Below are 234,342 nucleotides of genomic sequence, written 5' to 3'. Positions count from 1 at the left end.
AATCTCATGCTTTCATCACAAATTTGCATGGTGATTCTCAATATAAGCTGCACTACTTTGCCCAAGTCGCAAGACATTCGCTTTGGTGACATTGTTCTGGATTCTAGCGGTGAAGTTATAATAACTGTGCAAATCTCACAAACGGATGCAAAGCTTAATAAGCATTTTTGTTATCTTCAAGATTTAGTAAAGTATAACTGAAGATCGAAACAATCTAAAAACGTTGGTGCTACAGATTCTCCAAATCTCGTCGGCAATGGTAGCCAAAGCCCTTTGGTTTCCGTTGCTTGCCAAGGTAAATATTAAAAAATATACAAAGTCACGGGTTTTGTTATATCTATTCTTCTCTCGCTATCTCGAATAAATGAATGGTTCACCTGTTATTATAATGATAGAAAAGACCCACGGTGAATAAAGGTTGGTCCAAAAAAACTTTGTTTCTGGATCAATGCAAAACAGGCCAAAAATGCTTTCACTTAGAAATACGTTATTCATTTCCTCGCACTTTCTTATCCGAAAAGCACGCAAAAACTAAGATCTATCTTTCTAACGCCGGAATCTATGTAACTCATCCCCCAATATATGTCAATTTTATGATTTGCACCATTAAGGGTGGCTGGGACATAAAACTCGTTTGTAGCATGTGCCATTTAAGCAACATCTTAACGTCACATCACACATTTTTATTACTCAAATTATTCTGCTTCAGAAAGTCTAAATGACACAAATGCTAGGGGAAATTCAGAAATAGAAGACTATTTACATAGAGACAGAAAGGAAATTCTTTATGCAAAACATGCAGTGGTTAAGTATGGAAAAAAGAAAGGAATTCCTTGCAAACCGCTTTAATTGATCATTTTCAATCCAAATGTGTAAGTAGATAGGATTTCATAGTGGGCAATGATACAAAAATGCCTGCAAAATAGTAGAATACCCTTGACAATATGCATTAGAATACCCTTAGGTGCATTGGAAAATGCAAATACTAACGAGAATGTGTCTGTTGAACAAACACAGAGACTTAATAGTAATTCTGCTGTCCAGGCTCCCTCTTTGACGTGCCCCCTTAACACAAGCCTTTGCCATCTTTACGAAATGAAAATTGCTTTTTTACTTTATTGCTTATTTCAAGGCGCAAGGCACTAACAAAACAGGCTAATCAGAGGCTTATTTTTCTTTAATCATTCGCTGATTCAGGCTGTCAAAGTTGTTTTAATAACCTGTAGTGAACATGGCCTGACTACTAAGGAAACAATTTCGTCACACATGACTTTAAATGAAAACTAAACACGTGGTTGGTTTGATAATTTGCGAACAAGCAGAAAACGCTTTTAATAGAAGTCAAGCGCCTTTAAAAAAGCTTTCATCATGAACATAAATAAAAAGAGTGGATGGCAGGCGATTTGAAAGTCTTTTAACATTTAAAGTAGTGAACACTTAATCAACGCCATTCTTTATTGGTACATACAAATTGGCTTGTCGTTTTCAATTAACCTAAAACCAGAACACTTAATCACAGACCTCGTAGAATAATCGCCTGGTCTTTAAAATGATCGAAAGAGATAATAAAATGGACATTAAAACGCAAATGCATTTGATTTAGATACACTGAATAACACACGACTATCAAATATGATATTCAGGCAGCAACCACCTCTTCAAATTTCTTTAAATTAATCCAAGCTTTGTTAAAGAAAAGGAAGGAAAGCGATGTTTCTAACGAGATTAGCAGAAAAATGTTGGGCATGGTGTGAAAATGAGAAAGGTTAGAGTTAATCAACTCAAGCAATAAACATTGCATTGACTGTCTTCCAAAAATTAAATGCTGTAATCATGAAAAAATGTGGAGCTTGATCAGCTGGCATATTGTATTGGAAAAATAATATAAGAAATCCATTATCACTTGTTTAGGTGAAGCTGTTTTAAATCTTTCTTATGAATTTCCTGATCGTGCAAATCCAGTGTTAATCGTACTTTAATAAGTGTTTGATGGGAAGAGGAATAAACTGAATATTCTCACATCAGTGTCATTGAATTAACAAGAGAACATTGACAAGCAAAAATAACATCAATTCTACATTCTAACTAAATGCAAACAAATTCAAATGAAAGGCTATGAATTTAAGCTAATAAAACTTGGCCGATGTCCATAACTTTTTTACATTGACAAAGCGAGACTTACATTTGTTAAGGTTCCTCTGTTGTGTTTACGTTGGGATTCTGTCGAATACATTTGCTTACGTACCTCTGTTGTGTTTAGCTTGGCTTCTATTGAAGTTCCCAACAATTTGGTTGCACACTACTTTGCAAAACATATATACGTCATCACCTATTAGTTTGATTGGTGCAGTAGGCAAAAGCAAGTTTTTTTGCAGCCGAACGAAATATTCTTCGATTTATTGTCGCTGAAACAAAGATAGCAAAATAAAGGACTGGTCAGTCAAGAATACGACAGAAACATTCTTCAAAAATTGCATACATGTTCCAAATGGTCAGGTTTGGGACAGGGCATGAAAACTCACAAGACCATGTGACCGTGCGGTCGCGGGACATTTTTCATGAATAAGGTTTTGCAGGAAATTTTTTAAAAATATACCCTTTTGCAAAAGCAACTTTGTTTTTTCATGTTCATCAAAAACACGAAGACAAAACAAAAATATCTTATGCATGTGCCTTGTACAGGTTAAAATGGATTTCTATGCAAGAACCTTGAGAATGTTTTTAAAACTTCTTGTTTGATAGAAGTTTACAGTTTTTCGCATGGCTTAAGAAACTTTGCTATAAATTGCAGAATTCATGAAAATATTTAAAAATTATGGCTATGCTGATGTGCACCCAAGGTCCCTACTGTATGTTGCGTATCGCAATGATTTTTACTGATCAAAACTACTTTTTATGCAAATGCTTTTTGCAGTTTGTTTCCTTTCTTGGGGTTCTGACTTTTGTACTTTTAGAATTCATGGGGTTCAAAACTTCCATGGATACAAGAACATCATATGATAACATCACATCAATCTTTTTGGGGTATTTTTTAATGTTGTTCATTTATTGCTGCCCCCATCACTCAAAGACAACTCCCCCCCCCCCCCCAGTTTCATCTCTATTTGTACTTTTTCACCTGCATTCCAGAAATTTTCAAATTCACTTTTATCATAGCTAAGCCCCTATTCCAGATAAGTTTAGGCGTTCATGAACAAGGAATAATTTTCAACCACCAAAACAGAAGATATTGAAGTGGTAGAAAAGTTGATTAAACTTAATAAATGTAGCTTTTCTTTTCAATTATATCAAACTGGTGACATATCATGACGGTTTTTGGAACCTGACCTTTTCTTCCTTCATCTTCCCACATTCTTGCAGAAAATTCATGCTTTATTTTTCGTCCGGTTGCAGGGAGAAAAGACGTTTTTCATGCCCTGATGTGGGATTCAGCAAACCTAAATTTTATAAATTTAGGCATAACATCAGAGATATAGTCAATCCTTTGTGTACTGCAAATGATGGGGCGTGAACATGCAGCACTTCCTGTTGCTTTGTCAGTCTTATAACAGCCCTAGGCCTAATCTTCTAAACAGTCTAAGCACAACACCCCTATTTCATGATTTTTCCTTTCTTTCCAAGTAGTTTTCCTCGAATTTGCTTAGCATGGCGACGAAAGGTTAACCATTGAGATCAAAAGAAGCTATTATAGGCAACCCTCAAATTCATTCATGCTATAGAACGCTTCTTTAAATATCTCATGTCTGCCAATTCCCAAACCCTCACACCTATTTTCTGTCAATTTATCTTGCTTATATAACTAGTTTTCCTTGCATTTTTGTTAAACATTACATATCTTTACATTTGGGTAGTCATTATCTTTCGCTCCTCGTGCTATCCTTCCTGCATTTTTGTATAGTAGCCATAAAAACATAATAGAACGAACTGCAATCATTTATACATGAATGAGAGAAAATTCTTCCCAGACAGATTATTACCAAGATGGGAAATTTCTTACACTTTACCAAATATGAAGGATAATCCAAAGACTTTGCAGGATAATTTCCTGTTGCTAAGCTGATTTTCTCAAAAAATTTGATGTCTACCGTTTAAATATTAATGCAGAAGTTCCAAACAAATAACAGAAGATCTCAACTCTTTCCAGTGCATAGACCAGTTACAATCTTGTTTTCTTCATATCATCTAAGTGCAAGATTTGTCACAAATCGGCACAAAAGAACTTAAATTTTCAAGTTTGGCTTGTTGAATTCTACTTAGAAGAGAAAATCTTCAAGTAATATAGGCTCAAGGCTTTACGAAAAATCGTGGCATTCTAACTTGGCAATATTTAAATTGTCTGTTACGTCATCATCTTTAAGCTTCGATCCATGTTTCCTGATTTATCTAGCTTTTTGTTGTCTGTGTTGCAGTGTTGACATGTATCGTGTAAATAAAAGCCTAAATTTACTAAGAGTAAAAGAACAGCATATCAACATGGCATAAAATACCTTTTAAGGCATAGATTCTTATAAAAGTAGGTTCTTCATATTTATATAAATATATATATATATATATATAAAATGTACTACCTGCAAAACAATATGGAAGAGAAAGAAATGAAGAAAACAAAAAACTTAGAAATGAATGGAGGAATAAAGCAACCCGAGAAAGGCGGTTAGCTATAAAGGCATATTGGAGAAAATTATCAGAAGAGATGAAAAACAAACCAAGAGAATTCTTTAATGCATTTAGACCATTTATACAGTCCAATACGAAGTCTTCTAATACAAATGCTATCAGACTTAAAGTGAACAATGAAATTATTAGTGACCCGAAGCTAGTCTCCAAACAATTCAAGACTCATTTTACAGAGATGGTTCACATAGATGAAGTACAGCAGGAAGAAACAGAGTCTCTTGATATGCATCCAAGTGTCATTGCAATAAAAGACAACTTTGATGTCAGTTGTGAATTGAAATTCTCTTTCCTGTCCCAAAAAAGTGTTGAAAAAGCTCTGTCATTGCTAGACCCAATAAAAGCCACTGGATGCGATGGAATAACGCCTGAATTTCTTAAAATGAATGCTGAACAACTAGCTCCATCTCTAACATCATTATATAACTCATGCATCACGCAAGGAAAGTGGCCCATCGAGTGGAAAAAAGGAGAATGGGCACCAGTTCACAAGAAAGCAGATAAAGACGTCCATGAAAATTACAGGCCAATAACAGTTCTCAATGCAGTTGACAAAGTTTTTGAGAAGGTGCTCAGTGAGCAAGCTACACATTCATTTGGCAACAAACTAAGCCCGTGCTTGACAGCATACAAGAAGCAAAACAGCACAGAAACTTCGCTGCTGAGACTGATTGAGGATTGGAAATTCGCCCTGGACAATAAACAGATAACAGCCATTCTCTCAACGGACATGAGCAAAGCCTTCGATTCCATGGTTCCAAGTCTCCTGCTAAAAAAGCTTGAATCCTATGGCCTGGCCGAAGATTCTCTGAGATTAATAACATCCTACTTTGAGCAAAGACAGAATAGGGTCAAACTAGGAAATATTAGAAGTGAATGGAGGGAAACAACAAGAGGATGCCCACAAGGATCAGCATTCGGTCCCATGTTGTGGAATATCTTTCAAAATGACTTGGTCTTCAAAATAATGCACTCTCAGATAAGCATGTATGCCGACGATCATCAGATCTATTATTCCGGAGAGAACGGTAATGAAGTTGAGATGCGTTTGAATAAAGACATCCATACGGCCTCGCAATGGTACAAGGACAATCATCTGAAAGCAAACAAAAACAAATACCAAGCGATGGTGATTCAAAATAGCAAGAAAAGCAAAATAAAGATAAAAGTGATGGCTGATGAAAACAATGAAGCAGAACAAACAAGATGTCTTAAGCTGCTTGGTGTTGAGGTTGACGATGAGCTAACTTTTGGCACTCATATCAGCAATTTGTGCAAGAGAGTGAGTCAGAGAATAGGTGTCTTATCTAGATTTCGTAATATAATACCTACCAATGCGAAACTAACAATCTACAAGTCAGCCATTCTCTCTCACTTAACATATTGCAGTACAGTCTGGCACTTCTGCAAAGTAGCAGATAAAAGAAAGATAGAGAGACTCCAAGAGAAAGCCCTTAGAGTTGTTTATAATGATAAGTCTACGCCATATGCACAACTCCTTATGAAAGCAAACCTGCCATCTCTCCAGAATAGACGACTTCAGGACATTGCCATACTTATGTATAAAGTTAAAAACGGCATAGCCCCACACTTTATAAAGGATTTGTTTGCAGTAAAAGAAACTCCCTATGAATTAAGAAACAGCAACTTTGTAATTCCGAAATTTCGTACGGTAAAAGAAGGAAAACATTCAGTAAGATACTTTGGCCCATATCTGTGGAGCAAATTGAAGAGAGCTATCAAGGAGGTGACAACAATAACCCAATTCAAGAAATGTATAAGAAAAATGGACTTAGAAACTCTTTTAGACTGTAGACTTTAGTTTAGTTGTACATAGGATTTTTAGAAATTTTTATGTTTTAATAATTATACTGTAATTTCATATTTTATGCTCTAATTTAACTTTATATACTTTTTTCGTTGTGTCCCCAATTAGCTTGTAAGCTAAATATTTTTTTTGACACATTAATAAAGTTTTTGATTGATTGATTGATTGATACCCAGGACGAGTTAGAATAAGAATTTTGACATACCCTTCCAAAAATTGACCAGCGCCCGGTCGCTTTCTGTTGTAATTGACTTATTTGCTCTTCTTGTTGTTTACGTAATTCTTCCTGATTTCTTTTGAATGCTGCTACTACATCTTCTTCATTGCGATAAAAGTCAAGCACATCGCGTACATCTTCCACCCCAGACGCGACAATTGCTGATCATGAATGAAAAATTAGATCGATCAATGAGTACTTCTGCGATTAAATACTTTTGCGATTAAATACTTTTGCAATTAAAGCTTTAAATTATATTGACTTCAATGCTAACGAATTGATATATAATTAAGGTTTTAAACAAAAAGATACGTATATAGGGTTTTGAACTTAAAGTGATTAAGGGCATCATCTCACTTATAATCAAATATTGAAAGGCTGCAAATTCTAAAGAAACAGGACCAAGGACGATTTGCAGACATGTGAGTAGGTTTCTTAGTAATGAAGCAAATTATTAAGGTTTTTAAATATTACAACTTTCTGGTTTCACTGAAGAACCGAAAACATACTTATTCTCTTAAGAACTTAGTATTCTTGGAAACAGGTTGGTTGTAGTAGTCGAAGTTAAGAACCTGAGGTTATTTTTTACCAGTTCGAGCATCAAAGTCCAACTTAATTTTGTAGGAGAGTTTATTTTAACAATTCAATCGTATGATTTGTTTACAACTAGGAAATTTAGCCAATTTATGCGGTCATTCGGATGTCTTGCTGAAGGTACAATAGGCGCGATCCACGAACATTTATCTTTAAAATTGCAACCTAGTCAATTTAGTCATGAAAAAATAGATGAAATAAACGGTACTTGGCGTATAGAACTGTACGGTTCAAAGCTGTTTTCCGATTTTCAAGCTAAATGAACTGTATGTTCGTGGATCAGGCCTACTGTACCTTCAGCAAGGCTTTCCAATGAGAACAATCGCCTGATGTTTGCATTAACCGTAAAACTCGGAGTAGCAACTTAGCACCATCCTGTTCAATACACCAAATGTCATGTACAGCTCTGCTTATACGGAATCGGGAACAATAATAACAGACCGGTAAACAGTAATTTTTATTAGATGATGCAACTACAAATTAGAAAAAGATACAGATAAAGGAAGGCTTGCTGGTATTGTTGCCTAGGCAAACAGGATAAATTGAAAGTAGCAACTTAGAATTGTCATGTTCTACACTGCAATGCGTTAGATAATGGATTTAAAAATGCAGATTAGTGTTCTGACACAAATACAGATTGTCAGAAACAGAATAGCGAGATAGATACTGCAAAAGTTTTACAAACCTTGAAAAAATGGAATAAGATCTACCAGGGTTGTGTCGTGTGGATCTCCTTCCCATTTTTTAATTATAAGCGAGTTCCTTGGCGAAATTCTGCTGGCCTCTGCGTTGCAGTCTAGTAAGATGACTTTTGATAAATCTCTGTTTAGATACGGTAGATCCTATAAGAATTGGTAAAAATCAAAGGTAATTGATAAACTGGTTGTACCAGCAGGCTAGATGGATAGTCCAGTTGTATCGTGTATCAAATTACTTAACATACCAAGGAAACCTAGTTTATTTACAGTTTGGTTTTGATTCGAAACCCTTTTTTAAAATGAAACAACTGGAAGAGAACTTCAGATATAAATCGTATATAAATGAAGTAGCAGGCGTAAATTCTAATCAGCGTGGGTTATTTATCAGATATAAAAAATTGAAAAAAAATAATGCAAGCGAAATCTTAATGGAGCTTCTAAATATCAGTTAAATTTCTAGAGATGAAATTAGAAAAAGATGAAACTAGAGACTTTTACGGAAATAACAGTCGATTTTTATAAGCTCGAATGCCAGCCATTACTTCTTCCCGTTTTTCCTATCGTAGCCAAAGATTCCAGCTTACCGAGTGGATGAGGACGCATGGGAAAATAGTTGCAAGGTGAAAAAAATATACCTCTGATCTGTTCTTTAATTACCTCAAATCAAATTGTTAAATTGAAGAAGCATTTTTAAAGTAATAATTTTAAGGAAGAAGCAAAGATGGTTGATCGAAATTAATTAGCTATAAAATGCAATGAATCTGTAAAAACCCAGTTAGTGAGTGAAAGGACACATATAAATATGCAAGGACAAAGTAGTTGCATATTTCGAAGGAAACTCTTCAAGTCAAGTACTTTTTAAACTTTTCAGGAATCTCAAAATCTCTGCAAATTAGGCAGTCAGCAAGATGTTGAAAAATTGTTGTAGCATACTGAAAAGCTGCTATAAAAGAAACTAAAAAAGTAAAATCATATCACCTTGAGATGAGTTCCCTTTTCATATTTCGTTGCATCGCGGAAAAGTCGATACATTATATAACCTTCTGGATCCAAACCGTCCACCACTGGTGATGCACTCTAAAAATTTTAGTAACTTTGATAATCATCCATCAATAACTGGTAACGTGAAATAAAGGACAAACAGAAAAACCATATTTGGAAGAGACACAACAATATTGGCCTAACAGTGTCATTTAAAGATGATGAAAACGCTGTAAGGCCTAAAAGTTATGACTGGTATAAGACTTCCCACGTCAGGAATTGTATTGCGAGAAGATCTTTTGATTAGGATGTACTATATTAACTTTACGAAAAATTGAAATCTTGTGGATCGGTAGCACATAGAATTTAAATCTAGATATAATCTATGTTACTTCATTCAGTTGATTTGCATAGGTCAATAGCAAGGGAAGACTTGTTTGTGGTAGTCACAGTTGTTTGTGGATCATCTCAATTCAATGACCTATGCAATTTCAAAACACAAACGCAGATATTTGATGGGGGAAGGATGCGGAGGGGTGAAACACTGAGGCATATATGCACACTAACAAGTGTGCTTTGAGAAAATATATATCTCCTGTCTTCAGGATTGTACCTGTGGGCAAATATCCTGGAAATTCGCCGACTCTTGAATAGAAATATCGATGGGGATAAAATCTAGGAAACATGCTTACATTACACATTTTTGAGATAATGTAACTAGTTTTGGTGAAACCTGATCGAACAATTTAATGCAATAGATATATTTGTGGATCAAGGGCCTTTTTCTCGAGGGGTTTTATTTCTAAATATCAGTCAAACGAACTTTAAACATAACTAACCATGTTTCATATTCTAATCGAGTAATTTATGAAATAAAGTAATCCACTTCACATGCCATAAGAATGAAACCAAAACACAAACTTACGAATCCATTTTCATGCGTATATATGACGATCTCGAAATAAGGGGCAGATAATGATGAAAGAAATTTATTTATTCCAGGCCTTTTGCGAAATCTCCAGCCACTGTTTCTCTGTATAAGTGAAAAGATAAATTATTAAATAATTTTATGACGGTTATGATAAACTATAATGACCACTGATACATATTTAACAATTCTCTTCCACGCAAGGTATTGCAAAGTTAGTGAGCCACTTTGCAAGATGCGTAGCCTCCTTGCAAGATGCTTAGCCTCCATATGAATTTCATTTTCATTTAGATGACTGTGAGTATGCCACAAAGTTAAAATAATTAACTAAAGAGGCTTTAAGCTTTGAGCATTTCATGTAAGATATCATGTCTTCGTAAAGCTCGTGTCATCTTCCCTGACTCACTGTAATCTTGTACTCCATTGGAAATACAGCGGTGGTAATAAAAAGAATTTGGTTTTTCAGTATTTGAAAGAATTTTTAAACATTTAAGATTTCCAAACAGATTTTGCCTATTGATGACAATTTTTTTAAACGGCAATGCTTTAGTGTTTATTTATTCATCTTCCAATCTAACAACATCATTTGCAATGGTTTTGATTTGCATTGGCGTTGTTTTTAATTGTTGAGTTGCGTTGGCCCCGATTTTGGTTAGATTCTTCATCGTAAGAAACGACCTTTCAGCTGTGCCTTTCAGTAAGCAAAATACACTTAAGACCTTTCCCTTTTCAAAAAGTATGCAATATTTACGCTACTTTCTCAGATCGCCATAACGTTAAAATTATCGTGGACTTAACACGAAAGATCAGGGGGTAGAAAAAAATTCTCGCTGATACCGCAGTTAAAATAAAAAATGTTTTCTGTGCTGTTAACAAGCAGTACAAACAACTACCATAAATAAATTGAGCTTAGTGAACTTATGACTACTGTAGACAAGAATCTTTTCCTTTGACTTTAAAAAGTATTATTCCGTAGTTAGCTGCTGCTTCTATCAGGTATGCTGATCTGGTTAACAATCCTACCAAACAGTTAATTTTGATTGTGATTCACACTGAATCAATACAGTTATACGCCAATTTTGCAGCAAACTTGATCGCAGAAAAGGTTCATAAATGACATCTTACATCTGTTCAGGACATTTCTAAATTTTTGATATTATGATTTCTTGAATTTGTGGATTTATTCTTTCGTTTTGAAGTTTAAGAATCTTCCGGTATCAAAAATTCGGCTTTTAGATTTTGCCTTTCTGGGACCGCAAATTTTTGAGACTAGTATTTTTCATACTCTCTCTTGACTTTGTAGATTCATGCTTTCGTTCTGAAGTGTCTATACCTTTCTGTATCAAGAAATATAAATTTAGATGTCTGCCTTTCTGGAACCCAACATTTTTTCCTGGGGCCAAGGTTTCAATGGTACAGTACTTTTCAAATCATTTTGGAGGTCTTGGTCAAGTCCATAACCTTACAAAAAGGAAAATTAAAACACTTTATATCTTCAAAATCCTACTCACATCATACTCTGGATGAACTAGTACATCTGTCATTTCGAGAACTAAAGTAAATGGAGGCTGTATGTATGGCTCAGGTAAAGGATCTGGCAATAGGCTCTGAGATGACGGTTCTGCAAACGTCTACAAAATAAAACACTTACAAGCAAGATGCAAATATACATATCATCTACATAAATACTTATTCGCAATCTAGACTAGAACAAAATTAAGGCTGATGACGGTGCATGAGATTTCTGGCAACATTTTTGGTTTTCTGCTGAAAATTTCGATACAAGTCATAGATTATTTTCAAAGATTGTGTTTTCGTTCATTTACCATAAAAAAATTGCTGAACCGGTGCAAAATGTACAGCGGAAATGTGCAACAATAGTTATCTAACCAACATAAATAATAATTAGATTAGAGAATAAATAGATAAGAGAATGTCATACAGATAGTCATAGGCGTAGTTAAGTTTGTTGAAATGGGAGAGAGGGCGGTGGCAAAAAGCTTCTATAAAGATATAAAATTGGGTATACTAGAAATTGACAGTTTTTTTATTTTTATGGGCAAGTAGGTTGAGAGGCAAAACGTGCTCATTTTCGAAATCAGTGTATGTATTCAAACATCTTTGCATTGCAATTTACACACTATAAATATTTGTTCCTTGTACTGCACATGATTTGGCTTGGGGACACTCTAGAGTATTGAGTGCGCCATCTACATTCTCCTGCAGCTTGTTTGGTTGATGAGCCATAGTTTGAATTGATTTTAAGTGACATTAAATAGTTTTACGAACCTCTGCAATTTCGTGTAGTTTATCTCTGAATCTATAGATGTATGCAAGCGGTATTGATTCTGATAAAAAAGATTTTAATATAAGGATCAAGTAGGTATTTTGATAGTGTGACATACAACTGACATAAAATGGTGATTTATATGAATTCTATACTTACATCATTTTGATTTTTCCTATTCTAATGCAAGTGAATGATTGAGGGGCGTCATAATAACATCTTTTTATAGTGAAATGATGAAATACAAATATAAAAGAATAGTAACATACCATTTTTGTACAGTTCTGCATCCTAGAAAAGAACCGAAAATGTATTAAAGGAAAGTGAAATAGCCTGCCAAGAAAGAAAACACACAGTTAATGAAACAAAATATTTAGACGATGGCAAACCTGATGACAAACTACTTTGATGCTCAAAACAGTTTTTCCATTTCTACTAGTAATGGAATTTCATTGATGTGAACTAAGTTGTTTTAATTTGAAACATTGTTTTTTAACATTTTTGGGCTATAAATGTTGCCATTTCTCTTATTTCTAACTCCACCATAACAAAACATTTCTACTCTTTAGATACATATGCTTCTAGATCTAGAGAAGACTGTTTTGACAGGCCCCAGAAAAGTAAATAGAAAAATGAAAATTTAGACTATATTCAAATAAAATAAATATCTTCAAAAACATAATAAATTATGCAGCAAATATGCAAACAGTCTTTAACAAGAAATTTAAAATGCATTAATGGCAAATCAAGATAATATCAGCTTGATTTAATTTGAAAACAATAGCCAAGTTTGAAAAATGAAACAGTCTATTACAACATTGATACTGGGTTTCCTTCCCTATATAGATAATAAAAATTGTCAATAATCTTAACATGAAGCTATGATTTAAATATTTTTTCAACTTGACACATTATCATGTATACCATACTGCGTTATCTTAAATCGTGCTCTTTGTGTTATTTCAACAAATTTGACAGATTAAATTCCTCCTTGTTGGATAGAGGTTCGAAATGGCTTTGAAACAGTCTCTGACACTCCTCAGAGTACAGAATGTCATAAAGAAATTCTGAAGGAACAAAGTGAAGGAAAATATATATTTAGTTGTTGATCGAAATAGGCCAATCAGAAAAATGCAAGCACATGACCATTATATTTATCCAACCAGTACCAAAGCATGCCTATAAGAAAAGTACCACTGGCATCCAACAGAAAAAATGATATTTTTCTGTCAATATATACAATAGTTCTATTCAAATTTGCTAGATTTACATTCACTAAGCTTTCACATTGTGTGTAGATCAATTAAAAAAGAGCTAGATGGAAAGACAACCTGGCTCTGCCAATTAGCTGAAATATGTCCCATGTCATATTATAGACCTTCTGACAAAATCTGGGTTATCTAAAAGATGTTGTCCAATGACAGAATCACTTGTTTTGATAGTGCTTCTTAATCTAAAAGATTGAGGAGGCTGTTCTCTTTAAGGGGCTGTTTTATTTCTTATGTTGGAAGGAACATGTTGTTTTATCCTACCCCCCAATTTTTGGGTTTTGTGTCCCATAAAGCTATAATCAAACTGGCATTAAATTAGAAAGATTCATTTGACTTTAAAATAGCAAGGAAGTGTTATCTCCATGGTAGTTTACGATAAACTGGGCACTTTTGTGGACCAAACTTTTTCACAGCCAAAAAATTGGGTATACAATTTCCATCTTGTTCTTTGAGAACCTTATTCTGACACTGTATACTCTGAAGAGTGTCACAGACGAAAGAGCTTGAAGTTTTTTGTAAAATATTTGCTTTTTTCAAAGCCACTTTCAAATTTTGTACCACTAAGAAATTGAATTTGGATATGTGTAACACTCTTTAGAAAATGATCAACAACTTATTAAAAAAGTCCTTTACTTACGGGATCTGTATTGTCTGGTGCTCCTACAAAAAACAACAACAAAAATCAGAAATTCATAGCTCAGAAACAAAACTTATGCTACTTCAGGATGTAACCAACATGATAGAAAGATTTACATCTCAAATCTAAACAGATTTATGACTGTTCTTTTATTTTTTCCTTGGTGTGATGCCATGCAATCCTGTGTTTTTTCCAAAATACCTGTTTTCAAACATTCATGTTTTTTCCTTATTTTTGTAAATTCTTTTCATCCAGCCTTGAAGAAATTGTCATAATACATTTGTAGCATTTACTTTGTTTCAGTTAAGAGAAAATTATCATAGGGCCTGAACTGCCTCAAATATTTGGGCATTTTTGGCTAAAAAGTCATATGAAATTTCTACTTAAAGTTGGAAGGTAAAGAAGGGCCAAGATCGGCAAAAAAAGAAGAAATATACTGGTCAAACCAAGGCATGTCAGAAAATTGCACTTCTAGAAATGTTCAGCTGTGTGCCAAGGGGTGCAAGATCGGTGATACACCATTTCTAAATAAGGCCTATGAAACTGGGATAAGATGTGGTTGTGCTTGCATGAAACGAAAAATCTGAGTGGTTTCTGCTATACTGAACCTAACAACATTGTTTTCTCCTCAATTAATGTCAGTTCATCAATGAGCAGTGAGTTTGTGTTTATTTGAAGGGGAATTTTTTTGACAGATTTGCTTTGTGAATAGAAGGATAATGAAGAAATTAGATAACACAGTCATAAGTAAAAAAATGAATGAATACCTGCAGAAGTTGAAAAAAGTACTAGATCACTGATGAAAAAAATTATCAAAACAGGAGATGTAACAGAACACAGGAAAGCACCATCATTAATTTGATGTGGACATGAGGGATTGGCGTCAACACTAACAGATGTGGACCTAGGGAGCTTAGAAAGAAGATCTTGTTGCAGACAGGATAAAAGGCCTTAGAGTTGTCAACAAAGATCTCACAAAAGGATTCCAGAGCAGAGACCAAACATGGGTAGCACAAGCTGGAAGTTTACCAGTAGATTTGGCTTGACAAAAAACCATACTATCAAGGAAATGGTTTCAATAAACATAAGAAGTTGTTTGACTGTGGTCTCCATTGTTTTTGAGGAACGGTGGGTAACTAATTTTTACAAGGGGAAAAATGAGAAATCTGAAGGCTGAGCCAAGTGGAATGTTTTTTCCTCTAAATGTAAAAAGCCATAAATCACACTTGATATCAACTGTCACTGATTACCAGAAAGATGTAGATATTATGTCAAAATTTAAATAAATATATAAAGTTACGATGTAGGTAAAGTTAAAAAAAAACCCTTCAAAAATGTTTTCAAAAAATTGCAAGATTTTCAAAATCAAAGTTAATACAGTTGTATACGTAAAATACATTTATTAATGGCTTTGAACAAAGCAAACATTTTACAACATACTAAAAGCTTTTTTGTCTGCCATTCCTCAGAGCATAAAACGTCAGAATCAGGGCCCGAAAGAACATGATGAAAAATATATACCCAGTTGTGGATCGAAATGGACTCCAGTGGTAATTTTTCTTTAGCCTTGCAGCACTGATTGGTTAACTATACCAGTCTTGTGCTTACATTTTTCTGATAGGCCTATTTAGTGCACACTCAACACAAAAGTGGACTCTTGCATTGCCTAGTAATAGCTTGCCCACTCCTAAGATGATGTTGAAAACTGCCATGAAATACAGACCACAATCTAAGTTTTAGCAAAAGTGAAATTTGTTTTTCTTTTTTACATCAATGGCTTTCCAGTAGATAAGTGATTTTCATTCACTGAATAATTAGTTACACACTTTTTAATCAGAATACCTTATTTTTGTTGAGCTTCAATATTCTTTAAGTTTTTAGAATTTGAGCCTATGATTATTCTTAAATTATTCTTAAGCCATATAAGGCATAACTGAGTTGCATTATGGCTTTATGACTCAAAGGGGGATACATGAATTTCAAAACACATCACACGATTTGTTTGCAACTAAGTTTGGAAAAAGTATGTCATTTTAAATGAAATGTTCTTAAGGTGGTTGCCAAGAAACAATTTGAGTGTCCCTGGTGGTAAACTAAAAAATGGCCCCATGCAAGGGAAGTGAGCAGGCAATTTTGGATCAGATTCTTTAGAATAGCATAAATATACTTCAAACCATTTTTTGCAGTCATTTTCTTCCAATTGTCTAAGATGTAAAGGACAGAATTTCATCAAGGAAACTTTTGCATGTTCGCTGTTTAAATTTTATTTGTGTGCTTGACTTTCGTTCACCCCTCTACCAATTTCCATAGAACATCCTGTTTTGTGATCTGCTCCTTTGTTCTGCTTTTTTTAATTATCCCAATTAGCTTAACTGCTGTTAAGTAACATATTTACTCACTTCGTGAGTTATCAAGTCCTGACTTTAGATGTTTGTATAGCCCTTGCTATTTTGAGGAGTTTGAAGCATACCATTTTTGCCGAATTGAGATGTTTAGCCGTTGTTGGATTAGATGAAATTATATGATTTGTCAAGAATTAAAACAGAACACTTTATTCTTATTTTTTGAACTTTCTTTTACTGCCAAATCTGCAAACACAGGCCTGTAAAACCCTTGTAAATTCAGTGGTTTTACAAAAATGTTTTCTTTGGGTATTCATTGGACAATTTGACCTGTCCCCCTCTTGGTGTCTCTGCTTGAGACAATCCTTTTGGATAATCATGTCTTTGGCCTTTTTAAACATTATTTTGAAAATTGTTTATTTGCTTGCGGAAACTTTAGGGATTTGAATAACAGCCACTGATAGTAGTGGTAGGTAAGCAGTTCAACCCTCAATCATCGAATTTCCCTGATGAGATGTATGTAAATTTGATGTATGATGTAAGCAGGATAAGTGCCAGGAAAATATGCGCACACTCAAGAATCAATGAGAAATTCGGCGCACACTCAAATTTGCACACTTATTATTACAAATGCACTCTTGCACTCCCGGGTAATAGCTTGTGCACTCCCGGGATCTCGTCGAAAACTGCCATGAAATCCAGACCGGATTGAGTGAGATGAATGGAGAAAATATAATTCCTTGATTTCCGATTAATGGCTGCAATCCAGCACAAATTACATAAAAACTTGGCAGGCCACAAACAATTTTAATAGATTCAAGCTTATAATTACCTAAATAAGCTACGGCTCCAATTAAAATTCCAGAGGTTGCTCCAGCAAGAAAAGCCCATCCGCCTGCAGTGCCCTTCTTCTCTTTTGGTTTCTCGTAGTAGCGAGCAACTTTAACCCATTGAATTGGTAAAGCATGAGAAACTTTTCTTCCCTTTCCAAGAGTAGAATATTTAGAAATACAACATCTACATATTTGTGGATTTACAACTGGCCTTGTGAACGTCATTAACCACTGTCGAGCAGCCATTTTGAAAGAAGCATGAAGGAGGCCTCGTTTTAAGAATCTTAAGCTTAATCGAGGCAATCGAGGCAATACAGAATCGAGGTGTGACGTCATCAAAATCTATTTTTAAAATTTCGCGGCACAAAAAACTCTTCAGCATGCAAAGTAAGTTCGGTATATTCAAAATTTGGCCAGAAATGGCCAATGAATAATTTCAAATTTGCCTATGGATTACTGTAATTCTAAATTTCAAATTAAGAATTTCAAACTTAAATTTTGAATTTCATTTCATTAAGCAACATTCTTACAGCATGTAAATTTAAAGATCTATTTACTTATTGTCATAAGCATAAAGAAGAATTAAAAGATTGTAAAAAGAATATCTGGAGCTCATAGTGAATTGCAAGAAACTTAAGGGGAAATGGACACAAGACACAATTTTACCTATAGAGGGCCTAGATGTTTAGATTTAGTGCCAACAAGAAATCTTCAAATCATTAGTTTGTTTACTTTCATTCATATCAAGGGAGATCATATTTAACCAACGGAGCAACTACCTTTTGCTTGATCCTTTCTATACTTTATGACATGAAGGTCTCTGAAATACTTAAGCGTTTCTTCTACCGAGCGGATTTCACCTGAAATTTCCTATTGAGATACTATTGGGATATATACAATATATACAATATTTCCTATTGAGATATATACAATAGGTAGCCAGTTCTAATATTCTGGCCAGGTTCATAAAGTTTTTTTGGCCTGGTGCCCTATTCTAAGACTTCCCTTAAACCAAACCAGTTTTTATACAGTAAACACATATTTATAAAACCTAGAGTTTCGGAAGTACGCCTGACTATTATATTGAATATTTCATAGAGAATGAGGATGTTTATGCTCTTAAATTGGTTCTTAAATTGATGCATGGTTTCAAAAACTTTTTTTCGTCATTACATTTTTACGTTTTTAGTGCAGTACATTTTTAGTGCATGTAAGTGATGTTACAAACAAAGCAAACCACATTTGTTCTTAAACTAATTCTAAATCATATTTTCGTTTGCATTTGACACTAAAAAGGCAGAAATCAATATCAGTCGGGGAATTAATAGTCATCACCTATATGGATTACTGACCTAATTTCTTATGATGTTGCTAGAAACAGACATGAAATTCTAGCCAAAGACACATTCTTGCAGCTTTTCTTCAAATTTGAAAACAACTTTGAGTAATAAGATATTAATTGGCCAAAAAAGTTTCTTTGCCATGTGTTGGGTCATCTGAGGCAAGTACTACAGGATAAACCTTGCCAACAAATCAAAGAGCTGCAGTATATTGAGTTACTTTGTTTTGCTGCCAATGGACACTCTGTATTTCATCTTGATATGTACATGTGTAGTTTTCTGAAAAGTCAACTTGCAGCATTGCTAGCTTAAGATAAGATTCTGCACATCAAACTTGTTATCTTTATGCATAAAGCTCTCTGCTTGATTGCCCTTGATCATGCAATGCTGTAAAAAGCTTGGTAACATTGCTGCAATGTATGCATGCAACCATTTGTTGTGCCATCCTTTACACTTTGCAGAGTTTGCCAGTAGTTCTTATCTTTTTTTACAGACATACCAAGTGAAAGGCAAGGATTCATTAATGACATATATATCCTGAGAAGATTACTTTGCATCTTTGCAGATAGGACAAAAGTTGAGCCAACAATTAATCTTTGGTGATAGGAACACAGACAACTGTTCCTGTAAAGTTGTGATCATAGCAAGGAAATGTTGGGATTGCCTTTTTGAGAGCATTCACGGCCAAGATTGGCATTCATGGCATTTATGGCAAATTTTCATCATATTTGCATAGGCAAACATTATTTGGCAATTTGCTGCTAAGCTGCACATGTTTCGGCCACAGTCCCACAAACTTGCTTTTTGCCTCTTTTCACAGAGCTGTTTTTCTCTTTGAACATACCATAAACTTCTTTAATTGAAGAAGTAAGATGTTCAATTCAGACCAAAAGCATTTTCATTGTCTTTACTGCATCTAAAGGTATTACAATTTCAGTTGAATACAAAATTATTAGTGGAAATCCTTACTACCTACAAAAGGTATTTACAAAGTTGAGTAAAGAGGTAATTTTTAACTTGGTTTTAATTTTTCCAATGTTCTAGAGTTTTATTTAATTTGGTGATCTTTACAAATAAAAACCTATTTCAGATTTTAAGGCTGGACGAGTTCTTATATTATGAGGGTCTAATGTCATGATTTCAGTCTGTAGGACAGTCTGCAGAGTGTGGCAGTTCATGACCAGACCTTGTGTGTGCAAGAGGAAATAGAAATGTGTCCATGTGTGCATGTGTGCAAGAATGCATACAAAATGTTCAATGTGTGCACACTGTTCAGTTTTGGTGCAATGTGTGCAGCATGCTTCTAATGGCCTGCCCATGCAGCCTAAGAATTTGTCAATTCGTCACACAATGTGTGTGCAGCAATTATTTCTGCAAAAGTGCTTTTGACCATTCCACATTATTCTGACTTCAGATTTTAATTTAGCACAAGGTCGATCATATATTTTGTAAGATTAAATTTCTATTGTTTCGAAACCTTGTACTCAGTAAAACTTCTAGGTGGGTGGAAACAGGGTGTGGGATTGAAATGTGGATTTAAAACTGCATTCAGTCAGTTGATTTTAATACAATTCATTCCTTAGAATGGGCTCTTCAGAGTAAATTCTTGACACTATAATTGTGGATTCTTATTAACTGCAAAGTATTTCATAAACGCAGAACCACCCAAGGAAATTAATATATTCTAAATTTAAGTTTGGAAAACTTGCACATATCGACAGTTTCAAGTGTGTTTAAATATTCATGCAGGAAGCATCAAATCTGTTTGCTGGCCTGGATTGAAAATCTAGATTTTAACAAACAGATTTTAACTGGTGCTTGAGCATAAGTCAGATATTGTAGACTTTTATGCCCCTTTGGCTTAGGACATTGGGAATAGACTTAGACTGTAGTTTCCCAGATAATTGGGATGTGCTAATTAGACTTTTACTTTCTAGGCAGGTATAGGTCATTTCAAAATATCAAATCAAAATGCTGGGATATGAGATGCAGGAATCTATAGGGTGTGGCCCTTAAAAAGTTTCCTGGGGGATTTCCCCCAGACCCCTCTTTATCTAACTGTACATAGCTTTAAGATTTCTGAGCAATCTCTTAAAACCTATGTCTTATATTCTATTTCGATTCAATTCATTTCGATGTCAAAGCTTTTCAAAATAGAAGGAAAGGGCATCTAGAAGACACTCAATCTGCTCACAAATACACATAAGCAAATGGTAAATGCTTTCTAATTTTGGTATTCTTTTTCTTTACGAAAAGCAGATTGCTGCTTTAGAAAAACAACATTTTTTGACAGCAATTTTTTCAACTTGTGACAATCAGATGATTCTGATGCTGACCAATACAAGTTGAAGTTATCGTATAAACCAGTGTTAGGAAGCGCGCCTACAGTGTCAGGGTTAACCGTCTTCCAAGGGATGTAGTAGATGCCAAATCATTGAACTTATTCAAACATAAACTGGACAATTATTGTGGAGACAGAAAGTGTTTGTTCAGACAGTGTTTATTTATTTAGATTAACGATCTCTTAACCTACAAACCAGTACTTTGATATGATATGATATGATATGATATGATGATATCAACTTAAAATCCTTATTCATCATCAATCTCAATAATCAGTAAACCTCACAATGGGCATCGCACTGATTAGGTTCAGGTCAATAAACTTGCAAACAAATTGAAATAACTGAAAATGAAAACAGCTGTTAACTGGATTTCAAAATTTACCCAGAAAATTGCGTGTGCAGCCCTACTTTTTTGTGTGCATTAGACAAGACATCGAAAAAATCTTGTGTGTGCACATCTACAGATAGGCCTGTAGATTTTCAACGTTTAGATTAAGAACAGCCTACCAAACGAGCTTAAATAAAAGAAAATTTTGTGAAATTCGAATCAAATAATAAAAAGGATGGAGAAGCGTGCAAATATAGTGCATGTGAGTTATACGTATATCATATAGGCTATGTTATCAAGCTACCTTCTCTTCCAAAATGGTATCGGAAAACCGATTTCCAAAGCATGAGTCATAAAGGCAGGTTTACACGATCGTTTTTTCTTAAATTTTTTTCTCAATATTGGACCGCGATGAATGACAATGAACGATTGTGTAAAAGGCTACATTGTTGAAAAAAGTTTGATGCTATCTGTCGTTTTTAATCCGCTTAATTGGCGATAATGATACATCGTTGAAGTTTTTTTTGACTCCGGGTCAAAATAAAATCTCTACCATCTTTTTTTTAAAAGGGGCCGACAAATTCTGACGTCATGTCATCCTCGGGGAGAGAATTTCGAGACTTTTTACTAAGTATTCGGGTGAAGATTATTGATTATATAAATGATTAGATTCATGCTCTGAGAACTAAAATAGACCGGGAAGGTAGTTTAAACGGGCAGGGGACTATTTTTAGATAAAAAGAGGTGCTTATCCAGTCAACAATACGCCATCCGCAAAGTCTGCAAAGAAGATTGAAGCAGCGAAAACTAACGAACTGCTGGATTTTGCAGTTTAAGATAAAGTTGTTTCAAAGAGGTATAAAATTGTTACATTGGAACTATTCATGAAGCTTGGTTTCTGATTTGTTGTCAAAATCTCCAAATCTGACATTTTTCAGAGTATTTATGAGTATCAGCAACAATAGTCGAGTGCATTCATACTGTTCTAGATGATTTCAGATCTATGCTTTCCCGACCCTATTTTTCTTCTGTTCACTTTTCTGACGCTTCCAGGGCAAATATTTAGAAATTTGAACCTTGACAAGCATTATTATCAACCAGTAGTCGATCAGTCTTAGCATAGCACCTTGATAAATTCAGAAAGTTTCTTAGCAAAAATATAATTCAATAACTTTGCCTATCACGTCATATCTAAGATTCAGGGGTGTAGAGGAAGATGCTCAAATTCAGGGGTGAAGGATAAAATGATACATATTTTTAAATTACTTTGACTCCACCATTTTCAACCAATTTTAACATTGGATTAGCAGCATCTTCATGATTTGTCTTACTTGCCTAAGGATCATTGAGATAATTTTTGCATTTACGTGAATGTGAATCTAGTAGTATGATAGAGTGGAAAGTTTGTTCTCTCAACCCATTGTACACAGTTTATAGTGATATACAGGTGATTTTGTGAGGAGTTATTCCCTCCATTCTCTCTTGGCTGTGCACTTTGTAATCAAGTGATACTTTGGACTGAAGACTTGAATCACTGTTGAGCAAGATCTACTTGTAAGTAAGTAGAGATATAAGAAAACATGCAGTTTTGGATATCTTAGTTTCCTTGGTGCTGAAATTTGGTTGGAAGGAAGTCCAAGCCAAAGTAGTTTGCTTGTTAAAGACCTCCCTCTTTAAGAATTCCCTTCATTCAGATAATGCTTGCTTTAAATTTATTTCTCCACGTTTTCAAATTGTACATATCTAAAGATTTTTTGTATACACATGAACATATATATGAAACATATGAACAAAAGTAAACTGATTTGAGTCGACCATGTCGTGTGTATTCTGGCTGGAGAAATATAATCTCTGGTGTTCGTGGTGGTTTTTAAAAAAACCGTTTTTTCAAAGAATTCATCGACAAGATGAAATTTGCTTGTTGAATTAAGCTCTCTCCCCTCGAATCCTTCTGGCCAGTTGTATGTCCTTTGGCATAATGGTAACACGTTTGGCATGAATGGCGCACAAGTTGGTGTCTTCAAACAGTCCAACTAGATAAGCTTCTGATGCCTCTTGAAGGGCCATCACTGCCGAGCTCTGAAAGCGCAGGTCTGTCTTGAAGTCTTGGGCTATTTCTCGGACGAGCCTTTGGAAGGGCAGTTTCCTGATCAACAACTCGGTCGACTTCTGGTATCTACGAATCTCTCTCAGAGCAACTGTGCCGGGCCTATATCTGTGAGGTTTCTTTACTCCTCCAGTTGCTGGGGCACTCTTTCGTGCAGCCTTGGTTGCCAATTGTTTGCGAGGAGCTTTTCCTCCAGTTGATTTTCTTGCAGTCTGCTTTGTACGAGCCATTTTATAACCTCAACGAAGAAATTTACGTGGTGACTGAACGGTAGGCACAACAGATATCAATCTGCAAAATGGCGCCATTCGACTTCAATTTGAAATCATTCAGCAAGCCACGTGACATGCCGGGAGAACAGAAGCCAGATGACAAAAACAAGAAGCCCATTGGCTGCTTGTTCCCTAAACTTTCGAGCTGCCAGTAGTCTTGTTCTGAACAACATTCTTACGATATGATTTAAAGTTGGGGGAAACAGAAATCGCGACATTTTTAGAGGATTCAACAATTTTAAATTACTCTCTTTTAATTTTGAGTATTTTTTGGCTCGGTTATTGGCAATAATAGCAACCTTTTACGTAAATGATGTTTGCGAACAATCTTTTTGTGGAACAAAATTCAAAAATGGCCTTGAAAAGAGCAAAAAGTTTAAACATTCTCAAGTATTTCGTCTGACATTCTTGTCAGACTAAAACGTGAGTATAAAAAGTCATCAGAAAATGGATATGTAGAACAAAGCGTCGGTAGAGTTTTAAGAGATTTCGTACACTTTGCTTGAGTAGAGTTATAAAAGGCGCCAACCAAGCAACCAACATGGCAGGGCAGGATAAAGAAAGTGCTCCTAATACGTTCGCCTTTTCTACTGAATCTAAACCCTGCAGTTCACAGTTCGGGCAGTTCACTTGCTTAGCGTATTGTAGTTTGCACTTACATTGCTAATTTTCATCAATCATGTCTGGAAGAGGAAAAGGAGGAAAGGGTCTTGGCAAAGGAGGTGCCAAGCGTCATCGAAAGATTCTTCGTGACAACATCCAAGGCATCACCAAGCCAGCCATTCGCCGATTGGCTCGTCGTGGAGGAGTAAAGAGAATCTCTGGTCTCATTTACGAAGAGACACGAGGTGTTCTCAAGGTTTTCCTCGAGAACGTCATTCGTGATGCAGTCACGTACACAGAACATGCCAAGCGAAAGACTGTCACCGCCATGGATGTCGTCTACGCTTTGAAGAGACAAGGCCGAACATTGTACGGATTTGGCGGTTAAGTTGCGTCGTCCTGTTTACTGGACGAACGACTGGAGTGGCTCGCCTTCTTCAACAACACAAACAGCTTTTTTAAAAGCTACCATAAATGCCAATGTTACCCAATGTTTTAAACCTTGTGACAACACACGATTAACACGATCATAGGGGGTCTTAATTGAAACTTTTCTTAGCTCATTTTAACTCAACCGTTTTGAAATCAAGACCCTTTAATACCATTCACGAAAGAACATACAGTTAATATCTATCTATATATCCCGGTTGAGGAAGTACATGTCCAATTTTTTGAACACAAAGAAAGGTCAGTTAATTCGTAGGCAGACAGCAAGAATTCGAAATGTCAACTTTGTTTAGAAGACTGAATGAAATATAGTATAAGACTGCAAAGGCGTTATAAAGATATTGTAATTCCTACCAGAGATGCTTTTTCAAAACGAAACTGAAACTATATAGCTTTACTGTATTTCTGTACTCCCTAGCGTATACAAATAGCACTTGCACACGGGAAAGTATAAAGAAAAAGAAAGACCATCTGATCACCAACTTGAAATAGCCAAATAGTAAACCATAGTTATTTCATTTTAAAGCAAAGTTAGTTATTTGCTGTTGAATGTTGTTTCTCATTCTCCTGATGCATGTATATGCAGTGAAAAAGCCAGTAGCTGCAAAAAAGGTTGCGAAAAAGCCAGCAGCAGCGAAGAAGGTTGCTGCCAAAAAGACTGCCTCTTCAGCCAAGAAAAGCCCTGCAAAGAAGAAGGCCTCGACACCAAAGAAAGCCAGTGGAGCCAACAAGTCACCAAAGAAGCCCAAGGCCAAAATGGCAAAGAAGCCTAAAGTGGCTGCTGGTAAGAAGGCATCGGCTGCTGTTAAGAGCAAACCCAAAAAGGCTGCCAGTGCCAGCAAGAAGACAGCAAAATCACCGGCTGGGAAGAAATCCAAGACTGGAAAGTCGAAGAAGTAGGAGTTGAAAAATGAAGTCATGTTGCCACTTACCATATAAACAAACAGCTTTTTTAAAAGCTACCAAATCGTCGGTCATCGGTTCTGGATTAGCCCTTTCGGCTGCATTGATATCATAAAAATGACATGTAGAGTTTTCAAAGCTGGTGGCCCACCAAGCCAGTGACAGTCAACTCAACCTTGTCTGCCACTTTGTTTTTTGTGATGTTCTTTCCTGTAATGATTGTGATGTTCTTGTAATGATTGGCACAATAATAATAATACCTTGTTAGGAAAATGGCATGAAATAATTCTGAAGTTCTATGTTGGCTGTTAAAGCAAGCAAGCATAATATTGCTATTAGTTTGATAGAAATGAAAGAGCAAGCTTAACAGTTTTATGGTTACATTTCAAGCTTCTATATTTACGATATAGATAGGAGGATTCAGCATCATTTCAGCCAATTTCAGCTAATTTCAGGTAATGCCAAGCACTCATTAAATTATTTTGACTACACAATTGCAAATGCACACTCTCTTGAAAATAAGCAAAAAATGCATTGATAGAGTTAATGATATATTTTTGGTTGTATTATTAGGAGCTGTCAGTTATGCAAATTGAAGTAGCATTTCATTTGCCAATGTGCATTCCCACTATACCTCAAAACTGGTTTGACAGTAGGGGTGGGCTGCCTTTGACGGGTTTTTAGATTAATAAACAGCAAGAGACAACTTTGGACAACACATAGATACATAACCCTTGTGTAGTGATGCTGTGAGCTTGAAAAACCCTTACAAGATAGGTAATTAGATTCATCATTTAAAAAGTCAGTTAATTATGTTGAGAACAAAAACTGCAAGTGCACTTGTATTTGTCCCACACAGTCTAAAGCATTTGGTATTGTGATAGAAATTGCACTTTTAAATTCAAACTATAAATATCAAGACTGGATTGACAGGAGGGGATCTTGATGGGCAATGACCTTAATGATAAGCATGTAAAAAATTTAGTCTATTCTCATGAAGCCAATTTTTGGTAGGTTGTGAAGTTGCTCTTTGAAGAATCTTTTTTTACAATCTATTTACACAATCAGAGTTTATCATGTGAATACAAGCATTAAGTCTAGTCGTCTATGATTGGCTATGAGAGGTTGGCTATGATTTAACTGCATAGGGAATATATATTATATATTGTTTATTTACTATGACCCCAACATTTTCAATCAATCTTAACATGGGGTTAGCAGAATCTGAAAACTTTTTGCACCAATAATACCAATAATGTATACATGCATTATTGTTTTGAGTGCAATTTTAGCCTTCATGCTAATTTGTCTTGTTTGCCTAAAGTGTTGATCATGAGAAAAAATTTGCATTTTACATTTACTTGAATGTGAGTCTAGCAGTATGAAAATGTGGTAAATGATATATTTTATTTCCCCATTGTACACAGTATGCAATGATTTACATTACAGGTGATTTTGTGAGGAGTAATTCCCTCCATTCTCTCTTGGCTGTGCAATTGTGAATGGATAGCAAGAAAGAACTTTGTAGTAAAGTTATACTTTGGACTGAAGACTTGAATCACTGTTGAGCAAGATCTACTTGTAAGTAAGTAGAGATATAAGAAAACATGCAGTTTTGGATATCTTAGTTTCCTTGGTGCTGAAATTTGGTTGGAAGGAAAATGACTTACCAACATGGAAGGAAAAAATTTAATGCTCTATAAATCAGCCTTCTAAGCAAAGTTGACAATTCATAGATATGGAGGAAGTCCAAGCCAAAGTAGTTTGCTTGTTAAAGACCTCCCTCTTTAAGAATTCCCTTCATTCAGATAATGCTTGCTTTAAATTTATTTCTCCACGTTTTCAAATTGTACATATCTAAAGATTTTTTGTATACACATGAACATATATATGAAACATATGAACAAAAGTAAACTGATTTGAGTCGACCATGTCGTGTGTATTCTGGCTGGAGAAATATAATCTCTGGTGTTCGTGGTGGTTTTTAAAAAAACCGTTTTTTCAAAGAATTCATCGACAAGATGAAATTTGCTTGTTGAATTAAGCTCTCTCCCCTCGAATCCTTCTGGCCAGTTGTATGTCCTTTGGCATAATGGTAACACGTTTGGCATGAATGGCGCACAAGTTGGTGTCTTCAAACAGTCCAACTAGATAAGCTTCTGATGCCTCTTGAAGGGCCATCACTGCCGAGCTCTGAAAGCGCAGGTCTGTCTTGAAGTCTTGGGCTATTTCTCGGACGAGCCTTTGGAAGGGCAGTTTCCTGATCAACAACTCGGTCGACTTCTGGTATCTACGAATCTCTCTCAGAGCAACTGTGCCGGGCCTATATCTGTGAGGTTTCTTTACTCCTCCAGTTGCTGGGGCACTCTTTCGTGCAGCCTTGGTTGCCAATTGTTTGCGAGGAGCTTTTCCTCCAGTCGATTTTCTTGCAGTCTGCTTTGTACGAGCCATTTTAATACCTCAACGAAGAAATTTACGTGGTGACTGAGCGGTAGGCACAACAGATATCAATCTGCAAAATGGCGCCATTCGACTTCAATTTGAAATCATTCAGCAAGCCACGTGACATGCCGGGAGAACAGAAGCCAGATGACAAAAACAAAAAGCCCATTGGCTGCTTGTTCCCTAAACTTTCGAGCTGCCAGTAGTCTTGTTCTGAACAACATTCTTACGATCTGATTTAAAGTTGGGGCAAACAGAAATCGCGACATTTTTAGAGGATTGAACAATTTTAAATTACTCTCTTTTAATTTTGAGTATTTTTTGGCTCGGTTATTGGCAATAATAGCAACCTTTTACGTAAATGATGTTTGCGAACAATCTTTTTGTGGAACAAAATTCAAAAATGGCCTTGAAAAGAGCAAAAAGTTTAAACATTCTCAAGTATTTCGTCTGACATTCTTGTCAGACTAAAACGTGAGTATAAAAAGTCATCAGAAAATGGATATGTAGAACAAAGCGTCGGTAGAGTTTTAAGAGATTTCGTACACTTTGCTTGAGTAGAGTTATAAAAGGCGCCAACCAAGCAACCAACATGGCAGGGCAGGATAAAGAAAGTGCTCCTAATACGTTCGCCTTTTCTACTGAATCTAAACCCTGCAGTTCACAGTTCGGGCAGTTCACTTGCTTAGCGTATTGTAGTTTGCACTTACATTGCTAATTTTCATCAATCATGTCTGGAAGAGGAAAAGGAGGAAAGGGTCTTGGCAAAGGAGGTGCCAAGCGTCATCGAAAGATTCTTCGTGACAACATCCAAGGCATCACCAAGCCAGCCATTCGCCGATTGGCTCGTCGTGGAGGAGTAAAGAGAATCTCTGGTCTCATTTACGAAGAGACACGAGGTGTTCTCAAGGTTTTCCTCGAGAACGTCATTCGTGATGCAGTCACGTACACAGAACATGCCAAGCGAAAGACTGTCACCGCCATGGATGTCGTCTACGCTTTGAAGAGACAAGGCCGAACATTGTACGGATTTGGCGGTTAAGTTGCGTCGTCCTGTTTACTGGACGAATGACTGGAGTGGCTCGCCTTCTTCAACAACACAAACAGCTTTTTTAAAAGCTACCATAGATGCCAATGTTACCCAATGTTTTAAACCTTGTGACAACACACGATTATAGGGGGTCTTAATTGAAACTTTTCTTAGCTCATTTTAACTCAACCGTTTTTAAAAAACAAGACCCTTTAATACCATTCACGAAAGAACATACAGTTAATATCTATCTATATATCCCGGTTGAGGAAGTACATGTCCAATTTTTTGAACACAAAGAAAGGTCAGTTAATTCGTAGGCAGACAGCAAGAATTCGAAATGTCAACTTTGTTTAGAAGACTGAATGAAAGATAGTATAAGAATGCAAAGGCGTTATAAAGATATTGTAATTCCTACCAGAGATGCTTTTTCAAAACGAAACTGAAACTATATAGCTTTACTGTATTTCTGTACTCCCTAGGGTAAACAAATAGCACTTGCACACGGGAAAGTATAAAGAAAAAGAAAGACCATCTGATCACCAACTTGAAATAGCCAAATAGTAAACCATAGTTATTTCATTTTAAAGCAAAGTTAGTTATTTGCAGTTGAATGTTGTTTCTCATTCTCTTGATGCATGTATTCCTTATTAGGCCGCATATCATTATTTCAGGCTATGAATGTAGTCTCAATGGTGCACAGCCCTCGAGAAGCAGCATGAAAACATCGAATGTCATGTCAGCCAAACACTAGCTACTCCCAATCGAATGTAGCCTACAATCCTAATTATCAGATATTAGATATGTGAAAATCGATTGCCATTTTACATAAAATGTAACTAGTTGGATATATGTGTACATCGATAGCCTTTACAAAGAATGTGCCTATCGTGTGTGTGACAAGCAGGTACACCAAATCAGTTTTCGTGGTGGTTTTTAAAAAAACCGTTTTTTATGAACAAGTGGGCCGGGCCAACAAGTGAGTCCAAACTTTATGATTTTGGAGCTTTCTGCTCGGTCTTCTTTGGTAAGAGTACTGCCTGAATGTTGGGCAGGACACCACCTTGTGCAATGGTCACTCCACTCAGCAATTTGTTCAGCTCCTCGTCGTTTCTGATTGCAAGCTGCAAGTGTCGAGGGATGATTCTTGACTTCTTGTTGTCCCTGGCGGCATTGCCAGCCAACTCCAAGATTTCTGCCGAGAGATACTCGAGTACGGCCGCCAAATAGACGGGAGCCCCCGATCCAACTCGTTCAGCATAGTTTCCCTTTCTCAACAATCGGTGGATACGTCCGACTGGGAACTGAAGACCAGCTCTGGATGTCCTAGACCTTGCCTTGGCCTTTCCTCCTTTTCCGCGTCCAGACATGTTTCTACACTGGCAGTTTCAAATTGAAAAACAAAATGGTCCCTTGCTGTAAGATAAACGAATTTGTTCGCAACTGCCTGCTTGCCCGCCAAAGTGGTCGATTTGTAAAGGGCATTTACTCGAGATCTACCAATCAACACCCCCGCTATCGACCGCGAACAATAAGCGAACACGAGACAGCGAATCGACGTGTGTCACATGGCCTTCGAGCTAATCACCCAGCTGCCAACAAATATACTAAAAGCTTGCGTTGGCGCCAAAAGACCAGATCAGTGTTGCTCTGTCTATTTCGCAAGTCGCAAGTCGAAATTGAATTTTCTTCATTTCAAGATTTCAAGATGTCTGACGCCCCAGCAAAAGGAGGAAAACAGGCCCCAAAGGTTGCCAAGAAGGGGGAGAAGAAAGCAGGAGTTGGCAAGAAAGGAGGCAAGGCTGCCTCTGGAGATAAGAAGAGGTCGAAAAAGCGCAAGGAGAGCTACTCGATTTACATCTACAAGGTACTTAAGCAAGTCCATCCCGATACCGGCGTTTCAAGCAAGGCCATGAGCATCATGAACTCCTTTGTCAACGACATCTTCGAAAGGATTGCTCAAGAAGCTTCGCGTCTCGCCCACTACAACAAGAAGGCAACGATCACTTCGAGGGAAATCCAGACTGCCGTCAGGCTTCTCCTTCCCGGTGAACTTGCCAAGCATGCTGTCAGTGAGGGCACCAAGGCCGTCACCAAGTACACAAGCAGCAAGTAAACTTGTCGTTTACACGAACGAGTTTTTCTCGTCGTCTACAATCCAAAACAGCTTTTTTAAAAGCTACCAAATTAACCAATCTCGTTGCTATACCCACTAACACACACGATGTGGGGCCTATTTATTTTTCACGAGAGGGGAGGACAGAGGAGGGCGTTATGGCTGGCACTTACTACTTTCTTTGTGTGCCGTAAACTCTCGAATTGACACTTACCGTGGAAGCAAAATTGTGATAAGCCAAACACGTTAAAATGTTACAATACATGATTTGTCAACGTTTGACAGGCTATACACATTTGATGCAATATTGCCATACATATTCGATGGAAAATTAAAAAACCAAAAAGGCACGATAATTTGTACAGAAACCCCGACATTCCACTACGAGGAGGGTTCGTTGGACGTATATCGGCTTACAATGCTCTTAGAGATTTGTGAAAAAGCCTATAAGAATGTTCTTAGTTCTAAATTTTATATAATTTTATATAGCCTTAATGTTCCTAACATTCCACAACACTAAGAAATAACCGTTTCCTTTAGTTTAATCATTCAGCAGGGTATCTGTTGAAAACCTTGAAGGCCATATAACTTAAAAAACAGAAAATTGTGTACATACGCAGCCTTTGACAACACTCAATTTTGAACCATACTTGTCTTGTATATTTAATTGTCAAGTACACTGTTCGTTGCCTGTATTTAGGATGAGGTCTCATGTTCTTGAAATCGAGAAGAGTAAATTGTAGAGTTGTATGTATAATATTTGATTGGATTGTAACTAGGCTATGATGATTTACGACAAAACTTTTTATATAAAATAAACATGATATTTCCAAATGTAAACTTTTTCAATAAAAACAACAAGTTTGTATGAATAATAACCCAATAAATTGCTTCTGAAAAAGAACAGCTCTTGTAACAACAATCCCTATGACTTATAGCTCCTTACTTTTTCAACTTTATGCTTTACAAATATGTTATTGATAGTTTGAAAAATTGAAACAAATTGCTATCGTTTTTTTTATGAATCTAAGTAGTATTGTTTGCCCATAGTTGGTTATGTTATAATTTTATTGAAGCCTTTTGTAATTAGAGCCTTATATAACACATGCTTAGTTGTATTGGGTTTAACTTTTGTTGGCCTTTTAAGCTAGCGGCCATCTAGGCCAAGAAACGTTGTTTGAGGAATGATATTATTTTCAAATAAATTAAAAAGATAAATAGCATTTGGATCTATTCAAGCAATTCAAGAAGTAAATTACATTTTCAAAAGGATAATGATATTACTTCCAACTGACATCCACACAAAATTTCTAGGCACTCACTGTATGATTGACATAACTGCAAATTGTGGAATGTTTTTAGTATTATTTCAACTTAAACCTTTTCCTTCAAAAATGTTCCTAAATGTTGAAATTTACTAATGCTTGCCTGCCATTTAAATTTTGTCCTTATAAAGCAAATACGAGCAGTTCGAGCTATTTTGGTTTACATGCCTGTGTCAGCGGTGTCAGCATAGCTCAGCAATTTATCCCGTTGAAATACACACACCTTCATTATTGAATCTGGAATGAAAATTCAATTTCTGTAGTCAAAACGTAGAAAAGATCAAAATATCGCCATCGGTAAAATTTTCTCTTAGTGTGCCAAGCTTTCGATTCTATTGTTTCTATATGATTTTGTAAAACCACTTAAAAAGGGGGTTTTACAAATGTGAGTTCGTAGGTCGTTCGCAGAAACGTACACGATAAATACGGCAAAAACTGTTATCCAATTCTCTATACACTTCTTCACTGAACCTAACTATAAAGCCACCCCTTATATACCTTAAGAATAATACAATTTACAGAAGCTGATGCAATTGCAGCGCAATGATGCAATTGTCATGTGATGTCCTGCAATGAATGGGAACCCTGTGTTCTAACATAGCCCCCTCCTTTGAAAACAAGCCTCCTGGCTTGTTCTTCTTGTGGCGCTTCTTCTTCGCATTTATACAACATGCCTTGAAACTCTTTCGTTTTTGGTAATGATAATAATGGCGATGCAGGAAAAATCCAATAAATGCGTTCAATGTTGCATGGAAACTTCTAAAAATAGCTAGTACATCAACTCTTACTTAATTTAGAACGTCATTAAAAAAACATTGACTCATTCGCACTTGCACAAGAATTATAATCAATTGGTAGTTGATCAATCACCCTCTAAGCACAGCATCTTGATAAAATCAGAAGTATTCTATTCTAAGCAATCGAAAACACCATTCAAGACCTTTTCTTATTACGTATAATATAAAATGCATGGAAAAAAAACATTACTCATATTTTTATGGTGAAGTTCCGTTTCATCTTCTCGACAAGAAAAGCCTTTTGGTGGGGACTTTTCTAATTAATTACTGAGACCACTGCATAGAAATAAAAAAAATCAAACATGAATTAGTGCATTCTTTTGCCATTTATCTTTGATCACATTCAATTCTGACAATGATTGCTTCTGTCATTCTGTGATAGTGTGCTTTTTTTGAAAAAGTTTTCTTGCCTTAAACTTGAAACAGGTTTGTTTTTCTATTAAAATATTTCTAAACTTCCTTTCGTTTTGTCAACCCCTAACCCCGCCCAAGAACTGCTGCTTATGGGGGATAGGTTTTCGACTCTACCTTTATTGAGGGCCTCCACCGCTCATTGATGACACAAGAGTAGTTTTTTATTGCAATAAGTTTTTTAATAAATTGCCAGATAGATTATGTAATCAAATGTAAAGCCAACTTTTTAGACCGAAGGGTAAAAAAGTTAGTATTCGAAACAGTTTGTTGGTAAAATTGTACTGTGTTTCTTAAAAATCAAATTTGGCCCAAATTATGCGTTTTTTGTGGTCATCAAGAAAGGCTACTACATTTTTCTGATCCCATCAATGCATGTTCGTTTTAAACTTGCCTTTTCATGGTTAAGAACAGGTGGTGTGACGACTGCAAAAGCAAATAACCAAACAACGTTTGAAGGCAGGTTGAGCAATACCACTTGAAATTGAATATTTTGCTTCAATAATCACCAAAGTCGCATTGCAAAGGCTAACAATGCAACTATGTAACATGATACTGCTGACTTGAAAGCTTTTAAGATTGTATTTGCCACGGCTAAGGCTATATGGGCCAATTAATTTTAGCAAGAAGCACAAAAATGACTGCCATGATGGCCTAAACTTTTGAAGGTCACGTGGGTTTTGGCGCCTAATCGCAAGAGGTTTGAATATTCCATCGAACGAAGGTGGGCTGTTTTGATTTGTTATCTGCAGTGGAGTGAGGAAACTCTCGTAAAAGTTGGATACCATTTTGATTGAAGTAGTAGCTCGCAAGTAACATGGAATCGTCTGCTACATCACCAAAGAAAGCGAAGAAGGCAGCGGCGCCAAAGAAGCCTGCTGCACACCCTGCGTACAAGGACATGATCGCGGAAGCAATCAGAAATTTGAAGGAGCGAAATGGGTCATCGCGACAGAAAATTGCCAAGTATTTGCAGTCTAATTACAAAGGTCTTGGTGATGAGAGTGCTCTGAAGAGAAACCTTAAGGCCTCATTGAAAAAACTGGTCGCCTCTGGTTCTCTCATCCAAACGAAAGGGGTAGGGGCTTCAGGATCGTTCAAGCTGCCTGTCGCCGCCAAGAAGCCTGCAGCAGTGAAAAAGCCAGTAGCTGCAAAAAAGGTTGCGAAAAAGCCAGCAGCAGCGAAGAAGGTTGCTGCCAAAAAGACTGCCTCTTCAGCCAAGAAAAGCCCTGCAAAGAAGAAGGCCTCGACACCAAAGAAAGCCAGTGGAGCCAACAAGTCACCAAAGAAGCCCAAGGCCAAAGTGGCAAAGAAGCCTAAAGTGGCTGCTGGTAAGAAGGCATCGGCTGCTGTTAAGAGCAAACCCAAAAAGGCTGCCAGTGCCAGCAAGAAGACAGCAAAATCACCGGCTGGGAAGAAATCCAAGACTGGAAAGTCGAAGAAGTAGGAGTTGAAAAACGAAGTCATGTTGCCACTTACCATATAAACAAACAGCTTTTTTAAAAGCTACCAAATCGTCGGTCATCGGTTCTGGATTAGCCCTTTCGGCTGCATTGATATCATAAAAATGACATGTAGAGTTTTCAAAGCTGGTGGCCCACCAAGCCAGTGACAGTCAACTCAACCTTGTCTGCCACTTTGTTTTTTGTGATGTTCTTTCCTGTAATGATTGTGATGTTCTTGTAATGATTGGCACAATAATAATAATACCTTGTTAGGAAAATGGCATGAAATAATTCTGAAGTTCTATGTTGGCTGTTAAAGCAAGCAAGCATAATATTGCTATTAGTTTGATAGAAATGAAAGAGCAAGCTTAACAGTTTTATGGTTACATTTCAAGCTTCTATATTTACGATATAGATAGGAGGATTCAGCATCATTTCAGCCAATTTCAGCTAATTTCAGGTAATGCCAAGCACTCATTAAATTATTTTGACTACACAATTGCAAATGCACACTCTCTTGAAAATAAGCAAAAAATGCATTGATAGAGTTAATGATATATTTTTGGTTGTATTATTAGGAGCTGTCAGTTATGCAAATTGAAGTAGCATTTCATTTGCCAATGTGCATTCCCACTATACCTCAAAACTGGTTTGACAGTAGGGGTGGGCTGCCTTTGACGGGTTTTTAGATTAATAAACAGCAAGAGACAACTTTGGACAACACATAGATACATAACCCTTGTGTAGTGATGCTGTGAGCTTGAAAAACCCTTACAAGATAGGTAATTAGATTCATCATTTAAAAAGTCAGTTAATTATGTTGAGAACAAAAACTGCAAGTGCACTTGTATTTGTCCCACACAGTCTAAAGCATTTGGTATTGTGATAGAAATTGCACTTTTAAATTCAAACTATAAATATCAAGACTGGATTGACAGGAGGGGATCTTGATGGGCAATAGAGTACCGAAGTCGTGACGTCAGGTTGCCATGGAAGCGTTTCAACTGGTTCTAAACAAAGTTTTCATCATGGCGTCTGGTTTCGAGTAGCAAAACATAGGCGAAGAAAAATGGTACAGTGTTTTGCCCCGGACTGCAATCATCAGTCAGAAAGGGAGACATGCAAATTTTATAGATTTCCTAAGAGCCCTAGTGAGTTTGAACGGTGGAAAAAGCTGTTGAGGTAAGAATGTTTTAGTTGGTTCACTTCGTGTTATCTTCGTGTTATCTTCGTGTTGCCTCATGGCAATTATCTTTGTCTTATGGTAGTCTTGATTTAATGGCTTTTATATTGTCAAAAGCATTTTAAACCATAGCTAATATTATGGTTAGATGCTTGATTAAATAGATACGTATTAAATTTATTTTTTTAGACGACAAGACCGAGCTCCGGGAAGTCATTCGCGTGTTTGTAGCTGCCATTTCCGCGACGAATTAAAAGTAAATGGCCCCGAAATCTTCAAAAGAAATGCAGATAAATTCTTTCCAACCACCGAAGTACGAAAGCCGAAAATTGCTAAAAAGGTAAAGCCAGCTCCCGAAAATCCAAGTGGCCTAATGTTAGTTTCAGACATCGTTGAACAGTATTACGCCTCTGCTGCCTCCACTTCAAGAGAAAACAACACAGAAACGCCAACTCAAGAAGTTCTGCTTCAAATTGAAGTAGAAAATCTAAGAAAGGAAGTAAAGGATTTGAAAATTAAAGGGACGTACCAGAGGGAAGTTTACTCCGTATTATCACTGAAAGATGAGGTAATTTGCATGGAGACTGGCCTAACAAATAAGGATATATTCCTTATCGTTGTAAATTTTGTAAGACGGTTCTCAAATGATATCGACTACTATTATGGCTGGAAAGTTGACAAGATTTTGTTGGAAGATCAAGTTTTTATAACCCTAATGAAAGTACGACAGAACTATACAAACCTGCACTTGGCTGAGCTTTTTCACTGTAGCACTTCAACGATCAGTAATATAATATTAACATTTGTTCATGTACTTTGCAAGCTGCTTTATGAGGACTGTTTAAAAACTGTGCCTTCAAGGGAAAAGAACAGAACCTCTATGCCTGAATCATTTTCATTGTTTGGCCATTGTAAAATGATCATTGACTGCACTGATATTGAGGTCGCTGCCCCTGGCTTGATGAGTGAACAGAAACTGATCTATTCAACATACCGAGGAATGAACTCATTCAAGACACTGATTGGGGTTGCACCAAATGCTGTCATTACTTATGTAAGCAAACTGTTTCCTGGCTCAACATCTGATAAAGCCATTGTTGAAAAATCTGGAGTGTTACATCATTTTGAAGCAGGAGATTTGATACTGGCAGACAAGGGGTTTTTAATAACAGATATTCTTCCCCCAGGTGTTTCCGTGAACATTCCCCCATTCTTATATAATGGAAAGTTTAATTCAAGCGAAATAAAGCTCACAAAAACAATTGCACGATGCAGAATTCATGTGGAACGAGCAAACGCAAGGCTTAAAGATTTTAAGATCTTAAGCTTTATTCCACCATACCTTCGATGCTACTCTGAAACACTTTTAAAACTGTGTGCTGGGCTGGTCAACTTGCAAAACTCACTCATCAGAGAAATCAGAGACACTGTAGATTTAACATAATTTTCTTTTAATGTCAAAATGTCAGAACATAAACAAAAATTTGAAATCAACTTGACTAGAATTAATTTTGAGCCTCAACCCTATTTTTGAATAGCATATAAATTACAGACTTAAAAAAGCCCTGGACAAGTGAACTGAACATTACATACCCATTGCCAAGTGAGCAACTGTGGTCAGTTCAAAATTTATACAGGCAGATTGTGGATAAATATTCAGTATTTCTTCAGGTGAGAGGCAAAATCAAATGAACATGCCACTAACCACATTTTGTTTACTAAAACTTTACTGAAATACTTTACTAAAATGTTCATTGACTGAGTAAGATTGCCAAGTTAGTTGGATTTTTTCTTTACCTCAAACTTGAATGTTGTTGAATGTAATGTTCAGCTCATTTGCCCAGGACTTAACATTCTTTCAAATGTTTGGTTGCCCTTTACAGTTTGCAATAAAGATTGTCTTATATTCAAAACTGGATGCTGTTTATTTCCATAAAATCAATCATACTAATTAAAAACTTAATCATACTGATCAATACATCATACTCAAAAATTGTGTTGGATTGTACTGTGAAATTTTCTTGTTTTATTAACTTTGATGTATACACCATTTGAAAGACAAGCAATTATAATATTTAGACAAATACTTGTAAAATACAATTACAAAAGATCTTTTGCAAATGCAGGAATCATATTTTTTATGTAAAAGTCCTTCAAAATGAGCAGATTCTCAGCCCATGCAGGATCTTTCTTGATTTGAATAATAAGGGATTGTTTTGTTGTCCAAACAACAAAAAAGCAAACTTCCCTGTCAGTCAAGTGAAGCTGGCCTTGAATTTGATGCCAGTAATCGTGTGTTTGTTTCAGTTGATACACACCATCATCATATTTTTTTATATAAAAGTTTTCTGATCTGATTGCTTCCTCAATGGTGCACTCTCTCTGGCTGTAAGGGCATTTTATTTCGAGCAATGCATTTTCATCAATTAAGCCATCAGGGGAGGCACCCAAGATGCCAGACAATTCAAGCCATAGCCCGGAATCCTCTACCTTTAAATTTGTTTTCTGCTCAAATACTTTCCTTGCCTCATTTTCATTAACGATCCCCCAGTGAATGGCCTTTACTCCAGACAAATCATACTGGCCAAGGACTCGCTTGATGAACGATGGAGTTGCTTTTTTAGCCTTTAGCACACTCCCAAAATTGCTTGCAGTCAGTCTTCCCTTTCGTAAAATATGCCAAGAGGGGTTTTCTCGTTGTTTTATGGTGACTTGATTCACTTTCAACCGCTGTTCTGCAGTGATTTCTAATTTTTTAACAAGATATTCACGCTGGTTATTATGATTAATGAATTCTGATGATACAATGATGTCTTCAACGGGGGTAATTGGGAGTAGAGCTTTTGCTGGTTCGGGAGAGAGAAGCCACAAAGTACCAGTAAAGCTGCCATACTTTTTGAGTTCTTGGTAGAACCAGGACCTATCATCATCATTAACCTCTCATTTAAGACAGTTGTATTCTTTTGGGCATGGATAGAGTTCTTCTACAGATTTTACATCTAGCGGAGCCTTCTGCTTCTTCCATTCGCACTCGACATCTGTTCGACTAAGGTTGTGGATCCCATGGATTATAATTGCAGCGGCATGAGCACACTTGTAACTTCCACGAGGACATTCACACTCAGATGATATTATTTCATCATTACGGAGGAATACCTAAATTTAAAGAAGAGACCAGAATTTAACTTGGAATTCTAAGATGAAAAGGGAAGAAGAATGATAAACTTAAAGAATAATCATGAATAATCGTTAGGCCTACTACAAAATATAATGTTAGGAGCTAGGGTAATAAGATACATTATATTCGCTTACCGTAACTTTATAGGACTTGTTCTTCATACTAGCGTGCACTGATCCTCGAATTACTCCATCAGAATAATAAAAAGATTCAACATGGTCGGATCTGAAGTGATTTTCACCTCGTTGGATTGATTTCGGCTCGTCCGAGAAGAAAGCCGTGAGAGCACTTATCGTAATGGCCGCCATGTTGGTTCAAGCGGACGTTTGTTTAGAACCAGTAAAAAGTGACTCCATGGTAACCTGACGTCACACTTCGGTACTCTATGACCTTAATGATAAGCATGTAAAAAATTTAGTCTATTCTCATGAAGCCAATTTTTGGTAGGTTGTGAAGTTGCTCTTTGAAGAATCTTTTTTTACAATCTATTTACACAATCAGAGTTTATCATGTGAATACAAGCATTAAGTTTTGTCGTCTATGATTGGCTATGAGAGGTTGGCTATGATTTAACTGCATAGGGAATATATATTATATATTGTTTATTTACTATGACCCCAACATTTTCAATCAATCTTAACATGGGGTTAGCAGAATCTGAAAACTTTTTGCACCAATAATACCAATAATGTATACATGCATTATTGTTTTGAGTGCAATTTTAGCCTTCATGCTAATTTGTCTTGTTTGCCTAAAGTGTTGATCATGAGAAAAAATTTGCATTTTACATTTACTTGAATGTGAGTCTAGCAGTATGAAAATGTGGTAAATGATATATTTTATTTCCCCATTGTACACAGTATGCAATGATTTACATTACAGGTGATTTTGTGAGGAGTAATTCCCTCCATTCTCTCTTGGCTGTGCAATTGTGAATGGATAGCAAGAAAGAACTTTGTAGTAAAGTTATACTTTGGACTGAAGACTTGAATCACTGTTGAGCAAGATCTACTTGTAAGTAAGTAGAGATATAAGAAAACATGCAGTTTTGGATATCTTAGTTTCCTTGGTGCTGAAATTTGGTTGGAAGGAAAATGACTTACCAACATGGAAGGAAAAAATTTAATGCTCTATAAATCAGCCTTCTAAGCAAAGTTGACAATTCATAGATATGGAGGAAGTCCAAGCCAAAGTAGTTTGCTTGTTAAAGACCTCCCTCTTTAAGAATTCCCTTCATTCAGATAATGCTTGCTTTAAATTTATTTCTCCACGTTTCCAAATTGTACATATCTAAAGATTTTTTGTATACACATGAACATATATATGAAACATATGAACATATATATGAAACATATGAACAAAAGTAAACTGATTTGAGTCGACCATGTCGTGTGTATTCTGGCTGGAGAAATATAATCTCTGGTGTTCGTGGTGGTTTTTAAAAAAACCGTTTTTTCAAAGAATTCATCGACAAGATGAAATTTGCTTGTTGAATTAAGCTCTCTCCCCTCGAATCCTTCTGGCCAGTTGTATGTCCTTTGGCATAATGGTAACACGTTTGGCATGAATGGCGCACAAGTTGGTGTCTTCAAACAGTCCAACTAGATAAGCTTCTGATGCCTCTTGAAGGGCCATCACTGCCGAGCTCTGAAAGCGCAGGTCTGTCTTGAAGTCTTGGGCTATTTCTCGGACGAGCCTTTGGAAGGGCAGTTTCCTGATCAACAACTCGGTCGACTTCTGGTATCTACGAATCTCTCTCAGAGCAACTGTGCCGGGCCTATATCTGTGAGGTTTCTTTACTCCTCCAGTTGCTGGGGCACTCTTTCGTGCAGCCTTGGTTGCCAATTGTTTGCGAGGAGCTTTTCCTCCAGTCGATTTTCTTGCAGTCTGCTTTGTACGAGCCATTTTAATACCTCAACGAAGAAATTTACGTGGTGACTGAGCGGTAGGCACAACAGATATCAATCTGCAAAATGGCGCCATTCGACTTCAATTTGAAATCATTCAGCAAGCCACGTGACATGCCGGGAGAACAGAAGCCAGATGACAAAAACAAGAAGCCCATTGGCTGCTTGTTCCCTAAACTTTCGAGCTGCCAGTAGTCTTGTTCTGAACAACATTCTTACGATCTGATTTAAAGTTGGGGCAAACAGAAATCGCGACATTTTTAGAGGATTCAACAATTTTAAATTACTCTCTTTTAATTTTGAGTATTTTTTGGCTCGGTTATTGGCAATAATAGCAACCTTTTACGTAAATGATGTTTGCGAACAATCTTTTTGTGGAACAAAATTCAAAAATGGCCTTGAAAAGAGCAAAAAGTTTAAACATTCTCAAGTATTTCGTCTGACATTCTTGTCAGACTAAAACGTGAGTATAAAAAGTCATCAGAAAATGGATATGTAGAACAAAGCGTCGGTAGAGTTTTAAGAGTTTTCGTACACTTTGCTTGAGTAGAGTTATAAAAGGCGCCAACCAAGCAACCAACATGGCAGGGCAGGATAAAGAAAGTGCTCCTAATACGTTCGCCTTTTCTACTGAATCTAAACCCTGCAGTTCACAGTTCGGGCAGTTCACTTGCTTAGCGTATTGTAGTTTGCACTTACATTGCTAATTTTCATCAATCATGTCTGGAAGAGGAAAAGGAGGAAAGGGTCTTGGCAAAGGAGGTGCCAAGCGTCATCGAAAGATTCTTCGTGACAACATCCAAGGCATCACCAAGCCAGCCATTCGCCGATTGGCTCGTCGTGGAGGAGTAAAGAGAATCTCTGGTCTCATTTACGAAGAGACACGAGGTGTTCTCAAGGTTTTCCTCGAGAACGTCATTCGTGATGCAGTCACGTACACAGAACATGCCAAGCGAAAGACTGTCACCGCCATGGATGTCGTCTACGCTTTGAAGAGACAAGGCCGAACATTGTACGGATTTGGCGGTTAAGTTGCGTCGTCCTGTTTACTGGACGAACGACTGGAGTGGCTCGCCTTCTTCAACAACACAAACAGCTTTTTTAAAAGCTACCATAAATGCCAATGTTACCCAATGTTTTAAACCTTGTGACAACACACGATCATAGGGGGTCTTAATTGAAACTTTTCTTAGCTCATTTTAACTCAACCGTTTTGAAATCAAGACCCTTTAATACCATTCACGAAAGATCATACAGTTAATATCTATCTATATATCCCGGTTGAGGAAGTACATGTCCAATTTTTTGAACACAAAGAAAGGTCAGTTAATTCGTAGGCAGACAGCAAGAATTCGAAATGTCAACTTTGTTTAGAAGACTGAATGAAAGATAGTATAAGAATGCAAAGGCGTTATAAAGATATTGTAATTCCTTCCAGAGATGCTTTTTCAAAACGAAACTGAAACTTTATAGCTTTACTGTATTTCTGTACTCCCTAGGATAAACAAATAGCACTTGCACACGGGAAAGTATAAAGAAAAAGAAAGACCATCTGATCACCAACTTGAAATAGCCAAATAGTAAACCATAGTTATTTCATTTTAAAGCAAAGTTAGTTATTTGCTGTTGAATGTTGTTTCTCATTCTCTTGATGCATGTATTCCTTATTAGGCCGCATATCATTATTTCAGGCTATGAATGTAGTCTCAATGGTGCACAGCCCTCGAGAAGCAGCATGAAAACATCGAATGTCATGTCAGCCAAACACTAGCTACTCCCAATCGAATGTAGCCTACAATCCTAATTATCAGATATTAGATATGTGAAAATCGATTGCCATTTTACATAAAATGTAACTAGTTGGATATATGTGTACATCGATAGCCTTTACAAAGAATGTGCCTATCGTGTGTGTGACAAGCAGGTACACCAAATCAGTTTTCGTGGTGGTTTTTAAAAAAACCGTTTTTTATGAACAAGTGGGCCGGGCCAACAAGTGAGTCCAAACTTTATGATTTTGGAGCTTTCTGCTCGGTCTTCTTTGGTAAGAGTACTGCCTGAATGTTGGGCAGGACACCACCTTGTGCAATGGTCACTCCACTCAGCAATTTGTTCAGCTCCTCGTCGTTTCTGATTGCAAGCTGCAAGTGTCGAGGGATGATTCTTGACTTCTTGTTGTCCCTGGCGGCATTGCCAGCCAACTCCAAGATTTCTGCCGAGAGATACTCGAGTACGGCCGCCAAATAGACGGGAGCCCCCGATCCAACTCGTTCAGCATAGTTTCCCTTTCTCAACAATCGGTGGATACGTCCGACTGGGAACTGAAGACCAGCTCTGGATGTCCTAGACCTTGCCTTGGCCTTAGCTTTTCCTCCTTTTCCGCGTCCAGACATGTTTCTACACTGGCAGTTTCAAATTGAAAAACAAAATGGTCCCTTGCTGTAAGATAAACGAATTTGTTCGCAACTGCCTGCTTGCCCGCCAAAGTGGTCGATTTGTAAAGGGCATTTACTCGAGATCTACCAATCAACACCCCCGCTATCGACCGTGAACAATAAGCGAACACGAGACAGCGAATCGACGTGTGTCACATGGCCTTCGAGCTAATCACTCAGCTGCCAACAAATATACTAAAAGCTTGCGTTGGCGCCAAAAGACCAGATCAGTGTTGCTCTGTCTATCGAAAGTTCTCGCAAGTCGAAATTGAATTTTCTTCATTTCAAGATTTCAAGATGTCTGACGCCCCAGCAAAAGGAGGAAAACAGGCCCCAAAGGTTGCCAAGAAGGGGGAGAAGAAAGCAGGGGTTGGCAAGAAAGGAGGCAAGGCTGCCTCTGGAGATAAGAAGAGGTCGAAAAAGCGCAAGGAGAGCTACTCGATTTACATCTACAAGGTACTTAAGCAAGTCCATCCCGATACCGGCGTTTCAAGCAAGGCCATGAGCATCATGAACTCCTTTGTCAACGACATCTTCGAAAGGATTGCTCAAGAAGCTTCGCGTCTCGCCCACTACAACAAGAAGGCAACGATCACTTCGAGGGAAATCCAGACTGCCGTCAGGCTTCTCCTTCCCGGTGAACTTGCCAAGCATGCTGTCAGTGAGGGCACCAAGGCCGTCACCAAGTACACAAGCAGCAAGTAAACTTGTCGTTTACACGAACGAGTTTTTCTCGTCGTCTACAATCCAAAACAGCTTTTTTAAAAGCTACCAAATTAACCAATCTCGTTGCTATACCCACTAACACACACGATGTGGGGCCTATTTATTTTTCACGAGAGGGGAGGACAGAGGAGGGCGTTATGGCTGGCACTTACTACTTTCTTTGTGTGCCGTAAACTCTCGAATTGACACTTACCGTGGAAGCAAAATTGTGATAAGCCAAACACGTTAAAATGTTACAATACATGATTTGTCAACGTTTGACAGGCTATACACATTTGATGCAATATTGCCATACATATTCGATGGAAAATTAAAAAACCAAAAAGGCACGATAATTTGTACAGAACCCCCGACATTCCACTACGAGGAGGGTTCGTTGGACGTATATCGGCTTACAATGCTCTTAGAGATATGTGAAAAAGCCTATAAGAATGTTCTTAGTTCTAAATTTTATATAATTTTATATAGCCTTAATGTTCCTAACATTCCACAACATTAAGAAATAACCGTTTCCTTTAGTTTAATCATTCAGCAGGGTATCTGTTGAAAACCTTGAAGGCCATATAACTTAAAAAACAGAAATGTGTGTACATACGCAGCCTTTGACAACACTCAATTTTGAACCATACTTGTCTTGTATATTTAATTGTAAAGTACACTGTTCGTTGCCTGTATTTAGGATGAGCTCTCATGTTCTTGAAATCGAGAAGAGTAAATTGTAGAGTTGTATGTATCATATTTGATTGGATTGTAACTAGGCTATGATGATTTACGACAAAACTTTTTATATAAAATAAACATGATATTTCCAAATGTAGACTTTTTCAATAAAAACAACAAGTTTGTATGAATAATAACCCAATAAATTGTTTCTGAAAAAGAACAGCTCTTGCAACAACAATCCCTATGACTTATAGCTCCTTACTTTTTCAACTTTATGCTTTACAAATATGTTATTGATAGTTTGAAAAAAGGCTATCGTTTTTTTTATGAATCTAAGTAGTATTGTTTGCCCATAGTTGGTTATGTTATAATTTTATTGAAGCCTTTTGTAATTAGAGCCTTATATAACACATGCTTAGTTGTATTGGGTTTAATTTTTGTTGACGTTTTAAGCTAGGGGCCATCTAGGCCTAGAAACGTTGTTTGAGGAATGATATTATTTTCAAATAAATTAAAAAGATAAATAGCATTTGGATCTATTCAAGCAATTCAAGAAGTAAATTACATTTTCAAAAGGATAATGATATTACTTCCAACTGACATCCACACAAAATTTCTAGGCACTCACTGTATGATTGACATAACTGCAAATTGTGGAATGTTTTTAGTATTATTTCAACTTAAACCTTTTCCTTCAAAAATGTTCCTAAATGTTGAAATTTACTAATGCTTGCCTGCCATTTAAATTTTGTCCTTATAAAGCAAATACGAGCAGTTCGAGCTATTTTGGTTTACATGCCTGTGTCAGCGGTGTCAGCATAGCTCAGCAATTTATCCCGTTGAAATACACACACCTTCATTATCGAATCTGGAATGAAAATTCAATTTCTGTAGTCAAAACGTAGAAAAGATCAAAATATCGCCATCGGTAAAATTTTCTCTTAGTGTGCCAAGCTTTCGATTCTATTGTTTCTATATGATTTTGTAAAACCACTTAAAAAGGGGGTTTTACAAATGTGAGTTCGTAGGTCGTTCGCAGAAACGTACACGATAAATACGGCAAAAACTGTTATCCAATTCTCTATACACTTCTTCTAATTCATCAGTTTACGGCAAACGACTAAAAATATCTTAAATGGCTAACGGCGACAATGTACAGCAAACACAATTCTGCAAGCTAGCGACAAGGTACACGGAGTTCGTCAATCTTACGGCAAGACTGAACCTAACTATAAAGCCACCCCTTATATACCTGAAGAATAATACAATTTACAGAAGCTGATGCAATTGCAGCGCAATGATGCAATTGTCATGTGATGTCCTGCAATGAATGGGAACCCTGTGTTCTAACATAGACCCCTCCTTTGAAAACAAGCCTCCTGGCTTGTTCTTCTTGTGGCGTTTCTTCTTCGTATTTATACAACATGCCTTGAAACTCTTTCGTTTTTGGTAATGATAATAATGGCGATGCAGGAAAAATCCAATAAATGCGTTCAATGTTGCATGGAAACTTCTAAAAATAGCTAGTACATCAACTCTTACTTAATTTAGAACGTCATTAAAAAAAACATTGACTTATTCGCACTTGCACAAGAATTATAATCAATCGGTAGTTGATCAATCACCCTCTAAGCACAGCATCTTGATAAAATCAGAAGTATTCTATTCTAAGCAATCGAAAACACCATTCAAGACCTTTCCTTATTACGTATAATATAAAATGCATGGAAACAAAAGATTACTCATATTTTTATGGTGAAGTTCCGTTTCATCTTCTCGACAAGAAGACAAGAGAAGCCTTTTGGTGGGGACTTTTCTAATTAATTACTGAGACCACTGCATAGAAATAAAAAAAATCAAACATGAATTAGTGCATTCTTTTGCCATTTATCTTTGATCTTTACTTTCATCACATTCAATTCTGACAATGATTGCTTCTGTCATTCTGTGATAGTGTGCCTTTTTTTAAAAAAGTTTTCTTGCCTTAAACTTGAAACAGGTTTGTTTTTCTTTTAAAATATTTCTAAACTTCCTTTCGTTTTGTCAACCCCAAACCCCGCCCAAGAACTGCTGCTTATGGGGGACAGGTTTTCGACTCTACCTTTATTGAGGGCCTCCACCGCTCATTGATGACACAAGAGTAGTTTTTTATTGCAATAAGTTTTTTAATAAATTGCCAGATAGATTATGTAATCAAATGTAAAGCCAATATTTTAGACCGAAGGGTAAAAAAGTTAGTATTCGAAACAGTTTGTTGGTAAAATTGTACTGTGTTTCTTAAAAATCAAATTTGGCCCATATTATGCGTTTTTTGTGGTCATCAAGAAAGGCTACTACATTTTTCTGATCCCATCAATGCATGTTCGTTTTAAACTTGCCTTTTCATGGTTAAGAACAGGTGGTGTGACGACTGCAAAAGCAAATAACCAAACAACGTTTGAAGGCAGGTTGAGCAATACCACTTGAAATTGAATATTTTGCTTCAATAATCACCAAAGTCGCATTGCAAAGGCTAACAATGCAACTATGTAACATGATACTGCTGACTTGAAAGCTTTTAAGATTGTATTTGCCACGGCTAAGGCTATATGGGCCAATTAATTTTAGCAAGAAGCACAAAAATGACTGCCATGATGGCCTAAACTTTTGAAGGTCACGTGGGTTTTGGCGCCTAATCGCAAGAGGTTTAAATATTCCATCGAACGAAGGTGGGCTGTTTTGATTTGTTATCTGCAGTGGAGTGAGGAAACTCTCGTGAAAGTTGGATACCATTTTGATTGAAGTAGTAGCTCGCAAGTAACATGGATTCGTCTGCTCCATCACCAAAGAAAGCGAAGAAGGCAGCGGCGCCAAAGAAGCCTGCAGCACACCCTGCGTACAAGGACATGATCGCGGAAGCAATCAGAAATTTGAAGGAGCGAAATGGGTCATCGCGACAGAAAATTGCCAAGTATTTGCAGTCTAATTACAAAGGTCTTGGTGATGAGAGTGCTCTGAAGAGAAACCTTAAAGGGCCACTCCAGCCCAAAATTTTTATTTCAGAACACGATGTAATCAGACCTCCTGAAAACGAATCTGTTATTATTTTTTTCATATCTCTAACCGTTTTGTAGTTATTAGCGTTTGTAAAATGGTCATTGAGTTGAATTGTTTTTCAACCGTGTTATCGGAGATCTCCGGATTGACGTCACAAGCATTTTCGGCCTCGGTAAGTTCGCGGCAAGTATCATCGGCTGTCCAAAGGGTCAACGAGAACCTAGCGAAATGGCAGACAGGGCCTAGCAGCGGCATGTTTGTTAGTAGGCCAGACTTTTATCTGGAATCGATATAAAGAGAGAAGTATCGCTCATCAGTCTTGATATTCTGATCGAATATGGAAGTTTTTTATCGCACGAATCTTTCTGACAGAGAAGTCAAATTGTCAAAGTAGGCCAGCGAGACAGAGACATGAGGATGTTGACAGACTTTCGTGGAATGTTGCTTTTGAAGCAATTTATATTGGCAGGCCAGTTCCCTGATTTTAAAAAGAAGATTCGCGCTTTTTCATCAGCTCTTCCTTTAGTGCAACAGCTAAAAAACCATCGCGCAATTAATTCGAGAGGAAAGACCAAAACAAAACCAGTATACCGGGAATGAAAGCTGTATGAATTGATACAACATATTCATTAGGATGAAGAGCTTCATATCAACATGACTATGACTTATTAGAAATAAACCAGGACAATCGAGGGCATGGACAAGAAAGTATACAAACTTTCAAGACAAGACTAGAAACCTACCATTAGTCAACTTTTTCAAAAATTATAAATTTGTTTTTATACAAACAAAAAAGGGATTTGAGATTATATTAATAATTCAACTTTTTCAATATACTTGTGTAAATATAATTTTTGTATTTAACCTTTAAGCTATTACAGGGGCCTTGTCAGCCCCTTTAAGCTGTCAGAATTTCAACCTACTATATATATGTTGTTACTAGTTTTAAATAATAGCAGTGGATTTGCAAACATTATATAGATATGACCAAATTATATATAAAATTTTGATAATTTTAAAAATAGTCTCCTTTGTAAAAATGTTAATACAAAAACAGAATAATGTGTTCAGGTCTTTGTGGTAACTCTTGCAAGGAAAAAGGGGTGAGTTATCACTCCCCCAAAGCCAGTAGCCAGATAACAGAATGCATGTAATCTCCAACCTTCATCTAGCATTTTTTTGCAAGATCCTTTCTGCTGATCCATAAAAGAGTTTGTTACCTTTTTATGCCTAGAATAATAAGGTTGACAGGGATAAATACTAACATAACAGTGAAATTTACTTTTGAGTCATATTAAAACATAAAATGATCAAAGAAACTTGGACACTCAGGGGCATTCAGAGTATAGATATTTAAAAGGATCAAAGAGAAATTTAGGGGTGAAAGGGCAACCACTGTTACTATAGCAAATAGCATCTAAGGATATTAACTTGAAGTAACACAAAGATGAATTTAAATGATATAGGCCATGCTTATATGAATCAATGCTAGAATAGCAAGGTAATTTTAACAAATATAAACAATTCTGCCTTTAAAACATTAGAATGAGGATATGACACATCTTTTTTCCAAAACCAAGGGTGTAAATTCCATGTTTTTTCTTTGGGGTAGTAGATCTTTTGCCCTGGATATTGATCTGGCAAAATTTTGAAATTGTGCATCAATTCTATGATGAAATAGGCAGAACTCCAAAATTGAAGGCAGAACATGGTAGAACATGAAGAAAAAGGGTTCAGGGAAACATCAGACAAACCCTGAGAAATTTTACACATCTATACCTCGGGCAAAGGTGTAGTGCACAGATCATTGGCAGGGATGTAGTGCTAGGAGGCTCAGGCCCCCTTATTGGTACAAAAAAGTAGCAAACTTCTACTTTTGGTACTATTTTATGTGACATTTTGCTTGAGAGCCCCTGTTGTACTTTTCATATTACCACATTTCTGACTATTTGGGGGACAGTTCACAAGACTGTTAGAAAACTTGTATTTAGAGTACGAAGTTTTTCTCAAAGCCCGGCAAATTGCGTTGCTTAGGGGGTGCGTGTCACACCATCCCCAAACCCCCTCCAAACCTTTACACCCTGCAGTTTCGCCTAACATTCAACATAGTAAAATGATAATAAGGATGAATTGTGACTTACGGGAAAGTTTCCATTTTGTGAATGGGGTTCTTCTTCTAATGCGGTGAGACATCAATTATTATTCAGCTCCCTGGAAATTCCTGAGATGACACGACGATAAGAAATGCCTTCGGTCAGAAATCCATTCACATCTGAAAATTCGTGAAGCATTCCATATTAAAAAGCTTGCTGCGTTGCCAAGATGAGGGTATGCGTTCAGGTTGAAGCTTCCATCTTTGATTTGTCGAATTACTAGTCCATGTTGGCTGGAAGCCTCCGCTGAACATCAATCGCAATGAAGGAAAATAAATAAAACGACAACCGAGATTCCGACATGAATCGCCTCTTCCGAGCCTCTACCGAGTCGTGCGAATTTCAGTGCGAACGTATAACAATAGCGCCGAATGTTGAAACAATGGTCCCTTCATACGTCACAAGGTACTTTTTCCGAAAAAAATTTTGTCGTATTTTTACGGTGATTCTCAACTTTGAGCGTCTATATCTGGAAAACGAGTTAAGCTTTTCGAAAAAAAAATTCACGATAGCTTCTTTTTCTCGACTAACTACCAATTTATGCAAAAATCTCAGAAAAAATTTTTGGGCTGGAGTGGCCCTTTAAGGCCTCATTGAAAAAACTGGTCGCCTCTGGTTCTCTCATCCAAACGAAAGGGGTAGGGGCTTCAGGATCGTTCAAGCTGCCTGTCGCCGCCAAGAAGCCTGCAGCAGTGAAAAAGCCAGTAGCTGCAAAAAAGGTTGCGAAAAAGCCAGCAGCAGCGAAGAAGGTTGCTGCCAAAAAGACTGCCTCTTCAGCCAAGAAAAGCCCTGCAAAGAAGAAGGCCTCGACACCAAAGAAAGCCAGTGGAGCCAACAAGTCACCAAAGAAGCCCAAGGCCAAAGTGGCAAAGAAGCCTAAAGTGGCTGCTGGTAAGAAGGCATCGGCTGCTGTTAAGAGCAAACCCAAAAAGGCTGCCAGTGCCAGCAAGAAGACAGCAAAATCACCGGCTGGGAAGAAATCCAAGACTGGAAAGTCGAAGAAGTAGGAGTTGAAAAACGAAGTCATGTTGCCACTTACCATATAAACAAACAGCTTTTTTAAAAGCTACCAAATCGTCGGTCATCGGTTCTGGATTAGCCCTTTCGGCTGCATTGATATCATAAAAATGACATGTAGAGTTTTCAAAGCTGGTGGCCCACCAAGCCAGTGACAGTCAACTCAACCTTGTCTGCCACTTTGTTTTTTGTGATGTTCTTTCCTGTAATGATTGTGATGTTCTTGTAATGATTGGCACAATAATAATAAAACCTTGTTAGGAAAATGGCATGAAATAATTCTGAAGTTCTATGTTGGCTGTTAAAGCAAGCATAATATTGCTATTAGTTTGATAGAAATGAAAGAGCAAGCTTAACAGTTTTATGGTTACATTTCAAGCTTCTATATTTACGATATAGATAGGAGGATTCAGCATCATTACAGCCAATTTCAGCTAATTTCAGGTAATGCCAAGCACTCATTAAATTATTTTGACTACACAATTGCAAATGCACACTCTCTTGAAAATAAGCAAAAAATGCATTGATAGAGTTAATGATATATTTTTGGTTGTATTATTAGGAGCTGTCAGTTATGCAAATTGAAGTAGCATTTCATTTGCCAATGTGCATTCCCACTATACCTCAAAACTGGTTTGACAGTAGGGGTGGGCTGCCTTTGACGGGTTTTTAGATTAATAAACAGCAAGAGACAACTTTGGACAACACATAGATACATAACCCTTGTGTAGTGATGCTGTGAGCTTGAAAAACCCTTACAAGATAGGTAATTAGATTCATCATTTAAAAAGTCAGTTAATTATGTTGAGAACAAAAACTGCAAGTGCACTTGTATTTGTCCCACACAGTCTAAAGCATTTGGTATTGTGATAGAAATTGCACTTTTAAATCCAAACTATAAATATCAAGACTGGATTGACAGGAGGGGATCTTGATGGGCAATGACCTTAATGATAAGCATGTAAAAAATTTAGTCTATTCTCATGAAGCCAATTTTTGGTAGGTTGTGAAGTTGCTCTTTGAAGAATCTTTTTTTACAATCTATTTACACAATCAGAGTTTATCATGTGAATACAAGCATTAAGTCTAGTCGTCTATGATTGGCTATGAGAGGTTGGCTATGATTTAACTGCATAGGGAATATATATTATATATTGTTTATTTACTATGACCCCAACATTTTCAATCAATCTTAACATGGGGTTAGCAGAATCTGAAAACTTTTTGCACCAATAATACCAATAATGTATACATGCATTATTGTTTTGAGTGCAATTTTAGCCTTTTGTCTTGTTTGCCTAAAGTGTTGATCATGAGAAAAAATTTGCATTTTACATTTACTTGAATGTGAGTCTAGCAGTATGAAAATGTGGTAAATGATATATTTTATTTCCCCATTGTACACAGTATGCAATGATTTACATTACAGGTGATTTTGTGAGGAGTAATTCCCTCCATTCTCTCTTGGCTGTGCAATTGTGAATGGATAGCAAGAAAGAACTTTGTAGTAAAGTTATACTTTGGACTGAAGACTTGAATCACTGTTGAGCAAGATCTACTTGTAAGTAAGTAGAGATATAAGAAAACATGCAGTTTTGGATATCTTAGTTTCCTTGGTGCTGAAATTTGGTTGGAAGGAAAATGACTTACCAACATGGAAGGAAAAAATTTAATGCTCTATAAATCAGCCTTCTAAGCAAAGTTGACAATTCATAGATATGGAGGAAGTCCAAGCCAAAGTAGTTTGCTTGTTAAAGACCTCCCTCTTTAAGAATTCCCTTCATTCAGATAATGCTTGCTTTAAATTTATTTCTCCACGTTTTCAAATTGTACATATCTAAAGATTTTTTGTATACACATGAACATATATATGAAACATATGAACAAAAGTAAACTGATTTGAGTCGACCATGTCGTGTGTATTCTGGCTGGAGAAATATAATCTCTGGTGTTCGTGGTGGTTTTTAAAAAAACCGTTTTTTCAAAGAATTCATCGACAAGATGAAATTTGCTTGTTGAATTAAGCTCTCTCCCCTCGAATCCTTCTGGCCAGTTGTATGTCCTTTGGCATAATGGTAACACGTTTGGCATGAATGGCGCACAAGTTGGTGTCTTCAAACAGTCCAACTAGATAAGCTTCTGATGCCTCTTGAAGGGCCATCACTGCCGAGCTCTGAAAGCGCAGGTCTGTCTTGAAGTCTTGGGCTATTTCTCGGACGAGCCTTTGGAAGGGCAGTTTCCTGATCAACAACTCGGTCGACTTCTGGTATCTACGAATCTCTCTCAGAGCAACTGTGCCGGGCCTATATCTGTGAGGTTTCTTTACTCCTCCAGTTGCTGGGGCACTCTTTCGTGCAGCCTTGGTTGCCAATTGTTTGCGAGGAGCTTTTCCTCCAGTTGATTTTCTTGCAGTCTGCTTTGTACGAGCCATTTTAATACCTCAACGAAGAAATTTACGTGGTGACTGAGCGGTAGGCACAACAGATATCAATCTGCAAAATGGCGCCATTCGACTTCAATTTGAAATCATTCAGCAAGCCACGTGACATGCCGGGAGAACAGAAGCCAGATGACAAAAACAAGAAGCCCATTGGCTGCTTGTTCCCTAAACTTTCGAGCTGCCAGTAGTCTTGTTCTGAACAACATTCTTACGATCTGATTTAAAGTTGGGGGAAACAGAAATCGCGACATTTTTAGAGGATTCAACAATTTTAAATTACTCTCTTTTAATTTTGAGTATTTTTTGGCTCGGTTATTGGCAATAATAGCAACCTTTTACGTAAATGATGTTTGCGAACAATCTTTTTGTGGAACAAAATTCAAAAATGGCCTTGAAAAGAGCAAAAAGTTTAAACATTCTCAAGTATTTCGTCTGACATTCTTGTCAGACTAAAACGTGAGTATAAAAAGTCATCAGAAAATGGATATGTAGAACAAAGCGTCGGTAGAGTTTTAAGAGTTTTCGTACACTTTGCTTGAGTAGAGTTCAAAAGGCGCCAACCAAGCAACCAACATGGCAGGGCAGGATAAAGAAAGTGCTCCTAATACGTTCGCCTTTTCTACTGAATCTAAACCCTGCAGTTCACAGTTCGGGCAGTTCACTTGCTTAGCGTATTGTAGTTTGCACTTACATTGCTAATTTTCATCAATCATGTCTGGAAGAGGAAAAGGAGGAAAGGGTCTTGGCAAAGGAGGTGCCAAGCGTCATCGAAAGATTCTTCGTGACAACATCCAAGGCATCACCAAGCCAGCCATTCGCCGATTGGCTCGTCGTGGAGGAGTAAAGAGAATCTCTGGTCTCATTTACGAAGAGACACGAGGTGTTCTCAAGGTTTTCCTCGAGAACGTCATTCGTGATGCAGTCACGTACACAGAACATGCCAAGCGAAAGACTGTCACCGCCATGGATGTCGTCTACGCTTTGAAGAGACAAGGCCGAACATTGTACGGATTTGGCGGTTAAGTTGCGTCGTCCTGTTTACTGGACGAACGACTGGAGTGGCTCGCCTTCTTCAACAACACAAACAGCTTTTTTAAAAGCTACCATAAATGCCAATGTTACCCAATGTTTTAAACCTTGTGACAACACACGATTAACACGATCATAGGGGGTCTTAATTGAAACTTTTCTTAGCTCATTTTAACTCAACCGTTTTGAAATCAAGACCCTTTAATACCATTCACAAAAGAACATACAGTTAATATCTATCTATATATCCCGGTTGAGGAAGTACATGTCCAATTTTTTGAACACAAAGAAAGGTCAGTTAATTCGTAGGCAGACAGCAAGAATTCGAAATGTCAACTTTGTTTAGAAGACTGAATGAAAGATAGTATAAGAATGCAAAGGCGTTATAAAGATATTGTAATTCCTTCCAGAGATGCTTTTTCAAAACGAAACTGAAACTATATAGCTTTACTGTATTTCTGTACTCCCTAGGATAAACAAATAGCACTTGCACACGGGAAAGTATAAAGAAAAAGAAAGACCATCTGATCACCAACTTGAAATAGCCAAATAGTAAACCATAGTTATTTCATTTTAAAGCAAAGTTAGTTATTTGCTGTTGAATGTTGTTTCTCATTCTCTTGATGCATGTATTCCTTATTAGGCCGCATATCATTATTTCAGGCTATGAAAGTAGTCTCAATGGTGCACAGCCCTCGAGAAGCAGCATGAAAACATCGAATGTCATGTCAGCCAAACACTAGCTACTCCCAATCGAATGTAGCCTACAATCCTTATTATCAGATATTAGATATGTGAAAATCGATTGCCATTTTACATAAAATGTAACTAGATGGATATCTTAAACATATTTTAAACCAAAGTTAGTTATTTGCTGTTGAATGTTGTTTCTCATTCTCTTGATGCATGTATTCCTTATTAGGCCGCATATCATTATTTCAGGCTATGAAAGTAGTCTCAATGGTGCACAGCCCTCGAGAAGCAGCATGAAAACATCGAATGTCATGTCAGCCAAACACTAGCTACTCCCAATCGAATGTAGCCTACAATCCTTATTATCAGATATTAGATATGTGAAAATCGATTGCCATTTTACATAAAATGTAACTAGATGGATATCTTAAACATATTTTAAACCAAAGTTAGTTATTTGCTGTTGAATGTTGTTTCTCATTCTCTTGATGCATGTATTCCTTATTAGGCCGCATATCATTATTTCAGGCTATGAATGTAGTCTCAATGGTGCACAGCCCTCGAGAAGCAGCATGAAAACATCGAATGTCATGTCAGCCAAACACTAGCTACTCCCAATCGAATGTAGCCTACAATCCTAATTATCAGATATTAGATATGTGAAAATCGATTGCCATTTTACATAAAATGTAACTAGTTGGATATATGTGTACATCGATAGCCTTTACAAAGAATGTGCCTATCGTGTGTGTGACAAGCAGGTACACCAAATCAGTTTTCGTGGTGGTTTTTAAAAAAACCGTTTTTTATGAACAAGTGGGCCGGGCCAACAAGTGAGTCCAAACTTTATGATTTTGGAGCTTTCTGCTCGGTCTTCTTTGGTAAGAGTACTGCCTGAATGTTGGGCAGGACACCACCTTGTGCAATGGTCACTCCACTCAGCAATTTGTTCAGCTCCTCGTCGTTTCTGATTGCAAGCTGCAAGTGTCGAGGGATGATTCTTGACTTCTTGTTGTCCCTGGCGGCATTGCCAGCCAACTCCAAGATTTCTGCCGAGAGATACTCGAGTACGGCCGCCAAATAGACGGGAGCCCCCGATCCAACTCGTTCAGCATAGTTTCCCTTTCTCAACAATCGGTGGATACGTCCGACTGGGAACTGAAGACCAGCTCTGGATGTCCTAGACCTTGCCTTGGCCTTAGCTTTTCCTCCTTTTCCGCGTCCAGACATGTTTCTACACTGGCAGTTTCAAATTGAAAAACAAAATGGTCCCTTGCTGTAAGATAAACGAATTTGTTCGCAACTGCCTGCTTGCCCGCCAAAGTGGTCGATTTGTAAAGGGCATTTACTCGAGATCTACCAATCAACACCCCCGCTATCGACCGCGAACAATAAGCGAACACGAGAGAGCGAATCGACGTGTGTCACATGGCCTTCGAGCTAATCACTCAGCTGCCAACAAATATACTAAAAGCTTGCGTTGGCGCCAAAAGACCAGATCAGTGTTGCTCTGTCTATCGAAAGTTCTCGCAAGTCGAAATTGAATTTTCTTCATTTCAAGATTTCAAGATGTCTGACGCCCCAGCAAAAGGAGGAAAACAGGCCCCAAAGGTTGCCAAGAAGGGGGAGAAGAAAGCAGGGGTTGGCAAGAAAGGAGGCAAGGCTGCCTCTGGAGATAAGAAGAGGTCGAAAAAGCGCAAGGAGAGCTACTCGATTTACATCTACAAGGTACTTAAGCAAGTCCATCCCGATACCGGCGTTTCAAGCAAGGCCATGAGCATCATGAACTCCTTTGTCAACGACATCTTCGAAAGGATTGCTCAAGAAGCTTCGCGTCTCGCCCACTACAACAAGAAGGCAACGATCACTTCGAGGGAAATCCAGACTGCCGTCAGGCTTCTCCTTCCCGGTGAACTTGCCAAGCATGCTGTCAGTGAGGGCACCAAGGCCGTCACCAAGTACACAAGCAGCAAGTAAACTTGTCGTTTACACGAACGAGTTTTTCTCGTCGTCTACAATCCAAAACAGCTTTTTTAAAAGCTACCAAATTAACCAATCTCGTTGCTATACCCACTAACACACACGATGTGGGGCCTATTTATTTTTCACGAGAGGGGAGGACAGAGGAGGGCGTTATGGCTGGCACTTACTACTTTCTTTGTGTGCCGTAAACTCTCGAATTGACACTTACCGTGGAAGCAAAATTGTGATAAGCCAAACACGTTAAAATGTTACAATACATGATTTGTCAACGTTTGACAGGCTATACACATTTGATGCAATATTGCCATACATATTCGATGGAAAATTAAAAAACCAAAAAGGCACGATAATTTGTACAGAACCCCCGACATTCCACTACGAGGAGGGTTCGTTGGACGTATATCGGCTTACAATGCTCTTAGAGATATGTGAAAAAGCCTATAAGAATGTTCTTAGTTCTAAATTTTATATAATTTTATATAGCCTTAATGTTCCTAACATTCCACAACATTAAGAAATAACCGTTTCCTTTAGTTTAATCATTCAGCAGGGTATCTGTTGAAAACCTTGAAGGCCATATAACTTAAAAAACAGAAATGTGTGTACATACGCAGCCTTTGACAACACTCAATTTTGAACCATACTTGTCTTGTATATTTAATTGTAAAGTACACTGTTCGTTGCCTGTATTTAGGATGAGCTCTCATGTTCTTGAAATCGAGAAGAGTAAATTGTAGAGTTGTATGTATAATATTTGATTGGATTGTAACTAGGCTATGATGATTTACGACAAAACTTTTTATATAAAATAAACATGATATTTCCAAATGTAAACTTTTTCAATAAAAACAACAAGTTTGTATGAATAATAACCCAATAAATTGCTTCTGAAAAAGAACAGCTCTTGTAACAACAATCCCTATGACTTTTAGCTCCTTACTTTTTCAACTTTATGCTTTACAAATATGTTATTGATAGTTTGAAAAAAGGAAACAAATTGCTATCGTTTTTTTATGAATCTAAGTAGTATTGTTTGCCCATAGTTGGTTATGTTATAATTTTATTGAAGCCTTTTGTAATTAGAGCCTTATATAACACATGCTTAGTTGTATTGGGTTTAATTTTTGTTGGCCTTTTAAGCTAGCGGCCATCTAGGCCAAGAAACGTTGTTTGAGGAATGATATTATTTTCAAATAAATTAAAAAGATAAATAGCATTTGGATCCATTCAAGCAATTCAAGAAGTAAATTACATTTTCAAAAGGATAATGATATTACTTCCAACTGACATCCACACAAAATTTCTAGGCACTCACTGTATGATTGACATAACTGCAAATTGTGGAATGTTTTTAGTGTTATTTCAACTTAAACCTTTTCCTTCAAAAATGTTCCTAAATGTTGAAATTTACTAATGCTTGCCTGCCATTTAAATTTTGTCCTTATAAAGCAAATACGAGCAGTTCGAGCTATTTTGGTTTACATGCCTGTGTCAGCGGTGTCAGCATAGCTCAGCAATTTATCCCGTTGAAATACACACACCTTCATTATCGAATCTGGAATGAAAATTCAATTTCTGTAGTCAAAACGTAGAATAGATCAAAATATCGCCATCGGTAAAATTTTCTCTTAGTGTGCCAAGCTTTCGATTCTATTGTTTCTATATGATTTTGTAAAACCACTTAAAAAGGGGGTTTTACAAATGTGAGTTCGTAGGTCGTTCGCAGAAACGTACACGATAAATACGGCAAAAACTGTTATCCAATTCTCTATACACTTCTTCTAATTCATCAGTTTACGGCAAACGACTAAAAATGTCTTAAATGGCTAACGGCGACAATGTAACGGCAAACACAATTCTGCAAGCTAGCGACAAGGTACACGGAGTTCGTCAATCTTACGGCAAGACTGAACCTAACTATAAAGCCACCCCTTATATACCTTAAGAATAATACAATTTACAGAAGCTGATGCAATTGCAGCGCAATGATGCAATTGTCATGTGATGTCCTGCAATGAATGGGAACCCTGTGTTCTAACATAGCCCCCTCCTTTGAAAACAAGCCTCCTGGCTTGTTCTTCTTGTGGCGATTCTTCTTCGCATTTATACAACATGCCTTGAAACTCTTTCGTTTTTGGTAATGATAATAATGGCGATGCAGGAAAAATCCAATAAATGCGTTCAATGTTGCATGGAAACTTCTAAAAATAGCTAGTACATCAACTCTTACTTAATTTAGAACGTCATTAAATAAACATTGACTCATTCGCACTTGCACAAGAATTATAATCAATTGGTAGTTGATCAATCACCCTCTAAGCACAGCATCTTGATAAAATCAGAAGTATTCTATTCTAAGCAATCGAAAACACCATTCAAGACCTTTTCTTATTACGTATAATATAAAATGCATGGAAAAAAAACATTACTCATATTTTTATGGTGAAGTTCCGTTTCATCTTCTCGACAAGAAAAGCCTTTTGGTGGGGACTTTTCTAATTAATTACTGAGATCACTGCATAGAAATAAAAAAAATCAAACATGAATTAGTGCATTCTTTTGCCATTTATCTTTGATCACATTCAATTCTGACAATGATTGCTTCTGTCATTCTGTGATAGTGTGCTTTTTTTGAAAAAGTTTTCTTACCTTAAACTTGAAACAGGTTTGTTTTTCTATTAAAATATTTCTAAACTTCCTTTCGTTTTGTCAACCCCTAACCCCGCCCAAGAACTGCTGCTTATGGGGGATAGGTTTTCGACTCTACCTTTATTGAGGGCCTCCACCGCTCATTGATGACACAAGAGTAGTTTTTTATTGCAATAAGTTTTTTAATAAATTGCCAGATAGATTATGTAATCAAATGTAAAGCCAATATTTTAGACCGAAGGGTAAAAAAGTTAGTATTCGAAACAGTTTGTTGGTAAAATTGTACTGTGTTTCTTAAAAATCAAATTTGGCCCATATTATGCGTTTTTTGTGGTCATCAAGAAAGGCTACTACATTTTTCTGATCCCATCAATGCATGTTCGTTTTAAACTTGCCTTTTCATGGTTAAGAACAGGTGGTGTGACGACTGTAAAAGCAAATAACCAAACAACGTTTGAAGGCAGGTTGAGCAATACCACTTGAAATTGAATATTTTGCTTCAATAATCACCAAAGTCGCATTGCAAAGGCTAACAATGCAACTATGTAACATGATACTGCTGACTTGAAAGCTTTTAAGATTGTATTTGCCACGGCTAAGGCTATATGGGCCAATTAATTTTAGCAAGAAGCACAAAAATGACTGCCATGATGGCCTAAACTTTTGAAGGTCACGTGGGTTTTGGCGCCTAATCGCAAGAGGTTTAAATATTCCATCGAACGAAGGTGGGCTGTTTTGATTTGTTATCTGCAGTGGAGTGAGGAAACTCTCGTGAAAGTTGGATACCATTTTGATTGAAGTAGTAGCTCGCAAGTAACATGGATTCGTCTGCTCCATCACCAAAGAAAGCGAAGAAGGCAGCGGCGCCAAAGAAGCCTGCAGCACACCCTGCGTACAAGGACATGATCGCGGAAGCAATCAGAAATTTGAAGGAGCGAAATGGGTCATCGCGACAGAAAATTGCCAAGTATTTGCAGTCTAATTACAAAGGTCTTGGTGATGAGAGTGCTCTGAAGAGAAACCTTAAGGCCTCATTGAAAAAACTGGTCGCCTCTGGTTCTCTCATCCAAACGAAAGGGGTAGGGGCTTCAGGATCGTTCAAGCTGCCTGTCGCCGCCAAGAAGCCTGCAGCAGTGAAAAAGCCAGTAGCTGCAAAAAAGGTTGCGAAAAAGCCAGCAGCAGCGAAGAAGGTTGCTGCCAAAAAGACTGCCTCTTCAGCCAAGAAAAGCCCTGCAAAGAAGAAGGCCTCGACACCAAAGAAAGCCAGTGGAGCCAACAAGTCACCAAAGAAGCCCAAGGCCAAAGTGGCAAAGAAGCCTAAAGTGGCTGCTGGTAAGAAGGCATCGGCTGCTGTTAAGAGCAAACCCAAAAAGGCTGCCAGTGCCAGCAAGAAGACAGCAAAATCACCGGCTGGGAAGAAATCCAAGACTGGAAAGTCGAAGAAGTAGGAGTTGAAAAACGAAGTCATGTTGCCACTTACCATATAAACAAACAGCTTTTTTAAAAGCTACCAAATCGTCGGTCATCGGTTCTGGATTAGCCCTTTCGGCTGCATTGATATCATAAAAATGACATGTAGAGTTTTCAAAGCTGGTGGCCCACCAAGCCAGTGACAGTCAACTCAACCTTGTCTGCCACTTTGTTTTTTGTGATGTTCTTTCCAGTAATGATTGTGATGTTCTTGTAATGATTGGCACAATAATAATAAAACCTTGTTAGGAAAATGGCATGAAATAATTCTGAAGTTCTATGTTGGCTGTTAAAGCAAGCATAATATTGCTATTAGTTTGATAGAAATGAAAGAGCAAGCTTAACAGTTTTATGGTTACATTTCAAGCTTCTATATTTACGATATAGATAGGAGGATTCAGCATCATTACAGCCAATTTCAGCTAATTTCAGGTAATGCCAAGCACTCATTAAATTATTTTGACTACACAATTGCAAATGCACACTCTCTTGAAAATAAGCAAAAAATGCATTGATAGAGTTAATGATATATTTTTGGTTGTATTATTAGGAGCTGTCAGTTATGCAAATTGAAGTAGCATTTCATTTGCCAATGTGCATTCCCACTATACCTCAAAACTGGTTTGACAGTAGGGGTGGGCTGCCTTTGACGGGTTTTTAGATTAATAAACAGCAAGAGACAACTTTGGACAACACATAGATACATAACCCTTGTGTAGTGATGCTGTGAGCTTGAAAAACCCTTAAAAGATAGGTAATTAGATTCATCATTTAAAAAGTCAGTTAATTATGTTGAGAACAAAAACTGCAAGTGCACTTGTATTTGTCCCACACAGTCTAAAGCATTTGGTATTGTGATAGAAATTGCACTTTTAAATCCAAACTATAAATATCAAGACTGGATTGACAGGAGGGGATCTTGATGGGCAATGACCTTAATGATAAGCATGTAAAAAATTTAGTCTATTCTCATGAAGCCAATTTTTGGTAGGTTGTGAAGTTGCTCTTTGAAGAATCTTTTTTTACAATCTATTTACACAATCAGAGTTTATCATGTGAATACAAGCATTAAGTCTAGTCGTCTATGATTGGCTATGAGAGGTTGGCTATGATTTAACTGCATAGGGAATATATATTATATATTGTTTATTTACTATGACCCCAACATTTTCAATCAATCTTAACATGGGGTTAGCAGAATCTGAAAACTTTTTGCACCAATAATACCAATAATGTATACATGCATTATTGTTTTGAGTGCAATTTTAGCCTTTTGTCTTGTTTGCCTAAAGTGTTGATCATGAGAAAAAATTTGCATTTTACATTTACTTGAATGTGAGTCTAGCAGTATGAAAATGTGGTAAATGATATATTTTATTTCCCCATTGTACACAGTATGCAATGATTTACATTACAGGTGATTTTGTGAGGAGTAATTCCCTCCATTCTCTCTTGGCTGTGCAATTGTGAATGGATAGCAAGAAAGAACTTTGTAGTAAAGTTATACTTTGGACTGAAGACTTGAATCACTGTTGAGCAAGATCTACTTGTAAGTAAGTAGAGATATAAGAAAACATGCAGTTTTGGATATCTTAGTTTCCTTGGTGCTGAAATTTGGTTGGAAGGAAAATGACTTACCAACATGGAAGGAAAAAATTTAATGCTCTATAAATCAGCCTTCTAAGCAAAGTTGACAATTCATAGATATGGAGGAAGTCCAAGCCAAAGTAGTTTGCTTGTTAAAGACCTCCCTCTTTAAGAATTCCCTTCATTCAGATAATGCTTGCTTTAAATTTATTTCTCCACGTTTTCAAATTGTACATATCTAAAGATTTTTTGTATACACATGAACATATATATGAAACATATGAACAAAAGTAAACTGATTTGAGTCGACCATGTCGTGTGTATTCTGGCTGGAGAAATATAATCTCTGGTGTTCGTGGTGGTTTTTAAAAAAACCGTTTTTTCAAAGAATTCATCGACAAGATGAAATTTGCTTGTTGAATTAAGCTCTCTCCCCTCGAATCCTTCTGGCCAGTTGTATGTCCTTTGGCATAATGGTAACACGTTTGGCATGAATGGCGCACAAGTTGGTGTCTTCAAACAGTCCAACTAGATAAGCTTCTGATGCCTCTTGAAGGGCCATCACTGCCGAGCTCTGAAAGCGCAGGTCTGTCTTGAAGTCTTGGGCTATTTCTCGGACGAGCCTTTGGAAGGGCAGTTTCCTGATCAACAACTCGGTCGACTTCTGGTATCTACGAATCTCTCTCAGAGCAACTGTGCCGGGCCTATATCTGTGAGGTTTCTTTACTCCTCCAGTTGCTGGGGCACTCTTTCGTGCAGCCTTGGTTGCCAATTGTTTGCGAGGAGCTTTTCCTCCAGTTGATTTTCTTGCAGTCTGCTTTGTACGAGCCATTTTAATACCTCAACGAAGAAATTTACGTGGTGACTGAGCGGTAGGCACAACAGATATCAATCTGCAAAATGGCGCCATTCGACTTCAATTTGAAATCATTCAGCAAGCCACGTGACATGCCGGGAGAACAGAAGCCAGATGACAAAAACAAGAAGCCCATTGGCTGCTTGTTCCCTAAACTTTCGAGCTGCCAGGAGTCTTGTTTTGAACAACATTCTTACGATCTGATTTAAAGTTGGGGGAAACAGAAATCGCGACATTTTTAGAGGATTCAACAATTTTAAATTACTCTCTTTTAATTTTGAGTATTTTTTGGCTCGGTTATTGGCAATAATAGCAACCTTTTACGTAAATGATGTTTGCGAACAATCTTTTTGTGGAACAAACAGCTTTTTTAAAAGCTACCATAAATGCCAATGTTACCCAATGTTTTAAACCTTGTGACAACACACGATTAACACGATCATAGGGGGTCTTCATTGAAACTTTTCTTAGCTCATTTTAACTCAACCGTTTTGAAATCAAGACCCTTTAATACCATTCACAAAAGAACATACAGTTAATATCTATCTATATATCCCGGTTGAGGAAGTACATGTCCAATTTTTTGAACACAAAGAAAGGTCAGTTAATTCGTAGGCAGACAGCAAGAATTCGAAATGTCAACTTTGTTTAGAAGACTGAATGAAAGATAGTATAAGAATGCAAAGGCGTTATAAAGATATTGTAATTCCTTCCAGAGATGCTTTTTCAAAACGAAACTGAAACTATATAGCTTTACTGTATTTCTGTACTCCCTAGGATAAACAAATAGCACTTGCACACGGGAAAGTATAAAGAAAAAGAAAGACCATCTGATCACCAACTTGAAATAGCCAAATAGTAAACCATAGTTATTTCATTTTAAAGCAAAGTTAGTTATTTGCTGTTGAATGTTGTTTCTCATTCTCTTGATGCATGTATTCCTTATTAGGCCGCATATCATTATTTCAGGCTATGAAAGTAGTCTCAATGGTGCACAGCCCTCGAGAAGCAGCATGAAAACATCGAATGTCATGTCAGCCAAACACTAGCTACTCCCAATCGAATGTAGCCTACAATCCTTATTATCAGATATTAGATATGTGAAAATCGATTGCCATTTTACATAAAATGTAACTAGATGGATATCTTAAACATATTTTAAAGCAAAGTTAGTTATTTGCTGTTGAATGTTGTTTCTCATTCTCTTGATGCATGTATTCCTTATTAGGCCGCATATCATTATTTCAGGCTATGAATGTAGTCTCAATGGTGCACAGCCCTCGAGAAGCAGCATGAAAACATCGAATGTCATGTCAGCCAAACACTAGCTACTCCCAATCGAATGTAGCCTACAATCCTAATTATCAGATATTAGATATGTGAAAATCGATTGCCATTTTACATAAAATGTAACTAGTTGGATATATGTGTACATCGATAGCCTTTACAAAGAATGTGCCTATCGTGTGTGTGACAAGCAGGTACACCAAATCAGTTTTCGTGGTGGTTTTTAAAAAAACCGTTTTTTATGAACAAGTGGGCCGGGCCAACAAGTGAGTCCAAACTTTATGATTTTGGAGCTTTCTGCTCGGTCTTCTTTGGTAAGAGTACTGCCTGAATGTTGGGCAGGACACCACCTTGTGCAATGGTCACTCCACTCAGCAATTTGTTCAGCTCCTCGTCGTTTCTGATTGCAAGCTGCAAGTGTCGAGGGATGATTCTTGACTTCTTGTTGTCCCTGGCGGCATTGCCAGCCAACTCCAAGATTTCTGCCGAGAGATACTCGAGTACGGCCGCCAAATAGACGGGAGCCCCCGATCCAACTCGTTCAGCATAGTTTCCCTTTCTCAACAATCGGTGGATACGTCCGACTGGGAACTGAAGACCAGCTCTGGATGTCCTAGACCTTGCCTTGGCCTTAGCTTTTCCTCCTTTTCCGCGTCCAGACATGTTTCTACACTGGCAGTTTCAAATTGAAAAACAAAATGGTCCCTTGCTGTAAGATAAACGAATTTGTTCGCAACTGCCTGCTTGCCCGCCAAAGTGGTCGATTTGTAAAGGGCATTTACTCGAGATCTACCAATCAACACCCCCGCTATCGACCGTGAACAATAAGCGAACACGAGACAGCGAATCGACGTGTGTCACATGGCCTTCGAGCTAATCACTCAGCTGCCAACAAATATACTAAAAGCTTGCGTTGGCGCCAAAAGACCAGATCAGTGTTGCTCTGTCTATCGAAAGTTCTCGCAAGTCGAAATTGAATTTTCTTCATTTCAAGATTTCAAGATGTCTGACGCCCCAGCAAAAGGAGGAAAACAGGCCCCAAAGGTTGCCAAGAAGGGGGAGAAGAAAGCAGGGGTTGGCAAGAAAGGAGGCAAGGCTGCCTCTGGAGATAAGAAGAGGTCGAAAAAGCGCAAGGAGAGCTACTCGATTTACATCTACAAGGTACTTAAGCAAGTCCATCCCGATACCGGCGTTTCAAGCAAGGCCATGAGCATCATGAACTCCTTTGTCAACGACATCTTCGAAAGGATTGCTCAAGAAGCTTCGCGTCTCGCCCACTACAACAAGAAGGCAACGATCACTTCGAGGGAAATCCAGACTGCCGTCAGGCTTCTCCTTCCCGGTGAACTTGCCAAGCATGCTGTCAGTGAGGGCACCAAGGCCGTCACCAAGTACACAAGCAGCAAGTAAACTTGTCGTTTACACGAACGAGTTTTTCTCGTCGTCTACAATCCAAAACAGCTTTTTTAAAAGCTACCAAATTAACCAATCTCGTTGCTATACCCACTAACACACACGATGTGGGGCCTATTTATTTTTCACGAGAGGGGAGGACAGAGGAGGGCGTTATGGCTGGCACTTACTACTTTCTTTGTGTGCCGTAAACTCTCGAATTGACACTTACCGTGGAAGCAAAATTGTGATAAGCCAAACACGTTAAAATGTTACAATACATGATTTGTCAACGTTTGACAGGCTATACACATTTGATGCAATATTGCCATACATATTCGATGGAAAATTAAAAAACCAAAAAGGCACGATAATTTGTACAGAACCCCCGACATTCCACTACGAGGAGGGTTCGTTGGACGTATATCGGCTTACAATGCTCTTAGAGATATGTGAAAAAGCCTATAAGAATGTTCTTAGTTCTAAATTTTATATAATTTTATATAGCCTTAATGTTCCTAACATTCCACAACATTAAGAAATAACCGTTTCCTTTAGTTTAATCATTCAGCAGGGTATCTGTTGAAAACCTTGAAGGCCATATAACTTAAAAAACAGAAATGTGTGTACATACGCAGCCTTTGACAACACTCAATTTTGAACCATACTTGTCTTGTATATTTAATTGTAAAGTACACTGTTCGTTGCCTGTATTTAGGATGAGCTCTCATGTTCTTGAAATCGAGAAGAGTAAATTGTAGAGTTGTATGTATAATATTTGATTGGATTGTAACTAGGCTATGATGATTTACGACAAAACTTTTTATATAAAATAAACATGATATTTCCAAATGTAAACTTTTTCAATAAAAACAACAAGTTTGTATGAATAATAACCCAATAAATTGCTTCTGAAAAAGAACAGCTCTTGTAACAACAATCCCTATGACTTTTAGCTCCTTACTTTTTCAACTTTATGCTTTACAAATATGTTATTGATAGTTTGAAAAAAGGAAACAAATTGCTATCGTTTTTTTATGAATCTAAGTAGTATTGTTTGCCCATAGTTGGTTATGTTATAATTTTATTGAAGCCTTTTGTAATTAGAGCCTTATATAACACATGCTTAGTTGTATTGGGTTTAATTTTTGTTGGCCTTTTAAGCTAGCGGCCATCTAGGCCAAGAAACGTTGTTTGAGGAATGATATTATTTTCAAATAAATTAAAAAGATAAATAGCATTTGGATCCATTCAAGCAATTCAAGAAGTAAATTACATTTTCAAAAGGATAATGATATTACTTCCAACTGACATCCACACAAAATTTCTAGGCACTCACTGTATGATTGACATAACTGCAAATTGTGGAATGTTTTTAGTGTTATTTCAACTTAAACCTTTTCCTTCAAAAATGTTCCTAAATGTTGAAATTTACTAATGCTTGCCTGCCATTTAAATTTTGTCCTTATAAAGCAAATACGAGCAGTTCGAGCTATTTTGGTTTACATGCCTGTGTCAGCGGTGTCAGCATAGCTCAGCAATTTATCTCGTTGAAATACACACACCTTCATTATCGAATCTGGAATGAAAATTCAATTTCTGTAGTCAAAACGTAGAAAAGATCAAAATATCGCCATCGGTAAAATTTTCTCTTAGTGCGCCAAGCTTTCGATTCTATTGTTTCTATATGATTTTGTAAAACCACTTAAAATGGGGGTTTTACAAATGTGAGTTCGTAGGTCGTTCGCAGAAACGTACACGATAAATACGGCAAAAACTGTTATCCAATTCTCTATACACTTCTTCTAATTCATCAGTTTACGGCAAACGACTAAAAATATCTTAAATGGCTAACGGCGACAATGTAACGGCAAACACAATTCTGCAAGCTAGCGACAAGGTACACGGAGTTCGTCAATCTTACGGCAAGACTGAACCTAACTATAAAGCCACCCCTTATATACCTTAAGAATAATACAATTTACAGAAGCTGATGCAATTGCAGCGCAATGATGCAATTGTCATGTGATGTCCTGCAATGAATGGGAACCCTGTGTTCTAACATAGCCCCCTCCTTTGAAAACAAGCCTCCTGGCTTGTTCTTCTTGTGGCGTTTCTTCTTCGCATTTATACAACATGCCTTGAAACTCTTTCGTTTTTGGTAATGATAATAATGGCGATGCAGGAAAAATCCAATAAATGCGTTCAATGTTGCATGGAAACTTCTAAAAATAGCTAGTACATCAACTCTTACTTAATTTAGAACGTCATTAAAAAAACATTGACTCATTCGCACTTGCACAAGAATTATAATCAATTGGTAGTTGATCAATCACCCTCTAAGCACAGAATCTTGATAAAATCAGAAGTATTCTATTCTAAGCAATCGAAAACACCATTCAAGACCTTTTCTTATAACGTATAATATTAAATGCATGGAAAAAAAACATTACTCATATTTTTATGGTGAAGTTCCGTTTCATCTTCTCGACAAGAAAAGCCTTTTGGTGGGGACTTTTCTAATTAATTACTGAGACCACTGCATAGAAATAAAAAAAATCTAACATGAATTAGTGCATTCTTTTGCCATTTATCTTTGATCTTTGCTTTGATCACATTGAATTCTGACAATGATTGCTTCTGTCATTCTGTGACAGTGTGCCTTTTTTTAAAAAAGTTTTCTTGCCTTAAACTTGAAACAGGTTTGTTTTTCTATTAAAATATTTCTAAACTTCCTTTCGTTTTGTCAACCCCTAACCCCGCCCAAGAACTGCTGCTTATGGGGGATAGGTTTTCGACTCTACCTTTATTGAGGGCCTCCACCGCTCATTGATGACACAAGAGTAGTTTTTTATTGCAATAAGTTTTTTAATAAATTGCCAGATAGATTATGTAATCAAATGTAAAGCCAATATTTTAGACCGAAGGGTAAAAAAGTTAGTATTCGAAACAGTTTGTTGGTAAAATTGTACTGTGTTTCTTAAAAATCAAATTTGGCCCAAATTATGCGTTTTTTGTGGTCATCAAGAAAGGCTACTACATTTTTCTGATCCCATCAATGCATGTTCGTTTTAAACTTGCCTTTTCATGGTTAAGAACAGGTGGTGTGACGACTGCAGAAGCAAATAACCAAACAACGTTTGAAGGCAGGTTGAGCAATACCACTTGAAATTGAATATTTTGCTTCAATAATCACCAAAGTCGCATTGCAAAGGCTAGCAATGCAACTATGTAACATGATACTGCTGACTTGAAAGCTTTTAAGATTGTATTTGCCACGGCTAAGGCTATATGGGCCAATTAATTTTAGCAAGAAGCACAAAAATGACTGCCATGATGGCCTAAACTTTTAAAGGTCACGTGGGTTTTGGCGCCTAATCGCAAGAGGTTTAAATATTCCATCGAACGAAGGTGGGCTGTTTTGATTTGTTATCTGCAGTGGAGTGAGGAAACTCTCGTGAAAGTTGGATACCATTTTGATTGAAGTAGTAGCTCGCAAGTAACATGGATTCGTCTGCTACATCACCAAAGAAAGCGAAGAAGGCAGCGGCGCCAAAGAAGCCTGCTGCACACCCTGCGTACAAGGACATGATCGCGGAAGCAATCAGAAATTTGAAGGAGCGAAATGGGTCATCGCGACAGAAAATTGCCAAGTATTTGCAGTCTAATTACAAAGGTCTTGGTGACGAGAGTGCTCTGAAGAGAAACCTTAAGGCCTCATTGAAAAAACTGGTCGCCTCTGGTTCCCTCATCCAAACGAAAGGGGTAGGGGCTTCAGGATCGTTCAAGCTGCCTGCCGCCGCCAAGAAGCCTGCAGCAGTGAGAAAGCCAGTAGCTGCAAAAAAGGTTGCGAAAAAGCCAGCAGCAGCGAAGAAGGTTGCTGCCAAAAAGACTGCCTCTTCAGCCAAGAAAAGTCCTGCAAAGAAGAAGGCCTCGACACCAAAGAAAGCCAGTGGAGCCAACAAGTCACCAAAGAAGCCCAAGGCCAAAGTGGCAAAGAAGCCTAAAGTGGCTGCTGGTAAGAAGGCATCGGCTGCTGTTAAGAGCAAACCCAAAAAGGCTGCCAGTGCCAGCAAGAAGACAGCAAAATCACCGGCTGGGAAGAAATCCAAGACTGGAAAGTCGAAGAAGTAGGAGTTGAAAAACGAAGTCATGTTGCCACTTACCATATAAACAAACAGCTTTTTTAAAAGCTACCAAATCGTCGGTCATCGGTTCTGGATTAGCCCTTTCGGCTGCATTGGTATCATAAAAATGACATGTAGAGTTTTCAAAGCTGATGGCCCACCAAGCCAGTGACAGTCAACTCAACCTTGTCTGCCACTTTGTTTTTTGTGATGTTCTCTCCTGTAATGATTGTGATGTTCTTGTAATGATTGGCACAATAATAATAATACCTTGTTAGGAAAATGGCATGAAATAATTCTGAAGTTCTATGTTGGCTGTTAAAGCAAGCAAGCATAATATTGCTATTAGTTTGATAGAAATGAAAGAGCAAGCTTAACAGTTTTATGGTTACATTTCAAGCTTCTATATGTACGATATAGATAGGAGGATTCAGCATCATTTCAGCCAATTTCAGCTAATTTCAGGTAATGCCAAGCACTCATTAAATTATTTAGACTACACAATTGCAAATGCACACTCTCTTGAAAATAAGCAAAAAATGCATTGATAGAGTTAATGATATATTTTTGGTTGTATTATTAGGAGCTGTCAGTTATGCAAATTGAAGTAGCATTTCATTTGCCAATGTGCATTCCCACTATACCTCAAAACTGGTTTGACAGTAGGGGTGGGCTGCCTTTGACGGGTTTTTAGATTAATAAACAGCAAGAGACAACTTTGGACAACACATAGATACATAACCCTTGTGTAGTGATGCTGTGAGCTTGAAAAACCCTTACAAGATAGGTAATTAGATTCATCTTTTAAAAAGTCAGTAAATTATGTTGAGAACAAAAACTGCAAGAGCACTTGTATTTGTCCCACACAGTCTAAAGCATTTGGTATTGTGATAGAAATTGCACTTTTAAATTCAAACTATAAATATCAAGACTGGATTGACAGGAGGGGATCTTGTTGGGCAATGACCTTAATGATAAGCATGTAAAAAATTTAGTCTATTCTCATGAAGCCAATTTTTGGTAGGTTGTGAAGTTGCTCTTTGAAGAATCTTTTTTTACAATCTATTTACACAATCAGAGTTTATCATGTGAATACAAGCATTAAGTTTAGTTGTCTATGATTGGCTATGAGAGGTTGGCTATGATTTAACTGCATAGGGAATGTATACATGCATTATTGTTTTGAGTGCAATTTTAGCCTTCATGCTAATTTGTCTTGTTTGCCTAAAGTGTTGATCATGAAAAAAAATTTGCATTTTACATTTACTTGAATGTGAGTCTAGCAGTATAAAAATGTGGTAAGTTATTTTTTATTGTCCCATTGTACACAGTATGCAATGATTTACATTACAGGTGATTTTGTGAGGAGTTATTCCCTCCATTCTCTCTTGGCTGTGCAATTGTGAATGGATAGCAAGAAAAAACTGGGTAGTAAAGTTAAACTTTGGACTGAAGACTTGAATCACTGTTGAGCAAGATCTACTTGTAAGTAAGTAGAGATATAAGTAAACATGCAGTTTTGGATATCTTAGTTTCCTTGGTGCTGAAATTTGGAATGACTTATAAACAGGGAAGGAAAAAATTTAATGCTCTATAAATCAACCTTCTAAGGAAAGTTGTCTTCTAAGCAATTCATAGATATGGAGGAAGTCCCAGCCAAAGTAGCTTGCTTGTTAAAGACCTCCCTCTTTAAGAATTCCCTTCATTCAGATAATGCTTGCTTTAAATTTATTTCTCCACGTTTTCAAATTGTACATATCTAAAGATTTTTTGTATACACATGAACATATATATGAAACATATGAACAAAAGTAAACTGATTTGAGTCGACCATGTCGTGTGTATTCTGGCTGGAGAAATATAATCTCTGGTGTTCGTGGTGGTTTTTAAAAAAACCGTTTTTTCAAAGAATTCATCGACAAGATGAAATTTGCTTGTTGAATTAAGCTCTCTCCCCTCGAATCCTTCTGGCCAGTTGTATGTCCTTTGGCATAATGGTAACACGTTTGGCATGAATGGCGCACAAGTTGGTGTCTTCAAACAGTCCAACTAGATAAGCTTCTGATGCCTCTTGAAGGGCCATCACTGCCGAGCTCTGAAAGCGCAGGTCTGTCTTGAAGTCTTGGGCTATTTCTCGGACGAGCCTTTGGAAGGGCAGTTTCCTGATCAACAACTCGGTCGACTTCTGGTATCTACGAATCTCTCTCAGAGCAACTGTGCCGGGCCTATATCTGTGAGGTTTCTTTACTCCTCCAGTTGCTGGGGCACTCTTTCGTGCAGCCTTGGTTGCCAATTGTTTGCGAGGAGCTTTTCCTCCAGTTGATTTTCTTGCAGTCTGCTTTGTACGAGCCATTTTATAACCTCAACGAAGAAATTTACGTGGTGACTGAGCGGTAGGCACAACAGATATCAATCTGCAAAATGATGGCACAACAGATATCTGTTGGCGCAAAATGATGGCACAACACAACAGATACCGCACAACAGAATGCGGTAGGCACAACAGATATCAATTCGACTTCAATTTGAAATCATTCAGCAAGCCACGTGACATGCCGGGAGAACAGAAGCCAGATGACAAAAACAAGAAGCCCATTGGCTGCTTGTTCCCTAAACTTTCGAGCTGCCAGTAGTCTTGTTCTGAACAACATTCTTACGATCTGATTTAAAGTTGGGGGAAACAGAAATCGCGACATTTTTAGAGGATTCAACAATTTTAAATTACTCTCTTTTAATTTTGAGTATTTTTTGGCTCGGTTATTGGCAATAATAGCAACCTTTTACGTAAATGATGTTTGCGAACAATCTTTTTGTGGAACAAAATTCAAAAATGGCCTTGAAAAGAGCAAAAAGTTTAAACATTCTCAAGTATTTCGTCTGACATTCTTGTCAGACTAAAACGTGAGTATAAAAAGTCATCAGAAAATGGATATGTAGAACAAAGCGTCGGTAGAGTTTTAAGAGTTTTCGTACACTTTCCTTGAGTAGAGTTATAAAAGGCGCCAACCAAGCAACCAACATGGCAGGGCAGGATAAAGAAAGTGCTCCTAATACGTTCGCCTTTTCTACTGAATCTAAACCCTGCAGTTCACAGTTCGGGCAGTTCACTTGACTTGCTTAGCGTATTGTAGTTTGCACTTACATTGCTAATTTTCATCAATCATGTCTGGAAGAGGAAAAGGAGGAAAGGGTCTTGGCAAAGGAGGTGCCAAGCGTCATCGAAAGATTCTTCGTGACAACATCCAAGGCATCACCAAGCCAGCCATTCGCCGATTGGCTCGTCGTGGAGGAGTAAAGAGAATCTCTGGTCTCATTTACGAAGAGACACGAGGTGTTCTCAAGGTTTTCCTCGAGAACGTCATTCGTGATGCAGTCACGTACACAGAACATGCCAAGCGAAAGACTGTCACCGCCATGGATGTCGTCTATGCTTTGAAGAGACAAGGCCGAACATTGTACGGATTTGGCGGTTAAGTTGCGTCGTCCTGTTTACTGGACGAACGACTGGAGTTGCTCGCTTTCTTCAACAACACAAACAGCTTTTTTAAAAGCTACCATAAATGCCAATGTTACCCAATGTTTTAAACCTTGTGACAACACACGATTAACACGATCATAGGGGGTCTTAATTGAAACTTTTCTTAGCTCATTTTAACTCAACCGTTTTTAAAAAACAAGACCCTTTAATACCATTCACGAAAGAACATACAATTAATATCTATCTATATATCCCGGTTGAGGAAGTACATGTCCAATTTTTTGAACACAAAGAAAGGTCAGTTAATTCGTAGGCAGACAGCAGGAATTCGAAGAGTGAACTTTGTTTAGAAGACTGAATGAAAGATAGTATTAGAATACAAAGGCGTTATAAAGATATTGTAATTCCTACCAGAGATGCTTTTTCAAAACGAAACTGAAACTATATAGCTTTACTGTATTTCTGTACTCCCTAGGATAAACAAACAGCACTTCACACGGGAAAGTATAAAGAAGAAGAAAGACCATCTGATCACCAACCAAATGAAATAGCCAAATAGTAAACCATAGTTATTTTATTTTAAACATATTTTAAAGCAAAGTTAGTTATTTGCTGTTGAATGTTGTTTCTCATTTTCTTGATGCATGTATTCCTTATTAGGCCGCATATCATTATTTCAGGCTATGAAAGTAGTCTCAATGGTGCACAGCCCTCGAGAAGCAGCATGAAAACATCGAATGTCATGTCAGCCAAACACTAGCTACTCCCAATCGAATGTAGCCTACAATCCTAATTATCAGATATTAGATATGTGAAAATCGATTGCCATTTTACACAAAATGTAACTAGATTTACAAAGAATGTGCCTATCGTGTGTGTGACAAGCAGGTACACCAAATCAGTTTTCGTGGTGGTTTTTAAAAAAACCGTTTTTTATGAACAAGTGGGCCGGGCCAACAAGTGAGTCCAAACTTTATGATTTTGGAGCTTTCTGCTCGGTCTTCTTTGGTAAGAGTACTGCCTGAATGTTGGGCAGGACACCACCTTGTGCAATGGTCACTCCACTCAGCAATTTGTTCAGCTCCTCGTCGTTTCTGATTGCAAGCTGCAAGTGTCGAGGGATGATTCTTGACTTCTTGTTGTCCCTGGCGGCATTGCCAGCCAACTCCAAGATTTCTGCCGAGAGATACTCGAGTACGGCCGCCAAATAGACGGGAGCCCCCGATCCAACTCGTTCAGCATAGTTTCCCTTTCTCAACAATCGGTGGATACGTCCGACTGGGAACTGAAGACCAGCTCTGGATGTCCTAGACCTTGCCTTGGCCTTAGCTTTTCCTCCTTTTCCGCGTCCAGACATGTTTCTACACTGGCAGTTTCAAATTGAAAAACAAAATGGTCCCTTGCTGTAAGATAAACGAATTTGTTCGCAACTGCCTGCTTGCCCGCCAAAGTGGTCGATTTGTAAAGGGCATTTACTCGAGATCTACCAATCAACACCCCCGCTATCGACCGCGAACAATAAGCGAACACGAGACAGCGAATCGACGTGTGTCACATGGCCTTCGAGCTAATCACTCAGCTGCCAACAAATTTACTAAAAGCTTGTGTTGGCGCCAAAAGACCAGATCAGTGTTGCTCTGTCTATCGAAAGTTCTCGCAAGTCGAAATTGAATTTTCTTCATTTCAAGATTTCAAGATGTCTGACGCCCCAGCAAAAGGAGGAAAACAGGCCCCAAAGGTTGCCAAGAAGGGGGAGAAGAAAGCAGGGGTTGGCAAGAAAGGAGGCAAGGCTGCCTCTGGAGATAAGAAGAGGTCGAAAAAGCGCAAGGAGAGCTACTCGATTTACATCTACAAGGTACTTAAGCAAGTCCATCCCGATACCGGCGTTTCAAGCAAGGCCATGAGCATCATGAACTCCTTTGTCAACGACATCTTCGAAAGGATTGCTCAAGAAGCTTCGCGTCTCGCCCACTACAACAAGAAGGCAACGATCACTTCGAGGGAAATCCAGACTGCCGTCAGGCTTCTCCTTCCCGGTGAACTTGCCAAGCATGCTGTCAGTGAGGGCACCAAGGCCGTCACCAAGTACACAAGCAGCAAGTAAACTTGTCGTTTACACGAACGAGTTTTTCTCGTCGTCTACAATCCAAAACAGCTTTTTTAAAAGCTACCAAATTAACCAATCTCGTTGCTATACCCACTAACACACACGATGTGGGGCCTATTTATTTTTCACGAGAGGGGAGGACAGAGGAGGGCGTTATGGCTGGCACTTACTACTTTCTTTGTGTGCCGTAAACTCTCGAATTGACACTTACCGTGGAAGCAAAATTGTGATAAGCCAAACACGTTAAAATGTTACAATACATGATTTGTCAACGTTTGACAGGCTATACACATTTGATGCAATATTGCCATACATATTCGATGGAAAATTAAAAAACCAAAAAGGCACGATAATTTGTACAGAACCCCCGACATTCCACTACGAGGAGGGTTCGTTGGACGTATATCGGCTTACAATGCTCTTAGAGATATGTGAAAAAGCCTATAAGAATGTTCTTAGTTCTAAATTTTATATAATTTTATATAGCCTTAATGTTCCTAACATTCCACAACATTAAGAAATAACCGTTTCCTTTAGTTTAATCATTCAGCAGGGTATCTGTTGAAAACCTTGAAGGCCATATAACTTAAAAAACGGAAATGTGTGTACATACGCAGCCTTTGACAACACTCAATTTTGAACCATACTTGTCTTGTATATTTAATTGTAAAGTACACTGTTCGTTGCCTGTATTTAGGATGAGCTTTCATGTTCTTGAAATCGAGAAGAGTAAATTGTAGAGTTGTATGTATAATATTTGATTGGATTGTAACTAGGCTATGATGATTTACGACAAAACTTTTTATATAAAATAAACATGATATTTCCAAATGTAGACTTTTTCAATAAAAACAACAAGTTTGTATGAATAATAACCCAATAAATTGCTTCTGAAAAAGAACAGCTCTTGTAACAACAATCCCTATGACTTATAGCTCCTTACTTTTTCAACTTTATGCTTTACAAATATGTTATTGATAGTTTGAAAAAAGGAAACAAATTGCTATCGTTTTTTTTTATGAATCTAAGTAGTATTCTTTGCCCATAGTTGGTTATGTTATAATTTTATTGAAGCCTTTTGTAATTAGAGCCTTATATAACACATGCTTAGTTGTATTGGGTTTAACTTTTGTTGACCTTTTAAGCTAGCGGCCATCTAGGCCAAGAAACGTTGTTTGAGGAATGATATTATTTTCAAATAAATTAAAAAGATAAATAGCATTTGGATCTATTCAAGCAATTCAAGAAGTAAATTACATTTTCAAAGGGATAATGATATTACTTCCAACTGACATCCACACAAAATTTCTAGGCACTCACTGTATGATTGACATAACTGCAAGTTGTGGAATGTTTTTAGTATTATTTCAACTTAAACCTTTTCCTTCAAAAATGTTCCTAAATGTTGCAATTTACTAATGCTTGCCTGCCATTTAAATTTTGTCCTTATAAAACAAATACGAGCAGTTTGAGCTATTTTGGTTTACATGCCTGTGTCAGCGGTGTCAGCATAGCTCAGCAATTTTGCCCGTTGAAATACACACACCTTCATTATCGAATCTGGAATGAAAATTCAATTTCTGTAGTCAAAACGTAGAAAAGATCAAAATATCGCCATCGGTAAAATTTTCTCTTAGTGCGCCAAGCTTTCGATTCTATTGTTTCTATATGATTTTGTAAAACCACTTAAAAAGGGGGTTTTACAAATGTGAGTTCGTAGGTCGTTCGCAGAAACGTACACGATAAATACGGCAAAAACTGTTATCCAATCCTCTATACACTTCTTCACTGAACCTAACTATAAAGCCACCCCTTATATACCTTAAGAATAATACAATTTACAGAAGCTGATGCAATTGCAGCGCAATGATGCATTTGTCATGTGAAGTCCTGCAATGAATGGGAACCCTGTGTTCTAACATAGACCCCTCCTTTGAAAACAAGCCTCCTGGCTTGTTCTTCTTGTGGCGTTTCTTCTTCGTATTTATACAACATGCCTTGAAACTCTTTCGTTTTTGGTAATGATAATAATGGCGATGCAGGAAAAATCCAATAAATGCGTTCAATGTTGCATGGAAACTTCTAAAAATAGCTAGTACATCAACTCTTACTTAATTTAGAACGTCATTAAAAAAAACATTGACTTATTCGCACTTGCACAAGAATTATAATCAATTGGTAGTTGATCAATCACCCTCTAAGCACAGCATCTTGATAAAATCAAAAGTATTCTATTCTAAGCAATCGAAAACACCATTCAAGACCTTTCCTTATTACGTATAATATAAAATGCATGGAAACAAAACATTACTCATATTTTTATGGTGAAGTTCCGTTTCATCTTCTCGACAAGAAGACAAGAGAAGCCTTTTGGTGGGGACTTTTCTAATTAATTACTGAGACCACTGCATAGAAATAAAAAAAAATCAAACATGAATTAGTGCATTCTTTTGCCATTTATCTTTGATCTTTGCTTTGATCACATTCAATTCTGACAATGATTGCTTCTGTCATTCTGTGATAGTGTGCCTTTTTTTAAAAAAGTTTTCTTGCCTTAAACTTGAAACAGGTTTGTTTTTCTTTTAAAATATTTCTAAACTTCCTTTCGTTTTGTCAACCCCTAACCCCGCCCAAGAACTGCTGCTTATGGGGGATAGGTTTTCGACTCTACCTTTATTGAGGGCCTCCACCGCTCATTGATGACACAAGAGTAGTTTTTTATTGCAATAAGTTTTTTAATAAATTGCCAGATAGATTATGTAATCAAATGTAAAGCCAATATTTTAGACCGAAGGGTAAAAAAATTAGTATTCGAAACAGTTTGTTGGTAAAATTGTACTGTGTTTCTTAAAAATCAAATTTGGCCCATATTATGCGTTTTTTGTGCTCATCAAGAAAGGCTACTACATTTTTCTGATCCCATCAATGCATGTTCGTTTTAAACTTGCCTTTTCATGGTTAAGAACAGGTGGTGTGACGACTGCAAAAGCAAATAACCAAACAACGTTTGAAGGCAGGTTGAGCAATACCACTTGAAATTGAATATTTTGCTTCAATAATCACCAAAGTCGCATTGCAAAGGCTAACAATGCAACTATGTAACATGATACTGCTGACTTGAAAGCTTTTAAGATTGTATTTGCCACGGCTAAGGCTATATGGGCCAATTAATTTTAGCAAGAAGCACAAAAATGACTGCCATGATGGCCTAAACTTTTGAAGGTCACGTGGGTTTTGGCGCCTAATCGCAAGAGGTTTAAATATTCCATCGAACGAAGGTGGGCTGTTTTGATTTGTTATCTGCAGTGGAGTGAGGAAACTCTCGTGAAAGTTGGATACCATTTTGATTGAAGTAGTAGCTCGCAAGTAACATGGATTCGTCTGCTCCATCACCAAAGAAAGCGAAGAAGGCAGCGGCGCCAAAGAAGCCTGCAGCACACCCTGCGTACAAGGACATGATCGCGGAAGCAATCAGAAATTTGAAGGAGCGAAATGGGTCATCGCGACAGAAAATTGCCAAGTATTTGCAGTCTAATTACAAAGGTCTTGGTGATGAGAGTGCTCTGAAGAGAAACCTTAAGGCCTCATTGAAAAAACTGGTCGCCTCTGGTTCTCTCATCCAAACGAAAGGGGTAGGGGCTTCAGGATCGTTCAAGCTGCCTGTCGCCGCCAAGAAGCCTGCAGCAGTGAAAAAGCCAGTAGCTGCAAAAAAGGTTGCGAAAAAGCCAGCCGCAGCGAAGAAGGTTGCTGCCAAAAAGACTGCCTCTTCAGCCAAGAAAAGCCCTGCAAAGAAGAAGGCCTCGACACCAAAGAAAGCCAGTGGAGCCAACAAGTCACCAAAGAAGCCCAAGGCCAAAGTGGCAAAGAAGCCTAAAGTGGCTGCTGGTAAGAAGGCATCGGCTGCTGTTAAGAGCAAACCCAAAAAGGCTGCCAGTGCCAGCAAGAAGACAGCAAAATCACCGGCTGGGAAGAAATCCAAGACTGGAAAGTCGAAGAAGTAGGAGTTGAAAAACGAAGTCATGTTGCCACTTACCATATAAACAAACAGCTTTTTTAAAAGCTACCAAATCGTCGGTCATCGGTTCTGGATTAGCCCTTTCGGCTGCATTGATATCATAAAAATGACATGTAGAGTTTTCAAAGCTGGTGGCCCACCAAGCCAGTGACAGTCAACTCAACCTTGTCTGCCACTTTGTTTTTTGTGATGTTCTTTCCTGTAATGATTGTGATGTTCTTGTAATGATTGGCACAATAATAATAAAACCTTGTTAGGAAAATGGCATGAAATAATTCTGAAGTTCTATGTTGGCTGTTAAAGCAAGCATAATATTGCTATTAGTTTGATAGAAATGAAAGAGCAAGCTTAACAGTTTTATGGTTACATTTCAAGCTTCTATATTTACGATATAGATAGGAGGATTCAGCATCATTACAGCCAATTTCAGCTAATTTCAGGTAATGCCAAGCACTCATTAAATTATTTAGACTACACAATTGCAAATGCACACTCTCTTGAAAATAAGCAAAAAATGCATTGATAGAGTTAATGATATATTTTTGGTTGTATTATTAGGAGCTGTCAGTTATGCAAATTGAAGTAGCATTTCATTTGCCAATGTGCATTCCCACTATACCTCAAAACTGGTTTGACAGTAGGGGTGGGCTGCCTTTGACGGGTTTTTAGATTAATAAACAGCAAGAGACAACTTTGGACAACACATAGATACATAACCCTTGTGTAGTGATGCTGTGAGCTTGAAAAACCCTTACAAGATAGGTAATTAGATTCATCTTTTAAAAAGTCAGTAAATTATGTTGAGAACAAAAACTGCAAGAGCACTTGTATTTGTCCCACACAGTCTAAAGCATTTGGTATTGTGATAGAAATTGCACTTTTAAATTCAAACTATAAATATCAAGACTGGATTGACAGGAGGGGATCTTGTTGGGCAATGACCTTAATGATAAGCATGTAAAAAATTTAGTCTATTCTCATGAAGCCAATTTTTGGTAGGTTGTGAAGTTGCTCTTTGAAGAATCTTTTTTTACAATCTATTTACACAATCAGAGTTTATCATGTGAATACAAGCATTAAGTTTAGTTGTCTATGATTGGCTATGAGAGGTTGGCTATGATTTAACTGCATAGGGAATGTATACATGCATTATTGTTTTGAGTGCAATTTTAGCCTTCATGCTAATTTGTCTTGTTTGCCTAAAGTGTTGATCATGAAAAAAAATTTGCATTTTACATTTACTTGAATGTGAGTCTAGCAGTATAAAAATGTGGTAAGTTATTTTTTATTGTCCCATTGTACACAGTATGCAATGATTTACATTACAGGTGATTTTGTGAGGAGTTATTCCCTCCATTCTCTCTTGGCTGTGCAATTGTGAATGGATAGCAAGAAAAAACTGGGTAGTAAAGTTAAACTTTGGACTGAAGACTTGAATCACTGTTGAGCAAGATCTACTTGTAAGTAAGTAGAGATATAAGTAAACATGCAGTTTTGGATATCTTAGTTTCCTTGGTGCTGAAATTTGGAATGACTTATAAACAGGGAAGGAAAAAATTTAATGCTCTATAAATCAACCTTCTAAGGAAAGTTGTCTTCTAAGCAATTCATAGATATGGAGGAAGTCCCAGCCAAAGTAGCTTGCTTGTTAAAGACCTCCCTCTTTAAGAATTCCCTTCATTCAGATAATGCTTGCTTTAAATTTATTTCTCCACGTTTTCAAATTGTACATATCTAAAGATTTTTTGTATACACATGAACATATATATGAAACATATGAACAAAAGTAAACTGATTTGAGTCGACCATGTCGTGTGTATTCTGGCTTTGAAAACCGTTTTTTCAAAGAATTCATCGACAAGATGAAATTTGCTTGTTGAATTAAGCTCTCTCCCCTCGAATCCTTCTGGCCAGTTGTATGTCCTTTGGCATAATGGTAACACGTTTGGCATGAATGGCGCACAAGTTGGTGTCTTCAAACAGTCCAACTAGATAAGCTTCTGATGCCTCTTGAAGGGCCATCACTGCCGAGCTCTGAAAGCGCAGGTCTGTCTTGAAGTCTTGGGCTATTTCTCGGACGAGCCTTTGGAAGGGCAGTTTCCTGATCAACAACTCGGTCGACTTCTGGTATCTACGAATCTCTCTCAGAGCAACTGTGCCGGGCCTATATCTGTGAGGTTTCTTTACTCCTCCAGTTGCTGGGGCACTCTTTCGTGCAGCCTTGGTTGCCAATTGTTTGCGAGGAGCTTTTCCTCCAGTTGATTTTCTTGCAGTCTGCTTTGTACGAGCCATTTTATAACCTCAACGAAGAAATTTACGTGGTGACTGAGCGGTAGGCACAACAGATATCAATCTGCAAAATGGCGCCATTCGACTTCAATTTGAAATCATTCAGCAAGCCACGTGACATGCCGGGAGAACAGAAGCCAGATGACAAAAACAAGAAGCCCATTGGCTGCTTGTTCCCTAAACTTTCGAGCTGCCAGTAGTCTTGTTCTGAACAACATTCTTACGATCTGATTTAAAGTTGGGGGAAACAGAAATCGCGACATTTTTAGAGGATTCAACAATTTTAAATTACTCTCTTTTAATTTTGAGTATTTTTTGGCTCGGTTATTGGCAATAATAGCAACCTTTTACGTAAATGATGTTTGCGAACAATCTTTTTGTGGAACAAAATTCAAAAATGGCCTTGAAAAGAGCAGAAAGTTTAAACATTCTCAAGTATTTCGTCTGACATTCTTGTCAGACTAAAACGTGAGTATAAAAAGTCATCAGAAAATGGATATGTAGAACAAAGCGTCGGTAGAGTTTTAAGAGTTTTCGTACACTTTCCTTGAGTAGAGTTATAAAAGGCGCCAACCAAGCAACCAACATGGCAGGGCAGGATAAAGAAAGTGCTCCTAATACGTTCGCCTTTTCTACTGAATCTAAACCCTGCAGTTCACAGTTCGGGCAGTTCACTTGACTTGCTTAGCGTATTGTAGTTTGCACTTACATTGCTAATTTTCATCAATCATGTCTGGAAGAGGAAAAGGAGGAAAGGGTCTTGGCAAAGGAGGTGCCAAGCGTCATCGAAAGATTCTTCGTGACAACATCCAAGGCATCACCAAGCCAGCCATTCGCCGATTGGCTCGTCGTGGAGGAGTAAAGAGAATCTCTGGTCTCATTTACGAAGAGACACGAGGTGTTCTCAAGGTTTTCCTCGAGAACGTCATTCGTGATGCAGTCACGTACACAGAACATGCCAAGCGAAAGACTGTCACCGCCATGGATGTCGTCTACGCTTTGAAGAGACAAGGCCGAACATTGTACGGATTTGGCGGTTAAGTTGCGTCGTCCTGTTTACTGGACGAACGACTGGAGTGGCTCGTCTTCTTCAACAACACAAACAGCTTTTTTAAAAGCTACCATAAATGCCAATGTTACCCAATGTTTTAAACCTTGTGACAACACACGATTAACACGATCATAGGGGGTCTTAATTGAAACTTTTCTTAGCTCATTTTAACTCAACCGTTTTGAAATCAAGACCCTTTAATACCATTCACGAAAGTACATACAGTTAATATCTATCTATATATCCCGGTTGAGGAAGTACATGTCCAATTTTTTGAACACAAAGAAAGGTCAGTTAATTCGTAGGCAGACAGCAAGAATTCGAAATGTCAACTTTGTTTAGAAGACTGAATGAAATATAGTATAAGACTGCAAAGGCGTTATAAAGATATTGCAATTCCTACCAGAGATGCTTTTTCAAAACGAAACTGAAACTATATAGCTTTACTGTATTTCTGTACTCCCTAGGGTATACAAATAGCACTTGCACACGGGAAAGTATAAAGAAAAAGAAAGACCATCTGATCACCAACTTGAAATAGCCAAATAGTAAACCATAGTTATTTCATTTTAAAGCAAAGTTAGTTATTTGCTGTTGAATGTTGTTTCTCATTCTCCTGATGCATGTATTCCTTATTAGGCCGCATATCATTATTTCAGGCTATGAAAGTAGTCTCAATGGTGCACAGCCCTCGAGAAGCAGCATGAAAACATCGAATGTCATGTCAGCCAAACACTAGCTACTCCCAATCGAATGTAGCCTACAATCCTAATTATCAGATATTAGATATGTGAAAATCAATTGCCATTTTACACAAAATGTAACTAGATGGATATGTGTACATCGATAGCCTTTACAAAGAATGTGCCTATCGTGTGTGTGACAAGCAGGTACACCAAATCAGTTTTCGTGGTGGTTTTTAAAAAAACCGTTTTTTATGAACAAGTGGGCCGGGCCAACAAGTGAGTCCAAACTTTATGATTTTGGAGCTTTCTGCTCGGTCTTCTTTGGTAAGAGTACTGCCTGAATGTTGGGCAGGACACCACCTTGTGCAATGGTCACTCCACTCAGCAATTTGTTCAGCTCCTCGTCGTTTCTGATTGCAAGCTGCAAGTGTCGAGGGATGATTCTTGACTTCTTGTTGTCCCTGGCGGCATTGCCAGCCAACTCCAAGATTTCTGCCGAGAGATACTCGAGTACGGCCGCCAAATAGACGGGAGCCCCCGATCCAACTCGTTCAGCATAGTTTCCCTTTCTCAACAATCGGTGGATACGTCCGACTGGGAACTGAAGACCAGCTCTGGATGTCCTAGACCTTGCCTTGGCCTTAGCTTTTCCTCCTTTTCCGCGTCCAGACATGTTTCTACACTGGCAGTTTCAAATTGAAAAACAAAATGGTCCCTTGCTGTAAGATAAACGAATTTGTTCGCAACTGCCTGCTTGCCCGCCAAAGTGGTCGATTTGTAAAGGGCATTTACTCGAGATCTACCAATCAACACCCCCGCTATCGACCGCGAACAATAAGCGAACACGAGACAGCGAATCGACGTGTGTCACATGGCCTTCGAGCTAATCACTCAGCTGCCAACAAATATACTAAAAGCTTGCGTTGGCGCCAAAAGACCAGATCAGTGTTGCTCTGTATATCGAAAGTTCTCGCAAGTCGAAATTCAATTTTCTTCATTTCAAGATGTCTGACGCCCCAGCAAAAGGAGGAAAACAGGCCCCAAAGGTTGCCAAGAAGGGGGAGAAGAAAGCAGGAGTTGGCAAGAAAGGAGGCAAGGCTGCCTCTGGAGATAAGAAGAGGTCGAAAAAGCGCAAGGAGAGCTACTCGATTTACATCTACAAGGTACTTAAGCAAGTCCATCCCGATACCGGCGTTTCAAGCAAGGCCATGAGCATCATGAACTCCTTTGTCAACGACATCTTCGAGAGGATTGCTCAAGAAGCTTCGCGTCTCGCCCACTACAACAAGAAGGCAACGATCACTTCGAGGGAAATCCAGACTGCCGTCAGGCTTCTCCTTCCCGGTGAACTTGCCAAGCATGCTGTCAGTGAGGGCACCAAGGCCGTCACCAAGTACACAAGCAGCAAGTAAACTTGTCCTTTACACGAACGAGTTTTTCTCGTCGTCTACAATCCAAAACAGCTTTTTTAAAAGCTACCAAATTAACCAATCTCGTTGCTATACCCACTAACACACACGATGTGGGGCCTATTTATTTTTCACGAGAGGGGAGGACAGAGGAGGGCGTTATGGCTGGCACTTACTACTTTCTTTGTGTGCCGTAAACTCTCGAATTGACACTTACCGTGGAAGCAAAATTGTGATAAGCCAAACACGTTAAAATGTTACCATACATGATTTGTCAACGTTTGGTAGGCTATACACATTCGATGCAATATTGCCATACATATTCGATGGAAAATTAAAAAACCAAAAAGGCACGATAATTTGTACAGAACCCCCGACATTCCCCTACGAGGAGGGTTCGTTGAACGTATATCGGCTTACAATGCTCTTAGACATATGTGAAAAAACCTATAAGAATGTTCTTAGTTCTAAATTTTTTATAAAACGAAGCCTTCATGTTACTAAAATTCCAGTAATAAAAAATAACCGTTTCCTTTAGTTTAATCATTGAGCAGGGTATCTGTTGGAAACCTGCAAGGCCATATAACTTAAAAAACAGAAAATTGTGTACATACGCAGCCTTTGACAACACTGAATTTTGAACCATACTTGTCTTGTATATTTAATTGTCAAGCACACTGTTCGTTGCCTGTATTTAGGATGAGGTCTCATGTTCTTGAAATCGAGAAGAGTAAATTGTAGAGTTATATGTATAATATTTGATTGGATTGTAACTAGGCTATGATGATTTACGACAAAACTTTTTATATAAAATAAACATGATATTTCCAAATGTAGACTTTTTTAATAAAAACAACAAGTTTGTATGAATAATAACCCAATAAATTGTTTCTGAAAAAGAACAGCTCTTGCAACAACAATCCCTATGACTTTTAGCTCCTTACTTTTTCAACTTTATGCTTTACAAATATGTTATTGATGGTTTGAAAAAAGGAAACAAATTGCTATCGTTTTTTTATGAATCTAAGTAGTATTGTTTGCCCATAGTTGGTTATGTTATAATTTTATTGAAGCCTTTTGTAATTAGAGCCTGATCTAACACATGCTTAGTTGTATTGGATTGAACTTTCGTTGACGTTTTAAGCTAGGGGCCATCTAGGCCTAGAAATGTTGTTTGAGGAATGATATTATTTTCAAATAAATTAAAAAGATAAATAGCATTTGGATCTATTCAAGCAATTCAAGAAGTAAATTACTTTTTCAAAGGGATAATGATATTAATTCCAACTGACATCTACACAAAATTTCTAGGCACTCACTGTATGATTGACATAACTGCAAGTTGTGGAATGTTTTTAGTATTATTTCAACTTAAACCTTTTCCTTCAAAAATGTTCCTAAATGTTGCAATTTACTAATGCTTGCCTGCCATTTAAATTTTGTCCTTATAAAACAAATACGAGCAGTTTGAGCTATTTTGGTTTACATGTCTGTGTCAGCGGTGTCAGCATAGCTCAGCAATTTTGCCCGTTGAAATACACACACTTTCATTATCGAATCTGGAATGAAAATTCAATTTCTGTAGTCAAAACGTAGAAAAGATCAAAATATCGCCATCGGTAAAATTTTCTCTTAGTGCGCCAAGCTTTCGATTCTATTGTTTCTATATGATTTTGTAAAACCACTTAAAAAGGGGGTTTTACAAATGTGAGTTCGTAGGTCGTTCGCAGAAACGTACACGATAAATACGGCAAAAGCTGTTATCCAATCCTCTATACATTTCTTCACTGAACCTAACTATAAAGCCACCCCTTATATACCTTAAGAATAATACAATTTACAGAAGCTGATGCAATTGCAGCGCAATGATGCAATTGTCATGTGATGTCCTGCAATAAATGGGAACCCTGTGTTCTAACATAGCCCCCTCCTTTGAAAACAAGCCTCCTGGCTTGTTCTTCTTGTGGCGTTTCTTCTTCGTATTTATACAACATGCCTTGAAACTCTTTCGTTTTTGGTAATGATAATAATGGCGATGCAGGAAAAATCCAATAAATGCGTTCAATGTTGCATGGAAACTTCTAAAAATAGCTAGTACATCAACTCTTACTTAATTTAGAACGTCATTTAAAAAAACATTGACTTATTCGCACTTGCACAAGAATTATAATCAATCGGTAGTTGATCAATCACCCTCTAAGCACAGCATCTTGATAAAATCAGAAGTATTCTATTCTAAGCAATCGAAAACACCATTCAAGACCTTTCCTTATTACGTATAATATAAAATGCATGGAAACAAAAGATTACTCACATTTTTATGGTGAAGTTCCGTTTCATCTTCTCGACAAGAAGACAAGAGAAGCCTTTTGGTGGGGACTTTTCTAATTAATTACTGAGACCACTGCATAGAAATAAAAAAAATCAAACATGAATTAGTGCATTCTTTTGCCATTTATCTTTGATCTTTGCTTTGATCACATTCAATTCTGACAATGATTGCTTCTGTCATTCTGTGATAGTGTGCCTTTTTTAAAAAAGTTTTCTTGCCTTAAACTTGAAACAGGTTTCTTTTTCTTTTAAAATATTTCTAAACTTCCTTTCGTTTTGTCAACCCCTAACCCCGCCCAAGAACTGCTGCTTATGGGGGATAGGTTTTCGAGACTACCTTTATTGAGGGCCTCCACCGCTCATTGATGACACAAGAGTAGTTTTTTATTGCAGTAAGTTTTTTAATAAATTGCCAGATAGATTATGTAATCAAATGTAAAGCCAATGTTTTAGACCGAAGGGTAAAAAAGTTAGTATTCGAAACAGTTTGTTGGTAAAATTGTACTGTGTTTCTTAAAAATCAAATTTGGCCCAAATTATGCGTTTTTTGTGGTCATCAAGAAAGGCTACTACATTTTTCTGATTCCATCAATGCATGTTCGTTTCAAACTTGCCTTTTCATGGTTAAGAACAGGTGGTGTGACGACTGCAAAAGGAAATAACCAAACAACGTTTGAAGGCAGGTTGAGCAATACCACTTGAAATTGAATATTTTGCTTCAATAATCACCAAAGTCGCATTGCAAAGGCTAACAATGCAACTATGTAACATGATACTGCTGACTTGAAAGCTTTTAAGATTGTATTTGCCACGGCTAAGGCTATATGGGCCAATTAGTTTTAGCAAGAAGCACAAAAATGACTGCCATGATGGCCTAAACTTTTAAAGGTCACGTGGGTTTTGGCGCCTAATCGCAAGAGGTTTAAATATTCCATCGAACGAAGGTGGGCTGTTTTGATTTGTTATCTGCAGTGGAGTGAGGAAACTCTCGTGAAAGTTGGATACCATTTTGATTGAAGTAGTAGCTGGGAAGAAGTAACATGGATTCGTCTGCTACATCACCAAAGAAAGCGAAGAAGGCAGCGGCGCCAAAGAAGCCTGCTGCACACCCTGCGTACAAGGGAGCAGCGTTGGTAGCGCTCGGGGTCAAATAGGGAACGGGGTCAAATAGGGAAATCGGGGTCATATAGGGAAATCGTTAATAACTCCAAAAATTGGACAGATATCTCAAAACCAACCTCAGAATCGGATTCGGCATGCCTCAATCTACCTTTTAGATGCTTATTTATTCAACTATGGCAATTTTTACAGAATAAATGATAATGTTTTTCTTCTACGTTAGCTTGATGCGTGTCTCCTCCGTAGCGACGGGAGCAAATAGGCAAAACACGTTGAAAAGCATCGATTTAACTAAAAATAAATAGCAAAAGGTAGAAATATCAATATAAAATACACATTCTCTTCATATTCATCCAAATTTCACACATCCTGCAACGAGGGTTACAAGTTTTCTCTAAATAAATCAGCTGAGTGATCGACGCGCTCGGGGTCAAATAGGGAAATCGACATTTGGGGTCTAATAGGGAAATGACTAAAAACTGCAAGAAACAAGCACGAAAAAGAAAACTAACCTCATTGCAAGGCAATGATTAATTAAATCTGCTCTTTCTATCCGTTTGTCTGCTAGAAATCAAGCTATATCGATAGATAGATACAATTCAGACAACGTTCGACACGCACTTAGGCCCTTGTTTACAGATTGATCTCCTCCACAGTTTCGGGGTCAAATAGGGAAACAGCTGCCTACAGCAATAGACAAAGGTCTGTTTCTGTGTAAAATAAGGAAAAATTCGGTTTAAACTTTTCAGAATCCCTTTCTTGTTTATTTGCTTCCGATGTCATTATTACAGCAAAAGCTTTAGTATTTTTCAAATGTTTGCTTTTCCAAAGCCATTTTAAAATAAATAATCTAACATCTCTACATGACATGATAACAACTCTTAAAGGCTGATACATAATTAGATTTTCAAATATGAAATATCTAGGTGATTGCGCTTCATTTTGTACTTCCTTTCAAAAATTTGGAAAATATGTTTTCCAGCTTTCATGATTATTATGTTTCATCTCAATTTCTAGTAAAAGTTGTTTGTTGTCGAGGTCTCTTGGTCGTACGGCCTATGATTTTAACCCTTTTCTTTGATTCTTGCTGCCTAACTGCTGCTAAAAACAAACTCCTTTTTTCCTGGTGTATTCAGAGGCGTCACTTGAGGGGGGCAGGATGGGGTTGTTCACCTTTTCGCAGGGCAAAACTGATTTTTGCAGGGCAAATGTTCTCTATCAACGGATCTGTTTTGTTGCTTTTCTTATGCAACTGTAGCAAGAAAGTAGGTTATGCTTGTCATTTGTCTACTCCAAAAGTAAAATGATACAGACTACCAGTGACACGAAGTAGAAATTGCCAGTTTGAACTCGGGCTAGATGGAATAGATTTTTAAATTGATTCTGATTTCCTTTTACCTTAAGTGTTAAACCCCTTTGTTTATGTTTGTGTCTTACACCCCTTGGTTTATTTTTGTGTCTTGTTTAAAATCCATACTAAAAAGACCAGCACCGCTTGCCAGAAAACTAAGACACTGTAAACGGGGCTATATGGGTAAAAATTTGATGGAATAGTTATGCATATTTGGGTTGCGGATGATATAGGGTGTATTGAATAAATTCCAGTAGGTTTTCAAGCTTGTGTTTGCCATATGAACATTATGTCATCGATGAATCTTCTCAAAACATTCCACTACGCCCCATCGGGGCATTGCTAAAGAGATGTTGTTCTATTGTTGTCATGAATATGTTGGCAAAATTTGGGGCAAAGGGCTTCCCCATTGCGGTGCCTTAAGGGAGGTTAATAAAATTTACCATTACACTCTTCTTTATAAAAGCCAGTAAATTGCAGTTCAGGCTTGTTGTTCTTAATTTTTTCGAAAATCTGACGCTGAATTGTTCTTGATTTGTTCTTAAATTTATAGGGTATAAGCAGTGCGATTTCTAGCTTTTCGCTCTAGGGAGGTGTCCAGGCCTCATTTGCCAAAAAAGTGCGTGAGAAAACATATATTGGCTGCCATGTTTAAATATTCACCGAAGAAGCATCCAAATATGGCAAAAAACACCTAGTTTTTCAGATGAAACATTGTTCAAAGTTACATTTTACAGTAGCTCAGCCTCAGCTTGTTCTTAATTTGTTCTCAACTTTTGACCAATTTTGAAGCTCATTTTTTTATAAAATTGTTCTTATAAAAAGAGAGTGTAAAGGCAACATAATTATGTTTGAGAATAAAAATCACCATCTGTTGTATTCGATATGCAGCTGCAGTGGCTTGGTGGCAGGGGGGGCATGGGACCACGGCCCCCTTGACTAGGGGAGCAGTTGGAGACGTATGCCAAAAATGTCTTCTATTACTTTGCACTCGGAACGCCAAAAAACCTGAGTGTAAGCTAAAGATCTTCTGGCCTGATTACATTAAATGCACCCTGGCAATCAATATAGCAGTTTCTTGTTATTAACATCGATGTGAACCAAAGGTCACTCTCTCTTTATCTAACGCATGAATCCTCCCCTCCCAAATTTTTTGAAAAAAAATCGATCGAAATGTCTACTCTGAGCGGTGTAGTAATTTGTGAAATTTTAGTCTGGGAGATGCATTTTTAGCGATTCGATTTCGTGGCACCGCCTCTGTCCGATTCAATAGTGCGATTCAATGCTTGAAACTTACAAGAAGTTGAATGATTTAGTAACTACTAAAGAACAAGCCATATTTGTATATCATACATTCGATAAATACGATGAGACTAAGCTGATACTAACTAAGGATAAGTATAAAACTAAGGGCTTGATAGTAGAGATGGGCCCACAGCACCACATCTACAATAGAAGGAGTGGATGTTGGTAAATCTTTTAATTAAAAAGCAATGAAATTAATAGAATGGTGACACTGATTACTTGATGATGGATAGATTGTAAGATATGAAGATAGACAAACATAACAAGAGGAATTATGACAATTAAAAAATAACAACAAGATGAGTCATTGACAAGTGAAAATTGCGTGTTCTGCTCATGACAGATTTGTAAAATTTAATAGAAAGGGGTGTTAATAAGCGAAATGGGGGAGGGGGGTTCAAATTCTTCTGAAATTTATACACCGGGGACCCGTCTATTAGAGACAATAGAGCAACAAAATGAAGAAAATATTTCCCCAATAATCGTACAATTCTTGGCTACTTTTTATGTACATTTGGTAACTTGAGATGAAGAAGAACCAAAAATTTTTTATCTAAGGCACTCCGTGTTTAATTTTTTTGTAAAAATGAAACTGATGAAAAATAAGCAATACAATTATTTCGTTAGGGGGGTTGGATTGAACCTCTCAACGCCAAATAAACACAACAACGTCCAAGGTTGTCTCAATCATTGAATTGTTTGCAATTATCCGCAACCGTGAAATGTTTCACCAATATTTAGCCTCCTCCTAAATTCATTTCAAAATTTGGTTTGAAAATAATAACAAGACGTTTGTGAAATTTGGATGAATATGAATAGAATGTGTATTTTATATTGTTATTTCTACCTTTTGCTATTTATTTTTGGTTAAATCGATGCTTTTCAACGTGTTTTGCCTATTTGCTCCCGTCGCTACGGAGGAGATACGCATCAAGCTAACGTAGAAGAAAAACATTATCATTTATTCTCTTAAAATTGCCGTAGTTTAATTAAATAAGCATCTAAAATTGTAGATTGAGGCATGCTGAATCCGATTCTGAGGTTTGTTTTGAGATATCTGTCCAATTTTTGGAGTTATTAACGATTTCCCTATATGACCCCGATTTCCCTATTTGACCCCGTTCCCTATTTGACCCCGAGCGCTACCAACATGATTGGCTGAGTGATCGACGCGCTCGGGGTCAAATAGGGAAATCGCTGTTTGGGGTCAAATAGGGAAATCTTCAAAAACAGCAAGGAAAAACACGAAACAGGGAACTAACCGCATTTCAGCACGTAAAATCGTCAAATCTATTTCTAACACCATTTAGCATGTTAGAAATCAAGGTATATCATTTGATAAATTCATATCAAGGCAATGCATCACATAAATTTAGGCCCTTGTTTACAGAGAGATCTCCTTCGCAGTTTCGGGGTCAAATAGGAAAGCAGTTGAATTTTGCATTATCAAATCCGTTTTTTCTTTTTTTGCCGGAAATTATTATTCCAATAACCTTTTAGATTTAGGAGAATGTCCTCAACTAAAGATTATTGCATATTAATCACTCTGGGTCCTTGAAAATGATGAACAGATTTTTCTATTGACAATGGTGTCTTTCAATACATTTTCATTTTATTTTCAATTAAGAACTAGTTAACAGTTACCATGCAATAATACATAAAAATACAAATAAAAACACTGCTCAAGAGTTAGACCAAATCTAGTAGATATTACGACAGTGAAAAAATTATATAGCAGAAAGGTTACAGTCTAACGAAAACCCCCAAAAATCAGGCAGCAATACATGGACCCCAGAATGGTCAAGGGGCAAGGGGGCAGGCTTCAGTAAAAAGGCATCTGAAAAATTCCCAGCTTCTATTGATTCTGTTGTAACTGAATTTTCATTTTGGTTTTGTATAGGTATCTTGTAAATGAGTTAACTGCTCTTATTAACAAGGCTTTTATATGAATTTAATTAGTGATTAGAAAGGGCTGATGTCAAGGGCACGGTTTTGAAAAGGGCATATTTGCTCCCTTTGTCCCTCTTAGGAATTTGCAGGTAAGGTTGTTACCCACCCGACCCCCCATTATGCTTTCCCTGCAGCAGTAACTGAATAGGGCTCTGCCGTGATTCTATACAGTTCTTTTTCTAAGAAAGAAAGGTAGTGTAGAGATTGTTCTGTAAACCTTAGAATGCCAATACCTCTTTAAGTCTTTTTTAGGGTCTTTTCCATTTGAGTTCTTGATCCTCTAGAACTCTTAGGCATTTGACCTTGTTCACAAGTTTGATATCTCAATTTGGAAACAATCGTTGAAAGACAAGTTCAGGTATTGATAATTTCCGCAACTGTATTAGACAAAAGGACCTTGAGGCCTTACTAAAAGACAACTCATGCAATGGACATTGTAGGATCTTTAACCTTTCTTGAAATTCTCAATATTTCAATTTGTAGATTACGTTTTTTTACTAAATTGTATGTAAAAAGTGTCCCAAAGGACATACAACTGGCCAGAAGGATTCGAGGCGAGAGAGCTTAATTCAACAAGCAAATTTCATCTTGTCGATGAATTCTTTGAAAAAACGGTTTTTTTTAAAACCACCACGAACACCAGAGATTATATTTCTCCAGCCAGAATACACACGACATGGTCGACTTAAATCAGTTTACTTTTGTTCATATGTTTCATATATATGCTCATGTGTATATAAAAAGCCTTTAGATATGTACAATTTGAAAACGTGGAGGAATAAATTTAAAGCAAGCATTATCTGAATGAAGGGAATTCTTAAAGAGGGAGGTCTTTAACAAGCAAACTACTTTGGCTGGGACTTCCTCCATATCTATGAATTGCTTAGAAGACAACTTTGCTTAGAAGGTTGATTTATAGAGCATTAAATTTTTTCCTTCCCTGTTTATAAGTCATTCCAAATTTCAGCACCAAGGAAACTAAGATATCCAAAACTGCATGTTTACTTATATCTCTACTTACTTACAAGTAGATCTTGCTCAACAGTGATTCAAGTCTTCAGTCCAAAGTTTAACTTTACTACCCAGTTCTTTCTTGCTATCCATTCACAATTGCACAGCCAAGAGAGAATGGAGGGAATAACTCCTCACAAAATCACCTGTAATGTAAATCATTGCATACTGTGTACAATGGGACAATAAAAAATAACTTACCACATTTTTATACTGCTAGACTCACATTCAAGTAAATGTAAAATGCAAATTTTTTTTCATGATCAACACTTTAGGCAAACAAGACAAATTAGCATGAAGGCTAAAATTGCACTCAAAACAATAATGCATGTATACATTATTGGTGCAAAAAGTTTTCAGATTCTGCTAACCCCATGTCAAGATTGATTGAAAATTTTGGGGTCATAGTAAATAAACAATATATAATATATATTCCCTATGCAGTTAAATCATAGCCAACCTCTCATAGCCAATCATAGACAACTAAACTTAATGCTTGTATTCACATGATAAACTCTGATTGTGTAAATAGATTGTAAAAAAAGATTCTTCAAAGAGCAACTTCACAACCTACCAAAAATTGGCTTCATGAGAATAGACTAAATTTTTTACATGCTTATCATTAAGGTCATTGCCCAACAAGATCCCCTCCTGTCAATCCAGTCTTGATATTTATAGTTTGAATTTAAAAGTGCAATTTCTATCACAATACCAAATGCTTTAGACTGTGTGGGACAAATACAAGTGCTCTTGTAGTTTTTGTTCTCAACATAATTTACTGACTTTTTAAACGATGAATCTTATTACCTATCTTGTAAGGGTTATTCAAGCTTAAGCATCACTACACAAGGGTTATGTATCTATGTGTTGTCCAAAGTTGTCTCTTGCTGTTTATTAATCTCAAAACCCATCAAAGGCAGCCCACCCCTACTGTCAAACCAGTTTTGAGGTATAGTAGGCATGCACATTGGCAAATGAAATGCTTCTTCAATTTGCATAACTGACAGCTCCTAATAATACAACCAAAAATATATTATTAACTCTGAACAATTTTTTTGCGGTACAGAATTTGAAAATGGCTTTGAAAAAAGCAAACATTTTACAACATACTTAAAGCTTTTTCGTCTGACACTCCTCAGAGCATAAAACGTCAGAATAGGTTCCGAAAAAAACACGTTTGAAAAATATATACCCAGTTGTGGATCGAAATAGGCCAATCAGAAAAACGCAAGCACAAGACCGGTATAGTTGACCAATCAGTGCCGCGAGCCTAAAGAAAAATTACCAATGGAGTCCAAGAGAGAAAACGAACTCCTTTTGTCTACACAATGGCGGCTTTTTCGTTTTTATGTAGATTGACTCCAAAACTGCTAGATGGAAGGACGACCGGGCTCTGCCAATTATCCGAAACATGTCGTCATTATAGAGTTTTGCACAATCTGGGTTGTCTAAAAGATGTTGACCAATGGCAGAATCACTTGTTTTAACAGTGTTTCTAGACCTACAAGATCGAGGAGGCTGTTCTCTTTGAGGGGCAGTTTTGTTTCGTATGTTGGAAGGAACATGCTGTTTTATCCTATCCCCCAATCTTTGGGTTGTGCGCCCTACGTAGCCAGAATCACACTGGCACGTAAATTCATAAATGACGGAACTTTTTTGTTTGGTAGGGACGCAATCCTTTTGAATGGATGGATGGTTCCTTCCAACATACGAAACAAAACTGCCCCTCAAAGAGAACAGCCTCCTCGATCTTGTAGGTCTAGAAACACTGTTAAAACAAGTGATTCTGCCATTGGTCAACATCTTTTAGACAACCCAGATTGTGCAAAACTCTATAATGACGACATGTTTCGGATAATTGGCAGAGCCCGGTCGTCCTTCCATCTAGCAGTTTTGGAGTCAATCTACATAAAAACGAAAAAGCCGCCATTGTGTAGACAAAAGGAGTTCGTTTTCTCTCTTGGACTCCATTGGTAATTTTTCTTTAGGCTCGCGGCACTGATTGGTCAACTATACCGGTCTTGTGCTTGCGTTTTTCTGATTGGCCTATTTCGATCCACAACTGGGTATATATTTTTCAAACGTGTTTTTTTCGGAACCTATTCTGACGTTTTATGCTCTGAGGAGTGTCAGACGAAAAAGCTTTAAGTATGTTGTAAAATGTTTGCTTTTTTCAAAGCCATTATTAACTCTATCAATGCATTTTTTGCTTATTTTCAAGAGAGTATGCATTTGCAATTGTGTAGTCAAAATAATTTAATGAGTGCTTGGCATTACCTGAAATTAGCTGAAATTGGCTGAAATGATGCTGAATCCTCCTATCTATATCATAAATATAGAAGCTTGAAATGTAACCATAAAACTGTTAAGCTTGCTCTTTCATTTCTATCAAACTAATAGCAATATTATGCTTGCTTTAACAGCCAACATAGAACTTCAGAATTATTTCATGCCATTTTCCTAACAAGGTTTTATTATTATTGTGCCAATCATTACAAGAACATCACAATCATTACAGGAAAGAACATCACAAAAAACAAAGTGGCAGACAAGGTTGAGTTGACTGTCACTGGCTTGGTGGGCCACCAGCTTTGAAAACTCTACATGTCATTTTTATGATATCAATGCAGCCGAAGGGCTAATCCAGAACCGATGACCGACGATTTGGTAGCTTTTAAAAAAGCTGTTTGTTTATATGGTAAGTGGCAACATGACTTCGTTTTTCAACTCCTACTTCTTCAACTTTCCAGTCTTGGATTTCTTCCCAGCCGGTGATTTTGCTGTCTTCTTGCTGGCACTGGCAGCCTTTTTGGGTTTGCTCTTAACAGCAGCCGATGCCTTCTTACCAGCAGCCACTTTAGGCTTCTTTGCCACTTTGGCTTTGGGCTTCTTTGGTGACTTGTTGGCTCCACTGGCTTTCTTTGGTGTCGAGGCCTTCTTCTTTGCAGGGCTTTTCTTGGCTGAAGAGGCAGTCTTTTTGGCAGCAACCTTCTTCGCTGCTGCTGGCTTTTTCGCAACCTTTTTTGCAGCTACTGGCTTTTTCACTGCTGCAGGCTTCTTGGCGGCGGCAGGCAGCTTGAACGATCCTGAAGCCCCTACCCCTTTCGTTTGGATGAGGGAACCAGAGGTGACCAGTTTTTTCAATGAGGCCTTAAGGTTTCTCTTCAGAGCACTCTCATCACCAAGACCTTTGTAATTAGACTGCAAATACTTGGCAATTTTCTGTCGCGATGACCCATTTCGCTCCTTCAAATTTCTGATTGCTTCCGCGATCATGTCCTTGTACGCAGGGTGTGCTGCAGGCTTCTTTGGCGCCGCTGCCTTCTTCGCTTTCTTTGGTGATGGAGCAGACGAATCCATGTTACTTGCGAGCTACTACTTCAATCAAAATGGTATCCAACTTTCACGAGAGTTTCCTCACTCCACTGCAGATAACAAATCAAAACAGCCCACCTTCGTTCGATGGAATATTTAAACCTCTTGCGATTAGGCGCCAAAACCCACGTGACCTTCAAAAGTTTAGGCCATCATGGCAGTCATTTTTGTGCTTCTTGCTAAAATTAATTGGCCCATATAGCCTTAGCCGTGGCAAATACAATCTTAAAAGCTTTCAAGTCAGCAGTATCATGTTACATAGTTGCATTGTTAGCCTTTGCAATGCGACTTTGGTGATTATTGAAGCAAAATATTCAATTTCAAGTGGTATTGCTCAACCTGCCTTCAAACGTTGTTTGGTTATTTGCTTTTGCAGTCGTCACACCACCTGTTCTTAACCATGAAAAGGCAAGTTTAAAATGAACATGCATTGATGGGATCAGAAAAATGTAGTAGCCTTTCTTGATGACCACAAAAAACGCATAATTTGGGCCAAATTTGATTTTTAAGAAACACAGTACAATTTTACCAACAAACTGTTTCGAATACTAACTTTTTTACCCTTCGGTCTAAAATATTGGCTTTACATTTGATTACATAATCTATCTGGCAATTTATTAAAAAACTTATTGCAATAAAAAACTACTCTTGTGTCATCAATGAGCGGTGGAGGCCCTCAATAAAGGTAGAGTCGAAAACCTATCCCCCATAAGCAGCAGTTCTTGGGCGGGGTTAGGGGTTGACAAAACGAAAGGAAGTTTAGAAATATTTTAAAAGCAAAAAAAACCTGTTTCAAGTTTAAGGCAAGAAAAATTTTTCAAAAAAAGCACACTATCACAGAATGACAGAAGCAATCATTGTCAGATTTGAATGTGATCAAAGATAAATGGCAAAAGAATGCACTAATTCATGTTTGATTTTTTTTATTTCTATGCAGTGGTCTCAGTAATTAATTAGAGAAGTCCCCACCAAAAGGCTTTTCTTGTCGAGAAGATGAAACGGAACTTCACCATAAAAATATGAGTAATGTTTTTTTTCCATGCATTTTATATTATACGTAATAAGAAAAGGTCTTGAATGGTGTTTTCGATTGCTTAGAATAGAATACTTCTGATTTTATCAAGATGCTGTGCTTAGAGGGTGATTGATCAACTACCAATTGATTATAATTCTTGTGCAAGTGCGAATAAGTCAATGTTTTTTTTAATGACGTTCTAAATTAAGTAAGAGTTGATGTACTAGCTATTTTTAGAAGTTTCCATGCAACATTGAACGCATTTATTGGATTTTTCCTGCATCGCCATTATTATCATTACCAAAAACGAAAGAGTTTCAAGGCATGTTGTATAAATACGAAGAAGAAACGCCACAAGAAGAACAAGCCAGGAGGCTTGTTTTCAAAGGAGGGGGCTATGTTAGAACACAGGGTTCCCATTCATTGCAGGACATCACATGACAATTGCATCATTGCGCTGCAATTGCATCAGCTTCTGTAAATTGTATTATTCTTAAGGTATATAAGGGGTGGCTTTATAGTTAGGTTCAGTGAAGAAGTGTATAGAGGATTGGATAACAGTTTTTGCCGTATTTATCGTGTACGTTTCTGCGAACGACCTACGAACTCACATTTGTAAAACCCCCTTTTTAAGTGGTTTTACAAAATCATATAGAAACAATAGAATCGAAAGCTTGGCGCACTAAGAGAAAATTTTACCGATGGCGATATTTTGATCTTTTCTACGTTTTGACTACAGAAATTGAATTTTCATTCCAGATTCGATAATGAAGGTGTGTGTATTTCAACGGGCAAAATTTCTGAGCTATGCTGACACCGCTGACACAGGCATGTAAACCAGTGGCGTAGCGTGAGCGCAGAACTTAGGCATGCGGTAACATAAAATATACGGCTATGTTGAATAAATGTAATGGTAATTTCAGTTTCTAAAAAATACAAGCGGTAATTAATGATAATCGTGATAGCAAATTTTGATTTTCAAAGTAACAAATCATTTGTACTCTAATTCTAATCAATCAAGGTGTCTATTCTTAGCATCAGAGGCTCCGACAGAGGTTGGAAAGTGAAGGGGGGCCAAGGGAAAAATTATCACCCATGCGAAAGTTTTTGAAAAAAGCTCAATTGTTTAGCAAGACTTTTCAGAATAACTCCTAGTGCTAAAACTGCTGTGCAAAATATTTTATTCTTATTCATATTCCTCAAGAAAAGGCATCACCTAATGCCCACCTAATGTAAGAATTTATTATGCTATAATGAAGCTGGGGATTCCTGCAAGAAGGAGCTCTCCACATTGCGAAATTGTTAACACACTGCAGAGCCTAAGCGAACAGGAGCAACAGTTTCTGCTCATTTTTTACTCTCATAGTTAACTAAGATGAAAATAGTGAGCTGTGAGAGTTGTTAGAATTGAAGATGCTTCCATGTGTAAAGTTTCAGAAAGTTAGTCCCGGCAAATCATCATGTATTTGGCAAGGCTTGCGCTCAGGTCTACTGCATGCCCTGGTCCGTAAATTCTGACTATACTGGCAAGCCTTTTGACTTGAATTACGGAATGCGGATCATGACAAATAGACTCTGACACCACTTTGACGAAACTTTTTCTCTTTTCAACAGTCACAAAGTAAAGAAAGGAAAATAATTGGATTTGAAATGATGTATCACGCAAAGAGTATTCGCAAAAAGCAGCTTATAGGTAGAAAAATTGTGGATTATCAAATATTTGGGAAGGCTTGCGCTCAGGCCGACCGCAAGCTCCAGTCCGGAAAATTCTCACTTCTCTCAGAAGCTTCTCTCGAGTTGCACTGAAGCTGCACTGGAGCATCATATGTTTCTCTTATTTTGGACAGGCAAAAAGAGTGATGTGGAGAGGCTTCAGTTTTTCAGATTTTTCGAATTTCATAATTTTTAGCGATCTGTTTACTTGGGAAAATAGCCAATTTGGGGCCAATTGGCCTGTTGGCGCTAGAGTTCACCGCATGCTGCTCATGACAAGAAAGAGAAGCCGTTTATTGCGGAAATTGTTATGCATTGAAAGTGTTGCAAGAATTTTAGAATTTTTCTATAAATTTTTACGCTTGCGCCGCAAGCGTAGCATACATAGACGCTACGCCACTGATGTAAACCAAAATAGCTCAAACTGCTCGTATTTGCTTTATAAGGACAAAATTTAAATGGCAGGCAAGCATTAGTAAATTTCAACATTTAGGAACATTTTTGAAGGAAAAGGTTTAAGTTGAAATAATACTAAAAACATTCCACAACTTGCAGTTATGTCAATCATACAGTGAGTGCCTAGAAATTTTGTGTGGATGTCAGTTGGAAGTAATATCATTATCCCTTTGAAAATGTAATTTACTTCTTGAATTGCTTGAATAGATCCAAATGCTATTTATCTTTTTAATTTATTTGAAAATAATATCATTCCTCAAACAACGTTTCTAGGCCTAGATGGCCCCTAGCTTAAAACGTCAACGAAAGTTCAACCCAATACAACTAAGCATGTGTTATATAAGGCTCTAATTACAAAAGGTTTCAATAAAATTATAACATAACCAACTATGGGCAAAGAATACTACTTAGATTCATAAAAAAACGATAGCAATTTGTTTCCTTTTTTCAAACCATCAATAACATATTTGTAAAGCATAAAGTTGAAAAAGTAAGGAGCTAAAAGTCATAGGGATTGTTGTTGCAAGAGCTGTTCTTTTTCAGAAACAATTTATTGGGTTATTATTCATACAAACTTGTTGTTTTTATTGAAAAAGTCTACATTTGGAAATATCATGTTTATTTTATATAAAAAGTTTTGTCGTAAATCATCATAGCCTAGTTACAATCCAATCAAATATTATACATATAACTCTACAATTTACTCTTCTCGATTTCAAGAACATGAGACCTCATCCTAAATACAGGCAACGAACAGTGTACTTGACAATTAAATATACAAGACAAGTATGGTTCAAAATTCAGTGTTGTCAAAGGCTGCGTATGTACACAATTTTCTGTTATTTAAGTTATATGGCCTTCAAGGTTTTCAACAGATACCCTGCTGAATGATTAAACTAAAGGAAACGGTTATTTTTTATTACTGGAATTTTAGTAACATGAAGGCTTCGTTTTATATAAAATTTAGAACTAAGAACATTCTTATAGGTTTTGTCACATATCTCTAAGAGCATTGTAAGCCGATATAAGTTCAACGAACCCTCCTCGTAGTGGAATGTCGGGGGTTCTGTACAAATTATCGTGCCTTTTTGGTTTTTTAATTTTCCATCAAATATGTATGGCAATATTGCATCGAATGTGTATAGCCTGTCAAACGTTGACAAATCATGTATTGTAACATTTTAACGTGTTTGGCTTATCACAATTTTGCTTCCACGGTAAGTGTCAATTCGAGAGTTTACGGCACACAAAGAAAGTACTAGTGTCAGCCATAACGCCCTCCTCTGTCCTCCCCTCTCGTGAAAAATAAATAGGCCCCACATCGTGTGTGTTAGTGGGTATAGCAACGAGATTGGTCAATTTGGTAGCTTTTAAAAAAGCTGTTTTGGATTGTAGACGACGAGAAAAACTCGTTCGTCAGACATCTTGAAATGAAGAAAATTGAATTTCGACTTGCGAGAACTTTCGATAGACAGAGCAACACTGATCTGGTCTTTTGGCGCCAACACAAGCTTTTAGTAAATTTGTTGGCAGCTGAGTGATTAGCTCGAAGGCCATGTGACACACGTCGATTCGCTGTCTCGTGTTCGCTTATTGTTCGCGGTCGATAGCGGGGGTGTTGATTGGTAGATCTCGAGTAAATGCCCTTTACAAATCGACCACTTTGGCGGGCAAGCAGGCAGTTGCGAACAAATTCGTTTATCTTACAGCAAGGGACCATTTTGTTTTTCAATTTGAAACTGCCAGTGTAGAAACATGTCTGGACGCGGAAAAGGAGGAAAAGCTAAGGCCAAGGCAAGGTCTAGGACATCCAGAGCTGGTCTTCAGTTCCCAGTCGGACGTATCCACCGATTGTTGAGAAAGGGAAACTATGCTGAACGAGTTGGATCGGGGGCTCCCGTCTATTTGGCGGCCGTACTCGAGTATCTCTCGGCAGAAATCTTGGAGTTGGCTGGCAATGCCGCCAGGGACAACAAGAAGTCAAGAATCATCCCTCGACACTTGCAGCTTGCAATCAGAAACGACGAGGAGCTGAACAAATTGCTGAGTGGAGTGACCATTGCACAAGGTGGTGTCTTGCCCAACATTCAGGCAGTACTCTTACCAAAGAAGACCGAGCAGAAAGCTCCAAAATCATAAAGTTTGGACTCACTTGTTGGCCCGGCCCACTTGTTCATAAAAAACGGTTTTTTTAAAAACCACCACGAAAACTGATTTGGTGTACCTGCTTGTCACACACACGATAGGCACATTCTTTGTAAATCTAGTTACATTTTGTGTAAAATGGCAATCGATTTTCACATATCTAATATCTGATAATTAGGATTGTAGGCTACATTCGATTGGGAGTAGCTAGTGATTGGCTGACATGACAGTCGATATTTTCATGCTGCTTCTCGAGGGCTGTGCACCATTGAGACTACATTCATAGCCTGAAATAATGATATGCGGCCTAATAAGGAATACATGCATCAAGAGAATGAGAAACAACATTCAACAGCAAATAACTAACTTTGCTTTAAAATATGTTTAAAATAAAATAACTATGGTTTACTATTTGGCTATTTCATTTGGTTGGTGATCAGATGGTCTTTCTTCTTCTTTATACTTTCCCGTGTGAAGTGCTGTTTGTTTATCCTAGGGAGTACAGAAATACAGTAAAGCTATATAGTTTCAGTTTCGTTTTGAAAAAGCATCTCTGGTAGGAATTACAATATCTTTATAACGCCTTTGTATTCTAATACTATCTTTCATTCAGTCTTCTAAACAAAGTTCACTCTTCGAATTCCTGCTGTCTGCCTACGAATTAACTGACCTTTCTTTGTGTTCAAAAAATTTGACATGTACTTCCTCAACCGGGATATATAGATAGATATTAATAGTATGTTCTTTCGTGAATGGTATTAAAGGGTCTTGTTTTTTAAAAACGGTTGAGTTAAAATGAGCTAAGAAAAGTTTCAATTAAGACCCCCTATGATCGTGTTAATCGTGTGTTGTCACAAGGTTTAAAACATTGGGTAACATTGGCATTTATGGTAGCTTTTAAAAAAGCTGTTTGTGTTGTTGAAGAAAGCGAGCAACTCCAGTCGTTCGTCCAGTAAACAGGACGACGCAACTTAACCGCCAAATCCGTACAATGTTCGGCCTTGTCTCTTCAAAGCATAGACGACATCCATGGCGGTGACAGTCTTTCGCTTGGCATGTTCTGTGTACGTGACTGCATCACGAATGACGTTCTCGAGGAAAACCTTGAGAACACCTCGTGTCTCTTCGTAAATGAGACCAGAGATTCTCTTTACTCCTCCACGACGAGCCAATCGGCGAATGGCTGGCTTGGTGATGCCTTGGATGTTGTCACGAAGAATCTTTCGATGACGCTTGGCACCTCCTTTGCCAAGACCCTTTCCTCCTTTTCCTCTTCCAGACATGATTGATGAAAATTAGCAATGTAAGTGCAAACTACAATGCGCTAAGCAAGTGAACTGCCCGAACTGTGAACTGCAGGGTTTAGATTCAGTAGAAAAGGCGAACGTATTAGGAGCACTTTCTTTATCCTGCCCTGCCATGTTGGTTGCTTGGTTGGCGCCTTTTATAACTCTACTCAAGCAAAGTGTACGAAAACTCTTAACTCTACCGACGCTTTGTTCTTTATATCCATTTTCTGATGACTTTTCATACTCACGTTTTAGTCTGACAAGAATGTCAGACGAAATACTTGAGAATGTTTGAACTTTTTGCTCTTTTCAAGGCCATTTTTGAATTTTGTTCCACAAAAAGATTGTTCGCAAACATCATTTACGTAAAAGGTTGCTATTAATGCCAATAACCGAGACAAAAAATTCTCAAAATTAAAAGAGAGTAATTTAAAATTGTTGAATCTTCTAAAAATGTCGCGATTTCTGTTTCCCCCAACTTTAAATCAGATCGTAAGAATGTTGTTCAGAACAAGACTACTGGCAGCTCGAAAGTTTAGGGAACAAGCAGCCAATGGGCTTTTTGTTTTTGTCATCTGGCTTCTGTTCTCCCGGCATGTCACGTGGCTTGCTGAATGATTTCAAATTGAAGTCGAATGGCGCCATTTTGCAGATTGATATCTGTTGTGCCTACCGCTCAGTCACCACGTAAATTTCTTCGTTGAGGTATTAAAATGGCTCGTACAAAGCAGACTGCAAGAAAATCGACTGGAGGAAAAGCTCCTCGCAAACAATTGGCAACCAAGGCTGCACGAAAGAGTGCCCCAGCAACTGGAGGAGTAAAGAAACCTCACAGATATAGGCCCGGCACAGTTGCTCTGAGAGAGATTCGTAGATACCAGAAGTCGACCGAGTTGTTGATCAGGAAACTGCCCTTCCAAAGGCTCGTCCGAGAAATAGCCCAAGACTTCAAGACAGACCTGCGCTTTCAGAGCTCGGCAGTGATGGCCCTTCAAGAGGCATCAGAAGCTTATCTAGTTGGACTGTTTGAAGACACCAACTTGTGCGCCATTCATGCCAAACGTGTTACCATTATGCCAAAGGACATACAACTGGCCAGAAGGATTCGAGGCGAGAGAGCTTAATTCAACAAGCAAATTTCATCTTTGTCGATGAATTCTTTGAAAAAACGGTTTTTTTAAAAACCACCACGAACACCAGAGATTATATTTCTCCAGCCAGAATACACACGACATGGTCGACTTAAATCAGTTTACTTTTGTTCATATGTTTCATATATATGTTCATGTGTATACAAAAAGCCTTTAGATATGTACAATTTGAAAACGTGGAGGAATAAATTTAAAGCAAGCATTATCTGAATGAAGGGAATTCTTAAAGAGGGAGGTCTTTAACAAGCAAACTACTTTGGCTGGGACTTCCTCCATATCTATGAATTGCTTAGAAGACAACTTTGCTTAGAAGGTTGATTTATAGAGCATTACATTTTTTCCTTCCCTGTTTATAAGTCATTCCAAATTTCAGCACCAAGGAAACTAAGATATCTAAAACTGCATGTTTACTTATATCTCTACTTACTTACAAGTAGATCTTGCTCAACAGTGATTCAAGTCTTCAGTCCAAAGTTTAACTTTCCTACCCAGTTCTTTCATGCTATCCATTCACAATTGCACAGCCAAGAGAGAATGGAGGGAATAACTCCTCACAAAATCACCTGTAATGTAAATCATTGCATACTGTGTACAATGGGACAATAAAAAATAACTTACCACATTTTTATACTGCTAGACTCACATTCAAGTAAATGTAAAATGCAAATTTTTTTTCATGATCAACACTTTAGGCAAACAAGACAAATTAGCATGAAGGCTAAAATTGCACTCAAAACAATAATGCATGTATACATTATTGGTGCAAAAAGTTTTCAGATTCTGCTAACCCCATGTTAAGATTGATTGAAAATGTTGGGGTCATAGTAAATAAACAATATATAATATATATTCCCTATGCAGTTAAATCATAGCCAACCTCTCATAGCCAATCATAGACGACTAAACTTAATGCTTGTATTCACATGATAAACTCTGATTGTGTAAATAGATTGTAAAAAAAGATTCTTCAAAGAGCAACTTCACAACCTACCAAAAATTGGCTTCATGAGAATAGACTAAATTTTTTACATGCTTATCATTAAGGTCATTGATCCCTCCTGTCAATCCAGTCTTGATATTTATAGTTTGAATTTAAAAGTGCAATTTCTATCACAATACCAAATGCTTTAGACTGTGTGGGACAAATACAAGTGCACTTGCAGTTTTTGTTCTCAACATAATTTACTGACTTTTCAAATGATGAATCTAATTACCTATCTTGTAAGGGTTATTCAAGCTTAAGCATCACTACATAAGGGTTATGTATCTATGTGTTGTCCAAAGTTGTCTCTTGCTGTTTATTAATCTCAAAACCCATCAAAGGCAGCCCACCCCTACTGTCAAACCAGTTTTGAGGTATAGTGGGAATGCACATTGGCAAATGAAATGCTACTTCAATTTGCATAACTGACAGCTCCTAATAATACAACCAAAAATATATCATTAACTCTATCAATGCATTTTTTGCTTATTTTCAAGAGAGTATGCATTTGCAATTGTGTAGTCAAAATAATTTAATGAGTGCTTGGCATTACCTGAAATTAGCTGAAATTGGCTGAAATGATGCTGAATCCTCCTATCTATATCATAAATATAGAAGCTTGAAATGTAACCATAAAACTGTTAAGCTTGCTCTTTCATTTCTATCAAACTAATAGCAATATTATGCTTGCTTTAACAGCCAACATAGAACTTCAGAATTATTTCATGCCATTTTCCTAACAAGGTTTTATTATTATTGTGCCAATCATTACAAGAACATCACAATCATTACAGGAAAGAACATCACAAAAAACAAAGTGGCAGACAAGGTTGAGTTGACTGTCACTGGCTTGGTGGGCCACCAGCTTTGAAAACTCTACATGTCATTTTTATGATATCAATGCAGACGAAAGGGCTAATCCAGAACCGATATGACCGACGATTTGGTAGCTTTTAAAAAAGCTGTTTGTTTATATGGTAAGTGGCAACATGGCTTCGTTTTTCAACTCCTACTTCTTCGACTTTCCAGTCTTGGATTTCTTCCCAGCCGGTGATTTTGCTGTCTTCTTGCTGGCACTGGCAGCCTTTTTGGGTTTGCTCTTAACAGAAGCCGATGCCTTCTTACCAGCAGCCACTTTAGGCTTCTTTGCCACTTTGGCCTTGGGCTTCTTTGGTGACTTGTTGGCTCCACTGGCTTTCTTTGGTGTCGAGGCCTTCTTCTTTGCAGGGCTTTTCTTGGCTGAAGAGGCAGTCTTTTTGGCAGCAACCTTCTTCGCTGCTGCTGGCTTTTTCGCAACCTTTTTTGCAGCTACTGGCTTTTTCACTGCTGCAGGCTTCTTGGCGGCGGCAGGCAGCTTGAACGATCCTGAAGCCCCTACCCCTTTCGTTTGGATGAGAGAACCAGAGGCGACCAGTTTTTTCAATGAGGCCTTAAGGTTTCTCTTCAGAGCACTCTCATCACCAAGACCTTTGTAATTAGACTGCAAATACTTGGCAATTTTCTGTCGCGATGACCCATTTCGCTCCTTCAAATTTCTGATTGCTTCCGCGATCATGTCCTTGTACGCAGGGTGTGCAGCAGGCTTCTTTGGCGCCGCTGCCTTCTTCGCTTTCTTTGGTGATGTAGCAGACGAATCCATGTTACTTGCGAGCTACTACTTCAATCAAAATGGTATCCAACTTTCACGAGAGTTTCCTCACTCCACTGCAGATAACAAATCAAAACAGCCCACCTTCGTTCGATGGAATATTTAAACCTCTTGCGATTAGGCGCCAAAACCCACGTGACCTTTAAAAGTTTAGGCCATCATGGCAGTCATTTTTGTGCTTGTTGCTAAAATTAATTGGCCCATATAAGCATAGCGGAATTTCGTTTTCGTCCAATAAGATGCTTTGTTTACCAAATTTGATAGCCAATCAGATCCCGCGAATCTTGCATGGTTTGTTTACATTTGTCACGAAAACACCCTTAGCTGTGGAGGGAAACCACTACTGGAATTTTGGGCCGCCACGAAAATATACATTAAATAAAATCAGCGAAAAATAAAAATATACAATGTTTATTAAATTTACTAAAAAACTACCGCTGCTTTTGAGTTAACTCGACGTAGTATTCCTAAAATCTTAGGTTGAACTTTTCCTATCTCTCGGGGGGGCTAGGCCCATTCTATCCAGCTTCCTACAAGACCAAATTTTAAGTAATAGGTCTAGAAATCTCGTCTCTGCGATCAATTTTACAAATGTCCTGTAGCTAATACGGGTCTTTTTTCATTTATGTTAATGACCCTTACGGTCCATCAAAAATACGGCCCTCTGATGCGGAAATTGAGGGACTGCCCAAATCCAAGGCACCAATGCGAGGGAAGGGGATCTCCATCGTGGCGTGATTATGCAAATTAGAAAGCCTCTTAGTTATTACGAAGTCCACTCGAGATGGTAGTTGGTCTCTGCGACAAATTGGCGGCAAGTTTAGACGAAAAGCCAGTTTTATACCTAGCTAACAGGCAACTCATCTTTTTATGGCATAGCGATTAATTTTCAAGGAAAAACTTTTTTGGTGGATGCCTTTTGAGCAGCTGCTGCTACCTAGTACGGGAATCGTTGGACTTTCTGACTTCTGATATAATCAAGACGGAATTTAAATTAGCTAGTTAAAATACTCGAACAGTGTTGGAATCAGCAAAAACCGGTAAAGAATGGTCGAACAAATGGCTAGTGCATTTTTGGGATAGGTCGTCTCCAGTTGGCTATCTTGTAGATGAGGGCCTCTACACGCCTAGCTCGTTCTTCGTCGTCGCTTGCTTCAGCAGTGTCGCCACTGTATCCTTCGAGATTACCAGGAACATCGTGGTCCTCAGCACCGTCCTCATTCTCTGCACTGGAAAAGTTGGTTCCATCATTTGATGCTTCACCACGGCCATTTGTGTCGAAAACAGAATGGTTAATTTTGTCGCTGAGCATCTGTAATTTCTCTGACAGCATTTTTTTGCAAATGAAACATGTGCTGAGTGCAGGCAGAAGACATTGCACGTGAAAGGAGTGGCCACAGCTAAATACGCGCCAGGTGGGGTATAATTTCTTGCATTCCTCTTTATCGCATTTTCTATTTAAGATAAAAAACATTGATGGAAAATTTGTTAGGTTATATAGTTTTTGTTGTTTCATTTTTCTAATTATCATCCAGATTGTCATAACTGTTTGCTTTCAGACTTCAAATTGCATCGTGTTACTTTGATGTGGTTTTGTTACTCTAATGTGGTAATAAAACACAAAAAATTGGTCTAGAATTAAGAAAAATAAGAAGCAACAGGATGTGGTACTACAAAATGTCAGAATAAAATAGTTTTGATAGTAGAAGTAATATATCTTTTATGAAGAGGTATACCTGCAATATAAATTATATATACTAATGTAATATTTCAACAAAATCAGATTCTTAAACTAAAGGGACTGTAGCACCATACCGATTTGGATTTGGTGCATTTGTCTCACACATGTAGCCAGTAGGAAGCAACTCATCACCTACAACTTTCTGCCCAAATAAGTTTGGTAGCCTCCATTTTGTTTCTTTTGTCTTTCGTCCTTCTGTTGTTTTGGTAATTTTTGTTGCTTGTCCCATATTAGAGCTTACTTTGGCAAACTTTGCTGTAAGAAATTCTGCTGCCTTAACCTTTAAATTGTCAATGCTCTTTTGACTATATGTTGGCCTCCTTGGTGGCACAAATGTTGTTCCAAAGTCATGGAGCTCATGCTTCAGTGCATCAATTTCTTTTGCCTTGTGTGATATTTTGTCAGCATTATCAGTTTCTGTGGTCCTAGCCCTTAATAACGAGTGGAAATTTTCAACAGGGTATTCATCAAAAGCTGGAAGAGAGGAGGAAATTGGAATGATGATTGGATGCCCAACCAATTTCCAGTACTCAATGTTGGAAAGAGCTATCAAAGGAGCCTTGTCATAATGTCTTCTCCTGAACACAAGAAACATTACCCAGCAACGAAATAAAGACTGATAATACTCAGTTGCCATATTACTTTTGAATACCAATGAGTAAATACTGAGTGTCATAGGAATGTAAGTGTCAAGGAGATTGAGTAATGTAAGATATTCAATATCTTTACAATTTGGAAAGGCAGCAATGATCTCATCCCTAACCAATGTCCAACCACCATATAGCACTTCCAACAAGAATGAAATTATGTATGGCTTAGGCTTTTTGGATAATGGATTTTTAGTGTCAAACAAAAATGAATACAGCTCAGCAAAGAAAGCATGAAATTTTATGAAGACAATTTCTCTTGAATTTAATGAAATATGCAATGGGCCTATGAAAGGAACAATATTGCTACATTGATGAGATAATGTATCATCTTTGTTATACACAACTTGACGAACAAAGAACTGAGCAGGCCAATCACCAACAAGAGGAACAACATATCTTTGAAGGTATGATGACAAACCATTTTCAAGCAGTATGGCCAAAGCAGTACGAAAATTGTCATATGATTTTAGTGGCATCTCTATTGAGTCAACTAGCTTGCAGTTATCCATAGATCTTAGCTGTGTCATTCTTTGGTAATCATGGATAAACAACCTATGCCTTTCTGATTCAGGGTCAAAAAACTCTGCTTTCATCCAGTCTGGCATTACACTGACATAGCTCTTTGATAAAAAATCAATGTTATTGTCAAGAACACTTTTCAAGTTCTCAAAGTTTGCTGGCTTTATATCATTGACTGGAAAGGTTGCATGGCTAATTGCTTCAACACTTGGGAATGACTTCAAAAGAAGTGTTGCCATGTGGGTGACTTGTGATGTTGCAGAAGTAGTGGCACGTCGATTAGCATGGATATTATGGTAGTCATCTATAAAAATTACCACCATATGACCCTTTTCTGCTGCATTTTTAAAAAAATCATTCACAGTTTTGCTATGATTTGCAGCAATGCCTTCATTAGTATTAATTACTGTGCGTGGGTGTGCTGTAAAACCCATATTATGGAGGGTTTCCATGCCCTTACTTGTAACCCCAAAGCCTCTTAGAGTCCTGGCAGTTGCCACTTGAAACCAATTAGCCCTTTGCGACTGACCGTAGACAAGGCTGTATATAATTGAAACAGCTCTTTTTTCAATCAATTTTTTTCTTTCAGCTGTTTGTCTGGCAGTTGACATAGCTTCTACTATTGTTTCAAAAATTGTTGTTGCCCCTGCATCATTACAAAGCTTTTTAAATTGAGCTGGATCAGTGATTGGTTCACCATTTTCACCAAACATTTGGAAACATTTTTCCTTTATTTTTGAGACTTGAGATTTCAAATTGATTCTAGCGTTACCAATTTCTTGTTGCTCAAAATTATCGTTTTTCTCCAGTGTCTCAAAATCGTTGTATGTTTCTTGTGTGTTAGTTTCTTGTGTGTTAGTTTCTTGTGTGTCAGTTTCTTGGGAGCTTAACATGAGTTTTTGGCTGGGGTTACTCAGTGTCTCCGTAATTTCTGAATCATTTTCTATGTCAGAGCTCTCTTTTTCATAATTTGGTGTCTCTTTCTTTTTCAAGATTTGTTTGAATTGGGCTGTTTCTTGATGCTGTAATAGTGTAATATATGTTTTGTTTGAGACTACTTAATTGTGAGAAGAGTTGCAAACAAAATAATATAACTTTAATTTCAAATCTTTTGTATTTCCAGATAAAGAAAATTACATAGCTAATTAAGAACAATTCCAAAAAAAATTCAGATATCAGTCATTGACAAATTACAAGGAGGTAAATTTAATAATCTTGCATGATAAGTCCAGTGTAAATTAAATTTGGAATATCGAATCACAATTTTGCTACAAGGGAAACTTACCAGATACTTCGTAAATTCACGTTTTTTCTCGCAATTTTCAATGCAGAAAACGCAAACGTGTTTAATTTTGGTTTCTGAGTGGCCATTCGCCTTGGCTATCAATTTAAATGCCTGAAGCTTCGCATATGTCGGAACTTTGAATTCCCTCAAATCCGCTTCGTTTACTGTACATTTGTGGCAGCACCACTGCTGATGCAGTGGGTTGCTGCACTTTCTTCGAAACCTTCCCATAATAGAGGATTTAAACGAGGTGGCTTTACATGTAAACAACGATAATAATTAGCGCCAGTTAGAAAGCAATTTTCCCGCCAAAATATTGCTGATAACCGGGGGTAAAACAAATTAAATCATTAGTTAATTATATATTTTTTTTAAATGTTACAAACAGAACATAAAGTATATAACCAAAGACTGTAACTGAGTTTTTAATTTTCAATGTTGCTTTCCACCGAAGCTATTCCGTCTTGATTATATCAGAAGTCAGAAAGTCCAACGATTCCCGTACTAGGTAGCAGCAGCTGCTCAAAAGGCATCCACCAAAAAAGTTTTTCCTTGAAAATTAATCGCTATGCCATAAAAAGATGAGTTGCCTGTTAGCTAGGTATAAAACTGGCTTTTCGTCTAAACTTGCCGCCAATTTGTCGCAGAGACCAACTACCATCTCGAGTGGACTTCGTAATAACTAAGAGGCTTTCTAATTTGCATAATCACGCCACGATGGAGATCCCCTTCCCTCGCATTGGTGCCTTGGATTTGGGCAGTCCCTCAATTTCCGCATCAGAGGGCCGTATTTTTGATGGACCGTAAGGGTCATTAACATAAATGAAAAAAGACCCGTATTAGCTACAGGACATTTGTAAAATTGATCGCAGAGACGAGATTTCTAGACCTATTACTTAAAATTTGGTCTTGTAGGAAGCTGGATAGAATGGGCCTAGCCCCCCCGAGAGATAGGAAAAGTTCAACCTAAGATTTTAGGAATACTACGTCGAGTTAACTCAAAAGCAGCGGTAGTTTTTTAGTAAATTTAATAAACATTGTATATTTTTATTTTTCGCTGATTTTATTTAATGTATATTTTCGTGGCGGCCCAAAATTCCAGTAGTGGTTTCCCTCCACAGCTAAGGGTGTTTTCGTGACAAATGTAAACAAACCATGCAAGATTCGCGGGATCTGATTGGCTATCAAATTTGGTAAACAAAGCATCTTATTGGACGAAAACGAAATTCCGCTATGCTGCCCATATAGCCTTAGCCGTGGCAAATACAATCTTAAAAGCTTTCAAGTCAGCAGTATCATGTTACATAGTTGCATTGTTAGCCTTTGCAATGCGACTTTGGTGATTATTGAAGCAAAATATTCAATTTCAAGTGGTATTGCTCAACCTGCCTTCAAATGTTGTTTGGTTATTTGCTTTTGCAGTCGTCACACCACCTGTTCTTAGCCATGAAAAGGCAAGTTTGAAACGAACATGCATTAATGGGATCAGAAAAATGTAGTAGCCTTTCTTGATGACCACAAAAAACGCATAATTTGGGCCAAATTTGATTTTTAAGAAACACAGTACAATTTTACCAACAAACTGTTTCGAATACTAACTTTTTTACCCTTCGGTCTAAAACATTGGCTTTACATTTGATTACATAATCTATCTGGCAATTTATTAAAAAACTTACTGCAATAAAAAACTACTCTTGTGTCATCAATAAGCGGTGGAGGCCCTCAATAAAGGTAGAGTCGAAAACCTAACCCCCATAAGCAGCAGTTCTTGGGCGGGGTTAGGTGTTGACAAAACGAAAGGAAGTTTAGAAATATTTTAAAAGAAAAACAAACCTGTTTCAAGTTTAAGGCAAGAAAACTGTTTAAAAAAAGGCACACTATCACAGAATGACAGAAGCAATCATTATCAGAATTGAATGTGATCAAAGCAAAGATCAAAGATAAATGGCAAAAGAATGCACTAATTCATGTTTGATTTTTTTTATTTCTATGCAATGGTCTCAGTAATTAATTAGAAAAGTCCCCACCAAAAGGCTTCTCTTGTCTTCTTAACGAGAAGATGAAACGGAACTTCACCATAAAAATATGAGTAATCTTTTGTTTCCATGCATTTTATATTATACGTAATAAGGAAAGGTCTTGAATGGTGTTTTCGATTGCTTAGAATAGAATACTTCTGATTTTATCAAGATGCTGTGCTTAGAGGGTGATTGATCAACTACCGATTGATTATAATTCTTGTGCAAGTGCGAATAAGTCAATGTTTTTTTTAATGACGTTCTAAATTAAGTAAGAGTTGATGTACTAGCTATTTTTAGAAGTTTCCACATGCAACATTGAACGCATTTATTGGATTTTTCCTGCATCGACATTATTATCATTACCAAAAGCGAAAGAGTTTCAAGGCATGTTGTATAAATGCGAGGAAGACACGCCACAAGAAGAACAAGCCAGGAGGCTTGTTTTCAAAGGAGTGGGCTATGTTAGAACACAGGGTTCCCATTCATTGCAGGACATCACATGACATTTGCATCATTGCGCTGCAATTGCATCAGCTTCTGTAAATTGTATTATTCTTAAGGTATATAAGGGGTGGCTTTATAGTTAGGTTCAGTGAAGAAGTGTATAGAGGATTGGATAACAGTTTTTGCCGTATTTATCGTGTACGTTTCTGCGAACGACCTACGAACTCACATTTGTAAAACCGCCTTTTTAAGTGGTTTTACAAAATCATATAGAAACAATAGAATCGAAAGCTTGGCGCACTAAGAGAAAATTTTACCGATGGCGATATTTTGATCTTTTCTACGTTTTGACTACAGAAATTGAATTTTCATTCCAGATTCGATAATGAAGGTGTGTGTATTTCAACGGGCAAAATTGCTGACCTATGCTGACACCGCTGACACAGGCATGTAAACCAAAATAGCTCAAACTGCTCGTATTTGCTTTATAAGGACAAAATTTAAATGGCAGGCAAGCATTAGTAAATTTCAACATTTAGGAACATTTTTGAAGGAAAAGGTTTAAGTTGAAATAATACTAAAAACATTCCACAACTTGCAGTTATGTCAATCATACAGTGAGTGCCTAGAAATTTTGTGTGGATGTCAGTTGGAAGTAATCTCATTATCCCTTTGAAAATGTAATTTACTTCTTGAATTGCTTGAATAGATCCAAATGCTATTTATCTTTTTAATTTATTTGAAAATAATATCATTCCTCAAACAACGTTTCTAGGCCTAGATGGCCGCTAGCTTAAAAGGCCAACAAAAGTTAAACCCAATACAACTAAGCATGTGTTATATAAGGCTCTAATTACAAAAGGCTTCAATAAAATTATAACATAACCAACTATGGGCAAACAATACTACTTAAGTTCATAAAAAAACGATAGCAATTTGTTTCCTTTTTTCGAACCATCAATAACATATTTGTAAAGCATAAAGTTGAAAAAGTAAAGAGCTGAAAGTCATAGGGATTGTTGTTGCAAGAGCTGTTCTTTTTCAGAAGCAATTTATTGGGTTATTATTCATACAAACTTGTTGTTTTTATTGAAAAAGTTTACATTTGGAAATATCATGCTTATTTTATATAAAAAGTTTTGTCGTAAATCATCATAGCCTAGTTACAATCCAATCAAATATTATACATACAACTCTACAATTTACTCTTCTCGATTTCAAGAACATGAGAGCTCATCCTAAATACAGGCAACGAACAGTGTACTTGACAATTAAATATACAAGACAAGTATGGTTCAAAATTGAGTGTTGTCAAAGGCTGCGTATGTACACAATTTTCTGTTATTTAAGTTATATGGCCTTGCAGGTTTTCAACAGATACCCTGCTCAATGATTAAACTAAAGGAAACGGTTATTTCTTATTACTGGAATTTTAGTAACATGAAGGCTTCGTTTTATATAAAATTTAGAACTAAGAACATTCTTATAGGTTTTTCACATATCTCTAAGAGCATTGTAAGCCGATGTACGTTCAACGAACCCTCCTCGTAGGGGAATGTCGGGGGTTCTGTACAAATTATCGTGCCTTTTTGGTTTTTTAATTTTCCATCGAATATGTATGGCAATATTGCATCAAACGTGTATAGCCTGTCAAACGTTGACAAATCATGTATTGTAACATTTTAACGTGTTTGGCTTACCACAATTTTGCTTCCACGGTAAATGTCAATTCGAGAGTTTACGGCATACAAAGAAAGTAGTAAGTGCCAGCCATAACGCCCTCCTCTGTCCTCCCCTCTCGTGAAAAGTAAATAGGCCCCACACCGTGTGTGTTAGTGGGTATAGCAACGAGATTGGTTAATTTGGTAGCTTTTAAAAAAGCTGTTTTGGATTGTAGACGACGAGAAAAACTCGTTCGTGTAAACGACAAGTTCACTTGCTGCTTGTGTACTTGGTGACGGCCTTGGTGCCCTCACTGACAGCATGCTTGGCAAGTTCACCGGGAAGGAGAAGCCTGACGGCAGTCTGGATTTCCCTCGAAGTGATCGTTGCCTTCTTGTTGTAGTGGGCGAGACGCGAAGCTTCTTGAGCAATCCTTTCGAAGATGTCGTTGACAAAGGAGTTCATGATGCTCATGGCCTTGCTTGAAACGCCGGTATCGGGATGGACTTGCTTAAGTACCTTGTAGATGTAAATCGAGTAGCTCTCCTTGCGCTTTTTCGACCTCTTCTTATCTCCAGAGGCAGCCTTGCCTCCTTTCTTGCCAACTCCTGCTTTCTTCTCCCCCTTCTTGGCAACCTTTGGGGCCTGTTTTCCTCCTTTTGCTGGGGCGTCAGACATCTTGAAATGAAGAAAATTGAATTTCGACTTGCGAGAACTTTCGATAGACAGAGCAACACTGATCTGGTCTTTTGGCGCCAACGCAAGCTTTTAATATATTTGTTGGCAGCTGAGTGATTAGCTCGAAGGCCATGTGACACACGTCGATTCGCTGTCTCGTGTTCGCTTATTGTTCGCGGTAGATAGCGGGGGTGTTGATTGGTAGATCTCGAGTAAATGCCCTTTACAAATCGACCACTTTGGCGGGCAATCAGGCAGTTGCGAACAAATTCGTTTATCTTACAGCAAGGGACCATTTTGTTTTTCAATTTGAAACTGCCAGTGTAGAAACATGTCTGGACGCGGAAAAGGAGGAAAAGCTAAGGCCAAGGCAAGGTCTAGGACATCCAGAGCTGGTCTTCAGTTCCCAGTCGGACGTATCCACCGATTGTTGAGAAAGGGAAACTATGCTGAACGAGTTGGATCGGGGGCTCCCGTCTATTTGGCCGCCGTACTCGAGTATCTCTCGGCAGAAATCTTGGAGTTGGCTGGCAATGCCGCCAGGGACAACAAGAAGTCAAGAATCATCCCTCGACACTTGCAGCTTGCAATCAGAAACGACGAGGAGCTGAACAAATTGCTGAGTGGAGTGACCATTGCACAAGGTGGTGTCCTGCCCAACATTCAGGCAGTACTCTTACCAAAAAAGACCGAGCAGAAAGCTCCAAAATCATAAAAGTTTGGACTCACTTGTTGGCCCGGCCCACTTGTTCATAAAAACGGTTTTTTTAAAAACCACCACGAAAACTGATTTGGTGTACCTGCTTGTCACACACACGATAGGCACATTCTTTGTAAATCTAGTTACATTTTGTGTAAAATGCCAATCGATTTTCACATATCTAATATCTGATAATTAGGATTGTAGGCTACATTCGATTGGGAGTAGCTAGTGTTTGGCTGACATGACATTCGATGTTTTCATGCTGCTTCTCGAGGGCTGTGCACCATTGAGACTACATTCATAGCCTGAAATAATGATATGCGGCCTAATAAGGAATACATGCATCAAGAGAATGAGAAACAACATTCAACAGCAAATAACTAACTTTGCTTTAAAATGAAATAACTATGGTTTACTATATTGGCTATTTCAAGTTGGTGATCAGATGGTCTTTCTTCTTCTTTATACTTTCCCGTGTGAAGTGCTGTTTGTTTATCCTAGGGAGTACAGAAATACAGTAAAGCTATATAGTTTCAGTTTCGTTTTGAAAAAGCATCTCTGGTAGGAATTACAATATCTTTATAACGCCTTTGTATTCTAATACTATCTTTCATTCAGTCTTCTAAACAAAGTCCACTCTTCGAATTCCTGCTGTCTGCCTCCGAATTAACTGACCTTTCTTTGTGTTCAAAAAATTGGACATGTACTTCCTCAACCGGGATATATAGATAGATATTAATTGTATGTTCTTTCGTGAATGGTATTAAAGGGTCTTGTTTTTTAAAAACGGTTGAGTTAAAATGAGCTAAGAAAAGTTTCAATTAAGACCCCCTATGATCGTGTTAATCGTGTGTTGTCACAAAGTTTAAAACATTGGGCAACATTGGCATTTATGGTAGCTTTTAAAAAAGCTGTTTGTGTTGTTGAAGAAGGCGAGCCACTCCAGTCGTTCGTCCAGTAAACAGGACGACGCAACTTAACCGCCAAATCCGTACAATGTTCGGCCTTGTCTCTTCAAAGCATAGACGACATCCATGGCGGTGACAGTCTTTCGCTTGGCATGTTCTGTGTACGTGACTGCATCACGAATGACGTTCTCGAGGAAAACCTTGAGAACACCTCGTGTCTCTTCGTAAATGAGACCAGAGATTCTCTTTACTCCTCCACGACGAGCCAATCGGCGAATGGCTGGCTTGGTGATGCCTTGGATGTTGTCACGAAGAATCTTTCGATGACGCTTGGCACCTCCTTTGCCAAGACCCTTTCCTCCTTTTCCTCTTCCAGACATGATTGATGAAAATTAGCAATGTAACTGCAAACTACAATGCGCTAAGCAAGTGAACTGCCCGAACTGTGAACTGCAGGGTTTGAATTCAGTAGAAAAAGCGAACGTATTAGGAGCACTTTCTTTATGAGTAACTTCATACCTACGTCAATTATCAGCATGTTAAGTAGATCGCCATAGCAACCCAGTATTTTTTTTTTTTTATATAAGGCTTGTAGGCCGAAATGGCCCATCGCCAACACAATTACCATACATACAAGTTGACATAATTACAAATTAATAATAAATCTCAGAACATAAGTACAAATTAACAATAAATCTCAGAAAACAGCAAACAGAATTACTATACTTACAAGTTAACATAATTACAAATTAACAATAAATCTCAGAAAACAGCAAACAGCTAATACAAAGATAAACAGATAAAAAAAAAATGAGGACGAGCTGGAAAGTTTACGTTACGAGGATATGCACGTAGAGGACTTCCCAAAAGATTCCCGTGACTCAAAAGCCAGCGATATAAAATTGGCTATCGATATCAGACAATCCGTATCTTCTTGACTCATCAACCAAATAAACTTATCACAAAGGTCAAGGGATGATATTCTGGGAAATTTTGAATAAATCATAGATAACATAGAATTCCTAGCAGTCTCGTAAAGGGGACAAACTAATAAAAAATGAATTTCGTCCTCCACAGCAGTTTTATTAAAAGATTGACAATACGGACATTTTCTGTCAATCCTAGGAATAGGATTCTTCCCGTATCTACCTGTTTCAATCCTGAGGTTGTGGGCACTGAGACGTAGTTTTGCAAAGTTGGATCTTTTCTTTTTGCTAGGTATCAAGTCTAAGTAATGCTCAAACTTATAAACAGTTTTGAAAGATGCGTATGTACAAAGCTTTTTATTGAGAATAGTTTGTTCTTTTAAATTTTCCATAATTTTTGACCTAAAATGGGAAGACACTTTTGATTTCACGATAGTGGAGTTATCGGTTGTATGTATTCTGTAAAGGGTCATCAGGGAACGGGCAATACTGACCCAATTAGAAACACTGGAATCTGCATCATTAATTAACATTTGAAGAGCTCTGTATGCATATCAGGAGGAATCAAGATTTATTAAACGAATATAAAATTTTAAGATATTAATGTGTCTATGTTCAAGCAACGAACAACGTCCCAACTCCGCATAAACCCCAAGAGACGTTGTAGATCCTTTAACACCTAGGGTTGACTTGCAAGCCATAAGATGAATTTTTTCCAGGCATTCCCATGTACCAAATCCCCATACGTCAGTGGCATAATTTAGAATAGGAAGTATTGTACTGTCAAATAAAAATAGGAACAGTCCTGGGCTGAAACCATCCCATTCGTTGCTTTTGGATAAGAGAGCAAAGTAAGATTTTTGAGCTTTTTGCTTAATTATATCAACATGAGCACTGTAGGAACCATTAGATTTAAAAGTAACTCCAAGGTATTTGTACTCATTGCATTCTTTGATCGCTTTATCACCAAATTTCCAAATTTTGCATGCCTTAGATCTTTTCTTGTTTTTTCTTATAACCATTATCTTGGTTTTGGAATTATTTATCTCCATATTAATGGACAAGCAGAACTGGTTTAGCTCGTTCAACTGGGATTGCAGATCATCAGCAGAATTAGCTAATAAAACTAAGTCATCAGCATATAAAAGGGTGCAGATATTTCCATCACCCAATCTGACACCGGTAGACACAGCATTAATCTTTGAGTCTAAGTCATTAAGAAACAAAGTGAACAGCAACGGACTTAACAAACAACCTTGCCTAACACCACGATGGCAGGAAAATAGATTAGTTAGGCTGTCTTGGCCCCTTACACAGGACTTAACTTTTGCATACAGGGACTTAATGACATCTAACACTTTACCATTAATACCATAAGACAACAGTGTATCAATAAGAATTTTGTAGTCAACGGAATCAAAAGCTTTCTTAAAATCCACAAAGCATAAATAAAGAGTTTTCTTACTAGCAAATGTGTTCTCAATTAAAGCATGAAGCGTAAAAATGTGATCGGAGGTTCGATATGATTTTCTATAAGCAATTTGATTCTCCTTGAGAATGTTAAACTCTTCCACTGTCTGATTCAGGCGGTTTAGAAGAATACCCAAGAAAAGCTTTCCGAAAATGCTAAGCAAGGTAATCCCTCTATAGTTGTCAAGATATTTTGTGTCACCACCTTTAAAAAGCAAAACAATGACACCTACAGACCATTCTTCTGGAAAGTCACCAGAATCTAGAATTTTATTAAAAAGTTTAACAAAGAGAGTAAAATAACGGTCGTTTAAATGTTTGAAGAGTTCAGCATTCAACAAATCAAGACCAGGTGCTTTGCCAGATTTGAGTTTTTCAACCATATTCTTCACATCCAATAAATCAATTTGTTCATTTAGTTTAGAATCTATAAGAGTGAATAAGTCGTTACTGGAATCATCAGCAGCCGCAAAGTGACTTGGGTTTTTAGGGGGAGAAACAGGAGTATTTTTACTAAGAAGATCATTAAAAAAGGCATAGATTTGCTCATTTGAAAAATCTATTGACGATTTACTGGAAGATGACATTGAAAGATTTTTCCAAAACTGCTTGTCGGTTGCTTGGTTGGCGCCTTTTATAACTCTACTCAAGCAAAGTGTACGAAAACTCTTAAAACTCTACCGACGCTTTGTTCTACATATCCATTTTCTGATGACTTTTTTTACTCACGTTTTAGTCTGACAAGAATGTCAGACGAAATACTTGAGAATGTTTAAACTTTTTGCTCTTTTCAAGGCCATTTTTGAATTTTGTTCCACAAAAAGATTGTTCGCAAACATCATTTACGTAAAAGGTTGCTATTATTGCCAATAACCGAGCCAAAAAATACTCAAAATTAAAAGAGAGTAATTTAAAATTGTTGAATCTTCTAAAAATGTCGCGATTTCTGTTTCCCCCAACTTTAAATCAGATCGTAAGAATGTTGTTCAGAACAAGAGTACTGGCAGCTCGAAAGTTTAGGGAACAAGCAGCCAATGGGCTTTTTGTTTTTGTCATCTGGCTTCTGTTCTCCCGGCATGTCACGTGGCTTGCTGAATGATTTCAAATTGAAGTCGAATGGCGCCATTTTGCAGATTGATATCTGTTGTGCCTACCGCTCAGTCACCACGTAAATTTCTTCGTTGAGGTATTAAAATGGCTCGTACAAAGCAGACTGCAAGAAAATCGACTGGAGGAAAAGCTCCTCGCAAACAATTGGCAACCAAGGCTGCACGAAAGAGTGCCCCAGCAACTGGAGGAGTAAAGAAACCTCACAGATATAGGCCCGGCACAGTTGCTCTGAGAGAGATTCGTAGATACCAGAAGTCGACCGAGTTGTTGATCAGGAAACTGCCCTTCCAAAGGCTCGTCCGAGAAATAGCCCAAGACTTCAAGACAGACCTGCGCTTTCAGAGCTCGGCAGTGATGGCCCTTCAGGAGGCATCAGAAGCTTATCTAGTTGGACTGTTTGAAGACACCAACTTGTGCGCCATTCATGCCAAACGTGTTACCATTATGCCAAAGGACATACAACTAGCCAGAAGGATTCGAGGCGAGAGAGCTTAATTCAACAAGCAAATTTCATCTTTGTCGATGAATTCTTTGAAAAAACGGTTTTTTTAAAAACCACCACGAACACCAGAGATTATATTTCTCCAGCCAGAATACACACGACATGGTCGACTCAAATCAGTTTACTTTTGTTCATATGTTTCATATATATGTTCATGTGTATACAAAAAGCCTTTAGATATGTACAATTTGAAAACGTGGAGGAATAAATTTAAAGCAAGCATTATCTGAATGAAGGGAATTCTTAAAGAGGGAGGTCTTTAACAAGCAAACTACTTTGGCTGGGACTTCCTCCATATCTATGAATTGCTTAGAAGACAACTTTGCTTAGAAGGTTGATTTATAGAGCATTAAATTTTTTCCTTCCCTGTTTATAAGTCATTCCAAATTTCAGCACCAAGGAAACTAAGATATCAAAAACTGCATGTTTACTTATATCTCTACTTACTTACAAGTAGATCTTGCTCAACAGTGATTCAAGTCTTCAGTCCAAAGTTTAACTTCACTACCCAGTTCTTTCTTGCTATCCATTCACAATTGCACAGCCAAGAGAGAATGGAGGGAATAATTCCTCACAAAATCACCTGTAATGTAAATCATTGCAGACTGTGTACAATGGGACAATAAAAAATAACTTACCACATTTTTATACTGCTAGACTCACATTCAAGTAAATGTAAAATGCAAATTTTTTTTCATGATCAACACTTTAGGCAAACAAGACAAATTAGCATGAAGGCTAAAATTGCACTCAAAACAATAATGCATGTATACATTATTGGTGCAAAAAGTTTTCAGATTCTGCTAACCCCATGTTAAGATTGATTGAAAATGTTGGGGTCATAGTAAATAAACAATATATAATATATATTCCCTATGCAGTTAAATCATAGCCAACCTCTCATAGCCAATCATAGACGACTAAACTTAATGCTTGTATTCACATGATAAACTCTGATTGTGTAAATAGATTGTAAAAAAAGATTCTTCAAAGAGCAACTTCACAACCTACCAAAAATTGGCTTCATGAGAATAGACTAAATTTTTTACATGCTTATCATTAACCAACAAGATCCCCTCCTGTCAATCCAGTCTTGATATTTATAGTTTGAATTTAAAAGTGCAATTTCTATCACAATACCAAATGCTTTAGACTGTGTGGGACAAATACAAGTGCTCTTGCAGTTTTTGTTCTCAACATAATTTACTGACTTTTTAAACGATGAATCTTATTACCTATCTTATAAGGGTTATTCAAGCTTAAGCATCACTACACAAGGGTTATGTATCTATGTGTTGTCCAAAGTTGTCTCTTGCTGTTGATTAATCTCAAAACCCATCAAAGGCAGCCCACCCCTACTGTCAAACCAGTTTTGAGGTATAGTGGGCATGCACATTGGCAAATGAAATGCTACTTCAATTTGCATAACTGACAGCTCCTAATAATACAACCAAAAATATATCATTAACTCTATCAATGCATTTTTTGCTTATTTTCAAGAGAGTATGCATTTGCAATTGTGTAGTCAAAATAATTTAATGAGTGCTTGGCATTACCTGAAATTAGCTGAAATTGGCTGAAATGATGCTGAATCCTCCTATCTATATCATAAATATATAAGCTTGAAATGTAACCATAAAACTGTTAAGCTTGCTCTTTCATTTCTATCAAACTAATAGCAATATTATGCTTGCTTTAACAGCCAACATAGAACTTCAGAATTATTTCATGCCATTTTCCTAACAAGGTTTTATTATTATTGTGCCAATCATTACAAGAACATCACAATCATTACAGGAAAGAACATCACAAAAAACAAAGTGGCAGACAAGGTTGAGTCGACTGTCACTGGCTTGGTGGGCCACCAGCTTTGAAAACTCTACATGTCATTTTTATGATATCAATGCAGCCGAAAGGGCTAATCCAGAACCGATGACCGACGATTTGGTAGCTTTTAAAAAAGCTGTTTGTTTATATGGTAAGTGGCAACATGACTTCGTTTTTCAACTCCTACTTCTTCGACTTTCCAGTCTTGGATTTCTTCCCAGCCGGTGATTTTGCTGTCTTCTTGCTGGCACTGGCAGCCTTTTTGGGTTTGCTCTTAACAGCAGCCGATGCCTTCTTACCAGCAGCCACTTTAGGCTTCTTTGCCACTTTGGCCTTGGGCTTCTTTGGTGACTTGTTGGCTCCACTGGCTTTCTTTGGTGTCGAGGCCTTCTTCTTTGCAGGGCTTTTCTTGGCTGAAGAGGCAGTCTTTTTGGCAGCAACCTTCTTCGCTGCTGCTGGCTTTTTCGCAACCTTTTTTGCAGCTACTGGCTTTTTCACTGCTGCAGGCTTCTTGGCGGCGGCAGGCAGCTTGAACGATCCTGAAGCCCCTACCCCTTTCGTTTGGATGAGAGAACCAGAGGCGACCAGTTTTTTCAATGAGGCCTTAAGGTTTCTCTTCAGAGCACTCTCATCACCAAGACCTTTGTAATTAGACTGCAAATACTTGGCAATTTTCTGTCGCGATGACCCATTTCGCTCCTTCAAATTTCTGATTGCTTCCGCGATCATGTCCTTGTACGCAGGGTGTGCTGCAGGCTTCTTTGGCGCCGCTGCCTTCTTCGCTTTCTTTGGTGATGGAGCAGACGAATCCATGTTACTTGCGAGCTACTACTTCAATCAAAATGGTATCCAACTTTCACGAGAGTTTCCTCACTCCACTGCAGATAACAAATCAAAACAGCCCACCTTCGTTCGATGGAATATTTAAACCTCTTGCGATTAGGCGCCAAAACCCACGTGACCTTTAAAAGTTTAGGCCATCATGGCAGTCATTTTTGTGCTTCTTGCTAAAATTAATTGGCCCATATAGCCTTAGCCGTGGCAAATACAATCTTAAAAGCTTTCAAGTCAGCAGTATCATGTTACATAGTTGCATTGTTAGCCTTTACAATGCGACTTTGGTGATTATTGAAGCAAAATATTCAATTTCAAGTGGTATTGCTCAACCTGCCTTCAAACGTTGTTTGGTTATTTGCTTTTGCAGTCGTCACACCACCTGTTCTTAACCATGAAAAGGCAAGTTTAAAACGAACAGGCATTGATGGGATCAGAAAAATGTAGTAGCCTTTCTTGATGACCACAAAAAACGCATAATATGGGCCAAATTTGATTTTTAAGAAACACAGTACAATTTTACCAACAAACTGTTTCGAATACTAACTTTTTTACCCTTCGGTCTAAAATATTGGCTTTACATTTGATTACATAATCTATCTGGCAATTTATTAAAAAACTTATTGCAATAAAAAACTACTCTTGTGTCATCAATGAGCGGTGGAGGCCCTCAATAAAGGTAGAGTCGAAAACCTATCCCCCATAAGCAGCAGTTCTTGGGCGGGGTTAGGGGTTGACAAAACGAAAGGAAGTTTAGAAATATTTTAATAAAAAAACAAACCTGTTTCAAGTTTAAGGCAAGAAAACTTTTTCAAAAAAAGCACACTATCACAGAATGACAGAAGCAATCATTGTCAGAATTGAATGTGATCAAAGCAAAGATCAAAGATAAATGGCAAAAGAATGCACTAATTCATGTTTGATTTTTTTTATTTCTATGCAGTGGTCTCAGTAATTAATTAGAAAAGTCCCCACCAAAAGGCTTCTCTTGTCTTCTTGTCGAGAAGATGAAACGGAACTTCACCATAAAAATGTGAGTAATCTTTTGTTTCCATGCATTTTATATTATACGTAATAAGGAAAGGTCTTGAATGGTGTTTTCGATTGCTTAGAATAGAATACTTCTGATTTTATCAAGATGCTGTGCTTAGAGGGTGATTGATCAACTACCGATTGATTATAATTCTTGTGCAAGTGCGAATAAGTCAATGTTTTTTTTAATGACGTTCTAAATTAAGTAAGAGTTGATGTATTAGCTATTTTTAGAAGTTTCCATGCAACATTGAACGCATTTATTGGATTTTTCCTGCATCGCCATTATTATCATTACCAAAAACGAAAGAGTTTCAAGGCATGTTGTATAAATACGAAGAAGAAACGCCACAGGAAGAACAAGCCAGGAGGCTTGTTTTCAAAGGAGGGGGCTATGTTAGAATACAGGGTTCCCATTCATTGCAGGACATCACATGACAATTGCATCATTGCGCTGCAATTGCATCAGCTTCTGTAAATTGTATTATTCTTAAGGTATATAAGGGGTGGCTTTATAGTTAGGTTCAGTGAAGAAGTGTATAGAGGATTGGATAACAGTTTTTGCCGTATTTATCGTGTACGTTTCTGCGAACGACCTACGAACTCACATTTGTAAAACCCCCTTTTTAAGTGGTTTTACAAAATCATATAGAAACAATAGAATCGAAAGCTTGGCGCACTAAGAGAAAATTTTACCGATGGCGATATTTTGATCTTTTCTACGTTTTGACTACAGAAATTGAATTTTCATTCCAGATTCGATAATGAAAGTGTGTGTATTTCAACGGGCAAAATTGCTGACCTATGCTGACACCGCTGACACAGGCATGTAAACCAAAATAGCTCAAACTGCTCGTATTTGTTTTATAAGGACAAAATTTAAATGGCAGGCAAGCATTAGTAAATTTCAACAATTAGGAACATTTTTGAAGGAAAAGGTTTAAGTTGAAATAATACTAAAAACATTCCACAACTTGCAGTTATGTCAATCATACAGTGAGTGCCTAGAAATTTTGTGTGGATGTCAGTTGGAAGTAATATCATTATCCCTTTGAAAATGTAATTTACTTCTTGAATTGCTTGAATAGATCCAAATGCTATTTATCTTTTTAATTTATTTGAAAATAATATCATTCCTCAAACAACGTTTCTAGGCCTAGATGGCCCCTAGCTTAAAACGTCAACGAAAGTTCAACCCAATACAACTAAGCATGTGTTATATAAGGCTCTAATTACAAAAGGCTTCAATAAAATTATAACATAACCAACTATGGGCAAACAATACTACTTAGATTCATAAAAAAACGATAGCAATTTGTTTCCTTTTTTCAAACCATCAATAACATATTTGTAAAGCATAAAGTTGAAAAAGAAAGGAGCTAAAAGTCATAGGGATTGTTGTTGCAAGAGCTGTTCTTTTTCAGAAACAATTTATTGGGTTATTATTCATACAAACTTGTTGTTTTTATTGAAAAAGTTTACATTTGGCAATATCATGTTTATTTTATATAAAAAGTTTTGTCGTAAATCATCATAGCCTAGTTACAATCCAATCAAATATTATACATATAACTCTACAATTTACTCTTCTCGATTTCAAGAACATGAGATCCATCCTAAATACAGGCAACGAACAGTGTACTTGACAATTAAATATACAAGACAAGTATGGTTCAAAATTGAGTGTTGTCAAAGGCTGCGTATGTACACAATTTTCTGTTTTTTTAGTTATATGGCCTTGCAGGTTTCCAACAGATACCCTGCTCAATGATTAAACTAAAGGAAACGGTTATTTTTTATTACTGGAATTTTAGTAACATGAAGGCTTCGTTTTATATAAAATTTAGAACTAAGAACATTCTTATAGGCTTTTTCACATATCTCTAAGAGCATTGTAAGCCGATATACGTCCAACGAACTCTCCTCGTAGTGGAATGTCGGGGGTTCTGTACAAATTATCGTGCCTTTTTGGTTTTTTAATTTTCCATCGAATATGTATGGCAATATTGCATCGAATGTGTATAGCCTATCAAACGTTGACAAATCATGTATTGTAACATTTTAACGTGTTTGGCTTATCACAATTTTGCTTCCACGGTAAGTGTCAATTCGAGAGTTTACGGCACACAAAGAAAGTACTAGTGCCAGCCATAACGCCCTCCTCTGTCCTCCCCTCTCGTGAAAAATAAATAGGCCCCACATCGTGTGTGTTAGTGGGTATAGCAACGAGATTGGTCAATTTGGTAGCTTTTAAAAAAGCTGTTTTGGATTGTAGACGACGAGAAAAACTCGTTCGTGTAAACGACAAGTTTACTTGCTGCTTGTGTACTTGGTGACGGCCTTGGTGCCCTCACTGACAGCATGCTTGGCAAGTTCACCGGGAAGGAGAAGCCTGACGGCAGTCTGGATTTCCCTCGAAGTGATCGTTGCCTTCTTGTTGTAGTGGGCGAGACGCGAAGCTTCTTGAGCAATCCTTTCGAAGATGTCGTTGACAAAGGAGTTCATGATGCTCATGGCCTTGCTTGAAACGCCGGTATCGGGATGGACTTGCTTAAGTACCTTGTAGATGTAAATCGAGTAGCTCTCCTTGCGCTTTTTCGACCTCTTCTTATCTCCAGAGGCAGCCTTGCCTCCTTTCTTGCCAACTCCTGCTTTCTTCTCCCCCTTCTTGGCAACCTTTGGGGCCTGTTTTCCTCCTTTTGCTGGGGCGTCAGACATCTTGAAATGAAGAAAATTGAATTTCGACTTGCGAGAACTTTCGATAGACAGAGCAACACTGATCTGGTCTTTTGGCGCCAACGCAAGCTTTTAGTATATTTGTTGGCAGCTGAGTGATTAGCTCGAAGGCCATGTGACACACGTCGATTCGCTGTCTCGTGTTCGCTTATTGTTCGCGGTAGATAGCGGGGGTGTTGATTGGTAGATCTCGAGTAAGTGCCCTTTACAAATCGACCACTTTGGCGGGCAATCAGGCAGTTGCGAACAAATTCGTTTATCTTACAGCAAGGGACCATTTTGTTTTTCAATTTGAAACTGCCAGTGTAGAAACATGTCTGGACGCGGAAAAGGAGGAAAAGCTAAGGCCAAGGCAAGGTCTAGGACATCAAGAGCTGGTCTTCAGTTCCCAGTCGGACGTATCCACCGATTGTTGAGAAAGGGAAACTATGCTGAACGAGTTGGATCGGGGGCTCCCGTCTATTTGGCGGCCGTACTCGAGTATCTCTCGGCAGAAATCTTGGAGTTGGCTGGCAATGCCGCCAGGGACAACAAGAAGTCAAGAATCATCCCTCGACACTTGCAGCTTGCAATCAGAAACGACGAGGAGCTGAACAAATTGCTGAGTGGAGTGACCATTGCACAAGGTGGTGTCCTGCCCAACATTCAGGCAGTACTCTTACCAAAAAAGACCGAGCAGAAAGCTCCAAAATCATAAAAGTTTGGACTCACTTGTTGGCCCGGCCCACTTGTTCATAAAAACGGTTTTTTTAAAAACCACCACGAAAACTGATTTGGTGTACCTGCTTGTCACACACACGATAGGCACATTCTTTGTAAATCTAGTTACATTTTGTGTAAAATGCCAATCGATTTTCACATATCTAATATCTGATAATTAGGATTGTAGGCTACATTCGATTGGGAGTAGCTAGTGTTTGGCTGACCTGACATTCGATGTTTTCATGCTGCTTCTCGAGGGCTGTGCACCATTGAGACTACATTCATAGCCTGAAATAATGATATGCGGCCTAATAAGGAATACATGCATCAAGAGAATGAGAAACAACATTCAACAGCAAATAACTAATTTTGCTTTAAAATATGTTTAAAATAAAATAACTATGGTTTACTATTTGGCTATTTCATTTGGTTGGTGATCAGGCTATTTGGCTATATCTTTATAACGCCTTTGTATTCTAATACTATCTTTCATTCAGTTTTCTAAACAAAGTTCACTCTTCGAATTCCTGCTGTCTGCCTACGAATTAACTGACCTTTCTTTGTGTTCAAAAAATTGGACATGTACTTCCTCAACCGGGATATATAGATAGATATTAATTGTAGGTTCTTTCGTGAATGGTATTAAAGGGTCTTGATTTAAAAATGGTTGAGTTAAAATGAGCTAAGAAAAGTTTCAATTAAGACCCCCTATGATCGTGTTAATCGTGTGTTGTCACAAAGTTTAAAACATTGGGTAACATTGGCATTTATGTTAGCTTTTAAAAAAGCTGTTTGTGTTGTTGAAGAAGGCGAGCCACTCCAGTCGTTCGTCCAGTAAACAGGACGACGCAACTTAACCGCCAAATCCGTACAATGTTCGGCCTTGTCTCTTCAAAGCGTAGACGACATCCATGGCGGTGACAGTCTTTCGCTTGGCATGTTCTGTGTACGTGACTGCATCACGAATGACGTTCTCGAGGAAAACCTTGAGAACACCTCGTGTCTCTTCGTAAATGAGACCAGAGATTCTCTTTACTCCTCCACGACGAGCCAATCGGCGAATGGCTGGCTTGGTGATGCCTTGGATGTTGTCACGAAGAATCTTTCGATGACGCTTGGCACCTCCTTTGCCAAGACCCTTTCCTCCTTTTCCTCTTCCAGACATGATTGATGAAAATTAGCAATGTAAGTGCAAACTACAATAAACTAAGCAAGTAAGTGAACTGCCCGAACTGTGAACTGCAGGGTTTAGATTCAGTAGAAAAGGCGAACGTATTAGGAGCACTTTCTTTATCCTGCCTTGCCATGTTGGTTGCCTGGTTGGCGCCTTTTATAACTCTACTCAAGCAAAGTGTACGAAAACTCTTAAAACTCTACCGACGCTTTGTTCTACATATCCATTTTCTGATGACTTTTTTTACTCACGTTTTAGTCTGACAAGAAAGTCAGACGAAATACTTGAGAATGTTTAAACTTTTTGCTCTTTTCAAGGCCATTTTTGAATTTTGTTCCACAAAAAGATTGTTCGCAAACATCATTTACGTAAAAGGTTGCTATTATTGCCAATAACCGAGCCAAAAAATACTCAAAATTAAAAGAGAGTAATTTAAAATTGTTGAATCCTCTAAAAATGTCGCGATTTCTGTTTGCCCCAACTTTAAATCAGAACGTAAGAATGTTGTTCAGAACAAGACTACTGGCAGCTCGAAAGTTTAGGGAACAAGCAGCCAATGGGCTTCCTGTTTTTGTCATCTGTCTTCTGTTCTCCCGGCATGTCACGTGGCTTGCTGAATGATTTCAAATTGAAGTCGAATGGCGCCATTTTGCAGATTTATATCTGTTGTCCCTCCCGCTCAGTCACCACGTAAATTTCTTCGTTGAGTTATTAAAATGGCTCGTACAAAGCAGACTGCAAGAAAATCGACTGGAGGAAAAGCTCCTCGCAAACAATTGGCAACCAAGGCTGCACGAAAAAGTGCCCCAGCAACTGGAGGAGTAAAGAAACCTCACAGATATAGGCCCGGCACAGTTGCTCTGAGAGAGATTCGTAGATACCAGAAGTCGACCGAGTTGTTGATCAGGAAACTGCCCTTCCAAAGGCTCGTCCGAGAAATAGCCCAAGACTTCAAGACAGACCTGCGCTTTCAGAGCTCGGCAGTGATGGCCCTTCAAGAGGCATCAGAAGCTTATCTAGTTGGACTGTTTGAAGACACCAACTTGTGCGCCATTCATGCCAAACGTGTTACCATTATGCCAAAGGACATACAACTGGCCAGAAGGATTCGAGGCGAGAGAGCTTAATTCAACAAGCAAATTTCATCTTTGTCGATGAATTCTTTGAAAAAACGGTTTTTTTAAAAACCACCACGAACACCAGAGGTTATATTTCTCCAGCCAGAATACACACGACATGGTCGACTTAAATCATTTTACTTTTGTTCATATATTTCATATATATGTTCATGTGTATACAAAAAGCCTTTAGATATGTACAATTTGAAAACGTGGAGGAATAAATTTAAAGCAAGCATTATCTGAATGAAGGGAATTCTTAAAGAGGGAGGTCTTTAACAAGCAAACTACTTTGGCTGGGACTTCCTCCATATCTATGAATTGCTTAGAAGACTACTTTGCTTAGAAGGTTGATTTATAGAGCATTAAATTTTTTCCTTCCCTGTTTATAAGTCATTCCAAATTTCAGCACCAAGGAAACTAAGATATCCAAAACTGCATGTTTACTTATATCTCTACTTACTTACAAGTAGATCTTGCTCAACAGTGATTCAAGTCTTCAGTCCAAAGTTTAACTTCACTACCCAGTTCTTTCTTGCTATCCATTCACAATTGCACAGCCAAGAGAGAATGGAGGGAATAACTCCTCACAAAATCACCTGTAATGTAAATCATTGCATACTGTGTACAATGGGACAATAAAAAATAACTTACCACATTTTTATACTGCTAGACTCACATTCAAGTAAATGTAAAATGCAAATTTTTTTTCATGATCAACACTTTAGGCAAACAAGACAAATTAGCATGAAGGCTAAAATTGCACTCAAAACAATAATGCATGTATACATTATTGGTGCAAAAAGTTTTCAGATTCTGCTAACCCCATGTTAAGATTGATTGAAAATGTTGGGGTCATAGTAAATAAACAATATATAATATATATTCCCTATGCAGTTAAATCATAGCCAACCTCTCATAGCCAATCATGAACGACTAAACTTAATGCTTGTATTCACATGATAAACTCTGATTGTGTAAATAGATTGTAAAAAAAGATTCTTCAAAGAGCAACTTCACAACCTACCAAAAATTGGCTTCATGAGAATAGACTAAATTTTTTACATGCTTATCATTAAGGTCATTGCCCAACAAGATCCCCTCCTGTCAATCCAGTCTTGATATTTATAGTTTGAATTTAAAAGTGCAATTTCTATCACAATACCAAATGCTTTAGACTGTGTGGGACAAATACAAGTGCTCTTGCAGTTTTTGTTCTCAACATAATTTACTGACTTTTTAAACGATGAATCTTATTACCTATCTTGTAAGGGTTATTCAAGCTTAAGCATCACTACACAAGGGTTATGTATCTATGTGTTGTCCAAAGTTGTCTTTTGCTGTTTATTAATCTCAAAACCCATCAAAGGCAGCCCACCCCTACTGTCAAACCAGTTTTGAGGTATAGTGGGCATGCACATTGGCAAATGAAATGCTACTTCAATTTGCATAACTGACAGCTCCTAATAATACAACCAAAAATATATCATTAACTCTATCAATGCATTTTTTCCTTATTTTCAAGAGAGTATGCATTTGCAATTGTGTAGTCAAAATAATTTAATGAGTGCTTGGCATTACCTGAAATTAGCTGAAATTGGCTGAAATGATGCTGAATCCTCCTATCTATATCATAAATATAGAAGCTTGAAATGTAACCATAAAACTGTTAAGCTTGCTCTTTCATTTCTATCAAACTAATAGCAATATTATGCTTGCTTTAACAGCCAACATAGAACTTCAGAATTATTTCATGCCATTTTCCTAACAAGGTTTTATTATTATTGTGCCAATCATTACAAGAACATCACAATCATTACAGGAAAGAACATCACAAAAAACAAAGTGGCAGACAAGGTTGAGTTGACTGTCACTGGCTTGGTGGGCCACCAGCTTTGAAAACTCTACATGTCATTTTTATGATATCAATGCAGCCGAAAGGGCTAATCCAGAACCGATGACCGACGATTTGGTAGCTTTTAAAAAAGCTGTTTGTTTATATGGTAAGTGGCAACATGACTTCGTTTTTCAACTCCTACTTCTTCGACTTTCCAGTCTTGGATTTCTTCCCAGCCGGTGATTTTGCTGTCTTCTTGCTGGCACTGGCAGCCTTTTTGGGTTTGCTCTTAACAGCAGCCGATGCCTTCTTACCAGCAGCCACTTTAGGCTTCTTTGCCACTTTGGCCTTGGGCTTCTTTGGTGACTTGTTGGCTCCACTGGCTTTCTTTGGTGTCGAGGCCTTCTTCTTTGCAGGGCTTTTCTTGGCTGAAGAGGCAGTCTTTTTGGCAGCAACCTTCTTCGCTGCTGCTGGCTTTTTCGCAACCTTTTTTGCAGCTACTGGCTTTTTCACTGCTGCAGGCTTCTTGGCGGCGGCAGGCAGCTTGAACGATCCTGAAGCCCCTACCCCTTTCGTTTGGATGAGAGAACCAGAGGCGACCAGTTTTTTCAATGAGGCCTTAAGGTTTCTCTTCAGAGCACTCTCATCACCAAGACCTTTGTAATTAGACTGCAAATACTTGGCAATTTTCTGTCGCGATGACCCATTTCGCTCCTTCAAATTTCTGATTGCTTCCGCGATCATGTCCTTGTACGCAGGGTGTGCTGCAGGCTTCTTTGGCGCCGCTGCCTTCTTCGCTTTCTTTGGTGATGGAGCAGACGAATCCATGTTACTTGCGAGCTACTACTTCAATCAAAATGGTATCCAACTTTCACGAGAGTTTCCTCACTCCACTGCAGATAACAAATCAAAACAGCCCACCTTCGTTCGATGGAATATTTAAACCTCTTGCGATTAGGCGCCAAAACCCACGTGACCTTTAAAAGTTTAGGCCATCATGGCAGTCATTTTTGTGCTTCTTGCTAAAATTAATTGGCTCATATAGCCTTAGCCGTGGCAAATACAATCTTAAAAGCTTTCAAGTCAGCAGTATCATGTTACATAGTTGCATTGTTAGCCTTTGCAATGCGACTTTGGTGATTATTGAAGCAAAATATTCAATTTCAAGTGGTATTGCTCAACCTGCCTTCAAACGTTGTTTGGTTATTTGCTTTTGCAGTCGTCACACCACCTGTTCTTAACCATGAAAAGGCAAGTTTAAAACGAACATGCATTGATGGGATCAGAAAAATGTAGTAGCCTTTCTTGATGACCACAAAAAACGCATAATATGGGCCAAATTTGATTTTTAAGAAACACAGTACAATTTTACCAACAAACTGTTTCGAATACTAACTTTTTTACCCTTCGGTCTAAAACATTGGCTTTACATTTGATTACATAATCTATCTGGCAATTTATTAAAAAACTTATTGCAATAAAAAACTACTCTTGTGTCATCAATAAGCGGTGGAGGCCCTCAATAAAGGTAGAGTCGAAAACCTATTCCCCATAAGCAGCAGTTCTTGGGCGGGGTTAGGGGTTGACAAAACGAAAGGAAGTTTAGAAATATTTTAATAAAAAAACAAACCTGTTTCAAGTTTAAGGCAAGAAAACTTTTTCAAAAAAAGGCACACTATCACAGAATGACAGAAGCAATCATTGTCAGAATTGAATGTGATCAAAGCAAAGATCAAAGATAAATGGCAAAAGAATGCACTAATTCATGTTTGATTTTTTTTATTTCTATGCAGTGGTCTCAGTAATTAATTAGAAAAGTCCCCACCAAAAGGCTTCTCTTGTCTTCTTGTCGAGAAGATGAAACGGAACTTCACCATAAAAATATGAGTAATGTTTTGTTTCCATGCTTTTTATATTATACGTAATAAGGAAAGGTCTTGAATGGTGTTTTCGATTGCTTAGAATAGAGTACTTCTGATTTTATCAAGATGCTGTGCTTAGAGGGTGATTGATCAACTACCGATTGATTATAATTCTTGTGCAAGTGCGAATAAGTCAATGTTTTTTTAATGACGTATTAAATTAAGTAAGAGTTGATGTACTAGCTATTTTTAGAAGTTTCCATGCAACATTGAACGTATTTATTGGATTTTTCCTGCATCGGCCTAACAATTTGCAGTTGGAGCAAATCATATCGCTTGAAACAATAGAATCGAAAGCTTGGTGCACTAAGAGAAAATTTTACCGATGGCGATATTTTGATCTTTTCTACGTTTTGACTACAGAAATTGAATTTTCATTCCAGATTCGATAATGAAGGTGTGTGTATTTCAACGGGATAAATTGCTGAGCTATGCTGACACCGCTGACACAGGCATGTAAACCAAAATAGCTCGTATTTGTTTTATAAGGACAAAATTTAAATGGCAGGCAAGCATTAGTAAATTGCAACATTTAGGAAAATTTTTGAAGGAAAAGGTTTAAGTTGAAATAATACTGAAAACATTCCACAACTTGCAGGTATGTGAATTTGTGCGGGTTTCTACTGCATTGCATCATCCCATCGCCACTATTGTTTTAATCAGTCCCTTTGTTTGATATAATTATCGTGTTCATGTAATTAGGGTGTGTTTGTCTTGTGGTATATTTGCTGTACCCTTTTTGGAAAATCAGTCGAGTTGAAATTGTCGTTACCTTGAGTCGTGTTATATTGCATGTAGGTATCAAGAGATGCTTGAAACCTAGATCTGTGTAGCATTCAAAATAATGATATGAATTGATATTTCAAGAAAAAGGCATTTTGCTGCCCCTTTGTTGTCCCTTGCTGCCCCCATGGCTCGGGCGCCGTCGCCCCTAATGCTTTATAGAGGCAGCAAGGGTGAAGAATCCAGTTCCGATAATCCGATTAACTTCGTGTCATACACGTCGAAGAGTTTTTGACTGCATCGACGAATCACAGGTTGCTTAGGGACAAGGAATGCTCGCCTAAAAATATGACATTAAGCAAACATGGCACCACTCCAGATTGTTCATGTCCGCCACGACGCGCATGTTATACCGGCCTAACATTATTGAATTGAAAGATCGACGCTGATGGATGTCAGGGTGTTTATCAGTCTTGGAGCATTATTTTCTCTACAATTTCTACTAAACCCGCGGAAATTTGAGAAAGAGAGGCTTTTATATAGCAAAAGGAAATTCAACTAGCTAACATGGGAACCTGCACGTCATTAGTTAACCAAATACCGCACGTAGTACAGCACAATGTACATTGTACGTGTACAATGTTACGCCTACTGGTATGATATCATTTCGAAGGAAGTTTCTCGTTTAAAAGCAGAAAGGAAACTAGCAAGAACCAGTGCTGTTTAGTTCAAAGAGAAGACAGAACGATGTTCAGTGGTTATTCATTTATTGATATCACTGGTGATTTCAAACAGAATGCGAATTTACAAGATTTTCTCGATGGGGATGAACGATTTGGAAGTTGACATGCGTGAATACAACTTCAACCTAACAAGCCCAAAATATATTCTGAATGGCATTATAAGAGAATGTGAAATACGCAAAGTCAAAAAGGTAAAATGTTCCTCTCAGGCTCAATTAACATAAAACTAGGTGGTGACACACATTATTTGTATGCCAAGGTGTTGATTTTAGGCGTGATGATATCATTCAGCACTGATGCAAATTAAATTTCACTAAAAAATTCTTGACTTTTATTGAAAGAAAATCAATGTAAGGGGAACTATAATTAAAGTACATGTCTTTCTTTCAAAATCATTCTCATTTGGTCACATTGAATGCATTTACCCAACAGAAGCCATATTGTTCCAATTTTGAATGTTAGTTTGAATATTCTGTTTCATTTCAAGCCAAATAGTACCAAGTATGGAGTCTGGAGTTTTTTAACTTGTGTCCCCCATACTGAGAAATACTTAGGTTGGGCAAAGTTGTATCCACATCCTGGGTAAATGTTTTTTCAATTATTTCAAACCAAACGTTTATCGGGTCTAATAAAATAGTTCTCTTTTAGGGAGAATTTGAATGAGAAAGATTTATGTACATATGAAACCATTTAAGATAATTGTTTGAACATTGTACAAATGCCATCTTTACATTGTTAAATAAATGTTTTGCTTGTCCAAATGTCATATAAATGAGTTACTCAAGCGTTCCTTTATTTTCTGACACATGTTTTCTATTTTAAAAATCGCCAAAAGTTTTTTACCAGCCATAAAGCAGTGGTCAGTTAGAAGTTGAAGATTACTTTAATGTGTTTTTTTAATGATACAATGGCACATTAGAAGAGAAAAAGATAGTATACATACCAATCATTCACAGTTTAGTGGTTTCTTGTGATAAATGGGTACAGTGGAAGACAATATGTCATAAGGAAATTAAATTATATGTTTTTAAGGTATGTTCAGTTGCCTGATGCTGACTGGGTTTTGCTGGGAGACACCAGTTTTTGCTTGCTTTCTCTTGGTCTCCCGGGTTCTTAAAACTCCCTCCCTGTTTCTCCCTTTTCTTTTAGCAGAGGCATTTTTGTGATAAAAATGATAGCAATGATCTTCCTCATGACAAAACTTTTTGTAAGTGCTTAGGAATTGACAAAAACAATAAAAAATCAATGTTTGTCCATCACAGCATTGCCCAGGTATGTTGTTGAAATAAACAAGCAAATTCTGGTGTTTTGGCCCTGTTTTTGCCAAATCTCCTGGAGTTTTTCATTAAATTAAATCTTAAATCACTAAATTTTGAAAACATTAGGTTGAAAGGTCTGCTGATGATTGCATTTAATCATAAAATTGAGAGTTAAGCACTTAGAACCAACTTGTTCTATAAACCAAAAGTACATATGGCATCAAAAACATTTTATGAAAGATTTCTAAACAGTAAGTTTCATGTTTATCTTTTAAATAAACTGTACTTTTTACCAACAGGTTGTTTTTGAACTAAAAGAATTGGATGATTTTGATAAGTTTTTCCTAATCAAGAAGGAGATGGGACACATGCTTGCTTTTGAACAAAATTTACCTGATTTTCTATTGGAAGAGATTTCATCCGAAGGTATCTTGAATATTTGAGTTATAGAACATTTTGATTTTGTTACCTTGTCTCTTTATATTTAATGATTTATCATCTATAATGGGATCAGGGATGCTGGCACTCAAAGAGGGAAACATAGCAAAACACCTAGGAAAAAGGACAAGACATAGTAAATTAAAGAGAATTTCTAGATTCTGTGAGGGAAAGGGCCACTGTCCCTGCTGCCTCCTGGTGTAAGTCAGGCCTTATGAGGAACAGAAACAAGGTGCTTGACAAACTGAGCACTGTCAACTTTCTAGGTGCTCGATTGAGCATCATCAAATATCATCAATAAAAAAAATTGGGTTTTTTTATATATCTTTTAGACATAATAAACACACCAGGGGCTCAATCAGTCAAGCTCCTAGATCTTTCTAGTTGTGTGTGGAGGCATTTGCTGGAGCTCAAGCACCTCTCCTTACAAGGCCTGGAGCAAGTTTCCCTATGCACAGAAAATAAATTCAGTTTGTTAGGTCTCTTGTTCTTTTAAGGGGCTCACCAGTGAAGGCTGCTCAGAGTCTCTTCAAAGCAAATTCAGCAAAAGAGGGACTCAGGAACTGCTCCCAACAATTAGGCTAGTTTTCAAAGCTATTTTCCACATTTCTGTATAAGTTATCAAATTGTTTCTTTTGCATAAAGGAAAATGTCAACATCCTTATTGGCCAGATAACTGGACAACTTCAGTTACATATGTCCATGATCCATCTCAATTTGGTCTATCGCAAAAGAACTGCTTAACTTCTTACCTTGGCAAAGTAGGTTGACTATCCAGTTTGTTTTTTCTGCAAACTATTTCAATTGACTTCTTTAAATGCTCAAACTATCGAAATATAGTTACCTGGAATAATGCAAAACTCATTGTGGATGGCATAAAGATCAAGACACTAACATATCAAATATTAGGGACCAGTTATATAGCCAAAGCTAGGTCAAGACAAAAGAAACCCCAAGTTTACAATTAGTTTAGAATTAAACCAGAAGAATACAAGGCCTTTTACTACAGAAACTGTTAATTGTAAAACTGTATGCAAATGTCTTTTAAAGATATTTTATAATTAGGTAATTTCATTATAAATTTGTAAAAAGTATTCTAAGAAATTTGCAACCATCTGGCATCCTCTTCTGTAAGAATATGAAAAATTGAATATGAATTCTCTCTGAGGAGGTTATGCAAGGGTGTTGAAAATTCTAAGAATATTTATAAACTAATGTGTTCTCAATGATTTAAACTTGATTAAGGTAATGAAAAAACGAAATGTTATATGATATAATTTGTCATATAACACACATGATCTTGTCAAAACATTTGCACAAAACTTCAACAACCAGAAACATGCACTTTTGTTTTTAGTAACTATTCCCAGTAAGCATCTTGCTTAAGTCTTAATGAGCAATCTCAATGTTACTGGCTGTTTTTATGGCCAGCCTAGATACATTGTCATAAAAACCTACTTCTTGGTTTTTCTGTTAGTTTGGGCTTCTATTTAGCGTGCCTATTCAGGGCCAATGTATTCACAGAGACTCAATTTCTACAGAAAAGGACAATTTACTAACAATATTCAGCATAAGTAAAAATGTAAACATATTAGTGTTGTGTTATTTTTCACAACATTTATGGCAAATTTGTTCTTCAAATAGTTCTACCCTTGCCAGCCTCATCCCCTTTGTTTATCATTAGTAGCTTTTGCAATCATAATTGCATTTTTAAAATTGAGAAAGACTGATTGTATTTTTTCTATTTTTCAGATCTGTGCTTTGCCAAACTTAGAAAGACTTGCCTTGTATGGAATTTGTTGGAAAAAGCTCCCACTTTTCTTTGGGGTATTTCCAAAGTTGAAAAGATTCAAATTGGCAGATACTAGAATCTCAGAACTTCCTCAAGCAATGCGTTTTTGTAGTGAATTGGAAGTACTTGAGCTTGACGGGAACAAATTCAAAGTCTTACCATTTTGGATAACTAAGTTGAAAAAACTAAAGACTCTTTCAAGACATCAAAATTTTCTTGAAAGAAGTATAAATAAGGATTCTTATGAATGGCATGGCCGGGCTCAATCCTTTCTTGAATCCCCAAAAAGTCTTTTTCAGCTATCAGCTAGAGCAGCAATTCCAGGTTTCTTTAAGAAGGGATGTAGCCAAGAATTACCAATAGAAGTGTCTCAAGAACTGGTAAAACTTTTAGCAAGGATGAAAGTCTGTGACATTTGTTCAAAGGCATTCCCTAATGATGAATGTGAGTCAATTTTTTTCTAATTTTGCTCTTTCTTTAATTTTTTCTATCTCTGTCAGGAAGTGATGAACAAAAATCTTGAACTTGGTGTGGGTGAAGACTAATGGCCCATGTGACAGTTTCTTTGTTTTTAACTGGAAGGTGACGGTTAAACCATCACATGGTTGAAAGCAACATCCTTTTATCTAAACAAATTAGTATTTTTAATCTTTCATGTAAAAATATTGCAAAAGGCCAAAGTGATAAGAGGATCCAATTTGCCAGATGTTTTTTAAGTTTCAAGATTGACCAAAACAAGGTCCAAGAATAAGATACAACCATATATAAATTTTGTAGTAGAACAGATGCTTAGTTATAGTCAAATTGTAATTTATTTTGCATTGTAACTTGTACAGAACCGATGCTATGTACCATACAAGCACAGCATTGTTACTTTTACAAAATTTCCATAACCATTCTGCACGGTGCCACTGGGGCTCTTTAACAACTTGATATAGGCTCTTTCGCAACTGGCATGCTTTGCGACTATATTTCCAAAATAGGCCTAATATCGTACTGCATGAAAATACCAAATACTGTCCATTTCTCATCGCATAAAAATACAGCCACAGCAAAGCATGCCGGTTGTGCAAGAGCCTTTAAGCTTTATGATTAGTCTGCTTCTGGTTCAAAAGATTTCATTCAGAGCAACTTTCTGAAGATGAAATATGCATCAAATGTCATTGAAACCTTGGTAGTGCAAAAAGACTCTATTCAATGAAGTGATGATTCTGTTCACGTGAATATCCATACTCTTCTGTGATTGGTTAGCCTATACTGGTTAGACCAAACAAGGAACCAATAAAGCCATAAAAGGCATCATCTTTCTCTTACATTACTTTTGATGCGTACCAACATATCTATCTATACCCAGTCAGCTTTTTGCCATCTGCTGACAGAGGATATAATTTCTGTGTTTATAATTTTGCTTTGTCATTCCCATTTCGGTTTGCATAAAAAAAGGCCTAGACATTTTGGAAGTATGTACTATGTTTCTACACTAAATTATTTTGCAATTTTGAGAGCTTGATATGTATCTATGCTTCTGAATTGCAGATATTCGAATGCAAGATACAGTTTCCAACTTTAAAGGTTACTCACTCATTCCATTTGAAGCAATTGTTTGCTCAGAGAGCTGCTTTAGGGATCTTGTGGCAGAGTTTTTTGCAATGAAACCAAGTACAAGCAAAAAAGAAGAGTATTGTTTTGACGTTAAAAACTCCAATTTTCCTTTTTCAAACCTTCTCTGCTGCTCATGAATTTTCTGCAGAACTACCAATACTGGGACTTGAAATTTGGGAGAAGATATCATGAAGAAGAAATACTTCGTTTTAGAAAACTGGTAATACGTCTTGTTGAAAAGTTAAAAGGGATATGATAACCCTATACTAACTTCGGAGCCCTCTCAAAGATGCTAAAAATTTATGCAAATTGCACTGAAAAGCGAAAGTATGGTTGGTTTAATTGATTATTGAAGAAACTTTGGTCATTATCCAGCGTTAATTCTCTGAGGAATGTCAAACGAAAAGCACTTTGATTATTTCTGTTTTCACATTTCAGTGATTTTGCCAAACTACCATTTTGTAACCTAGGGGCCAACTGGCTAATGCATTAGCAAAACATTTGAAAGATAGATACGCTGACCAAATTGAATTTAAAATTAATTCTCCTACTGATTATCTCTGAGGGTCCTTTTACAAGGTCAATTATTTTCATCAGATATTCATCCTGTATTGATAATTGTAAATAAAAGTTAAATATTTTGTTATATTTTAAAATATTAATATCTGATGAAAGACTAATGAATGAACTAGATTGTGTAGCAGGGTATGTAAATTATCAAAATTTGGCTAATGTAATATGAATTTGGCTTACGATTCGTTTCTCGCTTAAATAATGTGAATATTTAATATAATTGTTTAATATATAATAGTGTATTGTGTACTAATATTTTTATTATATTTTTCCATTAACTTTACTGTCGTTTTTTTTTTATTTTATGCCCACGCCTAGATTGAACTCGTAGATTTGCAGAATTTTGCATGTTATATCTGTTTGGTTATAACCGGACACCCTAATTCCTTTTGTGTCATCTTCTAATAAAATCGAAGCTTTGTGTTGATGGTACATTTCTATTTGTTGTCCAATTTTCAAGAAATATTCTCTACGATTCCAGGATTGGTATTTTCCTATGACCGAATCGCATACAATTCAGAAAATTCTGATTTTCACAAATGCGCCGTGGCTGCCCTCTTTTCGGTATCATTAGAACACAGGGAAAATTAAGATTTGTCTTCTTATACAGTACCTTATATCAGAAACCATTTTGATAAATATGCCCTATACCCTAAAGCATAGGCGCCTTCTTCAAAGGGGCTTGGGTGCTCCAGCCTTATTGGGGTTTTTAAAGGGGGCTCAGCCACCCCCTGGCAGCTATTTTATGGAAAAATGATTTTCGGTAAAAAACAAAATCTAGCATATTTTTTCGATTTTAAAGACGGCAAATCATGAAAGGTGATTTTGGAAGTAGAGATTTTCTGTAAAAACATTTTATGCATTTAATTGTCAATTATTGAGATAAGAATTCATCACAATCTCCAAGCAAATGGTAAACATTTATTTTCATGCCAACATTTACATTTACAAGTTTTTAGCTACCCTGAGGAAAGCTATACGTCAGCCCCAGTGATCCGGAATGAAGTGGTTTTTTGAGTGTGCTCACAATGAAAAAAAAATCATATACACACACTACACGTTGATTATCGTTTCTCTTCTGCGTCATCTTTAAAATAATTTATTAATGCGTTATCAACCGGTTTTAGTAATGAAATCTCGTAATGGATACCATCTTCAGGTTGTTTCCATGTCGAGGCTGTTATCGGAAACACATCAAGAATGGGTATACCAGCATTGCACATGGCGGAATTTGCGAAGGCATTGAAAAGCTCCGCGCGCTAAAATAGAAAGGAACAGACTAAAATTATGATGATTATATAGAACACACGTCAGTAATATTTCATCTGGTTCCATACCCGATGTCCGTTGAGTTTTTTTAATTTAATGGTTTACAGTTGCTATCTGTGGTCAACAACATGTATATAAAATAGAACATAAGATTGTAACAAACGTATTGCTCTAATGTATTACAGACCCCGAAATTTGTATTTTTATATAAAACGTTTGCATTCGCCAGGAAAAATAAGAAACTGTCGCATTTGAAATAAATTTCTAGTATTACAAAAGAATTGTTTAGATCAGGATTGATGCACAATGAGATAAAGGTCATTGTTAAACTGTGCGTCTTCTTTTATCAGGACATTTTTCAGGAATTTTGTAATGCAATCAGGACAATCTTTCTTGATTGAGGGCTATATATATTATATATATATTTAAGTGGATGTCCATCATTATTATCATTATTGCCTTATAATATTGTAAACTTATATTGAATTGAAACCTGTGTCTTGATATCAATGAAAAATAAACCCTTAATAAATATCTCTAACAAATATCATCATAATCTTAAGATTGTGTCTTACCTGGTTAGTCTGAAATCTCTTATGAACTTTCAACTGTTGCCTCCATATAGATGTTGTAGTTCGCCACACAACCTCGCCATCATAATTAGCGAAGTCCTCAATCAGCTGTTGTATGAGTTTTTGATAATTTTCAAAACTGGTTGAACGAACTAAATGAAGACCGTAATTTATGATCAAGGCACTATCCTCATCCATGTCATCTCTGTCGAGGACTGCCTCCAAGTGAGAGATTACTTTGCTTATTGAAAAGTCACTGGGATCCTTTCGATGGATGGACGGGTCGAGTTCGTGTACGGGGTGTAGTCGTGGGTAAACCCAGTTGTAGGTCCTGTGATGGAAATATTCAATCACAAAAGTGGTTTATTTCTAATTAATTTGTTGTGTCAATGCCTTTCCGAGTCGTGGACTACTAAACAGGCAAGGCAGCTTGGCCATTCTCTGAAACTTTTAGATGGTGGCCACTCCCTGGAACTTTTAGATTAGTTCCTACGACGCCCTTTCATTTCCCCCAAAATAGGACTCAGTGGTTAGGGTCGCGGGGTTCGTGGCTTGTGTCATCGATCCGACCAAACCAATTAGAGTGAGGAGAGTCGCCAGTTTTCTGTTATTCTAGATATAGAATTCACGTCGGGAAGAAGAACCAGGGCACTGCTCGATAGAAATTGCTTCTCAGTGTCCTAGAACTACCTTCTGAAGCTTTGAAGTAGCAAATAAGACAACATTGATTTTCCATTTTCTTTGTTTATATTGGAAAGAAAAATCCCATAATACCCAAAATATCACCAGGTATTGCATCTATGTTTGTGATAAGATTTTGTCCGGGGAAAAAATATGGGTTGATGAGAAATGTTGTTGGGATGGCCATGCCAAGCAATAAAGTTATATCTTTATAGGATGCAAGAAGTCTTACTAAAAGATTTGTCTAACAAAACGAGGCTATCAGGTAAAAGAGGTTTAATCAAAGAATGATAGCAGTAGACTCTTGATATATAGGATTTTTCTTTGCACAGAATTGTTGTGCTGTGTGCGTTTAATCAAAAATACCACGTGTTTGAAACCACGTGATACCCATAGCTCTTGGGTATCATCTCGTAAACGAAAGCCTATATGAATCATGATAAATATTTATGCAAAATTTTTAAAGTCAGCTCTTAAGTAGGTAAGAATAACTCAAAATTTTCCAGTTAACGAGTTTTACTTACTCTCCACATTTCTCGAATACACTTCTGCATAGTGTTTTATTCCAGACCATTTCAAAGAAATGATGAGCAAAGCAATCTCCATATAGCCAGAGTGTTCCCCTTTTTCTCCTTTTAGCTTTCAAAATATATTTCCATTGCGGTCTTTTATCCATTCCCTCTGAATATTCATAAAACATTAGAAGTCTGAGAGTGTTAAACGATGCTTGTAAATATCAAAGTGAGTTTGAGATGTATGTCTCCTCTGAACTGACCATAAGATATATTATGAAATATCGAAAATAGTCAGCCTAGTTTGAAGTTGAATAGAATTTACGAGTAATAATGTAATTTTAGATAACAACTCAAAAGTAGACGGAGTCAACAATAGCTTGGTAAACAGGAAAGTGTATTTACAAAGCAAAATTAAGGAATTTGCTGACTCTTTATGCACCGCGTCTTGGCCAAAAATGTCGTTCAGATTTTTATACAGTGACAACTGCCTTCTATTTTGTCTCTATGATATTAATATACATAGACAGATACATCGAAAGATAATCTCCTCTAAATTATACATTATCAAGTCTTTTTTTAATCTATTAACCCTTTAATAGGTTTCTATCATAAACTGGACACAGACAGATAAACAAATTAACAATCAAGGATCGACACAGAAAGGGTACCTCCTTTAACACAACCATCAATTTAGAACATACCATTTTCATTATAAGGCTTCCAAGTCGTGCCAACCCATCGCCCAAAGCCATCCCATATGAAATTGCATTTATCTGGTATTTGACAGACCTTTTGCCAGTCTTGAAGTTTAGCCATGTTAGCTTTAACATAAAAAGCAAAATCCAATAAAACTAAAATCTAAACGATTTTTATAATCAAGTTATGTTAGTCAAGATATTTTTATGCTCATTATATATTTATAAAAATCTTAGTATAAAAATATATATCAATTGATATTTTGTTAAAAGTGATCTAAGTGTAGCTCAAAATATGAGTGTTAAGTAGAAGTTTTGTTGAAAAGCAAATTTCAAATCAGTTATGTTTTCCTTGCTTCAAAATCGCTTGACCAATTTTTAATACCATTATATGACTTTAATCGAAATGGCGTTATACAGCCAAAAACTGCTTGTGCCTTAGCAATAGGTTTGAGTAATTTTTGTAGGAACTATAAGACGGAAAAATGTCGAATATGCAGCAGAGAAATGTCGATTATTAGCAATTACACTTAACCATTGCTAGCTAACTCTTAGCTGACGAGGCTCGATGTCGTATAGACAGAGCTTATAGAACAACTTATAGAACACGCTTTGGTGAATAGAACAAAATGGTCTTATAGAAGGAATAGATTTTGAAGAAAATTCTGATGAGTTGCTTGAAAATTGAGTTTTGAATAAGATGAAAAAAATTGCAGGACCACCCTTAAAAAGAAATGCAAATCATAAATTTTGGCTGATTTTGGCAATCATACAAGTTGAATATTTTCCAGGGTAGTATTGTACATTCAGTGAAAACCAAAAGCTAGCATTTTCTAAAAAATTGCTTTTAACAGAAACCTTTGTTAAAAATGAGAAATTGTAAGAAACTTTTTAAAAATTCAGGCTCGACAGTTTCTCTTTTTGTGTACACAACCCTGAAAAAGTCAGCGTGCAGTTTCTGTGAATGAGTTTCCATATGTAGGTTTTTACTGTTATACACGCCTATCTGCTCCTATCTGCTCAATTCCCTACTGAAATAATTAAAATGTTTCATACTTCTAGGACTTACTTACCTCTATACTTCTATTTTGTGCTGCAGAAAGCTATTTATAATGCATTGCATTTCTAGAACCTATTGCTAGTTAGATGCAACAATTCATAATCATTGTGTTTGTGACGTAACTGGGGTAAGATTTAAGTACAGGCCCGTCGCAATCCATGGTACTCAAAGGGAGTTTTTATGTCTCATTTGCCGACGAAATGGGTGAGTCACCCTTAATTGGCCGACAAGTTCGAAGATTTGCTCACTAAGCAACTCTAGATGGCAGAAAACGGAATTTTTTGCGAGGGGGTGTCACACCCATCACGCCCCATATTGCGATGACCCTGTTTAAGTATGCTCAAACTTTTGGTTTTTTTTATCTCCAATAAGAACATTAAAAAGATAGATTGTATGTTCAATATAAGGCCCATACCCATATAACGTGCTTCATCTTTGGGGTATACTTCAAAATTTATCACTGAAAAATTTCCACCAAGTTTCTCCCATAATCTCTCTTTTAATAATTTCGACCATCCAAAGTGACTGGCAAACATATGTGGCTCTTGAAAATGTCCATTATAGTCGCCTAGTCGAAAAAGAAGGTTATGAAAGAAGCTATAGAATCAAAAGTAATCTATATATCACAACGATTGGAATTTCTTTTCTTCAAGGACCTCGTTCCAGATAGGCTTTGCTAACTTCAGATATAGAATAAAATAGCAGTAGATTGCAGCAAAACTGAATTTATATACTAATTACTTTCCTCTTTTTAATGTTCTTTATTCAAATAATTATCTTGCCTTGGTAGAGCTTCTTTTTTCTCGCATCTCAACAGTCCCAGAATTCGTGTGTTGACATCGTACATTATTGTAATACTCAACTTTTATGCCAAAGATACATATTCATTATTTTCCAAGCAGTTCTTAGCAAAGTAATTGAATTTCAATTAAAATAAATATACTTTAATGGAATTCTTTCAAATACGGCGAAAGCCAAGGAATTTGTATTAAATATTGCCTCGTTTTGTTGTCTTTCAAGATATTGTACTTTAATCTCATAGCAAAATATGTGGCATGGAGAACAGAAAGTTTGTCAGCTTCTTTAAAGGAAGTTTCTGGTGCAAATGTTATAAAACAAGATCGTTAGACATCAATATGAAAATAATTTGCCTTTTGCATGCTGCAACCAAATTCAAAATGGAAGACATGCCAAAGCGAATCTCTATTAAAAAAAGAATCCCTATTAATTTCAACATTTCAAAAGAGAGAAATATTTACTCATGCCCTCTTTACTTTAAAATCATGCACAAAGACAAGCGTTACCTTTCTGAAACCAATCTGCTGGTGGATCAAAATACTGACTACACAGAGTACCTTCGAGGTAAATATCTGCTCTATATTTTCCCGGTTCCAATATTAAGAAAGGAATTTCGTAATAACCATTATTCATGTCATGCACAAACGGCTGCATGGATGAAGGCCCTGTTATTAATACTCTCCAGGTATCTCCTCCAAATGTCTTTGGCAAACCAAATTGGTCGACAGTTTGTATAGTCAATTTGCTGTATTCCCCAGCTTTCTTTATGTCCATGTTCCATATCCTACTAGTAAAAGCGTTTGTACGCAAGCTACTGGGAAGCAGGTTCTCCCCAAACTTTGTTCTTTGAAAGCAAGGCTGTAGAATCGACTGCCAGTCAAGCCTGCGCCATCTTTCCCTGCAAAGTTCTTTCTTGAATTCATCTTCATTGACCATTCCAGTTATCGGTTGGTTATATGTCTGAAACTGACCTTTGATTGCAACGAATAAGCAATTTACTGCAAGGTAAGCGAATAGAAAATCTTCACGGCAACATCTGTGTCTTCGCAGTTTAAGAAAACCATAAAGCATATTTCTAGAGTTTTTTAGCCCCTACTTGGAATAATTTTTCTGCAATTAGGTGTCATTAATGTTGCCATAAAGGCACTTTTAGGCCATATATATTTACAAAGCGCTCCAATCAAGGCAAAATCAAACAGTTTGCAGCATTAGTTGTGCACCAGCTCAATAGACTGGTGGCTGCATTGGGCTGCAATCAATTAACTAGCAGTTTGGTAACGAGCTCCGCTGTTTGGTAGATCAAGGGTCAAAGCTTCAATAAACCGTTTGTGAAGCGGTAATGTAAGCTGCGATACTACTGCTTTTTATAGGATAAAAGATCCGGTCCTATACGATTGCTATTGAAAAGCAAAAGCAAACTACACTAAATCTGTCAAGATGTGTTTGACAATGGTGATTGGGTTACAGAAATCAAGGCTTATCCGTTATTGGTTTGTTTATTGTCAGGTGATGCAAAAAGGTGATGTTAGGTGAAAACTGAAATGTCTTCTTGCCAGATGCAGGATTATGTGTACTAGCTTTTTCATGAGACTTTTTAGACAAATTGATAAAAGAACGAGAACGAGAACGAGAACCATGCAGAACGAAAATTGTCTTCTTGTTTCTATACGGTTAAATGGATTGACTATGCACTTTCGCAGGTATCGTCTTTGCAAGTAAAATTAATCAGCTTGCTGCACAGTTCTGCAAATTTTTCCTAAAAAATTTTAAGATAAAACAAGCTTTCCAGGCTCATGCAGGACTAAAATTCGTCTTTTTCATTATGTTCTGTTATATTCCTATCTATCTTTTCAGTGTAGTCTATTTTGAAACAAAACGAAACGAAACGAATCGGAGCAAAGCAATATGACAGGAAACGAAACGAAACGAAACGAAACGAAACGAAACGAAACGAAACGAAACGAAACGAAACGAAACGAAACGAAACGAAACGAAACGAAACAAAACGAAACGAAACGAAACGAAGCAAATGAAACGAAATGAAATTGGATGAAACAGAATAAAACAGAATGCTTAGCATCGTTTCAGTTTTCAATTGAAAACTTTTTTATGGCCAGTTCAATATATTTTTGTTCCATTGAACGTAGCCTTGATGTCGGGACAAGCGCATCTGTTAAATTTTATCCCAAAATTTTCAAAACATTTTTGAAAGAAACTTTATAACCTTGTCAACAAAATTCATTTTTGTCAGTCAAGTGCTCTCAGAAGCCTGGGGTCCAATTTTTGTAGTATCTGTGCAGCTTCCTACGCATTTCGTGTTTTTTAGTTTAGCTACTGTATTTGATGGCCAAACAAAACAAAATTGCTTAAAAACACAAGAAAAATGTGAATTTTTCGTGAAATGTTTGATGTAAATCTATTTCGTGAAGAATAAAGAGCATAATCTCACATAGTAAAGCATTGTATCTAAATCGAACAATATTGTACTGTGATGTTTGATTCATTTGTCCAGGGCTTGATTCTTAAAAAAAACTACTATTTGATGCAATCAACCAGACAAAATGTCTTCAAATGGAAAGGCTTGCAGGGTAGAAGGCTGCTGAGAAATGTTTGACAAGTAGAGATAATAAAATAGCAAAGTGGCTGTGAAGCGATATCAGCTCCTTCCAGCCTTTATTCTTGAGGCCAACAACTGCCTTAGAAGTTGAGGACAACATAAGTAGTGAATAGCAACCTAAATGCTTTCCCGGATCTGAGAAGTGCTTTTCTAGTATCTTCAGAAGGATATTCATCGTAAAATCTTGCTATAAACCTTGAACTAAAATGCCGATGCATTTAATGTATCTCTTTATTAGCAGACAAAAACGGTAAAAAACGAAATCAATTCAAGTTAACAGTTTCAATCTTGCTATCTAATTGTCCAAACAGCCTTCCCTTGCAATAATTCATCTTAATTTCTGATTTTTCCTTTCAAGAGGATCATACGGTTACTAAAGTAAGGGTTTATAGAATGCAAATGCATGCAATATTTAACGAACGAAGCAGCGGCTGCAAAAATCACAAAAAATGGATTGAACAAAAACCACATTCGACTAGAATGGAGCCTTTCTTGAATTATTTACACTTTAATGTTAATTTATGTGAAGAAAACCTGACATTTGGATTTGTTATTCCTAATCTTTATTAGATTGAAGTTTTTTCCTTTGTTACCGCATCACAGATTGGATGTTTCGTCCTAGGTCATAAACAGTTAAGCAGAAATATCTTCAATCGTTAGCAATTTATAATCTTCGCACAGTAGCTAAATTGACGCAATCAAAAATTCTCTGATTCTGACTTACAATACCTGGGAGCAAGCTCCTTTAAAAAGAATAGGAAATACTAATTCTGTACATAAATCATTATTTACTGTCGTTGACAATTATCTGAAAATAAGCATTACAGTTGCATACATTGCAGTATATAAAGTTTTGAGAAATTCTCGCACTCTTATGTCCTTTTTGTTGAAAGGGATTTTGGCGGCCTCAAACCATGGGGAGAGCGTTTTCAGTTTGAGGCCAAAAACCTTGTTAGGTGTTGATCAGTACAATAAGAAAATTATAGCCTAATATTCAACCCAAGCTCTTCTAGAAATCCTTATGAAAAGATCTTTTTAATTTCATCTACCGTAAATCCTCGAATAAGCCCCCGGGGGCTTATTTGCAAGAATGAATTCTTGGGTGGGGGCTTATTCGAGGGTGGGGCTTATTTGAGGGGAGGCTTATTCAAGGGGGGCTTATTTTAAAGTTTTATTAAATGGAAAAAAGATAAAAATGGGCATTTCGGGCTTCTAATTACAACAACTGATATCAATAAAAGAGTTACAAAGTGCTGTGTGAAGATTTAACAAATGTTATAATTTTTTATCATCACAAAAATCGCTTTTTTGCTTTTTGGTCTCCAGTCAAAGGAAGTAATACTGTGTAGCTTTTGTCTTGTGGGAGCTTTCCTGAAATAAGATATTATTCTACAATTATGCTTTCTCCAAATAAGCTCCCATGGGGGCTTTTTCAAAGAGGGGCCTTATTTGCAAAAATGATTTTTTAGGTGAGGGCATATTCGAGGGGGAGGCTTATTCGAGTGTGGGGGCTTATTCGAGGATTTACGGTACTATACTTCATCGCTTTTACAAGGAAATGTAGCTAATTGCATCAAAGGATTGACCTAATCTGTGGCAATGACAACCAGGGGCTTTAGATTCGTCACCGATGGGGCAAAATTTAGTTCAATCATAATCTTACCATCACAGAGAATAAAATCTTGGTCATTTGCTTATCCTATATTCTTTCACTATGCTTACCTTGCGTCCAGTTATAAAAGGATTTTTTACTTTTGTTGATAAAACCTCCACGCTTAACAGGACAAATGCTCAAAGCAAAATTTTGTTCTTTCTATTAAATGGCATCAAAATTAGGAAATGAACAGAACGTTACATTAAGGACATACTTTCTCCTTTTCTGTTTACGTACCATTCTCAATCTTCTTGTTTGTTAAATAAAGTTAGTTGAATATCATTCAATTCCTAAGTTTAAGCAAATTGATCTCTAATTGGTGTTATCAATAAAGCTGGGGGAACTTGACTGGAAAACTCTTGTGAGTTAATTTGATGCGAAAGTATTCGAAGCAATTTACTTTGAGTAAGCAATTTTTGGTTGGACAACAGAAACAGTTTTAAGATAAAATTCGATCAAAGGAGATCTATCATGTAAAATTTTCAATCAAACTTCAGAACGTCCTGATAACAAGCTAGTTGAGTTGATGCGCCTGAAACATTCACCTCGGTTTGCCGCGATCATGGCAGTTCTAAACGTGATCTGGACCAAGTATATCGGCGATTTTTGATTATTTTAATCGATTTGATTATGACGCTGGAATCTTGGATTTTTGATCACTTCGCTTGGTTAGTCCGCTCAATATGAGTAGGCCTTTAAAACAGCGAAATTTTAAGAAATTCAATTGTACTTGGTGATTTTTCTTTACACGTATGGCTTCATTGCAATATTGCGTCGACAATTTCTCAAAAAACTGCAACAGATAATAACAGAAAGATTTTAAACTCTACAGAAATAAAGATTTCGTCGCAAGCAATCATAGTTTGCGAATATCGATAATTATAGTTAGTTGTTGGTAAGCTATTTTTCATTCAAAGTTGATCGCTTTTACTTCCGTGCTTTTGCTGATTTTCAGCCAGCTGTTTCAGCTCTACAACTCTAGTACATGTCAAAAGTGATGCAAATTTCGTCTTTAAAACTATAGCTATTGATAGTTATAATCCCCCTTGATGTTGAAGTGGACTACAGAGACACTTCTTTTAAAACGATGCCACTGATGTTGTGTTTAGAACATGTCTGATGTTGTCAACGACTCCCTGTCTTTTATACACCAGCCTCAGCCCGACCAAGCACCTTTGCTTCCAAAGACAGAAACCAGCTGAGCTATATCGAGCTTCTTTTTTATCAAACCTTTTTCTTTCATTTTTTCAACTGCATCTATCCAGCGGTTATGCATTTCTTGCCCCTTTGGGCCAGTCCTCACTGGAGGCAGATTGCCATTTGCGTGATGAGCTGGAACCTCAACTCCGTTTGCTGGAGCCACTTTATTGTCCTTTTTCTTATCACCCTTATTTACCGGCTCCGCAGTATCCCCTAGATTCAGTGCATTGCTGAACATGCCTGGTTTGACTTTCTTTTTCGGTGGCAATTTTATCCTTGCTTTTGCATAGCTGTAGTACACAGAAAAGTTCGTTGCAACAACAGAAACGGGCAATGCAACCATAAGAAGCCCACAAATGGCACATGCTATCCCCACGAACTTGCCAGCCCAGCTAATGGGAGCCATATCTCCATAACCAACCTACGTCAAACGAGAAAAACATATGACATTCGGCATAGCGTTTAGCATCTAGGAGCCATTGGAGGCAGTGTACTGAAAGTATCCCTAAGGATGATCTTTCCAGGCGGGCATTTTTGGAAGAGTGTTAAGTCCCTAGCTGTTAAGTACCACCAGCCTACTTCTTTCCTTTCTTTAATTACAGCAGCTTCATACAAAATATTTGTATGTTTTTAGAGCATCACTTAAATTATGCAATCAAATTTTAAAGATTCAGGCAACCCTCCTTATGGATAGAGTTGGAACGAGAAACCTTTGCTAACTCGTTTACAAAAATATAATTGGAGCCAAAGAGCAATTTGCGGGTTGAGTGAACTAAATGACCGCCCAGTAAATAAGAATCGGCAAGCAGATCCTGTAAAAGTGTTTTGTAACAGAGGATTATAATGATTTATTGTGTGGTGTAATGGACTAAAGCTAATACGTAGCTTTAAAAGCTCTTCAATGAGGTTTTTTTAGAAAATTTGTAGTTTGTAAAAAAAGTAAAGGATCTAGAATATAAATTTGTGGTACACCACACAAATGATGCTAATTTTCAAAGTAAGATGCTTGCTAATTTCATTATTTGTGAAATTCTTCAATTTATTCCTCCTCTCTTTTTTGCAACCACTGCCTTTTCTCTAACTTTGAGAGAAATTCTTCGCGCAATAGTTGTCGCCCTTTGGTCCTAAACCCAATAAGAAACGCAAGAAAATGTATTTCAATGCTGCAACTCTTCAAAATATCTTCAAAGATATCGTCAATTTAAATATTTATTGCATTAAATCCACCAAAGAAGAGCCTGCCTTTTTAAAAGTCAAACTCCTTGTTCTTGTTGTGCTTGGTTATTGTGCTTTTAAGGGTATATTTTGACAAATAAATAGTTCAAAAAATAACGTCCTATTTAATGAAAATTTTATAACTGATCAAACTAAAATAAGTTCTTAAGACAAGATGCGTGATTCAGAAAAGGTAATCATTTCCCTTGCTAAAGTGAGGCCTGGAGGGGCCCTTGGAAAATCGTTGCAAAAACAAGGACATTTTCCCATGTAGAGATGCTGCGCTACTAACAGAAATTTCCGTATGAAATGCTTACGTCTTTCATTACGTATTGTTAGAAGATCTTTTAAAGGTTTACATACTTCTCAGCTCTATACATGAATAGAAAAATCAGAAAGAAACAGAAAGAGAGTCAGAATCCAGCACAGCCGCAAGAGGAGAGGGCCAAGGATGTCGGTTCTCATGCCAAAATTCTATGAGACTCCGAATTTCTTTTTCAAAAAAGCAAACGTTCAGTAAACTAAAGCTTTCCGTCTGACATTCTTCAGAGTTTAAAACGCCAGAACATAGATCGAAAACTCTTCGTTAGGAAATATATATACCCAGTTGTGAATCGAAATAGGCCAATCAGTAACGCGAGCATATGATTGTTGTGGTTGCCCAATCAGTGCCGCTGGCCTATAGAGAATGTTACCAATGGAGTCTGAGGACCTAAGGAATAAGGTGCAAACGTACTTTTATCAACAAAATAGCGGTTTTTTCGTGCCAGTGTAGATAGATTCTAAAACTGCTAGATGAAATCACGATCGGGCTTTACCAATAATACGAAACACGTCGAAACATATCGCCATTCGCCAGTTTCTTTTGTCAAACTTAACTACCACCGCCTGCTCTTGATAAACTTTGATAAAAGGCAGAATGCAATGATAAAGAGCACGAGGCAAAAGAAGGAAGAATATACCTAATAGCAACAATGGTATTAGATGACAAAAAATTGAAACATGCAGCTGAGAAGTCACTATTCCAAATTGCCTTAGAGACCGAAAAACTAAGGGGATTGAAATCCTTCTCAAATTGTGTTTGTATTAATGCGTCTTTCAACTTAGGGGGGAGGGCTAGGACCCCTCCTAACCTTCACTGCCCATGAATAATTTTAGATAAAACAAGAAAGCCTATAATGAACCATATCGTAGAAATAATGAACCTACCGTTGTCATTGTAATCAGAGACCACCAAAGGCTGTTTGGTATATTGTAGAAATCTGTGTCATCCTCAAGGTGGTAGTTTAAAAATGCGAATCCCAATGCCAATATTGTTAGCAAGAAAACAAGTAGCATTAACTCGGGCAAGCTTTCCTTTAGCGTATTGACAAGAACTTGCAGTGCATAATTGTATCGAAAGGTTCTAAATATTTTGACGATTCGAAAGACAGCAAGTAGGCCAATATAGCGCTTTGCATCAGAGGCGGAAATCGACATATCCATGTAAAATGACCAGAGGGAAAGAAAATCAATCCAGTTCATTTTCGATCTGATGAAATGCTTCTTGTCTGGACAAGACCAAACTCGCAGAATGAACTCCAGTGTGAAGTAAGCATTCGTAAAGATCTCAAGTACCACTGCCACAGTTCTTTCAGGAGTGTTTAGAGCTTTGAAATTTTTCATCGAAAACAAGACTGGAGCTAAAACGTAGAGTGCCAACATCAATGTTGTAATTCTTCCACTGACCTGCAAAGAGAAAGTATAACTTGAATCATTTTGGAATTGCAGCACCATCTTTTATTTTTATGAGCTATTTTCTAAAGTCAACATCGTTGCGGTTGAAAATTAGAAGTAGGTGATTTATTTAAAAAATGAGCAAGTTTAGCACATTGTCGACTAGTCTTAAAACTCTTCTAATTTTTTAACACTACATAGTCTTTAAATGTTCTTGGCTTATCAACAATTGGAAACTTTCTAAGAGATGGTCTTATCCTTTCCTTTTTATATTGTTTTTAATATTGCAGGACTTTGAAATCGAAGAGGATAACCAGGCATTATTATTCTAAAATTTTTAATTAAAAAGAAAATAGAACAATAGTTCGCAAATTTCTGTTTTTATAAAGTCTCAAAGCCTTCCGAAAATGAAAAACTTAATTTTTTACATATTCACTGTCATAAAACGGTTAAGAATAATTTGCCAGCTTGCAGCTTGAAGAAAGAGAGAAAGCAATATTTATGGGTTCATTTTTACGTTGGTTAAGATTCATTCTGCCTAGTTTTCGCATTCTGCCTAGTTTTGTTTATTTTTAGGACTAGTTTTGTTGTATTTCCATTTAAAAATATTTTTTCTGGCAAGAGGAGATATTCGAAAATTTGAAATGAAAAAAACGTTTATGATTCCTTTTATAAACATTACTTAGGAGAAAAGGACGTACGGTCTGAAAATTAGTTGATAAATTAAAAAAAAAATAAGTGCATTGCTCAGTTTGGGGCAGTTTTATGTAAGACAAACATTTTTTTAGCTTTATTTTAATATTATATTTTCTGTTTGTAAACTTTGACATTATTTTCGATTATTTTCATCAGTTTAAAGCATAGTTACTCCTTTAGTTTATCTCATTTTCGAGCATTTACCATTTGCTTTGTAGATAACCTTACATTTTGTATCCCTTGAAAACAACATTTTTTAACCCTTGAAAACCAAATTATTTTTCCTATTATAAAATTAACAAACTATATTTCATTTTAGCTGTTCCGTATTAGAAGCTCGTAATTTTTGCAAGAGTAAGTTTTTCAGGTTTTTTATTTCAATTTTTGCTTGTTTACATTAAACAGCTGGAGTTCATAAAAATAAATTATTACGATTGAATTCTTTGGTAATTTAAAGATACATAAGAAAAGGTTTTAAAATTTAGGCCTGGTTTTTACGCATGAAAACTGCTTTATAGATCTTGTAAATAAATTACAATGACAAAATTGATCTTTGAAGAGCTCATTTTTCAGTAATTAACAGATTATCGATGAAATCAAAGAATCTAAAACGAAGAAAAATTCTGCATCAATTTCTTCTTCATTATTATGCTTTATAAGAAATAGTTCACATAGCAAAATGAATCTGGAATCAGCGAAAAGTGTTCGGGTGATTAAAATGTCTGCGTATCGGCAATAATGACTGAGTAAGAACTGGCATGATCGGCAACATAATGTTTATTTCAATTGCTTTCGGCGACAATAACACAAATTGACTTTTTGAATATGCAAATATTTTCGGCTGCTCGATGACTTCAGCTTTTGTGGTGTGTAAAAAGTTTTCTGAACAAGAAGATTTTAAAGAATTTACAGGTTGGCAGACCGAAGAAATTTAAGGTCCTTTCTGAGGGAACTGGTCGTTTCGAAGTAATTGGTTTGAATTATTTGAAATAAAAATATTTCAAATAATTTCATTGCCAAAATAATTCGTGGGCGACAAGTCCTTTGGCTTTCTCTTTAGTGTTATGTAGTTTTGAAAATAGCCTGAGTAAATTCAATAATTTCATAAAATTGTAACATTTTCGTTGATTCAGTAAACTTCTTTTGAACCTCAATAGTTTAATTTTGTAATTTTCTTTGTAAATTTCTTTGTTTTGCAAACGTGAATCTAAAAAATTGAATTCGTTTGGACATCTCTAAAGACCATGCAACCCTCTTGCTTTATTTGCTATTATTTAAATAGGAATTGTAAGAGCCCAATGCTTTTATTGTTTTGATTCAAAAATTGAAGTGTTTTTGTTAACTTTTAGCCACATCTTGGGGATACATAGGCCTAGATTATTTGAAAAAGACTGCTCATATCTGTACAGGTTTCTGTGGCAAAAGCGAATCCAACGGAAGGCCCTAGTTCTTTTATCAAAGGCGTCCCAATACTTTTTGAACGGAAGTGTAGGTTAAATATAATCAGCTACAACACTGATAATGCCACACTCCATTGCTATTTTAGCACATTTTAGTTCTGATTTGTTCTTTGATAATGTTGGTAGCATGACAGGTCTTATAAATAACCATCATGTCAGGCAAGGGATTTTCACGGTCATAGAAACTAGTAAAAACCCGCAATAAATTGATGGCTAGGCCATATGACCAGTTGCTGCAGGGATCTCAAACATCTGTTACCACGAACAGCGGTTTTAATAAACGAACAACGTCACGACTTGCTTGCGCCATGCCTCTCAAGGTCAGTCACGTAACAGGTTAGCAATGTTGGAAAAAGGTTATTCCTTCCTTCATATGTCCAGGCTCGTCAGTAAAGGGAATGTTTGGGGTGTGAGGAGCTTTTGCCATCTAGAGGTGCGTAGTCGGCAAATTTCCAAACTTCTGGGTAAAGACTCACACACTTTGTCGGATAATGGGACTTGGCAACCCCTCCTTGAGTACCATAGCTGATGATGGACAATGTATGTTGTATAAAGAATAATTTGATTGCAAACCATGTAGAGTTAGAGCCTGAAACTTTCGTATTACTCGCTTTTATTCTTCTAAAGAGTAAAGTTCTAATTGCCAGGTAGTTTAATTTTGCTGTTAAGTATGCAGAAACAAAAACAATGTCCAATTCAAGGTAGGAAAATATTGCTTTAGTAAACATCAATAAACCATGGGCGCTTGGTGTTGCAATTAATAAAACGAGGATGACGTCAGGGCTCAACAAGCGCTTACAATTTTGGTAGCAGAAATCGGTCTTTAAAAGCCACAAAGATCAGGGAAAAGATGTTTGTTTACTTGTTACTTAGAACCGAACATGTTTTCCTGGCTGTTGCCTGTGCAACATAAAGTATATAGGTATTTTTACGTACTCTCTGGTTAGTAGAATATTTTTGACATAGGTAGAAAAAGGTCAGTTTCTGTAGTATCTACAAAGTAACTGGTTTCTCGGCATTACTAATTGAGCTGCAAATTGAGCCAGTATACTGGGTATTTGATATTGATATATTAGAGGTAACAGCGCACAGTGCAAAATTTTTATATATTAAGCAATTCTTGCTTAATGCGCACTCACAAGGGAACTTGGTTCAAAGCTGTATCGATCAAAACTTAATCAAAGCCATGCAAGGCTATTTTCAATCGCATATTTCTGTCAGGCAAAGGCTCTTTGGTCAATAGAAAATTGATATTTTTATCAAGATCTTTCCATTCATACATCTTAAGATTTTTCTGATTCAAATTTGATTGTAAAATCTTTCGTTAATATTTTTAATGCTGCGCAGTAATGTATATTTCTGTTACTGTAAATTTTTGACCCAGTCCGTTCTATATCATATGCACAACAAATTCAAGGATTTGAATATTGTAAAACTATCTTTTTCTAGACACTTATTAAACAATTAGGCATCTCAGTTCACTCTTGCCTCAATTGTATCGTTAGGTGGTGCCCAATAGATGCTATAATCGTACATAAATCTGAAATTAATGCAATATTTGCAGGGATACTACTTTCTAGCAACGTAGCATGGCAGACTCACAGTTATAGCAATTCAAGCTAGCAATCAAGCCTTATTTCGTCATACAATTATTTTAACAAAGAAAGAGTATCTAAAATTTTACTCCTGCCTTCAATTTTTTTCCATCTCACCTCACAACAGGCTTTTAAGTGAGATAAAAGAGCTTCTGATTTACACAGAAAAATACCTCTTTATGGACCCGTTGGCAACACACCCATGTGCTCATTAGCAACTAGATTATTTTATGCCTTGCTCCCCTTGTTTCAATTAGGTTGTATATTTCTTTGAGTGCTATTTTCTTAGGTAAGGTTGTGATTACCGTCAAGATACAAATAAAATACATTTTAAATGTTAAATGTTTGCTATCTTGTACTAGAAAAAAGGGAAGCATAGCAATTTATAATCAAAATAGATTTGGTGGAAGTCAGATAAATGGCTTTGATTAATTCAAACACTTTTACTGAGCTTGTCTTCTTTTATACGAGCAACTATGCAATTTTACTTTATTTTCTAAATCGTGTGATATTTCCAAGATATTTGTTGTATAGAACAAGACTGTTCAAAGTTTCAACCTCAATTTTCACGATTAATGCGATAATAAGACTATAGCTCTGCTTACATAAGGCTTTGATCACTATATGACAGACCGGAAAATATTAGTTTTTATAAATTGTTCTAAGAAATATACCCACACTTACCATAGCTGCTTTTGAAGAATACGGATCGTCTAAGAAGGACCAAATACATGTCCGAAGCCTTTGCATTTTTGTATTGGCAATGCTATGGTCATCTTCGTCTGATTCAAAATGTGGTCCTTTGAATCCAACGAGTTTTTCTAGCTTGTCCTTGTGTGCTGTATATGACTCCCAGCAGCAGTCCTCCATTTGTGTCTCATCAATACCCCAAAAGAGGAGCTCTTCGTTAAACAACGGACCACAAACATCAGGCGGATAGTGTAATTTTCCTGTTCTGTAATACTGAAGTATGCTAGCGAAACAAGTAGGGTGGCGGTCAAAGAAATACTCCTGTTTGACTTTATCATAAAAAGATGAGTGCATAAGCATCGTGTGGTTCGCAGCAATCCACGCTAATCGAGTCCCGTGCACGGTTTTTAGCGTTCCAATGTGCGTTTCGTGTCTTGTCCCACCGATATTAAAAACCAGTCTTTCTGAATCGACCATCGTATCTCCAAATCAAAACTTGTAATACTCTACAAGGCTGCCAGAATATCTAAGGCTATTTCTTGTGACAAAAATCTTCAAAACATCGACGTCAATAGAAGATTTGAATCATTTGAATCATTACAGTAAATTGCTATATTCGCTCAATTTATATGATATCATGGCGCTTTGTCTTTAATAACAGATAAAGCTAGAATATTCGTCTTTTCTTTAATTTTTCTAGTTTTAATCCTTACCTCAAGCAATCAAAATAACATTGTTTACATCTTGAGCTCAAGTTTCTTAGAAGTCCCATGTAAATACCTCGCCTCCTTTCCAGATAAAACTTTTACTCTCGTTACTCTACATTGCCCTGTAGGTCAGTTTTTGCTTCATTCAGTCTTGACACAAAGTACTATCAACAATGGATACTGTTTTTTCTTACTACTAATTAATGTTTCTTTGTAAGCAACAACGTCGTCTTCCAAAAGGATAGAGCTCTTATGCAACAAATGAGACCGTTAATACTGTAACTGCATAATCATACCACGGCATAATCCATTGGGTTGGAGATGTTTGTTTGATGTTCCTCCATGCCAACCATTTCACGGCTGCTTCGTCAGCTGGAATTTTAACCCAATTTCTTCCAAACGCACAACACTGACACCATTTACACGCCACACAGGTAACTTGCATACATTGTTGACAAAAAATTGTTCTATAAGTGACTTCGATGCCTGTAAACGCAGGGTGCGTCAATAGTCACTTCAGATCTATGACATCGAAAAACACTTGTGACTTGATTTTGACGACTGCTGTATTCAGCATCAAAGTTTGTAACTGTCTGCTTTCCAAAAAAATTCACTTTTGGGTCTTTCCGCAAGGGTGTTTGTGACGTCTTACAAGCAATTCCAATAAATTTCATTGTAAACTCTGTGTTTCATCGAAGTTGTCAATAGGATGACTTAATCGACTGTGCAGACCCCCTTAATTTATGTTAATACGCCAAAACATCAGTAAACACGGGCGATTGTGGAAAAATACATAAAAAATTTATCTCCTAAACCATTTGATGGAGCGCAGTGGACACTTTTTAGTCGGAAACATATTGCTATAAATACTTTGGTTGCCGAAAGCTTACTCCTTCAAACGCTAATTAATGCACTAGGGCCACCGAGAGGATTCGTAAGCCCTGAGGACAAAACTGAAAGCTGAGCAAACAGAAAATTTCTGCTTCCACGCTTTTTGGATTACCTTACAAGAAATTCCAGAATATTCCACAGTCATTTTCTTGCAATCGTTTAAAATGTTTTATCATTATTCAGCAGGCAAACGTTTCATCAAAGTTTCTGTCATTACTTTATTGGACCCTATAGCTCAAGTTCTTCAGACATTTTTGTCACCCCACTGGTGGCCCTGTTACGCAGAATTTTCTCACTTATCTGTATTGGTCTCAATTTGGGTCAACTTATACATTTTGCTTCGTGCAAATCTTCTGATCTAATGATTGACACTAGGGGCAAGGGGTGGCCGTCCCAAGTAGTTTCATAGTGAAATGAAACATTTTGATGCTAGAAGGACTATAAAAATACAATGCTACTTGCTACGAAATTCCAAATCACGACATCAGTATGCAATTATTACGACGGTGGAACATTACGAGTATTGAATGGGTACCCTTTGTTAACCCTTGACATAAGGTTCAAGTTCAAAAGAAGAAGATTTTTCGGTTATTTTGATAAACGCCTTAGTACTTTATCTTGAACTAAAGGTTTTAGAAGGTAACAAAGAGTCTTTCTCTTTAGATGGTGTTGAACTCCATTGGCATGAACAAGTAGTGTCATTTCTCTTAACTCGCTTGATACGAAAAAGTATCTTTTAGTTTGTTATTCTAGAATAAAGCCCCATTCACACCACAGTGGAACCAATGTTATTGTCCGTTGTTTGGAGGTGTCCGCTGTATGGAGGTGTCATCTTATACAAAGAAATGACCATGTGAAATTTTGGAAATCAAATATTTGTCCGTTGTTTGGAGGTGTCCGTTGTATAGAGGTGTCCGTTGATGGAGGTTCCACTGTATTCCCTTTCATAAGAAATCTGATCATACGTTGTTCGTTTTTACCTTGTTCGTTTTGGCATGCCAGAAACAATGGTACATTTCCCAGACAAATAATTGCTTCAATAATGCTCTTCAAGCGGTTGATCTTCTTAATTTTTAGCTACTTGTGAATATCTTACGAAGATTGGTTTAGAAAAACGTGTTCAAAGCATCAAATAAATAGCATTGAATAAGCAATCTCGATGGACGTTGCCCAAGTTTTCCGAGCAGTCGCAGAAAATTTTCCCTGGGCTTTACGCCCCAGACTTCTATGCTTCTTTGCACCATCAACCCCACCCCCTCCCCCCTCATTAAACAGTGAAGTGTTTGCCGCTGCTCTGACCAGGAGTCTAATGATTGTAAATGAAAAATGGGCTCTACCGAATGATGTCTTAAAAATCAATTAACAAGAAGCCCAGATTGGTCACCTTTTGTCACTTTTCTTTCCTTGACTTTCTGAGAACTATTATCTGTCTCTGGCAAATGGCAAGTTCCATTCGAGTGTCAGACAAAGTACCTTGACAAACAAGATTCCAGGTTTTTCCTTTTGACCTAGGTGCACAATACGTAATACCAAGAAAAACATTCTTTCTTTTATTCAGCAACGTGCAGAACTCAAAAGTTTTTAAAACCTATAGATATTTTGGATTTACGAAAAAGAAGAGAATTGCTAATCTTTAAATACAGTGACGGCATTTCTGTTGTTACCCATTAAAGATTTCATACAATTTACCTAGATGCCATTATTGCTTGAAACTTGAAAAGAAGCAACTTTTTCGAATGATGGTATCTGGAGCCAAGAAGTTTTTACAAATTTCACAATGGCAGTCTTTTTAATAAATGATAAGTTCTCTGCATAAATTAAAACAATTACTTTTTCTGATTCCTGTGTCAAAGAGAGCATGTGAATTAAGATGCCTTCATTGTTTTATATTCTTTCCCGTAAGAAGACAAATCGAAATGAATGAAGACAGAGTTATTTGTCATCTTCTGTCGTTGTATTAGTAAACGTTTACGCATAAAGAGATAAGTTTTGTGCAATACTTGTTACTAAAGCCTTAAGACTTCTCAGGGACCTAAGCCAAACGCAGTTTATGATCTCACTATGTTTTGTAAATCAGTTTATATCTAAACTTACTTTATCCCTGATAGATTATTTGTCATGGCGGGTGGTCAATTTTCAAGATTCTGACATGCCATGAAAATATCAACGTTCTCTTCTTTTCATGAAAGTGAAAAATAGCATTACCCTTGCCAAACAGTTCTCATTACTGATTTGAAACAGTTTGAGATCGCCTTATTGCAGAGTTAGCTAACAGCATTGTTGTGTTATTAAAAACAAAATAGCAACCCTACTTTCAGATTATCAAAAAATCAAGAGTAAAAACGTCATAAGGAATAATTTTTAAACTTTTTTCATGTTGACAATGTTATCTGAAATCATATCATTATATATGGTTATTTATGAAAAAATGTTAGTAGTATGTTGTGAAATGTCTGCTTTTATCAAAACCATTTTCAAGTTCTGCACCGCCAAAAGAAAATTTCAAATTTTAGCAACGTTGGCTGAAAAGCAGCTTAATCCAATTTTATGGTTTAATAACTGTAAATTGTTCTTTTTATAATGCTTTTTGAACCAAGCTAAAACTATGTACATATCTACATGATGTTAGTTGCAGAACGTGAAAAAATTCTCACATATTCTAACATCTGTATTAGTTGTTTGCTTTTAACTTGAATTGATGGTTTTATTGGCGATGGACCATTTCTGTTCACAGACATTTATCATCAAAAACTACAGTAATTCTCTAGCAAACATTCACATCTTTCCATGGCCATATCGTAGCCATATCTTTCAATCGCCAGATATAACTGGTTTGGGTGCATTTAGAGGAATTCTTTATTAGCTTAGGCATCTCTACCCTGGGTACCAGACTAATCGAGTCATTTAATCCTATATCGGTGTAGATTCTCTTGCAAGTATTACATCTAAAAAATTATTTTTTTGTTGGGGAGACGAACAACCAAAAATCGTCAAATGTGTGAGGCAACCCTTCATAAAGAGCATGCGTAATAATTATTTAATTTCATGCTCTTTGCTCTTTGGCTCCAAAACAGAGGGCTGCCTCACTCATCAAAGACTACCTCTTGTTTGTCTCTCCAGTCTCCCAAACCAGATTTGCATTTTCAGTAAGGAGTTGTCCTACCTGGGTTGGCTACGTTCAAAGGATTGTTCAATAATTGTTTAATAATTTTACCATTCCAGCGTATAATTGCCATTAGTAATTACAAATCCAAATAAAATGTCCTTTATGGATGGTCAAACTGAGATCAATGTCATATTGAAGATAATGGTCCAACCACAATTTTGGTGATATTGCAATACGCTGAGGCTACTCAACATTATCTTACCCTAAGACGAGAAGATCAACTCGAAAGGCCAGAAGATCAATTCATTATGCTATGATCCTATTTGATAATGTGATTGATCAGAGCTCTAAACATGATGACCCATGTGCAGTGAAAATGTTAAGCTTAGATTGAACAAAGTAGCCAGGCAACTAGAGAGATTCGAATAAGAAGCCGTGTTGATATGTGAAAGCATAGGGAAGCATAATGTCATTAGTATATATTTTCTTTCTCATTAACACAGTACCCATTTTAATTGATATTCATTTGCAGTCAGATTTACCCTTAAAATCATCAGCATTCTCCCTGGTTTGCTACAGAGGTAATGCCATTGAATGCACCAGGTGCAGTCTGCAGTTTTAACATCTATGACTCTTTGGGTCCAAGATGCAATGTACGTTTGCTTAAAGCGTATTATAGAATCTCAGCTATCTTAGAATCATGTCATAATTTTTCAACCATTGTAACTAACATTTTCAACCAAAATTGTGTGTGTAAGTGTCAATTTCGTCTCCTGCTTTCTTTATCTTTGCTTGTTTTATTTATTAAATTTTGTTCTATAGACTTGCCTCTCTGTAACAGATAGATCAATTTGCAAAGATTAGAACGCTGTTAAAACTTTTAAAAAAAGCTTGAAACGCTAGAGTAGATTTCATGAAATTTAAACCCTGCTTTACACGAGAATGTATCCGATCTGGGTGGGAGCTGATGGATCCGTATACTAATGATTCCGCTATCCAAACAATCTTGGAGTCGCTTCCAAAGGATCCCTTAGAGATCCGATCTTGACCAGATCCCGTGCAAAGAGCTGAATTGGATCTGGTTCAGGATCCTTTTCGGTCTGATCTGGGCAACGTATCATGTAAACTGGGTCTTTGTCTTTGAATGTTAGATGGAAACAGATTTTGTTGTCAATGAACTTATCCGTGTTCTACAGTTCTAGAATTTGTATTAGTCAAAATTAACATGAGTAATATATAAAAATTACAGCTTACTGACCTACTTAAAGAGTTCAATGAGAACATAAAGAGTTCAATGTTGTAAAGACAATGTTGCAGGCTCTCAATTTTCAGAGAGTCACATTCAATGCTACCAAGTACTCTATGTAAACTTTTTATATATGAATAGCATAAATTAACAGAAATGATGCATGGAAAACAGAAAAAGTGGTATTTGAACACCTGAAACGACAAATACCAGATAATGGAGTTGAATCTTCTTATCATGACACAGTGCTAGAACTCTTTGAAATGACTTAGGGCTAGAACTTAGTGGGAAATCTTTGAGACGTAAATGTATAGGACACTGGTTTGGTCAGAGTTAATGCCTCTTTTACAAACGTGGCCGGCTTTACAAACATGTCCGGCTAGAGATGTTTCTGTTGTTTTTAGGTTAAGAAATTTCATTGCAGAGGGAGAATTTTGCAACAAACCACCATATCATTTTTTGGGGATGTCAACCTTTTGGGATGTCATTCAGCAAAAATTTCACCTTTTTAACATTAAAGCAGTTGTGAGGGAAATTAAGTGGAACTTAAGCTAATAGATGATTTGCCTTTGTAGATATCTTTGCAGTTTGTGCTTAAGCAAGGAATTTGGTATTATTTTGGAAATGCAATCTTAAACAGTATGCAGTTGTGGTAGATAGAAAAGATAAATAAAAAAGACTGATTGGGCAGGGATTATGGTTAATGCTAAGGCATCCAAGCTGCATACTGGAGTTCCTGTGACTTGTGAAAGCTGGATGTTGGAATTCCTTTGGAGCTATAGACCCAATGAATAAATTAAGAACTAAATCAAGATCGCATGTATAATAGCTTTTTCCAATTAACGTGGGTCACTTCATGTCATTGGGAAGTAGCAGCTGTATGGAGGTATGCTAGCCCAAAATAAGAGAGTAAACTGCTTTGGCTACACGCGCAAGTTAACAAGTCTTATTGATGCTAAATTAACGTGGAAAGTTTCAATGAATACGCTGTTACTAGCTCTGATGACTAAATCTGTAACAGCTGTGAAGTATGGGAAAAACGCCACTAGAGAAATCTTTGCCACTCCAAACGTAAAACTTAGTAATCCCACAGCTTAACTTGTAGGATTGTCTAAGATTGATTTGATGCATAATTTCTGATGTTGCGGTGAAGAGGATTTGCTGAATGTGGCAAAATCCACTCCTTTGCTAATGAACTGAAATCTTTATTCGTCCAATTCATGACAAAATAATGTGCTTATTTCCAGTATGCGATGTAGTGCTTGTGAATATCCTGTTGCTGCTTTTCCGATATCCGATTCAACGACAGATTAGGCAAAGAATATGTTGGGGCATTTTTCAGCGAGGGCTGATCAAGAAAGCGTTTAAAAGCGTAATAGATACGAACTCTGAATCACATACTTTTATGTGGTGATGCCTGGCAGTTGTGTAAAAATTGCCAAATATATTTAAGTTTCATGCAATGACTTCCAGGTTCTGTGCTGTTGTTTACCAAGGTTGTGGCAAGTTGATATTTTGACAGGTCAACCTTCTTTGACAGTTCTTCTCAAAAAACAATAAAACCATAAAGCAAAATTTTTGTTTTTATTGAATAATCATAACACGATTTTAAAACATAATCTTTAAGTGAAACTTTAAGTCCATTCTCAAACACCTTGGATGATTTTGCGTTAAAACCTAAGTGCAGACCCACATTATCGTAAACTTGCAAAATAAAATAGAGCCACTACTCCTTCCCTTTAAACAAAGTTAAAATAAAGTGATGTAGTTGCAGTGTTACAAATTATTTTTTTCGATAACGATCTTTTCTCTGGACTATCGGCATTAATTTAGATTATTTTATGGTTTTGGGGGGGGTGGGTGATATTATTCAGTTAAATAAGTAAAAACCGTTTAAGTAAGGCTCGAGCGACAGGGTGTTTGTAAGCCTGGTGGTATGTTGCTATAGCAACCATCAGGTGACAGTGTTGAAAATCTGCAGCGAGAATATGTGAATAAGTGTAAAAAACTTAACAACGAGAATATGTTCCATCAAAAATGAATTTTGAAAGATAAATAACAAAAAACATAAAAGGAAGAGTCACAACACCTGGTTGCAACTTAGAGCCTGAACAAGTAATGGTTGTAAGAGTTTCTTGAATGTTTTATCACTTGTATCACGAATAAACGTTGTATTAGCTTGTATGACGAGGTCTTGCAGATGAGCAACTTATCAGCCTAAAACCCACCAGGAACATGCCTCTATGAAGGAGTTTATTCTTCTCCTAAATCGTTTTATTCTTGGCTGAAGAATTTTAACGGACAATATTCAAATTAAAGCAAATTATATTGCTTTATATCAATTAATTTTAGGAATAATGTGCGGGTAATTTAGGCACAATTTTATCAGCAAAAATCAAGAACAATGTAAAGAGTTATAGATGTTGGGGGCAATTTATGGAAGATTTAGAGACAATTCTGGGGCAATTCCTGGTTAAAAATTTGCAAGAGTTTTTAGATAAAAATGACGATTTTGTATAACATTTCAGGACAATTTGCTTGATTGTGATACTTCCAGGACTGCTGGCTATCATCATGTATATGTATGTATTTTTGATTGAGTAGCCACACTGAGAAAAAAGGATTAATCGTAGGCAAGATTTTCAATTTTTAGAAATATAAAACAAAATATAACTTACAGGCATACAAAATTATTTCACATAAACGGGGTTTGGTACAACTATGCTAAATGATGAGGAATATAAAAAAGAGCATTCGATTAAATACATCTAAAACGCTTAGGAAGAAAAGTCTCCTTATCGCAATTTTCATTTCCAAAGGAAGTTTGGATGAATGCTACGTTAATCGTAACAATAAACTAAATTCTGAAGCACTCATCATTCTAAAATACATCAGATTATTATTAAATAGGGTTACTATTAGATGAACTTCGATAACGTTTCTACGTAACTACCAGAAGAGTATAACGGGAAATAGACAAGTCATAGAAGAGGCTGCATTATAACTTCTTCCAAAATAGAGATATTAATTTCAATAAAGAGGGTAGCATATCACTTGCTTGACCTTATTACTGTTTAACAACAGTTTTTCTGTATTGAGAAATTGTTCGACATGCCTGTTGACTGGCATTCATTCTTTGGGTTTACTTTCGGGAGCTATTGCAGTTTAAAACTTGTAGTGAATGCCACAGAATAGTTAATCGTAAAGTCGAAAAATGTTAATTTCTGACTGAAATTTGTAACTCATCTATATTACTTAAATTTAACATTTTATGGCAATTTTATACCAGGTTAGCCTGGTTAACTTGAGAATTTCAATTTTAAATTTTGCTGTACGGAAATTGATCAAGCCTTGAGAGATTCACGGCGGGTTAAGTAATGCCTTAAATTACACCAAAAGGATAGCACGGAAATTCATTGTACATTCAGTGGCTTCTCGTTGGAAAGACCTCTCATTCCACAACTTAAACAAATCTTTTAAATGTGTTTCACAATACTTTATGAGACGCTCTGTTCCATATGGAATAGAATCAACAAGGTGATATTTTTCAGTTCAAAGGCACACAAATGGTACCTTTTAACAAAGGCCTCATTTCTAGAACTAGATTTAAGGAGAGGCTAGCCCAGGAAGGGCGTATGTCAAGTCCATGCAATGGCTGAAAAATGTGCCAATTGAAGATATTTTCTGACCTCATTGCTTTTATTTTCCGGTTCGATTGAACGAGTACCATACAATTGACAGTACCGATCAGTTTTACTCGTGCCGGCCATTGATCAAATCTTCGCGAGTGCACATCTAACTTCCCATCTTAGTGCTTGTCTCTTCTTTCCGGTCGGAACTTGGTACCTGTTTTGCTTCATGAGGTGTTGCGGTCGCTGGAACAAACAAAATAACAGCTTAGTTTATTATTGGGCGCGTCGAAACTTAAGAAGTTACGAAGATTATTATTAGGCGCGTCGAAACTTAAGAAGTTACGATATTAATCCATACAACATTATTATGCCGATACCCTTAAAAAGTATAAAACATAAAATGATAATGCGGGTGTCATTACGTCTGTTACGTCTTGTTACGTCTTGGTGGGTTATGTTACGTCTTTTTGAACCACCTTGTATCAAGCAGGCCTAAAATCTGAAGTATATAGAAGATAACATATAACAGGCCTATGTTATCGAATTTCGGTTTTTTTTGGGAAACTTTCGAGTAGAGTTTGGGAAACTTGCCAAAAACACTAAAGGTTTAAAGTTGTATTCACAAAAAAACAAGTTGAGCAGCCTAACAAAATAGAAACTAAAGAAGCCGAATCGACAGCTAGAAGTGATTTTCATTTACCTCGTAAACGTGACAATTCAGCATCTGCTCCTGGAATAAAAGTATTAAAAATAATAAAATCCATAAAAAAACATAGATTTCAATATAATTTTAAATTACATGTTTAAGCTAAACAGTTCATCAAATGGTAACAGGTCTTTTTGACTTCACCATCTCTAGTATCCTATGATTACAAAGAAACTGATCCGGTTCAATTAAAAACATTGTTTATTCGTGCAGCAAATTTTAGAGCGGGTATCAGATCACATAAAGAAAAAGCACGTTCACTGCTAAAAGCCTTGAAAGACCAAAGCCAATTGATAAGACTGCATTCAACCATTTCTCATACATCTTTTTAAAATGTAGCATATTGCGTTAAGAGCCATTTGTTAATGCATCAAAATTTTCAAGGAAAGAAAGAAATATATTGGCGACATGTTTCAGATTATTGGTAAAGCCCGATCGTCGTTTCACCTAGCAGTTTTGGAATCTATCTACATAAGCACGAAAAAACCGCTGCTGTGTAGACAAAAGAAGTTCGTTTTCACCTTAGGACTCCACTGGTAACATTCTAATAGGCAAGCGGCACTGATTGATCAACCTCAACAGGCATGTGCTCGTGTTTCTGATTGGCCTATTTCGATCCACAACTTGGTATATATATTTCCTAGCGTAGAGTTTTCGGTCTATGTTCTGACGTTTTAAACTCTGAAGAGTGTCAGACGAAAAGCTCTAGTTTACTAAATGTTTGCTTTTTTCAAAGCCATTTTGAAAGAAAGAACAAAAATTGTAGATTTTGGGAAAATAAATGAGAATCGAAGGATGATATAGTCACTTGTTGCTCTTTTTTACTGCTATTGTATCTTGAAAATTCCTTAAATTACAAATTACAGTCGACTTCTTACCCTCACGTTCCATCTCAATGTGTCATGTCTGCTTTCCCCCGGTACTCTTTGTTGTTTCCATTCATGCTTGAACTGATGATACCTAACAATGAAGAACAAGAAATGCATAAGATTGAGCTATTCAATCATCAACTATATTTGCATGTCAAATTATAATACAAAAACCATGTAAGTCTTAGTAAACAAGAATGAGATCTGCAAGCCGGTGATATGATAGAAGAAAACAATTCTAGTATATGATTTTAAGAATGGAAAAAACAGCACAACATGTTTATCTTTCATCTTTTTCCTTGACATTGCTTTGAATTTCCAAAAATTCAGAACTTGCCAAGTAAAAAAAATTAATCTTTTGTCTATGTAAGGACATTTCATAGACGATATAAGTTTTTTCAAATGTTGGTCCTAGCATATCCTTCTCGAATACCATCTTAAACACCCTTAGACCTGTTCAAAGAGTCTTTTATAGCCATGTGTTTTAAGATTAGATGTAAATAAAATAGTGCCACAGAATGAATTTCATTACTTGACTGAAACAGTAAAAAATCCTGTTTGTGATTTCCTGATTAACCTCGTTGATAGGAAAAACAGATTTGTAATTTTAGTACGGAGAGAAACTTGGTTCAGCTTAAAGTAGAATTTACATGTTTATATCCCCTTTTATCTGCGTCTCTTTATCAAGAGGTGATCTCCCCAATCCAATTACAATATTAGCCTCTCCTACGCTTATGCAAATTAATTGGATGAAAAATATCACAGGCTTTTATCTAAGCCCCTATCTTCTGTTGAATAAGTATTAACAATTACAGTCAAGATGTAAAAACAGAGTATTTGGGAAGACAACTCATTAACAATTAGGAATATGCAAGACTTAGCTTGGGATTAATTTGAACAATAGCCGATGGTTAATTGCTTAGAAAGGTGAACAAGCTTAGAATAAACGCAGTGGTTTCCCAGATATTTGCGAGCTAGTATGGGTATGATTGGTTGGGGAAAGAGACGCTCATTGTTGACGAGGTATTCGGGATTCAAATACACGTATCTTTCGGTACAGGATAATAGGATTTTCTCTGTTACTCTCCATTACAAACTTTCGCACTTTGGTTCAATCAAACATTACAGTAAGTGATACCAAGATCTTCCCCCATAATGAAAGACTCATATCTTAGTGTATGTTGACAATGAATATATCTGCAAAACTATTCGAGGTGTTATTTTCAAGCCATCTCCTATATATTCTTTGATAAGCTTTAAGCAAAATAAGGTAGAGATAGGTTTCCAATAATCCCTTCCGTTTTAAGAAAATTGTGCATGCCAAATCGATGATATCCATATTATCATTAGCAGGCTTTCATTAAGATTTCGGAATACGTGTTACAAAAAATTACAAATCCTTTATGATGTCTTTGAAATAAATAAATTAGAAATCTTGCAGATAGTATTAAAACAGCAAGCAATATTCACTTCTGAAAAAGAAAAAAAACTAGAAAAAAATTCAAAAAGGTGGCATCGATAATAATACCAAACCTGTTAACGGGGTCGAATTTTCTACTTCTGCCTTGTGTTGGTGGCGCCGTTGATGGTCGAATATCTAGATGAAGAATTGAATTTTACATACATAAAACATTTTTTGATATTGAGGCACTTTGAAAACTTAGGCAATACATCAAAAGTGCAAAAATCTACAGTTATCTAAGAAATAAAGGAGTAAACAGCAGAACTGGTTACTACTACTTCAAAACAGCCATAGTAGTCTACAAGGCTCTAAATGGACTAGCTCCAAAATATATGACTGATTTGTTCACTCATCAAAATCAGATTAAATAGCGATTGATGAAAAGTTCATCACACAAAAATTTGTATGTGCCCAGATCAAAACTGAAAAAGGTTGATCAGTCAATAAAAGGAAGTAAAATATGGAATGAACTTCCACTCAACATCAGACAGTCAACATCACTGGGAATTTTCAAGAGAAAAGTGTATCAGCATTACCTTGACGTTTCAGATTTTAATACTTAAACTTTACTTTGAACAAAATTGTTACTAGGCTTTTTAGAAACTAAAAGGACACTTTTTTAAAAAAATAGTATTACATTCTTATTGCGTAGTTGGCAGAGGGGACCATGGGGGAGATTAGTTTTTAGGCTAACCAAGTTTATCCTCTGTAAATAAAGTTTATCTATCTATCTTTATCTATCTATCTATCTATCTATATATCGATATATCTAACTGGTCTACTTGCCTTTTTGGCAGTAAATAATGAGAAACACGAATATTGCAAAAGAACTTGGAAAATAAAACTTTTCAGCCACAATTGCAGCAAGATAGAATTTGCTGACATATATTAATTGAACAACGCTTTTGTTGTAACGTTTATCTTTAGATTTTTTGCCAATGATTCGTCTAAGATTTCTTATCATATTTTTATTGAAAACCGCTTAGGGAACAAAAAAAACAAACGAAAACTTGCAAATGAGACAAAGTGAAATTACGACAGCAGTAATCAGACGAGTTTGAATCGTGATAAAATTGAGATAAATTTTGTCATCAACAAAAGTTTTGCTTCTCATCACAACTATTCCACAGAATTTTATCAAAAACTGTTTTGAAAAGCTTTCTTCTTACCAAAAACTTGTTAATGTTAGCCTGAATCACCCTGCTAAAAAAAGGCTTTTTACTTTGGAATTTTAGCTTTTTGACGTCATTCATTATTTTTAGATCATTACTCAGATTCAGCTATATTTAATCTTGAAAACATGTATGCTTCCCCCAGAAAGATCCCAAGTATAGGTGTTTAAACTTTTATCGCTTTTAAAAATTCCGCAAGACTTAATTCATAACTAGTTAAACTTAAGTAGGGAATCAGGTGTCAAGTAGAATTCCAGAAGCTTTTTTTATTCATCTGGGTATTTTATGTTTCGCTATTAGTTAAAATGTTTTTGGCCAATAATTCTCAACAAACAAAATATCAGAGGGTAAACCCTTGAAATTGTTGCACTAAAACTGGCGAGAAAATTGCAACTATAAAATATTGAGAAAATTGGCACCGAATTAAGAAACTTAATGCAATAACTCTGCCTAAAGTGGACGTCCTGATTAAAAAGTGGAGATCTCCAGGCGCATCTTGCTTTTGTTAGGGGGGGGGGTTAACTTCCACATACACGAGTACGGGATGTGCTATTTTTGGGGTACCTTTTTTCCGGTAGAAAATAAATTTTGGATTATCAATTTTAGTAAAATCAAACATAATCATAAATTTTGGGACTTATTTTTAACATGACCTTAAAATTTGGGGAATTGAATTTTAGGGAATTCATTTAATACTGAATCTAAATTTTGGGGCAGGGTTTTTGAAAAATTATAAATTTTAGGGTAGGTTTTCATATTATAAAATGGCACACCCCCGTTCCCTGCCTACTGAAGTTACCCCGCCTTCTGAAGTTACCCCGCCTTCCAGGTTGTGCCTACAAGAGAATTAATAATTATCCAATGAAAATGCATTGTTGCGATTTCATGCAAGCTGCTCTTTATTCAATAGTCAGATCAACGTATGATTGCATGCCTGAATGGAAGCGAACTGGCAAATATTTTTAGCATCGGCCTTTTAGCTCAGGCCATTCCTTTCAAGAAAGCCTTTTACATACAAGTCTTAACACAACTTCTTAACGGGTACAACTGTATAAAAAAGGTAGAAAATAGCTAAAAAACAGAATATTTGTCTGAGAGAACTTACAAGATGGAAGATGCCTTTTTTCCATTTTTACAAGAGACGAAGCATCAGAAACTGATTCTTGTTCTGAATGGTTTTCGTCACTTAGACTTCTGATGGGCAATGATCGCAGCCTTTCCTCCAGCAAAGTTATATCTGATGCTTCACTTTCATCTTCCGTGTGTGTTTCATCAAAGACCCTCGTAACACCATTTCGTTTCCTTTGATATAAGAAAATTCCAATTAATATCACATTACTTTCCCAGAATTTTATTGAATTTGAAGATAGCATATAAAGGCAGGAACATAGCATACACATGTACTTTTCACCCGTTACACCTCAAAGTATTAACGTTCGATATTATCACTTTAGGTAATATGAACCAGTAATCTTCTTGCTTTCAGCTCAAAGATCGATACAAAACAGCTCTTAGTCACTACCTATTATGACTGCATACAATATGAGAAAAGTGTAATAGGAATGCCAAAAATTTAACTCTTGAGCAAAGCAATCAAAAAAATGTTCATTAAGTGCAAAAGGACTGGGCATGAATGAGTTGTAAATATCAATGCAACCTTGCAACTTTTCTTCTTGTTACTTGGGACGAAGTTGTTGACTCGAGGTTCGAATCCACTGTACTTAAAGTTGATTCTGATAGAATTGACGGTGTCTCCCCGCTTCGAAACTCTTGAGAATAACCAATATTTTCTTTTTCCTCTAAGTCATAAATCTAAAAAATTCAATCCATGTTAGGGAATTTCATAAACACTTAACATTTCATTTTTTCTTGAAATGTATAGAACAAACTATAAACCTTGTTCCAAGACACGGATTTTGTATAAGATATGTTTCATATGTACAGTTTTTAAGCCACATTATAGAAACCTGGTTCGCCGCCCCCATTCCCACCCATTTCTTGAAAAATTCTTAAGTTTTCTTGAATTCATCTGCAGTGTGAGTCTCACTCTTCCAAGGATAGAGAATAAATGTAATGTTTAATAGAAAACAAAGAAACAGTAAGACAGAACAACGCATTTAGCAACATATTACTGAAGGAGATAAAGCAGGAAACCTATCGTATAAATAAGACAATTATTCACATGTTGTACCTTAGATTTTGAAAATGGGACTTTGTGAGACACCTCCGTCCGCTTTGGAAAATGTTGAAGTGGTTCTGAATTAAATGAATCGGCATCATCTAGGAAAAAGTTTAAACGTACATAATGTAACGTAATGGTTAATTAAAATGAATCATAACGAAGCAAGCACAAAACAAGATACTCAGTTTCAATCAGGTCGTATGCACTGGTCTGGAAATTTAGAGGAAATACCCAAAATTTTAAACAAAAATAAATCTGGAAGCAGTTGAGATTATAAAAGAAAAAACTCTGAGTTTATCGAATATTCTAATGCTGTCTATTTGGTACAAAAATGAAATGCATTCTGAAAAAATAGTTGTCACAGCTTTAAGAAATTCTACATGATTTGACACAGAATGGCCATTTGGACCAATGCAAATTCTGAAAATGAAGCAAAGCAAAAAACTTGCATGTTCAGCTTAGTTCAGTTTGTAATTTTTAAATATTTTAACAATCAAATTTGACAATGAAGAAAGTATTCAAATTGCCAAAGGAAATAAAGATGCCGAAGGTGGACATCAGCATGGGGGTCCTTAGGCGTGCCCCTAGAAAATACTATGAAAACGTCCCTTTCAACAAGATATTTCTTTCCGTTTTTATTCGTATACATTATAGAAACAAATGATAACAAAATTTAACCTTTTGAACAAGATGAAAAACCAAGAAATAAATAACAAAGAATAATGCCCTTTTTAAATTTGCACAAAATATAACCATGTGTGCTCATCATCTATCTAAAATTAACATTGCCAAGTTGTTGAATTTTGCTTGTTCCATATCCAATTCAATCCTTCCAAACAAAACCTATTTAAAATTATTACTGAAATTGTGCTCTAAAACCTTGCAGGTGGATTATGCCTATGCAGTGTAATGTGTAGTTAAATGTTAGGAGCCATGCTTATGAAATAATCTACATAACAAAATTGAAAAAATACTCCTGCTATCCCAATGAGCTGGTCATATACATTTTTTACTAGTCACATACAGTTTACTAGACCTGTGTGGTCTTGTCATATACATTTTTCACTAGGGTTTAGCTTTGAATCTTGTATCGTATCTAGAAATAAAACCCATACTTCAAGATCACCTTGCTTTGACTAGAAATTTCCAGTAAACCACTTGATCAACTCTTTGGTTAATATAAAGAGCTGTTATTTATGACACGAGCAAATCTTTAAAATTGTGATTATAGAACTTCATATTTTTAACTGTGATTATATTTTTCGCAATATAGTTAGTTTATGCAAGAATACAAATACTGCTTAACATAATATCTAGTTTCAAAAACATAACTCTGTCTGTGGAATTACCTGAAACTGAAAAGCTTCCATCAGAAGTGTTTGACAGCTCATATTTGATTAGCTCATCCAAATCTGAAATAAAAGACAAACCCTTTAAAAATTAGCTCTGCCCTAAAATCTTTGGATGAAGCAATAAACATTTAAATTGGCAAGCTTGTTAAACAGGCTAAATATGTCTAGATTTTGGTTCTCTTTAAGATGAGAATCCTAAGTTGAAGTATCATAGCCAACTTTGAAAAAAATTATCATATTTCTTCAAAATAATGTGTATTTTACATTGTGTAACTCACTATCTTCCTCATTTCTCTAATATGGAATTAATATCTGGGGCCTTACCTATGATATCCATACTATCATTATATCTTTTACAAAAAGAAAGTTTTTGGAACTATTGCTTTCAAAAATCTAACATCTACATACATCTTCTTCAAAAATTTCAATTTGCTGTAACTTCAAAATTGCTTTTACTTTTGTCAATGAATCTATTAACAAGTTATATCCATTACAATCTTTTTACAATAGTATCATATTTTCATCCATATAATACAAGTCAGGCTGTCAGGCTCATGAGGGTAGTATTTTTATGACACAGTCAAACGCTTTGCAATATGGCTAGATATCAGTCAGATACACTATCTTGGAAAAACATCCAACACAACATAAAATATTCCCCTTCAGTGACTTGTTTCTGTAATTGTTAAAAATCATTTCTTTTCTCTACCAAATAAAAGGCCTAAGTCATCGACTGAAATAATTGATTTTGCTAAAAATCTTCTTGTGACTTAAAATGGTAACAAACATGATTTTGGATGGTGGGCTTTCGGGGGCAGCAGGAACAGGCCTGGTTGTAAGAGTTATTTGTAGATAAAAAAGAAAAGAAACCAAGAAAAATTGATTTCAATGTTAGCTATAGGCAATGTTAGCTATAGAATTTAGGAAAGCAATCTGCAGCCCCCTCTCCAGCATTTGAGGAGAGCGCTGAGGGGAGCAAGATATCATGGCTCTCTTCAAATGGTCAGGCCTGCAGGAGGCCAGTATGGATTCCATCGCAGCTGCACTCCCAAAAAATGTATGTAAAATTATAAGTGCACTCTTGCACACCGAATGATGAGCATGATGTGTTGTTGTTTTTAGCATGGCTTAAAGTAACAGGGATTTTTAAAGAATGTAGAATGACTTTCTAAATTTGTTTGCAAAAGAAATTGAACAAAGTATGCCATACTAAACTGAGTGATCCTCTTGAGCCCTGGACTGCCAAGAAGTTCCAGGCAAAATTTAAAGATGCAGCCATGCAAGCCAAGGGAGCAGAAATTTTTGCAACCAGATCCTTAAATTCAGCTTGAAACACAATTTAGAATAATCCTTGCAGTCAATTCTTGCAAACCTTAATGACGATTTACCATTTTAGGACCCTTTTGAGGCCCCCTAAACCCAGGGTCTGCGGCATTGTTCCTCTATCTCCCTCTTGGTGATACAGCTTTATGATTATCGTGTTGTCGGCCTTTAAAAAAATTATTTCTAGAACTATTCCTTTGCTTGCTAAACCGCTAGGAATTTGGATAAGATTTTTGCAACTTTCAACCATTGAATTCTTCTGTAAATAAAAACATGGACCATTGGGAAATTCAAGAATCATTGGGAAATTTGGTGCATAGTCAAATGTGTACACTTATCACAAGTGCACTCAGCACTGTCAGGTAAGACGATGAGCACTCCCAAGATCTGATTAAAAACTGCCATGAATTCCAGACCGCTTCTCTGGGGCTCAAGTGAATGCTTTGAGTGTTTTTTACTTCGATTTGTGCTGGGTGGATTTGGATACCTTTGGTATGCCTTGATAATGGTCTCGCCATCTAGAGCAGGGGTAGGCAACCCATGGCTCACAAGCCAGAGTCCTGGCCCCAGAAGAGAATTTTTTTGGGCCCGCAAAAGGAAAAATACTGTATCATAATTTTTTCTGGTTGGCAAAGATGATTCTCTACAAAATCTTTAATATCAAATGAAACATATCAATTCAAAATTAGATTATCTAATGTCTAAATAAACCTGTTCACTGTCTGTGGTCACAAATTCATCGTACTTGAAGACAAAGCACAGAGTCTTTGAGGGACTGTGCAAAAGTTAACAAATGCAGCAAGAGCGAAGCTCACTTGGATTAATTGGTGTTAAAATATATCAAAGTGAATGGTTTGAGCTAAAATGCCGATGCTAAACATTGATGGGTGGATAATTCTGTAATTCCTTCCTAGTAACATTTCTTCAATCCCTGAATCACATCCTTTTTAATCTTGGTTGGAATTTTCAGTTTTCCATTTTGCACTTACCACTGTTATAGTCATTATTGTTGTTATCATTCTATTAAAACTATTGTATACTTATTTTCCAATTACCTTCGGCCTGCTTGAAGATAAGGTTTGAAGGACCTGGCCCAGTCGCCAAAAAGGTTGCCCACCCTTGATCTTGAGTGATTTCTAAAATTTTCTTTTTGGATAAATCAACCTCCCTACATTTGATTATAGGCCTAATATCTTAAAACTGGATGATAGTAAGAACTATGAACTACTACCAGCCACTTATAATTATCAACCACATTTAACCTCTGTTTTGATTCCATTAAATTAAATAAAAAATTGTCTCACTACCTTTTCAAAATCAAAAATTATCCTTGATACTTTCCACAATGGTTTTAGCATCGCTCGTTTTTGCATGCGGAGCGCTTTAATAAATGCCAGTCTACTCTGATCGTAAATCGGCAATTTACGAGTTTAAACTTTCGAATAATTGAAAAAAAATTTAAGAACAACTACCTTTCATAAAAAGTCTCAATTTGTCATATGGAATATCGCCATAACCAAGTTCTTTTAATTTTTTTCGTACTTCATTCTCGGTGAACGAAATACTCTCCGCCATTTTTTTGAGTTGAATTTGAATTTCGTTAAAGCCTCGTTTTCATTCATATTCCATAACGACGGTTTCCTTGGTTGCTATGCTACAATGGCTGCACTGAAAATATAAAACACTGTATAGAGTCACGTCGCCCCTTATGGAACGATTCAATTTTTTCATGAATTCTGACTGCGCAATGATAACAATAAAAAATAAGGAGTTTAGGTTTGTTTATCTTCAAAAAACGCGCAAAATCATTTTGCTGATGACATTACTTGAACTCTTTGCTAATTATTGTTGTTTCATTTTGTTCTTAAAAGCTAGGAGAATATTTTAAAAGTAAGCGAAATGTAAACGAAAAAGTTGTCATTAGACCTTCGACCCTTCTTTTTTTCCTGCACCTCAACTTTCTTAGTCATTCCCTCGGTCGGTTTTTTAGCTAAAACAAAACCAACCCCCACAACGCGTTTCTTCATCTCCCTAAAACGAATATTCGTTGAAACCCAAACAATAGCTTGCACAATTTTCATTCACGGGGGTTTTTTATTAGGAGCGCTTTTTCATTGGCCTAGTGGCTTATTCGATGGCGGGCTTCCTGTTGTGATTCTCAACAATTCATGAGTGGCTGAACGTGTGACACGTGATAAAGTCTCATTCAAGTAAGAAAACCAAACTGGGGGATAACTTTTTTTTCTTTACTCTGGATTTGAAAAAAATGGCTCAACGAAAGTCTGACTTGATACTGACGAATGATAAAGGTAGAAGGAAACAAGGCAGATAATAATTCCCGGTTTTTCTACATTGTGCGCTTTTCTGCATGCCTAAATTTGAGTCGTTCCAAAAGGGGCGATGGCCTAAGTTTTTCACCAAGAAAAGTAGCCTGTAGTAATGTTGCTCGTGCAGAAAGAGAGAAAAGCCGATAAGATTGTCTTTACACAAGCATGTAGATTATACAGCAAAGAATGTGCTTGTAGTACTTTTATTTTATTAGGAAGTACCAAAAAGCTGTGGAAACAATTTTAACTGAAATCGTTCCATAAGGGGCGACGTGACTCTATAAAATTTAAAAGATTAATATGTAACAAGGAGAAGTATGATACCAATGCGAAAATAACATAAATGGATTTTCTGAAATTGCATCACTTGTTGGCTGGTAAAAAGTTTTCCTTACAAGAAGAGTAAAAAATTCACCAAAGGTTGGCAGACCGAAGAAGTTTAATCCGTCGAGAGAAGAAAGGTCCTTTCTGAAGGGAACTGCGAAGTAATAAGTTTGAAACCTCACCAGACATTATATGGTTGTGTAAAAAGAAGCTAAATTTAGGAACATATATGCAAAAACGTGGCTATCGAAATACAATTTTTAATGCTTTATAAGAAATATGCTGTTCAAAGCAAAAATTAGTCGTCGCCGACAAGTACTGTGGCTTTTAGTTCAAAGTTATGCAGTTTTAAAAGAAGCTTGATTAAATTCACTAATTTCATAAAATTATAACGTTTTCGTTGATTCAGAAAACTTTATTTGAGACTTAAGTGTTTGATTTTTTTAATCTCTTTTTCAATTTCTTTGTTTATGCAAATGTGAATATAAGAAATTGAATTCGTTTGGACACTGGCACGAAGCAAAGGAGGAGGACGGGGGAGCATTGCCCGCCCAACTAAAACTTTTTGCCTTTCTGTGCCCGTGCAAAAAAAACCAAGAATGAAAACATGTTTTTGTCTGAAAACTTAAGCGTCTTCCTACATGACCATCGAAAAAACGTCGTTCTCTTCAAAGTCTGTGCATATGTGCAGACTCTACAAATATTACCAAGACTCTACAAATCTCAAGATATTAAATTGTTGAAGGTTCTCCAACATTGTTACTTCTTGCCTTCAAACAACCAGCAACGAGTTCCTTCGCTTCGATCGGTTGACAGACCGATCTTAACTCGGCATTGCCTGCCAGGGACGTCGCTAAAGGCGCTTTCCTTCCATACTTAGAAACACATAAAAGCAGCAAACAAAATTACGTATCTTTTAAAATCGAAATTCGAAGTTGTCCCAATACTTGTGTAGTTGTGTAATTTAGTCATGCATTTTGGTGTCAAAACGTTTGTCACTGTCATTAAAATGCTTAATGGTATTTCTTTAGCATAACTTGACGTTTGTATTCTCCAGAAACTAAATATATGCACCAGACATTGCATTATAAACGAACACACTTTTTGTACAAGAAAACCTAATTTTTAACAGAGCCTCGATATTCTTAAACTTTTAAGATTTTGAGTCACAGATTATTCTTAATTTTTTTCAAGTGACATAAGATACAAACGGGTTTTATTACAGCTTTAATGACTTCAGGCCGAATACATCTATTTCAAGACATTAAAAGGGTTAAACTCGTATTTGTTTTGCTTTCCAAAAAACTCAAATAAAAAAAATATTTAATTCTTGATGAATCCTGAGTCCTTGTTATTCTTAAATTTTAGCGATGTCAAAGTTTGTCTCAAAGTGAAATATCTTTAGATAAGAATTATCGAGAATTGACCGTTACGGAAAATATTAATTGGTGTCTTATGTAACAAGGATTATATCCTTACTATCTATGAGAGAAAAGAATATAATTCTGTGGAGGAAAAATAGCGAAGTTCACCAAAGGGTACATTGTGAAGTCAAGACACGGTTGTCTATCTTTATGCCTAAGACCACAACCCAAGTTCGTGTCGCATTATATATTATCAGCCCAACCCCCCCCCCCCCCTCCCCAAGTTCACACATACAAACTAAAAGTTGAAAACCAAAATATGACACACTGCATTTGGAAAAACCCGCTTCGGTTTATGTCCATATTTACATTGGACTCGCTAATTACAATTTATATCTACAAGATACAAAAATACATTTGAATCAAAATAGTATAACTTTATGCATCAATCAAGAGCTTTATTTTTGGCAACTAATAAAAACTGAACTAAAACGACAAAAACTGAATTAAGATAGAACTACTATCTATAATTACGAACTTTATTTAGCGATACTAGAAGCAGATAACCGCGAGTTTTTAACTGTTTGATGTCTCTAAGAAACGAGAAAATTCAAATTTGCTAAAATTTTCTAAGAATTTTTTAGTCTTTTTCGAGAACTCCTTTGATCAGGTTCCTTTGTGTTTTTTGACAAGTTTAGGCTGGGCTTGTCGCGCAGTCACACTGATCTTATTAAAATGTCTGCCAGACTTCGATCTGTCAGGAGGGATTTGCAACTTGGCTGCCGTGAGTTTAGCTTCACGGTGTTAGTCTTACAATTTTACCAACTGAATTCAGTTTTACCTTAATAAAACTGAATACGCCAGCTGATTGAATGTGTCTAGTTAAAAAACTTCTGCAGAAAAAATCCAAATTTGAAATGATTTACTTGCACATCGATAAAATTCTGAATTGAAGAAAGAAATGTTGTAGGTGCTATGTCAATTATACAAAACCGGAGCCTGCCCTTTTACAAGATATTTTAAGCATTTTTTATACTTGTCCTTAACCAATCAAAACACTAATCCCTATTGCCACTTCCTTCTAAGATCTCCTAAAACGGTCGTGAAATTACCGTGTCATTTTGGCAGGTGAATTGACCAGGGCATCAGGTTACGTAACGAACGGTGAATGAATTACAAAACTAGTTCTCCATTAATAGTTGGCACGATTAACTTTTCCAAAGTATTTAAAAAGTTTTTACCAAATTTCTAAGGTACTTGGGTTATCATACATTCTAAAAAACGGATTTTTCTGCAAAACAAATTTGCATTATTCACTATATTTTTGGTCCTTTACAATCCTCTAAAAATGTGACATTACTGACATATGATACAGAGAGAAAAAATACGTATGTATATTCGTCAACAGCAATTACATCGTCTAAACGAACATAGTGATTTTGCACCAGCAAAAAATCAGTTCAAAGTATCCATTTTTCTTGACTCTTGCAGATGGTACTTTTGATATAAAATACCACATTAATACGTTATTCTCGTTTTTTTCGTATTGTCATCACCAGATTGAAAATCCTGCATGACAATAAATTGAAAGCCCTGCTTTCACGCGTGCTAACGAAATGATGTATAAGAATACTGGCTATCATATCTTGTCAATTGGAGGAAGTGTATACGATTCATAGTCCATTCTATCTTTCGATGCTTCGTCCAGCTGAAATAAGAAAAATATACAAATGTCAGGTCTAGAAAGGCAAGATTAAAAAATCTAGAAATTGAATTAATATATGTATGAATTATATCATCAATCTCAGATCTTCTTAGACATGTACCGTAAATCCTCGAATTCACCCTCCATAAAAAAGCCCCCTCCCCCCTTCGAATAAGCCCCCGCCCTAGAACTACAAATTGTCAATAAGCCCCCCTCCTCGAATAAGCCCTAACAGCTGCCGTAAATCCTTGAATTGGCCCCCTCGATTTGTTGACTTTTGCCATCTGAGGGTGCCTTTGACGTTACACTGAATTATTTCAGTGGCATGTTTGAAAACAATTTATAAGCCCCCCCCTCGTATAAGCCCCCCTCGGATAACCCCATCAAAAAATATCAAAAATAAATAAGTCCCCAAGGGGCTAATTCGAGGATTCACGGTAATGATAAAATTGAGGGAAAATGAGCACCTCAAAAATAAAATTATTTGAATTCTTAATGTGCTGTTATATTGGTTGGCATATTATGATATGCTTAGACATTCATGAAAGATCAAAGAAAAAATGATAGTAAGTTCTTACATTTTTATTGCTCTTATCTTTGTGCAAGAGTGATGGAAACTTTGGGTTGTACGTGGATTTTGAAGTTGCTATTGGGATTTTTGGTAATGTGTAATGCTTGACTGATGGTAGAGTTTTTGCGATGCTCTTTTTAGGCATGCCCAAACTGGATGCGTTCATCTCCTTGTGATGCGACGTCTCTGGGAAGTATATATCCTGTTGCAAAAACAAAAATTGTTAGATGATCATGAAGCAGAACTTAAAAGCACTATGTCCCGCTATTAAAGCGTTCAGGCTTAACAATAGACTTTGCAGGGCGTTTATGATCGAGAAACCAGTGAGAATTAGCCGATTGGATACGTAACAATAGGTCTATTGTGTAATCAAAACAATGGGAAATTTTACTGCCCAGCGAAATGCGTCGGAACATACTGCCTTGAACTATACTTTAAAAAATGAAAAAATCGTTAAAATGAACGAAACTAAATATATTGCAAAACATCTACAAGAAACTAAAACTTTCGGCTTTGAAATTATGGAAATCGGTAACAAAAGTTGGGATATTAATCACTTTTAAGTCTCATGAGCAGTGCGATGAAAAAATACATGAAACGAGATCTTTTAGATTTGATATGCAGTAAAGATTCCTTAGCTACTGATAAGTTGTCAGAAAAAAATTTAGCGGGATCCTATGGCGGACACTTGGGTGCTGGCTCTTGGATCAACAAGTGGCCGAAAAACATCTGGCCTCATTCAATATTTACGCAAAAATGCTAATGGAAGGAACAACAGTGGAACAAAAATCCAGAAAATCATTTATTTGAGGCCCGGTGAAAACATTTTGAATGAGAACTTAAATTGGATTTAAAGTCAATCTGATTATCTCGATGTAAAAACTCCACAACTGTTTTAAAGCAGGCTTATATGCCTCCGATAAATGGGCAGGAATCGATCATCGTTCAATTCTGCAGCTATAATGACGACATTATCAGGATTTTTTGTTTATTGTCAACGGATGATAGGCTGAAAAGAACACCAACATCAAGTATTCCTTTAAAGTTATCCAAAATGAGGATTAAAACGGTAGACACCTGCGTGAATTCTGTGTTTTCAAGAACATTCGTAGGCAAATATAGATCAAAGAATGTAAAGTAGAGATGACCTGGACACAAACTGAACTGCAATACCTACTTTATCGTGTTCAGCCGTCTTTTTCTCTAGCCGTAATTTCTGCAAAAAAAACTGCGATAGTCAAGACTTAGATCGAATGTGTTCTTTCATCAAAATTCATGAGAGACTCGAATGTTGATGAATACAGTAACTTGACTGATTGTACGAAATCTTGAGATTGTACGAAAAAGTTAAAGCATAAAGCGGTCAACTATGGAATAACCTTTCTGCATTAAAACTCTCAGAGTATGATAACCCTATTTGTATTAAAACTCTCGGAGTATGATAAGTGAAATAACGATTAAAGGTGAAAAGCCCCGTATATTGGAAATCTGGTGAAGAACAAAGACAATTATGATACACACGGTTGTTTCCTACTTTTAAACAAACGCTGGAAATGTCAACAATTTCTTTAGTAATCATGAAGCACCATTTTTGTCTAATAAATATATCAGTTATTAATTCATAGTATGTGCTGGGCAATTACCTATTGTACAATGCTCAATTGAATAAAAAACTTGCTAAAAGGCCTAGAGATTTTTATGGTCAATCGTTAAATAATCAGCATGATATTTTCGTATAATTGAATCTGAATGAAATTTCATAGAGATTGCGACTGTTTGGTAAGAAAATATTTTCTTGATCATATTAAGAAATGAAAAGCAGATCACTAAGAATTTCCGTACCCAGATCTAAATCTCAAAGTACTCATAATGTAACCAGTTATGCGCAATTAGATCATTTTTAAACCATATCAGTTTTAACCTCTGAATATCTTCTGCGATCCAGAATTTTCAGTGTTCAGCGCCTCCCAGTCATACGGAATAATTGTCACTTGATCGGCGATTATACCACTAGGGCCGTTTACAGGCTCGAGCAAGTAGCCCGTAGTACATTATACGGTCTGAATTCCGAAAATTTGTACTTATGATGCCATCACTACACAACTAGCACAATTATGTTTAATGTTTTTAGAAAAAATCAAAATTGAGAGCCAGGTTTTTAGATTGAAAGAACGAAATATTGCAACGCTAAAACCGTATTCCAGTATAGAATGCTATGTTTAAGATAGGTGAAGAGTTTACTAACTCGTCGATGTTTCGTCGGCATGACTGCCGGTGGCGCGGTAGGCTGTGAGGTATCTTCGGTATTCTGTGATGCACGTGCAATAGCAGCTGCTCGTTTATCGGCATCTCTGTAAAAATACCTCTATTATACTGCGATGGAAATACAATAAAAAGCGGGGTACGCACAAAATATGATGGCAAATTACGAAATGAATCTACTCTACTTTATATCAATAGGTACGTTGGTCTTTGGTTTAGATATAAATAGAATTATGAAATTTGCTATACATCAGTGGTATTGTCAGAACTGTGAACTGTTTGGTGTACAGAAAAAGACTCTTCTAAGTTGCTTCTCCAAGTTTCACAAAAAATAAGCAACCATTAACGACTTTCAAAAATAATTTTCGTATGCGTATATCATCGATGTGTATCCTTATCGATGCGTGTTCTTAACATTGCATATAAAAAACCTTTACCTTATTCATTGTCTTGAAGATCAATTGAAATGCTCTTTAATGGTTGAGCAATGGAAATTGAGAAAAAACCTTATAAATTGGATCCCTGATAAAAAAAGATAACAGGATTTTACAGATAAACTTACCGTAAATTTTTGAAATAGATTTGTCTCAGTATCTGTTTTGCAGATGGTCTGAAATTAAATAGAAATAAATTACTTGCATGTAAAAAATGGCTTTAATATATTTGTCAGTCCTTGACACAGCTTTCGAGATCAATAGGAAACCACATAGTGGGATAGAATGATAACATTTCCCAGCCATTCAGCCCTGCGTATAAATCTGAAGTGTATATATCTTTATTCGAATTCACTCATTTCAAACAACAGGAAATACAAGTTAAAGTTTAAATACATATACGCAAAGAGATTACATGACAAATTCTAAACCTTAACCAGAGACAATAATTGCTAATATAAAGACAGTAAAACAATAACTCACTTGAACCTATTTCTTCAACTTGCTGTCTAGGAACGTTAGAAAACACTCAAAGAAGGGCTATCGAGCTAAGGACCCGATGATAGTTGTTGCAACTTAAAGGCACTATGCACCGACGCATTTCGCTGGCCATCTAAATTTCATATGGCTCCACTACACAATAGGCTTACTATTACGTATCCAATTGGATAGTTCTCAATGATTTCTCGATCATAAACGTGCCGCAAAGCCTATTGTTAACTCTGAAAATTCGACTGACAGGATAGTGCTTTTAGCTGTGGATAACTAACCTTTCCTCGGGATCATATGTACACATGAGTTCGATAATATTAATGCATTCTCGAGAACCGTTTGACAGTAGATGTGATAGACCCATTCTATCTTTGTATGGGAAATTGAAGTTCATGTGACGAGATCTAAGAAAAATATAAATTGAGATTATATCAATCATTCTAACATTCATATATGCCTTTTTGAAAAAAGATACAATGAAGGAAGTTCTTCAGCTTCGTTCATTGGTCAAACGCCACTGGCAACAATAATCCGTTTTTTCGATACATTAAGACAGAAATCTGACTCACATCTAATCACATCTTAATTCCACCCCAAAATAAATTAGTTGTTATCAAAGTCTTTCGCAGGAAAAATCCTATTATTTTTCCTAATCAACCAGCTCTGTTGGAATAAATGTTTGTTGTTTGCAGCTTTTAGCCTTTGGACTTTGAAAATGTGCCCAAATTTTAACCTTAAAAATTTAACGACAGCCGTTAAGGAAGCATTTCTACCGGTAATACTCGCAAAATATTCGATTTGAATATAAATTAATCTGCTATCACGTTTTTATTGAAAAAGATAACAAGCGACTGTTTATCGGTGAAGCGTGCATCTACACGATTAGAATTATGTTCAGAAACGATTAACGAGATTGCATCAAGATAACAAAAAATTTGCAACGTGTATGTTCTGGTAGTCCCGTTGCTTAGGTAGAGCGAATACAGAAATGCCAAAGGCTATGCTTCTTGACAACGACTTTAGAGCAAAGTCTAGACAGGGTTTATCGTTGAACGGTAGACCAGTAACGTCAGACTCTAGCAGAGAGAGGGCTGACACATAAAACTTGGTGCCAGTCAAAGGCCAGACGACTGTACTTCCAACTGAAATTCGGATACCCATAAAAGTTGATAGTAAATGCAATCATTGTTGCAAGACAAGCCCTCTTTATACATAGAGGCTATATATAACACTTGGACATAAAGCATGTAGACAATATATTTATAGCTCAGGTCACGTGGTGTATGGACAGGGGGAGGAGAGGGGGGCTTGAATTTGACACTTATCTATCATATAGAATTAGTAAAAAAAAAACTTTTCATTTACATTGCATAAACGTAATAATGTTTAGAGGTATTCAAAAGCTTGAGACCCAGAACGATCAGTCTTAAGTAACACGTTATTCCATCTTGGTCTACTTTTTTACTTTCACTACCTTTTACTAACATGTGTTATTTTACTTATACTGTCTATATCTTTTATCGTGACTTTTTTGCAGAATTAATATACCAAAGATAGAAGCTTTAGCAAATTTGAGTCTGATAAAAATATTTTTAAAACTCTCAAAGCAACTTACTTTTTCAGTCGGTGAAGAAGAGCTTGTGACGGCGTGCCAAGAATATCATGAATTTTAGCTATCTGATCTACCTCGTTCGCACCAGGGAACAATGGTCGAAGGCTAAACAGAATGGATATAATAAAAAATATATAAATATGCATATCATTCTAGTATATTATTGATGTAGAAAAATTGGGTGCAATCTATGAACTGTACGTTTGACAGTTTTGTGAGAAAACTTTCCTTGAGCCGACAGCAAAAGCTAGCAGGGTGGCCTGTTTAGATAAGAAGGGGTACAAATCCGCCAAGGGGCCAGGGTTAATTTCAATCAAGGAAACGTCATTGGGAAACGTCATTGGGAAACGTCATTGGGAAACGTCCACCACGAAGGAGGGGACTGGGTTAAAATAAGTGAGTGCGTAAAATTGCAGTCAAGCATTTCAGCATCTTAACGCATCATAATGTGTAGTTTAACAAAGAATAGTGAGTCATTCTAGAGATGGTCTCAATAATTCATTGTGGTAGAAAGAACATAAATTGATTGCGATACAAAGAACAGGACTGGGTCTTCTAAACGCGTGATGAATAACAAAAATTGAAGGTAATGACCCCCGGGTCACTAGCATGGAGACTCAGACCCCGTTTACAACAGCACGCATCCAAATGGGTTCGGATCCACTTTGGATCCGTGACCAGTTTGTTGGTGTTTACACTGCAACGGATCAAATTTAGACCCCGTTTACACTAGCACGCATCCAAATGGGTACGGATCTACTTTGGATCCGTGACCAGTTTGTTGGTGTTTACACTGCAACGGATCCAATTTAGACCCCGTTTACACTAGCACGCATCCAAATGGGTACGGATCCACTTTGGATCTGTGACCAGTTTTGTCAGTGTTTACACTGGAACGGATCCAATTTAGATCGCGTTTACACTAACACGGATCCAGTCCACTGTCTCGGCTACTTGACCTCCCATTGCTTTTCAACAGACAAAGGCTTTCTCAAGAGAGCTGTTCGCTTTTGCATGAACGATCGTAGTTAGTCTAAAATTCTCGTACTATTCTTCAGGAGCAACTTTATCATTCAGGAAATTTTGCTACCAAACGCTGGTTCTTCCTGGTCGTTGCCAGAATCTTCTTGGTTTGCGGTGCCGATATCGCTGTAGTTGAATTTTACGATGTGAGCCTAGTCCCAGGCTGCTTTGTTTAGAGATAACCAAAGCAATAGTTTCAACTGACGAATCCTGTGTTGAGCACATAGAAAAGCAATATACTGCAGCCAGGAATTAAAACATAACACTAACATTGTGAGTATAAAAAGAACTTTCTGTTTGTATATAGAATTCGAGATTTTGGCGCCAACACCTGGCCTCTTAAAGAGAAAATTTCATGCCTCGTATCCGAAGTGTGCTTGGTTTGGTTCGGTTCCAGCCGTTTACACTAGACATAAACGGGAACGGATCCAAGTGAGTACACCTTGGAGAGCGATTCCACACGGGAGCAGACCCAAATGAGTACGGATCCAGCAGGTCTAGTGTAAACGAAAAGCCTATTTGTGCTAGTTTGGGTACAGATCCATTTAGATCAGTGCTAGTGTAAACGGGGTGTCAGACTCGAATGAAGGAGCTGTCGGTTAGATAGATTCGCAGAATAAACCTGCATAATACTCACGACATAATTTCATAAAAAACACATCCAATGCCCCAGATATCCATTTTGTATGTATAGTAACCATCAGTGAGGAGGCATTCTGGTGCTCTGTACCTGTATTGCGGATTCAAGATATCAATGCTCTTTGCTTAAAAATTAATATATCATAAAAAGGTGAAAATTATGTAATGACAAGTTTACTTTAGAGAATTTTGTAAAATCACAGGGTTCAATATACATCATAGAAAATCCCGACAAAGTCATGAATAACCTTTCTCAATAGGTAAGCGGCACTGATTGGTCAACCTCAACAGTCATGTGCTTGTGTTTCTGATTGGCCTATTTCAATCCACAACTGGGTATATATATTTCCTAGCGTAGAGTTTTCGATCTATGTGCTGACGTTTCAAACTCTGAAGAGTGTCAGACGAAAAGCTTTAGTTTACCAAATGTTTGCTTTTTTCATACCATTTTCAAGTTTTGTATCACCAAAAGATTGTTATGAATACAGTACGGTTATCTGAACAATGATACGGTTATCTTTATAAACAATAATTCGCAATAATTACAGAATTTGTTTATTTTAGGGTAAAACATTGCAGTTTGATAGGCGATCTTAACTATGACTCACACTTTTTTTACTGAAAGGTTTCTCTTAAAGATTCCAGAAGTGTGAAATCATGTGGTATATGATTAATTCAAAATGGCTGCGATTTTAGACTTTTAATTAATCAAGCTGCAAACAAACTCATATAGGTAAGAAAAGTTAATATTTTGCTACTTTAAGGTTTAATGTTGATATGAATTCCTTTAAACGAGCTTCTGGCAAGGTACGATGATTAAATAGAAGTTAGGTAAGTCCGATAACATTATTTTACTAGAGCTTCCAAGAGCATGTTTGTATTCACACATACGAAGTTTAATGGATGTAGAAACTGATTTACCATCTCGTTGAAATGTACTCCGTGTAAGGCTGCTTCGAATAGACACTACGACACGATCCCAAGTCTGCCAATTTTACATGTTCGCCCTAAAGAGCAACGAGAGAAAACTTGGTAAGTGTTATCTATGTAATTACTTATGCAAGTAAATAAAGAATTTTCTCCTGCATAAAAAGCGGTCATGTACGTGGTCAGGATATTAAAAAAAACAACTGGACTGGGGATACTAATCTCCTTCAGTTCTGTTTGAACCCTATTCCGGAGAAATTTATTCCGGAGAGGTTAGTATTCCGGAGAAATTTATTCCGGAGAGGTTAGTATTCCGTAGAAATTTCTACTATATTGTTTTCAACCGATTAAGTAAACTTTACTGAGATCAAACTGTCTTACCTTTATGAGAATATTTTCTGGCTTTATATCTCTGTGAAAAATTCCATTCCTGATAAAAAAGCGGAATTTCGTAAATGCAAGCAAAACAAACGTTATAAAATGTCTAAACCAAATTTTGCAACTTTACGGATAAAATAACTTGCTTTCTTCTAAGTAAATGAACCCAGGCTAAAGGGTGAAATTTCCATAAAATATAATCATGCAAATGTTGATTATCTTTAATATGATAGGATTTAGCAACGATCTCCTGATACAAGGATTAAGGAGAATAAATCACGACACAGAACGGTACCAATAGAGTGAACGCAATTTTTAGCATGCAAAAAGTTTAACTTTCCCTTCCCCACGTACGCAACAATGAGTATTTCAACTCACTGGAACTTCAAAGTTGCATTCACCGATTTATTTATTCGGTTTTGCCGTGGCCGCAGGAGCAATGAAAACCAAACTTGGTGGAAACTGATCATATTTCTAACCTTAAAGATCAATTAATGAGGCACCCTTAAGTAATATATCTGTTGTTATTCTATCTAAAATTTAAAAGAATGATAGATTATGTGATGCAATATCGTTAAATTTTTGACATTATTTTCTAAAATGACGATACTTTGTTATTCAGAAACAGAATCAACTTAATAAGATAGAATACCATTATTCTTAATTTTCTGCAAAGGAAACCTCTTCGACAGAATCTAGCCTGTTCTTTACTTGTGATGATATTGTGGTTCTTTTACAAGAATATCTTTTACTATAGATTAGAAGGTGAAACCTCTGTGAGGATAACCTCCATCCGAGAAGAATACCTGAGGTCAGTCAGCGACATTAATTTTGAGTGGTATCATTAGATAGACATGAAAGAATACACTTTATCAGAACACCAAGAACTCATAAAGAAGCTTGGCTGTAGGACCATAAACGAACTAATCATTAGTGAATCTAATATCGTGGTCTTCAAAGCTTTTCATAGACTGCGTCCACAATACATGGGTAATCTTTTCATACAAAAATTCAAGCTTGCCATTAGGAATCTTAGGAATACATCGATTGACCAAAGGCTACCAACCCCCCGCCACCCCCCCCCCCCCAAATGGACAGAAATGCTTCGTTTTTAGAGGTGCTAGGTCTTTGGAATGACCTCTCAGCTGGGTGTAAGCAGGCATCTTCCCTGAACAACTTTAAAAATTTTTTGCTCATTAACCACTTGGTATTTTTATCGTGAATGTTTTTTTTATCAAAAAACTCAATTCAGATTAAAATAAGGTTTTATTATATTGTTATTATATTGAAAAGTTAATTTATTCATTTTGACTATAACAGTTTCTCTAGGTTTCTACAGCGGAGGGCAACGGAAGGGCTTCCTTTCTTTAATAAACAAAACAAAATGAAATGAAACCAAAGTCGATTTATCATAAAATAAAAACAATACAAGAACAATGCAAGATAAAGATTACAAGAAATGTTTTTGACAATTTTTTCTACTCTTAAGAAAACATAGCAGAGCTAGTCAGGCGTGCTACTAATATTTGGTTCTGTGTATATCGCAAATATCAAGATTACATAACACAGTGCTACTATTTTTGAATATTCAAGGAAAGCTTTTCTTGCAATATTCCTCAAAGATTATTGATGGCAGCAAGCAAGGTGCATAGGACTGTTTATTTAACACAGATGGAAATTTAAATAGATATAAAGCACATCAATTAAGTAAACCCGTAACGGGATAATTGCTCCTGAGAACAACAACACAAAATTTTCACCATCAATTGATCAAGAAACACAAATCACAGGCCAGCAAATTGTGTGTAATCATTTTCAAAATCAGTTAGCATTGCTTCACATTGTGTGCTGTTATTGGCGACATAAACAAATCAGTAACAGCATAGCTTGATGACCTTCAATTCTGCTGGATGTCAAAAACCTGAACTTCTGCTTTCAAGTAGGCGTGGTTAGTCTAAACTCATCCTTCTTGTGTAATTAGGACCAGCGGTCATGACGCACTGATTTAGCACAGGCTATCAGAATATGAAGCAAGTTTAATGTAAACATTTAAACTAATTACTCGATGCAGGTGGTTAAAAGTTTGCTTACCAGAGAAACCTTGACAGGAAATCTGGTCTTTCTGTGTACGAAGGGATCTACAGAACTCTTCCTTTTTCAGAATAAAATGGCTTATATAACTTATCTAAATTCACGATATCGTCCAAATTATCAACGACTGACCCTTTAAAAGTTTCTTGATTCTTCTAGGCTGTAAAATTATTCATATATATTTCAGACAATAAATGAGCTTTTTAATAGATTTTAAGAGCTGAGTTCCTTGCAAGCAACTGCATATTCATAGATAGGCTACCTACACAATTTTTTCAATCTTACGATCAAAACAACGATAAACAGTAAACACGAATGATGCCAATTAAGAAAGGAGGGGGGAAAATTGCTTTGTGGTATGAAAATATTCATCTCCAAAAAAATTGTTGTACTGCCAGCCGTTCCTCTTTACATTGCGAAATAATTGAAAACATATGTGCATTTTTACGGCCCCCCTTCGAAAATTTTCTTGATTTCTCGGATGTTTCTCTAAAGGGAAATTTTTAAAAAACAAGAAAAGCATAAACATCAATTGGATGAAATTTCTTAAAATTCATGTCCAGGGCAGTATTCCAGTCACTCAATTGATTGCTGATAAGAAAGTATAGATTTTTTGAGCACAATAGCATCTGCTTAAGAAAATGGTAAAATGAAATGTTTGCAAACCTTTCAAGATTACGGATAACCTTTAACTTTGTAAAATATTTTGTAACCGTAAAATTTTCGTAAAATAAATAAATTTTTCCGCCAACAATTACAAAAGGTAAAACTCATTTGTAAAACGAGACTTCGAAGTGAACCATAACATGTTTATGTGAGCAACATAAACAACATTTGGAGCGAGCCATGAATTAAAGAGAAATTATGAATAAAACTGGATTCTTGTCGAGATTTTCTCATGAAACGTGATCAGATATTAAAACAATCTTTTGGTGGTACAAAACTTGAAAATGGCTTTGAAAAAAGCAAACATTTAGTAAACTAAAGCTTTTCGTCGGACACTCTTCAGAGTATAAAACGTCAGAACATAGAACGAGTTTTAGATCTATGATCTGACGTTTCAAACTCTGAAGAGTGTCAGACGAAAAGCTTTAGTTTACTAAATGTTTGCTTTTTTCAAAGCCATTTTCTGTTTATATTGTTAGTATTCAAATTTGATGCTGTTGGCAATTAACTTCTTGTTGCATATGACATTAATGCATTTTTAAGATAATCTTGAACTTAACTGTGACTTTAAAAATCATTCAATCGTAAAACATAGCTATCAAATTCACATTTCATCCACCCAGGTCTCTCCCCATTATTACCAGATTATACTCAAGCTTAATTTCAAGACCGTTTATTATTGCTTTCGTTTATTACTGTCACAAGCGTGTATTTCTTTAAGTACAGCATCAAGCACTTTATGACAGGACTTGCATAAATTTGTCATTATATTTTGTCCGCAACTGGAATGATGCTACTGCCTGATGCAGGAATGAGATTATGAGGAGTTGTAGAGCATCTCACTGGAAGTAAAACGTTGGGTTATTTCTTAGATCTTCTACAGAATTGATAATGAAATTCTTATACCAGTTTCTTAGGTTACTTCAAGTAGAAATTTTGCGTGGTTTCTTTGCCTTGACAACAGAAAAAAAAATTTTGATTTGATCAAACTTTAAAAAAATTTGCTTTGGCTAATTGATGTTTTCTCAGTCGTTTAAAAGTTAATAATGGGTTTTGGTAATTCTTTGTGCAATTTGAGTTTTATTTACATTTTGCATGCGTGTGGCAACAACATGTGTGACTCAATAACAGGAGAAAAATGAGTTTTCAATCAATTTGTTCTTTTTCAGATACCACAGTCTGATGAAAATTCCAAACCTTTTTAAAAAATGCCAGAGGCAAGGGTATGCAATTACTTCTGACTTGATTCCAAACTTTTTACAACAGAAGTATCCCGTCCATTGAAGCAAACAAAGCTGTATAGTGGAAAAGGAACATTTTCTGGTAGTACTTAAACAGATACTTGATTCTGTTATTCTTTGTGCTCTCCAAATCTTACACGGAACATTGAATGCCATAAACAACCATTGCCAAACATAGTTGGAAGGCCACAAAATTCATGTTCAAAAGTTGACATCCCCAGGACTTAACAACCCCCGCAAGTTATCAATGCTATATTAACAAATCCCTTTCCATGCCTGATTTCACTATAAGAAGTGTTTAGATGACCACCAAAAGTCATGTGTTTCTGATATTAATAAATATTGTTATGGGGGGGGGGCAACTGTGACGTTTTGTGTAGATGTCCAAATACCTTTTGAAGAACCTCACAATGATGACTGTTTTTATAGATGTGGGACACAGGTTCAGGCCTTTGGCATTTTATTTGGTGGAATATTAATCATGTACTGTAGTTGATATTCCTTCACTTAGTTGCAAAGTTACTTAAAAAACACGGACAAGAAAAAGATATAAGATGGGCAACTGCTTTGAAGAGGAAAACTTGGGCATGGAGATTAAGAAACCATATATATCCCATATTTATGGCTGCTACAGTGAGATTGTGCTGACTCGCTAAGAATCTAAGACAAGGTTTAAACCATTGAGTCTGTTTTAATGCTGGCTTAATCTTATTGATTCCTTACAAAACATATTAAGGATTAAAAATTATCCAGACAGTATGAGGTGATTACAGTGAAAAATCTTTTGTCCTTTACAGCAAATAAACCAGTTGGTCAAGTTTATCTAGATTACATATCCTTGAATGGAAAGGTTTTAAGAGCTGCTACAAAATAATTCTGCTTGCAAAGGGGATCATTTTTTGAAACTTTTATTAATGGTCAAATTATTGAAAACAAAATCAAAGAGTTGTTTCCTTTACCTGTGCATATGGTCGAGACCTCTTAAAGTTTGGTAAATGTAATTTCTGCATTTCTGTTCAGGTAAAGAATGCTTTCTCCCTGGAAAAAGAAAAATAATACATGAAAAGTTAAATCAAAACTGACCTCTAATATTTTCATATAAAGTAGATAAAAAATAAAGGCAGGCCGTCAACATAAAATGAAAAGGCAAGGATTGAAAGATTGCAAGGCAGACTAGAGAAAATAAATAGAAAACAGAAGAATGGATGCTTGGTAAGTTCCAAAATCAAAATAAATAGGTCCAAAAATTATTTTACAAATGAATGCCTTCAGGAGCCAACCATATAACAGTAACACAAACAGGAGCCAACCATATATGTCTTTAGTATTTTATAAATGCTCTTGATGGGTTTAAATGTCCTTGTTTTTAAGCTACTAGGAATTTTTTCTCAGGTGAGCAACTTAGCCTAGCACCAAGTTTAAATACATCAGCTTTGTTTACATGGCATCTGACTGGTCAAACAACAGACTGGTTAATACAAATCTTCATTAGCTTATACCATACATATCATAAAATGTTTGGCAAAATATATTGCTATCAAATATTTGTTGTACTAGCTCTATACTGAATAAAAAATCACCTCTTATAAGTTCATATAGGTTCATATCAAGTAGTTCACAAATCAAAGCCACTGTTCCAGTTTTTCTGTCACTATAATGAAATAAAAAAATTAAGAGAAACGCCATGAACTGCATGAAAATCTAAAAATATTTATTGCATGTTCGAATTCTCAATGGATTTGATTGTACATAAAAATATTGTGTCCTTATTACCTTAAGAATTGTTACAACTTACTGAATGCAAGCAAATTCATCTCTTCAGCTTGTCATATTGATTTTTACAAATTCAATGTAGCAAAAAACCAACATTGTATTGAATCTGGTATAAATGATCCAGTTTCTAGTGTATTCACCCCTATATAAATGTTTTGTTAGCCAATGCAGAAGAGTAAAAGTATTAAATATAGAAGGCATTGAGCTTTTTACCATTACAACAATAGGTCAGTTACTTCAATGAAAAAGGTATTTGACAATCTTATGCTTAGAAATACATCTTAATGAACAAATAGATACACTTTTAGAAAAATTAACATACAATATCACTTCTTTTAAGTCAACAAGGTTTGCATGTGGACTCAGCCTTCGCATTGCTTGAATTTCCCTTAGGTTGTTGACACTGTCTATCCTGCAAATCAAACATGATGTTTGTTAAGCAAACAGTATACCAATAGCTCATGAAAATGTACATCAAAAATTCCTTCAGGTAGGAAATGATTTCTTGTATTTTTCTGCCTTTTTAAAAAACAAAGACCAGGGCTGAATAAATCCAACAAATAAAGGAATAATGAAATTTTGGGGGTGAGAAATACAAATACAACTACATATCAAATAAAAAGACAGTAATACATATTTCGTAAAATAGACACATGACACAAGAGGGTCTGTATGAAGGGAAATTATTGAGGAGGAATTCCTCCTCAGTAGCTAAAAAAATGAGGAGTAGATGAAGACTATCAATAATCTTTGCAAAAGGAAAAGTGTACATTTTTCCAAATGTTGAATTAAAAGGCAACGAGGTTTAGTTCCAAGACTTCAATCTGGTGGACATTTGGCAGCTTCTGTGAACTGATTGATGATATCATCAGAATGTACTGGGCGAAAAGGTAAGACAATCTTTTTAAAAATCGTCATCATTTAAAGTATTCAGGATAAAAAGAAAACTTACGTGTCAAAGTGCTGCTTCATTCTTTTACAGGCATAGTACTGCCGGTCGTCTACATTTTGGCACTTTAGAACTTCTGAGAATGTTCCCTCTCCTTTCTTTCCGAGGATTCGATATTCTGCAATGAGAAAGGGGCCAATTGTCATATATTTGGTAGTTGTATTAATTTCATCGTTAATTTTTCAATAAACGATAACATGGAGGATTATTTTCTCATCGGCAAAATTTGATTGCATCCTGTCTTAGGTGCTAGATGTCCACAATTTAGAGACGACATATGATACAGGCCTATTTATGACACCGAAAGCCAGTTGCCCATGTTTTAAGGGTTGCTTGAACGTCGAAATAGCCAACCTAGTTTACATAAATTTTTAAAATAACTCACTTTGCATCTCTCTTGTCTCTCTTGATTCAAAGTACATTCATTCTTTTGGATTACCCTCAAATTGAAGCAAGAACTAATGCCTGCTCGATGCTCGCTACATCATCGCCGCTCTTGTCCTTTGATCAATGCTGAACTCTTCATTGAAACGGAGGCCAACTTGTTACGAATGTTGCTAGGATACCGATGAACAAGACATTAATAACAATGGTGTCGTGCAAACAAACACTACAAACACAAACATAGCGTTACAAGGGCAATTTTATTACGACCAGACAATCGATAACAGAGTCCCGGCGATGTTAATAAAATTCAGGGTCTATATGTTGTCATGAACTTTTTCCAATTTTCAATAAAAATGTTGAAGTTGAAGGTAATCCTCGTTCTTCCTGTAATTTTCATACTCCTGCCTATGGTTTTACTAAAAGTTATGCCAATAAGATTGAAAACCGGAAAAACAGTAAACAGGCAAGCATTGTACAACAGAAAACGTTCCAAGGCTGTCTTCAACCAATACACATATTGAGTGATTTCTCAAAAACACAAAGAAATTATTTAAAAATTCGAAAACGCACATTTTTACCCCCCCCCCCCAAAAAAATGTAAGGAATCTTCGATTTTTTAAGTATCTCGGTGACATATCTACTGAAGGAAGCATTTACAAGCAAGATTGATAGTTTTCTCAAAGATAGTTTCAACGCTATTGTTTGGGTTTCAACAACAAACGAATATTCGTTTTAGGGAGATGAAAAAACACGTTGTGGGGGTTGGTTTTGTTTTAGCTAAAAAACCGACCGAGGGAATGACCAAGAAAGTTGAGGTGCAGGAAAAAAAGAAGGGTCGAAGGTCTAATGACAACTTTTTCGTTTACATTTCGCTTACTTTTAAAATATTCTCCTAGCTTTTAAAAACAAAATGAAACAACGATAATTAGTAAAGAGTTCAACTAACGTCGTCAGCAAAATAATTTCGCGCGTTTTTTGAAGATTAACAAACCTAAACTCCTTCATATTTATTTTTATCATTGCACAGTCAGAATTCATGAAAAAATCGAATCGTTCCATAAGGGGCGACGTGTGGAAGCAAATACAGATGTCAAATGAAAAAGCATTTATGCTGTGCCACTTATCCTTTCCATACTCTACCGTTTATCATAGATTTGGGGATTTCAAAGTTTACCGAGCAGCTGAATTCTTTGATTATTAAGCCACCAGACAATGGCATAGATAGGGAAATTTGTAGGAGAGTGACAAACTTAGATTTTCCGACAAAAATCTAACAAGCATTTAAATTTTATTCATAAATTTTAACCTAACATAACGACTTCGGAACTGGAATATATCAATCTTTTGATATATTAAAATATTTTTATGTTTATTCAGCTTTAAATTCTTTCCTACCAAAACATAGCGATTAGATAAACATAGACAACCATGTTAAATTTTCGCAATGACCAGAGGTATTCCGACAATATAGCAGTTTAGCTCTACAGGGGTTTTTTGCCCCCTCTGACCCCCCTCTATCTACACCACTGCCACCAAAGTAGTTTAGTCACCATAGCAATTTTAGCAGCCAAAATAGCCACCATAGCAATTTTAGCAACCAAAATAGCCACGAGAGCAATTTCGGCAATCATCAATTTCAAAAATTCCAGGGGAGCATTCCCCGTACCCCTTAGAAGCGTCTGCCTTAGGCATGTTTTACTATTTATCTTTTGTCCTGCCCGGGCCCATAAATCCTCTCCGTGGCCCTGGAGATACTACACTGCAAATCAACCCATTCACCTTCCACTCCCCCACCCCCTTCTAACTCTATAATAAATAACAGGGATTTACAATTAAACTAAATGTGAAATAGAACTTGGTTGCTTTTTATTGAGAAAACAAGAGAGATCTGGCAGAGAATACGTCAGAATGCATAATAATGTTTGCAATCCTTTCTAATTAATTTAAATCAAATAAAGTGAAACGGTGGTAGAAGATACGTGGGTAATAGTTTCTAAGCTATCAACTTTGAAATGAAAATGATAATTTTGAACCTTAAAATGATCAACGTTTTGGCTAGCAGACTAATTTCGCCATATAAACACTGCAAAAAAGTCTCCAAAAAAAATTAAGAACATCTTCGATCACTGTACACTGGAGAGAATTTGAAGAGATTGTGGCATGGAGCTGGCAAATTCTTTGTTACAGAGTTGCTTTTAGTTAAAAGATATTTATTTCCACAATAGACAAGCATAGCAGCTGTTTTTCTTGTCAAATTAAGTCAAGATGACATCAGCTTTCTCGAAAATTGCTTCAAAATCTTGCTAAATTTGATGCATTCATTGCAAGCTTGCCTTCAGAACTGACCATTTATATTTTGAGCAAGTGAATATTCATTTTAAGAATTTAATCCCACTAAATTGGACTTGTTGAAGGCCAATTCAAAACAGCAAGCAAGTTCAATCACACGCACAGTGAAATTACTATCTTTGGAATCGATACAACATAGTACATCCAGGATTGCAGTGGCTATGGTTCAGAGGGGATACATTATTATCATTAAAAGCACTTCAAGAGATCCTGCAACGTAGGCATGATTCTCACTACCTTTTAAAGCCAAAATCCAGTCATTCCTCTGGCCTTTAGTGTTCTATTGAACCCCTCATTTTTTGCATTGAATTTTCTGCAAAATAATACCAAAAGTCACTGGGTGCTCTGAAGATTATCTTTGAAATTCATTTTTAATGTGATTTCTCATCCAGTCTTATGAATTGCTATAAATGTTTGATAGAAAATCTACAATTATCTATCCTTAAGTTCTAAAAATCTTTTGAGCAAAAGTGACAACCGCAGCGTCTCACAGGGCTAAATATTGGACTCAATGACTTCTGTTATTAAACTGGCATATTAAAGAGATTTGATGAAACCATGTGTGGTTAGAGCGAATCGAACACTACCTGGTCAAGTTTATGCTCACAATGCATTTCTTTAGTGTGGGGTATCCTTACAGTAGTGCTTTGATTACACAAATAGTTTTATATGATCCGCTTAATGCTTTGTGGGTTAAGTGATTTTTCTTCTAATTCCCCTTTCAAGACAAAAGTGTTGATACTTTGCAGTCATGTACGCATTAAGATCAGTGTTGCAATTAGCCAAAACTGGGTCTGGTGATGCAGCACAAAAAGACCTGTTATTGGGCCTATTCCAGGAAACGGCCTAATGCTGTAGCACCAATAGTTCACTGTGTAAGTAGACAAAGGAATGAATTAGGCTGATACGTTTTTTACAATATTTATTTGCAAGGTAACCAAAGAGGAAGTTGCTATGACGAAGTGACATGAAGTAGATTAGCTGGGTGCTTCCAAAGGGCATTAAATGAATGGCTGCCCTTTGGACAAAAAATTGCACATTATTGGACAAAAAATTGCAGAGGTGGTACACATTTTGGTAACGACGATCGTTCAGCAAAACATTTGCTTTTCTCTCTAACTAAAATTGTCATCGTTTTTATTGGCTTATTCAAAGAATTGGAGCCTGCCTTTCATAAATTTGCACTTTCATACAAATTTGCACTTTAGTTACAGTTGCGCTTTGACAGTTGAATTGAATTATGAGAAAGGACTTTCTGTTTATGTTGAAAATTCAACTTAACTTGACGTTACTCTGTATTTCGGTTGACCTCGGCTTCGTATCGGAAGACAGATCTCCGACCTCGCTTTCGATCCCTCTCAGTTCTACTTTTCTCGGGAAGTGCAACTTTTCTGTCTTATAACTTGATGGATAATTGGAATTCTGAAGCAAAAGCCTTTATACCCCCAGCAGAAACTAGTTTTAAGTATTTTTTTCGTATTGAGATTTGAGAAATGAGATTTGTATATTTTAAGAATTATGTGGCTATTTGGTTTTCAAAAAGTTACTTTCCATTGCGTACCAGCTTAGCCTCGTTGACATACTCATTGCCCGACTGAATATGTTGATACCAGATTAATGTTTTGGTAAAAAGGTTTTAAGAAAGTTTGAGCATTGAAATTCAAGAATTTGAAGTACTGGGGACATTCCGAACTTCATTATAAAAACACGTGTATGATAGTCTCTGATTTATAATTATTCTGGAAACAGACGTGCTGTCTAAAGCATTTGTCAATGTCTGGCTTCCCACGCTCCGGTTGGGAAAACAGCAAAATTATAGCAGATGAAATTCCGTTTGGGCTATCCAGAGTAGGAGAATGCTGTCTGTTGAGAGACCGACATCGTTTAGCAACCGGTTCAGCTGGACAAACATTGCAAGACAAGCAATAAGTTTTTCAGGGAATTTTAAATTAAGATTATGCAAACAGTTGCAGAAGGAATGGCGATTTCTAGACAACATGGACATATGCCTGTCAAGAATTTTCCGCGAAAAATTCAATTAAACCAATTAACAGTCTGCAATTTTACGTTAAAAAGAGACTTTATAAAGGGTTTTTCATTTATTGGTAGTAAACTATTTCTAAGTGTCAGCCTATTTAAGATTGATGTCGAGTTTCAACACATCAAGAAGAATGAAGCCACCTGAACTAAACAAACGACTTCAAAGTTTTAAATTCAAATCGAGAAGGAAAGCTCATTTCATCCATGTAGAAAACGGGGGGTTAAGATGTCGAATTTATTAAACTGGTTTCTTACTGAAAAATTGTTTATGCTATATCTAAAGAAAGAGTCATTTCAAAGCCTCCGTTGACTTTAATGCTTTTCAGGCAAAACTTAAATTTAGTGCTTTTCGGTTTTATTAGATCGAGGGAGATCAACATTTCGTGTCATAAAGCTTTTTTGCTACTGTGTATTGTTAACTATAAAATGCTTCATTGAAATTTACTTATGTTTTAACTAGCACAATGTTTGATCCGCATCTTCTTTGAGCTTCAAGCAAATTATTTTAACAAGAAAAATTTGTATTTGCATAAAAGAATAGAAACGAGATCGTAAACATTCGAAACAGAATACCTGCTGGTGATTTGTGGCTCTGAATATAATGGGGTAGGGGCTAAGTGCCCTGCAAGTCTTTGAAAAACGTATAAGAAACAATTTTGCCAAAGAAGCAAGGGCAAGCCGGAAAAGGTCAAGTCAACTAAAATGAAAGAATAAATTTTAAAAACCTCTATGCAACAACAAGCATAGTATAAACGGATATGTTCATTTGATGACAGTCACTAGCCAAAAAGTTTAGATCTATTTAAAGGTGAACTGACACGCAAAAATAACTTGACCTCAAATGAAAGCATATCGAGCATAAATACCTGACACATATTTATTATTTTTTTAATATTCAACACAGTTTTCGAGTTATTGAGCGTCAAAGTTAGCCACCGAACATTTTCCGAGCACGGAAGAGTTTGCCCGAGCCTTCCGCATAATCGTGACGTCACAAACACCATGTTCAAATCACTTGAGCAATACGACAGTCTGGAAGGCCATACTTTTATGACTTTGCAAATGAGCATCGATACATTAATTGAGTAGTTTTTGGCTTCATTTCGACAACCTGATTGGAAAATAGATTATGACTCCTTTACAAACCTTTCATAATAAGATTTGCAAGAATATTGTATTATTCAACGCGTTTCAGGCCCTTCTTCCGTCTTGCAGGACCCAGTGTGTGGCGGGCCAACATACTTTTGTTTTTTTGGTGGCGGGATTTTTTATCTTCTGGAAACCCAAGTAAAATACTTTCATTTTGTTAAATACGACTGCTGTTAGACTTACTTATCAGGGCTGCCCCCATCCCCCCTCCAAAAAAGTTAATCTCGGTCTTTGATCCTGGTTAACTTTAATATACGCAGTAAAGATTTCGAATTTAAGTCACTCATTTTCGGTATATTTTTATTCAATCACATGAAAGATTTTCAGGGGTTAAGAACCTGGTACGATCGAGTCGCTATTTGCAGGAAAACAACTTTAGTCTAATTTTCAACTCCCAGGCCGTTACACTCCTGTAACTCGGGTGAACCGATTTTGCCCGAAACTATAATTTGCAGAAGTCTTTGTCCGATATTTTCCAAACTGGACTCTAAAGTTCCTTGGTTGGAATGTTTTCATTTGAAGGTGTTAAAGGCCTACCTTACTTAAAAATTGTGTAGACCTTCAAAAAAGTTCTTTAGTACACGCTTATGCTCCATCTTCGTATATGGTACCAGTTTTTAAGAAGCGGACGACCAGCGAATGATGTTACTATAGAACAAATACTAGCAACTGTTTTTCCTTACAAATGGGGCTACTTCGTGAAGTCAGCAAGATTTGTTTGAAGGCATGTTCTATTTGAAGACATAGAGGACGAGAACATAAAAGGTGGAAAGATAAGATCGATGATAGGCGCATCTTGCTATGAATTCTTTTGATGCTTTTGTAAAAGATCGAAAACTGTGGATCTATCTCAGGTGACTCAGTGTTAAAGTGTTGACGTCACAAAAACTGTTTTAGAATTTTCTTTTTGGAACACGTGGCCCAAAAAGCATTTCTAAATATGCGACATTAGCTGAATATTTTAGTTTTCCAATAGATAATTTAAGCATAGATAATTTTCCAATAGAATGGTCTCTGTTCATAGCTTCGTCCGCTGTGATAGGGTCTCAACTTTCTGGCGCTCACAGCGGACGCAAACTCCATACCACCTGATTTTAGCTACGCATGCTCAGATTTGGGGGCTACGCCCGCGCGCACAAAAAATGTCAAATTGAAATCGGCCTTTACGTATAGCCTAACAGTTCAATTTCCGACGCAATTCTAATGAAATTTAATACCCATTTACACACTGATTGAAAGTCATAAAACTTTATAAAAACAGAAGCAAAAATCTTAGGATATCAAATTCTGACATTGAACGCCATCTGAAAGATTCTCAGGATAAATTGATTTAAAAAGTTGACAAAAACATAATTTAAAAAGACAATTGACATAGTACAACAAATTATTTACTTTGATTGCAACCACAAGTACATAGATTTATTATATCCTTGGATATTTATTAGCATGCTATATATTTTGATAAAGGTTTGGTCTCTCTCTATAATTGAATTTAAAAGATATAGCAAACATGTACTTCTAAAATTCTGAGGCATGTGGTTCAAAATTATTTTTGACTGATTGTATTCACAAAACTAAACCATTATATAACAGAAGGTAGTTATCATATAGCATCAAGAAGATTGGGATAGTTGTTTGAAAAGAAACTTAAATTGGTGAATAATTAATGATGAAATATTGGTTGCAGAACAAATGTGTCACGTCTTTGTTAATGAAGCTGAAATAAACACGAAGGCTCCTTCGTGTTATATACCTTTTGGGAATCGGCCACTGATCCAGCTAGCAGCTCTCCCCCAATATTTGATAAAACCATGATAGGGACAGGTAAAGCTTGGGAAGGTTAGGCTTATCAGCCATGAGAGTGGATACGATGGAATCACGATTACTGGTTTAACAATAACATAATGACAAAGAAAAACATAAATGAAAGATACTAAATCTTAAAAATCTAATTTGGTTCCCAATCTACAAATGAACCATTAGCCTACAAGTTGCCATCTACAGAAATCTACAGAAAACATACGAACCTCTTTTGGTGAACCTACAAACCTCTTGATATCTTTGGCACTCTTATCCTTTATGGCCCGTCGGCACATTCGTAAAACAAACCCTTTTTCTGTATTATAAATGGAAGAACATTTAAGCTGTCTGTATTGGTTTTAATACTGATTTCGTGGCATATGGCGATACAATTTAAACATTCGGACCACTATTTCAAGGCTTACTTTTTAATAAACTTAAGCGAATGAAATTAATGATGGGAAATTAATGATTCTTCTAGTCTGTTTACATTTGGCTAATTATTGCAAAATCCTGTAGCAATTACAGATAATATTGAGCACAGATGCTGGTCTACTAAGTAAGCTACTTTAATTGTTGCTAACTCTCTAACCAACATGTCTTTTCTTTTAGCAGAAACTAAGTAATGAAGTTTTTCCTCCAGCATTTATTTAATGCGAATGTTTACACTATCCTGTTTCTTAAGTTGATTGAATTATTGTCAAATTCCATTATACCATGCTTTTTTGTCTTTTTATTTATTATTGTGGTTAAAATGCTTATGTTCTTATTTATTGTCTTCCTTGGGAAGACACAGATGACTTGCATTTGTGGAGGAATTTCAAAAAGCCAGCTTGCAAAAGATCGCAATAGGAATTATTCATGTACACAGCAAATCAGCACAACTGAAAACATTTGTTTTGACTGGTGTATCCACGAAGCCTTTGGTAGGCTTGTCTGATTCCCACGAAAGCTGACAATCGCAAAGCGAATCTTGTTGATACAATCTAATCATTTGCCACTTAAAACATTTCAAAGACGACATTAGAGTTAATTTTTCGTCGCAAATAAAAAAGGAACTGAAAGTTTGAAATAAGGGGGTTTGAAGATTCAGCATTCTTTAACGATCTTAATTCATAAACGCTCCTGTTTTAAAAAACAGTTCTTGTAGCCGATTCTTTTCGAATCCAAATCATTGTTGCTCAGGACTAGCAACTGCAGGGGCGTCGCCCAAGGGTGATGCAGGGGGCGTTGTACCCCCTCCCCCAACACTTATCCGTCGGCACATAAGGAATTTTTGTTGGGCAAAGGAAGAGATTTTTCCTACCCTGTAACCTTTTAGCAACAATAACATTTCTATAGCAGTTGAACTTTCAAAGTATGACACCAAGATAAGAATTTTGAAACAGAAACGCATAAAAGCTGCATGTAAGATTATCTATCTTATGACCGCACTCTTTAAAAGTTACACACGCTTTTATTGTAGGCAAAATCATTTCTGTATCCCTCCAAAAAAGTTCTTTGGCTTCACCCCTGAGGATTTATAGAAGAATTTGTTTCAACAAACATATTTGTCCTAATGAAATTCTGAAAGCATTACAGGGGCGGATCCCGACGCTTACAGCCGTTGCACTTGCAACTGTCAGATTATGCGAAAGTTTTACTTCAGATTCTTGTCATTTCCACAATAATGTTTGATAATTAAATTCCGTATTTCAAGTATATATGACTTTCATGTTTTTTCCACTGGTAAACGTTCCAGCAAAGATATCTTGTGCATTCTCTTTCTGCCCCTCTGAGGGTGATGGTCAATCGCAATTCTCCTTACAGATTGTACAAGCGATCAGCCACTGAAACAATACCATTGCACAGAAACAATGAAGCTCTGAAGTTGAATCTCAGGTTGAACGCTGACCAATGAGAATTTATTTTTGAGAATTGCTAAAAATGGCGGAAGCCAAAGTGTGCTTGAATGCAAGCTTTGCTGAGGGTTGCCAGCCAATCAAGAAAGGCCCTAACTGTTGTAAGCCGATTGAATCAAGGATACCACAGGGCTGTAAGGAACTAAAAATAGTAGACATTGTGGTGTCATGGCAGTTTTACAGATTGTTTATGGCATTTTTGGATGACATGTGTTTGATTAATTACAATTAAGATCGATTCAGGTTCATTGGTAACCTGTAAGATAAAGCCCTCTGATAGATACTGAGGCTACGCTTTGTAAAATATACTAACAACTTCAAATTCGTGGAATTAATTAACATATTTACAACTTAACGAGCACGTGATAAATAAAGATACGTTAATGAAATCTAATAATATGGAGAATGACGGATACAATATGCTATGATAAATTTTATAGTAAGTTTATCAGCACACTAAGAGAACAAATGTGGCTTGAAAAGTTGACATGCATTTTCATTATTAGCTACTCTACAGAACACATTGCTCACACCATAATACAAAGCAATTTGTTTAAATGTATCTTACAAGGTGTTCAATAATTGTTTCGTGTTTTCCAGCAGGCGATTGTCACATGTTGCTAATGCTACCATTCAGGAAAGATAACTCTGTTGATGCAAAATAAATTTCGTCTGACGAAATGGCTCATATATTGAATACACATGCAACTGACCTAATGTCTTTTATAAGGTGCTCAACAACTGTTCCTGTCCATTACAGGCTATTGTCATCTGCATCAATGTTGCTAATGCCGCTGTTATGGACAGATAACTCTGTTGGTGCATATTCAGATTCTTATGACGAAAGTAGATGACCCACACAGCAAAAAACATGCTTTTGTCTTAATGTCTCTTGCGATGTGTTCGTCAACAACTGTCCCTTTTTTAATTCAAGGCTATTGTCATCTGCATCTTTGAGGTAGATAACCTTTTATATTGATTTGATATTTTGCTTATGTCAATGTTCAGAAAGGATAACTCTGTTTGTAGTAGTATATGATAATTGGCATTATATGCTCATGCGCAGTTCAAGATACCGCATAATGTATTCTGTATCAGAAACATTCGTGTTACTTAAGGGAATTAGCCTGTCTTGAATCAAAAGATGAAACAAATTTTGAAAAAATGATATTATGAGAAGAGTGAGAATGAAACTCCGGCCTATATATGCAACCATGAAATCTAAGCATTAAAGCGCCATGAGATGTAGGGTCACGCCTCCCTGATTCTCTATTTCTTTTCAATTCTGTTATTAGAAATAGCTGTGTTGTCCCCCACCCCCAGGCAATTATGGAAATACACCTCAGCAATCGCTTTTTTTAAAATACAGGTTGCATTTGAAAAGTATCAAATGCTTCTCTGTTATACTATCAAAAAGCCTTCAAAACTCCATCTAATTATTACAAGATAAGAATTTATTACTATATAATAAACTAAGAAAAACACCTTTTCCTTGCCTTTCAAAATCAGTTCACTGCATGCTTGCAACGCTTCTTCCCATATGATATTCACTATTGGATACCATATCATGTAAATTAATTAAACTTAAAAAGCGGCAATCAACAGTACTGATTGCTGATTTTTCTGAGATATCACAGTGGTGTAACGCACGTTATGCTCCTTGAAGCTCAAATCTAAGAGTCCTAAGAATTTTCTTAAAAAATGGGTTTTTGGATTAGAGCATTTCAGAGGTGGCGCCAGAAATCTTCCGACAGAGGGGCTGGAGCTTCCGACAGGGGGACTAAAATGACTAAAATAAGCAGTTTTCGTACGTTATTTCGTCAAAAACCTAAAATTTCCTCCGATGGGGGGGGGCCAGATGCTTCCGACGGAGGGGCTGTAGCCCCCCCTAGCCCTCCCCTGGTGCCACCACTGGAGCATATGTTTTTAGTAGCATTCACAGCTGCATTATAATGAGCCTAAGACTGGATATGATTCGCGAGCAGCCACATAGTAATGAAGTAAGATAAAGCATGCCAATTAGATTTTCATCCAATAGACATCTATATTGTTATAAAATTTTGTATTTAATTTACCAGGATATCACGAAATCTAAAATCTAATTGATTTCCTAAATGAAGCAGTTTGAGTATATTTATCTTTCAAGTCCAGTAACGTCTTCAAATGGATCGATCAATGTTCTTGCTTTCATTTCACAATGTCTTCTAATTTCAAGCGTGTTTATGAATCTGGTGCGAGCGAAAAGGCAGAAATGAAACGTTAAATCGAAGCTGCTACATCAAACGCAAAGAACATTTTGCTATTTTTTGAAAAAGCAAAGACCAACATATACCAAGCTCAACTCTCCCTCCACAGGGAGAAAAGACTGAAGACAAAATCACGAGCCCTGTCTTTGATGAATCTTCTGAAACTTCTGAAAAGAACAACGAAGGTACTAGTCAGGCTATAACTCAAGTAAAATTATTCCAGTTTAATCTTTCAAAGTCTTATCTAACTGATCGTGGTTATTTTTTGAAGATATGCTTTGTGCATTAAGAAATTGATTTTACAGCATGGGCCATACAGGCACCGCGGAGCGTTGAGAAAAGTGGGAGGTCTAAAAAAAGTAGGAGGGCTAAAACCTAATAAAAAGAGGCTTTACTGGTAGTTTAATACTAAATATTGGGCATTTTTTGCAAAAAGTGGGGGGGGGCTTAAGCCCCCCTAGCCCCCACTGCTTCGCGGTGCCTGCCAAATCGACCAGGAAATTCATTCGAGCGCACAGCAGAAAATGGTTCTGTCGCTACAAAATTTAGGGCTAAGTTTCAAGGTTTCATAGAAAAGACATAAAAAGCATTTTAGTTTCAAGGCTATGGCTCTGTCATTCTATCTATGGAAATCCGGGAAATGTTTAGATGAAGATCGTAAGAAATACCTTAGGCGGCAGAATTTCTCTTCATGTGTTGCTGTATATTATCTCTGTTAGTTTTTTCAGGAAAACCCCATAGAGCAAGTTCTTAGGCTTTAAAATTTTACTCAGATTTCAAGCTGAGGGACCCCCAAACACATCTATTAGTAAAAGCTCCATACTGCTCCGTTACGCTGCTGACATCACATCAAAATCTGTCAATTTTCCAATACACTTTTACATATCCAAGGTTTCCCAACAGCTCTAGTCGCGGGTAGAAGGCAACTAATATAGTTTGTGTCAGGACATCTGCTGTACCTATTATAATCCCTATATTATATTTTTAAAGTTTTAATTTAACAGCAATGCTTTTATGGCTGGATGATGCTTTCCTTGGTCATCAGGAAAGATTTAGTAATCATTCAATTTCCAGTAAGTAAAGCTATTGCCATCAAAGTGCTTTTTCATTTCCTGTTAATCAACTTAGTTCTTATTGCCAGCGTCCAAATGTTGGCAGAGCTAATAAATATGTTTTGATCGGGATAAAAAATTACAAGTTTTGTCGAATCAAAAGATATTGACTATTAATATAAAATATTGACTATGAATAGCACAAATGGTTTCGAAGACACCATTTACCTACATTTTATAAAAGGCTTTCAACAAAAGCCAATTCTTGGCATAATAACATGCAAGCACCTGGATTTTAGCTAAAGAGCCAAATTTGAAAGGCGCTTTGTTCAAAATAGCAAACTATCAGACAACGTTTTCCTTTGATCAACTGAAAAATAACAGTTCAAAACGACAGATTTTCCCGACATTATCGGCAAAAGGTTGAATAGCTTTATTGAGAAGTCAAGTGAGCAATCGATTTCCGGCAGACAAAATATCTTTCCTCTGCGTTTTTAACGATCTTTGGTTTCAAATCGAAAATCATCAAAAAGATTCCGAAATCAAAAGTTCACATTGACCAGAATCTTCAAAGAAGATAACACTATAGAAGCAAATAATAAAGTTTAGAAATATCAGCTGATTTTATCCTCTAATCACGTCAAATTTTAAAATTTTGCTTTCAAACTGGAAATCCATCTGCAAATTTAGATTTCTATAAAATCTTTAGAAGATTGCAAATATTTAATCCATAATTGTTATTAATAATTATTCATAGATGAACCATTGCAGCCCATAGATTCAAAGCCGAACAATGTAAATTTAGACTTGCTTACGTGGGACAGAACATTGTTTGGTATCTCCTTCGCTGAGGCTCAGTGGCATTCTTTACTGCATTTGACGGTTGGGATTCGCATCAAGTGGGATGGAAATGCGATAAGATGGGCTGACCAAAATTATAATTTGAGATGTGGTCGGATGGGCTGGCTTTAGTGGGCTGGAAAATCAATCCCTCCCTAGGTGGGATGAAACAGGTTCTCGTGTATACACTTACGGAAACAATAGACTCCTGGAAAACATCAGGCGCTAAAAGTAGTATGTTTTGCTCATATTTAAGACAAATATAAGGTTCTCACCTTAAGTACCTGACTTTAGTTTAGTTCACGCTTGAATGTACGGGCTCTAGGTGTTATATGTTCACATTTTAATTGTCTTCTTTCAGTAAAGAAATTAAGAATGCTTTAAGCTCTGTTTTTTATGAACGTTTATTACTGCCATAGGCTGTCGATATAGCATAATCGCATTTTATGCATTGTTACTTGGCAAAATTCAAAAATCCTAAAAATATTTAGAACTTGATTATAAAAGGAATCAAGAAACTTTCAATACAAAAATAACTACGTTTCTTAACGAATTACTTTGTAAAGGTAACCGTCTTTACAAACATTATAAAAGTATGTAGATTTTTTAAAGGTTCTGGTCAATGTGAATGGAAAGATATCAACATAAGGCTTTTCCTCATTGCTGCTTAATCATTACTTTGGAGTTCTAATAAGCCTAAATGATGCAATTTAACATCATATTTGATTCCATTCCATATCGAACACAAATAATCTCGGCAGCAGCGCCAATGTACAATTTTTTATGCTTGCAAAATGAAAATCATAAATATAAAATTCCACAAATGATTCCTATCACTTTGCCTTGAACATCGTCCTACTTTGCTCGTCATTGATATGATTCGGTCGTCATGTGACAGTTTTTACTCTCTTGGCAGATGTGTTGTTCACATTTTAAATTCTTGGGCTGTGGAAACTCGCCATTCCATTGAAGTGCTTCCCTGAAAGCATCCTCTGTCGTACTAAGCTCGTAATAGTTTGGGCCATTTAAGCTTTGCTATGTCACACAAAGCCAAGTAAAAAGGAAAGCTAGTTTGTTAAGTTGATTTTAGTGTATCCATTCACCCATCAATGACCTGTGTTTTCTGGTATTTCGTTAATTATACGTGCTTTCATTTTTTCCGTGCCTTCGTAAATCACCTTCTCTAGGGATGGGTGTTCAGAAGCATGACAAGTGTGCAACCTTGGAGGGAAAGAAGTTTGCTGGACAAGATTTCCTGACAAGATTTGGTCCTTTGTTGGAGAGTTTGGCAAGGTCAGAAGAGCTGAAAGCCCAATTACTCCTTATGATGAAAAGCATAGCCTCGAGAATTGAATTGGCAACATCAATAAGAACATATTTTCCAAAGGGAACTTGAGTGCATTCTATCTCTGTATTTTTCGGTTGTTTTCCGGAGTAGAAAACTAGCTGATTTGCCAATTAACTTGTTTCATCATAAGCACATCTAATATCTTCCAGAAAGCAATTGAGAAGAGTCATGTTAAGAAACCATCTATCAACGCACATTCATTTACGGAATGTCTAGTTAAGGAAGAAATGGATAAGACACTGTCGGTCAAAAGACTGATGGTTAAGTAGCGGTTTAGGAGCTGTTGATTAAAGAATGTCTGGTTATTGGAACCGCTGGTACAGACGATGTTGGAATGCCTGGTCAAAGGAACCGTTAGTTTAAAAAAATTTCGGTTAAGGTGCTGTGGATTAAAGAATGTCTGGTTATTGGAACCGCTGGTACAAACGATGTTGGAATGCCTGGTCAAAGAAACCGTTAGTTTAAACAATTTCGGTTAAGGTGATGTGGATTAAAGAATGTCTGGTTAAAGGAAACTCCGGTCAAAACACTGTTGATTAGGGTGCTGTCATGATCTACATTGAAACACAGATCTGCACAAGGCTTCAAGCACTATTGCAATTTGGCTTGCTTGGTGATTGTGTTTTTCAAAGTCATATGAACGGCCACAGCTAGCCAGAGAAATTAAGTATCTCAGAAAGAGTGAAAGAAGTGGAACATAGATAGGGCAAGTTTAAACAGGGGCGCCTCCGTATGGGGGAGTTTGAGCAAGCCCCATTGTCAAATTTTCAGTAAAGTTTGCTCATTCCTTTTTCAAAAGATTTTGTTCTTACAAGAAATCTGAAAGCAGAGTTAAATCCTGTTTTTACTCTTTCAAAATGTTTAAATTCTGTCAGCGAAAGAAACATGTTGTAGGGCTTTCTTAGGTAAACGTTACTCTTTACTTCAACCCATATTGGACAGGTCCTTTCCAAGGAATCGTATGCAGATCTGCTCAGCGTATATGGAACTGAAGTCAAGGTACCCATAGGTCTTGGTCTGTTTCTTAAATGACATCCTTCGAATCACAGTCACTTGCACATGTCACCGTAGAGATCCTAAAGTTCATTCACGATTCTTATGTGTCAAGATGACTCATACGGCATCAGCCAGCAAATCTTGAACACATTCAAAATATGTTCTTTAATAACATCACATTCTACACCATTTTCACGCCTTTTTTAAACCAAGTCATGTGAAATTTATGTCGCTCGATTGAAAGCAGACATGCAAAATAGCGTGCGTGTCAAAGCGTGAAATACTTTCGTGTCAAACTGCTTGCAAAATAGCCAAAATAAGCAATACAATGCACTCTAACATGTATTAAGATTTGATAAATATTTCTAAACTAAATCTAGGAGAATGATTTGTCAACTTTTGTTGGCTTGTCGTGTTATTGTCTGGAGGATTTGTGAATAGTTTGTTATCATTTCGGCAACATGTAGGCACTGAGAACCGATAGCAAATCAAATTTATACAATTTGTAAAGTCATGCATGTCAAAGAACCTTTAAACCATGATACCTACTTGATAAGGTTTTATTGTGTAATTCCTCGAATTCATGCACTCATTTATTATAAGAAACTACCTTTTAAGAATATTAAGGTTGTATAATTGTCTATTTCTAGAAAGTCTTTTCTCTTTTGATCACTTTAGCTCTTTACTTCTTGATCCATTTTCAAGTTATTTTGCAAAGAAGAAGTTCGCAAAACTGTTTTCATTGAACATAACCATTAAGTAATCAATGAACATTGAACATGAGCAAACTCTGATTGCAAAGCGCGCAAAATATCAAATAAAAAGAGTGTTGAAAACATAATTCTGGAAAAAATGTGACTAGCAAGGAATTAGCAGCGAAATTTTTGAGAATATCAAGAAAAAATATTTGGAAATGGAATAATGAAATGGCCTATTCTTGTCAAAGACTTGCTGTCCAGATAAAGTAGTTGATATATAACATTACTGTTTACTTAAAATAAATTTATGTTTGACCTTTGTAGAGTGTTCTATGTATGATTAGATTGAGATAAAATTCTTTTCGAGCAAAGCAGAGAACAATACAGAAAAAGTGAAGAAATCGTGCAAACACAAATATGTTTCTAAACTGCTTCTCATTTATCAAAATTAAAAACATTGTTTCACAGCCTAATTCCTTTCTAGAAGAAACGCACTTTAGCAAAAAAGAGCAGTCAAGAAGATAAAAGATTCTTATCTTCCATCTTCTGCAGTCCAAAAGATTTTGAGCACGTATGAATCACATAATGGAACTGTTTGGCTAGTAATCAAAAATTGAAATTCTTTATTCCGCCATTTTCTTTCTTTACAAGATCTCATTACTTTGAAGGTGCTAACGAGACGTAATTGAATGTATTGCATAGTGAAGTTGCTATTAATAGACAGCTTAATATTAAAATAAATGTTAAAACATATTTACAATAATTGAAGTCAAATAATGATGTTATTGTTTTTTGTATGTAAGCAAGCAATGCTTTTCTGCTACAGACCAATATAAAGTCAAAAATTAAAGTTTGCCTTTTACAAAAATATTCCCGTTAAAATCGTATTAATGGTTCAAAAACCTAAATGTAATTTTCTTTCACCTTGACCAAAAATCTTTGCGGACTTGAACTTTTGTGCAATGCAGAAAGCATTGCAATGTTGCTAAAAATACTACCTTACCCTTGAAATGACATTCAGATTGAAAATTTTCAAATTTTGACTTTGTATCCGCATTTAACTACCATCTGCATCTCAACAAAGACTTTCTATTTTTCACGAATGACAATCAGCAGTCAATCACACCATTGCAACTAGCTCATGTTTTTAATAACAATTTTAACACTTAATAATTAAATTGCAAATATTGAATATCAAATATTGAATTCATCTTAAACAAATACAGACTAAAAACATTTAAGAATTTTTTATATCAAAGCAATATTCTTAGCAGTAAGATAAAAATGTTTTGTTTCAATCCTGTGAGTCTAATGTTTTGTTTTTTAATACACTGTAAAGTTATTCTTTAAAGAATATATGCTTTACAATTTAAATATCTGAAATTAAGCAAAATCATTTTTTCTCAAATTTCGTCATATTTGTGACTTATTTGATTCAACATGCTTAGTTTTTAGCTACTTCACCAGCTTTACTAAACACTTTCAGCTACAGGAATTTAATTTTCATTATTCGCAGTTATAAAAAATTATGATTTCTCGAAAGCTTTTTAGAATGAAGAGAATCTAAAATTTGTTCTTATGGCCGAATATGTGACGTCCATGATTTTGAGAATGAATGTTGTTATTGAAAATAGAAAATTCAAAGATAAATCTTTTTCAAATTCTTCTAAAGAAGCTTAAGTTTTCTTCAAATTTAGACCCGCCTTTTTTCCCACAAAGGCAAAACACATTTCGTACCAGCAAAGTGTGCAATTTTTCATTTACATGCTGAAGAATTTGCTAAAAGATGTAAAAGAATTGTATTTTGGTATTTTCCTATAGATCGTCATATTGCAAATAAATAAGGGCGTGTTACCCTTTGTCAGTTTTTCTGAAGAAATTTACACTACCAAGCATGTTGCAATAACTAGATGTATCACTTAAATTGACACGAGTTTTCATTTCTCGAACGTCAAGCTCCATCACCATAGAAACAAGAGTTTTAAAGTCATTTACCAATATGTTTCAACAAAGCAGCATCACCCCCTGTCTTTTGAACTCATGAGAACACGTGGTTTGTCGAATAAAAACAATAGCGCGTGCACAATGCCCAGTGTGGCCTGTATGATTCCGGCGATTCAACAGTTATCTCTTAACAACCGTATGTATGCATTTCGAACGTGAGCACAGCTGCTAATTGTCGCATGCTCAGAACAAGCTATCGTTTAAAGACAGGTAGCTAAGTTTTCGAGCTAGTTCAAAAGTGATCACGATCTCATTAGGTTCAAATTGGAATGTCATCAGTCTAGAGCCTCACAGAGGCAACGTATAGATATAATCTTCACTTCTGGACATCTTCTTCCTTAAACTAGCTGCGGTGTGGCAACTAACGCGTGCTCAATATAGAGCAAATTAAATATTTGTTGACTGTTCAGTTCATGTTCTGTTGGAATCTCTATTTTCAACAAAAGGTCGCAGAAGTTCTAGGCCAGCCATATCTTCGTATTTTCAAGTGAACTGGATCCTGGAGCCTCATTGCAAGCTTTAAGATGCCAAGATCTTTCCTAGTTAAGAAAAACAAGCGGGTATCTCCGTACGTTGTGTCAAGATATGAGCAGCATTTTGATCGAGCCGTCCACCACAAGGAAGAAAAACAAAATCCTTTGGAGGAATGGGAAGAAGGCGGAAAAAGTGCATTCGTATCGTTTGCAAGTCATGCAAAGAATGATAAATTTGTGTTTGCTGATTTTTTCCAAGAACGAAAATCGCCTAAAAGTAAGTTAATACCTTCTCATTCACCTTTAGTAAGAAAAGAGGGAGCACATATCAGAAATTTGATGGGGAAAATTCCTCCAGTCGAACCAATTGCAGTTATTTACAATGATCGTAATATCGAGAAACCTAAAGAAATAGAAAAGGAGAATTTTCAGCGTAATGATCCTGGGAGCCCCAACAGTGTTCCTTCGGTAAAGGGTCCTCTATCTCAGAGCAGCTTCCTGTGCCAGCTATGTAAGCGAATGTTTCAAGATGCATTCTCGCTGGCGCAGCACAAGTGTGCAGGCATCAAGCACGTCGAGCATCGCTGTCCTGAATGCGACAAAGTCTTCAGCTGTCCGGCAAACTTAGCATCGCATCGACGATGGCACAGACCGAGATCGCCAGGGTCTAACAAGCCTATGAAACTGCAAAAGCGCAGTTCGTCGGGTGAAAGCAATACAGCATCGCTCAAGGAAGAGAACAAAAATGCAGACAAAGAACAGAGGTTAATGGTGAAAGTCGAGGAAGATGTTGACTTCGGAAAGCAAGATGAGGAGAGTGAAAGCAGTGAGGGAATACCAAGTCCAGTCGACAAAAATAATAACAGTATGATCGATTTAATCGATAAAGATTCGGCAACTGACGGTGACAAATATGCATGCTTACAATGCGGTAAGACCTTCAAAAGGCAAGCATATCTTCGCAAACACATGAACTACCATAACAATGCAAAACCATATCCTTGTCAGTATTGCGGCAAGATTTTCCGAAGCCAGACAAACCGTGCCAAACACGTACTAAATCACGCCGTCGGTCCAAAAGCGTTTGCATGCTCTATCTGCGGAAATGGTTTTGCAAGTCGATTCGAACTTGAGAAACATGCTAGAATCCATAACGGGGAAGTTTTTAGCTGCAACGAATGCTCGGGCGCATTTTATAGTCTACCAGGGCTGCAGAGACATGTTCTTAAGGCACACAAAAGTTTTTCTTCCGTGTGAAACTGTTCAAAAATGAACCGATGGTTTCAAATTCACGGAAGGTTTAATCCAAATCGTGTTCCGAACTATTATAAACACTTAAATGCATAAGTATGTACAGTTAATTGAAATTTTATTTTTTGAAATTTGTTGACTTCGTTTATCAACCTAAAAGCTGACAACAAACGAAAGTAATCAAATATCGTTTAACATAAGTAAAAGCTATTGCAAATAAAATTTGCTATCATCATAATACCTTTATTGTATGAAATATTGATTGTTGTTGTTAACTATATGTACAATATTTTGATTAATGTTGAAAACTGCATAAACTCATTCATCTCATTTTTTCTTGGTCTTTTTTGCTGAGATAAAGCCTCTGACAAGAGGAAAATTCAAACGTTTTTTGAAAAAATGATTTGCTTGTAACTTGTCTGCTATTAAAAAATTATTCAAGTTGATCAAAGTTATTTAAAGAGGCTTCGTTGAAAAATATCCAAAACGTGTCGTTGAAAAAACATTCTTACCCCTGGATCCTTAAAAGCCTTGTTTAGTATTAGCAAACATAATTTTGATTCAATCAACTTTATTCAAATAATCTTTTAAGCGTACAATGCTTTAAAAGTGAATTTCTTATACCTGCAAAACAAGAACTAAAATGCCATATTTTAGATTTTCTATTCAAAATGTGAGTTTTGTGAAGAAATTTCAGACAAACTTTGACTCATTTTATACATAAAATGGCTTAAATTTTGCTTTGAGAAGGCTGTCCGGAAAAGACTGGCTTTGGTACGTTTGTCAAGTGTTCTAAGATTTTGGAAATTTGAACTCAAAATAAAAATTCTACACACAGCATATTTGTTACTAATGATATAATCAGAGTAAACTTTGTGCTGCTTAGAAAAGTGGGCAACTTTGATATTTTCATTTTTTGAGGTAAAATTTTATTCTTAAAGCATTTTTGCCGTAACATTCAAGGCAAGATGTTTTGATCTAAGCCTCATTGTACTATTTCTGTAGGGTTTCAGAAAGTAAGAGAGAAAATGTTATAAACTGACCACGAAATGAATCGTCTACATAAAAGATTATCCAGATCAATGAAAAGCCGTTGTACTTCAGATCGAGTAAATTCTGCAGTTTCTTCCATTAAAAACTGAAAAGAAATAATTCTCTCTTTATATCGCTCAATTGCTTATTCTATCGACATGTGATTGAATATTTCCACATCATACAGGTTTTGCAAGAAAGAAAGTAATAACAAATAGCTGGGGCGATCTGACACCCTAATGTCCAGCCAATTTACTAGCATGCTCTAAATAATGTTATAATTTCCAATCAAAGTATTCTTGATTTTGCTTAGATAGAAAAATGGTAAATAAATTTTCGCAGCACGACTAAATTTTCTCCATGATGAATGCTATTTCAATAAAATATTCTTGGAGCAAAGATTTCAAGACATCTACTGAAAGTACTCTTCTAACAAAAAGTCTCCTTTTATGGTAGTTGTTCAGAAGCAATATATGGAAAAGACAACATGAGAATTAGCAGCCGGTTTTGTTATGTTGCCAGGCATAACAACGCAGACAAGAAAATTTCTTTTTATCTGTTTTTTGAGACAGAGCACGATTATTAGTAACAGCTATCAAAGTTATATTTTAACTGAAAAATCTTATCTAGACCAATTTCCAAGATAGATTACTTTTTATAATTAGAACATTCGTTTTTTAGGAAATGCATTGCAATGATAATGTAAAGAGGCGAGTTTCCATTTTGAATAGATGATATCTGAATTAAGAGACGGTCAAATTACTGAACTTTGGGTGTGTAGTGTTTGTCTCTCTCAAATTAAAACAATTCGCAATCTAACCATTATGTCAGACAAACCTCACATTTAATGCATCATTAAAAAATTGCCAAGTAATATATTGTATCAAAATATAGTGCCGATTTCTTGCATACGATTTTAATGGCTTCGAAGGTTCACTTGCTTCTCATTTCTGCCTAAAAATGTCTTAAGTCTGATTCAGTGAATGTGTTTTCATCGAGAAACAAGTTTACAACAGCGAAAAGGAATTGCAGCATCAATATATATATTTCAAAATTGGTTGTAAATGCATCGCTTTGATGTTGTTCCGTTATAAGACAGTCCACAACAGTTATATACAAGTTATATGTTGAATTTGTTACGACCTAGTTTCTAAGGTAGTTTTTAGGACACTGAGAAGCTGTGCTTATCGAGCAGTATCCTGGTCCTTCTTCTCAATGTAACCATACCACAACCACTGTGCGATTGGTCGCGTTTGCTGATACGGCGATTTGTCGATTCGTCTTCACGAAAGTCGCACGAACTCAAGTAAAGCTAGGCTTAAACTGAACGTTTGGCTATGTTAGTGACTCAATCAACAAACTCTTGGACCTGTAGTCGGGACCCTAAGCACTGAGCCATCCTTGCAACTCAAAGGACTGTAAAATATTTATAAAGAAACTGCTTGGCGTCACCTTTACCTGAAAGAGAAGCTACCAAATAAGCAAATCCACGGAAATCTTCAGTAACCCTTCATTTTTGCACTTAAAGAGCAAAGCTTTCAAATCTATTGCATGACCCTAAATTAACTCTAACATTCATCTTATAACGCATTATCAAGTTTTTTATTAAAATCTATCTCACTGGTGACTAATAAACAACCAAGAAGATATGAGCAGAAAGCAAATGCTATTAAATGCTACAGCGCCGAATGTTAATTAGATAAACTAGTTATAGTGGGTCTATTAGAAATGTGATGAATAAGGCTCCTGAAAACGTAACAGCTGCATAAATATTATCTATTCGCGAATGTTACTGTCAAATGTTTTAGGGGTTTTTGGACGCCTGAACAGACATGTCTGTAGTCAACTCCTAGTTTCCTCGACAGATGAAATTCTCAAGTCATTTGCGATTTGCATTGGCTTAAATCGACGTACAGAGAATCTCAGTGAACTGAGCGCATTGAAGCGGTTGCCTCGTTGCTTTCTCTGTCGTAAGGTTCCATGATGAGCAATTTTGATTGCTTTTTAATGACGTCGATAAATATGATTCCAGCACAGTTCACGCTCAATAGACAACGCATCGATGGCGCAGCTGAAAATGATTCCGTCCTTACCATAAAAAGAGAGAAAGCGAAATATGATAACACAAACTTCAGCATAGGCCTTCAGATGTCTTCATATGAGGAAAGAGACATCACAGTACTAACTTTAAATTGCTCTATAGCTGCCAGTCCAGCTTAATCATATTGAGAAAGGAAGAGAAATTTATTAATAGTGTGAATAACCAAAAAACCCATACTTTGACTGTTTCCTATCGATTCCACACTTTCTGCATTAAATTGTCTTTTGAATGAAGCAAGGCCTGGTAGAGATTTATGGTCCATGTTAGAGATTAATGAAAAACATTCAAATACATTATAGATTTTTTTTAAATATTGAACTTAATTATATTCAAATTTTAATTACATATTGAAGCATCTTCTCTGATTATTCTGATGGTGCTTGATTTTCTGAGTTTTATAATAAATAAATCTTTGGTTGCGAAATGATGGTTGGTTTTCAGACTTGATCAACTTTTTGAAGCTACACGACATAGACCTACCTTAATGCCTATTACTCTGAACGCCAAACATTTGTCTGTAAGTTTGCTCATAAATAGCAGATATTCAAAGGCCAAATGAAAAAACACAAGTCGCATTTCAAGAACAAAAGACAATTTATAAACGAGTTATTGAGTGAACAGCACATTTCTCTCTTTTGTTTCACGTATCCTTGAGAATGTAGCATTCATAGATTCTGTCTCTTTCTTTAAAACACGTTTAAAAAGAAATTAAAGGAATAGATTCTTGTTCATACTGGTTTAAATCAAAGCAACTTATCTTTAAACTGCCGAATTCTAAACACCCAGATTTCTGCATAAATTATGGATGCTCTTCTTAAGGTCGTTGCTCAGTTTTTAATCAGTATTCCTTGCTCTGAATTATTTATAAGTCTTTGCTGAAAGGAAGGAAGGTATTTGCCACTGCTATGGATTTTTAAGCCTAATTAAACTCGCAGCAAGATGGTCTAATAAAGAATGCATTTCAGAGAAGCTAGATTTTGACAACTAAACACAACATTGGACTTTTCGCATTTTTATTCATTTATCTAGTCTAACAAAGAATTTGCTAATATAAAGAATAAAGAACATTGTTTCGGCCTCTGGAAACTCATCACAAAACAGATGCTTTCGAAACTCCAGTTATAGATTATAAAGGCTTGGCTATTCTTCCAAAACATACAACTTTTTTGCTGAAGAAGCGTCGAGCAAGTAAAGTAAATGTTTTATAGGCGGAAATGATTAAGGCTATTTTTCATCTCAGCAAATTGCGGCCTAATGTTTACAATATTGGTTTTATCTCATTCTTTTGATCTCTGCCAGTTTATTTGAATCTTAGATCAAATGTTTATAATGACGATGGAATGGTATTTCGATGCTGTAAGGTGCCGAATAAAATGATCGAATGACGTCACGTTTTAAAGTGAAAGCAAGAGTTGGCGGCTAACAATAACGGTCTTTCGCCTGTATTCTATGATATCTTCAAAACGGGCTTTAAACTCAGATCAGTAAATTCTACTTTTTAGCTCGACTGCCATGACAAAAATGTTCACAAACCTAGTGGTTCATGGCGCTCGACTGCCATGCCAGCGCTCCGGGTTCGATCCCGGCTTGCAGACGGCCCTCAGTTAACTCAGCTGAAAATGAGTTGAAACATACTCGGGAGGTAAGAAGCGGCATGGAACTGGCCACCCTATCACAACGTCGTCGCTCAGGATGAAGCGCCCCTAACAGCTCTATTCCCCAAACGTTCGATATCGAATACGGAACTAACATGTACCTTTACCTAGAGAGATAAAGATTCTGCATTTTATATTTTCAAGATTATTGTTAAGCAACTGTGCTCTACACACTAAGCATGCATTATATATCGTAAATTTACTGTTTTAATACTTGAACAAACTGTCATCCTACAAAGTTTCAAAATGGCGTGAAAAACTGAATCATTCAACTTGGTATCATGTTTCATTTCCCCGCATTTCATATCATTTTAAAATCCACAATTAGCTGACTCTGTATCTTTTTCTATTAACTTCACACTTTAATTTTCAAGATCTTTAATAAAACATCATTTTCACACGAGGTAACTTTTATCGCAGTCTGAATATGTTCTTGGCAATTAATTATTCAACACCGAAGAGGAGCAGCGTTTTCTCAAAAGGCTGTGTTTTTACGACAATTCAGAGTAATAAATTTGTGTACGCACTCGTCTCAAGAGTTTCTTTTTAAAGTAATTAACCTATTTCAAAGTAATTTATCTTAATTTTAAGGATATTATGACCATTTTAATACTTTCATGCATGTTTTGTGATTTTTTGTTCTTCTTGAAGTATTTTAAACTGAGCTGTTTCTTATAAGTTGTTCAAAAGCAGGGGACTCCAAGCATTGGAATTCGTCACAACGGATGTCTCTAAAAACATTGCACGCATGTCTATTTACGTTTGCTTGGCTCTACGATAGACAAGTAAGGGATGAGCTTCTTTAATCACCTTTCTCTTTGTGACAAATTTCAAAGAACCCAAGTCGGTTCATCGCTATGATTTGGGATTCCACTGTTCATAACACTCAGAACTATAACAGAAAAGACTTATCGTTTAGCAAACTGCAATCTAATTTATATTAGCTCGATGTTTAACAACATTTACGACTATTAGGTCTAATGCATGGCTTTAGCTAAGGAAACCCACGCGCTATTAGATTTAGGCCCAAATAACAGGTCTCCAGTCTGTTTGGATGAGGCCGAATACTTTCAGTTGGTCTTTAACAGCCAGTCTTTGCCGTGTTGCCATTTCCTTTCTATCATTTTTCGTTAAACAAAGCAAGCTGAGTTGAAAAATGCTCTACTTCTGAATAATTTATAACCCTATTTGACTATTGTTATTCTGTAATTAAGGCTAAGGCCCACTAAGTACACGCCGAACTATGCAAGCGAAAGTCTTGTGTAGGTCAAATAAAACCTGACAGCTGATTCCACAGGCCTTACCCACAGAAAGAAAAATGTACGCCTACAGTCTAAACCACGACATCCCTGTGATTTCTACGCATCGCTGTTCAAACAACGACAGTTTTGATTGGATCAACTCGAACTTCCATTTTGGGGTTTCTTTTACACTGAAAACTATGTTTGTTCTCTTTGAGCCCGAGGGCATGCGCGCAAATGTGCAAATAGGCGTTCAGAAAGCGATTTAAATTGTATTGTAGCCCCTTCAGACAATATTAAAACCCATAACTATGCTAAATTCTAACAGCAAACGCAGTTCCCTAGATACAGCTGTAACGTTCACATGAATTCAAGCAAAATTCCAATCGTTGAGTCACTCCAGTAAACAGCGATGAAGAAATGCATTTTCTTACACCATAAATTTTTACATTTGTGAACACAATTCATCAAGCGCTATAGGATTCAACCCACTATTTTCAAATAAACTGTTCAGCGTTCTATACAAATAAATTTGTTAAACAATGTTTGGCTTAATTTCGTTATGATGAGCCCTAGCATTTATATCGGTGAAAAACAGACCTACAATCACTGGAACACTAACGTAGGTTTTCAAAGGCAAATTCAGCCACCCCCTCTCCCCCTAGGAACAATGTTGATTTACTCAGGGGTGGATCCAGAGCAAATTTGAAGGAGGGGCAGTTTGTAGTGGGGGCGCTGAAAAATTTTCAAAAACTGGTGACGAGGGTACGCTGTATACAACAATTACAGATCCATTTTCAGAATAAACAACATAACTTTGAGGTAATCCTTGAAACAAATTAACCTATTGGTCTCAGAAAATTTTTCACCTGATTCTCATCTTCAAAAGGAGCGCACAATTTCCAAAAACGGGGTGCCAGACTTGCTTCAACTCGTCAAAGGAAGGGGAAACTGCCCCTAGTTGCCCCCTCCCCCTTAAGTCAGCCACTGGATTTACTATAGAAAGATACGACTAAAGATCAACTGATGCCAACAGAGGTTTCTTCCAACAACAGCAGGGTTGATAGGCGAAGTCTGTGTGCTAGAATACGCCGTGTTATTGGTCAAATGCCAAAAACGGAAGAATATAAATGGTAAACACTAGACGACTATATTTTTGTCTTAAAGCAATAATTTGGAAAATTTTCTTTTTAAATATTGACATGTTTACAATTTTATACTGCATTATCTAAAAGCAATGTCTAGATAATCTTTGCTCATAATTCGTCGAGACATGTAGCATTGATTTATTATGCCGCTCCTTCGGTCCAATCACGTCCTTAGTCATCTTGCTGATTTCATCTGCTATAAATGAAAAACGTTTCAGTTAAAAATTCAGTTGAAAGTTTGCTTTAAAAAATCGATGATTTATTCAAGGCCTTGACTGAAAAACAAAATGCTTTGACTGAAACAATTTTTATAAATACCAGATTTGATTGTTTACAAATACCCACTCTTTTCTTTTAAAAATTGTTTTAAAATGTAAAATACAGTCTTTTCCTATTGTTAAATTTAATATTCCAATTTTCAACTCAATATCCGTGTCTAACAATTGAACAATGAAAACATTAAACAATGAATATATCTGGTTATGGTTCTACGGCTTTTAATATCTTGGTTTGTTTGACATTTTCTGTTAAATCTACAAAATCGATATATTAAGTTCTAGTTATGCTTTAGTTGGTATGTTCGAAACCAATAACCTTAGCAACGCCTATTTCTGTCTGCAGGCCGGATTTCGATCAATAAGTTCTATTTCAAAGAAATCTCACCTATGACAATGTTACCTGTGACTTGACTTCAAAGCTCAGTAAATCTTTTCAGTGTTGTCAATCTCTACACATGTTTAGCTTGAAATGAAACGATTGTTATCTTTTATATAATAACATTTAACGCGCAGGCGATCCTTCAGAACATGTCATGCGTCACACATCTTCAGAAATGTTAAGTATCCCATTATGCTCTCTGCGAAAACAATTTGCATGTATATGATATCTTTATTTATTGATTGGCAATACCAGTCTTCTAAGCAAATTTCTTGTTCGGTATCACACCTTTAAACAAAATTTCATTTCAATCAAAATAAAAGAGGTATTTCAATTTAATATTGAAAGATAATTCTACAAAGGTCCTCAACGATCCCTATCATTCTGTTTGTCAACATAGATTACTTCTTTAGTTTAAAGCTGAATCAGAAGATACCTTCCAATGATTGCAACTTGTTTATCATAAACTACAAGCATTGAAACATAAAACTGTCGTCAGCGTGATTTTGAAACCGAAGTTGGAACTGAGAGCTGTATTTGCACAATATTCGATTGATTTATTCTTTCAAAGACAAGATATTTTCTCTACCCCATAGAAAGGGCACTTTTTTAGTAGTGCAGAATTTGAAGATTGTGTGAAATAGCAGAAACATAGCATGCTGAAGTACTTCAAGCTGAAATTAGCTAAATAAACGTCGTTAGTGACCGAAAATAAGCAGAAAATCTACATTCAACTGTGGAACGAAAGTAATTTGAAAAGGAGAAGGCCCGTTTGATTTTTTCATTGGTTTTTTAACAATAGACGATCGCTAGTCTCTCATCTAGGTGACGATCACAAATAAGAGGAGTTCTTTCTGTCTACACAAGTGGGAATCTTTTGTTTTGGTGTTTACAGATTTCAAAAATCCTGGGCACTTACAAATTGATGGGCCTATGTCTTCATGATGTCCCACTTATGTTAAAAACAGCTATTACTGAAACAGATAATCGGGGAATCGGGGAATCGGGGAATCGGGGATTCGGGGAATCTGGGAACCGGAAAACCGGGGAACGGGGAACCGTGGAACCGGGGAACCGAGGAATCTGAGAATCGGGGAATTGGGGAATCGGGGAATCGGGGAATATCGAAACCAGCAAGCCAATTTACCAGTAGCCTTGTGCGAACGGTCTTTGTTTATACTTTGTGCGAAAGGTCTTTGCGTAAATACCTCATCTCTAAGACCAAAACACACATCAGCGCCAAGAAATACCAAAACTCCAGCTAAATAATGAAAATTGGCACGCATCCATGGCTACAGGCATTCCAGCAGCGAGGCACTTTCAAAACAATATATCACTTTTTAACGAGACAGCTCAAACAATCTACTGTCTGATGTCTACTGAGACTGAGACGGCTTTGAGGGACTGCATGGCATTTACATGACCCTGAATACCGCATTTGTTCTTTATATTCGAAGAGAATGGAAAGTTATGTCGTCAAAATTTAAACTACACGTTTTCATAAAAACATTTGGCCTTAATTTCAGCCTGGCGTTTCTTATCTTTTCGAATAGTTTTAGCCACACGTGTTTTATGTTGTTTCTTGGTTTTGTAATCGCATTTCTTGTATACAGTAATGTCCGCATAACATGTCTTGGGCCAGACGCTGGCGGCAATCTGACATTATATCGAAATAATTCTAAAAACTTGTAATTTAAGAGGCTGATCAACTTTATTACAAATTTTAAGAGACTTTTAAAATCAAAGTAAAGGGCCTTAGGCAGGGCTTTAAAAGAAGGGGGCTCAAGGGGGCTCAAGGGGGCTCAAGAGGGCTCAAGGGGGCTCAAGGGGGCTCAAGGGGACTCAAGAGGACTCAAGGGGGCTCAGGGGGAGAGGCTCAGCCCCTTTCTAATTTTCGTAAGGAGGCTGCGCTCCTTCTTCTTTTCTGGATAATTCTAAAATATAATGGCTACTTTCTGCCAGGATTAGATCTTTGATTGAAACGATATTACTTTTTGACATTTGCATACATGTGTGACCTCTATAGTCCTCTAGCTGATAACTGAAAACTCAACAAATACTGGCAAATATTACTACTTTAATTTCTTCATTTTTATGTTTTTTCTACCCAAGAAGCTCAGGTAGAAATTGAAAAATGATTTAACCTTAGAAAAAATGAAAAGGTAAAGAAATTGATATTGATGAGCCATGCAAACGAAGCAAAAACAACTGAAACCTTTATTTTGTATACAATATAGAAAAAGCTCTATGCTCACCCCTCCCCCCCCCCCCCCTCTCTCTCTCTCTCTCTCTACATGTTCTGCTCTAAACTACTGTCATTAGGTAGTGATGAGAATGGCGATAACAATGTTAGCTTCGAAGGTGAAAATGACGAAGACTGAGCTTTCATTTTCATCGAATACGTGGGCGAATCTTTCCATCGAAATCATATTTTTTTATCTGGAAATCAATAAAAACCACTTGTTTTGGTGGAAGATTGGTGCAAAATTGCTAGAGAAGATTATAGCTTTAACATATTAACGCTGAAAAAGGGACAATCTTTCCTACAGACTTGGGCTTTTTCTAATTTTTTTATTTCAACCAAATTCACCCCCCCCCCCTCCCTATATAAAAGCTCATGTAAATCAACAATATTTGCATGCTCTTTCGGTTTCTTTAGCAGTCTCGCTTTTTTTATCGTCTCTCGCTCAAAGCCATCAAATCGTATAAGTTTAATTTTTACAGCTCAATATGCAGTGCACAAAACCTCCCCTATCAGCCTCCTCATGCAAAACAACCTTACTCTAATTGAATTCAAATTCAAGGTGATGTTTGTCGCTTAATCTTTAACGGAACTTCGGTAGTTTAAATTTTGACGACATAACTTTCCATTCTCTTCGAATATAAAGAACAAATGCGGTATTCAGGGTCATGTAAATGCCATGCAGTTACTCAAAGCCGTCTCAGTCTCAGTAGACATCAGACAGTAGATTGTTTGAGCCTGTCTCGTTAAAAAGTATATATGATTTTGGAAGTGCCTCGCTGTTGGAATGCCTGTAGTCGTGGATGCATACCAATTTTCATTATTTAGCTGGAGTTTTAGTATTTTTTTGAAATCTAACAAAAAACTGCATTGCGCTGATGTGTGTGTTTTGGTCTTAGAGATGAAGTATTTACGCAAAGACCTTTCGCACAAGGTATAAAACTAGTAAATTGGCTTACTGGTTTCGATATTCCCCGATTCCCCGATTCCCCGATTTCCCGATTTTCCAATTCCCCAATTCTCCAATTCCCCAATTCCCCGATTTCCCGATTCTCCAATTCCCCAATTCCCCAATTCTCCAATTCCCCAATTCCCCGATTTCCCGATTCTCCAATTCCCCAATTCTCCAATTCCCCAATTCTCCATTTCCCCAATTCTCCAATTCCCCAATTCTCCAATTCCCCAATTCCCCAATTCTCCGGTTCCCCTATTCCAAGATTCCCCATTCCCTGTTTTAGTAATAGCCCTTAAAAACGACCCTTAAACCCACAGAAATCTTTTGATAAAGTATAGATAATTAAAAGGACGTGTTAAAAATCATTGTCTAGGCACTGGAACTTCGATTGTGGAAGAATGTGAATGAAGAACAGTATGCATTAAAAGAAATAGACTTTCGTTGATAACAGAATAATACTCGTTGACAAAAAGGAAGTTGACGGAGCATTGAAAAACCCCAACCATTGACAGAGGGTTGAAAAACTAGTCGAAAATCACAAAAATATCTGCGGAAAGTTAATGCGTAGTTTTCAAGGCTCCTTTCAGTCCTTTGTATAAGTCTCCAGTTCAAAGACCATAGTCTCAAAATATTTTGCTTCAATATTTGCACAGTCGAACCTAAAATACCCAATATCTTATTCAATACGAATTCTAACTATAAATTTAGGGCAATATTCTAACACTCTTAACAATGCATTCTCTCTTTCCCCATTCATCTCTAAAATCTTAAACTCCAAGTCTATCAAGTTGTTTCTGCCAGCTCTAGCATTTCAGTGGCTTTTGTTCAATGCTAGCTATGTTTCGCTGACCCAAATCAAAGTTGAATAACGTCTTTTTGTTATCCGTTGATATGCTAAACACGAATGTTTAATTCGCATTTGCTACTCGTGATCTGCTTATAGCCAAAAGAAATCAATTATTCCCTTAAAGCTATATCTGCGCAGCATTCATATTCAAGAAGATAGGTCGTAATCAACTGAGTCAAACGGCTAGGGCTTACAATAGAAATAGCTCGCCTTTTATGCGGCAGAGCTCTTCTTACAAGACGAAGGTCGATC

General features: G+C 36.6%; 47 protein-coding genes and 8 pseudogenes across 47 annotated transcripts; 26 read left to right on the top strand and 29 right to left on the bottom strand.

The window, feature by feature from the left end:
* Window positions 1-833: 833 nt before the first annotated feature.
* On the bottom strand, window positions 834-17,536 carry LOC148959408 (mitochondrial import inner membrane translocase subunit TIM50-like). Its single transcript, XM_089110557.1, has 10 exons — window positions 17,290-17,536; window positions 14,116-14,138; window positions 12,477-12,498; window positions 12,210-12,268; window positions 11,432-11,551; window positions 9,918-10,025; window positions 8,990-9,088; window positions 7,999-8,155; window positions 6,708-6,880; window positions 834-2,405 (listed from the first exon to the last, which is right to left on the bottom strand). Exons 1-10 carry the CDS (start codon window positions 17,534-17,536, stop codon window positions 2,397-2,399), a joined length of 1,017 nt encoding a protein of 338 aa, XP_088966683.1. The 3' UTR covers window positions 834-2,396.
* Window positions 17,537-23,008: 5,472 nt separating this feature from the next.
* LOC148959407 (histone H3) lies at window positions 23,009-23,691 on the bottom strand. The gene has a single exon (XM_089110558.1). The coding sequence runs from the start codon at window positions 23,638-23,640 to the stop codon at window positions 23,230-23,232; it is 411 nt and encodes a 136-aa protein (XP_088966684.1). The 5' UTR covers window positions 23,641-23,691; the 3' UTR covers window positions 23,009-23,229.
* Window positions 23,692-24,293: 602 nt separating this feature from the next.
* LOC148959406 (histone H4) lies at window positions 24,294-24,766 on the top strand. Its single transcript, XM_089110685.1, has one exon. It carries the CDS (start codon window positions 24,362-24,364, stop codon window positions 24,671-24,673), a length of 312 nt encoding a protein of 103 aa, XP_088966811.1. The 5' UTR covers window positions 24,294-24,361; the 3' UTR covers window positions 24,674-24,766.
* A 2,688-nt stretch (window positions 24,767-27,454) lies between these two features.
* On the bottom strand, window positions 27,455-28,159 carry LOC148959405 (histone H3). The gene has a single exon (XM_089110683.1). It carries the CDS (start codon window positions 28,084-28,086, stop codon window positions 27,676-27,678), a length of 411 nt encoding a protein of 136 aa, XP_088966809.1. The 5' UTR covers window positions 28,087-28,159; the 3' UTR covers window positions 27,455-27,675.
* A 579-nt stretch (window positions 28,160-28,738) lies between these two features.
* Window positions 28,739-29,163, top strand: LOC148959404 (histone H4). The gene has a single exon (XM_089110686.1). It carries the CDS (start codon window positions 28,808-28,810, stop codon window positions 29,117-29,119), a length of 312 nt encoding a protein of 103 aa, XP_088966812.1. The 5' UTR covers window positions 28,739-28,807; the 3' UTR covers window positions 29,120-29,163.
* A 154-nt stretch (window positions 29,164-29,317) lies between these two features.
* On the bottom strand, window positions 29,318-30,560 carry LOC148959403 (histone H2A-like). Its single transcript, XM_089110684.1, has one exon. It carries the CDS (start codon window positions 30,475-30,477, stop codon window positions 30,100-30,102), a length of 378 nt encoding a protein of 125 aa, XP_088966810.1. The 5' UTR covers window positions 30,478-30,560; the 3' UTR covers window positions 29,318-30,099.
* A 173-nt stretch (window positions 30,561-30,733) lies between these two features.
* Window positions 30,734-31,594, top strand: LOC148959402 (histone H2B pseudogene; annotated as a pseudogene).
* A 2,955-nt stretch (window positions 31,595-34,549) lies between these two features.
* Window positions 34,550-35,547, top strand: LOC135687911 (uncharacterized). Its single transcript, XM_089110690.1, has one exon. The coding sequence runs from the start codon at window positions 34,574-34,576 to the stop codon at window positions 35,201-35,203; it is 630 nt and encodes a 209-aa protein (XP_088966816.1). The 5' UTR covers window positions 34,550-34,573; the 3' UTR covers window positions 35,204-35,547.
* A 604-nt stretch (window positions 35,548-36,151) lies between these two features.
* LOC135683166 (uncharacterized) lies at window positions 36,152-37,828 on the top strand. The gene is made up of 2 exons (XM_089110689.1): window positions 36,152-36,383; window positions 36,574-37,828. Exons 1-2 carry the CDS (start codon window positions 36,271-36,273, stop codon window positions 37,826-37,828), a joined length of 1,368 nt encoding a protein of 455 aa, XP_088966815.1. The 5' UTR covers window positions 36,152-36,270.
* A 1,496-nt stretch (window positions 37,829-39,324) lies between these two features.
* LOC135680844 (uncharacterized) lies at window positions 39,325-39,870 on the bottom strand. The gene is made up of 2 exons (XM_065195046.2): window positions 39,697-39,870; window positions 39,325-39,540 (listed from the first exon to the last, which is right to left on the bottom strand). Exons 1-2 carry the CDS (start codon window positions 39,868-39,870, stop codon window positions 39,325-39,327), a joined length of 390 nt encoding a protein of 129 aa, XP_065051118.2.
* A 1,097-nt stretch (window positions 39,871-40,967) lies between these two features.
* LOC135689319 (histone H3) lies at window positions 40,968-41,540 on the bottom strand. Its single transcript, XM_065206499.2, has one exon. The coding sequence runs from the start codon at window positions 41,465-41,467 to the stop codon at window positions 41,057-41,059; it is 411 nt and encodes a 136-aa protein (XP_065062571.1). The 5' UTR covers window positions 41,468-41,540; the 3' UTR covers window positions 40,968-41,056.
* A 580-nt stretch (window positions 41,541-42,120) lies between these two features.
* Window positions 42,121-42,580, top strand: LOC135689318 (histone H4). The gene has a single exon (XM_065206498.2). The coding sequence runs from the start codon at window positions 42,189-42,191 to the stop codon at window positions 42,498-42,500; it is 312 nt and encodes a 103-aa protein (XP_065062570.1). The 5' UTR covers window positions 42,121-42,188; the 3' UTR covers window positions 42,501-42,580.
* Window positions 42,581-43,169: 589 nt separating this feature from the next.
* Window positions 43,170-43,975, bottom strand: LOC135691507 (histone H2A). The gene has a single exon (XM_065209366.2). It carries the CDS (start codon window positions 43,860-43,862, stop codon window positions 43,479-43,481), a length of 384 nt encoding a protein of 127 aa, XP_065065438.1. The 5' UTR covers window positions 43,863-43,975; the 3' UTR covers window positions 43,170-43,478.
* Window positions 43,976-44,115: 140 nt separating this feature from the next.
* On the top strand, window positions 44,116-45,280 carry LOC148959401 (histone H2B pseudogene; annotated as a pseudogene).
* A 2,450-nt stretch (window positions 45,281-47,730) lies between these two features.
* Window positions 47,731-51,657, top strand: LOC148959400 (uncharacterized). Its single transcript, XM_089110893.1, has 2 exons — window positions 47,731-48,343; window positions 51,070-51,657. Exons 1-2 carry the CDS (start codon window positions 48,095-48,097, stop codon window positions 51,487-51,489), a joined length of 669 nt encoding a protein of 222 aa, XP_088967019.1. The 5' UTR covers window positions 47,731-48,094; the 3' UTR covers window positions 51,490-51,657.
* Window positions 51,658-53,298: 1,641 nt separating this feature from the next.
* LOC148959399 (histone H3) lies at window positions 53,299-54,004 on the bottom strand. The gene has a single exon (XM_089110638.1). The coding sequence runs from the start codon at window positions 53,928-53,930 to the stop codon at window positions 53,520-53,522; it is 411 nt and encodes a 136-aa protein (XP_088966764.1). The 5' UTR covers window positions 53,931-54,004; the 3' UTR covers window positions 53,299-53,519.
* A 578-nt stretch (window positions 54,005-54,582) lies between these two features.
* Window positions 54,583-55,049, top strand: LOC148959398 (histone H4). The gene has a single exon (XM_089110663.1). The coding sequence runs from the start codon at window positions 54,651-54,653 to the stop codon at window positions 54,960-54,962; it is 312 nt and encodes a 103-aa protein (XP_088966789.1). The 5' UTR covers window positions 54,583-54,650; the 3' UTR covers window positions 54,963-55,049.
* Window positions 55,050-56,222: 1,173 nt separating this feature from the next.
* Window positions 56,223-57,005, bottom strand: LOC148959397 (histone H2A). Its single transcript, XM_089110662.1, has one exon. It carries the CDS (start codon window positions 56,889-56,891, stop codon window positions 56,508-56,510), a length of 384 nt encoding a protein of 127 aa, XP_088966788.1. The 5' UTR covers window positions 56,892-57,005; the 3' UTR covers window positions 56,223-56,507.
* Window positions 57,006-57,144: 139 nt separating this feature from the next.
* LOC148959396 (histone H2B pseudogene) lies at window positions 57,145-58,751 on the top strand (annotated as a pseudogene).
* A 2,063-nt stretch (window positions 58,752-60,814) lies between these two features.
* LOC148959395 (uncharacterized) lies at window positions 60,815-61,943 on the top strand. Its single transcript, XM_089110760.1, has one exon. The coding sequence runs from the start codon at window positions 61,112-61,114 to the stop codon at window positions 61,739-61,741; it is 630 nt and encodes a 209-aa protein (XP_088966886.1). The 5' UTR covers window positions 60,815-61,111; the 3' UTR covers window positions 61,742-61,943.
* Window positions 61,944-63,550: 1,607 nt separating this feature from the next.
* Window positions 63,551-64,256, bottom strand: LOC148959394 (histone H3). Its single transcript, XM_089110748.1, has one exon. The coding sequence runs from the start codon at window positions 64,180-64,182 to the stop codon at window positions 63,772-63,774; it is 411 nt and encodes a 136-aa protein (XP_088966874.1). The 5' UTR covers window positions 64,183-64,256; the 3' UTR covers window positions 63,551-63,771.
* Window positions 64,257-65,496: 1,240 nt separating this feature from the next.
* On the bottom strand, window positions 65,497-66,269 carry LOC148959393 (histone H2A). The gene has a single exon (XM_089110614.1). The coding sequence runs from the start codon at window positions 66,154-66,156 to the stop codon at window positions 65,773-65,775; it is 384 nt and encodes a 127-aa protein (XP_088966740.1). The 5' UTR covers window positions 66,157-66,269; the 3' UTR covers window positions 65,497-65,772.
* Window positions 66,270-66,409: 140 nt separating this feature from the next.
* On the top strand, window positions 66,410-68,016 carry LOC148959392 (histone H2B pseudogene; annotated as a pseudogene).
* Window positions 68,017-70,249: 2,233 nt separating this feature from the next.
* On the top strand, window positions 70,250-71,366 carry LOC148959391 (uncharacterized). Its single transcript, XM_089110612.1, has one exon. The coding sequence runs from the start codon at window positions 70,390-70,392 to the stop codon at window positions 71,017-71,019; it is 630 nt and encodes a 209-aa protein (XP_088966738.1). The 5' UTR covers window positions 70,250-70,389; the 3' UTR covers window positions 71,020-71,366.
* A 1,367-nt stretch (window positions 71,367-72,733) lies between these two features.
* LOC148959390 (histone H3) lies at window positions 72,734-73,439 on the bottom strand. The gene has a single exon (XM_089110613.1). It carries the CDS (start codon window positions 73,363-73,365, stop codon window positions 72,955-72,957), a length of 411 nt encoding a protein of 136 aa, XP_088966739.1. The 5' UTR covers window positions 73,366-73,439; the 3' UTR covers window positions 72,734-72,954.
* A 655-nt stretch (window positions 73,440-74,094) lies between these two features.
* LOC148959389 (histone H4) lies at window positions 74,095-74,553 on the top strand. The gene has a single exon (XM_089110669.1). It carries the CDS (start codon window positions 74,175-74,177, stop codon window positions 74,484-74,486), a length of 312 nt encoding a protein of 103 aa, XP_088966795.1. The 5' UTR covers window positions 74,095-74,174; the 3' UTR covers window positions 74,487-74,553.
* A 588-nt stretch (window positions 74,554-75,141) lies between these two features.
* On the bottom strand, window positions 75,142-75,961 carry LOC135689317 (histone H2A). The gene has a single exon (XM_089110668.1). The coding sequence runs from the start codon at window positions 75,845-75,847 to the stop codon at window positions 75,464-75,466; it is 384 nt and encodes a 127-aa protein (XP_088966794.1). The 5' UTR covers window positions 75,848-75,961; the 3' UTR covers window positions 75,142-75,463.
* A 158-nt stretch (window positions 75,962-76,119) lies between these two features.
* Window positions 76,120-77,378, top strand: LOC135689316 (histone H2B pseudogene; annotated as a pseudogene).
* Window positions 77,379-79,597: 2,219 nt separating this feature from the next.
* LOC148959388 (uncharacterized) lies at window positions 79,598-80,598 on the top strand. The gene has a single exon (XM_089110604.1). The coding sequence runs from the start codon at window positions 79,969-79,971 to the stop codon at window positions 80,596-80,598; it is 630 nt and encodes a 209-aa protein (XP_088966730.1). The 5' UTR covers window positions 79,598-79,968.
* On the bottom strand, window positions 80,349-82,979 carry LOC148959387 (histone H3). The gene has a single exon (XM_089110605.1). The coding sequence runs from the start codon at window positions 82,902-82,904 to the stop codon at window positions 82,494-82,496; it is 411 nt and encodes a 136-aa protein (XP_088966731.1). The 5' UTR covers window positions 82,905-82,979; the 3' UTR covers window positions 80,349-82,493.
* Window positions 82,980-83,561: 582 nt separating this feature from the next.
* On the top strand, window positions 83,562-84,002 carry LOC148959386 (histone H4). The gene has a single exon (XM_089110607.1). It carries the CDS (start codon window positions 83,631-83,633, stop codon window positions 83,940-83,942), a length of 312 nt encoding a protein of 103 aa, XP_088966733.1. The 5' UTR covers window positions 83,562-83,630; the 3' UTR covers window positions 83,943-84,002.
* Window positions 84,003-84,583: 581 nt separating this feature from the next.
* LOC148959385 (histone H2A) lies at window positions 84,584-85,426 on the bottom strand. Its single transcript, XM_089110606.1, has one exon. It carries the CDS (start codon window positions 85,309-85,311, stop codon window positions 84,928-84,930), a length of 384 nt encoding a protein of 127 aa, XP_088966732.1. The 5' UTR covers window positions 85,312-85,426; the 3' UTR covers window positions 84,584-84,927.
* A 161-nt stretch (window positions 85,427-85,587) lies between these two features.
* On the top strand, window positions 85,588-87,117 carry LOC148959384 (histone H2B pseudogene; annotated as a pseudogene).
* Window positions 87,118-97,805: 10,688 nt separating this feature from the next.
* On the bottom strand, window positions 97,806-98,867 carry LOC148959383 (uncharacterized). Its single transcript, XM_089110545.1, has one exon. The coding sequence runs from the start codon at window positions 98,472-98,474 to the stop codon at window positions 97,845-97,847; it is 630 nt and encodes a 209-aa protein (XP_088966671.1). The 5' UTR covers window positions 98,475-98,867; the 3' UTR covers window positions 97,806-97,844.
* A 4,444-nt stretch (window positions 98,868-103,311) lies between these two features.
* On the top strand, window positions 103,312-103,827 carry LOC148959382 (histone H2A). Its single transcript, XM_089110458.1, has one exon. It carries the CDS (start codon window positions 103,429-103,431, stop codon window positions 103,810-103,812), a length of 384 nt encoding a protein of 127 aa, XP_088966584.1. The 5' UTR covers window positions 103,312-103,428; the 3' UTR covers window positions 103,813-103,827.
* Window positions 103,828-104,724: 897 nt separating this feature from the next.
* LOC148959381 (histone H4) lies at window positions 104,725-105,174 on the bottom strand. The gene has a single exon (XM_089110738.1). It carries the CDS (start codon window positions 105,099-105,101, stop codon window positions 104,790-104,792), a length of 312 nt encoding a protein of 103 aa, XP_088966864.1. The 5' UTR covers window positions 105,102-105,174; the 3' UTR covers window positions 104,725-104,789.
* A 576-nt stretch (window positions 105,175-105,750) lies between these two features.
* On the top strand, window positions 105,751-106,258 carry LOC148959380 (histone H3). Its single transcript, XM_089110737.1, has one exon. The coding sequence runs from the start codon at window positions 105,821-105,823 to the stop codon at window positions 106,229-106,231; it is 411 nt and encodes a 136-aa protein (XP_088966863.1). The 5' UTR covers window positions 105,751-105,820; the 3' UTR covers window positions 106,232-106,258.
* A 1,976-nt stretch (window positions 106,259-108,234) lies between these two features.
* On the bottom strand, window positions 108,235-109,009 carry LOC135693081 (uncharacterized). Its single transcript, XM_089110509.1, has one exon. It carries the CDS (start codon window positions 108,877-108,879, stop codon window positions 108,250-108,252), a length of 630 nt encoding a protein of 209 aa, XP_088966635.1. The 5' UTR covers window positions 108,880-109,009; the 3' UTR covers window positions 108,235-108,249.
* Window positions 109,010-109,099: 90 nt separating this feature from the next.
* LOC135683363 (uncharacterized) lies at window positions 109,100-112,831 on the bottom strand. The gene is made up of 2 exons (XM_089110704.1): window positions 110,704-112,831; window positions 109,100-110,342 (listed from the first exon to the last, which is right to left on the bottom strand). Exons 1-2 carry the CDS (start codon window positions 112,689-112,691, stop codon window positions 109,952-109,954), a joined length of 2,379 nt encoding a protein of 792 aa, XP_088966830.1. The 5' UTR covers window positions 112,692-112,831; the 3' UTR covers window positions 109,100-109,951.
* A 4,625-nt stretch (window positions 112,832-117,456) lies between these two features.
* LOC148959379 (histone H2B pseudogene) lies at window positions 117,457-117,947 on the bottom strand (annotated as a pseudogene).
* Window positions 117,948-118,134: 187 nt separating this feature from the next.
* Window positions 118,135-118,644, top strand: LOC148959378 (histone H2A). Its single transcript, XM_089110741.1, has one exon. It carries the CDS (start codon window positions 118,220-118,222, stop codon window positions 118,601-118,603), a length of 384 nt encoding a protein of 127 aa, XP_088966867.1. The 5' UTR covers window positions 118,135-118,219; the 3' UTR covers window positions 118,604-118,644.
* Window positions 118,645-119,493: 849 nt separating this feature from the next.
* On the bottom strand, window positions 119,494-119,915 carry LOC148959377 (histone H4). The gene has a single exon (XM_089110742.1). The coding sequence runs from the start codon at window positions 119,877-119,879 to the stop codon at window positions 119,568-119,570; it is 312 nt and encodes a 103-aa protein (XP_088966868.1). The 5' UTR covers window positions 119,880-119,915; the 3' UTR covers window positions 119,494-119,567.
* A 3,101-nt stretch (window positions 119,916-123,016) lies between these two features.
* LOC135686763 (histone H3) lies at window positions 123,017-123,526 on the top strand. Its single transcript, XM_065203082.2, has one exon. It carries the CDS (start codon window positions 123,090-123,092, stop codon window positions 123,498-123,500), a length of 411 nt encoding a protein of 136 aa, XP_065059154.1. The 5' UTR covers window positions 123,017-123,089; the 3' UTR covers window positions 123,501-123,526.
* A 1,843-nt stretch (window positions 123,527-125,369) lies between these two features.
* LOC148959376 (uncharacterized) lies at window positions 125,370-126,273 on the bottom strand. Its single transcript, XM_089110762.1, has one exon. The coding sequence runs from the start codon at window positions 126,145-126,147 to the stop codon at window positions 125,518-125,520; it is 630 nt and encodes a 209-aa protein (XP_088966888.1). The 5' UTR covers window positions 126,148-126,273; the 3' UTR covers window positions 125,370-125,517.
* Window positions 126,274-129,438: 3,165 nt separating this feature from the next.
* On the bottom strand, window positions 129,439-129,986 carry LOC135691508 (histone H2B pseudogene; annotated as a pseudogene).
* A 167-nt stretch (window positions 129,987-130,153) lies between these two features.
* On the top strand, window positions 130,154-130,706 carry LOC148959375 (histone H2A). Its single transcript, XM_089110687.1, has one exon. The coding sequence runs from the start codon at window positions 130,250-130,252 to the stop codon at window positions 130,631-130,633; it is 384 nt and encodes a 127-aa protein (XP_088966813.1). The 5' UTR covers window positions 130,154-130,249; the 3' UTR covers window positions 130,634-130,706.
* Window positions 130,707-131,414: 708 nt separating this feature from the next.
* LOC148959374 (histone H4) lies at window positions 131,415-131,864 on the bottom strand. The gene has a single exon (XM_089110688.1). The coding sequence runs from the start codon at window positions 131,801-131,803 to the stop codon at window positions 131,492-131,494; it is 312 nt and encodes a 103-aa protein (XP_088966814.1). The 5' UTR covers window positions 131,804-131,864; the 3' UTR covers window positions 131,415-131,491.
* A 649-nt stretch (window positions 131,865-132,513) lies between these two features.
* Window positions 132,514-132,966, top strand: LOC148959373 (histone H3). The gene has a single exon (XM_089110521.1). It carries the CDS (start codon window positions 132,529-132,531, stop codon window positions 132,937-132,939), a length of 411 nt encoding a protein of 136 aa, XP_088966647.1. The 5' UTR covers window positions 132,514-132,528; the 3' UTR covers window positions 132,940-132,966.
* Window positions 132,967-134,580: 1,614 nt separating this feature from the next.
* LOC148959372 (uncharacterized) lies at window positions 134,581-135,719 on the bottom strand. The gene has a single exon (XM_089110747.1). It carries the CDS (start codon window positions 135,593-135,595, stop codon window positions 134,966-134,968), a length of 630 nt encoding a protein of 209 aa, XP_088966873.1. The 5' UTR covers window positions 135,596-135,719; the 3' UTR covers window positions 134,581-134,965.
* A 2,055-nt stretch (window positions 135,720-137,774) lies between these two features.
* On the top strand, window positions 137,775-144,102 carry LOC135687903 (uncharacterized). The gene is made up of 5 exons (XM_065204550.2): window positions 137,775-138,346; window positions 139,714-139,840; window positions 140,498-140,613; window positions 141,605-142,088; window positions 143,181-144,102. The coding sequence occupies exons 1-5, from the start codon at window positions 138,209-138,211 to the stop codon at window positions 143,381-143,383; spliced, it is 1,068 nt and encodes a 355-aa protein (XP_065060622.2). The 5' UTR covers window positions 137,775-138,208; the 3' UTR covers window positions 143,384-144,102.
* Window positions 143,301-150,690, bottom strand: LOC135687882 (uncharacterized). The gene is made up of 6 exons (XM_065204530.2): window positions 149,916-150,690; window positions 149,027-149,179; window positions 147,558-147,677; window positions 146,866-147,022; window positions 145,664-145,991; window positions 143,301-145,078 (listed from the first exon to the last, which is right to left on the bottom strand). Exons 1-6 carry the CDS (start codon window positions 150,478-150,480, stop codon window positions 144,884-144,886), a joined length of 1,518 nt encoding a protein of 505 aa, XP_065060602.2. The 5' UTR covers window positions 150,481-150,690; the 3' UTR covers window positions 143,301-144,883.
* Window positions 150,691-152,434: 1,744 nt separating this feature from the next.
* LOC135687893 (potassium voltage-gated channel protein Shaw-like) lies at window positions 152,435-163,686 on the bottom strand. The gene is made up of 3 exons (XM_065204540.2): window positions 162,247-163,686; window positions 157,305-157,823; window positions 152,435-155,301 (listed from the first exon to the last, which is right to left on the bottom strand). The coding sequence occupies exons 1-3, from the start codon at window positions 162,727-162,729 to the stop codon at window positions 154,837-154,839; spliced, it is 1,467 nt and encodes a 488-aa protein (XP_065060612.1). The 5' UTR covers window positions 162,730-163,686; the 3' UTR covers window positions 152,435-154,836.
* A 7,146-nt stretch (window positions 163,687-170,832) lies between these two features.
* On the bottom strand, window positions 170,833-182,500 carry LOC135691481 (centriolar and ciliogenesis-associated protein HYLS1). Its single transcript, XM_065209344.2, has 9 exons — window positions 182,373-182,500; window positions 179,575-179,637; window positions 178,235-178,323; window positions 177,701-177,855; window positions 177,149-177,345; window positions 174,943-175,006; window positions 173,419-173,500; window positions 172,535-172,564; window positions 170,833-172,077 (listed from the first exon to the last, which is right to left on the bottom strand). Exons 1-9 carry the CDS (start codon window positions 182,473-182,475, stop codon window positions 171,976-171,978), a joined length of 885 nt encoding a protein of 294 aa, XP_065065416.2. The 5' UTR covers window positions 182,476-182,500; the 3' UTR covers window positions 170,833-171,975.
* Window positions 182,501-185,247: 2,747 nt separating this feature from the next.
* LOC135689474 (MAPK/MAK/MRK overlapping kinase) lies at window positions 185,248-202,219 on the bottom strand. Its single transcript, XM_065206714.2, has 15 exons — window positions 202,064-202,219; window positions 201,682-201,796; window positions 201,052-201,141; window positions 200,537-200,607; window positions 199,916-199,994; window positions 194,962-195,010; window positions 194,575-194,660; window positions 193,652-193,744; window positions 191,995-192,096; window positions 190,658-190,783; window positions 190,016-190,063; window positions 189,437-189,542; window positions 188,369-188,407; window positions 187,199-187,393; window positions 185,248-186,623 (listed from the first exon to the last, which is right to left on the bottom strand). The coding sequence occupies exons 1-15, from the start codon at window positions 202,098-202,100 to the stop codon at window positions 186,555-186,557; spliced, it is 1,305 nt and encodes a 434-aa protein (XP_065062786.1). The 5' UTR covers window positions 202,101-202,219; the 3' UTR covers window positions 185,248-186,554.
* An 18,362-nt stretch (window positions 202,220-220,581) lies between these two features.
* LOC135691135 (insulinoma-associated protein 1b) lies at window positions 220,582-223,554 on the top strand. The gene has a single exon (XM_065208911.2). It carries the CDS (start codon window positions 221,013-221,015, stop codon window positions 222,216-222,218), a length of 1,206 nt encoding a protein of 401 aa, XP_065064983.2. The 5' UTR covers window positions 220,582-221,012; the 3' UTR covers window positions 222,219-223,554.
* The last annotated feature ends 10,788 nt before the right edge of the window (window positions 223,555-234,342 follow it).

This window comes from Rhopilema esculentum, chromosome 10 (genome assembly GCF_057945365.1).
Source record: "Rhopilema esculentum isolate cy_ngs chromosome 10, ASM5794536v1, whole genome shotgun sequence".
Lineage (NCBI taxonomy): Eukaryota > Metazoa > Cnidaria > Scyphozoa > Rhizostomeae > Rhizostomatidae > Rhopilema > Rhopilema esculentum.
The sequence above is the reverse complement of the archived record's forward strand: the minus strand, read 5'-3'. Positions and strand labels throughout refer to the sequence as shown.

Excerpts from the sequence above, each read along its gene's own strand:
- LOC148959408 (XM_089110557.1), bottom strand. The coding sequence starts at position 17,536 with ATGGCTGCTCGACAGTGGTTAATGACGTTCACAAGGCCAGTTGTAAAT. Across the intron at positions 12,499-14,115 it reads CACCAGACAATACAGATCCC|GATGCAGAACTGTACAAAAA; the intron begins GTAAGTAAAGGA and ends GTTCTTTTCTAG. Across the intron at positions 10,026-11,431 it reads TAGTTCATCCAGAGTATGAT|AGAAACAGTGGCTGGAGATT; the intron begins GTGAGTAGGATT and ends TCACTTATACAG.
- LOC148959407 (XM_089110558.1), bottom strand. The coding sequence starts at position 23,640 with ATGGCTCGTACAAAGCAGACTGCAAGAAAATCAACTGGAGGAAAAGCT.
- LOC148959406 (XM_089110685.1), top strand. The coding sequence starts at position 24,362 with ATGTCTGGAAGAGGAAAAGGAGGAAAGGGTCTTGGCAAAGGAGGTGCC.
- LOC148959405 (XM_089110683.1), bottom strand. The coding sequence starts at position 28,086 with ATGGCTCGTACAAAGCAGACTGCAAGAAAATCGACTGGAGGAAAAGCT.
- LOC148959404 (XM_089110686.1), top strand. The coding sequence starts at position 28,808 with ATGTCTGGAAGAGGAAAAGGAGGAAAGGGTCTTGGCAAAGGAGGTGCC.
- LOC148959403 (XM_089110684.1), bottom strand. The coding sequence starts at position 30,477 with ATGTCTGGACGCGGAAAAGGAGGAAAGGCCAAGGCAAGGTCTAGGACA.
- LOC135687911 (XM_089110690.1), top strand. The coding sequence starts at position 34,574 with ATGGAATCGTCTGCTACATCACCAAAGAAAGCGAAGAAGGCAGCGGCG.
- LOC135683166 (XM_089110689.1), top strand. The coding sequence starts at position 36,271 with ATGGTACAGTGTTTTGCCCCGGACTGCAATCATCAGTCAGAAAGGGAG. Across the intron at positions 36,384-36,573 it reads CGGTGGAAAAAGCTGTTGAG|ACGACAAGACCGAGCTCCGG; the intron begins GTAAGAATGTTT and ends TTATTTTTTTAG.
- LOC135680844 (XM_065195046.2), bottom strand. The coding sequence starts at position 39,870 with ATGGCGGCCATTACGATAAGTGCTCTCACGGCTTTCTTCTCGGACGAG. Across the intron at positions 39,541-39,696 it reads ACAAGTCCTATAAAGTTACG|GTATTCCTCCGTAATGATGA; the intron begins GTAAGCGAATAT and ends CTTTAAATTTAG.
- LOC135689319 (XM_065206499.2), bottom strand. The coding sequence starts at position 41,467 with ATGGCTCGTACAAAGCAGACTGCAAGAAAATCGACTGGAGGAAAAGCT.
- LOC135689318 (XM_065206498.2), top strand. The coding sequence starts at position 42,189 with ATGTCTGGAAGAGGAAAAGGAGGAAAGGGTCTTGGCAAAGGAGGTGCC.
- LOC135691507 (XM_065209366.2), bottom strand. The coding sequence starts at position 43,862 with ATGTCTGGACGCGGAAAAGGAGGAAAAGCTAAGGCCAAGGCAAGGTCT.
- LOC148959400 (XM_089110893.1), top strand. The coding sequence starts at position 48,095 with ATGGATTCGTCTGCTCCATCACCAAAGAAAGCGAAGAAGGCAGCGGCG. Across the intron at positions 48,344-51,069 it reads TTTTTATTTCAGAACACGAT|GCCTCATTGAAAAAACTGGT; the intron begins GTAATCAGACCT and ends TGGCCCTTTAAG.
- LOC148959399 (XM_089110638.1), bottom strand. The coding sequence starts at position 53,930 with ATGGCTCGTACAAAGCAGACTGCAAGAAAATCAACTGGAGGAAAAGCT.
- LOC148959398 (XM_089110663.1), top strand. The coding sequence starts at position 54,651 with ATGTCTGGAAGAGGAAAAGGAGGAAAGGGTCTTGGCAAAGGAGGTGCC.
- LOC148959397 (XM_089110662.1), bottom strand. The coding sequence starts at position 56,891 with ATGTCTGGACGCGGAAAAGGAGGAAAAGCTAAGGCCAAGGCAAGGTCT.
- LOC148959395 (XM_089110760.1), top strand. The coding sequence starts at position 61,112 with ATGGATTCGTCTGCTCCATCACCAAAGAAAGCGAAGAAGGCAGCGGCG.
- LOC148959394 (XM_089110748.1), bottom strand. The coding sequence starts at position 64,182 with ATGGCTCGTACAAAGCAGACTGCAAGAAAATCAACTGGAGGAAAAGCT.
- LOC148959393 (XM_089110614.1), bottom strand. The coding sequence starts at position 66,156 with ATGTCTGGACGCGGAAAAGGAGGAAAAGCTAAGGCCAAGGCAAGGTCT.
- LOC148959391 (XM_089110612.1), top strand. The coding sequence starts at position 70,390 with ATGGATTCGTCTGCTACATCACCAAAGAAAGCGAAGAAGGCAGCGGCG.
- LOC148959390 (XM_089110613.1), bottom strand. The coding sequence starts at position 73,365 with ATGGCTCGTACAAAGCAGACTGCAAGAAAATCAACTGGAGGAAAAGCT.
- LOC148959389 (XM_089110669.1), top strand. The coding sequence starts at position 74,175 with ATGTCTGGAAGAGGAAAAGGAGGAAAGGGTCTTGGCAAAGGAGGTGCC.
- LOC135689317 (XM_089110668.1), bottom strand. The coding sequence starts at position 75,847 with ATGTCTGGACGCGGAAAAGGAGGAAAAGCTAAGGCCAAGGCAAGGTCT.
- LOC148959388 (XM_089110604.1), top strand. The coding sequence starts at position 79,969 with ATGGATTCGTCTGCTCCATCACCAAAGAAAGCGAAGAAGGCAGCGGCG.
- LOC148959387 (XM_089110605.1), bottom strand. The coding sequence starts at position 82,904 with ATGGCTCGTACAAAGCAGACTGCAAGAAAATCAACTGGAGGAAAAGCT.
- LOC148959386 (XM_089110607.1), top strand. The coding sequence starts at position 83,631 with ATGTCTGGAAGAGGAAAAGGAGGAAAGGGTCTTGGCAAAGGAGGTGCC.
- LOC148959385 (XM_089110606.1), bottom strand. The coding sequence starts at position 85,311 with ATGTCTGGACGCGGAAAAGGAGGAAAAGCTAAGGCCAAGGCAAGGTCT.
- LOC148959383 (XM_089110545.1), bottom strand. The coding sequence starts at position 98,474 with ATGGATTCGTCTGCTCCATCACCAAAGAAAGCGAAGAAGGCAGCGGCG.
- LOC148959382 (XM_089110458.1), top strand. The coding sequence starts at position 103,429 with ATGTCTGGACGCGGAAAAGGAGGAAAAGCTAAGGCCAAGGCAAGGTCT.
- LOC148959381 (XM_089110738.1), bottom strand. The coding sequence starts at position 105,101 with ATGTCTGGAAGAGGAAAAGGAGGAAAGGGTCTTGGCAAAGGAGGTGCC.
- LOC148959380 (XM_089110737.1), top strand. The coding sequence starts at position 105,821 with ATGGCTCGTACAAAGCAGACTGCAAGAAAATCGACTGGAGGAAAAGCT.
- LOC135693081 (XM_089110509.1), bottom strand. The coding sequence starts at position 108,879 with ATGGATTCGTCTGCTACATCACCAAAGAAAGCGAAGAAGGCAGCGGCG.
- LOC135683363 (XM_089110704.1), bottom strand. The coding sequence starts at position 112,691 with ATGTTAAGCTCCCAAGAAACTGACACACAAGAAACTAACACACAAGAA. Across the intron at positions 110,343-110,703 it reads AATGCACCAAATCCAAATCG|AAAATGCGATAAAGAGGAAT; the intron begins GTATGGTGCTAC and ends TATCTTAAATAG.
- LOC148959378 (XM_089110741.1), top strand. The coding sequence starts at position 118,220 with ATGTCTGGACGCGGAAAAGGAGGAAAAGCTAAGGCCAAGGCAAGGTCT.
- LOC148959377 (XM_089110742.1), bottom strand. The coding sequence starts at position 119,879 with ATGTCTGGAAGAGGAAAAGGAGGAAAGGGTCTTGGCAAAGGAGGTGCC.
- LOC135686763 (XM_065203082.2), top strand. The coding sequence starts at position 123,090 with ATGGCTCGTACAAAGCAGACTGCAAGAAAATCGACTGGAGGAAAAGCT.
- LOC148959376 (XM_089110762.1), bottom strand. The coding sequence starts at position 126,147 with ATGGATTCGTCTGCTCCATCACCAAAGAAAGCGAAGAAGGCAGCGGCG.
- LOC148959375 (XM_089110687.1), top strand. The coding sequence starts at position 130,250 with ATGTCTGGACGCGGAAAAGGAGGAAAAGCTAAGGCCAAGGCAAGGTCT.
- LOC148959374 (XM_089110688.1), bottom strand. The coding sequence starts at position 131,803 with ATGTCTGGAAGAGGAAAAGGAGGAAAGGGTCTTGGCAAAGGAGGTGCC.
- LOC148959373 (XM_089110521.1), top strand. The coding sequence starts at position 132,529 with ATGGCTCGTACAAAGCAGACTGCAAGAAAATCGACTGGAGGAAAAGCT.
- LOC148959372 (XM_089110747.1), bottom strand. The coding sequence starts at position 135,595 with ATGGATTCGTCTGCTCCATCACCAAAGAAAGCGAAGAAGGCAGCGGCG.
- LOC135687903 (XM_065204550.2), top strand. The coding sequence starts at position 138,209 with ATGCGAATTTACAAGATTTTCTCGATGGGGATGAACGATTTGGAAGTT. Across the intron at positions 138,347-139,713 it reads AAATACGCAAAGTCAAAAAG|GTTGTTTTTGAACTAAAAGA; the intron begins GTAAAATGTTCC and ends TTTTACCAACAG. Across the intron at positions 140,614-141,604 it reads TAACTTCTTACCTTGGCAAA|ATCTGTGCTTTGCCAAACTT; the intron begins GTAGGTTGACTA and ends TCTATTTTTCAG.
- LOC135687882 (XM_065204530.2), bottom strand. The coding sequence starts at position 150,480 with ATGCTTTATGGTTTTCTTAAACTGCGAAGACACAGATGTTGCCGTGAA. Across the intron at positions 149,180-149,915 it reads AGCAGATTGGTTTCAGAAAG|GCGACTATAATGGACATTTT; the intron begins GTAACGCTTGTC and ends TTTTTCGACTAG. Across the intron at positions 145,992-146,865 it reads GTATTCGAGAAATGTGGAGA|GACCTACAACTGGGTTTACC; the intron begins GTAAGTAAAACT and ends TTTCCATCACAG.
- LOC135687893 (XM_065204540.2), bottom strand. The coding sequence starts at position 162,729 with ATGGTCGATTCAGAAAGACTGGTTTTTAATATCGGTGGGACAAGACAC. Across the intron at positions 157,824-162,246 it reads ATTCTTCAAAAGCAGCTATG|GTCAGTGGAAGAATTACAAC; the intron begins GTAAGTGTGGGT and ends TTCTCTTTGCAG. Across the intron at positions 155,302-157,304 it reads CTCTGATTACAATGACAACG|GTTGGTTATGGAGATATGGC; the intron begins GTAGGTTCATTA and ends CGTTTGACGTAG.
- LOC135691481 (XM_065209344.2), bottom strand. The coding sequence starts at position 182,475 with ATGGCGGAGAGTATTTCGTTCACCGAGAATGAAGTACGAAAAAAATTA. Across the intron at positions 179,638-182,372 it reads ATTGAGACTTTTTATGAAAG|ATTTGGATGAGCTAATCAAA; the intron begins GTAGTTGTTCTT and ends CTTTTATTTCAG. Across the intron at positions 175,007-177,148 it reads AAAAAGGCATCTTCCATCTT|ATATTCGACCATCAACGGCG; the intron begins GTAAGTTCTCTC and ends TTCTTCATCTAG.
- LOC135689474 (XM_065206714.2), bottom strand. The coding sequence starts at position 202,100 with ATGTACTTTGAATCAAGAGAGACAAGAGAGATGCAAA. Across the intron at positions 195,011-199,915 it reads GGTCTCGACCATATGCACAG|GAATGGAATTTTTCACAGAG; the intron begins GTAAAGGAAACA and ends CTTTTTTATCAG. Across the intron at positions 192,097-193,651 it reads GTTTTTTATGAAATTATGTC|CCTTCGACCATTGTTCCCTG; the intron begins GTGAGTATTATG and ends CATTCTGTTTAG.
- LOC135691135 (XM_065208911.2), top strand. The coding sequence starts at position 221,013 with ATGCCAAGATCTTTCCTAGTTAAGAAAAACAAGCGGGTATCTCCGTAC.